At 38.7% G+C, this 204,813-nt stretch overlaps 1 protein-coding gene across 5 annotated transcripts; it reads right to left on the bottom strand.

The window, feature by feature from the left end:
* Positions 1–54,497: 54,497 nt before the first annotated feature.
* On the bottom strand, positions 54,498–201,060 carry GLIS3 (GLIS family zinc finger 3). Of its 5 annotated transcripts, XM_057406074.1 has the most exons (11): positions 200,720–201,034; positions 162,560–162,767; positions 156,812–157,002; positions 155,877–156,448; positions 92,132–92,293; positions 90,602–90,712; positions 81,791–81,932; positions 71,150–71,297; positions 63,111–63,292; positions 56,214–56,396; positions 54,498–55,014 (listed from the first exon to the last, which is right to left on the bottom strand). In XM_057406074.1, the coding sequence occupies exons 2-11, from the start codon at positions 162,688–162,690 to the stop codon at positions 54,878–54,880; spliced, it is 1,959 nt and encodes a 652-aa protein (XP_057262057.1). In that variant the 5' UTR covers positions 162,691–162,767; positions 200,720–201,034; the 3' UTR covers positions 54,498–54,877. The 5 variants fall into 5 exon arrangements, with proteins under 5 accessions (XP_057262057.1, XP_057262053.1, XP_057262052.1 ...); XM_057406070.1 differs by having other exon boundaries at positions 155,877–157,002; positions 200,928–201,060; XM_057406069.1 differs by having other exon boundaries at positions 155,877–157,002; positions 200,720–201,036.
* Between the last annotated feature and the right edge of the window lie 3,753 nt (positions 201,061–204,813).

The raw sequence follows: 204,813 nt of genomic DNA, 5'->3' as shown, positions 1-204,813 counted from the left end.
TGAGGCTCCGCGATGGCCCTGTCCGCCTGCGATATTCCGGTGAGGAGGCACAAAGCCACACTGTGGCCGAGCCAAGGCACTGGGGCGCCTGGTGGCTTGCTTGGGTCCCCTTGGCTGTGCCGTGCCAATGGGCCTCAGTCCCCTCGACCCTGTGCGGGTAGCGGGGCCGAGGTGCGGTGCTGACACGCAGCTGTGAAAAGCGGCTGCTCTCTTGTGGCATTTGATGTCTGTTCATTCTAGATGTGTTTCTGGGGGACGAGTGACGTGGCGGTGCAGGTGGCTTTCTGGATGTATGCCTGGAGCTCCAATGGCCATGACAGTGTCTCTGTAGTGCCAGTATACCCTCATCTGCAGCTCTTTACTAACCTGCGAAGTGTCTCCACAGCTCTTTACACAGCTGCTGTTGTTATAGCTAGTAATGCTTGCCTGTAATGTATGTAAACCACCTAATTTCCTCATGACTGCATCCTGTGTGCTGGTCTGTATCCTCACATGTTCTGTTACCAGCACATGGTTTAACAGTTTCAACACCTTTCGCATACCTGTAACTCTACGTACCTGACGTTAGCCTCACATACCCTACAAGCACTCTACTACACCTGTCTCTGCAGGGCCAGATTGCCTTAAATTGCTCTTACATACCACAGAAGTGTTTGCAAAACATTGGTTATAGTTCACTGTGATTTTCAGGGCTCCATATAACCATCACAGCCATAATAACCATTTACCAAAAAACCCTGGAAAATCTGTAAGTATATAAAAATAAAGCCTTAACTGATGGAGCTCTAAGTCTATGACAGAGCAATCTTGAATTAATAAAACTGCACTTCTACAGCTGAAGTCTTACTACTTCCTACTGTCAAACCTGATCTTCCTGAGAAGCTAAACTAGTAACTGCTCTACTGCAGTCTTCAACGTCAGTGATGTCTGTGTGTTGTTTTAATAGATCACACTTATTTGCAATAGTAGCCTTGTCAATCAGAAGCACTAAGATAAGGTACAACTGTAAACAATCTATTGTAATAATAATACATAGCAATGTATTTAAGCAGTCCATTTAAAGGTAAAAGGTATTTTGATACACATCTTTTATTCTGTCCAGCAAATGTGGGTAGTTACAGTTAGCTAGTAACATGTTGAAAGGTTTGAGAATTTGTATTTTCTTATAGTTTTATATTTCACATGAACGATGTAGAGGATAAGGGTGTTGGACACCAGGTAGTTTTGCCAGAAAATCATTGCCAGAGCAATGTGACTCGATTCCATGGTAAAGCTTTAGTGACATTGCTAGAGAAAGTGTTGATCTTAATTTTTTTTACTTCTTGATACTGCACTGTCTTTTCTGTAGTGTCGGTTGTCACTACCATGCTTATTTGCTTGGCAGAATGAATAGGGTAAGATACAAATGTCATAAAGTTGAAGGATAAAAACACTGGGCTGTTGGTTTGTGTTCTCATCATGGGATTTTATGTCCGTGTGGGGAAAAAAGCAAACCTAAATCAGGCCTTGGCAGAAATTTAAAATATATATGTATAAGTATCTGTATTCTTCCCTTGAGTCAGTATATTTGCAAAATGTTTTAGTCTATGCCAGCATCTCTACCTATAAATACAAGGTCATAGAATCATAGAATAGTTTGGGTTGGAAGTGACCTTTAAATGTCATCTAGTCCAACCCCCCTGCAATGAGCAGGGATATCAACAAGGTCAGGTTGCTCAGGAACCTGTCTAACCTGCCCTTGAATGTTTCCAGGGATGGGTCATCTGCCACCTCTCTGGGTAACCTGTTCCAGTGCTTTGCCACCCTCGTCGTAAAAGATTTCTTATTTATATCCAGTCTGAATCTACCCTCCTTTAGTTTAAAACCATCACCTCTTGTCCTGTTGCAACAGCACCTGCTAAGAAATCTCTTCCCATCTTTCTTATAAACTCACTTTTAAGTATTGAAAGGCTACAATAACTTCTCTCTGGAACCTTCTCCAAGCTGAACAACCCCAACTCTCAGCCTTTCTTCATAGGAGAGGTGTTCCAACCCTCATCATCTTTGTGGCCCTTCTTTGGACCCGCTTCAATAGGTCTGTGTTTTTACTGTGCTGAGGACTCCAGAGCTGGGTGTGTCACTCCAGGTGGGTTCTCACCAGAGCAGAGTAAAAAGGGAGAATCACCTCCCTCAACCTGCTGGTCACGTGTCCTTTCCATTCATTCAGTGCGAGAGTTCCTCTATAAATCTCTATAAATCTGTACCAGATAGTTGAGAAACTGAGAGTCCTTTGTTAAGCCTGACTTAGCTACCAGTGCAGTCTGCATGGTTGACCTTGGGGGTGGGAACAGATGGCCACAATGCCTTGTGCAGGAAGCTCAGTAGTGCGCCTGTCTCTTCGTTGCTTAGGCCCTCTCTTATGTGGGTAGTACTGCCATGCTGCTCTGAAAGTCCTGGGTTCTCATGAAGACAAGTTTGTAACTTTTACACATAGATATTCTTTCATCTTTTTAAATAATATTTTACCCTGTCTGGTCCTCTCACCAGAGGCTGATGGGACAATCACTGGCAAGCCATCAGTTTGGTATCCTCCTGGTACCGCAAGCTCTCTGACCACTATAAATAGTGTACTTTCCTGTATTCCCCATAGTTTCCCATGTGGCACCCTGTTGACAATTCCGAGATAAAGAAGACATGGAAAATACCACCATTTGCAGGGATGAGGAAGGAACAAGATGTCAAGAACTGACTGTAAAGGCTGACTGTAAAGAGCCACTGTGAAACAGGTGATACCTGGCCCTTTACGCGCATAAAAAGTGTGGCATAAACTGCATACTGACAGCTTTCTGCTGCTACCTTTGCGCTTGCTGTTTACTGAAGGTCTTAACGGGGTACAGCCCACTCAGTTGAGGCTCTTGCAGCCCATTAGCAGCTAAAACATATTTTGTGCACTTATGGAGTGCATCTTCCAGTTTAGTTTCATTGGAAAGGTGTCTTGAAAAGGCATACGAAGTTTGTGTGCAGTAAGATTGCACCATGAAGAGAATTAAAGCACAGTAAGTGGGTATATTTGCCTTCACAACGCACTGTTGTTAAGAACTATAATGCTCTAGTAGACATATCCATAGTTAACTTGGAAGCTGATATGTTAATTTATACTAAAAGTCTCTTATAATTTGGTTACACTTGTTTGTAATAAAGCAGTGTCGTACACGGAAATATCCATTATGGTATTTAAAATTATATTGACATATATTCCTAGCTTTACCTATATAATGAGCAAAAATCCAGTATAAAAGAAAGTCATCATTCTTCAGTATCTGATGTAATAAATGTAAAAACACTGGATAGGCATATGTTAAGCCACATTGAATCTTAAATATAGAGTTGTTTGGTTACCATACAAAATCTGAGATTATGCTAGCCACTCAGAATCGACTTTTCCTAGTCTCTATCCCTAATCCTGGAAGACGTTGCTCCGATAACTGATTTTAGGGTTTATAATTGTTTAACCAGAGTTTGGACAGACATTTAAGCAATTTCTTTAGAAACCATTTTGCTCCAACTTTCTAATGCCAGGGAATGGTGTGAGATTGATGACCTTTGTAGGTGTGGCAGTGCCATAGGTTCCTGAGTCTACGCACTGGCTTTTGTACAGACACTGAAGAAGGTGTTCAGCTGTGGGCCACACATGAGGCTTTAAAATTTTTCTCTTAATGCTCAGAGTCCATGGCAGCAGAGTCTGCGGTTGGATGGAATTATCCCCTTGTTCTGTTCTGATTACATTAATTCATTCCAGAGTAGTGACAAAGGATTAAATAATTTATTGTCACTTTCTGCACTCTGGTGTCCTGCAGAGTTAATGCAATCCCATCTTCACCGTGTTGTGGCTGGACTTTGTAACTGCTGTGAAGAGCAAGTGAGCACTGGCATTTCTAGGAAAAAATTCAGATGACTGAAGTAGTAAATGAGTGTTTTTTGAGAACTCAACACACAGTACTTTTTGTGAGAACTGTACTACCTCCTCCATGAATGGGTAGTTTTGCAGATGAATTTTAAAAATCTTATAGCTTCTCTAATACAATATCCACCCTGAAAAACATATGCCTAGTAGATCTTAATTTAAATTCAGCATAAAATTATAAACTAAATCATCCACTTGTTTACGTAGATTTGACTTCTTTGTTGAAGTTAAATGGGAATATTTCATCACTGGGCAGGGCTAGAGCAGACCAGTCTAGGATGTTTTGGCAGGCTTGACATTTATAAACAACAGCCTTTGTTTGTGATATAACATTTTGTATACCGAGTCAGACAAACATACAGTATTATAAAAAAACAAATTTGCAGTGGGAGTTGTACTATGCAATCAAGGGCATTGTGGCCTTCTTTTTGAATAAATATGTACGGGTTTGCATGACACTTTTTCACCCTGTTGCAGTAAGCCTAGAGAAAACATTTATTCAAATTTCTTGTGTGTATTTTCATTTCTTTCCTAATTTGTACAATAAAATCTGTCAAACTCAAAGCCTGTTACATGCAAAAGCTTAAAATCTGTTGCTATTTTGAGATTTACTTTTTGGTAGCATCCAAAATTACAAGCATGTAAAAAGACTTAAAAATGCATGGCGTCTTCCACACAGGCAGAGCCCCATTTACTTGACTGTGGCCCTGTGGCATTCCTTAGCGTATTTTCACTGTCTTATAATACCTCTCCTGGAGGCTGATCCTCAAGAGTTTGCCCAACTGCGTTGCGTCTAGACCACGGGTTTGTAAGCTGCCTTGCAAATACTTAACAACATTACCATGTTTTGTAACATTACAACAATGTTACAACAGCTAGCCTGACACGGGGGTGGCTTTGAGCGCATCTGTGTTTGTGGGAGCCCATGTTGCTCCTTGCTAGCTCTGAGTTGCACCCCAGCAAGCCAGGCATGGGTTTGTTTGTGGAGGTGGGGAGCATGTGAAGATGCTGGCTGTGCCCATTGCTGTGGGGTGCAGGGCTGTGAAATGAAAGCAGACCTGTCTGTCCCAGCAGAAGTGGTCAAGCAAGGTGGGCTCTGGCTGCCCAAACTGTCAGGAAGTTGACTGATGGACTTTGGCTGCTTGTTTAAAGCAGGAGGAGGCAGAAAGAACAGAAGTAATATTTACAAGTGAATGATATTCAGGGCAAGCACGGGTGCTGCCAGCAGCCTGCTCCATAACTTTGGCTCATCACCTTAGCTCATCACCCTTAGCTCATCACACCCAGCTGGACGCACAAACATGTCCAGTCATGTATTTTCAGGGATGGAGATTTACAGCTTCTCTGAACAACCTGTTCCAGTGTTCAACCATGCTCTCAGTAAAAACAGTTTCTTCTTATTTTTAAATGCAATTTCGTGTATTTTGATGTGTGCCCATTGTTGCTTCTCCTGTCTCTGGGAACCACTGAGAGAGTCTGGGTCCATCTTCTTTACTCCACCCGTCAGATACTTACATTCAATGATAAGATCTCTTTGAGCCTTCTCCAGGTTAAAATCTCCCAGCTTTCTCAGCCTTTCCTTGTATGAGAGATGCTTCAGTCTCTTAGTGATCTTTGTGGCCCACTGCTGGATTTGCTCCAGTATGTATGTCCATGTCTGTCTTGCACTGGAAAGTCCAAAGGAGTGCACACAGTACTCCAGATGTCTCTCACCAGGGCTGAGCAGAGAGGAAGGAAGACATATTCCCCCCCCCCCCCCCCCCCCCTTGCTTGCAACACTCTTCCAGTTGTGTTGATCTCTAACTTGATCACCTCCTCCACCAAAGATAACATTTTCTCTTGTCTTTCTGCCTATGTACCTGTATAAGCTTTCTTTTACTTTCCACATTCCCTCATCAGGGTCAACTTCCCTAACCCTTCATAAACACGTTTCCTGACATTAGGGCCTGCCCACTAACCCTTCCCCATCAGCTCCCAGCCACCTCATCATCAATCCCAAGGCAGAGATTGATGCATCCCCGTTGCCTTCTCACATAAAATATTATGTCCACTCCTCACCTTTACAGCCTGTCCTTCCTGCAGAGCCTGCATCTGTGCGCTGCAGTACTCCAGTTTTTGAGTTATTCCAGCATTCTTTCTCATCACTGATCCTTGTTTCAGGTCTTACATTTATTGGTACTTTTGTGCATTAAGTAACTGGCACTCTTATGATGAGTGAGGTATTTTCTTAATCTTTGTGAATCACAGAAATACTATTGCACTTAAGAACTTGGGCAATTTTTCACAAGATATTAAACACAATATGTGTGATAAGAATGCACTCTTACTTTCCACCACTGTTAAGAAAAACAAGGGTATAATTTCTGAATTTAGACATCCTTTCTACAGAATTTCATATAAAGTTTTAAAAGAACACATTTTAAAATGACCGTGATTAAGTGGATGTATCATAAATTAGAAGTTATTTCAAGTAACCGTAGCATGTTTTATCTTTATTTTTGGCAAGATGTAGGGGGAACAGTAAGATCTAGATTGTGCAAGTTGCTCAGTGCCAAATTCAGTGTCTATTCAAATAGAAAGGAAAACAAACAGTTTTTTGATGACAGGAGAATAGAAGCATGAGGAACTGTAAGGATTTTTTCCAGGACCACACACTGAGCCAACAGAAGATCAAACAAATTTGGATCCTCGTATTCTGTACCGTGGTAAGAATATTTGACTTCACTCATAACTGGATCATTTTAACACAAGTTTATATGACACTACTTAAAAGCAGAAATTTCATGGTAAAGTTTCTCTCTGAGCTTCTCAATATCAAGGATGAGGCACTGTTACTATCTCTATATACATTCAAAGGATACAACCTGCAAGCTGTGTTCAGTGACTGCAAAGAGACAAGAAGCAATTTTAGCATGCAGCCAGAAAACCTTCAGCTTTTGCAAGTGTATTCATTCATAGTCTCGCTGTGGACAGAAGGGAAGGAATTTGGCTGAAACTATGGGTAGCTCTTGTCCAGTCACTGGAAAAGGAATCGTGGTGGAAGGAAAGACATTTTCAGATCCACACAGGAAAATAAATGTTGCAAAAGCAACTATCTACCAAAAGCAGAAGCTAGGGTCCTATGCTGTTTATTGGTGGGTGTCCAGGCAGCTCACAGGAAGATATAGTAGTCACAGGAAGGACTCAGTGTCCTTCCCAAAGGCTAAAAGCCGTACAGCTCTCAGTGTATGCACAGTTCACAGTGTTGTGCACTTGAGCCTTTCATTCTGGTAAAGTGACAACATAGACAAGTAGAGCCATGAGGCACTTGACGAATCCCTTTTGCTCACTGTTAGTCACTGGATGTTTGAGAGCAAAATCTTGGGAAGGGGAGAAAAAGCAGCATGAAGATACCAGTGTTTGCAAATCAGAATGAAAAGGCCTGTAAGAGGAGGGAGAGAATATGTCCTAAAGCAAAGCCTAAAAACAGATGAGAAGAAAAAGTCTCAGCAGCAGCAGGTCTTACGCTTTTCAACAGTGAGGATCTTGGCAGTCAATTTTGTAGCAGGTGTAACTTCAAGGACAGTAAAAATTAGATATGAAAGTTTATTACACAAAACAAGTTTTTTACCTATTGTAGTTTGTTACCCTTTGCCTCTTTTGGTACGTGATGATACTTCTTTGCTGTTTATTACCCTTAGTTGCAGGATGCTGACATTGCATGTTGCAGTTGATGTGAACAGCAAAGACACTATGGTGATTATAAGTGACAGGTGTGGGGGTGACCCTCTATACCTAACCCTACTTATTGTATGTAAAGATTTTGGCTTAATAGATGAGCTTCTGAAGCAGCTGTAGGTTTAAAATTAAGGTTTGATTCTGGTACTTCTGAAATTCTGAACGTAACTGCACAAATTTAATATTCTTTCAGCCTAGGTGATAGGAATGTCAGAACAATAAGCATTAGTGATAATTCTGTATATTCATAGACAGTTAGGCTCTCTCTGCCTTTTAGAACATTCACATATGATTATAGGCACTTCCCTGTTTGCAAACTTAGATATCCAGGAGGATGCTTCCAAAAAAATTTAATTTACATGTTTGCGTACTTCCTCAGAGGGTCAGGGAAATATTTAATAACAGGATTCTAGAATTTAATAACTATAACAATACACATTAATTCTATTCTGTACTATTATATTATTCTATTATGTATTATAATGTTATATTATAAATGTAAGGTATCATGTTTTCAATACTAAAATGTGTTCTCACACAATAATGCTTTGTTTATAATTACTTTGCATGTTTTCCCATCTCTTTTTTTTTTTTTTCTTCTTCTTTTTTGAAGGGGAGTCCTTTGGAGATGTCAGGATTATTCCTCTTCAGCCAGTTTAAGTGAATTTTTTGTTTTTTCACGTTTTCTATTTTTAAATTTTAATATATGATGCAAAATCAATGTTATTCTATTGGATTCTTCCCTCAATATATATTGCATTTTCCTTGTCTAGGTTCAAATAGGTTTAATCAAAATGTAAAAAGTAATTTCTCTGGTGTTGGCCTTTTTGATTAAGTCTCTAGGCTTCATTCTTAGGAAATCTATGAAATTATTAGTTTACATAGCCCTATAGTTAATTTCAAAGTACGATTGTTTAACCGTACACCAAATAAAATACTAGCTTTTACTAATAATTAAAGTACAATGCTGCCTGAAATATGACCACATAATAAGTCACCTTTGTTATTAGACAAGGACTCTGTGTGTATATACAAGACAGATGCAGCATGAACCCTGGAGATCTCATGAGCAGTATGAGAGACAGGGGAAGAACTAAATGAGAGAGGAGGTAAAACCAGCCTTCACATGTGTATGGGAGCAGTGTAGGAATTCCCATCCTTTTACTGGGACTGTTGCTCCAAAAGAGAAACATATTAAAGGGAGAGCCTGAGGTTTTGCAGTGTTTGTTTTCATACTTCAAGAGGAAGCAAATGGCTTGGGGCCAGCTTTGGGTGCGTTTAGCCATTGCAGAAGGTAGTTTGCCAGGCAATGACTTTCTCCAGTGCTCCTTGGCTTTCTGTTCTTATTGGCATGTGTTTATGCTGCTTAGAAAATATTTTGGCAATGGCAACTAAAGTATGGGTGACTACAGTGATAGGAAGGCAGAGCCTGAGTAGCATCTAAGAGCTATCAGAATTAATTAAAAACAGAAGGGGGAAGTATCTGTGTGATACTGCAGGGCTGAGTAGCTGCATTATGGATGGTACCATGCTGCTACCATTGGAAACAGCAGTATTAGGAGGGGCACTATTCTCTTAGCCCCCTCCATTGCCCTGGTAAGTCTGCCTGACAGTGCCTGAGAATAAAAAGTTTGCACTGAAATTCTGAATGCATAATGCTGCAAGTAGCCTGAATATTCTCTTTCCATAAGGTGCGTTTGTGTGAGTAAATGTTTACAGACAGTGACTGCAATCTGGCACACAAGTCCTTTTCTAATCAGCAGTTGTTGGAACAGTAAATGGAGAACAGGGAAGCCAGCTCAGCACTTTCAGGAAGCCTCCCCAGGGGAGTCCAATATTGTCTCAAAGTCATTCTGAGATCTGAGAGTGGATTTTCAAATATGAGAAAATTGGAATTCTTAGATCAGTCCAAAGCAAACTAAGCATGAAACTGTCAAGCCTTCTGCACCAACCTTCCATAGCATGTGAAGCTTTAATAATGGAAAACTGCCCTTAAGGACATAGGTGGTTTCTGCCAGTCCTGCCTCTCTGCTGTTTCTGTAATGTTGAAAAGCCTTTTCTTTTTTTTTTTTTTCCTCCCCCCTGAAAGCTCATATTGTAACTTCTTTGTGCAGGATAAGAAGGAAATAATGCATCTAATTTGCTGTTATTTTAAAACATCTATATGTATACTTAAACTAGCATGTATCCTTAATATAAAAGCATTAAGGAAATGGCAGTATTGAACACCAGGTACTACCAAAACCAGAGGGAGCGTGAAAGGAAGTGTTTTGAGTTGTCATAGTTGCAGTTTTTCCAAGGTGTCAGTTTCATACAGAAAGCTACTGGGGAAGTATATGAGATGTAATCAACACATATTTTATGGCTGGACAAAAAAATACTGCCACAGTATCCAGCATCAGCACCATCAAAGGAGAGAGTAGGGAACAAATTAAAACAAGTAGGTTGCTAATGACTCTTTTAACCTCCAAAAATGGATGTAAAGATTCTACTGTGTCCCCTGCCGGGAAAAACTGTGGGAAACGCAATCCTGACCCTTCCCATTTGGCAAGACCAGCAGTCATGAGGCACCAGCTGCCTGGCGAGTCAGTGTTTGTACAGCCTGCCAGCCCCCTGTTTGCCCCAGATAACAGCATTTATAGGAGCTAGACTCAAAAAATTACATCAGCCTTGTGAGGTGAAAATAGCTGGTGGCAGGGTGTTCAAGAGACTTACAGCAAAACTATGTAGGAAACTAAGCTGTGGTAGTCCTTGTGTTGCTAGAACAATTTTATCTATTTTTACATTTGGAAAGCTAATGTAGGAAGAAATATTTAGCAACATGATGGTGTATCATCATGTTTTTCTTAACAGGTTAACCAGCCAGAAGGCGTCTGCTATAGGAGAACATGAATTTAGTAGTAATATTTCCACTTTCACAGGAGTAAGAGCATGTCACAAACTGCAGAAAGAAAGTGAAATGAAAGAAACAGATTATAAGAAAAACCTTTTTTTTTTTTTCCTGAGATCTCTTACATGCTGTTTGTCCCTATAATGGCATTCATGGTTGCTGATTTGAAAAAAATAATGTTGCCAGCATAGCCAAGTGAAGATAGCTAGTCAGCACCCCCAAAAAAAGACTGGGTTTGAAATCTAAGATTTTTAAAGAGGCTATACTTGTGCAGTTTCAGTTTACCTTTGCAACTACTCTTTCTGACCCTGATACTTCCTAAAATGAACTGACTTTTAAAGTACAAAATACAGCTTTAAATATGTGTGAGATACTTCCTGTTGTTGCTGAAGAGCAAGTCTTTTAATCCCCATTTTTTTCAAGACATAAGAGCTGCCTTTCCATCCTCCTAGGTAGGATTAGTCTCTTGCAACATTTTACCTGGTCTTGATTCTAATAACTTTGCAGTCTTCTTTGTGCTCCTGTATCTCATTTACTCACCTCTTTTCTCCTTAGGCTCCCAGTGTACATATTCCAGCATCTCTTTTGGTCTTCACACTTCCTATCTCTTAGCAGCATTTCACAGTGCCCTGTTCATATCCTCTGTCCTTCCCCATGCACAGAATAACAGCCAATCCTGGTAATTATGGTCTTCATCTCATTAAAAACAAAAGCCTGCAGCAAGCATCTCAAGATCAACTTAACTTCTAAGAATGCCTGTTTACTGCAGATTCAACTCTGCACTAATTTGGCACTTGTTAAGTGTCCTTACGAAAATTTTCTGGCTCAGGGCCAGCAATGCTTTGCATTTAAGCTAGCAGAGCAATATCAGGACATCAAAGCTGAAAGGCTGCTGGTGTTATGCAGCAACTGGAGTTGGAATAGTTTTCAGTTCAATTCATACATGTAACCTTCATGCTGGTTTCAGTCTGAAATTTCACCTACACCAGACTATCTTACATGACTTAATCAGAAAATGAGCACCAGTTTTAAAGAAATGTGTAGTGAAAATATCCAACCAGTTAACTTCAGCTCTGCAGAGAGTAATGGAAATGTATGGACATTTGGGGGGAAAAAAGGAAACTACTAAGCATTATCAGTTACATTCCAAAATGTACACACCAAAGTTTGCCATTAGTGTTACAGCAAATGAATGAACAAACGGAGCTAAAGAGCTGGGATGCCCTTTAGAAAGCTGGAACATGTCCAGATGCAAACCTTGTGCTGCTGCATCATCATCATCATCATCATCATCATCATCATCATCATTTTTTAAAATAAATTTAAATTCAAGTCAAGGTGGAACCGAGAAGCATTTAACCATTTCTCTTTCAAAAGGATTATGTAAATTGACTGAGGGATGAGACTAATTAGAGCATTTATGTAGGCCTGAGGACAGCACTTAAAGATAGTTCAGAACAGAAAAAAATTACGAAGCATTTCCTACATACTAAAAGACTACATCAATTTACATTGGAGGAAGTCTAGGGCTTACTAAGGTTTAAGTGGTTACCTTAGCACTTGATTTATGTCATTCGTTACCAGCTGTAACATATAAAGGGAGTAGCTCATCAGATGAGCCTGGCCTGAGACCTGACAGGCTGTTTTGGAGTTTGCTCTTCACTCCCAACTAGCTTGAGTGTCATTAGCTACTGAAAAATTAATATTTGGAGTCACTGGAACAAAATCTGCTACTATGATTATTACTGTTACTTTAGTAATGCTCAACCACAGTACTTAAACCGTAGCACTTAAAAGAGTCCCTTTGGCACAAAGATCCAAAAAAGCCAAGTCATGACCAAAAGAGGAGAGGAAAGGTAGGCAAAGCAAAATCAGGTAACAGTGTGAATACTGTCATTTTATTACCCTTCCAATACACAAATTTAATTAGATATTTATTTCTACTTAAATTAAGCATGTTTATTTTAATCATTCTCTGGCCATGGAGGAGATAGTGGTGTGAAATGACTGAAGGAGTAAAAGGTGGAGAGAGGTAGAAGAGATTTTAGTACAGCCAGCAAAATTCAGCATGTTAGAATTAAGTAAATTATGAGGTTTCTCAGAGGTCTTTCAGTTTTTTACACAAGGGACTCTGGCAGAGGCATGGGAGAACAGAGGGGAAGGAGCAGATGAAGCTAGAATTTACAGCCTTCATTTCTGTCTGTGCTGGCCCTTAATGAGCAAAAGGAGCTGAGAAGCTTCCAAGGGGTAGTGAAAACCCTTCCTGCAAGCAGCTTTTGCTGTTTCCCATGGGGACTGTTAAACAGGAGACCTCCAGCCCTGGTGCTCTTGGCTGGAGACTGAGCAGCCTGGTCTGATAATTTCCAATTACTTCTCTGTTACGGTTAATATTGAATTTATTGTGCTAGGAAACTCTTTGGCCACAGATACAAAATTACTAATGACATAATCAACAGAGACATGATATCTTTTCCTTCACAGTATTAAAATGAACATTAATTCAGTATTTAGGAGTAAAGGTTATGATTTGATATTAAAATGGAGTGGTAAACTAGTTGAATTAAGCATTAGTTGTCACCAGGGAGCCAAACCTCTGCAGTCTTATATGGAGACCTGTGAGCTAGCTGGCATCACACCTGGTGAGCTCGTGGCAGAAGAGCTTCAAGACAAAGCAGTCATTAATCCTGCAAAACCTCAGACATGCATATTTTAAAGAACAAGAATGCTAAACAACTAGTGGAATGATTGTTGTGTTTAAAGTAAAAATCAAACTAAACCTAACTAAAATAAAACTCACAGATGCAGAACTTAGCCTGCAAATCTTTTCAGTTGTATGATCCTTTTTTTTTAGTGAAAATGAGCCAAATGTTTAGATAGGACTGATCTAAAAATTGTTTGATTTTCCTTCCACTCTTAAAGGATGATAGAATAATCGACTGCTTTGGGTTGGAAGGGACCTTAAAGATCATCTAGTTTCAACCCCCTTGCCATGGGCAAGGGCATCTTCCACTAGACCAGGTTGTTCAAAGCCCCATCCAACCTGGCTTTGAACAATTCCAGAGATGGAGCATCCACAACTTCTCTGGGTAACGTGTTCCCTCAATGTAAAGAACTTCTTCATAGTATCTAATCTAAATCTACCCTTTTTCAGTTTAAAACCATTGCCCATTGTCATATCACTTCACTCCTTAACAAAGAATCCGTCCCCTTCTTTTCTATAGACGCCCTTTAGGTACTGGAAGACTGCCATAAGGTCTCCTGAGCCTTCTCTTCGCCACTCTGAGCAACGCAACTCTTTCAGACTGTCCTTCTAAGAGAGGTGCTCCAGCTCCCTGGTCATCTTTGTGGTCTCTTCTGGACCTGCTCAAGCCCTCTTGTCAGGGGCCCCAGAGCTGAACACAGGACTGCAGGTGGGGTCTCATGAGAGGAGGGGGTGGAGAATCACCTCCCTCAACCTGCTAGTCATGCTCCTTTTGCTGCAGCCCAGCATGTTGGTTCGTGGGCTGCGAGTGCACACTCTGGGGTCATGTTGAGCTTCTCATCAACCAACACTGCCAAGTCCTTCTCAGGACTGCTCTCAGTTCACTCATTGCCCAGTTTGTATCCATGTTTGGGATTGCCTTGACCCTGAGGACTTCCCTCTAGTGTGTTGGCTGCACTACACAGCTTGGTGTCATCTGCAAACTTGCTGAGGGTGCATCAATCCCAGTGTCCATGTTGCCAGCAAAGATGTTGAACAGCACTGGTCCCAGCATGAACCCCTGAGGAGCACCACTTGTCACTGTTCTCCACCGAGATATCAAGCTCTTAACCACAACTTTTTGATTGTGACTGTAGCCTGTTCCTCATCCACTGAATGCTCTGTCAAATTGATGTCTCCATTTTAGAGACAAGGATGTTGTGTGAAACAGTATCAAATGCTTTGCACAAGTCCCAGGAGGTGACGTCAGTCGCTCTTCCCTTATCCACCAATGCTATAACCCCATCACAGAAGGCTACCAGATTTGTCAGGCATGATTTGCTCTTAATGGAGCAATGTTGGCTGCCACCAATCAGCTCCTTATTTTCCATGTGTCTTAACATAGTTTCCAGGAGTATCTGCACCATGATCTTGCTGGGCACTGAGGTGAGACTGACTAGCCTGCAGTTCCGTGGGTCTTCCTTTTTTCCCTATTTATAAAGGGGGGTTATGTTTCCACTTTTCCTGTTACTGGAAACTTCACCAGTTTAGGTGAAGGAATATCTCCTTTAATCTTTACTAACCTTTTTGTTTGGCCTGGTAGCATGTTTAGCTTCTCTTAGGATTGCTGTTTTGTTTGTAACAGAGCAAGATCCATTTCTCCCATGTAAAAAGCCTAAATTAGTCTCAGTATATTAGTCTCAGTCATTAAGTATATCTAGTCTAACTCCTTTCATTGCTGGACATCTGTAATTGATTCTAGAATTATTCTCAAAGTTTTTATAGTAATCGTCAATTCTACTCTGAATGTCTAGGATCATATCAAAATTGTTCACAACACAGCACACCATTAGATCTGTTATTCCTACTTGGTGCAACCATCTACAAACAAGACTAAATATGGAGTTATCAATTACAGTAACACACACTAGATACATACATGTCTGGAAAAGATACAAAGTGCAAAAATCCTCAGCAGATACCTAGACAATTCATATTTAAAAGCCAACCAAATTCATGTGGTTTAGGTTAGCACATAAGAAGCTGTAATACTTCTGAGCTTTGTTAAAAGAGACCTAAAGGTAAAGTGATAGTCTCTTGTGCAATTAAAATACTGAGACAAGTATAATTTCTGAAGTATAGTTTATATATAGAACAAGGAATAGTTAAATCTGGCCATACTTGGAATCTGACTGTTTTCTGGCTGTTTAGACAAAATCTATTCTGTCATTTCTGTTTATCATGTTTTATTTTCACCTCTTTGAAGAGCAGTGATAAGGATATTGAGACATTTTACACTTTTCTAATGGTTAAGTTACCAAACATACTTTGCGGTAATTGGAGAAGCAGTCTTAGAGCATATTAATAGATAATAGGACTTTAAGGAATTTACTTAGCATTTTCGAGGATGTATGTGTAACAAACTATAGTGTATAAACTGTTATGCGAAATTAACTAACAAACAGCTTTGTCATTAGCGCAAATTAGCCCTTAACTGCATAAAAGGGTTAGCTGAAATATGCTTAGTTCTTCATGAAAATTACTGTATCACATATACCAACTGAAATAATTCAAAACTTTCACAGATCATGCTCACACTGAGTGGAGGAAATGCGTATTTTTATCTTTTGCATAGGATATTTAAGATTTAGAAAATGAAGGCAAAACCACACTAGAGCAATAAAAATGCTGACACAAGTTAATGATTGAATTAGGAATTAAAAAAAAAAAAAAAAAGAAAGTATGGCCAAAGTTGGACTCCATAATGCTTTCTAGGGCTTCAAGCTGAAAGATTTTTCATTAAGTGTAAACATGACTTTTGTCTCGCCATAATTATTATTATTTTTTTAATTTTATGTTATGATCTCCCAATGGATAGATTCAGAATAAAAACATACAATAAAGCTTGGAACTGTTCCCTTTACCTTAAGTAGTAGTAATAGTAGCAGTAATAGTAGTACTAGTAGTAGTGTTTTTGTTATAAAGTGGGATATAAATAAATCAGGCTTCCATATTAATGCAGTTAACCTAGCCAACTAAAATGGAAATCTCAGGGGATTATTGCCTTCTGCCCATCCTTGCTGCTCAAAAGTGTCTGATCTCAACATAAAATTTCTCCAAAGTTTTTCAGCATGAGGGTTACAGATTTTGATGTTACATTCCTATTATTCCTAAACACAGAAAAGAAAGGCAGATCAGTCATGGTATTAAGCAATATTACTCTTCATTCAGATATTTATAATCATGAAACAGAAGCATTTACGTATTTAAAATCGACTTTTGGCAAGGCAGCAGCTCTATGACGGAGACTTGGGTATTGAATAATAATGAATAAAGACCTCCACACATTCTGCCATCTGCTTTTTCAATTGTTACAATAAAAAATCTGAATGCGAATAAAAATGTTATTTTATACAGCAAGGGTCCTTGCAACATCATTTTTAAATTAAGTTAAAATTTCTCTGTCTGAAATCTTCCTCAGTGCTGATTCCATTCTGCACTTTATTCTTTTGAGATTGGTCTTGAATAATAGATGGTCTGTCTGACAGAAGCTTAACTAAGTCCTGTGCCTTTGTATTACCAGAACATAACAGGTGACTGGGATGTGTACCCCAAACACCCTGATGTCAGCTGGTGAGCTGTGATGCCAGGTCTAGTTTCTTCCTGGAAGAAGAGAGAGAGGTGCAGAAAAATACCCTCTGTGTTTTTCTCCTAAATGGCTGACAGTCTTTGGATTAATAGCTTCAAGGACATTACCATAGGATACTCAGTTCATAGAGGTACACTTAACCAATAGCCAAGCAACATCTGGAAAAGAAAAAAAGTATTGCTTACAGACTGGTCGTGTAAATTAAATAACCACCTAAACAAACTGAAGGTGGAAAGCCAGTAGCCTCAAAGAGTAGCCTTGATCAGTAACCTTGGCTTCTGGAGACTTTTCTAGTAGCTACTAGTTTGATCAAGGTTAAAGGTGAAACAGAAGTTACTTCTCAAAACTGTGCAACTCTTGGTATACACACCAAAAGGAAAAAAAAAAACAAGTTTTATCTCCTGGGCTGGAAGGAATGATCAGTTACACAACTGATCTTGATGCTTAGTGAAATTAGTGCTGGTTAGAGACCCTTCTCTGAAAGAAGCAGGTGCCCCACCTCTGAGGCATGCATAAGAAAGCCAAAGCCTGGTATGGTTAAAAGAGGCACCCAAGACAATCTAAAAGCAGTGCCCAGTAGCTGTGACAATGTACATGGAACTGTAGCTCAGGAGTGTAAATTTTCCTTTCACTGAGGCCAGCTATAGGAAAAAATAAGAAAGCTGCATGGTTTTCATTGTTGTTCCCACCTTCTCATCTTAACAAGGCCCAAGTTTGAGACTGGGGAGGTGTAGTACCTGAAGGTGTTGCAGTGATGCACTTGCATCACAGAACCTATGGGCTCATGCTGTCTGCTGTGCTTTTCAGTTTTGTCCTGCAGTGACTAGCGCAGGCATCTTTTTCCTCTTCCCTGTGGAATGCTGCATACTTTTGTTCATTCCAGTGAAACAAATGGAAGGTGACTTTCCCAAGGCCAAGCAGATGAATGGCTTAATGGCTCTCTGAGGACAGGTATACCTACCTGGCATCTCCACTACTGCACACTGCAGTGCCTTGCTGCTCAAAGCTGCTTTCAAGCACCACCTGATGTCACATGGATGTATATGCCAGGTCCTCATTAAAAGTGTCTTTCTTGATTGCTTTAGAAATGATAGAATGAGAAAGGTATCAGAAGACTTGAGCCCAAGGGAACTGCACATGTAAGCAGTCCAGTGAAGTCGAGTAGCATTCTGTGCATATTTTTGCTCGCAATAGCCACAAATTAAACACTTCTTTGTATTTTGCCCTTTCCATGGAACAGCAAAAAATCTTCAGAGATTTTGACTGGCTAAGTTTATGCAGCATATTCAGGTGGAATGCATGTGGTAATCAGCCTTTCTAAGTTTTTTAGGCATATTGGAGAAAGGATCAGAAATTGGGATACTGGAGAAGGCCATATGGAGTTATATAAAATCAGAAGATAACATATGTTCTATGTGCCTTGTAAATACTCAGAGGAACTGATTTTACTGTGATATGCATGACTCCCATGGCAGGATCAGCATTTAACTATAACCAAAATTACTAATTTTAATATTTAAGTTTTGGGGTGTGGTCTACCTTGTGAAAAATACTGAGCTGTAGTCATTCAGCCACAGTCAAGCTTAAGATGGCAGTCAGTGAAGCTTCCTTGGAATGCTTATTCAAGGCCTCAGAAATAAAGCAGACATGAAATAAAATGAAACGTCTTCATATGAAATAGACTGCTGTTCAGACATGTGCCATAAATTCTTGTCATGATTATTTTGCACTTTGTATGAGTGATTCTCAGAGTTATTCATACCTCATGTATTCTTTCCATTAATCAGCTTCATGAATCTCCCTTTTAAATAAAGACAATAAATTGATCACAGCCCTCTTATACATGATGTACAACTCCAAGTTGAGAGATGAAGTGGAAGTACTCTTTAGTAATAAATAGATGATCTGCATATTTCTTTCACCAGAACAATAATGAAAGAAAAAACTGTCAGGCTGATTGTCATCTGCAAAGATGTACTTCATGCATCTCAGCACTGAAGATGATGAAAATAGACATATTTACATTAGCACCACCTTCAGTCCAAGCATGAATAATAGGGTGCTTTACTGTTGCGTACAAGATGCTCTGTAGCTAGCATATTGCTTCAGAATGGTACTATTCCTCATGACTAAAAAAAAAAGAAAAAGAAAAAGGAATAAACAGCCTGTGATGACAAACACTGTCAGTTCCGTGTTCTGTCTTCTCTTGCCCTGTGCACTTTGGCAACATGATGTAAAAGCTGCATTCTTATGTTCATGTTTTGTTCGAGGACATCTGCCAGGGACAGGGATGAGCTAACCGAGTGCCTGAAAATGCAGCTTCCGCAGAGAAACCTCTATCAGGTGCTGGAAAGGCAGCTCCACCTACTGACATTTCTGTCAGTCTGCTCTTTAAAGGGTGGAAGAATTACTCAGAAGTGGCATCTGGTCTCATTTCCCAGTGGAAATGCTGTTCCCAGAAACTCTGAGAAGGTATTCCCAAGCTTTAATGCTACAGGTCTGCATTAGAGTGCATTTTCTGTCTTAGATGTGTCAGTCTTTCTGTAGATTCAGTTTCTTAAAACATTACTTTTTGATAATACATCTACCAAACCCAGTACCCTAGTGCGTTTAAAACAATCTATTAATTTGATTTTAACCATGCTCTGCTCTGCCCTGAAAGTAGCGTAAGTCTATCTGTTCACTTTTGATCAAGTCATGTTTTTCTGTGTTGCAAGTGCTCAAATGTTTAACTTTGTAACCTAGAGCATATTGTGTCTTTCAAAGGATTATCCCAGAAACTGCAAAAAAATGTCACGTTTGTTTCCAATGCAACATTACTATGTTTGTTCGAGGAAGGTTGTTTTGGGGTGATTTTTTTGGATTTTTTTTTTTTTTGAGGTGATATTTAATGCATGCTCAAACCTGCTGAGGCAAGTTACAGCCTGCTTGGGTGGAATCAGGATTTGGATGTGGATGACACAACTGAGCAAAAGTTGGTCCATGACCTCAAAGAATGCTTCTCTGTTGTAGTGCAAGTCAGAGGAACTGAAAGCACACCTTTTAAGTGGCCAAATGTGGAAAGGATGAGAAAATCTGTTGTGCCATGAAGATCCTAGACTGACTGCTGTAATAAGATGTTTGGGTGGAAATGAGAGTTAACTGAGCTTGATCTGAATGCTAATGTAGCTGTAAGTAGGGTTGACCTGATTTCTGCTGACTGAGTGGATACGAAATGCACTTATGCAACTTACCTGATTCTTAAAAAACGAAAGAAATTCATTTTTAAAATTCTATATGATACACTTATCATGCCCCCAGATATCACAGGATTTTGAATAGTTCGGCTTAAATCACTCACTGTGAAAAAGTTAACTTCTAAGTCAAAACTTGCCTTGTTGATTCTTGTTCCCTGTGAACTCCTTTTCATTAATTCAGTCTTTCTTTCCAGAGTCTGATTCGCACTTACAAAAGTGAAAATTAGTTTATCCAGCATTAGTGACAAAGTCTGCATTGGTCAGTTCCATGTCACGTTGAGTAGATGGCTCAATTCACCTGAAAGAGGTAATGAGTTACATGTTGATCACAACTTGCCAGGGGTAGAATATTGCTTGCTACAATGAAGAACTACAAAGGCAGAAGCAAGAGAGTACCCTAGTGCCAAACATGGTGATGTATAAGCTGGAAAAATGGTGCTTCCTGACAGGTCATTAAAAAATCTGGAGCTGTGAGTGTGTTTTCCACAAGGATAATGCCCAGTTTCATGCAGAAACAATGTTCTCAGACTGAATCTATATATAAAGATGAAAATTACAAACTGTGCTTTAGATTGAGGGCAGGTGATTGAGAGCTTCACTGGCAGCAGGAGATCTTACTACAGGAACACCTTCAGCCAATATCTGAGAAATAACAGGGCAGCCCATCTGTAACACGGAATGTCTGAAGTTTACAGTTACTGGAAATTGCAGCATTTCAAGAGGGGGACAGAAAATGGTGCTCCCACTCAGAGGTGAGGAGAGGTTGGGGAAAAAGAAGGGATAAGGAGAAATAAAACAATGGGAGGCTAGATTTAGGTAACTAATCTAGCCTTTACAGATTTAGAGCAACTATGAGTGAGTCCAGGGAAACAGATTAAAGGTAATAATTCACTAAACAGAAATAAAACTGTTTTAAGAGATCAGGTTACAGCAGACAATCCAGTTGGAATCGATGTTGATGACAAAACCACTTGAGGAAGAGGGTCCTCCATCATTTTGACTGACAAAGCTGCTGCTGACCTGAAGCAGTAAGCAGAGGGAACTCCACCTGGCAAAGCTGGCTCAAGACTGCCACCACTACCAGCACAACCGAAGTTTGTCATCCAAGGATAGCATGACAAGGCCCTGTCTGCTCTCACTGTGGGAGAGGGAGAGAGCAGGAGAAGGGCAACAGTGGAAGAGCCAGGCAGATGCTGGGTGATCAGGCAGGATGTGGGGGGCTGTTTCTGGCTGTCTAACCCTTCTGCCAACAGTTGTGGTCATATGGACCCAGGCCTGCAAGGGTAGCACTGCAGCTTTGCACATCGGTTCCATGAGTCAAGTCACTGCCACTGCCTGTTTTGGCTACATTTACTGTTTCAGTGGTAGTTGAAGAAGTACTTATTTTAACACTGAAAAGGTAAATGTGCCAGCAGTTTTACCAGAGAAGTAGCACAGCTGTTGTCGGGTTAGTATGCAAATAGTCCAAATATTCTGTCATTGAAAGCAAAGTTTGGAAGACACCTTCTGTTTCTGTGCCTCAGAGACATAGGATTCCCATTTACTAGACTGACATTTGCCGAGTAGCTTTACGTCCATTAGTTCATCATGATGCTGGAATGCAACTTGCCCAGTGCACAGTACAATGGGAATTCATTGTGGTCCAACATCAGAAGTGCTATGACACTGTAAAATTAACGCTCAGTACTTCTGTGTTGCAATTTGTTACGCAGATGTGGTTCCATCTCTTTCCTAGAACACAGATTACATATCCTATAAGTGTAAAGCTTTGGGAGATAGAGATGGCAGGTGCAAAGGCAAAACAATTTTGTCCACTTTTGTCAGGTGGTTAAACACAACCATATTGAAACTCCTCTGTATCAAAGTTGTGTCACTGTGCAATAAATGCATTCAATTGTTAACTGATGACTTAAAACTTCATTTGCAAAGGGATAAGAAAGCATTGGCTTTTTTCCATTTTTTAACAGCAATTTCACAAAATCAAGGCTTATGTTCAGAACAAATTCAGAATGGATCCAAGTCCAGAAACAAGGGAGTAAATGTGAGTGCTAGAAATGAAGAAAGAGCTTGATGATAGAAAGGCAGATTATGTAAAATGATATCAAAACATGGAGATAGATGTAAAAAAAAAAAAAAAAATTAAATTACTTTTCCACAGAGTGACTCCTCTGATATGTGAAGTCTGCTAAAGCCACTGCTAAAAAAAATAGGATTTTTACATATTTTATAAATATTTTTTACCAAGGCTTAACAAATTGTGTCACTAGGTTTTGATCAAAATAGGAAATTTTCCTTCAGATCTCTAAAAGTTTCCTATTATGTGAATAAAGGATATAAATATTAGCAAATGCTTTCTGAGGCACACTAATTTTAGAAAATTCAGTGGTAATGAATGCCTTCATCTTTCTCATTCAGTTTCTGCTTCATCTCTCTTTAATTCTTTATTCTTTTTCTCTTGTGCAGCCTTATTATTTCCATTTCTGCCATAGTAAGAGATAAGAACTTGAATTTTACTGCTGCAGTATATTCTGTTATTAGTAAGTCATAGTATGAGACAGCTGTAATTACTGTAGGTCCATTGAGCCCCAGAAGATACTGCTCCAGAAGAAAGTGTGGACCCATTGCTAGGGACGGTAATGAAAATGAGAACAGGAGTCTATGGTCCACAACAGTTTGATTTAAAATCTTCAGAAAGGCTCAGAAAAGCGCACCATTTCATCATTAGCTGTTAAACAGTTCCCAGGGTTGGTGGCAATTTGGTGCAGAGAAGAAATGAAGACTGTAACGCTAAAGTAAGTTTAACCTTCTATGGGTTATTTTTTGACATGTCAAAAAAATGAAGGCGTAAGAATTAGTTCTGGTTTGTAGAAATCTATTTTTTCTGTCTTTTCCTACTGTCACCCCTCCCAAAAAGGCATAACATTTTATGGTTTTATTTTATACTCCAATTTTTCCAAACCTCAATTTCTCGAGAATCTTTAAACTACGAACAACATGAAAATTGCTTGTTTAATCTGAAATCTTATTTGAAATGTGTGACAAAGAATCACACTCTAAAATGTGTACACACTTGTGTAAATTTTCTTTTGATTTTCTATTTTGTTTCCCTGTTTTGGGTTGTGGTTTTTTTTTCCAGTTTTGCATATGAGATTGTTGGTTGTTGCCATGGTAATTCTAATTGATTTCTTTTTGCTGTTTTGCAGCCTTTCAGAAGAGAAGCCCTTCTTTATACCCATTTTAATTATGGTAGAACAAATGCTCATACTAACTGCTATTCAGGTCTATAATGTGGCACCATCTTCAATACAGTGTTTTGTTCACATACCCAAATTTTTGTTACAACTAACTCTTGCATGTACTTCCTGAATAATATCTAAGGAAAGACCTTTCTTATGTATCCACACAGGTAAGAAATGTCTTTCAGGGCTTAGAGCCATCTTCATTTTCAACTGTGGTTATGTCAACATCTTTTCTGTCTGAGCAGAGCAAACGTTGTTTCCAATAATATCTCTTCAGTGTGCTAAAGCAAACATACTTCTACTAACTTGCAGCTGTAATCACCTAACTGTGCCTTGCCACACTCTGGAAATTTCTCTCTCTTTCACTATAAAATACTGATTTTAATTTTTATGCCTCCTGCCAGTCTTACCCCTATGTTTTCTTTCTTAACCCTCAAGAATTGAGCTCCTTCCCCAAATCTGCCCATAGGAGTAGCCTTTGTTGTCTATTATTCGTACATACAAGTAAACACTTTCATATACTTCCTTTTGCTCCAGAAGAACTTTCAGTAAACATCTAAGGCTAATGTCCATTGCAAATGTAACGATAAAACTAAGGACATCTTCAAAAACCTCTGCAGAGTTGTCCTTTGTGATTCATAGTTTTAAAAATGCAATTAAACATGAATATTGTTATTTTAGTATTATTTCAGGCATCAAATAACAGAAGGGAAACAGAAAACCTCGTGTTGTGCTGCCATCCACACTTTGCAGTATATTGTGTTTAAATGAATGTAAAGCACAAGCATTCTAGCTTTGTGTAATGTATGCACACACACATATATATATCTCCTAATGTATATAAGTATATATCTACAATAGATATATTTATTTATTTTAAGCTCTAATCTAAGTATACACTTTTTTTCTTTTTTTTTTTTTTTTTATCTAAGAGGGGAAAAATGATAGTTTTCTCACTCCTTTCTGTAAACACACAAAAAACAGAGCAGGATTCCTAAACAGAAGAGCCTAGAAGTTCTTGAGAAGAAGTGGTAATTACAGTAGTGTAATAGCACCAGAAGGTGTGCAGATGGCCTTGACAATACGTAGCATTTTTTCTTTATTCATTATCTCAGAAAAGTGAGATAAAACCAGGGAAGTCTCAAGACAGGTCTGAAGACTCAAAACCAAACCAGTACAGAAACCAGTTCTCTGTCTCTTTGCTAAGCTGCACACTTTGCTTTCCTCCAAACCTACCAACAAAGGTGTACATTTGCAGACTGGTGCAGATTCATTTCAGAGAACTGTATACCTGGCTTTCATTCTCAGCTCTTACCCTGAATTAGCATTACTGCTCTTGTGCCACAGCAGCAAAATGGTAGCTTGTGAGCAGCCTGTGAGGAGAAGTGTCATTAACTTCCTTGTGCATATTAGCTCATTGAGAAAATTCCGGACTACCTCATCACTTCTCACTCTGAGTGCGCAGAGCACAACAAATCTCTTTTTGTGGCATATTGCGGTTTTGCTGCACTACGACCCCCCTAGTCTTTTTATCTTCTTTTTGTGCTGGAGAAACACTCTGTGGCCAGTTATTGTGTGTACTGGTTTAGAATAGGGAATGATGAAGCTTTAACACCATTAGTCACATTATTGTTCAATATGTGAGGATAATACTTTTTAGATTCACAGAAGTGAAAAGGCTTTGCTAAATAGAGCTTGAATGTCTTAAAAATAAATCTGAGGTTTTAATGCTCTGTAATTATCTTGTCTATTATCTCATCTGCCACTTAATCTTTCATGCTTTCTCCTGATCTTTTAACTATATGGGGGGATATGCCATTTTGGAAAAACATGATTCTTCAAATTTGGGGCTTTTTTTCTTCTTTTTTTTTTGAAGGGTTTTGGTTTGGTTTGGTTTTTGAGGTTTTTACCTCTTTTGAAGCTGCATAAAATTCACTTGAAGGAAATTGGTTTTGAATCTTCACACCGAGAAGAATGCCAGCTATTTTAAACTTGAAAATAGTACCTAATCACGGTATTGCATAAGAGTTCTTGAATGTAAGGCAAAAATATTTTTCAACTTGCCTAAAGCATAAAATAGTAACTATTGCTTTCCTAGGTTCAGTTGTCTATGTAGTTTTTCTGCCAAGGCATACCTTAATTAAACTGACTTTGGAAGGTAGTTGTGTGAGGATTCTAGAATTGTCTGAGTAAGGACATGAACTGGTGCAAAGTCCCACACAGGATTAGACGCACTGGATCAGCAACGTTGGCTCAGAGACCTCCCTGCACCTGCTGACAGCTCTACCCCTAAGCACTTGCAGGACACTTTAGGCTTTTGGCCCCCAGGGCACACTGCTGGAGTGTGTTGCGATTTTTATGTCCTCCAGGGCCTCCAGATGGATCACTTGCAGAAGCACTGTGCAGGGGCTTGCAGGCTGCAGGGGGTCTCTGCCAGCATGGCTGGGGAAGTCCTTGTGGAATGGTGGGACAAGGAAGTGTGGGGCTACCCAAGTGTTAGGAGAGGATGTGGTTGAGCATCTTGTGGGAATGTGTAAGGCTGATGCTGGTGTGTCTGGGGAAAGGCTTAAAAGCAGGTGACTGGGATGTGTCCAGCAAGAAGTGGGGGGAAGCAGCACATTTCAGCTTATGGCACAGATGTGCTTTGCTTGAATGGCGGTCTGCTCCCGGATTGCTCCTGGAAGCCCAGCATGCTTGAGGTCTAGAGCTTTGCTGTCCTGAGAGAGACCAAGTCCAGGTGTGTAGGTTAGCGAATGAGCCTCATTCCCCTGCAGTCTTTTGTGACGCAGGCAGCCAGAAGAGAAGAGAGACCCACTTTTGCCCCCCAGCCATGGCCTCAGGCTTTGGGGCTGGGGGAGTCAGGTTGCTGTTGTAGAGAAGTGTCAGAGAAGGGCTCAGAGGGCTGTGATGGGAGGATGACAGGGGCCATTTGAGTGTGAAGTCTGCAGCAGGGAGGACCCTGTCCATGGCATGTGGCTTTGCCTCAGGACAGGCAGCCCTTCAAGTGTGGTTAACTTCCTTGCTCAAATTTCTCACTGAGAAAATTCAGGGGCTTTTCAGGCACCAGGAGTGGAACAGCAAAGAAAGCCCCAGAAGGTGGTGAGAGAGGGGAGGTAGGGCCCCCTGAAGGGTCTCCTAGCACTGGAAAGTGGCCAGCCAGCCCCATGGACAGCACAGCCTTGTGCCTGCCTGCCTCATCAACTAGGTGCAGGGTTCAGCGTTTATTCTTGGTAAACTGCGCAAGGTAGTGTTGTCCATTTCTTCAGCCATTTGATTTAAATTGCTAAAACAATTGTTTTGGAAAACTCCAGTGATGAGGGAATAGTAATAATGTCTAAAAAAAAGGTACAAGAAGTCAGGGAAATACTACCTTTTTCTTCAAAGGATACCAGAGGAAAGGTCAGCTAGAATGTAGAATTCATTTTTCATTCTTTTCTTAGTCATGTTAGAAGGGTTTGGAATTCAGCCATACTGTCTGCAGGATGGAACAAAGCAATTGTACTAGAACTTCATTGCTTTCTTTAACATTTCTCTGGACCTTAAGAGGCTTCTTCCACCTCACATTTGTCTTTCGGAAGATACACAGACATCACTAAACTAGGTACTGGACCGCTGTTTCTTAGACCTCCTTTCTTATGTTGACCTGAAACAGGAGAGCGTTGACCTAGATGGTCTTTTGTTATAGGATACCAGAAACTAACTCCGACCCTGTTTTGGAAAAAACAAGCAGGGATGTGATCAGTCAGCTGCAACACATGTGTCACACCAGCTGCTGCTCCTAAATCTAACACCTGCAGTTTGGGTGACATTTGTTTTAAACCCAGTAATAACAATCTTTTCAGTAAACAAGACCCAGTTTTGCTCTGGGTCCTGTACCTACGAGCTGTAAATCCAGACTGACAGCAGTTAATATGTCCTGCAGTGAGGATCACCCCCTCCAAGTCTGCGCTAATGCACACAGAAATGGCAGTGTGCAGGAAAGCAGTGAACAGTGAAGACAGACAGAAATATTTCAGCTTTTCAAGTACAATCTGTCACCTCTCTTAACAGTAACTATCAACTGATAAATCTTATATATAAAAAGATACAGATTACATGTGAATGATGATAGAACTCTAGGTATCTCACAGCACAACAGTAGCTTAGTGAAAGTTAGTAGTCAGGATAATTAAAAAAGAAATCATAAAATCTTTATGACAGAAACTCAGGATGAGGGAATTCTAACAAAAGTCTGGTGGGAAAAAAAAAAGAGATTTGTAAAAAGGAAGGAAGGGAAAGGAAAGAAGAGAAAGATCCTTTTGCCAGATAAATATCAATTTTTAATCAAAATCTGTAATCTGGGGTTTGGGAGAGGGTGGGTTGTTTTCTGATTTTTGTTTGTTTGTTTGTTTGTTTTCCTTAAAGCTAATGTTAGTTTTTCATTAATGAAGATTTTTGACAGGGAGCAGAATTTCCCGCTACTTCAAATAGGTTTAGCCCTATCCATCAGATGTACTTTTAGGCTTCAGATCCTCCCATTCTATTATCACAGCATGATCCTTTTACAGTCACATTTTATGCAAATTTAGTACTGCTAAATACAAGGTACCTCAGTGACAGTGGTAGATCACACCTATAGCACCTGAGTCATTCTGCAGTCTGCAGCCTGGAGTGAATTCTTGAACTGGGCTTACAATCTACCATACATTTTGAGGTTTAAAATTCATGAAAACAAACCTGAATGATAGCAATTGAGGGAAAAAGCAAACCTTTTTATCATTATACATGCTGAAAGACTTGTGCAGGCTTACGGTTGGATGCAGGTCTTTTTCTAAATAATAAACATCTATCTGGAACAGTGTTCTGCATCCTTGGGATCTTCTTGCTTCAGAAAAAAAAAAAAAAGAAAAAAGGATCCCTTCAAATTTCAAAGTTGATTTCTGACAAGTGTTTAGATAACGTAGTTCTGACTTAGAATTTGGCACGTATCACCAGAAAACACATATTTGATGACTTCTCTCTAAGAGTATATAACAACAATGTCCTAGAGGACTACATGACCGTTTATTATCTGTATTCCAACAACATCGCAAGTGAATATTAAGGTGACTTTTGCATGAGCAATGACCTCGTAGTAGGAAGCCATATTGCTTGGCACATGCAGATGTACTGATCACTTTGGAATGACTTACAGGTGACTTTTCTGTTTTTCCTTGAAGCTGCAAACAGAATGTTGCAGCTGACAATGGAATAAAAAAATTAACCTCACCTTATCACAGTATCTCAAAATTTGCTAAGTTGCACTGGTTGTCTGTCTTATCAAAAACTTCTTGTCACTTAGGCAGTATGTAAAAATGTCCAGATACATTAAGATGGATATGCAAGAGAACTAAGTTTAAAAAGAGGGGGGAAAGGGGGAAAAACCAAGAAGTATTTTTGGGTACTACAAGCAGGGGCTGAAACACATCACTAATTCTTGTAGTTTTGCAAATACTACATACTCTGTTCAAAATTCCATAAGTCAATTGGGGAAACTAAAAGCAATAATGAGGGAAGCAAGGTAATGAAAATAAAAATAAAATAAATCACGATAATGAAAAAGAGTCTTTCTTGCTGAGCTGGTTTAAAGGATATTCAATGATACTTCCAACCAAAATGCACTAAAAATTGGAATTAATTATAATTTGTATTGAAACTTTTAAAATGTTTGAAAACTAGTTTGTAACAGTAGAGGGTATTGGCAGTAAACATATTCCTTCAGGGGATTTCAGCTCAAATGCCACATTATTGTATTACCACATGTGAGACAGCATGTTAAAATGAATAAAGAGAAAAACGAGGCTGCCTAGTCTGCAAATTTAATGAAAAAGGAAAAGAAAGAGACAGCTGAAGTAGTGCAAACAAAAGGTATTTTTATTATGGAAGTTTTTACAAAGCATTTTTTAAAATACAAGTTTTAGTCTGACAGTGTCCCTTTCAGTTTGTGAGATCACATCTAAAAACATACACCTACACATCCTTGTAAGAATCAGCACAAGCTATGCTGCCCTGAAGGACAGCGCTTGGTAAGATTAAGTAGATTTCCATCTGCAAAAATAATGTTTTCAACACTTTCAATTCTCCAGAAGTTTCAGAAGGAGGAATTGTCTATTGATTGAAATACTAAATTTTACTTCTCTTCACCAAGTAGAGCACACTATACAAAAAACTTGAGAAGAGCAGTATTGTTCTCTTCATATAAAGTGGGCTATTAAGACAAAACCTAAAACTGATCTACACTGGTTATATGCAAGTAATACAAATAACTTGTATCTTAGACATGCTTAATTCAATAAACATACTGTCAGATTGCAAGAGGAAAACTCTTTCCAGCCATAAGACAGGTCTAGCATCTATTCAGGGTAAGGATGCCTTATCCAGCAGTCAGATAATAGAAATTCCTGTTGCTAGAAACATCAAATTGTTTCCCAGAGTAAGGAAAAATAGTGTTTGGTGTTTATGAATATCAAACACTATGTATAAATATCAAATTACAGTGTCTTTGGTGTGTAAAAGAAGATTTATGTCTTGACAGCTGAAGGACACACTGTGGTTAATCAAAGTTGGACAATTTAGCCTGATGGAGAAAGGTTTCTGCTATGCCTGAGAGTGGCTGCAGTGTTCATTTTTGGAGTTGTCTGAAATCACGGTTAATCTGAACCCCTTTGTGTCTAGGATAGAGAGACAAATGTTTTATAATGAAGTTTTGACAGAAATATGAGATTATTGTGTTCCTTACAGCTACTCTCCTTGAATTGGTGCTCACCTAGAAGAAAGGTATAATGCAAGCCTAGCTTCCTCAAGAGATGTGGGAAACTCACGTACTGACACTCCTTTCCACAGTTCAGCAGAGCTAGAAGGGAATATGCTTTTGTCCTGCCATTTCAGGGATATTTCCTTTCACAGCTTCACCTGCATACTTTCTCTTGGAAGGAGCTGGTGGGCAGGAGATAAGCATTTTCCATGCTTTTCACAGCATTTACTGGAACTGCAAGTGATCCTTCATCTTTCCCAGTTCTTGACTTCCTAAACAAAACGATTAATCCCATGGCTAATTCCTTTGATTTCTTTAAGATTTCTAAAACTCATGATCAGGAATAAATTCTTCTGACTTTGTTAGACTGGAGTCTAAAATGATAGAGGACAGAGAGGGGTACTTTAAAACCATGTGTAAAACTCAGAATTGTCTGCAAATTTGTTATTGACATATAAAGAAATTCTTCAGTCCTTTCACTAGTTTGAATGTTATTGATAAATTATAGAACTGTAATAGAGTTGTTATATCTAAACCTTGGTGCTTTAATGCTTCCCCTTCCATAAACTGGTGCAGAACCAGTCCTTCGCTTCAGCTTTAGGTTAATCTTGTGTCTTCTGCAGATATGCTGGATTTCATTGCTGAAAGACCATGAGTGGCTGAAAAATGTCTATCTGGTCTGTATCGCGCATCAAATACTTGAGTTTGGGAATTCTCAGAAGTGAAATATGTTGCTTACTTGTAATAAATTACTTATCTTAGATTTGAGACAGGCATAATTTTGATTTTTATGGGTAGGTCTAGGTTAAACACTTTCTGCTTTGTATGTATTTCCATGATAAAGTTACAGCTGCATACAATTAATTCTCAAATTTCAGCTTTAACAAGAAAAAAAATCAGGTTAATTTTCATTCGTACAGTTAAAAATCCCAAATGGGTATGTCTTTGTTTGCTACAGCCTGTGCAGAGTAGTTTGTCAGTCAACAACCTGCATCATGCTGCCCTTTTAAAGAGGAGTTTGTATTCTGTGTTATTTTAGTCAGGGTATATTTAAGGAAAAAGTCAGAATAAAGAATTCTGTAGCTCTACATTTCACCTAACTATTCTGCATAGCAATGCACCAGCCTTATTTACAGTGACTGAGTCTGTTTGATGAAGGACTTCCCATCACCAACACATTACTGCAGAAGGGAGAACTTAACATAGGCTAGAATGGACAGAGACAGTGGGAGCCTTCTCAGTGCCCTAAGCGTGACTGACAGTATAGGAAGGGGCTTGATTCTCAAGGGTCCATGTGATTGCTGTACCATTTAAAGCCTCCTCTTCCATCAGACATAAAACAAATGGGGTATTTGCCCAGTAAAACAGTTTTCATGTGATCATCATCAGTCAACCCATTTTTTATTTTAGTAGGGATGCATGAATGTAGTTAATTAGCTTTAGATCTACTTAAGATGGCTGGTATCTTGCACAACTCTCAGGTCTGGTGCTAGTGCAGCTGCAGAAGAGCTGTTTCTTTGGCATTCCATGAAAGAACTTTGTCTGCTTTTTATGGGAATAACTCCTCCGTGTTTTGATGATAGTGAGAGTTGATTGGGCTTTTCTTCCAAGTACATTTTATCATTTCAATGCAGTGCTTAGTTTATTCACCAGGGGTCATCAAAGGTCTGGATTTTCTTTGTCTACGGAGATTAACTGAAGGATGACATTTCGCAGCTTTCTTCATTTCTTTCATTCCTGACTTGGTATTCGGGAATGTTCATGTACACTCTTACAACCCTATTGCTCAGCCTATGATAACTGTACAATGCACTTTGAAGACTTATTTCAAGTATTGAAGACCACAGTCATCGTTTTGGCAGACAATTTAGTCTGAGAACTATTTGTGCAACTGAGAACTATCTGAGCACTATTTGTGCAACATTATTTTTATGTTAGTGAGTTTAAATGGCTTTTGTGTGATATTTAAATAAAACTATTAGCAAATGCAGGACCCATAACAGTTATTTGTTTCTTGCAGTTTCTTGTAAAAACAAATATGGGATAAAGTGGCAAAATTTGCATTGAGTAAAAATATGGTTTTTTTTTCTGAATTCTGGACTGTTTAGGCAGCAGAGAAATCAGGCTTTTTGGATCTTCCTACATTGTAGCCTAATACAAAGGTATTTTAGAAAGTAGGCATGAATTTTCCTGATGAAGCACTTCTAGTAACCTTTTTCCAGCATTGGGTAAAATGCATACTGCTGGGGGTAAAAGATGCAGTATCACATGAGTATAACTCACACTATCCACAGGTTTGGGTCATTAAAACACTATAAGAACTGCATATTGTCCTGGAAAAAAAGTTGTTGAAACTGAAATATCAGGCCAAATATGCTTGTCATCAATTTCCAAAACTTTTGGACATAAATTGAAGACAGTTTACCTTACTTTGCAGGCACTTGAGGACCTACTTCCTAACTGGAGCCATATGACAGTCAGTGAGGGGTAAGTGTTGGGTGGCAAGAGCAAAAGCAGCAGCACTGAATTTGAGGTGCTTTTCTCTCCCTGTTTCTGCCAGTGAATGATGGCAACTACCTACCCCAAGGGCCTATTGTACACAAAATTATTTCTAAAAGCCTGAGATGGTGAGGTAATGTAATTAAAGGGTGCATATTAGCATGTCAGGTGGATGAACCATGTTGAATATTCACCATAATAAAACCAAGACCATTGTTCAGAGGGTAATAAATGTCCTGGCATTGCTCTGTCATGGCTAAAAGTCTGAAGTAACCTCCCCACTGCTCTAAACTTTGTCGCTGCTTCCCATTATAAGTGTATTCATTTGGTGATCACCTCTGTCACAGAACCAATAAGCTGAAGCCAAGCAAATTTTATCATTCAAACTCAATTAAAGCTCCACCAATATCAGGTAAAGATTTTGGATGTCACATGTCACTGCACTGCTGATTCTTAGAGTTTATAGCCGATGATCTAAATTGTGCAATCACTCCCCTAATAAGGGAGGGCTGTCAAACTTGAGGAGTTTCCTTGGACAGTGTCCCAGAACAAGGGGAGAGCCCCCAGCTGCAGGCTCACTTCTCTGTGGAGGATCAACTCCAAATGGCTCTCCATCAGGGTTACCTTAATACCCTAGTCAAATCTAATCAGTGGTTAGATACGGTCATGTAGTCCCCCATTGGCTTAGCACCCCAACTTCCTTGCCTTTGTTCCTTCTGACCACCATTATGTGAGTGTGCAAGAGCTGTGCAGGAAGTTTCCCCAGACTTTTGTTTTCACAGGCATTTCTCATGTGGCAGGAGGTTGTTGCAGGCCTTTGTCAGGTCTTTGACAGGGCTTTTTCAGGGTGGTTGTGCCTGCCACACAATCTACGCTGTGACCAGGGTCATGGTTCAATTGGTTTCCTTGGAGTGGTGGTACAATCAACTTTTGCCTCCAAAATTAAAAGGGAGCACAGTCTTGGTGAGTCTTAGTACTCACATTGAATCATCATTCCTCAGTTATTTTACTGCTATCACAACAACAGGTCATACCATCAAGCGCTTAATACGACTCACCATAATGCAAACTTTGGAATGTGAATATAACAGTCATCTGTCAGCAGACTCAAAACTCCACTATACACCCTTTATTTGGTGTTGAGCCTTCCTGCCACACTTCCCACCTGCTTCATGGGGTGCAGTCCTAGTGCCTGTGGGGCACAGACTCTCCTTGAAAATGCCAACTCCACTCCGTGTCTTCACTTGTGGGGGGGGAATGTAGCATTGTGAAACTACATCTTGTGTCCCACACCAGCCTGGCATTTGACATGTCTGATGACCTGGTCCTGGTGGCTCATGCAGGCCACTGCTCCTGCTGCCAGTAGAAGCATTATGGTGATCCACATCTCCATGCACTGCTCTGTAAGGAAATAAAATCAGGCCTCCAACCTTTGTGACAGGGCTTAGAAGTCAAGGATTATTCATCGGGCACTAACACAGTTGTCTTCCTGCTCCTATCTAGGACTTCCCAGGCATATAAGCTTCTGGGATTTTTCCAGGGTCATGGGCACAATGCCACTAAAGGGCAGTTACACCACAATAGGTTGTCCCACTGTAGTTCTCAATGGAAATTGAGCCTTTCAATTGTCTGGTATGGGGGTCTCACCTGTACAGTGGCCCAGTAACACAGAACACTTGAGCCTCTGGATTCTGATCCTTTCCCCAGTAGTCACTGACAATGAAGACAGTTTGTAGCGGTTGTACATCCCAACTGTGGCTTGAAACATCAGTATGTCTTTTAATCAGGCCATTAGTTCACTCAGCTATACCGTTGGCTTGAGGATAATATGGAGTATGGAATGTCCATTTGATACCCTCTCCTTGTGCGCACTTTTGCACTACTGTGGCTTTAAAATGTAAATCATTCTTGCAAAGCTTTGACTATCTGATCTCTGATAGCAGCACTGACAGTTGCAGCCATAGACAATCCCGATACTATTTCTACTTCTATGAAGGTGTATTTTTTAGCATTGAGTGGCTTCAAGGGCTTAATGTAATCAGCATGCCAGGTGCTCCAGAAACCCTTCCCTTGTTTAACATGCTGAACTGGGGATTGATTCAGGTGGTTGGCCTTGAGCCTTATCCAACATTGTGGGCAAGCTGTGAGGATCACTTCACGGGTTTTCATAGGCTCTGTCCAGCCTTAGGATCTGTTCATAACAGAGGTCCAACTTGGTTGAATGACCTTGCTTGATATGCAACCATTCAGCTAAGTGATCCCAGTCTTCCTTTTCTCAGGTAGTTACCCTGATCTGGGTTGAGGAACCTAAAGGCAAGGAGCACATACAGATGCAACCAAGGCTGCAGAATAAGGCTTACTGAATGTACCTTAGTGTCAGTCTCCATAAAAACCAAAGTTGTATTGCATCATTTGACAGACACATCTGTCAAACTTGTGTTATGATGTCTGGCTTCTTCTGTTGGACCTAACAAAGGGGAACTCTTTCACATACATTCTTTCTTTCTGAAATTCCTCTTGGAATTCTTTCACATTGTCCTGGGTTCAGCAGTAGCAGTCATGCTACTGCTGAACCCAGGACACACATATATTGTCCCTGCCCATTGCAGTGGGGTTGGAACTAGATGATGTTTAAGGCCTTTCCAGCCCAAGCCATTCTGTGATTCTATGATATACTGTGGAAAAATAATTTCTCAGACTCAGAAATATAATGAGTTACCAAAAAACCCTCTTTGAGTCTAGCTGCACAATATTTTTGACAGCCATTTTAAATTAAATATTCCCTTTTCACCTCTCTTTATATTCAAATCCAGTGAACAATGGCAACTATCAAAATGAATTTCTTTTATGAGACAAAAACTTCATACTCTGGAACTCTCTCTGAGACAGCTAATTTGAAACACCAGTTTGATCTCCCACCTAGGAGGGACTCAAGACAACACATCTTTAACGTATGTATAGACATTTACAAAGCATTTCTGATTTACAAGCACACAAGGGGATTGGGGGGTGGTGTTTGGTTTTGGCGTTGTGGCTTTTTTGTGTGTGTGTGTGTTTGTTTCCCAGCAAGCAGGCAGTTTGTCTCTACTTGTCTTTCATTTATGAGTATATAAAAAAAAATCAAAAGTATCACACTTATTTGCCATCAGTGTTTCAGTTTACTTGCCTATTTCATTGTAAAAATGGGATATGTTGCAGATAATGTGTCCTAAGTTTTGAATTTTCCACTAAATCTGGAGTGCAGTAATACTGAAGCTGACAATTTGAAGGATGAGGGTGCTTTGGTTCGGGGCTTTACTATCCCTTGCCATCTTTGGAATGGATGTGATTCAGTATTTATTTCTTTCTTCAATTTATTTAGAAAACTGTTAGAAGAGTTGAGTATCATTTATGTCATTTCACAAATATATCTACTGGTATGGAATTTTCTGTGCGCTCGCCAGAGTAAAAAAAAATAAAAACAATTCTGTGCTGGAGCAGGAAAAAAAAAAAGGTGGAGAGAAAACTGAGTAACACGGAATAATCCTGCTAAGAAAAAATGACTCTCCCTGATTAAGCAAGTGTTTCACAATACTTGCCTTGCAGAACAGCAGTATCATAATTAAAATTGTGCTACAGAAAAAACAATGCTGAGACCAAAACTTGTTTGGATGCTTTTTTTTTTTTTTCTTTTTTTAATAAATATGTTACAGCTTTTTAGTTGAATTTTTAGTCCATTTAGAAAGCAGTTAGTATATTGATCTTAAGACTGCTGTTTACCTTATTGCCTTTAGAAAACTGCTGGCTTAAAATTATTCAACTTTACCTTTCATACACACAGTCATGCTTATTTGTTTTGATTTTTTTTAACTGGGGGAAACAATATAACCATATGTACAAGGCATCGGGCTAAAAGCAGACTCTGAAATTCAGTGCTGCTGTTCTGTGAAAAAAAAAAGCAAAGTAGAAAAAGATTTGGGGGGTTTTCTTTGGACAAGTGTGAAAGCCAGGTTAAGAGAAAGAGTAAATTTACTTTTTAGGAGTGATTAAGTCAGAAGACTATTAGCCCTGTAAATTGATGGATTATATGAGAAACAGGTAAATATACTAAAGCCAAACATTCTGAAGTTTGGAGGACAAACCTTTTGAGAAGGAGGACAAATCACCTAAAATTACTTCTCAGAAGCAAGCAATAGCACTAGCAAGCATGATAGCACAAGACAGTGAGCAGTCATAGTATCACTTTTCATTCACAATCTTTGCTGACTCTTACAGAGCTTTTTTGTTGGTTGGTTTTTGTTTTTTTTGTTTTTTTTTCCTATGTTATTTGTAGAAAAGATTATGTTTTCTGAATTATTTGTGAAATCTGTTCATTTTACGCAGTAAGAACCCATAACTTTTGTCTGAAAGTTTCTTCTGAAGTTTTTAAAAAAGAGAAAGTGTAAGAATATTTTAGTGCTGTAAATCTGGGTTCTGACATCTATCTTTTCCATGTGCTTTACTTGAAGCGCCATGTAATTCCCCTCATTAAGTGCTATACAGTACTGAAATTCCCTCAGCTGACTGCTAATACCTGGCAAACAATGGCACATTTTCACATGCATCAGATATTGTTACCTTTCTTGCCAGATATTTGAATACAAGGTGTTGTACTCCGACAAATCTTAGTTTTTTATAATGTGTTTAGAAGTAATTTTCCGAGGCATTTGCTTTCAAAAGCATTTAGGCACCTATCTGCTTCTTGAGCTGACTTCCAAGCAAAAACACATTTAGAATTGAAGATTAATAGTTAATTCATGAAGTTCTAATATAAGATAGTCAGTGCAGCTGGTACCTTTTCAACTTGTGCTGTTGTTCCCTCCCAAACGTCCTCTTTGACTGATTCTTTACTGTTAAGGTATGGCAATTATATTTATTTGCTTTTAAGTAGTGCTTCAGTTAGAATCTGCTGGAGTTTTCATTAGGTTTTTGATACTTTTTTTCACAAGCAGTTATTAGTTCTGCTGTTTGCAGCATCACAAAGTCCTTTGTTATTTGCTTACTAGCTGACAGTCATTATTCTAAAACACTGTTAAGCCAGAAACTCAAAATGTCTTTCCTAATTTTCTGTTATTATGCCAAGCGCTGTGTGTGTTAACCCTATCTAAGCAACTTTTTAATAACAGACCCAATGGCAAAGTGAAAATTAAGAGACTGGAAGTTTGATTCCAAACACCACACTGAAGCTCATTGTGTTCACTTTAAAAGTACTTGCTGTAGCTGTATGTAAAGCCTTGACATTGTTAATTGGTTTTTCTGCATGTACTATCATTTCAAGTTGTTCCAAGGATATGATGTTCAGAAATCTGATAAAGGCTCTCAGTAACTTTCTTCAAATCCAAATTCTATGGTGAGAGATTCTTGCTATTCAGTGCTCCCTGTTACTTACATTGCTATGATGAAGGTGTTCTGCATCAAAAAACTAGCCTGCTCTCCACCTCAGCTACTTCCTTTATTCTGCTCTAAAAAGTTTTCCAGGTGCTATACTTATAAGTAATGAGTGATTTCCCCCTTCTTCCTGTTGTCAAAAGCTCTGAACACTTCCCTAATCTTGATCTTGATCTTCAGCTACCCCAGATTTTAACTTTCTATTTATTTCCATTTTTACTTCCTTGTAACTTGAAACAATGCAGTGGTTTGTTCTGGATGTTTAAATTCTTTTACAGAAGGATCACAGGGTGTTAGGGTGGTTTATTTGGAGGGGTTTTTTTATTTTGCATTGGCATTTATTATCACTTGAAATATCTGTCTGTTGCTTTCTTGTTTAAGGTCTTTCCAGACTTCCTTGTTGCAGTAGAACGTGCAAGCTTTCCCATTAAAAACTTGCTAAGTAAGATTTTGCAACTTCACAGCCACAATTTTCAGTAACCTCTTCAATACCCTGGGAATGTGATTCCCTGATCTCTGATACATAAATGTGCCTCCAGGAGATTTTCTGTTCAGTAAACAGAAGAGAAAAATGAAGTTAGGAAAAAAATAAAAGAAGTTTCACCTATTGATACAATGAGGAAAAATGTGATAAAATTGAGCTTTTGGAGAATGAGATTAAAGATGAACACTTTGTAGCTGCAGTCATAGAATCATAGAATAGTTAGGGTTGGAAAGGACCTTAAAATCACCTTGTTCCAACCCCCTGCCACGGGGTGCTGGAGTCACCAGCTCACAATCAGGAGTCAAGCTTTTAAAGTTGTTCAGTGGGAAGAAGCTGTCTGCTTGCATGGAAAATGTCATCCAGTTTTATTTCATGGAGGGGAAAGAGCATCACAACACGCTGAGCTTAATTCACAAGAAACAACCAGGTTTTGGCACCTTTATCATGGTGTGCCAGCCACATTGTTTGCTTCTCCACCCAGAAGAAATTGTACCAGTGTTTTCTATCACCGCTTCCTGCTTCAAGATTAGCCAGCCAGAAAAGTCTCCACTTTGATATCTGTTTCTGATTGCACTGGATTTATCCTGCCTTCTTTTGAAAGTGGTCTGAAGTCCAGATATTTCTCAAATCCAGTAATGATTCTATTCCATATTTTACTAATACTGTATTTTTAGGATACAGAATTGTGATTAATAATTCTGAATGCTGATGCAGCTTGGATATGATCTGACTAGTGGGTCCTGACAAAATCTGTCTGCCACAAGTTGTTCATTTCAGGGACTGTCACTGTCTGCAGAAGACCTTGAGATGTATGTGCCTGCCACTGGTCACCTCATATCCTGGGGCTTACAAGTGGGCCACACACAGAGTTTCAGTGACAGCAAACTGGTCCATCCTGAACTCTCTCTGAAGGAGATTTTATAAGGCCACTCTCTGAGGTGGTGTACAATAGCTGGACGAACACATTAGCAGGAGGCAGCATGTTTGGAAGGCTATTTTGACCTATTGTAGTTATAATGATGTTAAAGCTGAGCTATACCAAGCGAGTTCATGGTTTCTTTTTAAAGAAAAAAAATGAACATTTTCCACTTCAACAAAATGATAGAAATACCTCCAGCCTACACAGCTTTAAGGAAGCTTAAATTCCTTCTGAAGCTCTTCACACACCAAACTGATCTGCACCAGTGTGTTTTAGCATCTTAACCATAGATCAAATCATAGCGCATTGACACTCTGCAAGGCATAAAATCATAGTAGAAAAACACTGAAAAAAACTATCAATAAATATGTCTCACATGAAAAATGAAGTTTATCACTTTCTTATGTTTTTCTTTGTGTAAAGTCAACTTCCAACAAACAATGCCAGTACATCAATTAGTAAATTTGCTCTTCAGTAGCCATTGATGTACTGTAATCTTCTGGCATGAGGAAGAAAAAGTACAAATCAAAGGCTGGAGAGAATTTTTATTTAACATTTGGATGTATTGCAGTACTAAATTGTTTAGGGATTTTCAATCTCAGTATTAACCATTTTTGTTTTGTTCTGTTGGTTTGTTGTTTGGAGGTTTGTTTGTTAGGGCTTTTTTCCCCTCTCCTTTGTTATGTTTCCTCAGAAGTTGTGGAGTTTGTTGCTTTTAAAATCTCTTTACTTTCTTTCCCAAGTAAAAATATCCTCTTCTCACAATGAAATTGAGCAGTCTGGTAGAATAACGACAGATCACGAAGAGCAGGTGCTAAAGCGTTTAAGAGAAGAGTGAAAGAGCAGATTATAAAAGTTTGATCCAAAGACCCTTTATTACACAAACTCTCATGATTTCAACAGTCTTGTTCCTCTGCTGGAATTTTAAATATGGGAAGGGATTAAGATTTGGGTTTTGCACCAAGAAAAATCAGTTAAGAAAAAAAGTGAACTGATGTAATTACATTCAAGTGGTTTAAATGACAAAACTTGTAAAGAATCATAAATAGTGTAGAAAAGCAATTATCATTTGGGAAAGGCCATTGCAATTAAACTAGACCAAGTTTAGGTTAGGATTTTGTCTTAGGGCTTAGTCACCAGGTAGTAGAGTACTTCAGAAGTGTCTGTGAGGCTTTTACCAGTGAAAAATACAAATTTTTCATTGCAACTCAAATGATACCCTGCATGGTTGAGAAAAATATATTGAGTGCTTGGTCAACATTTGTCAAAAATGTGTAAAAATTAATAGTTACAGCTGCTCAAAAACTACAACAGAGAAGAAATAGGGACTGCATTGTTTCAAGATAATAGGATAAAATAAAAATCCAGCATTTCTTGGAAGTTTTGGAGTTGGGTGAGAATGCATAATGAAAGAACTGTAAAATCTAGACCCCACTTTACTACAGCTGATCATGATTCAAAACAACTAGAAATTTCAGGAACAAAATAATGATTTTCCCATCATTTGTCATACTGGAGATTTTTATCTTTGCATTCTCTTTCGATTGCAGTCGTCCTACAAATATATACAGCTAGTTTGCACTGCTTTACTGTACAAAGTGTAAAAGAATATGCCTGGAATTAAATCAAAACAGCTCTTAGAAAAAATAATTGTGTTAAATGCTGTTTCAAAATGCATGACTTGACTATTCATCAGCATCTCTGGCTCTTTCTAAATCTCTCTTACACAGATTTTGGCACAACAAGAACTCATCAGATTTGACATCTGCATTTTCAAATCCTTTTAGTTTACAGTTAATCGATAGTAGGAAAAGATGAAAGATGCCCAGTGCAAATAGTTTCTTTAAGCATTTCCAAAATAATTACTTAGATGTAACATCATTATCATAAAGTGATCAAAAAAAAAAAAAAAAAAAGGATTAATGATTAACTATGAAGTATGAGTCATGAAACTTCATTCTGGTGCTTACTTCAGAGACTCCTTTCATGGAACATAGAACATACAGGAGAAAATGTAAGGCAAAGAATATATACTTAAGGATTTAATATATATATAAAAAAGGCCAGTAAGAGAGGTCTTTGTCTCCGGGAAGAAAAGGCTAGCAGTTCTGCTATATGCTCTCTTCCTCAGCTGAATTTAGGAACAGATAATCACATTAGTCCAGAATTCACTGTAGTTTCACTGTAGGAACAAATCCATTTTATCTCTACTTCACCTCACTTTGACTGCTAGGCAATAAAATCCTCACTTCATTCACTTTTAGGTCACTTTACACTGCCATGTGTTCCTGCAGCACGTTTGATTTTGGAAAATTAAGAACATGACATTGGTGACAAATTCATACGCATCTGCTTGCAGATAGTTTGAAATTCTTGTTACCCTCTCTATCTCTCATCTTGTTATCCATAATATCACAGAGCAGCTTCTCAGAGCAAACTATAACTGCTACAAGCCATCTTAAAGACCAAAGTTAATCTAAGTATTTTCACAGTAGAAAGAGTGTTACAGAGTCATGGAATAGTTAGGGCTGGAAAGCGCCTTAAGATCATCTAGTTCCAACCCCCCCTGCCATGGGCAAAGACACCTCACACCAGACCATGGCTCCCAAGACTGTTCAACCTGGCCTTGAACACTGCCAGGAATGGAGCATTTACTACTTCTTTGGGTGCTAAATCCCTAGAGTCAGTGAGGGAGTGGATCTGCAAACACTTTCCAGCACAGTTTACCTATTGAGGATGAACACCTGATTTTGACTGTGCTGATACTGATTTATGTCAGCCTAGTTCCATGGACTTCAGAGAAACTGCTGTGGGGTAATTGTCCAGCATAACATGGAAAGGAGAAAAAATCCTGTGAGTTCATTTTAAGTTGTCTCCTAAAGTTTGACAGTACTTTTCCTTGTACTGCTCCAATCTATTTTAATTTCTAGGGAAGAAGAAAACCAATCTTTCAGTCTATCAGTACATATAGATACCATAATAATTTTCCAAACCTATTTATCAGTGCAACCTTTCAAACGCCAATAAAAGCACACAGCACATTTCTAATAAACATGAGCAGTCTGAGTCTTCTCAGTGTAAGCACAGGATTACTTTCATGAAAACAGAGTGAAACCACTTAAAAATTAGGGCAACTTAAAACTGGGACCATCAAACATACAGAGAGGAAGTCAGCAAACAAAATTGGTATTTCTGAGCAGTACTCAGGACTGAGAAGGTCAGCAAATTTAGAAAGATCGCATACCAATTAGATGAGGCACATCAACAGTTTCAGGAGTGATGGTACAGTTTCTTGGATTCCTGTAACTCAGCAAGGTTATTTGGGTTAGCATAAAATTGGACTTTTTAAAGAATTTGTATTTTGTTACATGTCACGTGCAACTGCCATATGTGTTACTAGATCTGTTGCTCTGAAACAGATAGGTGCCTTGTCCCGTTTTGTTGGTGTGTGCATCTGTTCTCTTGTTTTTATGTAAAGTAATAAAATCCCTTGCATGGTAGAACAAACAAATGCAGTTGATCTGCTGCTGGAAACATGCCTGTTGCTAATTTCACTTTTTGTTTTCAGCACACTACTGAAGTAACTTAGTGGCCAATATCAGCTCAGAAGGGTCTTTTGTTCTCTTTGTAGTGAATGTTTTTTAAGTTGTTTTACAGAACAAAGAGTCCCTGGAGTTCAAAAAGGCATGAAGAGACTTTTCCTGACATTCCCAAGAATATTCTAGAAACCCATGACCACAAGAGAACAGGCAGGTATGGGCCTGAATCCCTCTAGCAAATGCAAAGCCTGGGCAGCACCTGCTGTTTCAACCTGATGCTCACCTCTTGCTGCAGCCAGATGGAGGGAATAAAGCCTCAAGGTTGTTTCACTCAACTCCTGCAGTTTAGACATCAGCTCTTGTTGTTTCAGCATGTTATTCCATAACAGAATTTATTTAACTTCACTGAAGAAAAGTTGATATACTCACCAATATTCCTCAGTTTTCCACTGCTTCTACCTTGTAGTAACGTAAGTAGCTCATAAAAGATGGTTTTGTTATTTTTAGGGTCACTTGATGGTAAAGGCCTTATATAAATACACCAAGTCCAGAAGATAATTTGGAAATGTGTCTTTCCACATCATCTTCACTTAGTAAATGCAGACTCAGATTTGCTCTGAATGGGTTCTGGAGCATGACTTGATTCTGCTTTTCAATTTTTTTTTTCAAACTATGACATAGATATACTTTCAGGGGCCATCACATTTAGCTATGCAAAGAATTCATTAAGAATGACTGCTGAGAGAAGTCTGGTCTGGTGTCTTTTCTCACCGTGTTTCTGGTGTCCTCCTTGCACCCTACTGCATTTTGTCACTGTGCAAAGATGCATGTTTGGAATTTCCAGGTGCAATCTCCAAGACTAATTACTGCAGAGTGTAAGGAGACTCAGCTAAGCAAACAGCCTCCTGATCCTTGTATGTAAAATACAACTGTGCAGCAACAGGGCTTTATACACTTGCTTATGTTAAATGACATACAAACAGGTGATACACTTCTAACACACTTATTAGCTAACATTTTTCATTAAGTGCTTCATCTAATTTGCTGAGAAATAAAAGCCTATTTCAGGAGTTCACAAAATGTTGCACAGAAAGCTTATGTTAACCTAGACGTCTGGGTGAATTATTAACATGGCATCATGTCAGGTGCTCTTTGTCCCCTTCTTCTCTAATAATTAGTTGAAACTTGGCATTCTAGAATGCTGCCTTTGTTAAATGCCTGCAGGATGAGGTAAGGATATAGGATTAGTTCCAGCATTTCATAGACCTACAAATAGTCTAGCAGGGAGGAGCCTTGAGAGGCAAAAAGTAATTACTCTCTTTTTCTCTCCTTTCCATCCAAACCCAAGTAAACAAAATTTAGATGAAACTTACTGTGGCACTTACTGGGCCTGATTTGGTATTCATGCTCATGACATGCTCTCTCTACTAGATTTTAGAAGAATCCCTCCTCATTCACTTCAGTGTCTTGTGGAATCAGGGCCTAAAAGTTAACATTTCTATGTCACTCTCTTATGCACTTTCTATTATCCTCCACTCCAGCAAAAAACCTGGAAGAGAGGACAACAGATGTTCTTCCTGATTTTGGGATGGGATTTTCCCTATTTCCTATGTACAGTGTGCCTTAACGTTGAATGTCAGTGTATAGATTAACACCAAGGAAGACCGCATAGCTGGTATCAGCTCTTTCTCAAAAAATGTTAGAAAAAGAATAGAAGAGTAAAAGAATAGGAACTAGTGAATGCAAAATTCTCCTTTGCAGTATAGTTCGTGCAGTCAGTTATGTCAGGGAAGAGTGGATGTATAACTCTGCCATGCCAAAATTATAGTACTTTGTGATCATGGCAACTTGCTATTAACAATTACATATTGTACAGTACTACTGAGACTCTGCTCAAGGGCTTATGCAGAATTGGAACAAGGCTCTCAAGTCCTGTGAGCATAAAATCAAGCTAAGACAAATGTAGAAGGCAACAAACCACCACTGGAAGGCCTTCCAGATTATAAGTAGCCTACATCTTCCAGTAAGTAGTAGTTTCTGTTTTTGACGATGTTTGCAATGGCTTGAACTTGACTGAAAGTATGCAGTTGATAGTCTTTAAAATGTTACTGGCAACTACCACTCCAAATTAAGGTTGTTTTAGGAAGGAACCTTGTGAGCTTTGAAAAGAAAAAGCATTTATAAATTCCTGCATGTCCCCCCTGTGTCTCTGCCCATATATAGTTTATAAGTGTATTATACTGTGACTGATTTATTCTTTCCTTCACCATTTTTTCCTGAAAAATTAATGCTCATGAGCCTCCTGAATCAACATTTAAAATCAGTTTCAGTTGCCCGGGATCATTTCCCTGCTATTGCTAGCTTGCTATAATGATACGTCCACCTTCATTGAAAACCAAGTTATTAGAACTATTTCATTGCAAGCTACATGTTTCTTACCATTATCAAGTGGAAACTAGGTTATATATCTATCATCTCCTTTGCCTTTAAATTCTTCAAAGACCTTTGTGTTTACAACCCATTTCATACTCATCAGAGCAATGATGCCTCCTATGTCACAGCAGGCCATACTTCACATAGAATCATAGAATCATAGAATAATTAGGGTTGGAAAGGACCTTAAGATCATCTAGTTCCAACCCCCCTGCCGTGGGCAGGGACACCTTACGCTAAATCGTATCACCCAAGGCCTTGTCCAACCTGATTTTGAACACTGCCAGGGATGGAGCATTCACAACCTCCCTGGGCAACCCATTCCAGTGCCTCACCACCCTAACAGGAAAGAATTTCCTCCCAATATCCAATCTAAACTTCCCCTGTTTAACTTTCAACCCGTTACCCCTTGTCCTATCACTACAGTCTCTAATGAAGAGTCCCTCCACAGCATCCCTATAGGCCCTCTTAAGATACTGGAAGGCTGCTATGAGGTCTCCACGCAGCCTTCTCTTCTCCAGGTTGAACAGCCCCAACTTCCTCAGCCTGTCTTCATACAGGAGGTGCTCCAGTCCCCTGATCATCCTCGTGGCCCTTCTCTGGACTTGTTCCAACAGTTCCATGTCCCTTTTATGTTGAGGACACCAGAACTGCACACAATACTCCAGGTGAGGTCTCACAAGAGCAGAGTAGAGGGGCAGGATCACCTCCTTCGACCTGCTGGTCATGCTCCTTTTGATGCAGCCCAGGATACGGTTGGCTTTCTGGGCTGCAAGCACACACTGAAGCCGGCTCATGTTCATTTTCTCATCAACCAGCACCCCCAAGTCCTTCTCCACAGGGCTGCTCTGAATCTCTGAATCTCTTCTCTGCCCATACTAAGCTATCAATGACATGTAGTTTTTCTATTCTTAGGACCACTGTTTCCAATGGATTTTGGGAAGAGCAGCATAACGCTACTCATTATGTCTGGGGTTTTCTAACAGCACTCTGAGCTTGCTTCCAGAATTAGCTTAAACTGTATAAAGTAATTAAATTGAAATTCCATGTCTGTCTTCAGGTGATTTAGCTGTGGTAAGTTTTGAGCAAATTGAGAAAAAGTGCTTGTCAGGGATTTCTTTTTGCTTTTTGGTTAAACCCAAACTTCAATTCAAATTTAGACTCGAGTATGATTCTCAAGCAGGACATACAACTTAAGGCAACATCAGTTATCTTACTTACCTTTTTCTGCAAGCAAAGAGGGGCAAATTTACTCTCATTCACATTTGTGCAGCCCCAAAATGAGTAAAATGTTTAGTGTGCTTTGTCAGGAAAATTTTCTGAACAACAAGAGAAAAGACACTATAAGAAAACTTTTTTCCTCTCCTTTTTTTTTAGTATTGACTTTAGCATAAGATAATATCCTACAGCCATTAAGCATAAGGAAACAGCAATAATAATAAAAAATTAGACCACCCAGTGGGAATTCTTCTGATGCAATCTGTTGCATTTATTGCAACAGATACTAGGCTTCTTCTTCAGTTTTTCCGTATACAGGTCATCAGAATTACATGCAGCAGCTTTGGCCTCCCTCAAGAACCATGATGATCTTCAGACCAGAGTTAAACCCAGCTGGTCAGCTACCTGAGCGTCCTTTTTGTGGTGGCAGACAGTAACCAAAGCCATCAATCTCTGCAGAGAGCACTTTTGGGAAAGGCACAGACTGCAGACAGCCCAGTTCCACACTGGTGTCCAGTTCCTTCAGAAAATCTTTTGCCACCAGAACACTCCAGTTTGTATAACTAGCAGGCCCAACACCAGCAATTCCTTGGCTCGAAGGAGCATGCAGATCACTTTTAGTCATAATTTCCCTTAAGGCCCTTGTTTGTCTGCTAACATGTGTGATGACTTGAACAATAGCCTTGCATAAGGCCATAATTCATACAGTGAAAGTAACTCCATCAGTAAACCATGAAAAACTTCTCAGAACAAGTAGTTTGGCTTCAGCTTGTTATTAAATTATTAAAGGATATTAAATGTCTCATTGGAGGTCACACAGTGATGTGAAAGTAGAATGAGGACCAGTGAAATTAGCAAGCCCAATTCTTTTTGTCCTTTGAGCCACTGAGCCTCTTTGACAGTCATGTTGGGGTTAGGGATCAAAGGAGAAAGTATAAAGTAAATGCAACAAAGCCACTATTATGTGAGTCCCTTTTAGCTATAACCAAACAACTGCTCCCACCTTTATTTGAAGTAGATTTGCTCATCAATGGATATAGCGTGTGGTTTCCATGAAGAAGGCCCATCAAGCTGAAAAGCCCAGCTGCCAGCCCAAATTCTGCACCTACCTGTCTACAGTGAAACAGGGCAATAAAGACACAGAACTGCAAGCTGTAGAAAACGCATAGCAACAAGTAAGACTATCACAGTGGATTTGAGTGCCACTCTTTTTTCTTTCCAGTTCAACCTTTAAGCAGTGTTTCCATTAGTTAGGTAATCTCACATTATTGGAAATATTGGTTCAGCTTTTGTTTGAGTAATTCTGGTAGAAATTACTTGGCATTGTGTTGACTGTATTTCAGCAGGTTCCCTAAAATTACTTTAATGATTTAAATGCAATTTCTATTCAGTATGTATCTAGATCACAAAATTGCTACTATACTTAATGCTTTTGTGGACTGCCTTAACAAAGCCACAAAAGAGAAAATTGACACTGAAGCTAGATAACATTTATCCAGCTTTCTTTGGTTTCTAAGGGATTTTTTTTTCTTTTAAGAAAAAGGTGTATGATAAAATGCAGCTTCCACAGATTTAAAATTTCAAGGTAAAAAATTTCCATATTTTAAAAATGCTTTGATTTCTCATTGGATGAGGGTCGAACTGATCATGAATAAAGGCTTAGTGCAGTAATGGTACCATTTAGCACTATTCCTACTTCCTTGATGAATAAGCTGATCCTGTATTACTGCTTTAACCTTTGCCTAGCATGTTCACTCCATTTAACTTCCATTAAAACAAAATATCCTTCCTCTTCCTCCACCTGGAGATAGATACAGCATAATTACAATTGTGTGCTATGTGAAGTGGTGGGTTAACAAGTGAAATCACAATGCTGTCAGTCTTGTTATTGTGATTGTAAATATGTCAGCCACAGTTTTAGCAGCAACTTCCGTGTTTTTTTCCAACAAAATTATGCTGGAGTTTTCAGAGAATAAGGAGGAAATGTCACCCTAGTTTTCATCAGCTTAATCAACCTTGCTGTGTCCACTTCTAGAATAGCTGAAGATAGATGATTTACACATGTAGCCAAGCCTGCAGTGTGCCCATTGGTTTGCAGGTTCAAGTAACTTTTTGGTCAAAAGGGAAAAATGCATGATATGGAGGAAATGGTTATATTTTCTTCTGTCTACCTAGATGGACTTGTAATGCTTTATCCTATGCACCTAGTTGCAACCATGCATGAAGTTTGCATTTTCTAGTTTTAACAAAGGTATGTTGAAACTTTTAACTAGCCACCTAGAAAGGTGTTCTTTGTTACAGTTCATTGAACTAGTCCATCTCATTTGTGAATCATTAATGATACTGGCTGCTTGGTAAATTTACTTTGGTTGTAAATCTATAAATGGCATGGGAAGATATGGTAGAAGGATTTTTCATGCTTAGCTTTTAAATGAGAAAATTACGGTTTCAAGGAAGATAGAAGTAAACTATAAATCAACATTTTGGAAGGCGATACAGCAACCTAAAAAAGCTAACATTTTTCATTCTGTAATCAAATTTTGCTGTTGTTTCCTGTAGCTATATATTGCAGTGAGTGGGTATACATAGTCATGCATAAGTTGTCCACTTTGATACTGTCCATTAGGGGAGAAGTTTTTTAAAACTGCTTCTTGACAAGGCTTATTTACAGTGGTTTAAAGACAGAGTTTAAAAATCAAGTACTTGAAAATGCTTTTGATGATACTATTTGGGGTAATAAAGTGATCCAAAGTAGGAAACAGCAAGTCTGAACATGAAGCAGCATTTTCCTGAGGATGACGGCCTAGGAAAATTGACAGCTGTGTTTTCATACAAACATAGTCATTCTAACTTCAAATACAAGGTATCTTGTAATGAGGTAAAGTAAATGCAAACATATTCATATTCAGAATGGAAGGACACTATTTGGTATTTTTTCCTCTTATTGAAGGAAACAGATGTATGGCAAACAGAGCCTTACTGAAGTGTTTTCTATTAGGGCAGAGTTGTTATAAGTTCAGGAATACACTGTGGCTTTGGCACAGGTGCATGCGAGAACTCCTATAACTACATACAAGCAATGAAATAATAATCCCCACCCCAAAATTTCCATCTTGTGAGAAATTATGATTTTCAAATGGGGTTTTGTTCTGAAACAGGGAAAAAGAAACCCAAATATCAACCCCTTATAGAATAAAAAGTTCAGGCAACTTTTATTCAGAAATGAAGTTCTCTGTAGGAATATAACTGTCACATAAGTTCTTTACTACACTATTTTGCTATAGAAAGATTTGCAGGAGATCATGAAAAACTGAACAAGCTCAGGCAACCAGAGAAAAGCACAGAGCTTTGAGGTATTTCAAGACATGTTACTCCCTATTGTATAGTGAACTTATGTACTTCATCAGAAAGAAAAATTGAGTTCTGAAACACTTTAATTCAGCAGCTCCCAGGTCTTCATGGTTTTCTGCAGGATTCACTAACTATATTTGCTGAAACTATAGGCAAGTTTCCTACTTTAAATTAAGACACAGTGTAAATAACAACAGACTGGGCAAAGTTCATTTTTAGTAAAAGCTCTACTAAGATCACTTGTATACCTGTCATGAATTCGGGCTTACTAGTTTTTGTTCTGCTTATGTTTGACTCAGAGCCAACCATACTAGTAATTTCATAGCAAAATAAGTTTGGACCATTATTTTCAAAAGTGTTTTTGCAAACCTATAACAGGATTTTTTTTGCACTTAATTGATTTATACTTTGTATTTTGTCCTTAGATGTCCAGTTCAATTTATGGGTGTGGTAAAAGGTTACTTCTTATTTCCTAAGCATGCCGGATTCTTAGCATGTGTTTAAATGCTCTTTTCTTTCCCTTAAATGCTCTGAAATAACTTAGTTGTTTGAGTGTGTTAGAAAAAATAACCAGACAGAAAAGCAAATCCCACTACATGTTGTATTATAGAACGACATGAAGGAGGAAACCAATAAAAATCATCACAGCGCAAAAATGTAATTACATGTTGTTATTTTATTTGTGTCTCCACTCAGGGTGTAAACACACACACTGAGGCATTAATTATCTGTACAAATCTCTAGCCTCACGACAACAATTATTAAATCTAGACTTAAAACGCTGACCCAAGTGTTTTTTTTAGAAGAAACCGCTGAGATTTTTTCTGTTTCTAATTATACTAATTCATGCAAACAGTAGTAGTTTTATGGTGAAGGACAATGGCTGGAGCAGTCTTCTTTAAAGGCATCTCACAATAAGACATTCTACCAGTCATGTCATTGAGTTACAATTATCCAGTTTTATTTTGTACCACACATATACACCTTTCAATGTTACCTTTTACATAAAAAAGAATTTTATGAAACAGGAGAAATATAATTTACTATTATATGAAAAATAACTGTACCAAATCACAAAATTACACATACTAGTAGAGAAAAAAGGTGTACCTAATCCTTTCAAAATATTTTCATGCTATGCAACAGATGTCTTTAGAGCAAGTATTAGCCAGATATACAGAATGGCAAATAGAGCTCATATGTGTATATGTTAGCATGTATAAATATGTAGAATACTCTGTAAGGTTTAGGAAAAACATACTCCCACTTCCTCTCCTCACCAAAGTGCTTTGTGTAAAAAAATATTACACAAGATGCTGCTTTCTGTGCAGAATAAAGGGATTTTTTTCTTAAATAAACCCCCACTCAGCTAATTTTAAATCGTGGTCCTTTTTTTTTTTTTTTCTTTATCTGTTCCTAGGAAGTACATATGTGTCTATAAAAAAACGCCCAACAAAGTTTCACAAAAACAACAAAAAAGTGCAGTTTAAAAAAATCTACTACGAAATTACACAGGTAAAATAGGGACTAAGTTAAAATGTAATTTTTGTACTCATTCACACCTCTTTAAAGAAAGTTGAAAACAAAATACAATGTGACAGATGGCCTTAGCACTGCAATACTTCAGCATTCGATACTAGTAAACCATAACGCCATATATGTATATGTGCATATATACATGTATATATATACATAGAAAGGGAGATCTAAATACACACATGCACTCTGATACACTCACACATGGACACATGCACTTTGAAGCTATATTTTAAACTCCAGTGTAGATCCATTTCTAATGTAGAAATAAATAGACTACAAGTTTGAAAACAAGAGAATTGTGTAGACGAATGATTGTGAAAAAATTTCATTAGAATATTGTTTCATGTCCAAAGTCTAAAATATTTTCATCTCTTAGATATGATTCCCTTTAGAAAGTTAACTACCCAGCCAGTACAATAACAACACAAAAATCACTGAGGCAAAAGTATTTGTGTATAAATCAATAACTGCCATTATGCTATGCATTTTGACAAGCACCATTTTTCACTGTAACCTGTGACAAACAAAATTCCCTATTTTAAGATCCAAAATACACAAGAAAATGTCTGTGAGAAAATTTTTTTTTTTACACAACCATCCTCAGTGATATAAACTGATGCTTCAAAGTCAGTCTAACTCAGCCTAAGAGAATAATCATGAAGAATCCCCTTTGTCTTTGATTAAGAAGTAAACAAAAGGCGTACCTTTTTACAGACTGGTAGCCCACTCTTGTACTTAATTTGACTGTAATCTAGCTCCTTTTTTTAAGATTAAGGCTCACAGAAAGCTGTAAAGCTACACACACACATATATATATAAATTAAAAAAAGCATGAATGTCTTGCAAAAATTTCTTTTTTAAAATACAGCTGATGAATCCCCCTTTTTGAATTCTCTATTCCCACTTTTGCTTTAGTCAGGATCTTTCATGATGCATAAACTCCCTCTTGACTGGAGGAAGACTGGAATGTACAAGAATGTACCAGTATGGGAATGTACTTGTTCATTCAGATACAAGTATTTCCAAAGTTTCAAAAGTCAAGGTGGTACAGATCATAAAATCATAGAATATCAGGTTGGAAGGGACCTCAAGGGTCACCTGGCCCAACCTTTCTGGGCCGAGCATGACCTAAACTAGACATCCTAGAGTGCAGTCCCTCCAAATCTTAAGTGTTCCAAGTCAGCAGCAGTATTTCAGTTCTGTGCATGGCAACTGACAAATCCTCGACAACCCTGTGGTTAAAAGAACCTTGAAGGTTTTACATATACAAAACAACAAGACACAGTGTACATATTTGAAATTGTTCAGGCTGCCTAATTACTCCTGCTGAAACAAGTTATGCATGTGCAGTGAACACAGAATGGGCTTTAACATAGTAGAAACTTAAAGCTTTGTTTAAAAGCAAAACTCTGTCAATGCAGTGGACTAGATCATACATTAATGCCGTAAGACTGTCTTTTTTTTCCTGTGTGTGTACAGATGTGTAGGGAAGCCTGATGTCATTTAACTGAATGCTAACCACAGATAGTAACAACTAGCACTACTATTGCAAGCTGAAACAAAAGGACTCATTAATGTGCAATTTGAGAAGCAGAATAGGAAGGGAAGAATTTAGTACAGAATTATTTGCATTTAAACAGTATTAATTACTGTACATCACTTATGTGCATGGTTTACCCATATATTCTTTGCTTTTATTGGATGAAAATATCTCCATTAAATATATAAGCAGATATACCTGCTTATAATATTATATTTCATGAATATAAACCTCAAAAGGTTGCCAGTGTTTATAAACATCTGGACATAAATCCATCTATGGAACATAATGGCAAATTAAATTACAAATTTGACTCAAACAGCATTCAACTCTCAACAGCTCAGGATAAAAAAAATGTTTTACAAACTTTTCTTATAATTCATCTTTCTAGATAACTAATTTCAGAAGCATTGTTATGGTCTAGCCTGTAAGAATGAACTTTGGACTTTTGTCCTTATTAAATCAAGTTATATGAATATTGCAATGAACACTACACAGTAGGAAGTCCACAAAATGGATGGACAGGAATTAACGACCTAAAACCTCAGTCTTGTAAGAGTTGCTCCCAAGGTATATAGGATCACAGTGATGACACATGTCCACTGCAAAATACTATTTTAAACTCATCCCCTTTTACTTTTCACAAAAAGCAACCTCATTAGCTTGCATTCTGGACTAAATTTAAGGACCAGAGCCTGACACTGAATAGGAAAATCAAAACCACCAGACCAGTTCATTTTTACATTTTTAAATAACCAAAAGGATCATAGCAAACTTAAAAGTAGCTCTTCTTCCTGAAAAAGTGTTATGAAAATGAAAAAAGCTAGGGCAACAAAAATTTAATTGAATCAGTACAGATTGCTTTTAAAAAAAATCTGTGGAATTTAAGGAATAATCTTTTCTACAGTCTATTTTAAGCCTTTTTATAGAATACTATAGCATATATAGCAATAAAGCTCTACAATATAATTAAAAATCAACAGAAAGTTAAAGCATACTTTTTCTTATCTAGCAGCTGTGCTAAATATGGGCAAAGTCTATGTACCTTCTCATGTAGTGCATTTAACCCTTCTTTTTCACTTCATACAGCACTGGGTCAGAAGGAATATTGGAAAAATAGCAATGGCCATATTGTATGGGTTAAAATGCAGAGGGAAGAAAAAGACACCTAAACTGAGGTCTGTAAGAAATCCAGTGCTAATGATCTTTGGCTCTAAACAGGAGCTGCACCAAAGCCTCAAAAGGTACTGCGAGGATGTATGTCTAATTTCTCTCCCTTTTTGATGCCGGTATGTTTTTAACTTTGGAAGCATCACATGCGAACAGGTTGTGCAAAAATCTGTGTGCCTTTGAAATGTTTGTAGTATGCTCTGGTTTACTTATTTTCCTCTTTAAAAAAAAAAATAAAAAAAAAGATAAACAGGAATTTGCTAAAGCTGTGCTCTTCAGAAGTCCACCCATTCATCTTGAAAGGACTACAGCCAACAAGCAGTTTTCTTATTCAGTCTGTGAATTCCCTTTGAGAAATTAAGAGATTAAAAAGAAAAAAGAACAAAAAAAGTAGAGTTGCTGTGCCACAGATGAAAAGAAACAGTTGCTAAGTTTTGGCAAAGCTTGCATTCTTCAAACATTCTCCTTCTCAGCTGACTGCTTGATTGCATGATGAATGCTTGGTGACTGGTTTTTCCTCTCCATTTTGTATGTATATCAACCCATATCCCCATACATACATGGCAGTTTCATGGAGAGAAAAATTTTGTAGAGAAATATCAGAAGAGCAAGGTGAAATGCTAACAAGTTCTTGTAACTAGATTCATATTACTTTAGCCTTCAGTGTAGACAGAAGAAAGCTGGCTAGAACAGTGATCCACTGCATTTACTTGTAGGAAACTGCTATCCTCTGGCATGCTGTGAGCTGAATCACCAAAGATACCTACTGACCCTGCTGGAAAGTCATAAACTGGAAAAAATAAAAAAATAATTAATTAACTAGGATAACTATGCAATAATGGAGAGTGTCCTAATACTTATGCAATGAACTCAAAATGGCTTTAAACCAAATAGACAAACAAAACAAACAAGCGAATACAGGTATGAATTTAATAATTATACAACTTACTACGTACCAAGGGAGGAATTTCAGTTCTGCCAGAATGAAGAATGAAGTACAGCAGATTTAATCTAACACTTGCCCATTGAGGTTCTAAACTTCAGCACCTACTGGGTGCTAAAATTGTGATAATTTTTAAAATAAACTTCATGCATGTTTATTGAATTTTATCATACCCAACATATGACAAAAGGCAATAAAATACTGTGGAACTTATTTGCTGTAAAGTAGAACTTGGCACAGAAATTACTACCTTCTACAAGCAATAGTGGCAAGCACTAGAGTAACTGCAGAAAAACCTCTCATCTTTTGGATTACTTCTTTACATACTGTGAGATGGCTCTTTGAAGTTACATGTGCATTGGCTTTTCAATGCACTAATGAAAGACCACAACATAAGAGGTGTTTCAAAGCACAATAAATTTAAGTGAAATCGTCCTGTGTGGAAAGACACTAAAGCACTTGGGCATCAATGGTACTTAGGTCCTGATTAGGCCTACTATATTGTGCTAATCCTCTATACATAGGTAACTTTCATCTTTCCAAACTACTGGCTAAACTCCTTATGTGCTTTTCAGGTAGGTGGAGATTGTGAAGTGTGCACAGAAAAGTTTTCACCCATGCAGTTCTTGCCATGGAAATGTAAATGAAATTCAAGACTGAGAAAAATCAAACATGAAAAGAATTAGAGGTTTGAATCATCTCAGGTCTCTGTTACAATACTTACAGCAATGAGGAATGGCTGCACAAATATCATACAGGGCTCAATGGGCTTTATTTCAAATACATGACCTAGTGACTGCCCCCCCTAGGTTAGAATCTGGAGAAGCCCTCAACAATATGCTGTCTGCACAGAGGTCAGATGTTACCGTGACCCACTGTGACTGGGTCCCAACACAAACCACACCACAGAGGTCTGAAAACTATCTCCTCTTTCTGAAGAGTCAAGTCTGTCATGACAGGTCCTAGCTACATATGTAGCTCAAGCAGATCTGTTGAAGCCCACAAACAGTACACAACCACCCACAAAATGCCCAGCTGTCATTTACCTGCAATACCAGAGTGTGTTGAAAAAGTCTGATGGAAAGTGTCAAGTTCTGCCTGGTCCACTGATGTGGGAACTAAGCAGTCTTCAAAAGGAGGAACTGTATTGCAAGAAACACTGTCTTGTACATTCTTCTGAGTGTCAGCATAATGTGGAGGGCAGAAAGTCTGAAGCTGCCCATATAACCCTACAACAAGGGGAAGAAAGTTGTCAATAAAAGACCTGGACAGAGACACACGGGATAGCATGTGTAACCATGGCCATAAGAATGATAAAAACCTCAATAGCAGTAGCTCCAGTACTTCAACTATTTTCCACCAAAAAAGCAGCTTTGATATGAAGCTCCTTAAGATTTTCTCCAGCTGTTACTAATTCTGAACACAATCCACTTCATGGACTCCCTGACATTCATGACTTGTGAGAAGCACTGACTGGCTAGGGGCTGAAATTTTTCAGGGAATTTCTCCCTTTACTCTGCAGTTCTACTGTCTTAACTGGTACTCTCCAGACTTCACACTGGGCTGCTGCCTGAAGTATCTAAGAGAATGCTTAATTCAGAATAAAGGAAGACAACTCAAGTAAGGCCTGCATAAAATCTGAGCATCTGTCACTAATCACTAATGCCAAGACAGATGGCCAATAGTGGGGCATGCATATGAGATCAGAAAGGCTTCCTGCTGATGATCCACGAGGCCTGTTGTTTTTCAGTACATGGTGACAGTCTAACCCACTCATCAGTAGAAATGAATCCATGTGGAAGAAAATCAAAACCATTGTGTTACATGACATGAAAGATCTCCACCCGGGTTTTTGTTCTTTGTTTTTTGCTCTTTAAGTGATTATTAGAGATGTCTAAACACTGAGTAAATTCACATTGAGGTTCATAACAAAATATTATTTACATAACCCAAACCACATTTCTTTATAAAATAGGGACATGTATGTAATCTAAGAGGCAGAGACAGATGTTCTGCAGTAGGTTGGCCTGAAGATTTTTCTCATGGAAGCAAGGTCTTTTCTCCCCTTAAAATTATGACTGGCATGACTTTTTTTTCTGTGCTGAATATATTCTCAGAATACATTATAGAAAACTGGAAAGAAAAATCCCAAACACACCACATTCTTTTACTTATAAAAGCCATTCTTCAGACTCCTGAGCAAAATGTCCAAAGCTTAGACTTTGTAGCTATTTTTTAATTTACAGAATTTACTATTGTCTTGATGTGCTAGCGTCTTGATGAGGAATATGTTGTGCAACACCCCAACTCAAACAAACCTGCCTACCTCAGATACCTTTACAGCATATGCTTATATATGTGTATACTATGCTTAGAAACATGTTAGGAACATAAGAAAAAAATTTTCTGGATTGTGGCTAGGAGTTAGGTGTGTTTCCATTAACTTTCCTATGAAAGTGTGCATATGAGACTGTTGTTTGTTGAAGATGTACTGAATGTTTATGTACAGATAATACATTTCATAGATAATAGGGATAAGGAAAGGAGAAGGATGCAGTGAAGAACAGGCTGTATCACTTTTTCATTGAAGTAGGAGGAATAATGCATGATTTAGGAGTTTTATGATCCTTTTTTCCTTTGAGACTACAAAACCACACAAATGGTGGCATGCATAAGATGTGCTTGAACTGAAACAGAAAACTCAGTATTTAAAAGCATCAGAATGTGCCAGGACTATGGACAAACATGACAGTCTGAACCTGAACCCAGGAACTCAGAAGAGACCTTATGGGAAGGCCTCTGTAACAATGGTGAGGGAAACACAATTTTTCTATTTTATTCAGTAGCATCGCAAGATGCTTGCGTGTACACAAAATGAGATAAACGCCTGAATTACACGAAGGTAAGAATTGTTTAGATGAGGAAAATAGTTACATGAAAGAACAATGAAACAATTGTCAGTGTAGTGTTGTGTCTGAAAACCTGCATGAAGAGGAAGAGTATCTTGACTTCACATAAAAGAAGGAAATAATAAAAAAAATATATAAGAAAAACAGAGAAAGAAGGAATCATAAGCAGAAGCACAGTTCCTCTTCCACAGCAGGCTAATTGTAGAATTGGTGCTCACTCTGGAAAGGCCGAACACTCATAGATTTCATTGTCTTTTGCAGAGGCTGTGGGAAATCTGCAGCGCTACCTGTAAGATAATGATTTCAATAATTTTTTTCTTTTAAAGTTTGACTGCAACAAAACTAAGTCAGTTGCAAAGCATGTTAAGAATCCACAACTGTCAATCCTTAAATGTTCAGTCCTGACATATAAGAATCAACTCCAGCAAAATAAAGCAAAATGAAAGAAAAAACAATAGCCTTTCAAAACTTGACTTAGAATCTGCATTGCTATTGACAGTTTTTGCCTCCTTTAAAAATGCTTTTAAAACTAATAGGACACACTGTGCAAGTTTACTGTTGAGTCAGACTAGTTACCAGAAACAACCATTTCAATCTATAGTGGTCTTAGCCAGCTGGCAAGACCCTTCAAGACACATGCTGAAATGTCCTTTCACATAGCTCTGTGCTCATTCTCTAGTTGTGCCTTTCTCACAGCATCCTGTTCCCAGTGCAGAACAATCTGGCAGTAACTTTGACTACCACTAGCTGAAGCCTGGCAGAAAAACTGCTTACCTTGGGGTTGAGCTATTGCAAGTCACATCCCCTGTGTTTGCTCATTCCCTACGTAAGCTAAAGAATATTGTCTAGCAAAGTCTTACAATCTTTGATCCAGTGGTACATTAACCTGTATATTGCAGGAAGAACCAGGAAAATGCACAAAGCACTTTCATTAACTGATAAACCCCCCCAATATTTTTTTAAGATGGAAGAGAGAAAGAGAAATAATTCAGCTTTTGCATTTGTTTTTTCATGATTCAGGGTCACAAATATCCATCTTATAAAATACAGAGCCATAAACAGGAAGGAGCAGAACAGCGCATATATTGTTCTCTACTCCTCAGTTATTTTGCACTTTGTCCATGTCTGCAGTGCATCAGGTCACAATGTAGAGGTCTTTGAGTGGAGCCCAAATATGATACAGCAAAATGTCCTAATTTGGTATCAGAAGCTATTCTCTTTATTCATGTGTTGCCATGCCCAAGATAATCAACACTATTGCTGACGTTAGGATGACATGAAAACATGTGTAATTCAGGCCCTATACCCAAACTGTAGTTGGCCCCTTTGTGTGTTAGAGAGCTACATGTAGCTTCAGTTTTGTGTGTTTTCATGCAGTACTGGAAAAACAAAAAAAGCAAACAGTTTGGCTAATGAAGTTCCAGCAACTGAACAGTTCTCAGGACTGCAACCTGGACTGTGTCATTTGCTCTCTTGTTCAGCTATTTAAAGCACACACATGCACAAGATTATGTCAATTGTGTTTCTTGGAGTCAGTGCACTACAGCCAAGATCCATGATGTCAAGATATAGAATAAATAGTTTAAACAGTTATTTTTCTGTCATGATAGAATTATTTCCTGAGGAAAGTGAAATATTTTTAAATATGATAAAATAGGTGTATACTGTAAGAATCTCTTCTAAAAGCAAAAAGCTCTTATTCTTTATCACTTACAAAGCTTTGTCCTGAGGGATGCTAACCATCAGAAAATCCCAGGTACATAGCCATCTCAAATTCCCAGCTGAAATTGTGGTCTACATAAGTCTGTGGTCAGGTCCTGATTCCATTGAACTGATGTGGACAAAGAATTCATTACAGATATGTAATGAATGATTGCCACAGTTATAATTTCCATAAGGTAGGAAGTTTGTGATGAACATCTATTTCCTTCCCAATCAGTTCTCTGCCTGGCACCACAAAGAAAGCATATTTTCTCATGAAAATAATTGTAAATGCTATTAAGAAACATACATCATGGGTGAGTAGTCTTTACTCCTATGGTATGTCAAATTTCCAGCTGTCTGGCTTGAACTACTTCAAAATAGTGTTCCTCTGCAGTGCATTTCTACAGTGTCCAATAGGTTAATTTCACAATCAGGTAATAATTTGGTACCATCTGAGTGTGAAGAACAGAAGAAAAAGTAAGTCATAGATATGAGTCACAAATTGTACTGCAAGACTGGTTTGCAAAGGTGAAAAACTTATAAAATTTTGTTTATTTAAATCTGGTTATTTGTAATTAAAAGATAGCTGTTACTAGTAGAGCTGCCTGTATAGATACACTAGTATAGCTAACTCATATCAGCTAACATTTTTTTTCAAACGGTAACTTTTTTCTTTTCCTGAAAATTTTACATGACGTTTTTATTTCTTCCATTACTCAGTCATCACTGGTCATCAGCTTACCACACAGAAACATACACCATGAGTTACAGGCATGATTTTAAAGGATGGTCAGACTCCTAGTGCAAAAATGTTTGTAGTATCAGAAGCATCCAAAATCAATCTAGCTGTGTCCATGTCCAAAGGAGCTTTTCCTTACTCTGTACTATAAACACAAGAAGCTTGACCACTGTGGAGGATTTTTCTATTGCTCTTCTTTTCTTTTCTACCTCACACATCTCTTCCGACTTGTCTCAAAGCAATCCCTTATTTTCACAGTTGCCTGCATGCTGCAGATGCCTCTGTCTTCAGGTACCTGTGCTGAGATCCCTGTAGTTATTCTAGGCTGAAAAGAGTGACCAGTACAATACAAGTCCTGGGCCAGTTGTTTCAGATTTCCAGGACCTGAACTGACTTCTAGTCTGTTTGTAAACACATAGTACAATGGCATATACAATAGCATCAAGCTGGGAAGTCATCACTCCAGTTTCTAGTTTCAGATTTACTGCTTATGGTAATCCAATGAAATATACTAAGTCTACTGAAAGGAAAAGAAAAGCTTTATTTCTGCAGCTCAGTGAGTTCTGAATATTCCACACAGCAAAGGAAAATGTGAATTTCACAAGAGGAAGAAAAGGGAATATTTAATCTATTACATAATATTAACCAAAGCAACAAAAAACCCTCTCTGACATTACTGTGTAGCTGATGCTGAAAGTCACTCAGAACAAATACTGAAATTTGAACTGTAGACAGTGTTCTTCCAAGAAGAAGCAGCTTCACAATGCAAGTAGCTATTAGATACAAAAGGCTTGTCAGTCTTGTATCTCCATAATTTATCTCCAAAGGATAGTGCTCTGAGATCTCCATGAGCTTTTAAGATGCTTAGGTTTTCAGGAAAGCAGTCTGTTGAGAACTTGCTGTCTTCAAATAGCTTTTGGGCAATGAAACTCTTTCTTCCTTAGTACAGCCAATTTAAATGGAGTTTACAAGCTTACATATTGAGACAAAAATGTCACCATTGTTTGGTAGCAGACTGAGCTGAAGTGGCTACAGCTACAGCATTTTAAATCTTGAAAAGGCAAGCTATGAACTGCAGGAGACAGAAACTCACAGAGCTTCCCACAGACACTCTTTATATACCAAATAGTTTAGACTGGTGAGATAAATTTATGGTGTGTTTTCTACGTTATACTGATGTGACCAAGGAAGATGTCCACCTTTGTATTGCTGGGAAAATTTGACCATGAACTCTTGAAATATTTCCTTTTGTGAGCAATAGTTTAGCTAAGCCTTTCAGGCATGCAGGACCAACAAAGCTTTCAGTGTAGCACATAGGAATGAGACAACTATGCTTAAGTTGGGAGGACTACATTCTGACAAAATACCTCTTAGAGTGACAATAGGTTACTTAATCTTTGAAAGAACATTCAATATCCAAATGTGGCTTTTGTATTGCAATGTATTATATCTTTTATAAAATAGAATCTATAGAATCATAGAATAGTTAGGGTTGGAAAGGACCTTAAGAATTCAGCCCACATTGTCTTCCTACCATTTTTAAACACAGAGATCTTTACATCTGCAACTTTCAGTTGCTAACTGTATGCATACAATTCCTGTCACCAATGTCTATTTTCAACATAGGTTTTCCTAGGAGATGGAGGCAAACACAGAGAAGCTAACAAGGGACTAAGGTATAGGTTTAAGATCCAAGCCCTTGAGGTTATCCATTTTTTTGATCCACTCAGAAGATTGTATTAAGCTCTACCTTAAATTTAGATGTGGCGTGGGGCTTCAGTCCATGTGTGACATTTGCCCGGGTCTCTGCTGGTCTTATAATGGTGTTAATGACACGTCTTTCGTCCTTTTAAATCCTGTTTGGACTGCAGGGAGGGGAGGTGGGCACACAGTAACATTGCTCTGGCTTGCTCTAATGAGATGATGCCCCAAGCAGATACGGAGCTAGATTCCCCAGCCAGTGAAAGTCCTGTGTGGAGCAGCAACTAACCTGAGGTGATCCGTGAGCTTCTGGGAAGCAGGATTCCTCGGAAACTGTTCAACTTCAGAGCAACTGGTTGTGATCCCAGTTTCTACAATGCTTTCCCCATGACCATGAAAAGAAGAAGGTGGTAAAGCCATCTATGCACTCAAAGATAACTTTTGTTCCAGGTAGAAAGACAGACCTTAATGTCTGGATGTGTTTCTGGAAGATGAGTTCTTGGCAAATATTCAGCAAAAAAAAAAGGGAATTGAGTAAAATGTATTGTACTGTGGAAGTAGGAAGGCTAACCTGATCCCTTCCTAGCCGCATATGATAGGAATTTATTGTTTCTGCTCTGGCATGTCTCCACATACGTCATATGACAACAACAACAGCTCTGAAAATATATCTGAAGAGAAACCCGTAACTCTCTATTAGATAAATGGCAATTATCTAAGCCAAGAATTTTAAGGCAGTATAAAGACAGGTTCCTGAAGGCTACTTCCTAGAGTTTTTCAAAAAGTAAGGTGCCTTAAAAATACCTTCACCATCCCTTGAAGAGGTTACTTTGAAGCTTCAAAACAGTGACAAACAACTAACATGAGTGATGAGGATTCTCCTTTCTTACCTTGGTTGTGGAGGCTATTTGGTTGAAAAGAAGGGTTTGTTGCTGACTGGTATGTCTTTAGAGACATTCCTGCAGGCTGTGGAAGGTGGGGAGGTTGTGGCGTCTGTCTCTGCATCATGTGGTGTGGAACTGAAATTCCCTGGGTGCTGATGTGGTGAGGAGAAGGAGCTGGTGCAACAAACCTAGGAGTTCAGAATCACAGAACTGTAAAATACCCAATAGGTAAGAGCTAAAGAATGTTCCTACTTTACTTACACCACTATAATGTTTAGCAGTTTGCATAGAGAGACTTCCAAAAGAACAGGGTGAAGCCCAGATACACAGAAGACACATTTTCAAATTTGACAACTGGGAAGATAAAAGGCTGAATTGCATCCTTATCATGCAAAATTTTTATCTTCTGTGGGTGGGTTTAAGATACCTCACAGGGAACCTGATTTTTGAGGCATTGCCAACTGTCTCATTGTAAGGCATTATGTCAACTGTATCTGTCAATCAATAGCTGTCCTTCCACTCTGTAAGTGAGGGGTCAGTTCTGGTAATTGGACACTAATGAGTTAGATAATAGTTTCAGGCCTAGGTTCAGGTTTCAAGTTCTATAATTTTTTGTACGCTACGGAGTGCTGTTTGAAAATAAACAATCTGAAGTCAACATAATCTAAATAAAGGCCGGTGTTAAATTCATTCCAGTGGGGAACAGTCTGACCACATCAAATGTTGATCTGACCTCAAAGTATAAGCTTACAAGCCTGGCAGAAGAGGAGAACCTTTCAGACCAAACCTGGTGGTGCAGCTGCCACAGAGGTTCATCACATCAGTGGTGTGTTTTGCACAGCTCTGTCTGTACTGGCAGTACAAGGTTACACACTACTTTGAGAATTTCACAGACTTTGTAAGTTTAAGATTTCTCTACACTTCCTTAAAATTGCATACTACAAAGCACATTACAAACAGGTGCAACAGTAATTTTTGCAGATGAGACTATAAGAGTCCTGGTCTATGCCTCAGTGACCAAACTACACACTGGACTGATGAGATCTGATCAGGGAACAAAAGCTCATCCCGGGCTCAGGAATGGCTGAAGGTCACTTTCTCATCCATAGCAGGAGATTCAGGAAGGCTGACAAAATAAAGCCAGGGTATTTCTGCAAAGACCATGAGCGAAAACTGATGTGCTATTCCTGTCACAAACCTCTTTCCCCAGTCCTGAAGGCAAGCTGGAAGCCTGTGCTGAACAAGAGTACCTACCTACCCTTCTCTGTGGTGGGTGTGCTCAGTAGCTGCTGGTAGGAGGGATCAGTGCTTACGGTTAACACTGGCAGGATGCTAAAACTGATCCCTGTTGTTCTGAGGCTGGAACCTCAATTCACTGGATTACTTTCTTTTTAACCCAGTAATAAAGAATGTTTTTCCTGCAGAACTCTAAGAAAACTAATCTTAATGCAAACACAACAGAAGGTGCAACTGTGGTAGTTGTGCTGCAGAACACCTCTGGACTGGGTCATATACATGCTGTAGCTGCACCTCAGGACACACGAGATCTTTTCTGCTGCAGCTCAGAATCAGTATCTGCCACACATGATCAGAATCACCACCCTCCACTTGCTGTGATTATCTGCGTGATTATGAATTAATTTGAAACCTATTCACTATGTTTCTGGAAGATCCATAATTTACATTTGGAGTACAGCCAAGTTTCAAAATGAACTTTGAATTGTTTACTGCCTATTCAGTTTTCTTTGAGAATTGCATTCTTAGGCATATCAGATAGGATTTGAATGGTCTTTGTGCTGTTTAATATTAACTTCATAAACACATATATTATTGAAGGAAATAAAGGTGTCACTACTGAGACACTGAGTCTTTAATATGTCAAATATGTCATTGTTCCAGATAACTGATATCGCGTAGACTTAAAGACATAGTAGGGAGGAATAGGATGAAGTATGTGTGTGTTTCATAATAATATAGAGAATATGAAAAAAATACTGCATAAATAAGTAGTTATATTGTGATAAGAATATCAGAGGTTTTTAAAGACATGCTGCAACTACCTGAGTAGGGACTGGAGTTAGTTTTTTGTACAGCATTCCTGTGGAAAGACTTACTTGCTGCCAGAGATTAAAAGCAATACACAGGTGTATTACTTAAAAAATCATAGGATATCATCCTCTGTGTTCTCAAAAGTCATTTGTGAAAATTAATTTCTGAAAAATGGTTTTAACCAGCAGCCAGTAACAGAGAAAAATCCTTTTCAAAACTCAAATAAGCAAAGTTTTACATCTCATAGAATCACAGAATGGTTTGGGTTGGAAGGGACCTTAAAAATCATCATCTTGTAAAATGTCCCTCTACAGATTTCCTGTAGGCCCCTTTAGGTAGTGGAAGGCTGCTATCAGATCTCCTGAAGCCTTCTCCAGGCTGAACAAGCCAGATTCTCTCATCCTGTTGCCATGGGAGAGGAGCCTGAGCCCTCTGATCATCTTCATGGGCTCCTCTGGACTCACTTAAGCAGGTCCACATCTTCCCTGTGTTGGAGGCCTCAGGGCTGGATGCAGCACTGCAGGTGGAGTCTCATGAGGGCAGAGTAGAAGGGCAGGATCACCTCTTGACTGCTCAGGTCATGCTTCTTTTGATGCAGCCCAGCACACGATTGGTTTTTGGGTTGCAAAATTTCACATTTGTTTTAACATCCAAAAAATCCTTCCAAAAATAATAACGCACTATTTTGTGTAGCCAGACAGGACTCTTTTATAGTAGACTTTAGTGGTCTTTGTAGTGATTTATGAATCACTCACTTCACGAATAGCTGACTTACTTGTGTGGGTGACTAAAGTAGTCTACTTTTACTTCCCTTCTGCCTACAAAAAGAGAAACTTAATCTGGTCTCAGTCAAGATTTGTCCCTGAAAAAATCGCAGTGTGTTACTGGAGGAACTGTAAATTTACTTTTTTTCCTGAAACAATTAGGACCAGTTTGTAAATGCCCAAAAGTCATGAATTCTTCCATTTTGGTAAAAATAACAAACCCTAAACTTTTTACCGACCTGTGATAAAACATGCTTCTCTCCAATGATTATTATGTTGCAAGTTTTCTTATTTTTTTTAAAAAAAAAGAAGCAAATCTTCTCCCTTAACAAAAATATTCTGGCCAGCACAAAACGAAATCTTTATTCATCATTTTGTTCAGCCACCAAATTTACGCTTGTCAAGCTCTGGCTCACACCCTGCACAGCCATGATCCCACAGCAGGTTTCTATCTCCATGGTGTCTCAGTAGAGTAGATTGCATGTGCCAGAAGACTTTAATTTTATATCCTTCTTTTCAGTCATCAATAAGCACCTAAAATCCTTTTTATGCTCAATCTTTAGGAACACAGGAACTGCTTTTTCAGATAAAACCAGTGAATCAGATAGCCCAAAGAAGGGATGGTAGGAAGAAAGAACCGCCCCTCTGACCGGCATCATGAGCTCCTTCATGAGAATAAGAAAGGAGAATTTAAGTGGAATTTAAAGTGGAATTTAAGGAAGCCAGGTGCAAGTGGCCACCTCAATATACAGATTCCCTGAAGACAGAGATACATAACTTTAAAATCTCTCTCAGCATTTTTTGTGGCTGTGTTGAATTAGAGAACTGAACTTCTTACAAATTCAAAGGAAAGGAAAAAAGTGCCTTTGGAAAAAAGTGTAGAAACAGGCTAGAGAAAAACTGGTTTTGAAAGGAAGTTGTTGTGAGGTGGGGGTTGGTCTCTTTTTCCAAGTAAACAAGAGATAAGACAAGAGGAAATGCCTTGAGTTTTGCCAGAAGAGGTTTAGATTAGATATTAGGAAAAATTCCTTCATCAAAGGATTGCCAAGCACTGGAACAGGCTGCCCAGGGAAGAGTTCACCCACCATCCCTGGAGGTATTTAAAAGATGTGTGGATGTGACACTTAGGGACGTGGTTTAGTGGTGGACTTCGCAGTGTTAGGTTTATGATTTGACTCAATGATCTTAAAAGTCTTTCCCAACTTAAATGATTATATGATTCTATGGGTTGGGTTCAGGGTTAGACATGCTGCCACTCCACTTTTAAGAGTTTGTCATTTATACGTACACCACTTTTACCCTTCAGCTGGACACTGAGCCATCGACCGCAATTCTCTGCGTGCAGCCATCCAGCCAATTCTTTATCCACCAGGTGGTCCATCCATCAAGTCTCTCCAGAGAATATAACCACATACTCAAATAAGCAAAAAGAAGCACTGTTGCAGAACTTTTAGTTCTGCAGTAATGCTCAACTGAACAGTTCAGCCCTACATCCTTCTTTCCACCTTTACACAATCTCTAGAACTTCCTGTGAAGGTGGGATGTCTCCTGCTTCAGGGACATGCTACTAGCTGTGACTCACAGGAGGGTAAAAAAACATCTGGAACACCAAGTCCAAATGAAGAATTCTTTTCTGGTCTCACACCAGTTAACAGACTACTTCTTGCACAAAAGCAAGCCTTAGAAAGCAAAATGTATATATTGGGGAATTCAATAAATAATAACAAAAATTAAAAAAGAAAAAAATTAAGCACTTGACACCACCAATTCTGGGGCACTGAGCTGTACATGTTACTTAAGCCAGATAAACACAATTTAGATTTTTTTATCTGGGTTTTGATTAAATTGTTTTTCCACCTTCCTCGAATGCCCTTTTATTACAAAAATATGTGAAAAGGAAGCCAAGTACATATTCTTTTTATATACATATACCTCTGGGTACTATTACCATTTGGTACTTTCATTTAATAGTTGTAGTGTTTCATATTAGGGGAGCACTGAAAGTTAGCATGAAAGTGTTGGAACACACAAAATGCAAATATGCATTTTTATTACATGTTGTCTCATTTGATAAATGAAGTTGCTTCTTGGATCTAAACTCTATACCCGACTTGCAGTCTGTGCACAGTGAGTTTCGTACACAGAACGAAAACAGTGTAAGATGTATCCCATGTTTGGTTCAATTTTTTCACATTAATAAGGCTTAACTAAGTCCATGCTCTCTCTTCCATCACCTAGGTGGAAAAAGATGTGAAAGAAGCTCTCTAATTGTTTGTCTACCTCACGGTACCTGGAGATGTTTATTTCCTTTGGCTCCTGTCACTCAGAAACCTGGGTCTCCTGTCCAAAATGGAAGGATTATATGACTGGCCTCCAGACACGCCAAAGCAGCCAAAAGCTTGGTTCAGCTTCAGCCCAGTAAATGCAGGCTATCACAGAGGTGAGTGACGGTCAGCCAGACCTAGCTCTGGAATTACCCTAGACACATACAGTGCATCATGAACCCCACAGCATGAGCAGAGAGGGAACAAATTCCCAGTTTGCACCCTTAAATCCTGCAGCCTTCTCAATTGAGATAAACAGGGTGATTCACACCTTTCAAAGACTTGTATTACAAAGTGTTGGCTTGTTCAGTTCGCATTTTCACACCTATCAGACCATCACGAGGTGGTGTACATGACAATGTATTCACAGGGCCTCTAGGTGACTGGACTGTATCAGACTCAAGATGCAGATTCTGCAATAGTTTATCTTTTAAACATTTCCCTTAATCTGTACTGTATGCTCTGTAATCCAGCCAAGGCTGTTGTAATACTTTTTTTCTTTTCTGAATTTAAATTACCATTTGTCACACTACCTAAATGAAGATACTGCACCTTTCTTTCCAGTCCAAAGTAGCTCCACATATGGGAATTAGCACTTAAAGCCTTTTTAGAGTGAGTGCATACTGTTAACTTACGAGAAAGGAGTGTATTACACTAGGTTTTTATTGTTCTTCTGTAGAGGGTTGTAGTATCCTGCAGTCTGTAACACACTCAAGGACTTCATGAGTTGAGTTGTACTCTAAACATGCCTATTCTGGTCCTACACCAGCCTCAAAAATGGGCTAATGAGAAGATTGCTGTCTTTCATCATGAAATTTACACCTGTAACTACTCTTGATCTGTCCCTGCCTGTGAACTCATGCTCTGGCAATTGCTGGGTATGGACATTGGACAGTTCATGCACTGCAGAGAAAACTTTATTGAGAAGTAAAGCCTCTGGGTCAGGAAAGAGGTCACGCGCAGCCCCAGAGTTTACACAGAGGGCCAGATCCCTGGAAGAGGAAAAAGTTCAGGACAGTGTGGCCAGGAGTGGAGAGGAAGGACTGAACCACTGGATGAGCTACTATGATCATGAAATGGCAAGTTTCATCTCAGACTGGTGTACAAAAAGCTCAACAACTTCCAGTGGCTCGATGACTGGCTGAATTCACATGTGCAGTCTGAAACCAATTTCACCTTTTGTCAATTCTCCGAGCCACCATGCTCTTCCATCTTCCTGATACAAGGCAGAGTGAGTGCTGCTTTTCTCCAAAGAAATTATGCTCTTTTATCAGTAATTGAAATCTAGTGAATGTTCCTTTGAGGTTTATAATTGGACACTTTGTGCTGTCCAAATTACTGGCATTTCTGTCACTCAAGGAAATTAAATACTCTGAATTACAGTAATGAAACACAGCAATTTATCCTTTAGAGCACTGAAAAATGGGGAGATTGGGAGATTATCAAAATAATGTTTAAGTATCCTTATACGTATAGTAAGAATTCAGTATTTTGTGTAATGATGTATTTTCCTGACCTATCCACTGAAAAACTATTTGCTTAGGTTTCTTCAGTTTTGCAATCTGGTAGATTTCTGGTTCAATGAACTAAGTGGAAATTTACAATACCGTGCACTATATAAATAATTTGAAAGATTGCTGAAAATAATTTAGGGAATGTCAAACATAAAAATTAAACCACTTCCAAGCAATCTGCTTTCACATCACTGAAATACCTACAATCATGGAAACATCAAGGTCAAAGGGTTGCTACGTACCCAGCATAAAATAAATCCTGACTATAAATGAAGCTCTCAAACCCAGTGAATTAAAAAAGCTTTCTTGCCTGTTGGTCTTAATAAGATGCCAAGAAAAAAGGGGCCAAGTGCCTGCAGAAATACAGAATGTCTCTCCTACTGCAAGAAAACAGAAATATGAATCTCAGGGCCTCCATTCTATAGGTATGGCTAGGCTCCTCTGGAATTTAACATCCCACCTAGTATGACTTGCCACACTAAGGCCACTGGTGGAGATCAAGAGGGGATTTGTGGAAGTCCCTGAAGAAGAGATGGATGGTGATTTGGAGAAAACTCCAGGAACAGACTCGCCAACAAAGTTTCAAGGTGACAAGCAGGTATTCTTTATTGCAGCACCGGGAGACAGGGGGGACAGCTCCTCCTAACGTGTGTCCCAGTATTGCTAAGCGGGCCATCCTTATAAGGTCACTGGGCATATTACATCATTTTCCAGCAAGTTTTTGGCATGCATACAAAAATATGATGGTGGTCTTTAAGGGTCGTTTACTTTTCCCAACAATCTTCATAACCAGCTTAATTAACGTTACAGACATAGCAATCATCCTGTCCTTCTACTTATCAGTTAGTTTAACCTCTCCCATCCTGGACATCAGCTAGTCCCAGATACTCCCCAGTACATGTTTACACCAGCTTAATGGGTTTATTAACACCACAAACATAGCAATCATCCTGTCCTTCTACTTATCAGTTAGTTTAACTGTGCCCATCCTGGACATCTGCTAGTCCCAGATACTCCCCATTTCCAGGTCCTGTCCTTCTACTCTGCTTTTCTTACACCTCTTTTACTAAGGTCCTAAGGACCTGAAACTATGTCAACTACCTTCAAGCACAGCAGTTATTTTCCATTACAAAGCCATCAAACTTAACATTACTTAGAACTGATCACATTTTGTGCTTTTGTGCCTCCTTGTCTCAATGGAAAGCTCAGGCTGGGATAATAGAATCCCTTTCATCTCTCCTGCCCGTGGTAAACCCATTACCAGAGCAATCATTACCTGGCAGATGCTACCAGTGACTTTTTTCACACCAACAATTCAGTTTCCACCTATCTTGGCAGCTCTGAAGGCAGTCCCACCCCAGACTTACCATGGGAAAAGTAGGGGCTGGTCTTACCTCTCTGAGTCCACAGCTGAGAGCAGAGGATGGACAGCAGTACCCTGTACATTATGTCCTGGGGAAAGGTGGCTGCTGGTGTGGGACAAGGACAGTGCCCCAGATGCTGGTGCACTTCCACTTGTCTGTGTGCTGGGAAACATGGCTGCTGAAAGCAAAAGGAGAGAAATAACCCTCATCAGGCAGGTGACAGCATTGATAATGGACCAAATATTAATGGGTAACACCTCCCCCTAAAGCTGTAGTGCCAATTATTAGCAGCTGTTTTTTCTCAAGTGTTGTTTTCTGTCTGAAGGAGAAAAAAAAACCCCAACCAAACAATCAACTAAACAAAAATAATCAAACGCCTCAAAAACCAAAAAACCCAAACAAGCAAAAAATCCCACAAACAAACACCACCACCACCCCCCCACCCCCCTTAAAAATAACTAAACAATCTTTGCTGCTCCCAAATGATATTTTCATAAAACCAGGCATGATATAGCTGTACTCCTTGTCTTGGGAGTTTTGTCTGAATAAGGCTTGAAATCTTCCAGAGCTGCCTGTTGTAGAAGAGGTGTGAAATACTTCCTAAGATACATATTTGCAAAGCTAGTGAGCAGAGCACACAATTTCATGAATAGCGAAATACTTCCTACATTTTCCCCTCAGCTGTAAAAATCCTACATTTCTTGAATAGGTTCACCAAAATATTGCTGTTATTGCCCCCCGTCTTCTCATTAATGCATACAAAAATTTCAAACCAGCATGAGCATGAACAGTTTTGTAATTTTCTATGAGATTCCTTCTGTATACATTACAAATAAGGAAAGGTTCTGGATGACTAAAGAAAAAGCAATACAGGATTCCCTCCAAATAGCCTAATTAGTTGACCACAAGTTCTGTAACCTCATTTTCAGAAGTTCTTTAAATAAGAGAGTCAGAAGGTAAGATACTCATTACCAAATCCCTCTGAAAATCCAGTTACTCAATTATTTTTACTGACATCTGAGTCACATAGCTTATGTTGATGGTGAATGACAGCACAGCCAAATACAAGTTCTTAAATGTTTTATGAACCCTGAGAACAAATTAGATAGGCTCTACAACATGAAAATGATCTCCCACTGTTTGTCATATCTTTCAGTCTCTTTATACAAAAAATATTAGTTACTCCTAGTTTACAGAATAGAATTGTACCTGTAAAACTTATGTTACGTTAGTGAATATGTTGGACCTAATGATTCAAATTTAGTGATAAAATCCTATTATTTAAATGAGTTCCTTAAAGGCCATTGTCACTGGTAGAATATCTTCCTAGGCTAAAATGCCTGCATGGATGCTGTAGTCCTGGCAAAACAAAGACTACTTTAGAAGTAACCCCACTACAGGTCAATTTTCAGGAAAAGGGTCATAATTTTGAATGCCTTTTTCACAGGTCACAGTTTTGAATGCTGCTACTACCTCATCTCCCAAGTCCTCAGCCTATTTCTGGAAAGCACCTGTTCATCCTCACAAGCCAGTCTACATTAGATAGTCACCAGGCTAAGACAGAGTGAAGGAAAGGCTCAGGAGTTCAGATATTTTGTAGTCTCATTTTAAAGAGCAGGCTCATTTTAATCAGTGAATCAGACCTGTCTGCCTGGACATATTTCAGCTGGTGAAGATGAAACATAGCGCAAGATGACAGATAGGAAACCACTTTGTGAATAAAAACATCTAATATAGATGCTGCAGAGATAATATCAAAGTTTAGGGAAAGCTAGCATGAGCCACGCTGGTAGGTAAAGCTGCAGGAAGAGAGGCTGCCCTACCACATGGCCAGGAGGACCAACAAAAAGCCAGCAGCTGCTCTTAGCACTAGCTTCTACTGTTTCCTAATTCTTATATGGACCAAAGCTTCCTAAGCACAACCTAATCTGTGCACAAGAAAACAGCAAGCACAACATAACAGCAGACATACGGCAGCAGAAGGCATCTCAAACCTTAAAAGAAGTACAGAGGATGCAGACCCCACAGGGAGATGAGTTATCACTTATGCCAGCAGTGCAACTTACTAAGAAAGGACTGAAGAAGAGCCCATCCTAAGACAGGGGCAGGTGGCTTTTGTTGCTTTTTCTCTTTGCTCATGCACCCCAAAAATCGCTCTCTCAACACTCATCTTTCAAAACAGCATCAAAACAAATGCAGAGGGGAAAACAAAGGAATGACCTTTTGGATTTATTACTTTATGCTTACATGCAGGGTGGAAGAGAATGCTGAAAACAACCAAATGCACATTCTGGCAGAAGAAACACAGAGAATATTTCACAGATCAGTACACTGCAGAAGAAATTCTTTATTATGTAAATAAAAAAAAAAAAGAGAGACTGTTTAAATAATTCCTTGCAAAAAATAGGTTAGCTTGCATTTTTCCATAAGAAAAATACTAATATGCGTAAGAAAATACATTAACTTAGTTTCCCAGTACTGTGATCTTCGAGTTTAAAATAAATTTCTATGAGGCTGTGGCCTTGGCAGGGGGGCTGGACTAGATCATCTCCAGAGGTCCTTTCCAACTCTAAGGATTCTGTGATCAAGAGTAAAAAGACTGGACTCTGACCAGATTTCCAACATAAAGTAACCAGAGCTATTCTTCCCTGTAATAGCTGCTGTCTGCCACAACCATGAAAAGCATTTTAGGCACATATTTTCTAAGTTGTGCTTGGGACCAGTATTATTTAATATATTCATCAATGATTTAGATGAGGGAATTGAGTGTACTATCAGCAAGTTTGCTGATGACACTAAGCTGGGAGGAGTGGCTGACACGCCAGAAGGCTGTGCTGCCATCCAGCGAGACCTGGACAGGCTGGAGAGTTGGGCAGGGAATAACTTGATGAAATATAACAAGGGGAAGTGTAGAGTCCTGCATCTGGGCAGGAACAACCCCAGGTTCCAGTATAGGTTGGGGAACGACCTGTTAGAGAGCAGTGTAGGGGAGAGGGACCTGGGGGTCCTAGTGGACGACAGGATGACCATGAGCCAACACTGTGCCCTTGTGGCCAAGAAGGCCAATGGCATCCTGGGGTGTATTAGAAGGGGGTGGTTAGTAGGTCGAGAGAGGTCCTCCTTCCCCTCTACTCTGCCCTGGTGAGACCCCGTCTGGAATATTGTGTCCAGTTCTGGGCCCCTCAGTTCAAGAAGGACAGGGAGCTGCTGGAGAGAGTCCAGCGCAGGGCAACTAAGATGATTAAGGGAGTGGAGCATTTCCCTTATGAGGAAAGACTGAGGGAGCTGGGTCTCTATAGTTTGGAGAAGAGGACACTGAGGGGTGACCTTATTAGTGTCTATAAATATATAAAGGGGGAGTGTCACGAGGATGGAGCCAAGCTCTACTCAGTGGCAAACAATGATAGGACAAGGGGTAATGGGTACAAACTGGAACACAAGAGGTTCCACTTAAACTTGAGAAGAAACTTCTTCTCAATGAGGGTGCCGGAACACTGGAGCAGGCTGCCCAGGGAGGTTGTGGAGTCTCCTTCCCTGGAGACATTCAAAACCCGCCTGGACACATTCCTGTGTAACATTATCTAGGTGTTCCTGCTCCGGCAGGGGGATTGGACTAGATGATCTTTCGAGGTCCCTTCCAATCTCTAGCATACTGTGAAACTGTGATACTGTGTGATACATGTTGCTAAGTGGTCTGTGATGCAGTGGTAGCACAGGTTCTCACATCACTGCCCAAGACCAGGTGACTCTGTCCTTAGAAAAAGTTACCTGCAGCCAGGCATAGGCAACCATCTGTCCTTTCTCTGAACTAGAGCAATCAAAAGCCCACTGCAATATTTACCACCATAGCACTACCTGCTACTGCAGTACCTTTCAGCTAGGTTTCCCAGCAATTTCTCTGTACTTTTCTTCTTTTTCTGGTAAGAAACAGCACACAGTTTAAAGTAAGAGTTAACTCTGGCAGATAGGATATTTAAGGAAGAAAAACCATACATATTAGCTGAAAAAATACATCCTTGTACACAGCATATGTTAAAATGATCACAGCATGACAAAAGAATGTACGTGGACTCCCATGGTGCCTTGTAATGAAGCCTCCAAAAGCAGCACCATGAATGATGGTGTAGGAGACAGTATAACTCCTGCAAGCAATGCAACACATCTTTTGTCAGTGCAGCTTCTTGCTGCATAGAGGTACTGGGCTGACAAAAACACCTCTGTGGGCACCCAACAAAGTGAAATCACAATACTAGCAGCTGCTTCCCAGCAGAAATGCCACTATTAAAAGCTCTAGTGTAGACACAGCATTGGTCCCAGCTACTACTTGCATCTTGCAAATATTAGTTGAAGGGAAACATTATCAGCCTTTGGAAGTCTACAAACTAATGGTAGTCAGAAATACTGTCAGTTGATAGATCATTTCCCCAGTAGAGCTAACCTTAAGAGACTGACAGAAAATTTTGGACACTATTTTAAGAAACTGCTGAAAAACTTACCACTTTTTCATGGGAGCTGTTTGTGTGGCAAGGTTTTTCAGTGGTTTAGCTGTTACATGTGAGTTGCTTGCTCAAAATGGTGGCAGGAAATATCTACACAAAGGAATGTCTTTTCAGTGCCTCATGCCATTAAACACCTAATTTGAATGGTATAAAACTGAGCAAATGTCCATGGCAACCATCAGGCTCATTGGCTCAAATATACCACCACCAGGGGGGTCCACACAGAAAGATGTAGAGTTGAGTCAAGTTTTACTTAACAGAACGGCTTTGTAAAAAAGGCTCCTCTCTCTACCAATATAAGATAAACTAATACACTCAAAGTAATTTTCAAAAGATTTGGATATTCTTTAAAAAAATCCCACAAAACAAACCAACAAGCAAAAAAAAAAAAAAAACCCACAAAATAAAACAAAGAATCATTTATGCTTTGTTCCTCTGTGTCCCTTAAAAAGCCCTAGCTATACCATGATTTGCAAGACGGCTATAACCTGTTAGGCCTGAATGTCAATCTTAGATTGAGTTACACCCACAAAATTTCATCCAGAGAGACACAGGAGCCATGCTTTCATTTCTGGAGTCTTTCCACAAATCAATTTATCAACACATAAAAATTTTCCATGAGAATATCTATGCAAAAGCTTCTCTAGGAGAAGCTAAATTTACATGCATTTTCATAATGCATAGGAACAAATTAGGTGGTTGGAAGAGAAAAAGCTTATTCTATGAATAATGTTCCTTTAAAGAAGAAGACAGAAAAGTAGCATTTTAAATGTTACAGAATCCAAAGTCTGTAAGATTTACTTTTTTTTTTAAAAGGAACTAGACCTGTAATTTCGCAGAATGTTTTTTCAAGGCAGAAGAATCACCCTCCTCTTTGCAAATTACCAACAATGGTATAATTTACTATCTTGAATTTATTCCTGTCAAATAAGCACACTGTCAACTTATTTCTGCGCCCGAAATACTTCCCCTCTTACCATTGCTAGCATGAATTTGAAGCAGGGCTGACAATTCTTTCCATTGTCATTTCCATAGAGTAAGACAGTGCGAAGGTTTAATTTTATAGCTCAGTCAGTTAAAATTACATAAATTACATTCATTTGCAAGAGTGGTGGGTTTGGGTTTGGGCTTCTTTTGGGAGGTTTTGGCTTGGTTTGGTTTGGTTTGGTTTGGTTTGATTTGATTTGGTTTGGGGGAGGGTTAATTACTATATTTCACCTTCTATTTCTATAAGAAATATTTACGCAGTCCTTGTGAACAAGTTTTACTATCACACAGAAGGAAAAAGCTGAAATGATTTTTGCTCTTGAGAGCATCACCTTCATATATTCTCCCCTCTTACCTCCCCTAGGGAGCCCACACTTCCCTACAGGACTTCGTGGTCAGGAATATGTGGGCATGTGCTGTTTCGAGCCGGAAGTGGTAAACCCAGCAAATGTAAAACATACTATCTGTGTTGCTTTGATTCTACTCAGCTTCTCTGTAAGATTCCAGTGTGCATGGAACTTAAGAAGCCATCATGCATTAAGAAGCAGAGCAGAAGTCAAATTACATTATGTATTTAATTAGCCTGTCTCCAGAGTTGTTCCTCCCATGGCATCTTTACATCACATCTCTGTCTTTCAAGACATTCTTCTCTTTCAGTGGACTGCAGTTTCTGAAGTTCTGTATCATTATGAAGAAAGGAACTAAATGGTGATGTTGCCTTGTTGCTTATGATGTTTGTACCAATTCATTAGTAAATGTTCTCTTCTTCACAATGTGAGCCTGACCATTACACCAGTATTTGGAAAACCATTAAGATGCTTCAAAATGGAAATCATATACTCAGAAATAAATCTGGTACACAAAGTCTGAAAGGAAATACACTGACCTCCTTAAAACAGGTAACATAATAATATTAACAATTTTCAGCCCCCTGTAATGTGTGTATGGTCCTACCTGGTAATGCATCATATTTAGTGTGAGTTCTGGATATGTACGTCATACTTAAATGCAGCCAAGAAGGTGACAACAGAGATCTTCTTAGTTGTTGGTTACCCTACATCACCTCCTTTTGCCTTCACTCCATATGTATCAAATGCAACTCTTTTTTACTGCAATGGCCATAAATACCTCAGTTCTTCCTCCTCATTCTTTTTTTTCTTTCAGTAACAAGTGACAACTACTTCCCAAGGCTGTCAGCTTTAACAAACAGACTGCTTTTTCCTCAGACATCTCCCACACTGCCCTTGGTGCCTAATGGTTAGGGAGCTCACCCACTAGGACAATTGCTTTAGTAAAGTTCTTTCATTTTTCCTGTATGAATCTTATATACTCTACCTGCCTGTTGTATCTACCTACTGCCCTAACATTTTCTTAGATATAAACTCCTTTGGAAATTAATTTTTTCTTACTATGTGTGTAGAGCACCTAGCTCAGTACTGTTTTATTGGAACAAAAAAAACATGCACAAGGAAAAGTGTTACTTAAGTAGAACACATCTTAAGTCATTGGCATTATGTAGTAGTTGGGCCAAAGGTCATAGTACTGGACATAAGATGTTATTTAAATAAAACTTGGAATTGCAAAACCTTCTCTAACTTCCTTGATGGAATTTTTAATTTCCAGCTTGTAAAGAAAATCATGCACTTGACAAGCCTTAGTAATATCATTTGTTTGCTCTGAAGCAGAGCAGAGTGTGATATTCAGTAACTATTTATAAATGAATGACACATTCTGGTTTGTCCTTGAATATGAAATGTTCATGTTTTAACCAAACAGCACAGTAAAAATAAATTTCTTGTATACTGCAGTATTTATGATTCTTTCACCCTTACACGTTCTATACTGTACTATACGAAGTAAGCTGATATAATTTCACAGAAGAAAAAACATCATTTATATGTTTTCATTATGAATTAATTGCTCACATTTTCATCGTATGAACTAAATAAACCCCAAAGCCCATGTGTTTTAAAAATTAAAACCTAAATGCTACCAGAAATTTTACACTTCTGTAGAAACAGACTTTGGATTTCTATTTTACAAAATATCATTATGCACAGCCTTAGAACGGTATGCATGCTTGCTAAATTTTAGACCTAAAATGTAAATGTAATTTTATGTTAGTTTTACATAAAGAATCTGTCATGTCACCTTACTGTATTAATAAGATTGTACTCAGTTCAGATTTCTTTTATAAGGTCACAAAGGCTGAAAGCTATGAAAAAAAGCTATGCACTCTTAACTTTAAGTAATAGATATGTAATCAAAAATCATTGTTGTATTCGATTTAAATATATGTGTTTGCAGATTTTGTACTTTAACAGTACAGAGAAATGCTGATCATTGCAGCCATTATAGTTCATTAAGTGGAAATGCACTAGGATCTAAATGTCTACTTTTGTCATACATTTTTCTAATAGTTTGCTTTCAAACATTTATTCTGTAAATCTCTTGGGAAAGCAGAAAACATACCTTCGCTTTAAATGCACAAATGATAAGAAAAGTAAACTTCAAGTGAGAAAAGTTTGATTAATGGCATTGGAAGAATGGAAATCTGTTCCTTTTTCTACTTGAAAAGTAACACAGACAGATTTCAGCTAATATGCTGTTTCTAACAGTTCTCAGCAAAAAACAAACAAAAAAAACCCAAACCCAAAAGCAGTCCCCAGCAAAAATTTTATTTTTCAGAGAAGTCTCAAAGTTTTTCTTTACATTTAGGAAAAATGCTGTTTTCAGAGAAGTCTGAAGGGTACCTTCTCTAAGGCAGGACACATAAGCTTTCATATATTATGCTTTTGTATTCTCTTGGGGCATGAATAACTTTCATGTTGCCATTTCAATAAAATAATTCCCTCCCTGTTGGAGTTATCTCACATATTCACATAATATATGATTATGTAGCAGCCCTGATGAGTAGTTAATGAAACAATTCATTTCAACTGTATTGGGTGGCTGTCAAAATGAAGTGACATGAATTCATCTATACCTGACATAATACCCACAGTAACTAAAGTGAACCCACACAAGTGAATAAAATTACAAGAAATTTGCCAGGTTACAGATAACTGTGAACACATGTAAGGGAAAGAAGTTTATTACTTACCAAGAAATTAATGCTGATAAAAGTATGTTGATTAATATTATAAGAATTGCTGAACTATAGGAATCAGTGGCAAGTAAGAAAAAAAAATAAGCCACTACAAATTATTGTATCAAAGAATGTCCATAGTTAGTAGTGCTTAATTGAAAGACAAAGCATGATGCTTTGATGAAAGACAAAAAATAATGCCACAGTCTCAGAAGCTGTCTGCATCATGACTGCAGACACTAGCAGCTAAGGGGTGCCTGGAGGCAAGTTTTATTTAGCCTAGGATCCTGACAGTTCATGGGGCAGCAGTTTCTTCAAGCTGTCTGGACTGGTTTGGATAGACCAAGCATCAGGAGTCTGAGACTTAATCATAGTCTGAAAACTACATGGGTAAAAGAGCTGAGTGCTCAACAGATTCCAGTGAAAATCTCTGAGAATGTCCTCAACTTCTGAAAACCTGGTCTTAGCTCATTGGACACACTGTCCTCACCTAGCTTCAATCCTGTTGGGCAGAGAAGTGATTTCAAGCAGCCCTGTGGAAAAGGACTTGGGGGTGTTGGTTTACGAGAAACTGAACATGAGCCAGCAGTGTGCACTCACAGCCCAGAAAGCCAACCGTATCCTGGGCTGCATCAAAAGGAGCGTGACCAGCAGGTCGAAGGAGGCAATCCTGCCCCTCTACTCTGCTCTTGTGAGACCCCACTTGGAGTATTGTGTGCAGTTCTGGTGTCCTCAACACAAGAAGGACCTGGAACTGCTGGAACAAGTCCAGAGAAGGGCCATGAGGATGATCGGGGAGCTGAAGAATCTCCCATGTGAAGACAGGATGAGAAAGTTGGGGCTGTTCAGCCTGAAGAGAAGACTCTGTGGAGACCTCATAGCAGCCTTCCAGTATCTGAAGGGGGCCCACAAGGATGCTGGAGAGGGACTCTTCATTAGGAACTGTAGTGGTAGTACAAGAGGTAATGGGTTTAAACTTAAACAGGGGAAGTTTAGGTTAGATATAAGGAAGAAGTTCTTTACTGTAAGGGTGGTGAGGCACTGGAATGGGTTGCACAAGGAAATTGTGAATGCTCCATACCTGACGGTGCTCAAGGCCAGGTTGGACAGAGTCTAGGGTGACATGGTTTAGTGCGAGGTTGATGATCTTAAGGTTCTTTCCAACCCTAATTATTCTATGATTCTGTGATCATCACCAACTAGTGTGTAGCTCTCAACAGCCTTGACAAAACATATCATAGGACTGATAGTTTTACAAGCCTCACAGTAAAATAAAGTCACTTATTAATGTGGGCACTTCATATAATGTCATTTTCAGCACTGCACATAACAGTCAGATAATTCTTTCACTTCCTACATCTGTTTCTCAATTGAAAGTTGAACTCCTAGATGTATTCTGCCTGAAAATTAAAAACAGATGTTTTTACAACTGCTAAAATACTGCATTAAAAAATGGCAACATCCTACCCGTCGCTGTCCTAAGTTTTGAGATACTATCACTCATAACTTACCAAATATTTCAAATTTAGCTGAAATGTAAACAATTGTACATTTAGAGAGGTATGACAGCGTTATGTATTTTAATACAAAAATCTAGATACTTAACTGAAACAAAAAAATAGGATTATCACCTTTACAGCACAAATGTGGTTCTTGGTATATTTATAGCTATAATATGAGAGCTCATAATGCAACATTTAAGTTCATTAATGTAGATCTGTTTGAAAACTGTTATGTGATACATGAATAAGGAAAAGAAAAAATACTCCTTCAATTTTTCAGTGAAGCTTAATGAATTCAAGACGCCTACAAGGAATGGTAGAAGTGAACTGCTAGCACAAGTCAAATGCCTACAGAGCAAAAATACTGCTTTTCATTCCAGTTGGTCTTTTAATGGATAAAATATGATTTCTCCTGCCTCCTTTGAAAAAAAACTGTTAAAAATCTCTTAAAAATCTATCTTTTCATATTATATTACAGATTCGATCCTTCTAATGAGATAGATATGGATTTTAGAGTGCATCCGACTCTGCAAAGCCATCCCTAATCTTCAGTGAAAAATAATATAGCAGGCTGTTTATTTGTCTCTTTCTATACCTGGGTAAATATTGTGAGCAAGCCCTGGGGAGTGTCCCAAAGTATTATCTGCAGCATCATGTGGCGATGGGGCTGGCTGGAGGGGCTGGACTGCAAGGCAGTCATTCAGGATATCCAGGCCAAGCTCTGAGCTTGATTGCAACTGAAACACAGGAGATAAAAAGGGAGAAAAGAAAAACAACAACAAAAAAAAACAAACAAGAAAATAAATCACACAAATCCTTAAGACACCAAAAAATTATAATGAAGAAATGGTGAGGGGTTAAAGAAAGAAACAGAGCACAAGCAGAATTCTTCTCTTTTAAATACTGGTTAATAACATTCTATTACGGCAGGCATTTTTTGAATCTGAAGAAGGGAACTTGTTCAGATGCTTAACAATACTATACTCAGAACAAGGGCTACTTGTACAGATAATACCTTATTCTGGTTTTATTGCTATCACTAGTAACATGGCTTTTTCATGACATTAAGTGCATGTGAAATTAAAGGCCAGATATATCCAGATTCAAATCCTTATCAGTTACATTATTAATGAGCATTATTTGACTTTAAATTTCTATGGAATCTAATATGAAAAAAATTCTGCCACCTCCCTCAGTACCCTTGGGCAGATTCCACCCAGCCCCATAGACTTGTATGTGTGTTAGTGGTGGAGGAGGTCATTGTCCGTTTTCCCTTGGATTTTGGGGCTGTGTTTTCCTCCCTGTCTTCCTGCTCAGGGGATTGGGTACCTGGAGAACAATTGGTCTTACTATTATAGACCGTGGCAAAGGCATTAAGTACCTCAGCCTTTTCTCCTCGTCCTTTGTCACCCTTTCACCCCACATCCAATAAAGGATGGAGATTCTCATTAGTCCTCCTATTGTTGGTAACATATTTATAAACATTTTTATTGTCTTTTACTGCAGTAGCCAAATTAAATTTAACTGAACTTTGGCACTTCTCATTTTCTCCCTGCCTAACCTTACAACATCCTTGTAGGCCTCTTGAGTTGGCTGCCCCTTCTTCCAAAGCAATAAATGAGTAATAAACTGTTTTTTTCCCCCTGATTTCCAGCCAAGGCTCTCTATTCAGCTGGGCTGGTATTCTTAGCCTCAAGCTCATCTTCTGGCACATGGGGATGGCCTGCTCCTGAACCTTGAAGTTTTCCTTCTTGAAGAATGTCCAGCCTTCCTGGACACCTTTGCCCTTCAGGGCTGCCTCCCAATGGACTCTGTCAATCAGGCACCTAAAGAAAGAAGAATTCCTGTTTGCTCAAGCCCACTTCCATGTATATGCTGTGGCAGAGAAGTAAAGACACACAAATGGAGAAAATTATAGTGTCTGCTACTAAAAATGAACCTGAAGAACGTAAAACACTTTGGGCACACACTTACAGCTGCTTCCAGTGTTTTGAGATGATATGGATTCTCTTCTTTTTTTATTTTTTTTTTTATTTTTTGCAATGCTTAAAGGTAACGAGGGTGACTTTTCAACACATCACACTGCCAAAGCTCATAGGAGTACAAACTCAGGGCAGAAACCAAGTGCAGGGAGGAGTCGTGATGTGAAATAGAAAACGTTAATATCAGACTGTACCAACAATCTCTTCATTATAACTGCAATAGCACCCTGAAAATCATAAGGAGGGTTTTGTTGTTTCCTCCTCTACATTCACCCCTGGCAAAGCATATCCCCGATGATGAAGTTTCCGTGTAAGAAACGCCTCATGCAGCAGCTGGATGGGGGTGGGATTCAACAACAGTCAGTCCTCCATCACTTTCAGGGTCTGTTTTCCTGTTTCTCACTGACCACACTCAAAAGAACTGGTCATTCGTAGTCTCAAAAGTTTTCCAACAAATTGTATGATTAAATTCCTTAAACACTGCTGCCATTCCTAATCCCTTTTTGCCAACATCCCTTTCAGGAAAAATTGCTGCACATCATGGTGCCTGATTTATATTTCATTTTGAAAACAGGAAGTAAAGGGATTAAAGTTGGGGATTAAAACACTTTCTCTTTACTGCATTTTTTCTGCAGAATAGTTTCTTAGTTGCCATGGGCACTGCTCACTGACCCTTAACCCCTGAATGCACTTCTTTTTGCATTAGTGACATCTCTTAAATGGAGTCCATAAAGAACAAATGATGGAAAATATCCTTATGTTCAACTGCTCACAAAGCAAGAAAATAGATTTGCTTCCCTTTCAATCTGTTCTCTCTTTTGCTATTTTAACCGTGAAATTTTAACAAAGAGTTTTAATAAGGGCAAGTGAAACCTGAAAGATGCAGAAGCAAACTGGGCTCATAATGCAGAACCTGGCAGTTTACTCCCCACGAGGCAGATGTTCATAAACAGAGCAATTTCTCCAGATTAATATAGTCACATAATGGACAATGTCACCAGTAACTGGATTAGTGCCCGAATAACCTGCTGAAATACCAATGATGTAATGCTCTAAACCTCCATGGATTCCTCTTTCCTTAGAAACTGAACATTCTGAGTTAAAAAAAATAGAAAGAAGTTAATTTATTTCCTGTGAGTAACACATCAAGCATTATGTTTCTGGATTCTCAAATACTGAGAAATGAAAGGATAAAATGGAAATAAGTGTTGTGAAATTAAATAAACCAAAGATACTAGCTAAAGAAAATCACCAGACATTGTTTACTATTCATGTTCTCCACTAAATCTAAATGGTGATGTAACACTGTGTTTATTTCAGAACCTATAAAGAAACTGGTAGCTTCATCAACTGTGCAGTAAAATCAACATGTCACAATAAAAAAGCCTGCTTCTACTGTAAAACAATGTAAATAATGAATAATCAAAAAATGAGCAGCCCTATAAGAAGCAAGAGCTCTGTATTATTTTGCTGAGGGAGTAATATATTTGCTGACATGACTCACATACAAAGGTAGACAATCTCTCAAAGCTTTACAGAAAACTTCATGTTAACCTGTAATGAAAACACTTGTATGTCTTATTTTCAGAGAAATAATGTTCGATAGAGGATATCATGTTTTTAAGCATGTTTTTTTCCCCATTTCTTTTAATGTTTTCATGGTAAGATGGACAGGTTTATATATATTATACATAACAGAGCTCTGAGACAGAAGTGGTAAACTGTTAGAAAAGGGATATAAAATGACTAGGATTCAGGACAATTCAGTTATTGAGATCTGCCTCTGAAGGTAAAGATTTTATATCCCCTTTTTGTCAATACAGGGGTTGCACAGCGACAGAAGAGCAGTATCTGCAGGATCATTTTGAGCTGTGCAAGGTGGGTTCAGTACAGCCCCTTCAGTTCAGATGGGAAATGTGATCAAGGTCAGTAGAAGCCACCACTCTGCAATGCAATTCCAGGAATTCCTTTGGCCAGACAATCCATATCCTTATTTCATTATTTCTAATCTGCTCCACACCTAGTGTGAACTGCTGTTCTCTACTAGGCTCTACTACAATCCAAAGTAGAACTGCCTGTCTTTTATTCCTCTTCAGCACACCTGAAAAGAGTCCGTCAGATATCATAGGAACAAATCCTGGAAGAGCCCATTTTCACTGGGAGAATGCTTTGACAACTCCACAGAAGCCACTGTTCAGCCGTCATCTTACAATTGATCAATCTGTGTCAAAAGCAAAATTATTAGGCAGAAATGAACCAAGCTGGAAGTCTATGCACATATCCCTTGTCTCCTGAGGTCTCACTGTGCCCTTCATTTCTTAGTGATTTAGAAGATGTGCCATATACACTACAATTCAAAAAACCTCTACCAGCTGTAGCCAGTTTTCAGAAATATCCTTTGCACTGCCTCTCCCAAAACCATGGCTCCATGCTACTTGCTTTCTGGCAGAGACAATACGAAAATTGTGTCCTGGAAGAAGACAGGAAAATAGACACAAGCACAATTGTGTTAGACTAAGACTAAGTACAAATCAAATACATAAATAAGGAGCAAAATATAATTAAGACTAAAAGCTGCATGCTTTAGTTGATCTATGCCTCTCTGTATAGTATTGAAAAATCAAGTGGAGACCTAGGAGGTGTTAAGCTATTTTGTCATCTGAATCCATGCATAGTTTCCTCCAGACCCATTTGATTCAGCTAAGATGATGTAGGTATCCAAGAGACAGACAGCTTTCAGAGGCAATTGTCAAGTAATCGTTCAATATATAAAAGCTCATCTGTATAATGTATCTGATCCATAACTAAATTACACAACAAGATCAAGACATAGTCTGGGCATTGTTAAAATTGCCAAAGAATCAAAGACTGGGCAGCTGACGGATGGTATTAGTTGGTATAAACTGTCTTTCAGTTCAAGGCCCAGACTAAGACTTTTACATTCCCTTCTAGTGTTGCTTATTTGAATTCCTGAAAAGGAATTATCTTTTCATTTTCTCCACAAAGATGGAGCTAACCAGTTGTGTCCTTATCCATTATGTTTTCCTTTAATTAAATGGAAACAATCATTTTATCCATTATATTTGAAAAATCATGGCAGTCAGGTGAAGTTCCTGACGAGTGGAAAAATGGAAATATAACCCCCATTTTCAAGAAAGGGAAAATGGATGACCCAAGGAATTACAGGCTAATCAGTCACAACTCTGTGCCTGGCAAAATCTTGGAGCAGATTCTCCTGGGATGCATGCTAAGGCACATGAGAAACAACAAGGCGCTTGCATAACTTGCAATGTAATGCTTAAATATTTTCTTTAGATTTACAAATACAGATTCCTTCAGCAAGACTCCTGTAGAAATAGCAAATGGTTTTCATGATATGTGAAAAAGGTAATGTTCTTATGCTTGTACAAGGCTGTGTGATAGCTTGCACAACAAATCAATCTTTATAAAAAGCATAATGCCAGTATTTGTCTTGTATATTGCTTTCAAATCACTGAGTATGTAGTAGTGCAAGCTCTGGATTTTATTAAAAATGCATTATATAATTATGCCTTTACTAACTTTACTAAAAATACATACAAACTAAAACTATGGATTAATATTTTCAAAACCATATCATCAATTCACAGATGAAAGAAATCTGCTGTTTACTGAAAACACAAAGTGTAAACAACTGAAAATAAGCTTATGTGTCAAATAGTGCATTTTGACTAGTCAGAGACTCTACAAGATGATTCAAGGAACAAAATTACTGAGCCCTGCTGAGGATACCAAAGCAAAGCTCTCAACTGTAGCCTTTCTTATTAAGGCTGCCTGTATGTTCCAATATAATTTCTAATGGAAAATTTAGTTGAACTCTTCACATGCAAAAAATGACAGAAAGAAACAGGGTGAAAGATGAGAGAATATAGGAGTATCTGGACTGGAAGAAAGTCCTGGGATTGGTTTTATCATAGCATATGCACGTCAACCACCTACATAAGTTCAGTTTGGGCTGCATATCCCAAAGACCCAAAGCTATGAAGGTGGAAGACAGAATAAGAAAGAAAACTGAAAGAGAAAAGGATTATAAAAGCTGAACAAGAGAAAGAAAAAAGCAGAACACATAAATTAAGGGTAGGCAGCCTGAAGGTTATTTTAAAGTAACAGTTCAGAAGCAAATGCTTATTCTAGACCAGGCCCAAGGTACACTGTGTCCATTAGCAGCTGGCATTTCAGGAAAAAGAGTGAGAAGCTGCAAATAAGCAGTACAGAATAACCACACTTTTCCATAATCTATTTAGCTTGATGCTGACTTCTATTCTGAAGCATGACCTTCAAGCAGCAAAATATTCCTTGCAAAACTCATCTTTATTTTTTAACTCTGTCCCATTACCCACAGAAATACCCGGTTCTCTTTGAATCCTGCATGGCTCTTACCTTCCATTATACATTCAGGTATTAAATACCACAAGGTAACTGTTCAACTTACAAGAAATCTTCTAAGTTTGTTGTTCTTTCAAAACTGAAAGGAGGAGATGAATAAGAAGAAGACAGATTTCAAAAGATATTGTAGCCCAGTGGCATGTTGTGCACTAGCATTCCTCTTAGCATCACTTTATGCTCTCATTTTGGGTGCAGCTTACTTTTCAATCATTGAGCTCCCTGCTTAGAAGGAGATCTACCCATATTGCTGAAGAGGTGTTGAAATCCAGGCACAGAGAGCATTTTTTACTTTTTAAAATAAAATAGGAAGTACTGCTTTTTATCACACTAAATTATCTTTAAATACATCCTGAACATTGTGATGCATAGAGATTATGCCTAAAATGTTTTGCTAGACATTTTCAGCATCTGTTCCCAGGTGTGTGGTATTTGTGTACATATTTTCCCTTATGTTTATAAAGAATTTTACAAGTGATGATTAATGCAGGCATAGCGCTCCTTACTCTGCTCCTTTCCTCTGAAATGTAAATGAAATTTTATTGTACTATCCCCTAAATTGCTTGCGTTAAATATATTTGTGCCATCATCTTCTTGGTTTATAGGATTTTCATCCCATTACCTGGAGCAATTCCCAGTTATTTGGTGGATGGCCAGAGGCTGGAGTTTGGGAGGAGAAGGGGAACACCAGCTGCCTTAGAAGATTTAGAGAAAAGGCATTTTTGCCTCACATGGTAAGCCATAAAGAATAGTTGTTTAAAATAATTCAGAGATGGAAATTTATCTATATCACATTGCATAATCTGGCCCCATCTTAGAGGGCCAAGGAAATCTTGGAAGACAGATCTAGAAAATCTGGGCTGAAGAGTCAATGTAAAGTTTAGCACAGCAAGTAGTTAATTCCACTGTTATGAATATACTTCATCCTGCTATTTTAAGTCTCTGCAACATAAAAGACTCATTTGCAGGTACAGTCTTGGAAAGCCAGCAACTTAAGACACCACAATAATGTCATTTGGTGTGTTGGGGGAGGTTAAAAGGAGGATTAAAAGCAGTCAGGCATGATATATTAAATGAATCCATGACTAACGGGGTGTGACAGCAAAGGGTTTTATTCTTTTCAACAGAATAGATCCCTAGGGCTGAAAGTATTACTCCACTGTGCCTTTATCACCTTGGAATTTTTATGGTTATTTTTGATGAATTCACATTTTTGTAAAGACTCTTTTGACATTAAGCCAATTTTCACTTTTAATTAAAACCATAAATAACTTTAATTTTGTAGTAAAAGGTTTATTGTTTCTTACTTATTATTACTACCAGGAAATATTTCAAATACCAAAGCATGATGTTAGTTAGCACTTATAAGTTCTTAAAGGTTCAGTAACTATGTTGTACCTTGTAAACATTGTTCATTGCAAACTTTATCCACACTTTAAGTATCTGGCTTGATAGAAGCCACTATTTTTCTTTTTGTGGTGGTTTGGCTTATTTCCCCTTCCATATATCAACATATCACAGGTGATCAATGCACATAAATAAATCCTTATCGAACAGGAATGAGAAATAAGCAATTTTAAGTTTAGAATGTGCCCATAGAGAGTCAAGCAAGGAGTAAAAAGAGCCAGGTCTGGCACATAAGGAATGGAAAACAAGCAAAGTGAAATAGTGAATGCAGGAAGGAAAATCCCACAAGAGTATTGCAATCTGTCATAATGATAGAAGGGAGATAACACATTATTTCACTTTCAAAGACAGTAATGTTACAGTGCAGCTGAATAGCTATATTCAGGTCCATTTATGTCAGTTTTATCTGACACATCACACACATTTTTCAGAATGCAAAGTCTTGATTGGCATTTAGTCTACACGCCTGTAAAAGACAAGTGTCTGGGTAGCTGAGTTGCCCTTCTCAGATGTGCAGGACAGAGCTCGCAGACCTCCTTTGGTAGTCCTCCTGTGAGAAGTGTGCACAGAAGCAAGGGAGCCAAAGCACTGCTTATAAGGTGAAAATTGATGCTCAGTTACCTTGTCTCTGATACAGAAGTTGGCATTCATTAGTTTAAAAGAAATTCCTCAAAATTACTACAGTGCAGTTTCTCAGAGGCTGTCATGGAATCTCTGCCGCCATGTCCTGCTTCAACAAACCACTGAATCAAAATGTACTCTTTCAATTTATATACTGCAGCCTCAAAAACTGCCACGTAGTGCTGCACAAGACAGTTTCTTGCAACTTTCTATGAACGGTTGTGCACTTAATTTTGAAACTTCTGAACTGTAACTTGTTTTACATAGGGCTCTGTTTCAAAGTTTTGTCTATCCCTAAACCAGTTCATGCGTTTCCCCTTTATCAGAACCAATTTCCTTTAAAATGAAAGCTTCCATTTTTATCCTCAATGATCTAAGGAAATATTGCCAGTGATTAATAGGAGTTGTAATGAAAAATGCTCAGGAAAAGAAATCATTCCCTTAGGTCACAACTCAGATCTTAAAAGATGTGCTTATACATAAACAGCTGCTGACTCATGGACTTGACATCCACAGAGAACCAGTGTTGTGAAATGTCTTGGTATTTGGAAGTGTCTGGAATATGTAAATATAATTTCCACCTTTATCTCAAATACAGCCCATCTTACCCTCAGAATCCATCCTTTCACCTGAGACTGGCTATGTAAACCGGATTTTGTATTACTGTGCATTTACAGATTAGCGGAACTTGAAAAACTTTAAAAAAAAAGGTTTTCAAAAAATGTCTTTTAGTCACCTCATTATGTATCTTTAGTGATTAATCACCACATCAGAAAATAAAAAGCATTAAAGCATGCAGCCTCATTAAGTCAATATCATTTATATGAAACCCATATGAAACTTCCCATTAACAGTTTTTCTAATCAACAGCCTGATGTCAGCACAGGTACTTGAAGATGCATTTTAACAGCTAATATTAGAATACTGACCTCTCCACATAAGCTTTACACCAGTCAACACAGTAAAAAATTTACCTTTTTCCTTACTTGTTGGTCTTTGGAAGAATGGGCTTTCACATGTTTTCTCAGAGAGCTTGGATCTGTGTATCGTTTTGTACATCCTGGAATCTGACATGCATAAGGTTTCTAGGTCGAAAAGAAAAAGGATAAAGCAGCTGTTATATCACAAATTATTTTAATTCCAGTAAGTCTTTATGAACCTTGGGATGCTGCAAACCACATTATTACAGAACACAAATGTTTTACATTATTATAAGCAGAATGCTCAGTAATTTATTAGAAAGGAATAGGAGGAAAGTAAGCCTTATAAGAAAGACAAAAGGAAAGCTTTCATTATGGCACCTGTTACTGTTACCTTTTTTCGGTAATCAGTACAATAAATATTGCTAGTTATACTCACAATTCTTCCACCCTCAGAGCAATCTTTGACTTAATCAGAAATTACACTCTTTAGAGAATCAGGTAAGAAAGTGCAGTAAAGGCCCAGAGAGACTGTTTAGGATTATAGAAGAATCTGCTTCAGAAGAGAAGAACAAGAAAAAGTGTTAGTTCACTACATTACAAAAAGAGCAAGCAAAAACCAAAGCAAGCACTGAAGACTGAAGTTTCAAAAATACTACATACAAAAATACAAATTTTTATGTGAAGTGCAAGACAAACTCCTTTAGCTTACATTTTCTAAAAAAAAAAAAACATTTTAGACAGATTCCAGATACCTTTATATTTTTCTTAAAACCCAACACATCTAACTCACCAAATAAATCTAAATCTTTATAAGTAACTCCTTCTGCCTGTTCTAACCCATCTGTCTTCTCTGAAGACTTGTAGGTTCACAATACAGGTGACACTTCAGGTCCAACGGTTTGCTGAAATCAGCTATTTTGCAATTTAGATGTTTATGTTTCACAAAGCATTTCCATAAACATCTGTACAAATGATTAATTTACCAGCCATACTATTGACTATTTGAAATTGATCATTTAAGTTTTGTGACTGCCATTTAATTCAAATAGCATTGTTCTCATTTTGTTTCTGGACTTCTGCCCTTTGGAAACTGTTTGTCTCTGACAAAACATCATCTTTCTTATGAAACAAAATGTTTTAAACTAATCTCAGATGGGATTCAAATTCATAAGCAACACTTTGTTGGAATGAAAATTTTGAGATTTACAAAATTATTCTTCCTCTCTTGACTTTTCTTGTACATGCCCCAGGCTCAAGTTCAACTGAGTTTTTGCCAGAGAATAGCCATTATTATCACAGACAGTTTCTGTGTCTTTTCATAACGATTTCAGGTTCCCTAAAGACCATTCAAGTGGGAGACAGTTACTGCTTTTAGCTGAGGCAAAACCTGTGGAGCTGCAGCCTTTTTATCAACTAGTTTGGCCCATCTTCATCCATGCTTCTGAAACACCTTAAACTGCCTCACCAGACACTTCTCCCTCCTATCTCTAAGGTTATGGGCTACCTACTGACACCAAGCTGGATGAAAGGAGCACATGGTCTAATGTACAGGAGACTGCAATGTGACCTCTGCTTCCTTACAGTGTCCACGTGTGTCCTCTGGTGCTTGGCACGGTCACTGGAGTTGCTGAATGCTTTCTGGCAGCCAGGGTGCTGACAAAGGTACGGCTTTTCACCCGTATGGCTCCTTAAGTGAATTTTGAGATTTTCTAGTCTGGAAAAGGCTTTCTTGCATCCCTCAAACTATAAAAAAGAAAGAAAAAACAGACTCAACAAACTGCAACATCAAGCACAAGAACAACAAGAACAACAGACTGAAAGGGCTTTCAGAAACCTCCAGCCTGCTATGGTTGGATGACCCTCCAGAGATAAGAAAACATGGCTTCTCAGTGTGGGTATTACTACAGGGTTTGAACCATTGAGACTGTAAGAATGTATTTATCCTCCCTGCACATGACTGAATGAGGAAATCACATCCCAATCCTATTTTACACATGGGACACTGAGACCCAAAGAGTCTGGTCAGCTCAGAGAGGCGCACTTCTCAGTCTATCTGGGAAACATAACCCTAGCTGATTCACCCAGTAGCAGACAGAAAGCAAAATGGTCACTGTGAGGTTCCCAAGTCCTGTGCTAGCTACCTTTATCTCAGGTCTAGGCTTGAGGATATTAGCAACTGAGCTGCATCTCTCAGGAGGCACCCCAACCTACTAAGCAACAACAAAATCATGCAGAGAAATGTCAGTCTGCTCTACCTTGCTGATGATAATTCAAAAAGTGAAATGATTTCTGAAATATTTAAATATATATATCTTGGAAATAGGAAAGAAAGAATAGAAATTCTTTTCTATTTGTCATATTTTTGCCAATGTTTATATGAGCCGAAAACCTGCTCATCTATTATGTTCCCATAGTATACTTTATCCTAAGGGAAAATAAAAACCATCAGTTCTATCTGACACCAGCATTTTTTATACATCTTTGATTTCAATTAGACTTGAATATTTATGAATATTAATTAGAAGTATAGGCTTTTTTATTTCAATCAGTCAAGATCAGTTAATCCCATTAGTTTTAGCTGCTGCGTATTCTACTGTGCAGCATCTAAAACATGCACTGTATAACATGCTAGTTTGCATGTATACTTGCATAAAATAATAGTGCATTAACAGAGATGTCAAACATTTCTAATGCTAACAAAAAAGTTTTCCACCACTTCTCTACCTATTCGTTTTACTCACTGGAAAAGAAACAGGACATTTTTCACTGATGATTGAATAATACAAATAAACTTTATTAGATATTATTCAGTGCATGTACGCTTACAAAAGCACAGACAGGAAAACACTGACAGAATTCTGATTAAAATTAGCGTGGCTTTCATGCAGAACTGCAACACACCCAAAAAAGAGGAAAAAAAGGATATAAATCTTTCATCACTTAGGTACCGTAGCTTTTTAACAAATGTACGAGAGAGTTACAGCTTTGAAGAATAAAGTGTAATACACACATACCTGTATGAATATATAAAGTAGCAACATTAAAATTAAACTTAAGAAATTAAGATTGAGAAAGGGGATGAAGCCCCCCCAACTATATCATAAGTAAGTGCAATTTCATCTTTCACATACATCAAGTTCAGAAAATTTCTCAGCCCATAAAGCATATTTATTTATATCCTATCCATTTAACCAAAGCAAAGCTAGGGTGCCTTTCAGATTAACCAGTTTCAATCACTGAATATTAATTTATGCTAGTACATAGAGTGTTGCCTTTATGAAGGTTTAGTACACAAGCAAAACATTGTTGCAAGTGTAAACATTTTTTTTACTTTTAGGAAAATATTATTGGAAAATATTCCAGGATAAATAAATAAAAATTTAGACAGTCATCTCTTACAACTGCATGGATAAAAATACCATGTTTTATTAAGAAAAAGTAAAGAGCAGAGAAAGCATAGAAACCACGAGTGCTGAAAGACTGATATAACAAATGGCCTTAGGAAAATAAAACCATTTAAGAGCAGCTATGCTAAAATAACAAAGAAACCTACTGATTAGCCCATCTTATGTGGATAAGTTATTAAATTCATAAAAGAACAACCATCCATTCTAATGACAGTAACAGGCTGTATGCAAGTATGAAATAAATTGTAGCATCTCAACTATCAAATTATGTGTTGCAGAAAAGGTCATTCTAGCAAAACACAGAAACCGCAAGCCTGTAATATTAGAAAGACCATCATAACACAACAGTTAAGGAATGTTACATTAAAAGCCAGGCTTTTTGAAGCCTTAGCAGTCTCCGATGCTTAAAACAAAATAAATGAAAAGACATTATTTCCAAAAATGCAGAACATGCATTCTTTCCTGATAACCAGATTTCAACGCAATATTCTAGAGAAGACATGATTACCTATGGGGGATAAAAGCCAGGTAGATGGTAGTTGAAATGGAATTCTTCATAGTTTTTAAGTTACTAACTGGTAAAAGAGGAGAATGCAACACCTTCATTACAAGTAGTCACTTCAGTACATGGCATGCATGGCAATCTGAAGTTTAACATTCCTAAACATACTCCCAATTACATCAGTTTTTCTGGAAGTATTATGTAGAATTAATTATATAATGTTTTCCTAAACTGCAATACAGAAATTATACTTACTAAGCTGTTATTTTTACACTGGCATAAAAACTGAAACTGCAAAGTAGGTCATAAAGAAAATTTCCTCTCTCGACTTCCTAAACTTGGGAGGATTTTTCCAAAACATATTCATTAGAGTGTCCACATCCATATTTACTTCTCCTTTTTATAAGAATAATTGTCAAAAATAAGAAAAAATGTATTTACAGTGAAAGGTTAAGCATCTCAATAAAAAGCAAAAGTAGTATTTTAAAACACTCATGTTTTCATGGGCGTGCTGTTCAGCTTTCTATAGTCAGAGACCATGTCCAGTGTACCAGGCAACAATCCTGTGAAATTACAATATAATTACATAGATTTGTATAAAATAATCTGTGCAGCATGTAGAGCCCTGTTGGATGCACCACGCACTTCTGAGCCCTGTTGGGAACTAGATGACAACCTTGATTACAAAATATATTTAGACCCTTACACTGTAAGAACAGCATGGTTCTGTGTCTATACTTCAATGTTAATAGAAGTCTTCAGTAGTCAAATGTTTAAGAAATTAGTCAACTTTCACTGTAAAAGGAACTGCTCTGAATATCTCAGTTGATCATCAGGGTAACAAAGACTGAAGTCCTTGCTTTGGCAAGTATCTGTCAGAGATCTGATCCATTCACAGGCAAGTATCTATTCTTTGTTTTTAAAGTCAATGACAAGACAGCAGAGCTTCCTCTTAATCCAACTATCCCCTAGTATTATCTGGTATTAAAAATCTTTACTTTTTCCTATCTGAATTTGTTTTGCTTCAGCATCCAAACTGTGCATTTTCTTTTGTCTTTTTCTTCTCTATTAATGTGGTAAGTAACATAAAAGATAACTTCTAGCTATTTTCGGTTATCAAATCACTTAACTAAGTCCCAAATAATTTATACATATAAAAATAATTCACTTTCTCACTATAAACACTTCTTTCTCAGATCTACTTCAAAATTTATTCTACCACCAAACCAAATAAAATTAAATACTTACAGAAATACTGATATCTTGGCAGTATTTAATATTACAGTGATGTTTAATCCAACATTATGTTACTGTTTTATTCTGATACTTTCACATTTGTGCTTTTAATATCTTTTTTTTTTTAATCAGTTATACACAGTGATTCTCAAATATTTTTCAGCATCAGTGCATTTGGGGAAGGATCATCTTTTATTTTTCAAGTGAAGGATAAGCATTTCTCTAGTCTGCTGCCATTTGTGGGGAGATAATTACAGATATTATAATGAATACATTTCATTAAATGTTGCCAGTCTGGTCTTCCTCTAAGGTTATGGGGACAGAGATGTTTCTCCTTTTTAAATCTGATATTGCTAAACATCAACTTTCCTATAACCATTAAATTGCAACATCTGGCTTTCTGTATATCGAGAGGTAGCCTGTGTCCACACAAAGTCTTAATAACAGACCTGGATACCTCAGTGACAGAACCTTCCCTCCTCAACTTGAGGCTGTTTCCTCTTGTCCCATCACTTGTTACTTGGGAGAAGAGACCAACACCCACCTCACTACATCCTCCTGTCAGATAATTGTAGATATCTCCTGCCACAGAAGGTTAAAAAGTATCGTATAGTTTAAACATGAAAAGCCTTGGAGAAACCTAATCATATTTTATACAACCAAACACAGAACAGCAGGCATTTCACCAGTGATATTTTATATTCCATACCAAACTGAACCCCATCAATACTGGGACAAAATTCAGTGAAAGACTTGCAAACAGCATTATCCACCAATGATTCCACTTTTGAACTATATTTAGGATCTATTCCTCAAAAAATAATTAATAAATAATACTGGACTATTTTTAAATATTCTGTGCTTGTCATTTACAATTTAATACTTTTTTCAGTAAAATATAAATACAGAAATATAGTAGTATTTTTCTAGTTTTTTCATCTTCCATGCCAGACTGTAGAAGTAACAGCTTGATAAAACACACTCTCTCAAAGAAGTGATATTTATGTGAGAAGAAAGTGAAGCAAGTGGGACTCTGCAAAGGCAAAGGGCTCCAAGATGTTTCCGTGTATGCTTCTATGTCTTCAGAAAGACAGTAAAATAATTTGATATACCATGTGCTGAATGATACAAACTGGTATGAGTCTGCCTGCTTGAAGACAGTATAAAAAGTTGACAGATGTACTATCCGGACATTGACCTGATCCCATTCACAACAGCCAGTTAGTACCTGAGATTCCTTTGTCAAGCTATTTGACTTGCTTATTTTAGTAAGCATAAGCTGAACATAAGCATGACAAATAAAAGTTTTAAATCCTAGACTTTGAAGAACTTATATTTTCTAGATGAAAATATAAGCCATTTCTGAATTTTAGGAAACATATACATGCAAATAGAGAAAACGGTATTCCTATAAAAAAACAAGGAAAAAATAAATCAGAGTAGCATATACGTAGGCCCCAAATAAAATTTTTGAATTGTCCAGTAGTCATGTAGCCTTTTGAAAAGGTTTACTAGCAGATAAAGGGCAAGTTAATTATGTAACAATGTTTTATGCCTTCCCGTCAGTTGAGTTTGAATGGTGTGGTATGCTGACCAGGTAGGTTCTTCTGTGTCAGTATCAAGGCAAGTGGTGTGACAAGGACAAAGTAACTTTCCCCAGCTTTACATTTATCATAAGAACAGATTTAAATGCTGTTCTTTTTGTATGGCTTTCAAAAAAGAACAATACATTGCAAACGTTAATTAATAGTCTTTTTAAAAGCTTTTCCCTTTCTCAACATCATTAGCAGGGTGCTGCTGTGTGAGAGATGTAAGGGCTTTCAAAAAATTGAGAGTAAGACCCCATATGAAAACCTTTCAAATAGCTTTTTATTCCCCCAGACTCTCCTGCCTGGCAATCTTGTGAACGACACATAATTAGTGTCAGACATCATTCAAACTGCTGACATCAGGTGCTCACCAACAAGGAGGCTGCAGGCTACAGATGAGATTTAAAAGCCCAGGTTCATTTCATGTAAAATAATCACTCTGCTTTTAACCCTTAAAGTGTTTAAATGGGGGAAAATGTAGTATTCAGAGCAGCACTTCATTATAGAGCAACGATTTCTATCTGAACAGAACACATTTTGAGACATTGTGACTAAATGCTTTGGTAGATTCATGGTGCTTATATAAGGCTGTATTTTTCTCAATGCTGTGCAAAGGCTGATTTTATAGTTAATCTTATGAAATGAAACAGTATCTCGGAATTCTTTGCTCAAGTAAATAATGATAGACCATGCTTATGTCTTCCATGTGATTATGGTAGATGCTTGTTTGCCCAACCATTCAATGAAAATTTGGTCCAAAGCATATTGAAGTCAATAAGTAATTACTCTCTTTTTATTTTCCTCTTAAAAAAGCAGGTTCCCTCCACTATACTATCCTCACTTCCAGTCTATCTGGTAGATTCCAATAAAATTTTACAATCCAGCATTGCGTAAATATAAATGCAAACCAAGGATAATTACAGACAAAGCCTAAAGTAAATTGTTAATTTATCTTCTTTGTACTTCCTACATCAAGCTAACAGGATTATTATTCTCAACAGATGAAGAGAGTTTGTATTATGATTCCAATGTAAGACTTACAGAACTAGTTGGTACTTGCGGCTATAAAGCTTTTGACTAAGGAGCACGTAATGCTTTTTTTTGTGTGTGTAACACTAGAACAAGATTAATAAACGATATCCTATTTGATTTCAGATTTCCAATACATACATCTCCTTGGGTATATTCTAATCAAGAAGAGCTAAATACTGTTGCTGTAACTAAAAAAATGCAATGAAATCAACAGAAAAAAAAATAAACTAATGCAGAGCAAAAGTCACATTGGCTAGCATAAGAGAAATTAAATTGGGCTACTTCTTCAGGCTACAAGACAGGCTAGTCTCTGTCACAGTCTTTGAGCGAACTCATTTTATCAGGAACACTGTACACAGTGATTACTTGAGTTTATCAATAAAATTTAATTTTAATCTCCTTTCCAAGGAGATCAGTATTTATAGTGAAATCTCTGGTGTTCATTCTGACAGGTGAATCAGCAACAGTGGATTAAGGATGCTATTGAATTGCAGTAAAGGTAGAAGAAGAAAACAGGTAAGGAACTGTCCCCAGCCACAATACTCTTTTATTGTGGAAACTCTCTTTACAGATGGCTATTTTAATTTATGTGTTCTTGATAAATATAGCATGCTCATTTTCCTTTTCATTTCAATACTCTGGAGATCATACTTCTTGCATTCTTGAAATCTTACCACACCGTATATTCTTACTTTCTAGGTAACAACATGCCTAAAAACACAAATAGCTCAGTGAAAATGAAACACAATACCCTGAATGTTATTTATCCCACAAAATAGTGGTGTCAAGGGATTCATTCACCATGGAAATGCCTCTTGTTTTCATTAGTTTTAGCAAGTGTGGCCATTTCAGCCTTGGAAGTTATTTCTGTTGCTGTAGAGAAGGTAAATATTATGACAAGTCCCTTCAAAAGAAACTATTACTGAACACATCGGCTGCTACTAATTAAAAAAGCATATGGTACAGAAACCATTAGAGGAAGAATGAACAATTTGGAAATTCTTTCACTGCTTCCTTTTGGAAGAGAGTGCCCTTGAATTTTTTTATTTTTTTTTTCCTTTTTTTCACCTTTCATTCTTTTCCTCCTTGGCTTTTCTCTGATCCTCATGTAACTAAGCTCACTATCTGTATTCTTGCAGCTTTCACTAGCAAGTTGACATAGTTCTAAAATTGCTCACTGATGGGAACTACAGACCAGTCAGTCTCACCTCTGTGCCTGGCAAAATCTTGGAGCAGATTCTCCTGGGAGGCATGCTAAGGCACATGAAAAACAACAAGGTGCTTGGTGACAGCCAGCATGGCTTCACTAAGGGGAAATCCTGCCTGACCAATTTGGTGGCCTTTTATGATGGGGCTACAGAACTGATGGACAGGGGTAGAGCAGTTGATGTCATCTACCTGGACTTGTGCAAAGCGTTCGACACTGTCCCACACAACATCCTTGTCTCTAAATTGGAGAGACATCAATTTGATGCATGGACCACTCGGTGGATAAAGAACTGGCTGGATGGCCACATGCAAAGAGTTGTGGTCAATGGCTCAATGTCCAGCTGAAGACCAGTAACGAGTGGTGTCCCTCAGGGATGGGTGTTGGGACCGGTCTTGTTCAAGGTCTTTGTCAGTGACAGGGACAGTGGGATTGAGTGTGCCCTCAGCAAGTTTGCCGATGACACCAAGCTGTGTGTTTCGGTTGATACACTGGAGAGAAGGAATGCCATCCAGAGGGACCTTGACACGCTTGTGAGGTGGGCTGATGCCAACCTCATGAGGTTTAACCATGACCAGTGCAAGGTCCTGCACCTGGGTCAGAGCAACCCCAGGCACAGCTACAGGTTGGGCAGAGAAGAGATTCAGAGCAGCCCTGTGGAGGACTTGGGGGTGTTGGTCAATAAGAAAATAAGCATGAGCAGGCAGTGTGGGCTCACAGCCCAGAAAGCCAACCATATCCTGGGCTGCATCAAAAGGAGCGTGACCAGCAGGTCGAAGGAAGTCATCCTGCCCCTCTACTCTGCTCTCGTGAGACCTCACCTGGAGTATTGTGTGCAGTTCTGGTGTCCTCAACATAAAAAGACATGGAACTGTTGGAACAAGTCCAGAGGAGGGCCACGAGGATGGTCAGGGGACTGGAGCAACTCCCGTATGAAGACAGGCTGAGAAAGTTGGGGCTGTTCAGCCTGGAGAAGAGAAGGCTGCGTGGAGACCTCATAGCAGCCTTCCAGTATCTGAAGGGGGCCTATATGGACTCTGGGGAGGGACTTTTCATCAGGGACTGTTGTGGTAAAACAAGGGCTAACAGGTTAAAACGTCAACTGGGGAAGTTGAGACTGGATATAAAAAGGAAGTTATTTACTGTGAGGGTGGTGAGGCACTGGAATGGGCTGTCCAAGACGTTGTGAATGCTCCATCCCTGATGGTGTTTAAGGCCACGTTGCATGGAACTTTGGGTGACTTGGTTTAGTGGAAAGTGTCCCTGCCCATGGCAGGGGGATTGGACTTGATGATCTTAAGGTCATTTCCAACCCTAAATATTCTATGATTCTATGTTAAAGCAGATATTATTAATGCTAACCCCTCAGAGAAGTCGTCTAGAATTGAATACTTCTTCCTTCTAGGACACTTGCAAGAACTAGATAAACCTTTGTCGAATAAAAAGTCCTGTTGATTACTTTTGGCATGGCTTTTTATGGACACAGAAGCATAATTTTTGATTTCAAGAACCAAAAGTTCTTTATTCTCCCTTAAGCAACAACCACCTCATCAGTGGTGAGAATTTTTCACAAATTTCTTATAACAGAATTTATTTGACATGTTTCCATCAGGGACGTAATGTTTCTTGAATGTCTCTTCTGGAATTAATGAGAAGTTCAAGCCACTCAATCCACAGTGTATTCATGGTCCGTTCAGTTCACAATGTGGAAAAGACTCTTTCTATTACACTCTGGTAGAATCAAGACATAATAAAATAAAACTAAAAAAACCTCTTGGGTAATAGTTATTTCTATTTTTTCCTGTATATTATTAACCATTTATAAAAGCACACCTGTGAACCAATTAATCTCACTTAACTGGTAAATTAAAAACAAAAAAACTGTAATCATGCCACAAGTCTATGAAAAACATAAAGCTAAAAATAGGATTTTTAAAATTTTAAATTCTGTATTTTGACAAAAATTCTTCTCTATTTAAAGGAAATATATTATCATAGCATTAAGGCCAAAGAACAGGCTTCCCGACCTTCCTCAGATAGTTTCTTCAGAAGGATGAGAGAAACTTGATAATATACATCCTTTTCACTGGATGCAAGTCCTCTGCTTTTGTTAGAGGATTTAATTCTTTTTCTTCATTGAGTAATTCAGGTGCTTCACTATAAAATAAAAAAAGGAATTTAGCTGAAATGTCAGATCCACAATTCTGTTTTAAGAAAAAGTCTATTACTATGTATTTGTAACATTTCATTTCATAGAATACAAAGCAAGCAGGCTGGGGAAAAAAAGCTTTCCTTTAAAATTATCTGTTCACACACATTTTCTTTTTGTCCCAAAAGGATTGATTACTTAATCATAAAACAGAAGAAATTACACCTATATTGTCAAAAGTAGTCTAAATTGAGCATGGTATGTTCCAGCATAGGAACTTCAGATGTCTAATTAAATTAAATGTATAGTTCTTTTTTTTTCAATGTACTTATCACTTTCCTTTTAAGTAACATTTTGAATGTTATTACATACAATAAATCCCTCCAACATCTGTGTAAGAAAAGAGGGAGAACATTACTCTTGTTCTACATAAAGGACCTGAGGCCAAATTCATAGTGGAATGGATATGGTCATACATGGAATGAATATACATAATTAAGCTGAGCAGCCTTACCTCTTTTATAATAAATGTGCAACGGTGACCAAAATATTGTAGCGGTTGTAGTCCTAAAATACATCTATTTTTAAATAAATTATTCCAAAATTTTTTCCTTGCGCTGCATTTTAGTAGATTTATTTTTTTTTAACATAATCTGTGCATCTTTGTAGCTATGGATATCCACTGTATTTGGATATTTGACTAATTACTTGGCTATCCTCTAACTGTGCTATTAACTTTGAATTTCCATCTATTTGGTGAATAGACATGACACATACTACATTTTTCCACCTTCGATTCATAATACTCTCTCTTTACCATGATAATTCCAAAGGAAATTTTAGTCCTGACAATTGTACATAAAAAGCAAACAAGGGATTTCTAACTATTTGGAGTCATATAAAGCATACAAAAGTTAGACTCATGGCTATATTCATCAGTAAACATTCATCATTTTCTAACATTTCAAGTGGTTCATTTGTGTTTACAGTTGTATCACATTCTCTTAAATGGTCAGAGGCATCCAGAATACACTGTAATATTTAAAGTCCAGCCTACATACTCCAAAACTACGCAGTTACTGACTAAAAAGAGATCATATTATAATGTTCATTTCATGAATTTCGGAACTTTTAAAAACTACTGAATTAAAATTTTATGATTTCAAATGAAACATGAGAAAATAAGCACACTTTTAAAATCTGATTAACTAACTGATGCTTTATTAAAAAGTGTTCAGATTAGTATTTGCATGGCTAGTGAAAAATATGAAACAGAAAACTCCCCAAGAGTTACTATTCAGTGAAACTGTAAGCATGTGAAAACTGAGCAAATGTGAAATCTTAATCAACCTTAACTGTATTACTGCCAGCTCTTACTATAACAGCTCTGTCATAACCAGGTCCCAATTCTGCATTCCTTGAATATGCACCACTTCCTCTGACGTCAGTGAAAAAAAAAAAAACAACAAAAACCTCCAAACCTCTAAAGGAAGGATTAAGACCCATATCTTATGGAGAAAGAACATAAATCAGAAATTCTTTTTGAATCTGGAGTATTCATCCTTTTATCTTCCACCCTGCTGGGAAGTGTAATAATATTAAAGGCAGAAAGGAGCTTTTTTGCTTCATTTGTTTTTTTCAGCTGAAAACATGCTTTTGACTATTTGCAACTAGATCTCAAAATTCGTAACAACTCAGACAATTCTCCCACATGTTATAAGACTGTGAGTTAAAAAGAGAACTGGGAAAGCTTACAGAAACCCACCTGGTGAGCAAGCTCTCCAGATTCAAAAGGGTAAGATGGAGTGGATATGAATGGATGTGAAGAAAGCAAGCTGTGACTGTCAGAAGATGGTGGTAAGAATTCAAGTGCCGGCAATACTTCAGTGCAGTGAGGCCTCAAAAGGAAAATTAGTTTTAAAATGACCAACAGAACTGACTAATGGGCATTATTTAATTAGGGATCATAAAAATGGAAGAGGCCATATGTTGGACAAGGTAAAGTCTTGGTTAATGTTTAGTATTTCTTTGCAGTAGAATTAAGGGAAATAAAATAGTTATGCCTTGACTGTAACATGAAAATTAAAAAAAATTGATGAAAAATCAAGAGGTCAAAAGAGAAAGCTCAAAGCAGAAATAGGCGCCACCTTCGCTTTAGGATAGCAAATCACCTTGTTTCTATGCACCATGTCAAATTTTGAAAGACTTTTGCTGTGATCTTATGCCAGTAGAAACAGTGAAAACAGCAACAACAGAAGACTCTAGAACTTGTTTTCCTCCTTTTGCTGCAATGTACCCAAGTGCAAAGAACCAGTATGCACAAATACACACAAAAGGAAAGAAATAGAGGCTGCTGCTCCTCTCCACCCTTCTCCTTCTTAACATCAGGAAAGGCACATGAAAGGAAGCACTGTGATATTAGTATAAGGGCTAGGGTTTACAGCTTTCTGACATCCCATTTAATAGTGCAATGTACAATCTGTGAGTAACAAGTATTAGCGCTGGACCTTGGTTTGGAAGCAGACAGTACCACGGCTAAATCAAAACGTGTCTGGGTACCAGGAAATGGACCAGAAGCTCAGAGCAAAGGCTGAACACAAAGGACACAATCTGAGGGACCAAACAACACAGGGACCCAGGCCACAGCCAGCAGAGATGCTGGCACATATTCCCTGCTTGTAAAACTATGGTTGGGGCGCAATATTTTTTTTCTAAAGAGCTCAGCAGTCACCAGCTTCTGCCTAAGGGTGATGGCCACCACTAGTCTTACCTTACTCAGTACAGGGTTGGTATTCCTCCTGCCACACAGACTGTACAGAAAGGTTGAAGTTCCCAAAACCAGAAGATCAAGGTAATCCAAAACCTATGTGGATCTCCTTGAGAAGCTGTATGCATTTAAGTCACACACACATGGCTTTTGGTCCTGTCTACCAAGACACTATCTTATGCAAACAAATCACCACAGACAAAAAATGTGTGGTGAAGGGCCCATGATGGGTTAATGCAAAAAAGTTCTCTTTGGGTAAGACAAAAATGCTGCTCGTCTCTGAAAACTTTATTACAGGAAAAATTGAGGTATATATATATATCTATTGAAGTATATATACATATGTATATATACAGGTATATATATACACAAAGATACTATGGTGTTGATTATTTTTCGTTCTCCATCTTTAGTAGAAAGTTACATAATTCATACAACATTTACATTCCACAACTAACCTTTAAAATACCAATGACATCTACATAGCTTAATAAAGTAAGCACATACTTATTTCATGTTAGGCATTGCTTAGAGATGTCCTAAGCCCTTTTCTTTCCCTGGTGCTCCTGAGAAAAGTGACATGGCAGTTATGAAGAGAGAGAACTGTTAAGTAATTTAGGAATAAAGCAGTTTCTCTTCTCTACAGCACAGATCCTCTAATGCATCTATTAATGCATTTCTTTCTCCTGAATATGTAAATAGATGAGTCCCTTAGAATCTTGCACGAGTCGTTTTCATCAGACAACTGGGGCTTAAGCTATAATAAACCTTAAGTGATCATTATCAAGCCAGGGCAAGAAAGAGAAAATAGAGTAATTCAGTAATAAATGTAAGGTTTTAATGGAATAATCACAAGCACTGATGGATCTAATTATTTTGTTCCTATTGTACAACAGATGTAATTTTCAAGAGAAGGTTTTACAGACCTTACAGAAGCAGAACACCTCAATAATAAATGCAAGGGTAGAATGAGAGAAGCCAGTCCAGATTGTGCTAGGCCAGGCAGAAAAATGAGATGCACATAATAGGAACAGGAAGAAAAAAAAAAAAAGAAGATTGGTAAGCATGGCATATTACTAAAGGTAAGTACATATGCCCATTCCTCAAGCGAAGTGTTTATTCACTTAGTGTTACAAGACCTTTGTTTATGTATGTGGTATGTCTGGCACCACAATCGGTTGGGAATACTTAAAGGATATTTTAAATTATCAGAGATTAATGACTGTACCAAATTTTTACTGCTCAAGGATACAGCCAAAAAGGACAAAATCCAAAACACCCGCGGGTTCAGAGGCACAAGTAAGGGATCAGCTGTGCAATTTTCTGAGGGCAAGGGTAAGAAACCAAATTTTACCAAAGAAAAATAAAAGGATGATTCAGTAAATAACCATTCTTAGACATACCACCAGCGTATGATGTTAAGGGTTTTTTTTTAAGGTTTTTCTTTTCCTTTCCTTCATGGACACTGCATTCTTCTTAGTACGTATTTCTGCCTGGCAACCTAACATTTACCTCTTTCACTGTGAATCATTACAGCATTCTGTAGTCCTTGACACTAATCTTTTCCCAATATGAAAGGATATCTTAAGAGAAGCTACAACAGATGTAAGAGCTATTTTTATACTGTTGGCCAAAACCATCATGCTTGGGTTTTTTAACTGACATTAAAAACTTTATTTTCTATTTTAATGGCTTGCACCCTGAAGACAAAGCCAGATATTAGACATACATATAGACAGGAGCACAACACAAAGATTAATTGAATATGAACAGCAAATGAAGCTTACAGGAGCTAATGGAAACAGAAGACTAACTCTGAACCTGGGTTTATGTCTACCTTATAAGAAGAGCAATTCTAAAAGTGTATGTTGAAAATACAGCAGAATGGTCTTCTATTACACTTTAGCTATCTGGAGTATCTCTTTGAAAATAACTTTACATTTACACTGCTGCTGGAAAGGTCAACACCTGGCTAGACAGATGTCCAAATGAGTGGTGAGCAAATCTGGGATCTGTATGACATTTTAAGGCAGACTGGTCAATCTGATAGGTGTTTGTTATTGACAGCTTTATACAGAATCCAGATTATCTTCAGATAACAACTTCTCTGTTAGAGTGTGTGGGAAGGACAGAATGATGAGTGAGGGGAAAACTTGCATGGCTTCAGAGACCTGGAAAAATCAAGGGAGTGAAATGAATAGGTAATCTCAGGATGGATCTTACTAGACAAAATAGTTACTGACTCTAGTCATACCAGCAGCACTGTGAAAAACATCTGTGACATCTATATTCCATTCTTCCCTTTGTACCTTATGTACCAATAAATCATTCAAACCAAAGTGGTTAACCTTTGAAGATCACCCAAGCTTCAGACCACAGAGGTGACTCAAGGAAGGCTCAGTGGAATTTCTGGGTGTTGCACTGGAAACTTTTATTTCCTCTAGAAAATTGACCACTCACAGAAAAAGTAAGAGTTTTGATTTTTATAACTACTCACAAGGGGAATCAGAGTGCAGCAATGAAGGATGATGGTAATGATGAAATTGCTCACAGGAAGATGGTGCTACAGTTTAATTTTTTTCCTCCATTAGTGTTTGTTAATAAGAAAGCCCACATCTAATCACCTTTGCCAGCTGTCATGGTTTAAGTGCAGTCAGTAACCTGCTCGCTCACTCCCCCCTCTCTCCCCGTGCTGTGCCCCACCTCCCCCGGAGGGACAGGGAGGAGAATCGAAAGGATGTAACTCCCATGGGTTGAGATAAGAACAGTCCAGTAACTAAGGTATAACTCAAACCACTGCTGCTGCCACCAATAATAATAATGATAAGGGAAATAACAAGGAAGGAGAATACAGCACTACTTGCCGAATCCCAGCCGGACCGAGCACTGAACTAGCCCTTACGGCTAACTCCCAGTTACATCCTGGGCATGACGTGCTATGGTATGGAATACCCCTTTGGCTAGTTTGGGTCAGGTGTCCTGTCTCTGCTTCCCCCTGGCTTCCCCTCCTCCATGGCAGAGCATGAGACTCAGAAAGTCCTTGATCAGACTAAACATTTGAGCAGTAACTAAAAACAGCAGTGTTATCAGCACTGTTCCCAGGCTGAAAGTCAAAAAAACACAGCACTGCACCAGTTACTAAGGAGAGAAAATGACTGCTACTGCTGAACCCAGGACACCAGCTCTGCTAGAAGTAACCTTTCAATGCTTATTAACAGCATAATCTGTAATTCAAACCCCAACATATTTATGGGATTTTGATGTTAAAGCTACACCCCATAGTGATTATTTTATCTTTATGAAAACTATGTAAAGATCAAACATTAAACACTTTCCAGTAAGCACATGCCAGCTGTTACTCTGTTACTTGCATTACTTTATTACTTGATTTTGTCCTACAGCCTGAAAGCCCATAGAAAAATCTGCATAAATCTTCTGCATTGAGCTAATTTAACATACATACATATATATATATGTATATATATACACTTACCTGAAACACTGCAAGCCACTATTGTCCATAAAGGTCTCAAGGGCACTTACTAAGATTTTCCTTTGATTTCTGCTTCAATTTATTGTATGAACACTGCTTCAAAGGCTCAATTGTTTCTTCAGTATCCTGATGTCCCACCAAACAAAACTGAATTGCTTGAAATACAGCCCATTGATGCTTTTTTATCACTACAGAAGCTGATGGCAACCTTCCACCTCTTTTGCTGAATGATGTAATTGGCCTGCCAGAGAGGATCTGGGATTTTAACATGTTCCTTGTTTGGCTGAGCTAACCAATTATTCTGCAGTTGCTATCAAGTCTGCGGACTTTTCTTCATTGGGGTCATTAAGCTTGTCAAAACTAATTTGTCACCACAACTGCTGACCCATATTGCCTCTGACAGCAGCACAAGTGTCAAACTAAACAGGCTTTTGAATTACAAGAAAGTAAATGACTGATCACAGTGCACCAAGCATCCTGACTGTATGCCACAGTCTGGCCTTCTGACCCCATGAAAGGTGGAAACAGTACCAGCTAAATGATATGGGGTCACCAAATGACACTACTAATCATTTTGTAGAGTAAGTGAAAAAAGCTTCAGCAGCTAAAGTGAAAGAAAACTCAAAGACAGTGTGCGAGCTGCAATGATGGTAATAAAGTTTTGGGTTGTTTTCTTTTTAATTAAAAACAGACAATGAAAGTCACTTACTCTAAAAACAGATTCTATGAATAAAGTTATCAGCTGACTCAGGCTAAGTTTTTGCAAAGCTGCTCAGACCCAGAGGCTGGCTGCGGAGCACTTTGAGTCAAATCCAGCAGATCATTACTGTGTAATCCTCTGTGTATTCTTGACCACCCAAGTGACATCTCAATCAAGCCAGTAGGAGATTCTCCATCTAATTTAATACTGGCCACAACGTGCTAAGTATCAGCCTATGCTTACTACAGTGGGGTAAAATTTGTCCCAGAAAGATCTGTATACACCTAGAATTTGTTTCACTGAAGGTACAGGGTATAAAGAACCCTGTATAAAGGTATAAAGAGTTATTCCCTTCTAATTATCTGTGCCACTGAATTAGTCTGGTGACAATTCATAACTTGATTTTATTCTTTGCATCACTATTGTAATTATATTCAGCTTAATTATTACCATGGCCTCAGTTGCTAGAGGGTGTTTGACAGGAGAATAAACTTGCAAAAATAAGGGAAAGGTTTCAGAGGACTGCCTTCTCTCAGCAGATTCCTAAACATTCAAGGAACCAATTCTAAAGGGACCCTTATCCTCAGTACTCTGAGAGGTCCTAGTTGGTTTAATTACAATGACTTGTACTGCCATAAACTCACCCCATGAATAAATCTTTGCAGTGTCAGGACCTTCACTTATATACTACCCTGAAATAAATACAAGAAAAGTTCTATAAATACTGTGAAAGCAAGAGATGATCGGTTTTCCCCACAGAAGCCTTCAAATACCATTATCTTTTCTCAGTACTTTTTGTAGAGCACTTATTTTTCTTAGCCTTTGGAAAGATGCGTCTTTAATGAAAACAGGCAGATGCAATATACCTCAGCAAACAGGATCCAGTCTTAAAAGACAATGACTGTTGTTGGCTTTTTTGTCTAGGTGAATTACACTTGTTTAAACAAGAGTGAGTGACTTATGGTTCATCAGCAATGTAATGACTTTGAACACCACTGTTCCCATTTAAGAAAGGAAAACTAAAGAAGGAAGAGGAAAAGAGACTAAGAAGAAAGAAATGGAAAGCTGCACAAGATCCCGGGATTTTTTTTTTTTTTTTGGAGTCCTAATGATGCCATTTGGTATTTAATCTCTGGTGACAAGAAGTGTTTTTTCCCTCTTTTAAACAAGAAAGCAAATTCAACATTAACAAAGCCCTGTATTCAAAGCCAAGATTGGTTGTGAATCTTAAGTTGTTCCTTGCTTTCTTTATCCCTTCCCCCTGGAAAGAGAAAGTAGCCACAACTGAAAAAAAAAATGTTTAAAAAGCAACATTATTATTTTGAGCTTGTTTTTATTTGGGGTATTTATATTTGGGATAGGGTGTTACAAAAAGGCTATTATATTCATTGGCAGAAAAATAAATAATGGCAATGGTCATTGCAGAGCGAATAATTGGGGAAATGCCAAATACTGCAACTTGCCAAGCATCACAATCAAAAGCTTTTAAAAATATGCACATTCTTTGATGAGCATTTTTTGTTCTTAAAATCAGGCATGGGTGGACCAATCACAATAGAGGTGAGGGGAAGCAGAGTAAGGAAAAAAATAGGTCTTCATATTCCGTAAGTACTAATCACTTTTAGAGGGAGCCACTCCTCATTTAAAGCAAATTGCATTATTTCTTGATACTTTTATTTCATGAAAGAATGTTGACATTAAAAGTTAGTATATGCAGACAAAGAGAAAAGTGAGGGTTTTTTCTGTTTTACTTAAAGGTTAGCATCCACAAGCAACCAGATAAACTGTTGCTTTCATGTGATATACATTAAAATTGTACAGTCAATGTGTTTGGATGGACCAGTAAATATCCAAAACCAGTATTCCTAGTTTACATCAGTGAAGCTTAATACTTATGTTTTTATGATTGCCCACTAGCAGCCTAAAGCATATGAAATTCAATGCAAAAATAATGGCTAAGACCATATGAACTGTTCCACAAAGGTTCAAAGTCAGGAAAGCCATTCCTTAAGCTGCAAAGACGTTTGTTCTTTGCGGGGTTTTTGGTTGGTTGGTTGGTTGGTTTAGGGATTTTTTAAGGATTCCAATAGAAAGAAAGAGAAAAAGTAATCAGTATAATTTTTATTCTTGGCAAAACAAAGAACTATACCCACTAAAGACAAATTCTTACTAAATATAATTTACCTTATGTCATCAATAGATGTCAGGGGCTGACAGAGAGAAAGAACAGGAAAAGATGCACCATGCAAAAGATCCACAATAAACAACTTACATGCCAGTAATCCTCTGTCATCTTCTTGTAACTTCCCTAATGCGCCTAGAACATGTAACTGCTCCAGGATCCAACAGAAGAAATCAGAATTGTTCAGAATAGTGTCACAATTTTAACCAGAAATCTGGGATCTGTGACTCCTGAAGGCACAGAAAGAGAATGATAGCAGCAATGAAAATACTTGCATCTTGTTACTGATTTTTCAGGACAGCCATTCATCCCAGAGCTAGGTTTACCAAGTCTTAAGGTCAAATCACCATTACCTAATTAACATTCTGCAATATAGAAACACTCCTGTTTTCTGTTTATATGGTAATAAAGAACATTTTTCAGTTTTAAACTTACAGATTCCTATCAATCCATCCCCTTCCTTGGCATGTGGATCTGGTTACTACAGGAAATCCACGTTTTTTAATGTCAGAATGGACAGAAGCTGTTTAAAACTTCACAGTTGTGAAAGAGAGTGCAGCAGAACTTACACATAAGGACTGGGAGTAAGGCTGTAAAGTATTATTTCTAGTTGAATTTAAATCACATCTCTATCCAGTCTGAACATTTTGCTAGTCAATATACTTTAGCACAAAGATTTATAAAAAGCTGATTTTAGTGACAGGCAAGAGTACCCAGGGAAAAAAAATTTTATCATATTCCTATATATTCATGCTGTCTGTACAAGAATATGAATAATTGCAAGTAAAGAGACACAGCTTGTATACCCAGTCGGAAACATAGAAAAAAGATTTAGAAAAAAAGGCTGAGTGAAAAGCTCAGGATCAGTATGCAGACATGAGTTAAAGTTGTGTCACTGCTGCTCTGTTCACTATTTCAGCATTTTGTATTCATTTTAATTAACTATAAATATCTACACAAGTGTAGGAACACAATAATCAAACCTAAACAAATATTAACTAATATTCCATATTACAATATGTACCTGAGAATATAATGTGCTATAGGAATATGTTGTTCTATGAATGTAAAAAAAAATAGATGCACTTACAAGCGATTCTGTACTTAGTTCTACCTACATAAGAAAAAAAACGTATCCAAATCTGCATTTTTAGAATTATCAAAGCATATAGTAATAATCCACACTAAAAACCAGTTAAATATCGTGGTGAAAAATCTGTCATAAAAGAGAGACTGTGTGATGGTTTGTGTTTGTATGTTTGAAGGTTCACAAAATAAACTTTAACTTAGTGATTTAAATATTCAAAGATTCTCACTTGATTAATATATATGGATGAATTCAGTGAGATAAGGCTGCTGATGCGTACTGGTGCCAGCTGAAGATGACTCCAACTTTAACTGCTCAGTGCTGCCTAATGGTTTGCTAATTGCTACAACACTTCTTAGGGTTGCGATGATGTTAACAGTGTTTCCTCATTCAGAAGCAAAGGTAGGCAGGTTAATTTATATCACAGAATCATAGAATCATAGAATAGTTAGGGCTGGAAAGGACCTCAAGATCTTGTAGTTCCAACCCCCCTGCTATAGGCAGGGACCCATCACACTAGACCATGTCGCCCATGGCTCCATCCAACCTGGCCTTGAACACTGCCAGGGATGGAGCGTTCACCACTTCTTTGGGCAACCAGTTCCAGTGCCCCACCACCCTTACAGTAAAGAATTTCTTCCTTATATCTAACCTGAACTTCCCCTGTTTGCGTTTGGACCCATTACCCCTTTTCTTATATTTAAGCAAGATGGCTTAATACATATGCACATGATTAGGGGAAACCTACCCTATTAGATGACTTCCAAAATCAGCAAAACTTAAGGAGAGTAAGTGCCAGTGAAACTCAACTACTGGGGAAAGCTTTGGTTTCTGCCGTTCCACTGTCTGCAAATCATACTATGCCTGACTATGTCTTATCAGCCTGGATTTTTTCTCAGTAGTATTTAACTTTTTCAACTTGTTAATACTTCCTTGTATTCCCAAGGAATACAAATTCCTTCCTTCCTATACAGGTATTTTTCCACAATTGATAAAAAAGAAAAGGAAAAAAAATCTAGAATGACAGGAGGCTCATAACATCACCATTTTCCTACCTGTTGCAGAAAAAGCCATGAGGCAGAAAACCTCCTCCCAGGCTAGACAGGATGCTTGCAGCCTCATTAGTGTATTTTAGGAATAAAAAGCTTCATAATCTGGATGCCTCATAATTTCCACATAAGTGAGTAAAAGCCTGGCGTTGTTGAAAACTTCATACATTCATGATACATCTCAAGAAGGTTTACAGCACCTGTGGAAGCTTAGCAGCCCTAGGAAATAAAAAGCCCACAGCTCCTCTAGGTTTTAAGCCTCCTTTTTTTGTGACTATGGGAATCAGGAGCTGAAACATCTCACCACCACCACTACCCCTCTGGCAAGTTAAAATGGTGCGCAAAACCAGGATGCCCTTGACTAACCTTTATGTGTTGGCTCCACATTGAGATGCTGCTGTGTAGGCAATGGCAGCAAAGGGTGCATTTATAAACAGCTCAACATTTGGAGAGTGTAACACAAACAGAATGGAGGCAATAATAGCCCTGCTCTTTGCTGTACAATGTTCAGTTATTTCTCTGTTTCACTGCATAATTTCCCTTCCTATCTCAGAAATTATGGCCTTCTTGGTTGTTTCATTCAAAGCCATTCAAACCTAAGGGCATAGAAATTTTGGAAAATTCATATGAACAGTCACTAGTTTTTAAATTACCAAAATTACTCTCATGATAAAGAAGTTGATATTTGGGAACAGTATCTCATCAACAACTACACATACTAAATCACAGAGTTGAAGATGCAAATTCCTAGGTAATTATCATCAATCAAATGTAAACAATACATCTGAATAACTGAAAGCTCAAAATGATAAACAGTGTTATTCACAAAATATTCACCAGAACCCCAGAAAATTCAGACCCAAGGTCAGAACCAGCAAAATAATATAAAAGATACAAATAAGAGCAAAATTTAGTTAACATGAGCTCACACAATTAAACATCTCAGAAATACATAAAATATACAGATGCATTAAGAGGCACACTCTCCCATTCAAATGAAAAATAAATATTTAGGAAACACGTAAGATATCACAAACTTCTCCAGGGAATAACAGTGAATGATAAAAGACCATCCCTCATTTTCTAGGATCGTATAGGAGCTTCATACATATGAATCCGCAAGATGGAGCTAAAATGAAGTCAGTCTACTCTATTCTTCAAGAACATCATTATGCAAAGTTTCATCAAGGTATCAGTTATATAAGATCTGTGCTTCCAGCACAATGTATTTTGACTTGTGGCATGTATTACATTTGTTAGCCTAAGGAAATAAATAGGAACATCTTACTGAACAGCAGTTTAACTCTCACCTCAGCCATCAGTGAAAAACAAGGGTCAATTGTTTTAACAGGATAGAATATCTGCTATTTAGACCTGTGATCGTATCATGATTTGTACTTAGTATCAGAAAATAGAAGGATTATGTAAAAGACTGTGGGGGTGCGCGTCAGCTCAAGAAAAATTATTTATTAAATCATGTTCTATAATCAAGTCTAATGAAGATGGACCCATAGAAAAAGTACTAGTGAATCTATCTTCTGTCTGAATAGGTACACACTGTCTGGCTCTGTTGTTCTCCTGTTTCTTGCTTTCCTTCTTTCAGAATTTTATTCTCACTTCCATGTATCCATCTTCCGGCAAACTAGTTAATTAAATACCACATTGGTGACAGTGAATTTCTGAGTACTATGTGATTACTCCATGGACTCTTGCCAGCTTCCTAGCTCAGCCAACAAAAAAGTTCTGTGCTGTTCAGCTGAAGCAAGTTCATCGTGTTTCTGCATATACTGCCTATTGACCCAGTAAAAGATGGATTGGCTTTATACTAAATGTTCTTGTCCCTGCAAGTACTTGCAATAAAGAAAATAAACAATAAAGGAAAGATTATAGCATATGGAATGAAAAGTACCACTGTTGCAAATATGTCAGTATCATGATTTTCATTTAATAAAAAAGCTTCAGTAAGGGTCTAAGCTAAGAAAAGTGAAAGGAGGAGGCAAAGAATGTAAAGGAATAAAAGAAGGGAAGACTGGAGGAAACTTGATTTATGCAGGGCAGAAAAAAAAACAGGGAAAATCTCTGTGAACAGATGCTCTCTTTCAGTTGTTTCAGCATATGCCTGTATCAGGTGGAGGATTTGAATGCGACTTTTTCCTGGACTAGATTTGTTTAAATTGTTTTCTAAACTGGATTTGGAGAAAAGTTGTTACTTGACTTTGTGTCCCCAAATTGGTGATATATGTCCACTGCAGGAGTTGGGTTTAGATGACAAAACTCAGGCAAAAACAACCCTGGTTGAACCCTGGTTTATTCCCAATGGTCAACACTGAGAAGACCTAGAGAAGGTTTACCTGGAGACCCTGCAGACCTCTGATATCAGATTTCCAAGTTCCAAACCCTGGGAAGTGTTCACATCCAAGGCCTTTTATTAAATATTGTCATAGATGCACCTAACCAGACATGCTGCCTACAGTTTTTAGGGGCGACTTGGTGTTCAGCAATACCATTTGAAAGTACCTCTGTAAACCTTTACAATATCAGGAAAATGGGAATTTAAGGAGCTAGGATAATCATAGAAAGAAAAACAACCCCCTCCTAATTTCTTGGTCAGATTCCTGGGCATATTTATAAAGCTCAAACAAGTAAACAAAACCTACTTCATTTAACAATACATTATCCTCAAGATTCTAATAGATTGATATATGGTCTCCCAAAGAAGCAATCCTAAAGTCCCATCTATGTTGTTATAGTACAAAAGCATAATACTCATAATACTTAGATACTACATATGCCAGGAATATGTGGTATCTATGCAGCAGGTGAATATGTATAAGCAGGGAATCATTATAACTTCAAAATTCATAAACCAAAATCCTCTCAGCCAGATGGTACACAGTGTCCTTTCCAGAGCTCCAATTTTAAAAGCTAAGACTAAGGTCTAGATACCAGCCATTTTTGGAGCTGAACAAATGAGATTTTAATCCTTAAAATTATTTCTTTCTTTGCCATACAGCTAAACAATGTCCCCCCGATTCGATCCTTGGAATGGAAATTGAACTTTGAACAGCTTCTCTAAATAAATACCTAAGGAGTTACCGGACAATTTTCTTTTTTTACATGCTCTGCTCATGACCATTTGGTTACACACATTCCACATCGCTCTTGCAATTACTGTTTAAAAGGAGCTCACATGCTCCCAAACAGACAAAATTAGTGCTCTTAACAGTATTCCTAGCATTAAACACGTTACTTATTGTGTTTCTCGTGATTTTAAAACCAACTTGCTAAGTTGCAGTTTTACTTTCTTCTAACTTCTTGCACATGAAAGCAACAGGTTTATTAACACTATGATGTCCAAAGTAAGGAACTGCTAGCACAAGCAATTTATCATGCAGACCTTATCAATTCCTAGTAATGTTTTCACTGTATATTATCCAAAATTGGGGCTTTTTAGGATATTTGGAGAACTTGATATAGAGATAAGCGTTACAGTTATATGTCCATATCATATGTCAGTACTGAGTCATTTGAAGAAAACAGTTTTGTTACTCTTTGGTCAAGATGTATAGACCCCTTGAGAGGCTAAATACATCTAGGTTCTGTAATCATGCTCAGCAAAAAAAACTTCACAGGCTTGCATTGTATTTCCTGTGTCATTAGCATGATAGGATAAGGAATCCAGACATCAAGGGTGTTTCTTCATTTTAACAGAATTCTGAGTATAACTGAGACAGAACAAGAGAAATACTGTAGTTTCATTTTTGGCATATTTATGAAACACTAGTGGAAACAGAGGGTCAATGTAAACCCAGCTTAGGGTGCAAACAGTCCACATGAATGGAACACTTTCTTCATGGATGGAAAAAGACAGTGATACAGGTCTAACTTTGGTACAAACATCCTACATTTGGACGTTGTGATTTAGCAGAATCAGCCTGGAATGATTACAAGAACAAACTCCGCATTTAGTTGTTCTCAAAATACCATGTGTGAGAACAGCTTTCCATTTGGTATCCACCAAGGACCAGCTTTAAACATTTCAGGAGTTTTGTTCCAGTACCCTGCTGTTCTAAATCAGTGATACTGGGCTCATGTAAAAGTCTGAATATTTATTTCAACTGCAATACAACTTTGCGGGGTTTTTTTAGAGTTGTTCTGAATTGCCCTCTGTGAGTTCATTACTACTTTACAGAATAGCAGACTTTAATTCCTTTGTTTTGTTGCAGAACTATTGCATTTACTTGCTAATGCAGAGGCATAAAAGAACATGACATTCCAAAATGCACTCTTTCCCATGATTTGTTCTGCTTCTAACTGCATGTGGTAAGACTACTCTGAATTTTAATATAACTGCATAAATAACAAAATAAGAATGTTTACTATAGTATTGTGATGGCTAAAAAAAAAAAAAAAAAAGGGCTGGCATATGAAATACAGCTTATTTCTAGCAGAATCTCAATTTACTCTTGCAGTGAAATGTTAAAATTTTAGCAAGCTGACCTATTCTTTAACACTAATAGGTTTATTGCAGTCTTCTTTTTCAGTGTCCATTTACAGAACAAAACCAATCTTTTCTTTTGTCTCTGTGGGCCTTTCCTTCTACTCATGGTACAAAGCTCATTCAGGGAATAATAAAAACATAAAGAATACAAAAGCTCCAAGCAGCTAAAGAATTTCTTTTATGGAGAGACTTTGTTGATGGTACATTATATGTGTAAGGCTGAAGTACTGTAGGCATCAGGTTTGGATTCACAATACCACTAGCATCCCAAGAATCTTTCCATTTGCTACACAAAGGAGAGCTAAGAATCTTTACTCCAAACACCAGTCTGCTGCAGTGCCATCAGCTGAAATGCACAGCCTTTCCTTCTAACGCCTATGCTGAGGATGCCCTTGATTCATATCTTTAATATTTTCATTTTAATTAAAAATACCAACTGCATTCTTCAGATTAATTTTGTTCATGCTACAAATACACATCTCAATATTTTATTCATCATTAAAAATAAAGAGAAAAAACTAAGTATAATATTTCTAAAATGATGTTGAGAGCTCTAGTCTCTTTGGTCAAAAAAATAAATCGGTTTGCAACTGAAAAACTTACAAATACATAACTTTCTGCTTAAAAGTAAAAAAGTATTTCATTTAGGAGCATAATGCATAATCTAAAGTGAATAATGCAACAAATTTCTACAGTTTTCTAACTACAGTGCTAAATATCCACTGTCATATCTCAGTCTAGAATTATAATTTTATACAATTTTATCATCATCCCATCTTAAATTCTGTAGCTTGTATTTAGCTTACAAATCTGAAAAAAATTGTTCCATGTGAAAAGGGAATAATTCTTCATGATATTGTAATAATTTAAGCAGGAGACACTAGAATAGCTATAGCACCTAAAACAAGTGCGCAGTTTGAGCACAGGAGTATGGGATCTGGAGTGAAGATTTATTAAAAATTTATTGTCCATACAGCAGACGAGTACTTCTGTAAATAAGTGTTCTCATCTGCCAAGATGCGCCACCCAGATTTTTTTTCTTTACCAATCTCCTCTCAGCTCTCCAGGTATTATTTCATGTGCCTGTGATCACCATGCTTTCCCCTCCTATCTACACTCTCTCACCTCTTCAGCCCTTTCTACAACTCCAGCTCCTTCCCATGACCTGCTCCTCACCAAATGGTGGGGACAAATGGCAACTTGTGGCACAGCAAGGTTGGAATAAAGTACACTGACTGCACAGGGTGTCTCCACCAGTCTGAAGAAATGCCTTATAACTTCCTTTCACTTGACAGAAGCTAGTAATTTGGGCTCCCAATGTATCCAGTCACCAATTTTTTTCACAAGCTACAGGAACTTCAGACCATGCTCTCCTGGTCCTTCTCTGGGTGATCAGAAACTGCAATAGTGAACCCTTCTTTCTATTGACGAGGAGAAAGAATGAGGATCAGAAGCTCGGATCATGAAACTTCACATTGTATATGTATCAGATCTATCCCTTTCTATATTTAGGCTTCATGCATCTAAAACAATTTTGGTTAGCTGCCATCTATATATCTTCACCCTGTTTATCAAGCCCAATTATGAACTGAAACAAGCATTTTTTTTATGGAGCTATCCAACTTGTTTTAAATCACTGTATTTCTTGGAAGCTACAATGCTCATTGGTAAAATATTTAATCACATCACTTTATCCTTACAGTCACATTGACTCATTTAATGTTGGCTTCCATAGGTTCAGCTTACCTAAATGAAATTCTTACTTTGTTAACTAAATTTTGCTTGCTGAGTAATGCCAGATATTTATTCAAATGGATAGCTGCAGGATTTGATCTTACAGTATTTAAATATTCTTTCCAGATGCATTCTTTCAGTCTCCTTTCTGTGAAAAAAAAAAACTCAAATTCTTTGCCTCATTTTCTCCACTGCAAGGTGTATTTTCAGAAACATGTATATTTCTCAAGCATTTTCTTTCATGCCATGTTCAAGGTCTGTATCATTACAAGTGACACATTAGATTTCTCCTGACAGCATTGGCCTGGAAAAGCTACTTCAAGGAGTGCACCCTTTTCAGGTGGGTGACAAAAAGGTGGCAGAAGTATGGAATGCGTCTATAGAGAGCTCATGTCCCTATCAGAGAGCATGAACTTGCAGCTTCTGCTGGAAGTATTGCTGACTGGCATTTACCTATTTTTCTCAAAAGCCTTCAGATCTACTGTTGCATAGTTTCTGCAGGCTGTCTAGTCCAGAAATCCACAGAATAACTGTTCTTACTGTTACTAGGTTTTCCTAACAATCTCCCTTCCTGAGAAGAAGTCTAGATCAATGAGGGACAGACCAAGAAAAATGGATTGATCCTTTCGAATAACATTTCATGCACTCAAAGAATTTATGCCTGCTTTCCACTCTTCTTCAGTCCTCCATTCCTAAGCTAAAGCTAACTTGCATGTAGCCCTTGCATGATGTCTACATCAAGCTTTCTAAATCTCTAATCATTCACACTGGTTTCCTGGATTTGAGGGATGACTCTTTTCAACTGGTCCATGTCTACTTGAATTGCAGTGTTAAACTGTACAAGTTATTACTGGAACAAGAATAAACTGAGATGGTATCCCACATCTTAGAAACAGTACTTCTACCTAGCAATCCCTGTCCCCTAAAAGTCTAATTTGCATCAGAACAGCATTATTTATTGATACTCATTTTGAGGGCTATTATCATATTTTCTTTTCCCCTGAAAATCTGTTACATGGCCAAATGCTACCAGGCCCTTACAATGTTCATTATTCTTGCCTAATTGCAATCCTCTATATTTATTCTTACTGAAAACCAACTGACAAAAAATAAACAAATCAAAACAAAAGCAAGATAGCTTTGTATTCTGATCCTAATCCTTCAAGATAAAGTCTTTCAGCTTTATCTGCAAACTGAATAAACACGTCAGACTACTAAGCAAACTAGTGACTAGATGGAACAGATCACTGTGAAACCCTACACAAGTTACTCCCCTCTCTGACACAATCATTGGGGTCTGCTCACAGGGTACCTCTGGCAGGATCACTCGGCCTCTTTAGCATTCACCCTTTAACAGTTCTGTGATTACACTTCTCCAATGCTTACAATATGTATCATATGCAAGCAGCAAATGCTTTCATAAAGAACAGTCACAGCATCCAAGAACTCATGAAAGTTCTCTCATAAGTGGGATTAGGAAAAAAATATCAAATCCAAGCACAACAACAAACTGCTCTTTAGCGCAATGCTGTGCTTTAAATAACAGAGCAGATATTTCAGAACAAGGATGATGTCATGGATGTGTCTTTGCTCAGTTGAGAGAATAAAAATTATTTCTTCAGTTGTCTGACTGCAGTCCTTATTTGCACACACTGACTCACCAATAAAGGAATCTGTGGAGGAAGGAATCATCTGAGTCATGCAGCCTGACTCAGCAGCATCCATAGAGCTATTCACTGCATTTTCCTGAAGTCTCAGCTCAGCTGTATTTACATGTCTGCAGTGATAACCTCTGCTGCCTCCTTGTCTGTCTAGACTCCTACCACATTATTCGTGTCATCAGGATTTTTTCCTACCTCAACATCTGATGCCTGAGTAAATAGAGACTGACCAAGTCAAGCTCTCTAAACCCATTTTCACCTGGTATCAAAGCATACCTGTCCAGTGTCAAACTACTAGCCTAATTTTGGTCTCCACGTATTTTCAGCTAATTTCTTTTTATTTTTTCAAGAAACATATATTTAAATTAAAAACTCAGATTCTTAACACCCACAAATACCAAACACTATGTACTGAGGACACAGTCACAGAAAACTTTCTGCAGACAGCAAAATGCCATTTGATTGGCCACCTAAGATTTCTATGGTAAATATGTCCATGTCTGTTGCCTCTGACAGGACCTTAAAACAGGATGTAAGACTGGAATGGATGTCCCTAGTCATGTTTTAGCACAAGTGAATGTGAGTGTGTAGTTTTAAACCTGCATTCATTTACATATAAGGCATTTTTGTTTGCTTTGCATTTGGGGCTTTTGCAGGATTTTTGGTTGGGGGTTGTTTGTTTTTTTTTTTTGTTTGGTGTCTGTTTGCTTCTTTGTTTATTTTAGATAAAGCTTCAAATGCACATGGACTGAAAGTGTAAAAAAAAAACCCTGTTTTTTTTTCTTATTTTTTGTTGCTCCCTGGTCAAACATAGGTGTCAGGAGCAAGTCTTGCCTCATATGAAGAGTGACTGCAGCTGAAGTCCAGCACGAACACCATTCAGGTTTGACTGCAAAAGGTTTAAAGCCCCATTTTGTACACTGTAGCTGTTATATGAAGTAATATCTTGTTTCTCACTACTTTACGTGGCTAAAATTGTGGTATTAGAGGCTTGATCTAGGCATTTTTCACATTACAGCTTATTGTGAATCACACCATAATTCACAATAGATACTGAACCTGCAGTGGACTACTGCTGAGCAGCACCGGTCACAACCAACACCTTACAGCTGAAATAAGTACATCATGATTCAGTGACATAAGGATCCATGGTGCCATAGCGGTTGGTACCATAGTCAGGTGTTTGGGCGTTCATAGCATGGGACTCGATTTGGGAGGCCAGGTCTACTGGAGGCTGGTGGAGCTGTATGCAGCCTTGCTGTTTTGGTAGGAGGCTTGCCAGGCTGGTCAAGAAAGCTTTAAACTTGATACGTTGGGGGAGGGGGACATCATTCCATCCCAACACTCCCAGTCAGTTGCCAGCACCTATAATAAATTCTCGGAGCAACAGAGATATTCCAGCTGCTTCAGTCAGTGAGCTGGCTTTATTTGGAGCTTGGCTCAGATGCCTCTATACAAACACTTGTAGCATGGGGAACAAACAAGAGGAATTAGAGATGTGTGCACATCTACAGGGGTATGATATAATAGGCATCACAGAAACATGGTGGGATGGCTCCTATGACTGGAGTGTTGGAATGGAAGGTTACAGGCTCTTTAGAAAAGACAGGCCTGGCAGGTGGGGAGGGGGAGTTGTCCTTTATGTTAGGGATAGGCTGGAGAATGTGGAACTCTGTCTGGGGACAGGTGAGCAGTCCCCAGAGAGTTTGTGGGTCAGGGTCGGAGGGAGAACAGAGATGGAAGACATTACTGTGGGGACCTGTTACAGACCGCCTGGTCAAGAGGACTCTGGATGAAGGACTCTATAGACAGATAGGAAAAGCCTCACACTCACAGGCCCTTGTCCTCATGGGGGACTTCAACCACCCTGATATCTGTTGGAGCAACGGTACGGCCCGGCACAAGTAATCCAGGAGGTTCCTCAATTATGTAGAAGACAACTTCCTTCTGCAAGTAGTAGAGGAGCCGACAAGGAGAAGTGCCATGCTTGACCTCGTGCTCACCAGCAGGGAAGGGCTTTTTGGAAATGTGATGGTTCAGGGCAGCCTTGAATGCAGCGATCATGAGATGCTCGAATTTGAGATCCTCAGGACAGTGAGAAGAGCGTGCAGCAAGCTCACTGCCCTGGGCTTCAAGAGAGCAGATTCTGGCCTCTTCAGGAACCTGCTAAGTAAGGTTCCATGGGATATAGCCCTAGAGGCGGGGGAGCAAAGACTGCTGGTTGATAATCAAAGATCACCTGCTACAAGCTCAGGAGTGTTGCATCCCAACCAGAAGGAAGTGCAGCAGGAGGGCCAGGAGACCTCCTTGGATGGATAAGGAGCTCCTGAGGAAAATTCAGATGAAAAAAAGAGGCTTATAAAATGTGGAAGCAAGGACAGGCAGTCTGGGAAGAATACAGGGATGTTGTCTGGGAAGCTAGGGACCAGGTTAGGAAAGCTAAGGCCCAGATAGAATTAAACTTGGCTAGGGATGTGAAAGATAACAGAAAGGGTTTCTACAGGTACATAGCAAAGAAAAGACAGACTAGGGACAATGTGGGCCCTCTCTGGAAGCTCTCAGGAGAACTGGCTACACAGGATTTGGAGAAGGCTGAGGTTCTTAATGACTTCTTTGCCTCGGTCTTCACTGGCAAAGGCTCTGGCCACACCACCCAAGTCTTGGAAGGCAGATGCAGGGACTGTGAGAATGAAGACCTTGCACCCACTGTAGGAGAGGAACTGGTTCGAGACCATCTTAAGGACCTGAACATGCACAAGTCCATGGGACCTGATGAAATACATCCGCGGGTCCTGAAGGAGCTGGCAAATGAAGTTGCTAAGCCACTGCCCATCATATCTGAAAAATCGTGGCAGTCAGGTGAAGTTCCCAATGACTGGCAAAAGGGAAATATAACCCCCATTTTCAAGAAGGGGAAAATGGATGACCCAGGGAATTACAGACCAGTCAGTCTCACCTCTGTGCCTGGCAAAATCTTGGAGCAGATTCTCCTGGAAGGCATGCTAAGGTACATGAAAAACAACAAGGTGCTTGGTGACAGCCAGCATGGCTTCACTAAGGGGAAATCCTGCCTGACCAGTTTGGTGGCCTTCTATGATGAGGCTATAAAACTGATGGACAAGGGTAGAGCAGTTGATGTCATCTATCTGGACTTAGAATCATAGAATCATGAAATAGTTAGGGTTGGAAAGGACCTTAAGATCATCTAGCTCCAACCCCCCTGCCATGGGTAGGGGCACCTCACACTAAACCATGTCACCCAAGGCTCTGTCCAGCACAGCCCTGAACACCACCAGGGGATGGAGCGTTCAAAACTTACCTGGGCAACCCGTTCAAGTGCCTCACCACCCTAACAGTAAAGACTTTCCTTCTTATATACAATCTAGACTTTCCCTATTTAAGTTTTAACCCGTTATGCCTTGTCCTATCACTACAGTGCCTAATGAAGAGTGTCGTCCCCCCCCCCAGCATCCTTAGAGGCCCCTTCAGGCACTGGAAGGCTGCTATGTGGTCTCCACGCAGCCTTCTCTTCTCCAGGCTGAACAGCCCCAACTTTCTCAGCCTGTCTTCATACAGGAGGTGCTCCAGTCCCCTGATCATCCTTGTGGCCCTTCTCTGGACTTGTTCCAACAGTTCCATGTCCTTTTTATGCTGAGGACACCAGAACTGCACACAATACTCCAGGTGAGGTCTCACGAGAGCAGAGTAGAGGGGCAGGATCACCTCCTTCGACCTGCTGGTCACACTCCTTGATGCAGCCCAAGTCAGATCTCTCTGCTCAAATCTAGTTTCCAGAAGGAATGCTCTGGAGAGGTTATCCAGCTCTGCTGTGCCCAGACTCACAGCGTTTTTCCACCTATGCTAAGGAAAAGCAAATGATCAAGTGCCAGGCTCCCCTGGCTTGGAAGCATTGCAATGACTTAATGGATTGAAAAATAGATTAAATAACAGGTGTTGTACAAATTGCAAGCAAGGACTGAAAAAGTAAACAAGCACAATGTTTGCATGATGCTGCTTCATCCTACACCACCAAAAAAGAAAGCAGCTTTTAAGAAAGTGCCATCCCAGTGAGGGAACAAATTCCACATGAAAAGGAATGCACTGCTGCACATCACTATTACACCAGAGCTCTCTTCAGCTCTGGCAAAAAAGTCTGAACCTCGAAATTTTATTAATTTGTTTACTTTGTGGGCCAGAGTTGTATTTGTGAGGCTTATGACACACACAGGTGTGTTAGGCTCCTGATAGACATAAGGAAATACTCAACCACTACAACCTACAGTTCTAACATAAATTTAAGAGTGATTTTTCATAATCCTAGACAGGATGTAAAAGATAAAATTAATGCACTATACTCAAAACTTATACATGTGCAGGATAAGCCAAATTTTGCTTTAGATTTAAATATTAACAACATTCTGTAAGTCAGACTTCTTAACCAGTCAATTTATTTTTATTTTAATGAACATCCCTTTTATTAAATATCTAATGTTCAACTCCATTAATACACGCAGTAAATTACTGATTTGTACTTGTTGCTAAGGCTTACAGTTCAACATATATAGGACATTGAATTAAGTTAAACAATACGTGTTTTTAAGGCTAACTAAAGTGTAAAACAAAATCCCACCCCATAAACAGCTGAATATAGGCTTCAGCTCAAGTCTTACTTGTTATCTAGGTCTTGCTTTCAGCCACCCCTTCCTTCCTTATGGGAAAACCTAACATGCTGATCTGAGAAATGTTCTGGGATCATCCTCAGTCCTTCACAGCGAATAAGGATAATTTCACATTTAACCTAAATGTGGCACAGGTTATGCCTGTGTGTGGCACACAGGTGTGCCACAGTAAAACTACAGAGTTTTGCTTAGCCAAAAGTGCACCAGCATGTGTGCTCGCTACAGTGTTTATACGCAGCAGCCTCACCCGGTCCTGTGACATCCCTGTACACAGCAGGAGGCTGCAGGGGCTGGTCTCTCCAGCATCTTCTTCCTTATGTCTTGATACGAAGACCTACTCTCCTTCTCTGTTGCTCCACCTGGCCCATTGTTACCAGTTGCCCCAGCTCAGCCTCTCTCCTCTCACACTGGCCTGGGTCATTAAGTCCAGAATATGACTAAGATAGAAACACAGGTCTGTGTCACTGCTTATGGGTTAAATCCTCACACAGCAAGCACTCTATTAGCAGATCTGTGGGTAACTGTCGATCCTGAGACTCAGGGAAATAATCTTCTAACTAGCTTGATATTTTACCTTTTGCTACATATCACATGAAATAAAGATCTCTTGTTACTGCCTTTTTATTTTTTTTTTTTAAATTTCCTCTTTCTTTTTTTGTGCTCAAGGGATTAAACATAGGGGAACTGGATGACCAAATTAAGCCCTCCTAGAGAATGGACAGTCCTTCCTGACAGTTATGTGGCTCTGTGCGTACTTTAAAACTCCCACACAAGGCTGTGCTAAATCCCTCTCTCCTTACTGAGTGAAACATTCAAGAATACTGCCACATACAATTTATTACCTTTCTTGAGGTTTTTGATGATTGCTGTTGTTCAAAGCCATTAAATCCCATCAGCAAATGGCAGAAGGTCACATAACACCACCACCACACAGAAACACTTAAAACACTAGAAGGATTGATTGAGGTCTCCATGGTGGACAATGTAGCTCAGAAGATCTTCTGATACAATTTTCAACAAGCAACATTTCTATTGTTGAAGAAATAGCATACACAAGCTCCTTTTATTATCGTGTGATCTGGTCTTCAGAGCTGAGAGGGATACAGACCAGAGCTTTTTCTCTCTCTTTAAGAAATGCTTTGCCATTCAAACTGCTTTTTTGAGTATTTCAAAGTCACATACTCTTTTACTAAGACTATGTGTGCCTCAGAGAAATACATGAGCCTAGGCAATAAGCAATCATGCTAATTTGGAATAATTACTATTTTTCATACATTTTATTTGCAATAATATGACCATTTGCCATAAAGACTGTAAATAAGACATGTGAGTTCATTAATTCCAATAATCACATAGCAGATATTCCATAGCACTTTTTTCCATAACAGAAATAGTTGTTAGCTGAATCCAAACAGTTATTCAGAGACAACATGATCAGATATTGAGAACACAGGCTAAGTTGGAATTTCCTCAATCCCAGCCTCACAAACAAAATATTATTGGATACTGAGCAAGTTAGTACTAAGTCCAACCAAGGATGTAAATAACCTTAATAATTTCAACATCAAGTTTTGGACTTCTGCAATGCACAGGGAAAAGAAGGAAGCCAAATTAGCAGCTACCATCAAATTTTCTGTCAGACTCTTATACAGATACAATTGGTGTTCCCTCAGAACTCAAGCTGGGTTAAGCCCTTATGGAACAGACAGAAGAATCTCTTTTCTGTACTTGACTGGGAACCAAGAATGAAAAACAGAGCTATGTCAGCTCAGCTCTGTCAACATCAAATGCCTGCACACATCCTAAACCAAAATACAAGTGCCCATGGGACTTCAAAGTCAAGAATATGTATGTCTATGGACCTGTCCAAAGCCAGGCAGTAGTTTACCAAGGGATGCCAACAGGGAGACAGGGTTTCTTCTTCTGGGTCTGGGCCACTTTTATCTCACTCTCCCTCAGTAACAGATAAAGACTTGTCCTTTAATAATGCTCTGTGCCACAGAGTAAATGCTTCATAGCTGCACTGAAGGGCAATACAGCATCTCCCACCCGTAAAGAGAAGTATCTTCCTTCCTGCCTTTTCCTCCATTCCAGTGTTTAAGTTGACATGTCAGGCTTAGGAGTTAACTCTCTAGTTACTTATCAACACAGTGACAGGAAGAATTAAAACCTAGTCCTGTGAATGTAGTATTGATTATCACTGCATTAGAATTGAAGTAATGTGTAAATAAAACCGCAAACATTTTACAGACACACACACACAAGTTTGAGAGGCATATAAACCCCACAAAACTTTCATATATTGGCTAGTTTACAAGGACAAATGATAAAAGACTAACTTGTGTTTCCACAAAGTGATATCAAGAATAGCACTGTTTCCCCACTTACAAGTAACAGAACTCTCAGCTATTTCCACCTGAAGTAAAAATGCCTACTTCTAAACTAATTCCTTTCCAGATTTGTGCTTCCATGCCAACCTGTCCTTTTACCTGAGCTATAAAAAGAAGGTGGACATCAAAAAGTACATGAATATAAGCGACTACAGAAGCTGTTGAAGGTAATAATAATCTCCCTCAACTTAGAGGGGAAGAAGCAATTGCACAAAATAGCTTACTCATAGTTTTTACCAAAGGTTTTAGTGTTTTCACATAGAGAAAACCTTTTACTTCTGAACTGAGTACAATGATTAAAAACTCTGTTACCATTAACTTATGAGAAATGCCCCCCCCCCCCCCAAATGAACTTCTGGCAACCCACAGTCCCTCCCAAAAACACACAGACAAAAAAAGACACATACATTAAAAAAGATAACACAGAAAATGGCAATTTACAAGGGAACCTATCACAGATTTTTCAAAAGATGAAAATTACTTATAAAATACTGATGAGACAATTAGAAACTATTAGAAAAAACATTTTTTTTTCCTAAATTATTCAAAGTTCTTAAAAAACTATTTGGTTTCAGCATTTATTTAATCACAAATAATCTGTCTTGGGTGTAAAAAAATTTAATTTTTTCTCAAACTTTCAACTTCATTATTGTAGGCTAATTTCTCTTTCAATTTAATATTTAATCTAATACCACTTCCTATTCCACATTTAAACTTCATGAGTATTTATAGATATATTCTAGTTTTGCACATTTCTGAGACAGAAAATACAGTTTAAATCAGAGACAGTCTTGTAAAAAAAGCCAAAATAAATGTTTTGTGACTCACTGCAAGTATTGATCCCCTTTCTGCACTAGAAAGGATACGGGACTGTCAAGCCCTTGCTTTAAGGAGCTGGATGGTTACCCAGTCCTGTAGGAGCTCATGCTTTTTAATGAGGCAAGCCCCCATTCAGCTATCACTAAGAAGCACAAAACCAACTAGTCAGTATGGGTTGCATGTTCCCTTTGTGATCCCCTCTACAAAGTGATTGGAAATTAAAGAACTGAGCTTTGTGATGAGCTGTAAAGACTGCAGTATTCCCTAGATCAACCCTTGTTACAAGTGATGGCAGCCCTCAGAAAAGCATAAACACTGGCTTGAGCCTTCCAGCACTTTAAATCTGTTTTTCTAATTAGTATGAAATGAGTTTTACAAGTTGGCAGCAGCAGCAAATTAATAATGGCTGCATCATACCAGCAGTAAATGAGGAACAAGAAAAGATGCAGAGAAAATCTGTGCCTGAGTAATCTTATCCCAGCTTGGATTGGAACTTTGTCGGAAGAAGGGTCTAGAATCAAAAAACACATGTTAAGTACTCTTTTCTCTTATTTGTTCAGTTTCTATGCTAAAACACTGAAGCATCAGCATTGAGATTAAGTAGACACTGAATAGTCATGTGGTCACTGTAGGAGCAGCATCCCATAGACAGTTATATTTGTATCGTGCTCATACAAAGCTATGGCAAAAGCTGACCTCCAAAACCTACTGGTTTATAGCCACTAGCATCTCCTCTACCCTCCTATTTGCTGGAAGAAATCAGCAGAGGCATTGCAGAAAGCTCAAGATGTCTCAACCAATGATCAGATGAATCACCCCTTCAGAAATGTCTGTGTCTGCCTGTGTGCATTCTGAACTGAATTTGGAGAGACTAGACAACTTGCTGAGGAGAGACGAATCTCATTCCTGGAGATTCACAGAAATTGTAACAGGCAAGAACAAATGCAAAGAGCTGCGTGACAGCCCACATGCTTATGGTGGCTTTCTTCACCATGTGTGCAATACAGGAACTCTGATTGCTAACAATTACAGATTTCAAGTTACAGAGGAAAATGAAAAAGATAAACAGGTTTTAAAGCGTACTGATCCACTGGGCTTGTTTCTAGGAAAGATTCATCTGCTAACAGTGATTTAAAAAATCATCCACCGGCTGTTTTACTCACTTTGGAGAAAGGCCAAAGTGCACATATTTCTGTAGCTGAGAAAGAATATCAGTATTGTTTCTATTTGCACATGATGTTGTTATTCAGAACACATTTTGAGAGGTATTATTTTAAATTTATTTGAAGTTTGCCTGATATATGGCAAATAAATTAAAATTTTAAACAGTATTTAAAACTTAAATAACAGGGAAATTTTTATATTGTGGAAGAACCTGTGTGTTAATTTCAAATAATACTGAGATAAAAATGGTACAGTCCAGTGATGTTTAGTACCTTCTGAATCCTTTCACTTTTTAAAATATAATGTAATTTTGGTAATCTAGACTTTAATGAAAATTAAAATAGGTGACCCTGTTTTCTTGATTATTCATTGCTTCAAATATACTTTAGGCAAGAACAAACTTTCTTTTCATATCAGCTGAGTGGGCCTGCTGAGAAACTGAATTTAGTGCAGATATCAGTTGCTCTTGAGAAAAAGAAAGAGAAATCAGGTTTTCAGGCTTCTACATCCCTACCCCCAAAGGCAGTTGATTTTACAAACTTTACTGTTTCAGTTACTGCTAACAGCCCAGCACATTTCTGCTTGCACTTGAGAGCAGAACAAGTTCTGATTCATTTTAAACGGAAAAATACAATGTTAATTTACCAGGAGACTAGGAAGGCACAGCACTTACTCAGATTGGCTAGCACACAATTTTGCCCAACAGCTAAGAGGTTTCCTGCTAAATCCAGTCTGCTTCCCAGTGATGCTAACCATGCTTTATGGAGCCTGGGGAAGTGGAAGCCTTTAACTGCTAGTGCTTAGATCCCTGGCTGAAAGCAAGGGCAGCTGAAAGATCACAGTAGCTATAGGACTGTGGGATTCAATAAGAGCCTTGAGAAGTACTCTAAGCTTTCCAAATCTGAAAGTGAGACTTGCTAAGTCATGTAGATAAAGGGATCTTTCATGATGTAGTTATGAGCAAGTGCTTTCTTTACAGGTGATTAACATGCAGTCATCTTCCGTTCTTGATATTCCATAAATCTTATTCCTTCAGTGACTGTTTCTCTTGCAGTTCAAAAGAGACATACACAGCTTGTTACTAAGCAATAAAGATTACTTTTATTGACAGCCACGGAAACCTTTAATTAGATGAGTCAGTGGAGATTTACAACTGAATAAGCAGCTAAGAAAACTGGAAAAAATTGTTACAGAAGAGATAACATCTGATGAAAAGTGTCATGCCCAGCCATTTATTTATGTCTTAAATGAAGCATCTATTTACAAAGGAAATAATGATGGAATGCAAAAGTTATGAGATCCTATTAGAATCAATTGTTTGAGTACACCCATCAAGGTAATAATACTGTATTGAACAGTCTTTACAAAATCCCTTAAAATTTTTACAAATGAAATGACATATTCTGATCAGAAAGTAAGCCCCCTTTTGCACACAGAAATCTGTATTTTACTACTTTGTGAGCTGTTGTTTTTACTTTTATGCTGAACCACTACCACTATTTTTTTTTATTTTCAGTCTCAGCCTTGAGGACCAGGTTTATTTTAATGGCAGAAATAATGCAATAAATATTTCCAGGCAATTATTTGGCATTATGTTGTGTTGTACTAGGATCTTTTTCCTCACTAAAGGAACAAAATAATAATTTATTTTATGCTAAAAAAAACAACCTTTACAGAAACCAGAAATCCCATTATGGAAAATCAGAAGCCAAGAGTCTGAAAGATTGTCTTTTTCACAAGATTAGGTATATTCTGATCACTGATGATATTTATCATGCTTATTTTACCGTCTCCTCGTACTTGAACTAGCTTCCTTATATTCATTTGTGTCAGCCCTGCTTGTAAAGCTGTTCCATCTGATCAGCCAAGAGACTACAGTGGTTTCCTAGAGGGCTTTATGTAAGGGAAGCTCAGCTACTTTCAGTAAACCTTGCCTTGTTATTGACTGAATCATATGCATTCCTCCTTTTCAACTCCTCCTTCTTTTATTCTCATGCAGGAAAAGGAGTAGATTTCTTCTGGATATAGTAAAGAGTTATAAAATTCTCAATTAAAAAAACATAATAAAGTACTGAATGTTTTTGGTATGTATTATGTGCAAGACAGACTAATGTGACCTGCAGCTAGGGTTGTTTTTTTTGTGCTGCTGGGGAGCAGGAGTAATGTGCTGCACAGGTCATACCTAGCCTCAGCTAGCAAAGACTAAGGTGGGAAGCTGGAAAATAGGACTAACATCACCTGAGATATGCTTCACTGTGAATGGAGGCATACAACACAGAAGTTTAGACAGGCTGCAAAACATTCTAAATGGCAATTACTTTTAGTACTGCTAGAATACAGCCATTTCTGTGCAGAAAATCATCCAGTACTGCCCAAAGTCACTGCTGATTTCCAGTAACAAGTTTGAGTAATCCCAAATTATTGCCATTTTCAGAAGGCAAGAGAACAATCCTATCAAAAAGCTTCTCAAGAGACTCTAATTAGGTACTAAAAAGTCAAGGCAGCCCAAGCCATCAGGCATTACTTGTCCTTCCTGCACTGCTAGCAAGAGTGAAACACCAGAACAGGCTGTGCCCAAGTACACACCAGCACGCTGTGGCAACCAGAAGAGAGACCCAGGTTCTTAGGTTAGGAACTAGTATATGCCCCAGATCCTTCCTAGACTCAAATCCCAGGAAATCAAAGTGCTGGAGAGTTGGGGTGGGACAGGGTGATGCAGATGGGACACTCCATCAAACTTAAACTACTGTTCCTTGGTATGAGAGTGACATTAGCTGTTGGATGGTGATTAATTTATTTGCAAAAGCTTTTCAGCCAGAAAAGTTGCTACCCAAGAATTCACTGTATTCATGTCACTGAAACAGTTATCAGAATCATTAATTTATTTTTGATGATGTTCTTTGTGAATACTTCTGAAGTTTACAATAAAATTAGGTAATCAATCTTCAAAACTTGTTGTAGTCTACTCTGGAAGCCCTGTTCTTTTGGTGGATTAATTTGTTGTACCCCATACAGCTATACAGAAGTTTGGTAAGTGTTTTTAACATATATGTTTGTCTTTAACTACATTTTGAAAGTCCTACTCTAGCTGTTAATACCTACTTAGCAAAAGAAAGCCCCACAGTCTGGGTTGATACTTTGCTCTAGTCAGAAATTTCTTTAAAAACTTGTCTCACCAAAAACATTCCTATCAATCAGTATTCGACTTCATCACCCAAACTGGTGCTGAGAAGCACACATATTATCCTTCTGGAAAACTAGGAGTACCTGCTGCCTGATCCAACCCAGCCTAACTTGTCACCATTGCCTAAGAGGTCACCACTTGAAACCTAGGTGACTTCCCTTTCTGAACTCACCATGTACATTTCCCATTTATTCAGACAAAAGGCACTCCATGATCATGACTTTTGGTAATGACAATTTCATCTAAGCTTTTGCTGAAAACTTCCATTCCTTACTGAATTATCTGTCTTTCCTTCCACTTTGGACTGGAAGCTGTAACACTACAGTATTTGACTTTGTAAGAGGGTAGCTTGGAAGCCTTTTTGATATTATAGTGGTTTTCTGCATGTTTTTCATAAAAAAAGTACAGGCCTACTCCCTTTAATGGAGAATGGGAGCCCAGGAGCAACATCCTTCCTAAAACACTTTTATGTGAGCACTAAGTAAAAACAATTTTAAACCAGCATAATAACAATGACTAGGCTGGAATTATTTTTTCTTTCCATGGCTGACAGCACAACAGGCACTGAAATGACTGAAGAAATTGGTGTAACAAAGATAGACACCACAATATGTATTTCTGCACACACATGCTTAGCTGAATATAGGGAAATGTGAGTCATCGGCTCCTGCAATATTTCCAAACCAATCCCAGTATTTATGGCCAGTACCAAGCACAAGCAGTAATACAGTACCAAACAGGTGACAGAAAGCATGGCTGAATGGCTAAATATTTATCCTGATTCAAGGCCATACTGGAAAGGGCTTTCAGAAACCTGCTCTAGTGGGAAGGCATCCGTGTTCGCAGCAAGGGAGGTTGGAACTAGATGATTGTTAAGGTTGCTTCCAACCCAAACTATTCTGTGATTCTATGATGTTTTCACCATCATCTGTTTGCAGTAAATCTATTTTTTAGAAGACAAATACAATTGTATTATGTGTTGTGGACACACATGGCTTCAAGGAGACAGCCGTACTTCTGATATTCAGCAGAATAGGGTTAATTTCATCCCACCCCAAAAGTAGAAGGGAAAACTAAACAGAGAAAACAATCACCTAAAGAGAGATAGACACTAGGCTACAATCATCCTTGAATCTGGATGATTGCAGGTGTACAGATAGCTTGAAAACAAGTACTTTCCTTCACAGGACACTGATGCCACAAACACTTAAGCATGTGCTTCACTCACATGCCACAGCATCCTTCCTTAATAGGACTGCTTCCGTGAATCTGAGCCATGAACAAATACTTAGGTATTTGCACACTAGTGAGCACATAGTTATTTTGTTTCTAGTTTTTTTAACTCGCTACAGCAGGCCTATAAATAGCCAACAGTGCCATGGAAATTCCTTCAGTCATCTACTGCCTCTTCCCATATGCAGTGCTTATACATTGTCTCCATGCTACTGATAGAAGACACCATCTAAGGTATGCAGATAAATATAATATTTGAGTAAAAGTGAATATCTATGGTGCATATATCTATTTAGTATAAGTATATATGAAGTTGAAAAGAAGTAATAAGGACACAATTCACCAGACTGATAAAAAGAATGATTAGGTCTTTTGATAAGACCTTTGCAATGCTTCAGCGAGTAAGACACATCAACTAAAATGATTTCATTTCAGTTGATCAGCCTTTCACAGAATCATAGAATGGTTTGGGTTGGAAGGGACCTTAAAGATCATATTGTTGCAACCCCCCTGCCATGGGAAGGGACACCTTCCAAAAGACCATGTTGGTCGAAGTCTCACCCAGCCTGGCCTTGAACACTGCCAGGGATGAGAAAGAAAACCTTGATCTTTCTAGGTAAAGAAGATATTCTGCGAAGTGCAATGGACCAGTGTCAGTTTTTCTTGCAAGGTCTCACTGCACTCTGTCCCCTCTCCATATTCACATTATTTTCTCCCTTTTTTAATTTTTTATTTTTTTTATTTATTTGGGGGACGGAGAGGTAGCAGGGGCAGCTGTAACCATCCAGCAAATACCTACTCTGAATGCAGTATTGAAAATTACAGAGGCTAACTACACAAGCTGCTTGCCCTTTCTTATTTTAAATTCCTGTTCTATGATTAAATATGGAATAAATTTCAATGTCTGTCTTCCCAAAGTTGTTACTGTCTCTCATATCCCTCCAACAATGAACATACTTTTATTCTACCTTCTTGAACGTGTACTAAGACTTAAGAGTTTGCAGAAAGCATTCCATTATCTTCAAAATTTGGTTTCTAACAGGCCGCACAGAAGGCTTAAATGTCAAATTATTTGCTCATAAGCAGGAGACTGGGATGCATACTTAGCAAAGAATTACCTTTCACACCATAAATAGTTGATTTAATTCCCACTTTGCAAAATGAGGAAGGTCAAGATAGAAGCTCCTATTTTTATGCAGCACAACCTTTAACAAAATAGATGTAGCAGACAAAGCCCTAGGAGAGACCTAGAGGAACTGAGTCAGGAATGGACTTGCTTGTTCTACTAACTCACATCAACAGCTGCATTTCTGTACTACCAATAGTCTGAGTGAACATATGCAAGTGTATATATTAAGAAACACCTGAAGATGAAAGTGTTCTGTGTGTTTTTTAAATGATAACATATCCTGTTGAAAATAACATTGCATGGTATAACTGAAGTCTACAGCATAAACACTATCAATGATTTATGCAACACCATCAACTTGGCCTAGAAACAAATCCCACAACAGAAGAAAAAGTATGCTTATAATTAAAGCCTAATGTGTTCTCAGGGAAGTCTGGAAATTAACCAATCTGGATATACTTTTTATCTATAATTGTGCATAGTTAAGATATGATTTGTATGGCATGTAGCAACCATTCCTATATATAATACTGGTAAACTACTCTACAATTTTTCTAAATGAAAAGTAATTTCTAAGCATGAGCCATTATTGCCCCCTTGTTCTAGCAAAGCCAGGTAGTCTGAGAGAGTAATGAATTTTCAAACATCCATATATAGTTCAGAAATGTCCAAGGAGACATATAAAGCAACAAAACTATGCAGCTACACTCTGCTTTATGGTATCAGTTGTACAGAAAGAGTTTGAAATGCATAAATACCAGTCACATTACTAAGCCAACTACATTTGTGGTGCTTATGATGCAAATATCATGGAAGCTGCAGATAAATTAGCTGCAAGTGGAATTGCAGTGGAGTAGAATACAACTAGAACACTACAACATGTTTCAGGGAAGCTGCTCAATGGATACAACATACATCCTTACAAACAGAGGACGACAGATACAGGGAACATTATCAAGAAACCATAAAGTATGGACAATTAGGGCCTGTGCTGATCCAATCACCTTACAGGCAGCCTGGCCTGGCAGGACTCTACAGAACTGAGCTAGCACCACTTACAGGATGTCACGGGAAAGCAGAATAGGACTGTCTCCTTCAGACAAATCCCATCTCCTCATGTTACAGCACCAACCTTCTACAAGAACAATGAACATCATGTTAGAGTTTTGACCGTGAAAACCAACATATTTAGCTTCCTAAGTCAGAATTTTGTAATCATTTAGTCTGAAATTAAATTAGTTACAAGTCTCACTAAGCCACATACCCCATATATATGTCTTAGGAGAAATTTTTTTCCATCAAATACAAAAACAATGCAATATTTTCCATTTACCGCCAACAAGAAGAACAAATAAGCAACACATCCTTCAGAGAATTATATTTACTCAGTATGTCTTGACTTTGCAACCACACAACCAGTTAAATTGCACAATGATTTATTATAGTTTCAGTTACAGGTATATCTAGCGATCACACCTACAAAAAAGGTCTTGATATGCAAACCTTCTGTCCAAGTTTACTGTTCCAGTAAATAAGGAAGGCCACTGTATCTATATAAAGTTTTATAAAGTGACTACAGTGTACACATCAGTTGAAGGTTTGTATGCCATTGCATTGTCATCATGCACCCTAAACAGAAACCACTGATGAAAGCACTTGAATGTAACCCATTACAAGGCAAGCAAGAAAACAATTTAAAAAACACCTGGTGCAACAGCAGGTATGTCATTTTTTTGCATGGTAAATATATGGCTAAATTCTTACCTGGCATATGCTTTTTCACAGCCATACACATCAACCGACTTACATAGCATGGTATCTTTAATGTAAATTAACCATCCAGACTAAGAATGTCACATCAGAGCCACACATCACTCAAAGCTGTATAGCCATAACAAAACACAATGGATTTATCATGAGCATTTACAGTTTGGTTCCATACTGTCAAAAAACTAAACAGTCAGCTTCTCTTAACTCCTTTGCTCTCGAGAGACCCCACCTGGAGTAATGTGTACAGTTCTGGTGTCACCAGCACAAGACCAGCATGGACCTGCTCAAGCAAGTCCAGAGGTGGGCCACAAAGATGATCAGAGGGCTGGAGCATCTCATCCAATGCAGACAAGGAGAGAGAGTCAGGCTTGTTCAGCCTGGAGAACGCTCATAACTTCTAACAGTGTTCCAGTACCTGAAGGGAGACCGCAAGAAATCTGGGGAGAGACTTTTTACAAGGGCTTGTAGTGACAGGACAAGGTAGGTGTCGTGATTTAAGCCCAGCCGGTAACTCAGAAACACACAGCCGCTCACCCACTCCCCACTTTCTTCTTCCCCCTGCTCCTGAAGGGACAGGAAGGGGAATGGAAAGAATGTAAGTCCTGCAGGTTGAGGTAAGAACAGCCCAGTAACTAAGGTACAACACAAAATCACTGCTACTAACACCAGTAACAATAGCGATAAGGGAAGTAACAAGGAAAGAGAATACAACCACTCACCACCCGTTGACCGACACCCACTGACCCAAGCAGTGATCTAGCCCTTCCGGGTAACTCACCCCCAGTTTATATACTAGGCATGACGTGCTGTGGTATGGAATACCTCTTTGGCTAGTCTGTGTCAGGTGTCCTGTCTCTGCTTCCTCCTGGTTTCCCCCCCCACCCTGGCAGAGCATGAGACTCAGTCCTTGGGCGGAGTAAACATTGCTGAGCAGCAACCAAAACCATCCGTGTTTGTTACCAGCATTGCTCCCAGGCTGAAAGTCAAAACCACAGCACTGCACCAGCTATTAATAAGGAGAAAAATGACTGCTACTGCTGAACCCAGGACAGAGGAATGGCTTTAAACTGAAAGAGGGGAGATATAGATTGGACACTAAAAGGAAATTCTTTACTATGATGGTGGCAAGACACTGGAACAGGTTGTAGAGAGAAGCTGTGGCTGCCCCATCCCTGACTGTGTTCAAGGCCAGGTTGGACGGGGCTTGGAGCAACCTGGTCTAGTGGAAGGTGTCCCTGCCCATGGCAGGGGGTTTAGAACTAGATGATCTTTAAGGTCTAAGGTCCCTTCCAATTATATAGGATCAAATGATCCTATATAACTGAAAGAAAAAAGCCCCCAATACCCCTTAATACCACAGTGTATGATGTCTTTGACATAGTTTATAAATATACCTCAGAATCATTTAGGTTTTCCTTGAAACATTTAAAATCCATTTTAAACATTGTTTCAGAGGTCAAAGCATTTTAAAATTATCAGATTGTGACTTCATTTTTTAGGCAATAATAAAACATTGTTAAACCATGCTTAAAAAGAAGTTATTTAGATGATACAATATTCAGAAGAATACTATTATAAATAAAGACAATCAGACATTAATATCTGCAGTAGCAGATTAAAGAAAACTCCCTCCTGATTTCAACTCTCCAGATTAAAACCCTTCCTGAATGACTGGAACATTCATTTTAATGACAGACTGTAGCCCAAATATTTGCTTTGATCAAAGCTTTTTAATTGCTTGAAATTTTAATTTCTTTGAAAAAAATAATTTTTTTTCCTCTATTTGAGCATGACTGAAAAATATTCTTCAGCTACATTATACAGGTCACGATTCAGTAACACAATACAATGCTTATGGTTTGGTCTTAAGTTCTTGCAAGCATTTACCTGCTATTTAAAGTACACTTTAGTTCTTAGTTTGACTGATTTAGTTGAAAAGTATTAATATAATGTCCAAAAGCTGAAAGTATTAATATACCATCCATAATTCTTAACAGTAAGTTTAATTAACCATGCAAACAAGCTACCAACCAAACTATTTCTGGTTTCTCTCTACTTCAAGGTACAATTGCAGATATTAATTTTAATGCTCCTGCCACTTTAAGTGAGATCTATAGAAGCAGGTAGATACATACACAAGTCACATTAGAAAAAATGCACTAGAAGTACTCAGGTTCCCAGTTTATGTGTTTCTGATTTGATTTTGCAGCTTCATTTGCATTGCAAATTTTCCAGTGCTGTCTTCTTGGGACCATGTGATTATATATGCATCTCTACTGATGTATCAGTTAGAGTAAATTGTACCTTGTCTTACTCCTCACATTAATGATACAGCACTTAACCCTGTATCAGTAGAAGTAAAGAATACTATAGCAGACAGTTACAAGAAACTGGTTTTTTTTTTCAACAGCTCTCAATTTCATACTGTCGAAGATCTCTCCTACAGTAGGGAAATCCCAAGCAAGGCAACATTGCAGAACCTTTCATCTTGTCACCATATCTAAAGAACTGCCTTCAAGTTGAGAAAACAGACAAAAAAGCACTTTGTGAGAGAAAAGAGCAAAAGATGCTTGAGGATCTAGCTCATTAGCTATTCTCTTAACATGGCAGAAAACGCTCTCAATATACACAGGTAAAAAAGTCATGTTAAATTATAGCATTGCTTCAGAAATAGCACAGGGTTACATGAAATGTCACCAGGTGGCACTATTAACATAGTCTTCAAGTTCTTTCAAGCATGTGAGCAAATTTTTAGCCTTAGAAAAAGCTGTTGTTGATGTTGTTTTGGTTGCCTCGACAGCAGACTTGTTACAGGCTGGGGGACAAAGCCCCTCTAAGAGAATTAAGCGTTAGTGAAGAGACAGACTATGACTCCTGGGTGCAAATCCCACGCTGTTTACAGCAAATTCAAGGGAGTTGCATTTGCTAGACTTCCCTGAGCTTACTGAGAACCACAGACCTCTTTTCTGAGTCTTTCCACGGGAAAGATTGCTGCCTTCAGAGGCATGGCCAGTTGCAAGGAGCAGCTGTGACAGCTGGGTTAAACTACCCTTTATGTCAGTGCAGCTGTAATGACAACACTTTTGCCCATATTAATAAAACCTCAAATCAAGTAGAAAGAGATTTTCATTCCCCCTGTGTCCTAGGAGATAATCGTGTTCTTTGCACTCGGAATATAAAATTCAAATACTGACAGAGAAGAAGGTACATGGTAGAAATCTAATTTTACCCAACTTTTGCAGTGATGTGAACTGTCCAGCAAACCTTCCCTTAAAGTGATATAACCTGGGGCTGCCCTTCAGCGTTCAATTCATGTAATTTAAAAATTTGGAAGAGATTCTGAATATTATATCTCCTGTTCTTTGCACCACTTGCATAATGAGACTTCAATTATTCTGCTTATGCTGATGGAAAATTATAGAGCTAAACATGTTCAACTGGAGGGCGTAATGACAGTATTTTAGAGAATTCATTTTTTTATCTTAAGCAATGTTCATTCCTGTTTTAATATTTCATAACCCTGAGTCAGAAAAAACTGAAGAGGAAAACGTCAATGACTATCCTGCTAGAACAGTCAGTTACTTCTTCTTGCCCTTTAAACACTGTTGCATAGTGGACTATTCAGAAAGGTACTCCTGAGATACTGAGTTTTGGAGATAATTTTTTAAAATCCAGCCTGCTATATACACTAATGAAGATGTTACATATCTCTGTGGAATACTAGCCACTAGTGTCCTGAAATCCATCATGCAGAAATATCAGGTTGCCACCTCTGACTGGGGGTTATGCTGTGTGCTTTGGATTTATTACAGAAATCACAAATCTTCTGACAATCCTCTCAAAGAATGTGCTGAGGGGTATAATGAATAACTCTTTGCATTAGAAAGATTAGTAGGACTTTGATCAGTGTCCCAGGAAGCATCAGGTCACAGTGAACTGTACAAACTGATTAGGGTCGACCATCATCAGTCTACATGTAAGCATGCCTGTTACTGATTGCCAAATCAACCACAGCAAAATATATTCATTAATAACCATTCATATCTGAACAAACTAGGAATTCAGCTACTTAATTTGTGTTGAAGTAGTTGCGAGAGTTTTCACTATCAATCTCGTCCCACAGAAAATGAAATCAAGCATAGGATCATGATGAAAGAGACTGTATGTTAGTGGTTCATTTTGAAACTGAAATTGAAAGAGACTTGCATGTTGGTGGTTCATTTTGTTGCTGGTTTCATAGAAGAAGCTCAGAATTCATAGGTGAAAGTGTCTGGAAAAATCTGAGCCAACAGCCATGTGCATTTTAAAGTAAAAGACACAATACTTCTATTTTGTGATATTTCTTTTCCATTCCATTATCAGCCTATGAGTTTAACTACTGATAATGAATTAAACAGATGAAGCATTAAAAAAACCCTGAACCTACCCATCTTCTCCTTCTTCCTCCGTTAAAATGCTCTTGTGCCTACAGCACACTACTGTATAGATCACACTGAGAATATATAACCTGTGCAAACAGTCCTGAGAAATGCAGGAGGCACATGTCCTGGAAAATTTCTTCTCTCTCCCTGGGTGAGGCATTTAAGAGATCACAACCCACTGCAGCAAAACACAATTCTCAGACATCCTGAGAAACTGAGGCCAAGGTGAAAGCTACACTTTGTCAGAAAACTTAAAAGCCTCTCAAGAAGTTCTTTTCTATGTCAGCGCTTTATCTCTCCCAGCCAGGCAATCAATTACACAATGCTACTTGGCAATGTCTCTTTTTAAATTAGAAACAGTCCAGCCTAAATAAAATAATAAAGATATAGTTGACCACAGCTACAGCTGTGCTTATATAAATCAATACTCCAGGAGATGAAGAACAAGCCTGTGAAGCTGTCAGAGTAGCATGAAATAACCAGGACACTGCTCATAGGATACAGCCACTACAATACAGAGGAGATCCTCATTCACTGCTTAGTCCTAGTCTCTGTTTGCCCTGCACCAATATTCATCCTATACTGGATAGAGATCACTGGTCCTTACTGCTCCATTCTAGTTATTGCTTTTTAAGCATTTGCCCATGGTCTGCTTAGGCTTCAGTTCTAGCCCAAATCCAAATTTGTAGCACAGGTCCTTCAGATTGCTGGTTTCAGCCATCAGATGACAGATGCTCTTGACAAGGTTTTTGAAGCAGTGCATTTCTTGGCTTCCTTCATTAGGACTATAATGTGATCATGATACACAACTCTACCCTTTATCGTTGCCTAAATGTAACTGCTAGAACTGACAATGTCTATTGCCAACAGAGATTTACACTTACTTCAGTTACTTGAACTTTAGGGACAATATAAAAGGTACACATTTTATTTATATTTTTTTTTAATGAACTTTCCTCTTGTCTCTCTTTTACTCAAAATCACCTGAGTTAATTCTGTTCAAAGCTGAATAAACACTAAGACTGTGAATGTAACGGAAGATAAATGACAGATGTTGTTGATGCATCTACTCTGGAATACACAAAAAAAAAAGATTCTGTTTCTTGCTATATTCTGCTTTCCTCTGTATTCTGACATTTTTTATTAGGTCCACCTGATGTTTGTGCAGATAAGCACCACTGCAAAAGACCTTTGAAGTGCAAAATAAAGCCAGTTATATTATAGAAGCACATAGCAGTCTGATCTATAAGATATGTGGATGTCAGTTTGGTAAAACACAGAGTTTAAAAAGGAACAGAGATGACTGAAAATGGAAGCTGCCTGTCACTGCAAACAGAATTCTTATGTTGGTCACATCATCCAGCTGCAGAAAGATCTAAGACTCTGAAGTAACAACACATGCAATGACACATGTCCTGACATAATTATAATAAAGTTGTTTTCATAACATCGAGACTTCTGGGTCAAAAAAGTCCTTTTCTGAAGAGCTGTAATTTTTACTTGATGGTGGGACGTTTTCTTTTTTTTTTTTTTTCCTGTGCAGGGCTTAGAACTATTCAATACTTCACTGTTTGCAATGAAAAAGTCACACTGCTTTCCTTTAGGGTACTAGACATCTCACACTCCCCACCACCATTATACAGCTTTTTAACTGGGATAAGAGAGGCCTGTTCATGCCTAAGTTGCTTAAAATTACACAGCTAAAAACTGCAGCTTACGGTCAACCCTTAAGGTGGTTCAGTCCTATTCCAAGTCAAGGGCTTTTGAACTCCAGCTGCCATTTACTGGAGCCTAGGAACACTGTCTTCACTCAGCATCTTGGTGCACAGAGCTAAGCATTGCATGGTATGCAGCTCAGAGACTCAGATTGTTCATTTACCTAACTGTGAATTCCTACTTGTGAGTCAGAACTGTTCAGCTTGAAAGCCACTGTAATTAAGCTGACATGCCATTCAGTGACCTTGGCATAATCCTAATGAGATCTAAGTCAAAGACAACAATTACTGGAAAAATAGAGGTATGGTTCAAACAAAGAAGAAAGTACTAACATTTTCTGAGAGCAAGACCAATGTACTTTACAGCAGAGAAACATAATAAACTCCTTTATCAGCTAAGTCTCTTTATCCACCACAAAAAAGTGGCTTGTACCTGGGTAGTACATCTAGCAATAGAATCAGGTAAACAAATTACTCTAAGAGATAAAGTGACTGCAAACTAAGGCCTTTACACCATTTCTTTCAACAGACAAAACACAATGCAGTCATGCCTTTTAAAAAGTCAGCAATCAACACTACTTCAGAGTTAGCTGAGTTTTCTAGTTACTATTGTACACTGGAGGGTGAGAAAAAGTGACTTATCAAAGCCACTGTCCTTCTCATCAATGGTCTCCTGCCCAAAAGGAGAAGTCAGTTTTGTTCTCTATTGGAATGTTTATTAGCCTTTGAAAAACAGAGGTATTTCCTCCTACTTAGAAGTAACAGAAAAAAGCAAGTTAATGGTTAGTGTTTGATGGGTTTGTACAGCAACGCTGAAAAAGCTTGGAGGCAGCTGAAAAAATGGAGGCAGCTTGTTTTACAGAAGACATTTCTATTTGTATTTTATTTCTAACAAATAAAACAGAGCTTTCTGAAGTTGCAGTTCTCAAAAATCAAAATGTCTGTTTACATACACCTGACAAAGAAAAGCTAATCAAAGCAAGTTTTCAATAGCATCATTACTAAGAATATTATTCATAACTAGCTCCAGATTCTAACACATCCACACATGTATGGAAAGCCAGTGAGGCCAAATGTCACATTTTCTGAGATGGATCCCCTGTGAGATAGGCATATGGACCATGTACTATGTACTTGCATGCTTACAGGATGCATCTCATTAACTCTTCTTCAATAATGAAACAATGGCACCATAAAATCCACCTGACCTGAATACCACCAGTAAGTTATTCTAAGTGTTAATGACATTTCCCCAGGAAGCCATGTTCAAGGACAGTCAGGTATTCACTGTGAGGTGCCCAACACGCTATGGAAAATACAGCGAAAAGCCCCTGTGTATCTCTGTTGGAAGGACAGTGACCAAGATCTTTGCTGCTTCCCTACTCCTTCATTACATTTCTCACTTCAGACGAAAAGCTCTTACCCATGATAACAGTTGATTTACAGCAAGTTTCAGGTCTTACACCATGAGAACCAATGTAGAAATTTAAACAATTGAACTGCATTTTACAAGGTCATGATTAACTACCAAAAAATAATACCAATTTTTAACAGCTGGGTTTTGTGTGTGTCTTGGTGTTTGTATTATTTGTTTGTTTTTTCTTTCTAGCAGTTACGATATGCTCCAGAATTTTCCTGACAAAAAAAAAAAATGGCACTAATCTCAAAATTTGTCAAACATTTTCAAAATCAGGCTTATTGAAAACTGGCAAGGATGTTTTACGATTCTGACAGTTCTCTCTCATAAGCAGTCAACAGGTACACGTGCAAACTATCAAGATACTAACACTTCACAAGTTACTACCTATTAGTTGTGTTGTAGTATACCACAAGTATATAACCAGTCTCTTCCAAATGCAAATTAAAATGCGTGTCTGACCTCAGGAATTGTAGTGGACTAAGTGTTCAGAAATTACGATTTATCATGGTTGTGCAGGTGGCCAGTAACATGTAAAGCTCTGGTAATATAATCATTTGAAATTGAATGCCCATATCCATAAATCAGCTCATCTTCTGACCCTACAAAATCTCATACATAATTATATCAGCAAATAAAGGAAACTAGAGCATTTTTCCGTAAGTTAAGAAATTCCATCAGCTCTTCATATCAACAACTCAAAGAAGCTTAGATGACCAAACACTGCCAGCAACTCTGGTATAACTAGACTGAGAAGACAGAACCTCAGAAAAAAACATTTCATCTTATCCCACAGGCTAATACAGATGAAAATACTCAAAGAAAATGAATAAATCAAGCAATCAAATAAATAAACAAATACAACACAATATGCCTGCTTCTTACCAGGGATAGCTGGGTTTCTTTTACACTTTTAGCTTTTTAAAAACATATGTGCCTTACACAGGTCAAATACTTCACAACTTCCTGGGCAACTTTAAATAACACATTTCAATTACTTTATACATCTTCATTTGTTTTAGGAGTAGTGACTGTTTGTGGAGGAGGTTTTTTTTACAGAATGGACAATTATTTTTCTGGGACTCAAATGAAACATTTTTCTTTGTAAAGTTTTTAATTAACTTACAAAGAAAAGCCTATCTGTTATTAAATTTGATGCACAGGTCATTAAGATAAATAGCATTTTTTCTCAGCTTTCAACTTCAGAAGGAAAAACATGCAGTTTCTGGAAACTTTAATGATCAAGCAAGCTGAAACACTGAATGAGTTAATGCAAAGAATGCCAAGTACCATTCAAAAATTGGAAGAGTTCAAGCTATTTAATTCAGCTTACTCTTACCATACAAAGGAATCTTAAAAAGTAGTTGTTTGGTTTGTTGTTTTTTTTTTAACAAATACATTTTGATAAAAATGAAAATTCATGGAATACATAATACCACAGGGTATACACACCTAATCCACAGTAATGGGTCAGATTCTAAAACATTGACAGAACATTTATTCTGTCTTCCTCAGTGTCACTCTAAAGATAAAACAGAATAACTGAGTTTGTGATTTTTTGGCAAAAAAAATACAAAAAACCTTGTTGTTTTTATGGCTTATGTCACTAGTCCACTCAGGGAGGCTCTAAGGATCACAAAGACTGCACCTACACGGTCTTACAATGACAGAGATGAGCTAGCAGCCTAAACTCTGAGCTTGCTGGGTACATGCTAGAAGAGATCCAAATACCACATACCCATGATTAGTGTTGTGGACTGCTCCCTCTGCACAGAATTTTGTAAGGACTGTGAAAAGAAATCTTCACAACCAATACAAAATTGATTTAATCCTGTCTATAAATGTTGAAAATTGGGGGAAAAAATGTAAATATGCACAAAAAAAAAAAAAAAAAGAGTAGTCAAAACTGGCATATTGTCCTCACATACAATGTAAAGCCTGCTAGTCTAATTTTCTTCTTTTCCTTTTGAAAGCATGTCAAAGTTATACTACACACCCATGTCCTTCCTCCCCAGAGTCCAGAGAAACAAGCAGTGGGTTGTTTATGAAAACACATCTGTTTCCAGTTTCTGCAACAAGCACAGACTGTGACAGAAATGTTCTACGTCCACATACTGCCAGACATGTTCTCTGCATTCACACCTGAGACATGATTCCCCCAGTACATCTAAAAGAAAACTTGCAGCTGCCTCTTACTGAACATTGCTGTAACCTTCACTTGTGAACTGTAAGTCATTAAAGACCTCATGCTTCTCAGTTATATTACATACTATTGAAGAAAAAACCCAGTATCTCAAGATAATGCTGAGAGACAGATGATAACCAACTAGCTTTTACTATTTTCTGGAAGTACAAATCAGTTTGTACTAACATATTTGAGCTAAAACTGTATCAGAATTTCATGGTCATGGAAATACCCAGGTTCTGGACGAACACAGTCCTCCTTCCTATAAGCAATCAAGAATTGTCCTTATTCAGATCACTTCGGTCTTCTCTGTGTCCCTCAGGTTCAGAGAGTGGCAGGATATACCATTTCTTTTCTGACCAGATACCATTTTTGCTTGATGGTAACAGAGGGTCTGTCACACCAGCACAGACCAGAAGGATACTAGTACTAGAGGGATTCTAATAGTTCAGCCTATGGTGATGGATTCAGTGACCCATCTCATCTTATGTAATGGAAAAAAATAAAGCACCCAGATGCTAATATGGTGAAAGAAGTATAAGAACTAAAGTTAGTAAACAGAACCTGCTATGATAACTTCATTTTTGCTGTCTTCTAAGCCTTGCAAAGAATATCTGCAACATATTATCACTGCGTTTCTTGCACTGAAAACCATAAATGAAATTAAGACATTAACCCCAAAGCTTTTCATTGCGGGTGGCTGAAGGATGAGGGGAGAAAATAAGTTTCCAAAGAAGGCATCACCATTTTTTCAAGATGTGTGATGATTCAAAAGCACTATTACAGGTTAGTGTTGCGTTCAGTGGCTTTTCAACAGCTCCTGCCAACCAGAAGCAGAAAACCTCTGCCTTCAGAGGAAATGTCAACTCTCACAAAACCATGACAAACTTTTGAGGACCTTATCACCCTTAAAGCTGTTCAACAACCTTGCAGATTGCTTGCTTTTAATTTGGAGCCAAACTCTCCACTGGTTCACTGAAACGCCATGTTCACAACCCAGGCTTCACAGACACTAATTTAGCTGAGTTTAACTTGTGACATGTTGTATATTTTCAGTCACTCTGCATGCAGAGCTATCCATTATAATGATTTCTACAGTATTTGCTCAATCTGTATGTCTCTTTTCTTGACAAGTTATAGGATAATGGACCTACTTCACTGATGTAGACATAAAATTAGTGTCACAACCTAGTAGCTCACATTGTTAATTTACACAATGAATTCAGGCCACATTTGTCCAGGGATTCAAAAGCCAAGAGTCCTTGTGAGTCAGTCAGAGCTGGGCAGCCTTGTTTCTCAACAGTGGCTCATTTCTAAAAAAAAAAAGGACTCTTGATAATCTTAGAAGTCTCAACATAAATATTCCTTAATTCAGTTTATGTATAGCCCACTCTTTAGACAAAGCAAGCCCCATGTTCATGCAGTCTACCAGCTTCTGTAAAAGATTAACATCAAATACCTTAAACAAGGTTTGACAAGTGTGTCTGAATCACTTGGAAACTCTAAGATCACAGGACTGAAACTTTGTCATACCAATTATGTAAAGCCACTGGAAAGAAATCCATGCATTTTTGTAAGCAGGCAAAGCAGGCTTTTCATGGAACAAAAGAAGCCTTGTCTTTTCTATTATGTGACAACTCCTAATTAGAAGCAACGATTTTTTTATTGTTGGCCCAGATAAGCTTGTTTGCATAGCTGTAATTTCTTAAAACAGAAATCTGAATGTTACTAGGAAAATACATCCATGGGCATCCATTCTAGACCTTGAAGAACAGTGGTACTGCTTGGTGTTTACATCTGATTAACCATGGAGGCAATTCTGCTGAAGTTAAACAGTAAAAAATAAAGAGACAAAGCAATTTAATTTTGTTTGAAAGTATTTATAGAAATGAACCAAGAGTACCCATAAAGGCACGTTGTCATCTTTTCCTTGAGCTTGTGCCGGTTGATGACCAATAGAATGCATTCAAAGAGGGAGAAAAGAGAGGGACGGAAATTATTTATAACAACTCTTTGTAATGAGCAAACTGCCTCATGGACAGATGAGGAACACTACATCTCAACATTTTATGCAGAAACTGCTCTTAAAAAAGAATTTCTTACCACAGTGACATCTCTCTAAAATGATTCACTTGTGATCTTGAACTTTGTAATGATGTGTATTAATTCTCAAGAGCTGAATACTCACAGAATAAAGTTTCTATATACCCTTTAAAATGATGGTAAGAAAGTATCAAACTTAAATTAAAACAGCCTTTAACAGACAGGAAAATCAAGCACTCCTAGTGGATAGCAGTGATACCAGAAAACAATCACCATATGACTATACCAAGGTTTAGCAAACCAAGATACACTGAACAGATCTAACTGGGTTCCACAGCAGTTACAGACAAAACTGTCACAGCATTCTCCCTAGCGCCTCTTCTTGAATTTCCTTCTCTCAGTTAATTCATCTCTCCACACAGACAAACTGCACCTCTCTGTTTCCATGCAGCCTTGTTTGTCCAGCAGTTTTTCAAACCCTGTTAACACAAGATCAACAGCAATTGTATTTCTATAACAGAAGACTCCACTGCACTGGCTCTATTGGTAATATCCTTGTCCAAAAAGCCAATTTCAACCATTTATAGGAAGTCATGTTCTAAACAGTGCCTAATCCTACTGTCCAGGTCCTTTGGAAACCTACTCTGCAAGCATCTCTCCGTAAAAGTACACAAGCTTTTACCACATGCTAAATGCCACCTCTGCTAATTGGGACTACAGTGGCAGTAGAACAGAATTTCTTCAGGGATCAGAGTGAATCAAGCTGATTCTTGTCTTCCTCAGGCAAATTTTTAAGAGTGATTCTTTTTCTTTTTTTTTAGTTTACCATTTATTTATAGTTTGGTACAGCAACAAAAAAAAAAAAAACAAACTTAAAAATGTTCAATCAAAATCTTGCCCCAGGGAAATGAACATAAAAAATATAATCTTATAAATAAAATATAATATTTGTGCCTATCCACAAACACAGATAATAAATTAGAAACCATTCCACACAAATATAAGTGTTTGTATAATTAGGAATGGTCTTTGTTATTTTTGGATACTTCACAACCATGTTCTGGATTACAGTGAAACTGAAAAGATGACTGTTTGAAAAAGTTAACTAAAAATCTGTCTTAAATTTTCCAAATATCTAAGTCAAAAGCAAGAAAAGCTGGTTCAAATACTTAACAGAACAATCAAATTATTCATTAGAAGAACAAGAGTAAGGTTTCATAAATTTTATGCTGTAACACAAAATATGGGTTTCTGGCTACTGGCTTTCACCTTCATCAGTTCTACATCTGCATGTAGAAAGGAGTTTGCTTTGCATTTTTGAATGTATGCGATGCGATGATACTAAGGGTCAGTACTTTGGATACCAAATGGTTACTTCAGGTGCTCAACTGGAAGTTGTGCATCTTGAGCAGCCACAGGAAAAGCGTATATCATTACATTCTGAATTACGGATGCATTAGGTATTTCATACTGAAAGAATAGTATTAAAAGAGCATTAGTACCATTAGTTAGAGATAAGATTTATTTGCTTGGGCTAGGTGCCATCTGATGTGATCACATGAGTTTGAGCTGTTAGTGGAGGCACACCCACAATTCATAATTTGTTTTTCCTTTAAACAGCTAAAACATCCTAACCAAAGCCAGCAGGTTAATAAAACTGCACAAGTTAGGAAGTCTTAGCTTTATGGTTGCAAATTAAAACACCATTATACCGTCAAATTACTCATTCATCCCTTCCTTTTCTATGGTATTTCTGTTTAAGTTAGTTTAGTGAATTAATATATATATATATATTCTACTTTTTCACAACTCCAATGCAATATAGGATTTGATATGTCCTTATCACCAAAAAACAGAGGCATTTACTGTATGTAAAATATATAATACATACTACATATAACACACCATATGAAAGCACACTGCTAAAGCCTTTAGATGAAAAAAAAAAAAAAATCCCAATAATTTTTACAGGATGGATTTAACGGTTTTAATCAAAATTTCACCTTGAACACCATCTTCCAAGCACATGTTCTTCAAGTAGCATACATAGCTTCTATCTAAATATGCTTGCTCACCCTAAGATGTTTACTTGTGTCTCAAAAAAAGCATTATACAACTGTGTTAAGTTTCATGGGGTTTTATTTTAACCGTATCTTCTAGTTTACATGCTTAGTAGGCTGTGTGTGGCAGGATAATTTTTAATATTTAGCAGATGTTACATGGATATTACTTCAAATCTGAGAGGGATACTAGCAATGTTATTGGTTTATATCACATCTAGCAGCTGTGATAAAAAGTGCAGTGTGAGTACTACTATTCCATACTACGAAATATTAATGTCATTGTGCTGAAGCATAGCTCAAATCTCACAGAAAGCAGAAAGATTTAACTCAGTGTCAAAAGGGGAAGCATTCCCAGTGTATCTGAATGAAACTGCAAGGAGAGAGCCTGAAATTTAACAATATGCTGCTGCTATTTACAGCAGAATAAACATATTAAGCTCAGTGATTGCACATCATGACAAGAAGACTAATCAAGTACCACTTATTGTAGCTGAACTTGAAAACTAGAGAAATACTCACTATAAAAGAAAGAAGATTGAGTAGAAAATAACCTCACAGGTTGAGCCAAAAAGGGCAAAAGTTCAGCATTTTCCAATTCCTGCTGTGGAGTTTCCACAGCTGCTGAAAATTCTCTTTTTTCTAATCCAGAGGAAATCTGAGGGAACCTCAGATACCACTGGGTGGTAGCTGCTGGCAAATGTTACAGATTTTATCTCAAACACCAGCATATTAACTGCTTGCATTTCAACATCCATTTTTTATTCAACTTTTTCTTCTTTAACTTATTCCTACAAAGTACAAGCTAATGCATAGATTAATATATAAATACAAACCATTTGACATGCTATACCTACTTCATATAAAGAATCATAGGATCATAGAATTGTTTGGGTTGGAATGGACCTTCAAAGATCAACTAGTCTAACTCCCCAACATCTTTCAATAGGAATAGACTCTATATATATTTTACCATGTCATTAATATTGGGGTTTTTTTCAGTCTTTGAACCAGGTCACTGAAAAGAAGAATGCATTCCAGATGGAGTCAAGTTAGAACAGAACCTGAAACATGTTTCAATGAAAAGTGAGGGAGACCAATACTTTGTAGCAGCTATTTAATGAATTCGTATTCCAAACAAGTCAAATTCAAGTGAGGACTTTTGCATGCAGGTACTCTTCAATTTCACAAATTTCCATGTAATAAAGCAAAGCCACGTATATTCACCTACTTTGGCTTCCATTAAAATAATGCTTTTTAAAATTTAAATACCTTCAAAAAATGGGCAGGAATGAAAAATACACCACGACTCTTCAGTACACAGAGAAAGTATACTGGATCAAATTGCCAAAACCTAATCTGAGCAAGCACCTTCATCAGAGAATTCAGTTAAAGCTGGAAAAAAAGATCCTGATTCAGAGAAGACCAACAACATTAAACAAATCTATCAGAATCAGTATGCAATTATTTTCCACTCCACCCTCGTTTGTTTCATGCAGAGGGACAAGTATATGCTGAGATTTTGACCTTAAGAATGCTTGACTATATGTTTGGATCTGATTATCATAACCATCACAAGTTTTTATGTGCTGCTATCTGATTAATACTCACCCTACAACACTTTCATATTCTAGAACTGAAGAAGACTGATCGTCCAGAATAAGAAGGAACTAATGAACAAAGTATCATTTGTAGCTATATCATTTCAAATTTTTGTTACATAGATAAATAGGAACTATTTCAGATGTGGCAAAACTACTGGTGAAGTCAAAGGAATAGTCTACTTGACTCTGATTTTAACTGCAGTCCTAGATGTTCTTCAAGTCTCTTCTCAAATACATGATTTCATCATCACAGAGTGGTAACAGAGAAGAATAAAATGATTTTATGAAGTTTAGCTTGTAATTAGTTGTGCATCTGATTCTGTGTCACAGTAACACAACTTGGAAGTAACCCTCACCTTGTAATACCAAAACCTTGCAAAGCTTACTAATCTATCACAGCAAACCACTGGGATACAGAAAACAGTGTAAGATGATACACTTTCTGCACTCATCTGCACAGAAACAAGTACTGCATGATGATTATACTGACTAGGACACACTGTAATATATGCTTAATGAGAAGATTGTCTCTTGCAAAATGTTAAGAACTATCAACACATACAGTGACTACCATGTGATGTCACTAAGGTAACTAGTGTAACTGGCTTCCTTTGATTACAGGACGTCTTGATAAGTTCCTTCCAAAGACCTATTGCTTCTGATACATATTCTCTGTAGTAAAGCTGGTTGGCTCACATAACAGACATGACATCTTTCCTTCCCTGCTTTGTCTACTAGACTGCCTTTTATTAGTCTGTAAACTGCAGTGGACGTAAACTTTTACTTTATAATGTTCTTAGTGAAAGAGGCATAAATATAGAAAGACTGTAGGCGGACAAATAAAGATTATGAATCATTGTTTTCTCTTAAATGCATACATTCATACAGGTTTTGTGAAAAGCTTGAGATTTCGTTTGCATATTTTTTGTTAATTACAGAAATCATACTTCGTGATCACCTTGCCCAAAGTGTTCTCTTTAGTACCTCACTTTAAATCTCAGTTTAAAACAAACTGAATTGATATGAATGTAAATTTCACTGCTTGGTGAAACCGGTATGAAGTCTGGCTGAAGAGCAGTTTCCTAAATCTATTGAGGTACTTCCAGACCATGGCTCCTGGGCATTAGAAAGTCAAATATTCTTTTCCAAATTCATACCACTTGTGAAATGATGAAGGGAGAAGATAGCATGCTGTTCCTCTCAAACCCTGCTAAAGAATGCTATTTCTGCATTCTGTCCCAAGAAAGGAGGTCTATGTTCCAGGTTTCTACCCACGCTATGAGGGTTATCATGTTACCCTATTTCTACATTTCATTACATTTATAACATTAAAGCAAGCATGTGGCTGCTGGTTCTGATATGCAGACTTCTTGGCACTATCTAGCAATGATTCAGCAATACTTGATGAAGTTCAGTGAAATTAATCACCCTTTTTAATGTTTATGAAAGCAATCCTCTCTGAGAAGCTAATACAGACACCTCTTACATTTTTTTGACACAGCATGACATGGCACACGCTTTAGTTTAGATTTAGTTATCTTAAAAATGTTACCATATGAAGTATTCTATCCTCTTAAACATTAACATATTTATCACCAGTGAATGACAATTTCTTCAAAGCTAAGAACTCCTGGAGGAGGCCACATAACAAGGTCACTTCCCACTTTCTTGAGAAGGTCACTAAGCATCCTTTCTGAATAGGCAGGGCAGAGTATAGAGTGATACCAACACACTGTTTCCCCTGGTCTACTGGATCCCTCACCATAATTCTCCTACTAGAAGATGCTGGGTACCTCCATTACTCTTTCTACAGTGCTCTTTTACCATTCCAGCTCTTTCTTCATACTGTTTTCTGCCCTCACTCACCTGTCTCTGTCCCTTTTCTCCAGGTGCTATTCTGTTAAAATATTACTTTCTTTACTCCTAATAATTCGTTTTTCTCCTTTTCTCTCTCACCACAACGCTGACAAGAACTCTGATACAATATATCTGGAGAGCAGAAAAGACTGTATCATGGAATTTTTTAAAGAGTGTCCAGAAAGGCCCAGTTCAGAGTATGGTGTGACTAAAGCGAAAGAAAAGAGTCTCCCAAGTGTTGTGGCCTAATCTCTACCAAATCCTTTAAATTTAAGAGAGAAATCTAGGAAGATACCTGCTCTCCCTCAAGGAGATTGGCCCTTTGCTGTAACAAAAGTGAAATAAAAAAGTTTTCTCTATCTACTGCACAAGCAAACATCTACATCATGGTAAGAAATTTACTTAACTAGGCACACAAATAGAAATAGACTCCTGGACCAATTTAAATTTCATAACATATAAATAAGTATGTTATTTTCAAGTGAATAATATTCAGCAGTTATTCCTAGAAATTATATACTCATTATTTTACTAGATTATGCTGAGGACTGGAAACAGCACTGGTGAGATTACTTTCTGCTGGCACTAAGTAAGCACACAGCAAAAGTAAGATACTCATCATCCAAGTCAAGAATCTGAAGTACAGAAATTACAGGTTGTTCACTGGAATTTAAACATAAAGTGATTCTATGCTTTACTGGCTGCATTGTTATCCCATGTGATTACATATGTGTGAGACTGACTTGCAATGACCCTAAGAAAACCAGTAAGAAAAACTCTGTGGGTTGACTGCTCATTGCTAGAATCTGCAAACAGAGAAATCATGTGCAAAATTCCTAATGTATTCATGAAAACAGGGCTGTGCGTCTATTTTTGTTAGTAATGAAACAAACAACTGCCTTAAGAAATACCCAGCTCTTCTCAGTTTTTCATGGTAACATTATGCAAGATCCTGAAAATTCCTCAAGTCTAAAAGGAGTAACATAAGGCAAGAGTAAAATTGTGCCATTTATTCTAGAGTACTCTTCCTACATTTCCTTCATACAGGTACTTAAGTACAGAGGGTGCTTTAAACTGTACTTTATCATGGTCTACTAAGTCAATTTTGCAGTCTACAGTAAAAGACTACAAAATTCGAAAATAACATTTTGTCCACCCCTGTCTCTCGCTGCATATCAAATTAAAGACTACCTTTCCTTTCAGTCTAGGGTCAAAGATGGAGCAGTCATTCATTCACACAGGCTAGTTAAAAAGGCACACAATTAAACTGGAAAAAGAAAGGTAGAATTACAAATTCTTTGTTATTTTCGTGAGCAATATAAGACCTATTACTGGTAAGAGAGACACAATTCAGACTTACTGTGCATTTGTTTGGCTTCTCTCCTGAGTGGACTCTCATGTGAATCAGCAGTTTATAACGGGCATTAAATGGCTTGTACCTTCGTGGACACCCTGCCCAGAAGCAAGTAAAGTCCTCTCCTTTCCTCTGGTCTATATGAATCTTCTCTATGTGCCACACAAGTTCCTCTTGCTGGTTGTACAGTGCACCACAGTCTAACCAACAACAGCCATACTTGCCATTGAAATCGCCTGACTCACTGTCTTCATCAAGCAGGGAGCCCGGGGCAGAAACAGCCATAGCCAATGGGTGAACGCAACTGGGGAGGTTGTGTGGATGCCGGTGCTGGTGAGCATGGTATGGTGGTGGGGGCCCTTGAGAAGGAGGTGGTGGTAGCATGGGTGGAAGAGGCATGTCAACCATATGGCTCGAATAGCTGTCCAGCTGTCCATCTTTCAGGATGTCCACCACCTGGTTGTCTGCAGGCAGCATGCCCACCTGGATCACCATGTTACTTGCAGCGCCCATCTCCAAGCTGGCTTGCTTCAGCTGCTGCATCCGCTGGTACTCGCCAGCCCCATTATCAGTGTACCCTGAGAAGGTGACATTGCCATTAGACATGAGGAGGACTTTCTGGGCAGATGGAATAGAGCAATTTTGGGGCATACAGCTTCCTCTCACTCTCAAAAAATGTCCATAGACCTCAGGCTGTGGGGAGACATTTGCTGGTGATGTCCTGGAACTGTTGATATAGGACACCAAAGAGGTTGGGGATGTATGGATGATTGTATTGAAGTCAATCCCAATGCCATCAGACAGAGGAGACAGAGAGAGTGATCTTTTTTTAGAGCACGCTAATTGAGACCAGGCTGAGGAATGGTGAGGACTAGTGTAAGAGGAATGCTTATTTTCTGTGCCATGTAAGTAGGATAGTAATGAGTTAGATATGCAGTTACCTGACACGGATGTTCCAGGTGAAAAATTTAGTAAGTCCCCAGGCTCACTGCTGCTTTGAAAACCTTGGTCAGGAGCAACAGAAGGAAGTGTCTTGTACCCATGCGCCCACTCTTGCTTAACACTCGAAGTGGACTGACTTTCTGACAAGCTTAATGTCATAGAGGCCAGAGATTCATGTGACAAGAGCAACCTAGAATAAAGGCACAATAAACTAAGTAAGCAGTTAGACAATTCAACAGAAGTCTTTCTATTTTCACACACACATAAAAGTAAAGAAAGGCTACATGTGAAAAAAGTTCTCTGGAATTTTAAGTACTCAAATTCAGCACTCTCCGTTAATCTATCAGCAGGCATACATGGGCAATACATATGTAACAAGGTCACTTAGAAAACAAACTTCAAAACTTCCAGATTTTAAAGAAAAGTTGCTGTAAATGTTCTTGATATATCACTGAAGAAATCAATGCAAATCTGTTTATCAGCTGTAGTATAAATAGGTTTGGGCTTCTGAAGCCAAAGCATTATGCTCCTGCCTTGTACAAAACTCGTATTGATTTGAGTTTACTATTATTTTGCTTCAAAGAACAGGAAAAAAACTTATTAATAAAGAATAAATATTTAACCTGAACATAATTGTAAGGCATACCAATAGTAGTCTTTACAGAAATAACAAAAGTTTATAAATACAAATATCTAACTTTACAAAAACAAAATTAATAATGTAGAAGAGCTGCTTGAAGTGGTTTATTTAGTTGTGATCTGACGATGCATCTGCCACCAAGTCAGAAATCTAAATTTTCATGAAAGTGTAATCCTGCTATTATCATTGTTTTTCACAGAAATAATGTGAAATTTACTTATACTGCAAATATTCTACTGGTAGCTTAAAAAAAAGAGCTCATAAGCTCTTAACAGTACTATTTTATACTGAACGGTATAAAACAAATATAAGAACATCAAGATCCCTTGTTCATGGCTGCAAATGCTGGGTAAAGACCAAGTGGATTTACGTCTTTATGTTTTCAGTTCACACGCCAGACTTGGATCTCCTGTCAGCCAGTGGAGCTATCAGTGTATTAATTTCAATTTTAAGGAGCTCTAGCAGTAGAAAGAACCAGGTATGCAGCTAGATAAACCTGGAGATCTCATAGACACAGAAGCCTCTGCACCATTTGGGGATTAATTTCTGGATTGATTATTTTTACAATGAACTTTTTAAAAAGCATAGAATTTTAATGATGGATACAGTAAATGGGAAATTTGGTTTCTCTTTCACACCTAAATTGCATTTTTTAAGGTAGATAAGTCAATCACTGCTTCTTACTGTCTCACATAAAACCCAAGATCCACAATACTTCCCCCTATCGTACAAAGACTTCAGGAGGTCAAATTAACTTTAAAAAGACAGCTAATATGTTCTAATAGGTACCTTGAATACTGATAGGTACTTTAAATACCAGGTGCTGAAATATATTTTCTAAAAGCTCTAAATAAACAGTATATGAAATATTTGCATGCAATATTCCACAGGCACTGTCATGCAGGTAGGGAATAATGTATTTACAAAGGTATTCCTGTAGTTGTTTATAATTATTTTACTGCATGTTTTTATATTGCTACAAATATCCATTTTTGAAAAGAGAAAAGTATATACCATAAAGAAAATTAATTAAATAAAATCTCATCTGTTCCTTGATACATACATGGTTACAGCAAGCTTCTGAGGAGGCACTTCTACCTATTTGACTTGCTTCTTTTTTTAAGAGGGAAGCAAGTTCTCATATCCACTCAGGGTAAGCAATATTGCAGTTGCTTCTGAGTTTCTGCAAGGTACTGCTTCAGGAACACAGAACCATGGGATAGATCTGTTTAGGCTCATACTTGCATCGTTTGTCTGCACTACAGCCCCACTGCAGCAACCACGGCTTCGTTTGAGATAGATGAAACTTCTCAAGTGGTGGTTGGTGGTAGGCTGAAACTGGGAATCCTATTTAAAACAATATCAATCAACCCAAGAGAGCTAGAACAGATCCTAACAACTGCTCTGGAGATATTCCCAATGAATTTACCACATTTCCATGATTTTGCTTTTTGTGAATTGACTTTTCGCCTCTGAGATCTGTGGATTATCTTTCAATTAGATCAGCAAGGTTGAAAGAATGTATGAAAACACTATGTAAGGTCATTCAGGTGAGAGAAATGTATATAATTTTCCATGCTCAGATCCAGCCTTAGAAGTTAAAAATGAAAAATCACAGTGTCTTTGTTATCTTATTCTGCCCATCACATGAGAACACCCTCAATGATGGGATTTTTTTCCTACTAGTTATTGCAGCATTTTCAAACAATTGCGAGTCAAACAACATGAAGAAAGAAAAGCCATTTTGCAGTGACTTTTATTTAAGGGCTGGATCGTGCTACAAGAACACAGCTCAGTCATTGTTGAAGAGCTGGAGGAGGGGAAATGATTGTCAGGGCACTCTAGCTGCCCCCTCAGCTCTCTTTTGTCTAGAGGGGAACGTTGGCACAGGCTGAGGGAGAGACAAAGCAATTTGCAGGTGCTGCATCTGTGCACTGAGATAACTCATGAACAGTGAAAATGTAGCTCTAAATAATTACCCAGCCTTGCTGTGGTGACCTACAGGATCGATGGAAAATGCTCCTTTGCTCAAGATACTTGCTTTGTAATGGATTGTTGATTTGCTGAACATTGTTTTGTTTGTTCATAGGCTACTGTTACAAAGGTTATGTTACTCCATCAGGGTTTAAATGGCACTTTCAAAACACACCATTGAAGAAAAGCACAATTAACATGTTGACTACAGTTTGCATTGAGAGAAATGAGAAAAATGGGATTGCTATACCAGGTCAATGTGGAGCAAGATTCAGATCTAAAGGGATAATTATTTGTTAGAAAAAAAGAATATTCATGCTGTTGGGTCTGTTATCAATGGATTTGCTAAAGTTCAGTTCATTATAGAGCAGTTAAATCATGTTAGTATGCTGTGACCCCTAAACAGCTCCAAAGTCTGCAACAGAGCAAGAGGAGTAAGTAAGGTTTGATTTTTCCATACTAGTACAGATATATATATATATATATTTATTTCTGGAAAATACAAATAGTTTTGGTTTGGGCTTTTTTGCTGGTTTGATTATTTATTTTCTTTTATAAGTAGGAAAAAAATAAATCATCATTGTAACAAATCTGGTTTTGTAATGTCAAGAATTTTAATCAGATGCCTCACAGAACCAGTCTCATTCAAAAAATTTCTAATGCATAACACAAAGGCACATACCCACCAGTGAAGCCAAAGAAAAACTGCATTTCAAAAGTCTCAGAAGAAAACGAGCAAACAAACACTTTGGCCCAGAATTTCAAGTACACAGTAAGAGCCAGATAATCTGAAGAAGCCCCAGATTAAGCCTCTAAACTCAAAAGCAGTGAACATTCCAACTCCCAAAACAAAGAAAATTCCTTTAAAACCCAGCCTATACTGTGACTAAGTAGTTTTCTGGGGGGAAATAAATATAGCTAATAGGAAAATGAAGGGTCAGCTATACCATTGTTCCAGATTCTCAGATGGTATTAATTGGCACGTCTACTTATTGTAATCTAAACCAGTTTGAGATCTTTCATGAATGTTTACAAGGGATTACTTGTAATTACTTTCTCTTCTTCCTATGTGTACAGAGGCCATAATGTCAAAGTGTAACCTTATACATAAACTCCTACATACACAAGACTCCTACCCACAAACATGGAAGAGTGAAAACTATGTTTTCTTATCTTTTTGTTTTGTCTTCAGTTTTACTAGCCAAAATCCTTTTTCTCTTTCCTAGGATGCTTTCTGACTTACATCAAAGTCAATCACAATATTCCATCTGGTTTCAAGCAGAATAACTGAATACTCTGAAAAAGTTTTTGGGAAACTCAGAAAAGATGGGGAAGGTTTTACCCATCATGGAATATATATCTGGAAAATGCCAAGTTTTTTCTTTCTTCTATCAACAAAAATCAAAACAAGTCATTTTGGTTTGATTCAGTTCAGCAAGTAATTTGGTTTGGATTGAGCTGCCATTGCACAGTTCATGATGCCTGAGAGATACAATCCAGGGAAGGCACTCAGCCCATGAAGGATTGTGGAGTCACTCTAGGCAACTGGTTTAGGCCGATGCAGTATATTGCTGAAGCAACTTTAAAAAAAAAAGGAAAAAAAAAAGTGTCTCAACAATCTGTCAATTAAAACCTAATTTTAAACTTGTTTTGCCCTATTAGATTGTCAACTTGAGGGCAAATTGCTGAAACGGACATTCTTCGTGTGGCAAACTGATTTTATAACATCTTCATTGATACATCCTTAAAAGAGACTCTAGGGACACTAGAGACTCTATTCTGCCAGAGTTTCAACTTCAGTTCACCCTTAGTAAAAGTTTCTTTAAAATAAAAACAAAAATGTATAACTCGGTGCTGACATAGTACACCCAACCACACATTCAGATTAAAACAACAGTGTTTGGAACCATGCAGGCACACCTACAACTTACTAAGTAAGTAATAATTACTTAATGATATTTTTATATCATCAGCTCTATCTCAAAGGCATAGCTCTGGATTTGTCATTTATCATCACCTTAGCACTGAACGGTTTTTGCTGAAACATGTATACATAATTAATCTTGTAAATTGTCCTGGGGAACTCAGCTTTTACAACTGAAGCAACAAGAAATGTCACAAACTATCTTAAAGTAGAGCAAAGCAAAATTTTCTTCCAGTTACATAACACCAATTTTAATTATTTCAACAATACTCCTTGCCTTGTAATAAAGTGATGTAGCAAAAGGGAAACTGTCTTGAGAGTGAAGACCTTTGTGGTCTTTTGTAAATAAGAACAGTTACATTTCAACTCAGTAAGCAACTGTTCCAATGAGTCACATCTATTAAAAGTGGGAATTTAGCTTCTGAAATAATATGCCACAATGTTTTAGCACTGTATATTTAAGTAATAGGCTAGGATGTGCTTAATATATTTGTATGGATAAATATTTTCCCTTCTTTTTTGCTGACACTATTCAAAGCCAAACCCTCAGAAGTTTAATTAAAGAATTAATATTTATCTGTGATTTAGTGATATAAAAAGGCAACGTTTACAGGGAGAAGCCATAGTTTTCATTAAACTACCCATGAGAGCTAGGAAAATGGACAAGGTTTTAGGGACATAAGTATAACAGATAAAATTAACTGTTGGCTCAGTACAGATTAGGAACAACAGATTTGATTTATTTACTCATGTAAACAATTGAACAATTTGAAAGCAAAAGTTTTTGATGAGGAGGAGAGAAGGCATCTTGGTTTTTTTTTTCTTGACATTACTGTTACTTGACAGGCACCAACATAGCACTTCTAGTACTATGTAAGTTTAAAACAGGTCACTGCTCCTGAAGAGGCAACATGTGGACTATGTCTGCTTTCATCCTCCATAACACTTCCTGTCCTTAGTACAAAGATATAGTTAAGTGACTATAAAAAAGACCTACGAAACGTAGAAAATGTGTGGACAAATTTCACCCATGGTTTCAATGACCCAAACAGGATGATTATAGCTGGTGTCAACTAAATTGCAGTGAATAAATGGCATAACAGGGCATCATTCAGGCCATTTTATTCATCATAAAGTTTGCATTTATATTACAAGAGTATTAAAATACCCTCTTTTTAAAGTGCAAAATATAAAAAAGCAACTCAGGACCTTGTATCTGATGGAGAAGGACTCAGGCTGGAAACATCCATAGACCTCTGTAAGCTAGGGTTGATGCTGTTGCATGCTGTTGAAACCTGATTAGCAGGAAGTGAAACGGGTCCCAGCTCTTGAACTGTCATGGGACTGCTGGTGACTATTACATTGTTGTAGCTGCCTTTTCCAATGGACTTGCACTGGGGTCCATAACCAAGACCTCCTAAAAGTAAACAAGGCAGGTTAGTATTCATCTTCCACAAACTCATGATGAGGCCACAGAACTCACTTTGCAAAGTAGGAAAAGTGACTGGAACCAAGTATCTCCAGGTAAGGACGCAACAGTAAACAACTACAAGGATTCTGCAAGCCTCTCCCAGCACAAAAAGTAGTATTTTAAAGGGGAATTAACAAATTCTTCATGTTTAAAACGTGTGCTGAAGTACACAAACTAAAGACCAGGCATCATGGATAAACATCTTAAAAAAGACCACTTTTTTAAAAAGAAGCGTCCAGGTAAAAGAGAAGCCCTTGGCTGAGGGACAGCCAAGCTCTAAGTGCACCATTATCTGAAGGCGGGAAGAGAGAATCCTACTGCCTTGAATCCTACCAAACACCACAGCTCCAAGCCACTGCAAACCCTTCCATCATTCCTACCACTAGCCATCCAAAAAGCAAGGGACTACAGGCATGCATGCAAGTGCAACCCATGTAACAAGGCTGGTGTGGGGAAGCACATAGGCTGCGCAGTTTCCCTCGCAGCAGAGAGTTACAGCAGTAGCCCAGCATCCCCCAGAGGTCTGGGAAGAGGAGTTTGAGCTGAATCAACCAGAGAAGCATTCTGGACTTTCTTTAAAAGGCCACAATCTGCTCTTAATCGCTGCTGCCATGACTCAAACTGATGGTTATTACACAGTAGCCTGAGAAGATTATAAAGGTAGCCGGCAAGCGGGACATATCTGCAAAATGCTCTGTGTATGTCATGCTCTGATTTATGTTACAGATGGTGGTTTGCAAGATCCTCTGCATCAAAACAAGATGAAAAATGTAAGTTGTAATATGGAAGTTACTGGATATAGCAAAGGCTTATCACAGATGGAAATTAATATTGAGATAATTCACATTTCTAGCTGCTCCCCCATGTTCAGAACACTCCCCGAAGCAGGATAGCAGCATCATGGGAAATAGTGAAAAATGCTTTCAATTTAAACCATTTTCTAAATTGAATCTGCTTTTGACTTGGTTGTAAAACTCACATAGTATTTTTTTCCAAGATATTCAAATGGGCTGTGAAATCCACAAAGTACCTTAAGGCATTTATGGTCCTCACAGTCATAGGAAGAAAATCCAGATCAAAAAGGATTATCTTAAAATTTTGCAATTCACCCTAGAAATGTTAAATTGTAGCTTTCCTTAAAGAAAAAAAAAAAAAAGAAAGAAAAAAAAGGGGGAATGTATAACTGTTTATTCCTGTTTCTGAGGCTGCTTCTGAGGTCTATGACTTCTTTTCTAATTATTTTTTTTTTTTACTAATTATCTACATATATGTGAGGAGGACATATGTGGTTCTCCATCCACTATGATCCTAAGCACTTTGTAAAGTCATATACAAATATTACAAGTTGATTGCATGACTCACCACCAAAATGTACTCCTTGGGATGAAATACGGCAACCCTGTAGGAAAAACAACTTACTCATTGCTACAACTTCAAAACATTAATGAAGAATATAGCATCTGGCTGAAAACTCAAGGGTAAGGAAAGAAAAAATATTTAATAACCTAAAATACTGAAATTTAACCAGAAGGACTGGAAATTTATGAGGAAAAACATGTAAGCAGAGCTCCTTTTACTGCAGTCAACTCCATTGTGGGTACCAGAAAAAAGCCCTTCAGGATTGTAGGACTACTGTCTGCTGTCACTGAAGATGTTCAGTTAAATCAAAGGAATAGGAGAAGGTATTTTATTTTCTTTCCTGTAAAGAAGTTTATATTTTGAACTCACTAAAGCTGAATCACTGTGCTACTCAGCAGTTGTTTTTATAATGTTACAGAGTGTTAAAATGAAACCAGACAGCAAAAATGAGGCAAAAATCCTAAATTGCCCCCCCCCCCCGGGAATAAAATGAACGCCATTCCTCTTAGCAAAAAGCTGAGTTGGGTGAAGTTAAAAATTTACATAACATTCATATCATATGAAATACATACCACTACATAATATCTTTATGTGAATATATCTGTGTGAATATTACATACATTTATCCAGCAACTTTTTTAGAAAAGTGCTCTTGTAAGATTTTTATTTAGGGACAGACCATATATCGGTTCAAACAACAATCTGCAACTGATATAGTGAAATTGCTATTTACACGTGATTAACCTGATCTGCTTGAAACTTACAAGTCAGGGGAAAAAAAAAAATCCCAAAAGTAAAACCAGAAAAAGGAGTACTGTCAAACCAGTTCTGTTAAATACAGAAGTGTCATCTGCATTATATCCTGCTTTCCCTTTCAGTTATAGGGTCTGCTTTTATTAACCTGTGCATAAACAGCACCTGAGTGAATTTGAGAACAGCTAAGAGAACTTGTTGTGTAAGGGTAAGGATGACAGCCAAAGATAATGAGTCACTTATCACCAAAAGGAAAAAATGAGAATATGAGAGATTGTATTATTGGGATAACAGACAAACATAATGCAAGACTCTGGTCCTGATAAACATTTGCCTGTCCATTTCTCTGATGCAGAAGATAAAAAGTGTTCTTTTTATCATTGACAAACACTTGCTATTAAGGAGAAAAACTGCAATTAATCCACTTAAAAGGCAAGGGGGGTGTGAGGGTGTGGGGAAGAGAAATTATCCAGAAAGAAACTATCACCATTAATGGTTAGACTTGATGATCTCAAAGGCCTTTTCCAACCTAGTTGATTCTGCAATGCTATGATCATCTCCCACCACTGAAAAAGACTGCAAAGTAAAAGACTACTGCTATGAAAAGCAAAGTCATAACATCTTATCCATTGTTTCATACTGGTGTAAATGTGCCAAACCCCCATCATTAATACCTCATCTGTACCCTGCAGGCTACTGGCTGCTACTAGTTTGATCTGAATCAGGCATGAGCATATTGAGATATCAGAGATGTCAGAGCTCAAGATAGGAAGCTTACACTGACTTGGAGCCAGCTGCAGTAGTGCAGAACACATCTGATCTAGCACAAAGTTAAATGGGTGCAAGATGGACATCTAACCTGGCATGAGCCTGCTGCTGTCAGAAAGCTGTCAGAAAGTGTGTTCAGAACCACTGAACAAATGTGAACTGGCAGAATGACTATGTCCCACATCAGCATCTGACATCATATAGCCACAGTGCAACAGGAGCCCTCAGTACAGGTCTGCTGTATCATTGACCCAAAGCCTGCAAATTTCAGGACAATGAAAGGACAACCAGGAGTTCCTTAATGTCTTAAATTCCCATCAGCTGAGATAAATGGGAACCTCTTTGAAGGACATCAGTGGAGTTTGAATGAGGCTGTAGAGTCTAAGAAAAATACATGGAGTTAGTATTTTAAACGAGCAAGAGAAGCAATTGACCCTGGAAACCACAGGCCTGTCAGCCTGACCTCAGCACCAGGGAAGATCACCCTGAGTGCAATTGCGCAGCATGTGGGAAAACTGGGGGATCAGACCCAGTCAGCATGGGTTCACAAAGGGCAGGTCCTGCTTAAACAACCTGATATTCTATTACAAGGTGGCCCACCTGGTTGATGAGGGGAAGGCTGTGAACATTGTCTATTTGGACTTAAGTAAGTTCAAATAACACTGTCTCCCACAGCACCTCCCTGGAGAAACTGGCTGCTCATGGCCAGGACAGGTGTATTCTTTGTGCTCTGCCATCCAGCCACTTTCCAACCCAGCAAAGAGTGGTGGTAAATGGTATCACATCTAGCTGGTGACCAACCAGTAGTGGTGGCCCTCAGGGCCCAGTGTTAGAGCCAGTGTTGTTTAGTATCTTCACTGATGATCTGGATGAGGGAATTGAGTGAGCCCTCAGTAAATTTGCAGACATCACCAACCTGGACAGGAGCGTTGATCTGCTGGAAAATAGGAATTCTCTGCAGAGGGATCCGAACAGGCTGGATTGATGGGCTGTGGCCAATGGTATGAGGTTCAACAAGGCAAAGTGCCAGGTCCCGCACTTGGGTCACAACAACCCCATGCAATGCTCCAGGCTTGGAGAAGAGTGGCTGGAAAGCTTCTCTGAGGAAAAGGACCTGGGGGTGATGATTGATTGAGCTGAACATGAACAGCTTATGCCCAGGCAGCCAAGAAGGCAAATGGCATCCTGGCCTGTATGAGCAATAGTGTGGCCAGCAGGGCCAGGGCAGTGATCATCCCCCTGTACTCAGCACTGGTGAGGCTGCACCTCAAATCCTGTGTTCAGTTCTGGGCCTCTCATTGCAAGAGAGACATTGAGGTGCTGGAGCAGGTCCAGAGAAGGACAATGAAGCTGGTGACGGGTCTGGAGCACAAGTCTGATGAGGAGCAGCTGAGGGAACTGGGGTTGTTTAGTCTGGAGAAAAGGAGGCTCAGGGGCACCTTATCACTCTCTACAACTGCCTGAAAGGAGGTTCTATCAAGGTGGGGGTTGGTCTCTTCTCCCAAATAATAAGTGATAGGACAAGAGGTAATGGCCTCAAGCTGCACCAGGGAAGGTTTAGATTGGATATCAGGAAAAAATTCTTCACTGAAAGCATTATAAGGGATTGGAACAGGCTGCCCAGGGAAGGAGTGGAATAACCATCCCTGGAAGTGTTCACAATCCATGTAGATGAGGCCCTCAGTGACATGGTTTAGTGGTGGACTTGGCAGTCCTGGGATAATGGTTGACTTGATGATCTTAAAGGTCTTTTCCAACCTACTTGATTCTATGATTCTATATATCATGAGATAGTCCAATAAATTGTGAAGGTGGAATTAGTCCTGAGTTGGCTCACAGGAAGATCTACAATTGATTAGCATGTCATTTATTCCAAATAAACATATTACACAGAAATCAAAACTGCTCTTTCATCAGTAACTAACAGTAACAATTAACAAATATAAATAGTAAAAACATTTTATAGAAATACTTTAACCCATTCACTTTCTCATTTGTTAGCTTGTCTATTTTCCCTATTTATTGTCTACAGCTGGTTAATAGCTACGTTTCACTCACATTTGACATGCAAAAGTATTTCACTGCAATCTTTTGAAGAACATTCAAAGAATACAGAAAAATACAATGAATTTAATTTAGGTACACTGAATTTCAGATCAGGTTCTCTTAATTTATATCACAATCATAATTTTTGGAGGCATAATCTGATATTAAATTATTTACATTTAAATACAGGTTCTTTTATCAGATATTGATTGAAAACCAACTGATTTCTTTGTCTGCTTCTCCAAGTCAAGAGTAGTAACTTGCTAATCCTGCCAAGTAAGTCAGGTTATAAAGTAAAACTGCTTCACAAAACCTTTGAAACTGTAAACTATGGTTCCCATGTATAAATGATTAAAAAAAAAAACATGTAACACCAAAACAGTTTTAATTTTTTGGTGTTCTGAAACATGTCGTGGTTTAAACCCAGTCAGGCAATTCGTTCGCTCACTTCCCCCCCCTTTCTTGCCCTCCCCCTGCTCTCGGAGGGACGGAGAGGAGAATCAAAAGAATGCAACTCCCATGGGTTGAGATAAGAACAGTTTAGTAACTAAGGTATAACACAAATCACTACTGCTACCACCAATGATAATAATGATAAAGGAAATAACAAGGGAAGAGAATACAACACCTCAGCACCAGCTGACCGATAACTCGCCCCCCAAGCCCGACCAAGCTCCGACCGATACCTCCTCCAACCCTGCAGTCTCCCAGCCCTTCCGGCTAACTCCCAGTTACATCCTGGGCATGACGTGCTGTGGTATGGAATACCTCTTTGGTCAGTTTGGGTCAGGTGTCCTGTCTCTGCTTCCTCCCAGCTTCCCCTCCTCCCTGGCAGAGCATGAGGCTCACAAAGTCCTTGGCCAAACCAAAACATCGCTATCAGCTCTGTTCCCGAGCCGAAAGTCAAAACACTGCACTGCACCAGCTACCAAGGAGGAGAAACATGACTGCTACTGCTGAACCCAGGACACAAATGCATACATACAAACCAGACTAAATTCAATCATCTCTTAGATCAATAGTATGAAAGAAAGCTATTAAAACTATCAGAAAAAAAAAGCTATTAGAAGAAATAAAAGACTTGCAATAAAGGAACAATAGGTAATTTCCATGGGGGATTTTCTGTCTGTTGAAGTATAATAATTAAGGGCTTTGGAAACAGTTGGTTTCCCTTGTAAAAAAAAAAAGGCTGCCAGTCTTGTTTGTATGGATTCGGTATCAATCAAAATGGGGAGAAAGAAGCTTATTGTAAGACAATAAAAACTGAGAGGACAGAGACCAGTTCAGTAGATAAGACTCCATCAATGTATTTTTCATGTAGATTACATATGAGTCACCAAGGCCTTTTCAAACCAAATTTGTTCTTTCTCTACAATATGGTGAATCTTCCGGAGGTTGCAGGCCTCAGCTGCCACGTACATCTTTGCTCTGTGTCACTGTATCTGCAGGGGTTTTGGCACCCTAGTTGAAGGGGCTTCTCAGTAGCTGCTAACTGAAAACACTCAAAGGTTTGCTTGGAAGACTTGTTTCCAGATGGGAAATATCCCAACTCCTCTTGCCCTGGGACTGCCAAACCTTTCAGGCTTCCCCTCCTCCAATTTTAATCATATTATTAATGACTACTAGAGAGCCAGCATTGTCTACTTGTCCTTAAACATAATGGGCACTATTCTATTGTTTCTACAACAACTTAAGAGGAACTATTTCATGCCAACTACGTAAATAGAGACATCAGCTACAGGGCAGTGGATATCAGACCCTTTGAAACCCTCTTTTAAGTGTGTTAAACTGTGGCTTCAAACAAGGCAGAGGGAAAAGGGAGAATTGAGAGTGAAGAAATTAGACCCACTGTAGGAGAGGATCAGGTTCGAGATCATCTTAGGAACCTGAATGTGCACAAGCCTATGGGATCTGATGAAATTCCACAGGCCCTGAAGGAGCTGGCAAATGAAGTTGCTAAGCCATCATATTTGAAAAGTCAGGCGGCATTCCTGACAACTGGAAAAAGGAAAATATAAGCCCCATTTTCAATTTCAAATTCAAATCCCCATTTACTGTTGCAGCAAGTCCAGAGGAGGGCCACGAGGATGATCAGGGGACTGGAGCACCTCCCGTATGAAGACAGGCTGAGAAAATTGGGGCTGTTCAGCCTGGAGAAGAGAAGGCTGCATGGAGACCTCATAGCAGCCTTCCTGTATCTGAAGGGGGCCTACAAGCATGCCAGGGAGGGACTCTTCACCAGAGACAGCAGTGACAGGACAAGAGGTAACGGGTTAAAACTTAAAACAGGGGAAGTTCAGTTTAGATATAAGGAGGAAGTTCTTTACTGTGCGGGTGGTGAGGCACTGGAACAGGTTGCCCAAAGAAGCAGTAAGTGCTCCATCCTTGCCAGTGTTCAAGGCCAGCCTGGACAGAGCCTTGGCCAACATGGCCTAAGGTGAGGCGTCCCGGCCTACAGCAGGGGATTGTAATTTGATGATCTTTAGGTCCTTTCCAACCCTAACCACTCTATGATTCTATGAACTGGAGGAAGACTAGCACCTGCCTCTATTACAGGAACAGCCAAAGTCTTTGCCTATTTGGGAATCTGGAATTCTTCACATTGGTAACATCCCCTGAGCCCAAGTCTTTGATGTAAGACCTTGAGGCTTGTAGGTGGATTACACAAAAAAAAATTTAAAAAATCAGTCAAAACTACATTAGTTATGAGCAATTTTTGGACAGCATGCAATCTGGAATTTTTCAGGGTACAAGTAAATTACTAAACTATGGCTCAATAAAGTTGCCAGATTATCATTTTTATCAAATATGATAGTTTCTCAACTAACTACACCACATAATAGACTACACTTTGCCTTTATTTCCTTAGAAAATACAATTTTAAAAAATAAAGGTTTTCTAGTTCTAAAATTGAGATCCTAAAACCTCACTGGTTTTAACTATATGGTTACCATCTCATGATTTTCTTAACACTTAAAATTAACAATTCCTTGTTAGTAAGCAATTTCCTCCAAAGCCTCTGGAAGTGTCTACTCTGAACAGTGAGTTAGACCATTAATCTACTAGTATCGGCAATTCCCATATCCTTAACTGTTCACAGAGACTTAATCTTTATAATCAAGAAAAATAATCTGGAGGAAATACACTAAACAGGATTATATGGCCACATTGTATTATGAGAAAATACTATGTATGCACTTTAAAATCTCTCCATGCTTTGAATCTCGGAAAGGCAGTTTCTTCACTATCAGAGTGCACTTGGTAAATTAGCTAGCACTAATTTCCAGTCTTATTTGCTATTTATTCATTGTATGAAGTAATCAAGCATGTACTTTCAGTTAGTCTATTGTGAGACAAAAGAGACTGACAAAGCACAATGAAAAACAATGTCTCCCTTCAAGTGGAACCAAGGTAAAAAATTATCCAGAACTGACTGGTGAAAACAATACCTCACAGGTGATTAACTTAGCTGGTTTAAAGCAGACAGCAATGAGATCACTGACTTCTATGGAACACTTTAACCACTAAATGTAAACAAATGAAATCAGTGGTCTAGTAATGACTAAACTAAGAATATATTATGAAATATGCAGGTTCAAGAAACTTCCAGGAGAAAACACACTGTAAAACAAAGATTTTCAATTAGATCTGTAGACATTTACAATCTCATGTTAATTTTGAATCAGTTTTATTCATATTAGGAATGCCTTCCACTTACTAAAAAGCTACTTTGAAAGCTACTTCATTTTCTTATTTTGCTTAAAAAGAAGTTATCAGTTAACTACTGCACAGACCAGTAAATATTTAACTGAACTAAAATATAAATGTTTTAGCTGCAATGGGTAACTCCTTATTTGTTATCAGTGACATCAGATGACTTTGTTTTTGTCCTTGTTAGGATAATACACAGCATATGCTCTTCTAGTGTAGAAAACATACAGCTCTTCATCTACGGTTTATGCCACCACTACTCCAGTCTTAGTTACTCAAACCAGCTTCTGGTGAGTTTCTAAATACAAAACTTAACCTTACAATTTAGTTTGTATTTCTGAAAATAAATACAATGAGCAGGCTCCATATTCTTCTCAAATAAACGGTACGAAACAAGAGAAACGCCACCAGTAATGTAATATATTACTGCTATATTAATCCAATGCCAAATAATACATGAGGCAGACGAAGAAACGTACAAATACAGGCTAAGAAAGTTGGGGCTGTTCATCCTGGAGAAGAGAAGGTGTATGGAGACCTCATAGCGGCCTTCCAGTATCTAAAGAGGGACTCTTTGTCAGGGACTGTAGTGATAGGACAAGGGGCAATGGGTTCAAACTTAAACGGGAAGTGTATATATAACAAAGAAGTTCTTCACTGTGAGGGTGGTGAGGCACTGGAACAGGTTGCCCAAAGAAGTGGTAAATGTTCCATCCCTGGCAGTGTTCAAGGCCAGGCTGGACAGTGCCTTGGGCGACACGGTCTAATCTGAGGTGTCCCTGCTCATGGCAGGGCGTTGGAACTTAAGGTCCTTTCCAACCCTAACTATTCTATGATTCTATAATTCCATAATATCAGGTGAAAAAAAAAAAAAAGTTTCATGTTTTAAATTTCAGTATTGGCCAGCGCCTCAAAATACCATTACAATACTGACAGAGAAAAAATTATTACAATCAAAATGGAAAAATACAGATATTTGAAAGAACAGAAAAGAATTGTATTGGAATTAGAGATAATACCTTTCAGTTCCAGTGACACTGGGAAAATACTGTTTGAATCTGACCAAAATTAACAAAGAGCGTACATCTGCATATGCGTGAGAGCACAGACTGTTATTTCAACTGAACTGCAAGTGGCATTACTTGAGGGGCAAAACAAAAAATAATATTGTTAAAACTTCCTCATACATTATGAATGGTGGGACTCAAATGAAATGTACAGGGAAACATGTTGCCCATTAAATGGTGTTGCATTCAAACTGCAAAACAAGTGTACCAATTCTGGTAGTGTTGATGGAATACTTCTTTGCTGATACCACCTGACTGCAATGCAAAACAGCATAGCAAAGGAAACACTTTAGAATAATAATTCTGTGTACTTCATAAGACTTTATCTCCCACAGCTTCTAGCACTGCTCAATCTGCACTGCACATCTGTGCTTTTCTTCAATTAGAAATACATACATGACATTTTTTCCAGTAAGGCCTACGTTTTTTTTCCTCAATTGTAATTAAAAAATGCTCAGATCTGATAATTTCTGTTATTTCAACATCTTTAATGTTTTAGAAAATGCCACACAGAAGCTTTGCTATCTGTAACCATAGGCACATACAGATCCATTACTGAAAAGACTTCATGGTTCCATGTACCAAAGCAAGGCAGCACAGCAATGTACTCCCTGTTCAGAGAGTAATTTGTGATTTCTTGCTGTTCATTGGACTGCTATCTAACACAGAGACAGCCTTCCTTGGTCACATCTTTTACTTGCTTCTCCTGTCAGCCTGGTTGTATGGGCAGTAAGTAACCTTGGGAATAAAGACATGGACCCTTTCCTTTATCCAGACCTAGACACAGGGATGCTAGCTCCATCCAACAGAGAACCAGGAGTAAGGGGACAGATTCTCATCAGGGTTAGGCTGCCATAACTCCAACAATCTGTGACAACTTCCCTCTAGTAAAACCTGCCACCAGCTGTGCAGGAGTCCTGAGCAGAGGATAGAAGAGCAAGGAGGTTGCCTTCTACCCCCAGCATGAGCCAGGTCTCAGCCTTTGCACCATAACGCATAGGTGCCAGACTGCATTGTATGTCATGATCCAGCAGGAGACATCTGTTCATCAAAAAAACATGCAATAATGCTTTGTTCAGTGTTAAACTGTAATCTCATATGAGGGTCTCTTTCTAAGTCTTTACAGATAAGCCAAGGTATTTGACACTGCTTTTCAGAAAAGGATCTTTCCTCCCTGAAGAAAGTCAAATGCTCAAGCATTCAGAGCTTGTGCAAGCAGGAAAAAAGATTAAATGCCTACCTGTTGAGTAGTGCTACTAAATAAGAACAGGTGGCAAATGTTAACATGGGAAGAACTACAGAAACTGGCTCTTGAAGTATGCAAGCAGGAATGTGAGTAACTTACAATCACATTCAGTATATTTTTGTTTCCCAGATTAAAGTCCGCTGCTCAAGGATACTAAAGGGTAATTTTTACACCTGCTTTGCTCCTGAGATTCTGAGCAGTACAAACAAACAATTTTTTCTTTTTCCTTGCACTAAAAACAAAATACTGATAATGCTTTTTCTGCTGAAAGATAATATGAGTATGTTATCCTAGTTGTCAGTTTAACCAGGCAGAAATAACAAAATAAAGCCCACATAACCTATGTATTCTAAGAGGATTTATGCTCAGTTAATTACTTTAACTATTGCTTTCATGGTTCATTTAAAAGTTTCATGCTTCATTAAATACCAGTATGTTTTATCACCTCAAAAAAACTTTTCAGTAAAAAAACAAATGTCTTTTCAAGTTACAATCTTGTTAACTGATATATACATTTCAAGCATGTCTATCAAACACTATCAACAAATGAATTCGATACAGCAGCAGTATCTCAAAGCATTATGCAAATCTTATTCCAGACACAATGGAAAGGTTGTTGGGTTTTTGTTGGTTTGGTTTGGTTTGGGTTTGGGTTTGGGTTTGGGTTTTTTGCCTGAAACAAAAGTCCTTTTCAAGAAAAAGAACTTGGTTTTGACACATGCTATTTTCATCATTTAAAATGTTCCCACTCTGATCTCTGGTTGTTCCACCTTTACAACAATCAACTCAAACATACCTTTGATTCAGTAGCTGTGTCTGTTTTGTGAAAAGTCCTTAGGATGAGAAAGTCAGAAAGTCACATTCTTACGGAAGCATAAAGATCAATTAAACTAATAGCTGCAAAGATACAGAGGCCAAAAGCCAAGTGCAACTCATAAAACTAAACTTCTGTAGTTCAGAGAACTTTTTTTCTACTATAAACATTTACTTACTTATGCAGAGCATGCATTTTCTCAATTCAGGATACAAGATTACCTGAGAGCACTTTAGAACACTTTATAGATGTAGAAATTACTCCTTAAAAGTCCACCTGCATGATTACCACAACTTCTCTGGTAAGTTTTACCAGTATCTTCATATGCAATCTTGTTGTATGAAACTTATATAGTCAGCAAGGTGCATTGCACTAATAAAATGACAGTAGTTCTTGTTATTTAAGCTGACTTCTAGACTAGGCTACTATCAACGTTCTTCACATTATAATCTATTCAGACTTCTTAAAAGCCGAAATGTTATTACATCATGGTCCTTCCACCTTATCTCTTCAGGTCAATGACAGGCAAACCCTGGGAAAATGATAGAAACAACCAGAAGTACTTAAAATCTGTATTGTCACTAGATGCTCCCATTCCTCTCAAGGCTTTAGATATTTCCCTTTCAACTTTTTTCTTTCATTACCCCAAGGCATGCTAATTAATTGGAATTTCCCAGGTCTTTTGTTGTTGTGACCAGAAAGAAAAGACAGAAAAAAAAAAAAAAAGCTCCTTCCTTCTTGGTGGAGTCCATCTACCTTCCACAAAGACAGGGTAATAAGAGGGAGGATTAAGGCCACTTGAATAGTTTAGGCCGAGTAAAGACAACTCCAGCTCCTGCCCTTAGCCGTCATCCTTGCCAAAATTGGTTTATGGAGAATGACATCTTAACCACAGCTATTACTCTGTGAAGAAGAGGCTGCTGTGCTGGCAGGGTTTGGCATCCAAAGTTGGCTACTGAGTAAGGTCTGATGCAGAGACACAGGAAACCACACTGGCATACCAAAGCAATGGTGTGTGTACGTGTCTGCAAGGGCTGTCTGAAGGGCGGAAAGAAGAGCTCATGGACAAAGGTGTAAAAAGGGAAAATGTGTGTGTGCTCTGCTGAGCTGAAATACCTTTGTTAAAGGGTGAAAACCTACACAAATGTCCTGAAGGATGCTGAAATCTTTTTAAGAAGCTGGTTATCCTGTGTATCTCTCCTTTATACCCCTAAAAAAAAAAAAAAATCAAGTGATATCTATCTTTACATCAGTTTGACAGAGAATGTGATATACAGGTAAAAGTAAAATGTTCAAAACTGATTATAGGATTTTTGAAGACTTCACACTATTGACTTTAAGTGAAGTTAAATTCCCAAGCACATAAGTAATTTTTATGAAAAAAACTGGTCTTCTGATCTGCTTATGGAATTGTTCAAACTTCTATTATACACAGGTGTTCATGTATTCTTCTTCACACCATTTATGTGTGTTTCTTTCATATTCTGGTATGATTTTCATTAAATTGCAGGGATTCAATTCTCTGCAACTCAGGGATTGCAATTCCCTGAAGTTAATGTGAATTGGATATAAATCAGCATCTCTTACAGTCAGCTGTAGCTGTATTTCACTATTACTGAAACCCACACTCTATTTTACAGTTTGTAAAATTTTACATTCAAAAAAAAAGTTTGCTTTTGAAGTACTTCTGATATGCACTGCATGCTAGAGATACAAAAGAAGGCACATTCCACTTCCAAAAGATCCCAGAAGATTAAAATAGGCCAACACAGAAGTTGACGTGCTCGCAATTGAAGAAAAGACAACAACCAGAATAATGATTATAGTATTTTTCCTCTTTATGTGACCACCTCCTCTTCCTCATGCAATATTCAAGAATCAAGTCTGAACCTCCTTCTCCCCCACTGCTGTCAACAGGGGGAAGAAATAAGATGGAAAAGCTCCTCAGTCAAGATAAGGACAGTTTAATAAGGAAAGGAAAAGCTGCACACAGAGGCAATACAAAATAAAGAACGTACTCACTACTTCCCATCAGGAGACAGGTATCCAGCCACTTCCTGGACAGCAGGGCCTCAGTGTATTTAGTAGTTGCTCAGAAAGACAAATGCCAACACCACAAATGTCCCTCCATCCTCCTCTGTTCCCTCAACATGACATCAAACAGCATGGAATAGCCCTTTGGGAAGTTTGTGTCTTCTGCCAGACTCTTGCTCATCCCAACCTACTAGCTTTTTTCTTTGTGTGATGGTGAGGTCGTGGAAAGCCTTGACACTGTGCAAGCAGTGCTCACCAAGAGCCAAAACACTGGTGTGTTGTCATTTTTGTGTTATCAACACTTTCTAGTGAAAAATGCAAAGCACGGGACTACATGGGCTGCTATGAAGAAAGATAGCTCCGGCCAGCTGGACCAGAACTCGATATGGAGGAAACACAAAGAAAAGTCCAGAGACTTCTCTGGGAGAGGCAAATGTGCGGGGAACCAGTTCACTGGTAGGGAGGGTAAGAGAGGAGAAGCCCTTCCCAGTGATGTCTGGACTTAGGCATCACTCCAGACTTTGAACTTACTTCTAAAAGCATCATCAGAGTCTATTTTGAAAAGAGGAATGCGTCACCATTGTTTTAAAATCTTACTTTAAAATATATGAGAAAAAGGAAAAATAAACATTGGATAGGTATTAAACATTCAGTTTCCTGTCCAAATAATGTAGTTGTAGGATTTAACAAGGCTTGCATTTTCAGGAAAGTCACAAGTTTTGTAACCTGGTATGTCTGGTTTTCAGACAACAGCAAGAACTTTGAATATGAGTACTTTTAACTCTGAATAATTCTCTGAAGGTCAAATTCTGTTTTATCACACAACAGCTACTGCTTTTTAAATCAGAAGGTGTTTTTTCAAAAAGGTATTTCTGCCAGAGAAATCCAACCAAAGAGGAATCCCAAAAGCTCAGCCAAAATTGCAAACTGAGCTAAGTGTTGCAGGCACCATAGAGGTGATGCCATTTCCTCATGCACACCCTTTCCAGAAATTATATTGGCTAAAGCACCACAATTCCTTCCCCTGCTCTTCCCAGGCCAATATGACTTGGTTGTACAGGAGGATTTACCTACCCAAGATGCCCTGAAAGAGACAGGCAGAGGGACAATAGCTCCTCTCTGTAGAATCTGGGCAGTGGGACAAATGCAGTGGTGGCATGAAAAGCTGTGACGTAAATTGCTCTTCCCCCCATGACTGAGAGGAGGACCCCAGCCACAGCCTGCCCTCTCGGTTGCTCCAAGAGGACATCAGCTATGCACCAGGCTGTGACAACCTATCTCATACAAGACAGGTAAAACATAGGACGTGAAGCCCAGAATAATAACTATCTCATAAGAATACGGATGGTCACAGGAAAATGTAAACCAGCAAGTGAATTTTATATAAAACTTCCAACAATTGCTCAAAGATCCTCTCCTTAGGTCTGGCTTTACTTCCATATAAATGTATGAAAGTACTTGTTACATACATCAAGTAGGTATCCTTCCTTTTGTTAGCTCTTCCTGACTGGCCTCAGGATCAGAAAACAAACTTAACAACCGAGACTGCCCTGTTCCTTCTGCTTAACATGCAAGACAACTCCTACCTAGTTTTCTAGGTGAAAAGTCCAAAAGCATATATCCTGAGAGAGTTTCAACAGGCCTAACTGTTGGAAACACTAAAAATTTGTCAGCTAAGATGAAGCTGTAGGCTTTTTTACAATTCCATGTTAAAAGTCAGCTGCTGAAATTTGAAAATCAACAGCATTTTCTGCAATACTAAATAAAAATATTTTAAATCCTACCCACATACTTTACATGAAGCAAAGTTTTGCTTCACTGAGTTACCTACTCAATAGACCTTTTAATTTCTGGTCCAAAATAGGTACTAGTCAGTTTCAGGTCTAATCTTTGCCTCATGTTAATAAGAGTAAAGTTTTCATAAAACTTACTTTGAAAACAAGTTACTGGGTTGTTGTTTTAATCTCATTCCACAAGAACTGCAACACAATTATAGCCTCACATAACAAAATATCTGCTATATTAAAATATATGTTTCTCTTTTGGTACTCTACTTGGGTACTACCAAGAATACATGTGAATCTAAACCATCACAGATAAGCATGTTTCACCACCTAGTGTATACCTACATGGACAAAAGTACAGCTATCCATGTGCATTTAACTTTGCAAATTCCTAAATTAACAATTCATAAGAAGGCACCTATAAAGTCTGAAGTCTTATTTACTACATTTTGATCTTTTTTTCTACCCTTCTAATCCTGTAATGTTCTAAGTAGAGTGACACAATGTCTTTTCAAAAGGCTGCAGCTGAAGGGCAGGAAAAAACCAAATATTTCTAGAGTTATCAAGAGGCTAAAGTATGGTGTTTCATCGAACCTACTATGCAATCTTTGTGATAGTTTGAAAGGGTACAATGTGATCAGCCAAATGGATGAACGCCCATCAGCTTGACCATGTGCAGTGAAGTAAATCTTCTGGAACAGGTTATCTCGTATCAGTAAAGGTGTGTAAATTCTTAAGTAGTTATGGGACTGGACCATAGCTGTGATCAGAGAAAACCTATACAGTTTATTAACCTAAATAGCTAAATGACATAAATCTCAATAGCTACAACCAAGCTTTCTACGTTAAAGAAACACAGACAGACATGCTTTGTTAGGATTGTAACTTAGTCCCTGGTTTCTTGTTTGCAACCCTTACAAAATCATCTCTTTTTCCATGATTTTTCTAGAAGAAAAAAATCTTAGTCTAGCTATATCATACTAGGTAGTCACAAATGAAAAAAAAAGGATTACTATCATTATGTTCGAGTCTGGTTTAAAAAAGCCCTTGCAAAATTGAAAAGCATCTAATTTGAAAGACTCATTTCAGTGATCTGTGGGTAAAGAACTATTTAAACAATTCAGTTTGACTATTAATGAACTTACAGGTTAGTATATGATGAAGGAATTCATGACAAGAGCAATCATGGAATCTGCTCATGAATATTTGTTCTTGTTTTGCAGAATTTTTAATTTTTTTTTAATCTAATCAATGTGGATTTGTTCTTTCATAACATAATATTGTCTAGACTGAGAAAGCATATATGTTAAACCATCTGCAGGCACTGGATAAATCTGAAACCTGCTTAAAAATGTGCTTCAGCTGCAAACCTTGTTTTGATGAGTTTATTCCTAATTTCTTTACCTAAAAACTCAAAAGCTGGTATTCACAAAATCTTCTTTTCATGATAGCTAACAATGAACTGATCATTACATGTTTAAGAACTGAAAAAGCTGCGCAGTACCTTTATACAGTTTTGCATGGTGCCAGCAATAGCAAAACAGATCATTTTGTTTCTATTTACAATTATACAAACTAATTATATGACTAAACGTTTGCACAGTGCTTTAATGTTTTGGGGGCTTTTTTTCCCCAAGAATTGCTCATGTTTATCAGCTGTCATTGTAAGGAAACTAAGATCAGGGTGTCTCAGCTGCACTCTGCAGTGCGAGAACCCAACTGAATGGGAGCACTGGAGATACACGTTTCTCACAACAGCAGGGCATTTGTTCAGTCCAGTTCCCTACCTATAGCTGCTCTCAGTGGCACTTGAGTATGAACTTGTCTCACACCTGCACTGCACTCAGTCCCTACCTCTACTTCTGTAAATGAAAAACGAGATTTTCAAAAACTGACAGTAAGCTTTTTACTTTACTTCCACTACACTCAGACCCCAGGGTCAGTCAAAGTGAGACCACCACTCAGGACAGTAAAAAAGCTAATCAGTGAAATGTGCAAGAGACTATTGCAAATTCAAGCTCATCATAATGTAGTCGGTGTTTTAAGACTTCATTATCCTGACAGGCTTTTGTGAAAATATAAGAAATTTAAGAAGAATTAGAATACTTTGTAGGTACTTCTACATCCCGTACACTGCAATAGTAAGAATTGCACTGTGTGTGATAAAACTGATTTATTTTTTTTTTTCTGCAGGGTATATTGTACTTTATGCTGTTTAAAAGGAATAAACCAAGAGCTTCTTTTCTCTTGCAATGTTTCATTTTCTTGCCTGTTTCACTGCCTTTCCTTTATTTTCAGCTTCCACATGGGAACTGTCATCCCTTATCTCGGAAGGCCACAGAGGATCTGAGTGCAGTAACTTAGGGTTAGAAATTTTGTTTTCAGCAGCCTGTCTTCCCCTTTCAAATATGAGGCCATAAGACAATTATAATTTGTATTACAGAGAAGCAAACATAAGACACAACCGGTACCCGACTATCTCAGGTTATGCTCTTCTCAGTGTTCCAACCACAGGACGACAAACAGTCCAACAAGACTGATGCCAGTGTTTGGTATAGACAAAGGCAGACATTAGTGAAGTAAAAATAAAGAAAATGAAGTACAAAAAAGAAAGCAAAGCAACACTGCATCTTCCTGGAGAAACCTGTGAATCTTGAGGCACAATGCTTTCTAGGTATCTCCTTCACGAAGTACAGCTTTGCAAACCTTCTCAAATAACCTGAATGTCATTCATACAGACTTGGTCCTTGATGTTCCTTTCGGCATGTAGCAGGGCAATTAGCAGAATTATATTGTGGTTTAAGTAAACATGGGTACGAATGCTTTGTTCTTCCTCCCACAGGTATCCCTTCACATACTATCAGCTCTGACACCCAAATGAATTTCTATAAGCATTGGTCTTACCAGAATTAAAAAGCAAAGTAATAAAGGAAATCTTCATAAAAAAAACCCACCACATATTACCTTGTTGTGTTCTTGTGCAAGGACACTTGGATTATTCACAGCAGATGTTTCACACTGCAGCTCTACCTGCTCTCTATGTCTTTCTGTAGCTGCATGTAAAGTGTGTATTTTTAACACTAGAATCTCGTTGTGAGTGCTGTCACAGTCACTGTTCATCACTTTACAAAGACACTGGAGACTGAGCGGGGATTTGAACAGTGCTTTGAAAAATCTAAAAATAAAAGGCAGTAATGGTAGGGAAATAACCAGACCACAATGAGGACAGGAGAATATAGACTGGAAGCAAAACCGCAATCATCAAGAGATGGAAAGCAAGAGTTACACACATCACTGCCCTCTACCATTTCATGGTACCTGTTACAGGACTACTTTCCCAAAGGAGCTTCTGACATGTGCTACCAGTTTGGAGAAATAACAAGTACTAACCTGTATCTTTACTGAGTTATTAGGCCTGCCACAGGCACTAATTTAGAATGTGCTACTACTCATCATTGCCAGGAATTCACCCTCTACATACAACTACAGGACTAATGCAAAGAATCATGTTGTGAAATTTTGAAGAGGGAAGAGGCTCAGCAGCATCCAGGAAATGTTTATTAATATTTATAGACAGGGTACATTTCAGACAAAAAGATACATACTGAAGGCGCATGACAGGTAATTGAGAGGTATGGTCACAGACACTGTGCAGATATTAAGACACCTCTGTAATTTCAGCTGTAAATTTTCTGTACAGTAATAGCAGCAGATTTTGGTAGTAACTCAAATTAGCAGTGACTCAGAGGAATTGCTAGTGAGAAAGCAGCAAAACTGGAGATCAGGGAAAGAAATGGTAGCTTTCCACAAAAGCTAACAGACATGAACACAATACAGATATGTCTTTAACAAAAAAAAAAAAAAAGAAAAGAAACTCTGGCATAATGTCCTACTGCAATACAAAAAACAGTTTAGTGTTTCTTTGCTTTGGTGATGAGAGTATTACCAGAAACAAACAGCAGAAATCAGTGGCCAGTATTTTTCTGGTCACAAGTTAGACAGCTACACTATTTGATTCACTTGTACATAAGGATAAAGTAAGTTTGCATCTCGTATTTTGAATCTGTGTTGCACTAGTCATGAGCCTATAAATTTAGGATGTGTACATATCTATGTAAACAGAAATACTGTAAAGAATTAGAATACTGACCAGAAAAATTGTTGAGGATCACACCCTAAATTTTATCATACTGCATTAGGAGCAGCAATTCACTTATTTTAATGAAGTCATCTGAACTTCACATTGCAACCTTTGCAACCAAGTATTAGGTATAAATGACTGAAAATACTGATACTCATTTTTTTCTTACACATATATAAAACAGTATTTGAAAAATGTTTGCAGTTGGAAAAATCAGGCGCTTTGCCAGTCTTCTACATCTTTTTATTTAACAGCTTGTTTTTGCTGTTCTGAAATAATGCAGGGTTTTAGAGAAAAGACACTCCTCAGTCCACTTTCCTACTGTCATAGCGACTGTGAATGTCTTCTACAGGATGCACACAAAGGAGTGTCCTAAGGAGTGTCCTTTCCATCTCCTAGGAGGAAGATTTGTGTATTTTGTTTTAGGTTTGAAGAGAATACTTCAGCCAATTGCCCTTAAAAAAAGAAATTAAAAAAAAACAAACAAAACAAACAAACAAAAAAAACTAAAACAAAAGGAAAAAAAAACACCAGAAAAACACACTGTTATTTTTTCCAATTTAAATGCCAGGGCACAATGATAAGAAAATCCATAATTCTAAATAGGTCCTTCAAACTACATAATATTCAGACCCAAACTATGAAAATGGATTTACAAACCCACACAAGAACTGAGCCCAATATGAATCATAGAATCATAGAATGTTTAGGGTTGGAAAGGACCTTAAGATCATCAAGTTCCAACCCCCCTGCCACGAGCAGGGACACCTCACACTAGACCATGTCACTCAAGGCTCTGTCCAGCCTGGCCTTGAGCACCGCCAGGGATGGAGCATTCACAACTTCCTTGGGCAATCCATTCCAGTGCCTCACCACCCTAACAGGAAAGAATTTCTTCCTCATATCCAATCTAAACTTCCCCTGTATAAGTTTCAACCCATTACTCCTTGTCCTACCACTACAGTCCCTAATGAAGAGTCCCTCCCCAGCATCCCTATAGCCCCCCCTTCAGATACTGGAAGGCTGCTATGAGGTCTCCATGCAGCCTTCTCCTCTCCAGGCTGAACAGCCCCAACTTTCTCAGCCTGTCTTAGTATGGGAGGTGCTCCAGCCCCAGATCATCCTTGCGGCCCTGCTCTGCACTGGCTCCAACAGCTCCTTGCCCTTTTTATGCTGAGGACACCAGAACAGCATGATGTACTTATAATGAACAAAAGTGCATAAGCACTTGCTAAACTTGAACAAAGAGCAGTATCAATAACAGAATTATACCTGTACTTGAATTAAGATTCAAACTCCAAAAACAGATTACGAGATCAAAATTCCAAAAGCCACCACAACTGAAGATATTTCTGCTGAAACTGACGTAATACCGCTTTACTATCAAACAAAATTCACTGGTAAAGTTACAGCAGTCAGTAATGAGTATTTTGCCGTAATTGTATTTACACAACAAGCTTATCATGAAGGATAAAAAATAAAAAACACTCTTGGCTCTTACAGCTCATATTAAGACAGTTTAAAAGACTACATTAAACATTTCATAGCAGTATATTTGTTGTGGCACCTTACAGCTAGTATCCTATTTAAAATTTTTGGTTTGTTCAAGAGAGAATAACGTCTGTATTTACTTAGTCACTATAGGCACTTACATCACACCTGTCACTATGTATTATATTTTTATCATTGCCATTATGACTTGAATTACAATAATGCTCAGAAGCTGCAGTAGGCTGTAGATTCTGCCTGTCACTGGGCAAATATAAAATAAATAAACTTTTCACCATGAACCCAAACAGAGAAGAGAGACAAATGGGGAGAGTGAGAACAGGCAGATACAGAGCTAAAATAGGACACAACAATGCAACAAGACAGTCTTCAGGTAAAGGCAACAAACTCGTGGGATTGCTTTTGCTCAGGAACCCGGATATACTTGGTGGGTAACGCGGGAAGATGGGGAAGTCTGATGTGTACCTCAAGGTGATTTGATTTTAGGAGAAAACAGCCAATGAACTCAATTATATTCTATTGCCTGCTATGTAGCACTCTTATAGCCCACCAACTAGATGCCTTAAGGTCACCAGTGGCTGGCCCTGACTTCCCTCTGACCATCATCCCAGTAAAGAATGACGAAACCAGATGAGCTCAGCAATGACCACACGAATTCCGTGGTGTCATCAGCAGGCAACAGTCCAACACTCTGTCTCTCAGCACACCGTCTCTCCTGCTCTGAAAGACTGTTAAAAGAGATGGAGAACGACATCACGCACCAGATGAACTCAGCAGCTTTATAGGGACTGGTCCATGCGCTAAGGAATGGTATCTCTCTCTTTGTGTGTGTGTGGATGTATATATATATGTACACACGAGACAAGAGTGATGGCATATTGAAAAATGTGGGATCTGAGCATGACATGAATGGTATGGAATAATGGGTAGATACTGTCCTGGGTTCAGCAGTAGCAGTCATTTTTCTCCTTATTAGCTGGTGTAGTGCTGTGGTTTTGACTTTCAGCCTGGGAACAGCGCCGATAACACCGATGTTTGTAGTTGCTGCTCAGTAATGTTTACTCCGATCAAGGACTTTCTGAATCTCATGCTCTGCCAGGGAGGAGGAGAAGCTGGGAGGAAGCAGAGACAGGACACCTGACCCAAACTAGCCAAAGAGGTATTCCATACCACAGCATGTCATGCCCACTATATAAACTGGGGGCAGTTACCCGGAAGGGCTAGATTGCTGCTCAAGTCGGGCTGGGTATCGGTTGGCGGGTGGTGAGTGGTTGCATTCTCTTCCGTTGTTATTTCCCTTCTCATTATTATTATTGATGGCAGCAGCAGTGATTTGTGTTATACCTTAGTTACTGGACTGTTCTTATCTCAACCCGTGGGAGTTACATTCTTTCAATTCTCCTCCCCATTCCTCTGGGAACAGGGGGAAGAAGAAAGGGGGAAGTGAGCAAGTGCCTGCATGGTTCTGAGTTACCAGCTCGGCTTAAACCATGACAGTTCTTTCAATAAGCTCCAGCAGCAAGTACCACAGCAAAGACCAGAACAACATTCTGCCATGCCTACATGAATACCAAATTTTGACAGTAAAATCAATTGAGCCATGTTTTCACATCTGCATCTCCACATTCCTTACCCAGTGCCCCTTATGCTGTACCCAATATACACTGAGCTGGTATCTCAAGTCTGCTGAAAAGATGGTATGCACTTTTACAACTAGCCATGAAGGACATGCTCCACTAATTCTAGTATAAAGTGTGATACTTGCAAACCCTTCACTCATCTAAGACAAAATTTACCCTGGGAGAGATAAATGGTACAGAAACAGAGACAAAAAAACATGCGCAGGCTATTTATAATCCAGTTAGAAACAGGTCAAATAGATATATTTTAAAACAGTTTTTTTGTCCAGCTGCCTTGGTTTAAGCCCAGTAGCTGAACCCAAGACACCAACTTAAGCCAAAATTCAAACATGTAAGCATGGTCTTTTAAAAAATTTATATGAATTTCCCTAGCTTCTTTGAAGTCAGAGAAAACTAATTATCAAATTCAGCTTCAGAAAGACCAGTCATAAGTAGAACAGAAAAGAAAAAAATATAATTGGTGCAGAAAATTCCCATTTTTGTTTACAGAGGAATTACTGAATCATAGAATCACAGCATATCTGAAGTTTGGAAGGGGCCAATAAAGATCATTGAGTCCAACTCCCTGCTCCTCACAGGGAGCATGTATTTATAACTGTGTGAGACGCTGAAAGTAAATGAAGACCATTTTTGCACTTTATGTATAGAGTAGATACCAGAAAAGAAGCTTTACTTCTTGCTGTCTTCTGTCTGTGAGGGGTAAGAGAGCACCTAAAACAAAGCAAGGAGTTGGTATATTTCCTGTTCACCATCCTCAAACATGTCTGCAGCAGTGGGGACCAAATAAACGAATGCATCACCATGGTGAAGATCATGTTATAGCACTGCTAGGAAAGGCAATATAGTTTAAGAAGAGCACAGGAGTAATATGCAAAAAGCCAAACTCATCTGCTGTTCAGTATTTGCACACATCTACACTCAACTGTACTCTTTGGCCCCCTGTTACTTTGTGTAAAGGCACAATCAACCTATTCTCTCTAGGTACACATGTAGAAATTAATTTTGTGTTTGGTGTCAATAAATTGCACTTCAGGTGGAGATCTCAAAGCACGGTATAAACCTAAAAATAACTTATCCAAAATTTGCAAATGAAGAGAATAGAGGCAAAGCAAATTCACAATAAAATACTCAAATCTTATTTCACTCAGAGGGAGAGGTGGCCTCAATGAAGTTTTTAAGAATTTTCAGGTACAAAACTTCCAGAAATTTCATATTTCAACTGGATTCTTATCCCAAATACCCTCTATAAAAAGGCGGGCGAAACATGCATCCCTGTATGAAAACAGATTTTGTTACTGCCACCTCCTGGTGAGGTAATAAAATTAAAAAAAAAAACATGCACTCTTAACAAAATAAAATGAAAATACAGTATTTTGGTCTGTTCTGGTTTGCTTGTTTATGATGTTTTGACCCAGGACATCAGATTTTCCTCTCTGCAAGCCTGAAGGAGGATACAAAATTCATTAGCCATTTTTAGGGTGACTTTTAGGATGCATAAGCATCCTTTAATCTTTAATCCACCTGCCTTGATTTTATCCTTTGGGAATTTTGCTGGGGAAGACATTCAAAGGCATACTGAGATCTTCACCAGAGGTTGTCCATGAGGTCATGAGCTTGGTATAGCCTCCATCACCCAGCTTGTCCACAGTTTCTTTGCACCCTTCCAGCTGGAGATACTCTTTGGATGCTATCGACAACAACAAGCTGTCATCATGGTGAAAACAGGCATCATAAAGCTATTGATAAATATACCCCATCACCTTCAACTGATTTGCCTCAGTCTGAAAAAATAACATTTGGTCTAAGAGAATTGTAAAATATGAGCTTTACTTAAAACTGCTCCTTTGCTATACTGTCCTTATATGTCCTTAGCAATCCTTTCAATAGCTGCAGTTCATTTTAAAGCTCACTGTCCACACCCACAAATTAGAGGATAAAGGTATGAGTCCTGGTACGAGAGAAGTTAAATTACACTCTTAGCACAGAATGCTAAGTGATGGCAAAATGGCTAATACTCTTGAGGGATTTTACAGTTCCTGTGTAAAGTAAATCCTTTTTGGCATTAAGCCTAACACTATTCAGGGAATTTTTGTAAGTCGCCTGGGGCCTTTATAGTACATATATATTTTTACATGTATTTTTGTATCACCAGCTATTTTTATTCTTTTAAACATTTTGTTCTTAAACAAAATTCTGAATGCTTAAGATAAAGACTCTAAAACTACAGAGTCAAAGTCAATGTAAATCACTGCCTTCCATCACTTTTGTTCAACAGTTGGACATTTATGATAGGGAAAAAAACAAAATGTTCAGACAGATGGGGGGAGGAAAAAAAAAAACAAAGAAAAAAAAAAAACAAAAAACCAAGCCACCAAGCCACTAAACCTGAAATAAGCATTCCAAAGGAATATCTTGCAACAAGAATATATGCACCATATTTTACATAAAATGAAGTAAACTTCTTGTACATTCTATGAGAGGCGTAGCAAGAACCACATTGAACCTTCTCAAACCTGACCAGGATTGCTGGTCATTCAGCCCCTAAAATTAATTGCAGAATTAAACGTGGGGAGTCTCATGTTCTCAGCTGTGCCCTTTTAGAAAGTCCTAGACCAGTCAGAAGGATCCACCAAGACCCATACCTACTGTCTTCAAAATGGATTTCCCCAACAAGTGCCAGAGCTGCAATGATTTCCTTGCCTTGACAGATCCTGTGCTGTTTTTCAAGAATACCAAGGCCACTGAAGCATATGCAAAGCTGGATAAAACTAAGATCATTGTCACTTAATCACTTGGCTGTACCTAAACATCGTCAATAACCAGGCTTTAAGACTGCTGACAACTGATTATAGAAAACAACTGCAAATGAGTCTTGAGTTAAACTTTCTGTGAAGTGCATGGAATACTGATGAACATCTTTTTTCAGACTGTGCCAACTGACACATAAACCCAACAGCACTAGAGAGCAAAGTAAGTATATTAAAGAGATTTCAAGTGTGGCTCAAGTTGCTTACTGATTAACACTTCTGCATATAACACCCCTCACAGACCTGTGCAGTTATTGTTCAAAAGTGAAACACGGCTCTTTTGGCAACAAGAAACAAATGATTCTCCCTGACCAAGTTCACAGTTCTCACACAGCTTAGCAGCACTGGAACTGCTGCTCCTTCTAGAGCCTCTGTGGAAAAAAAACAAAACACAACAACAACAACAACAACAACAACAAAAAAAAAAAAGTCTAATAAACCCCAATCCCAAGACTTAATGCCTGTCAACTGTTTCCAGGATAAGGAAGAGCCTTAATGGTCTCCAACAGGAAATATGCCCATCTTACACATGAGCATTAAGTAACTGATTCATTTTATGAGAAAAAATTTACAGTCACATTTGCAAGAAAATACGAAATAAAATGTGCAATGACTCTTCATTGTACAAGGAACAAGTTTAACACTGCAGGAAGCACAGAAATGGACGATGACTGCTTTCTTTTCAATAACCCTGGAAAGGAGAACAAAAGGCGTCCATGTCTACCTGCACAAGTTTCTGCATTTCTTACTAACTAATGCCAAGATTTGCACCCAGATATTCATTAGTAGGAGCCCCAATCCAAGTATTTTCATGTCAACTCTTCACAACTGTATCATTGTCTTAGTCATGGACCCACGTGTTGACTACACTGGTTTTAGTAGAGCAGTCAGGGTGGAAAAAAAGGCCAGACTGGTATCTCAGGATTGAACTCCCTGCGTATGCTGTCTCACCAGCTGGGAAGGAGAATGGGGGATGCAAGGAGATGGCTACAGCTCTCATGACTGAGAGCTGCTCACAATTTCTAGAAAGTCTTGGCAGACATACCAGCTGAAAGCACAGTCACAATAAGGAAGACCAAAAGCCAGGCTGACAGGCTGCCTCTCTCCTCCCCATGTCCCTTTTGGACCTCTCCACCAGGTAATGAGCACAGCAGCTGGAGGTGCAACAGCTACACCACCTCCACCATCAGCGCCTCAGCATGGAATTTCAGTCACAGTGGAAATTCTTCATCCATCAAATCCGAACTGCTTTAAGTCTATAACACATTGTCTTACAGGACAGGTAACGCCCCCCCCCCCCCCCAACTTTGAATGAACTGCCATAAGCATCTTAAGATGATCAAAGAGATTCAGACCAAAGATCCAACTCCACCAGCAGTACCTACTCCCACAGCCATCTTCCACAACTACCTACACTAGGAGGTAGTTATTTATTTGGTAGATAATTATTTATCTTTAATTCCTTTTGATGGACTTCAAAAAAATGTTTTCATTCACTGAGTAAAAGAAACTAGAACAGGTGTTAAACACATTAGTCCTTTCAGAAAATTTGTGTAGTTTTCAGAAAGATTTAGGACTTTTATCACTACATGAGACATAAGAACACTCAGGATATGCCTGAACATAGTCCAGCTCACATTCACAAGTCCACTATCTGCATAGAGGAATAAGTAAGACAAGTGATGAGAACAGCTACTAGTTTTTCTAGAAAACAAAATACTATTCAGATGTGTATAAAGTGCAGATATACTGGTAATAAATCCTTGAACACGTAACTTTTGGACATCACTATACTTAGATCACAGCTCTAATTTGAACTTACATTTAAACATTTCTTTTTTTTTTTTAAATAGCTTCCCAATAGAATACTCAGTGGAAAGCTGGATTTTTAAAATTGTATTACTTTTTCATTACAAGACTCCTGACAAAAAGTCTGCATTGAAGAGAGAAGTTGAAGATCAGCGCTGTCCAGGTTATGGTCTTGTGTCTTCCTTTACTATTCTCACCCTCTTCCCCTTTCTGCTCATTCCTGCCCGACGTCTCTAGATCACTTTCACCTCAGCAGATACTGTCAGTAAAACGGCAAAATGTGCTTCAGGTTTTCATCATGCACACAAGCGTTTCTCTTAATGTGACTTGGGTGGTATCCTTTCCAAAAATCATCTCCTTTCAAACTTTGTAACTTCTATTGTGTATCTTGCTACTTTTACTATCCAATGTCTTAAAAGTGTGGGGGGGGAAAGACAAAATCAACTCTGGATAATGCAAACATCTGTAACTGATACTGAGACAAAAGGAAAACTATTGCTTTCTAGAGATGAAGGTTTAACTAAATTAAGTACCTATCAAAAGACATTTACCCCTAGGTACCCACCAGTAGGAAAGGACAAAATATGAAATCTGCACAAGCATAAACTACATGAATAGTATTCATAGAATCATAGAATAGTTTGGGTTGGAAAGGACCTTAAGATCACCTAGTTCCAACCACCCTGCCGTGGGCAGGGACACCTCACATTAAACCATATCACCCAAGGCCTCGTCGAATCTGGTCTTGAACACTGCCAGGGATGGAGCATTCACAACCTCCCTGGGCAACCCATTCCAGTGCCTCACCACCCTAACAGGAAAGAATTTCCTCCTTATATCCAATCCAAACTTCCCCTGTTTAAGTTTTAACCCGTTACCCCTTGTCCTATCACTACAGTCCCTAATGAAGAGTCCCTCCCCAGCATCCCTATAGGCCCCCTTCAGATACAGGAAGGCTGCTATGAGGTCTCCACGCAGCCTTCTCTTCTCCAGGCTGAACAGCCCCAACTTTCTCAGCCTGTCTTCATACGGGAAGTGCTCCAGTCCCCTGATCATCCTCGTGGCCCTTCTCTGGACTTGCTCCAACAGTGCCATGTCCTGCTTACGTTGAGGACACCAGAACTGCACACAATACTCCAAGTGAGGTCTCACAAGAGCAGAGTAGAGGGGCAGGATCACCTCCTCCAACCTGCTGGTCACGCTCCTTTTGATGCAGCCCAGGATACGGTTGGCTTTCTGGGCTGCAAGCGCACACTGAGGCTGGCTGTCCTGGGTTCAGCAGTAGCAGTCATGTTTTTTCCTTTGTGTTAACTGGTGCAGTGCTGTGTTTTGAATTCTAGTTTGAGAACAGTGTTGGTGAAGCCGATGTTTTCGGTTGTTGCTAAGTGATGTTTACCCTGACCAAGGACTCTGTGAGGCTCATGCTCTGCCAGGGAGGAGGGGAAGCTGTGAGGAAGCAGAGACGGGGCGCCTGACCCGGGCTAGCCGGGGAGGTATTCCATACCACAGCACGTCATGCCCGGGGTGGGGGGTAACTGGGAGTTACCCGGAAGGACAGGGGCTTCCGGGTGGAACTCGTTTTCTTGGCCGGTGGTATCGTATTCTCTTCCCTTGTTATTTTCCCTTATCATTGTTTTAGCTGATAGTAGCAGTGGTGATTTGTTGCTGGACTGTTCTTGTCTCAACCCGTAGGAGTTGCACTCTCTCTCGATCCTCCTCCCCGTTCCTCCGGGAGCGGGGAAGGGGAGAGCCCCAGTGCGGGGCGGGGGGGAGACGGACACGGACCTCAATTGTTGTCAGCTCGGCACCACTCACTGGGAGTGAGTGAACAAGTTACCTGACTGGGTTTAAACCACGACACTGGCTCATGTTCATTTTCTCATCAACCAACACCCCCAAGTCCTTTTCCACAGGGCTGCTCTGAATCTCTTCTCTGCCCAACCTGTAGCTGTGCCTGGGATTGCTCCGACCCAGGTGTAGGACCTTGCACTTGGCATGGTTAAACTTCATGAGGTTGGCATGAGCCCACCTCACAAGCGTGTCAAGGTCCCTCTGGATGGCATTCCTTCCCTCCAGCGTATCAACCAAACCACACAGCTTGGTGTCATTGGCAAACTTGCTGAGGGCGCACTCAATCCCACTGTCCATGTCACTGACAAAGATGTTGAACAAGACCGGTCCCAACACCGATCCCTGAGGGACTCCACTCGTTACTGGTTGGCAGCTGGACATTGAGCCACTGACCACAACTCTTTGCGTGCTGCCATCCAGCCAGTTCTTTATAGTTTAAAGTCTTATTTGTGTACATGCATGCTTTACGCAGCACAGCAAGTTAAAAATTTATCTGGATATGAACAAGTGAATGAGAGAATTAGCTGTTCCATAGTAGGTATGTTCCCACATGCATAATCTTCAACTTTGTAAGTGGTCCTGCTAATAAAAACAACTTTAAAACATGATGAATTACTAATCTAAATCCATAGAAACACAGAATCTCAAGTCCTGAAGTCTACAGTATCTTGCCTAACATGAACTTCCCTAATGTCAGCCCTTCAGCTGAATTCTCTACCGCTATCCAAAAAAATACCAGACTATATGTGAAAGCTAATCAGGCCAAGAAGGAAAGATAGAAATGACAGCAGCTAGGAACAGAACGGCCAGGCACAGAAGATCAAAATCCCCAGATCAAGGACATTAAACTTGGTGATGTTCTGTTCACCCTGTGGTAATGCTCTGCAACACATACTGCAGGTGGATTAGCTGTTATGTAGAGCAATTTCATATAACTCAGCATGGATTCCCTGTTTTTAGGCATGTAATTTTGAAGACAGCAGGAATCAGGCTCTCTCTGCAGTGAGAGATAGAAAGCCCTCATATGCTGTGAATTACACCCACAACTACGACAGAAACAGTCACCAGATGGTGATCTCAGAGGTCACTCAATTAATATGTATATGTATTACCACTGGTCTGACTCAGCAGAGCACTCAAGCATGCAGTTAACTTTCAACTTGTTCTAAATGATGCTGGTTTCAAGCCTGCAAGCGTTGCTGAAGAGGGAGGGACTTTGTAACAGTTTTCAAAAGTAAGTAGTGAAGATAAACAGAAAACTGAGAGAAGCAACAGACTTGTAATAAAATGGAAAATGTCTCCCTTCCTGCACTTTCACCAAATTATCAATCCAAGCTTTTCTTGGTTTTGTAAAATTATTTAATTCTTTTCTATAAATTAAATTCTCATGTGCATTCAATTTCAAAAGTGTGATACCGAAACTCCTCCAGAAAAGTATCCCTATCTCCAGCATGATCAGAGTCAAGAAGTGCTAAAAACTTAAAAGTTCTGTATTGACTTCAAAAACCCAAAAGCACACAGTCAAGTATTTTTTCATTTGATGCGTAAGCACTTACCCACAGAGGACAAATCTCCAAATTTAGTGAGGGTTATGCATTATTATTTTCTACAGCATGAACAGTGGTTCCTAAACCTGGATTGCAAGTCTATGATCAAGACATGCTCCAAAGTGCTTTACAGCTTGTCCAGCCTAAGCACACTAAAAAAGCATGACTACATTGCTGCTTTCATCAGTAAGCAACTCTTAGTCATGAGTGGAAAGCTGTGTTCATGAATGCAAGAAGGAGGATTTCTGACAGCACTCACAAAATTCTGATGCCACAGAACATAAAATGACTACATGGTTTTGCTGAGTCAAGAGGTTAGGTTAGCAAAGCAAATACACTGTTCATAAAGAATCTTAGGACAGCTCAGGGATTCTGAGCAACTGCTGTTTAATATAAAGCCCCTGCAAATAACTGACCTACGAATTACTTTTATGGAAAATAGCGAAGCATTTTGTTTCAGTATCTCTTCCTTTATAGTAAAAGAGTGGTAAAGAAGAGACTGGATTCCATCTCCTAAAACCGTACATCTGGGTATGTGAGAGCGGAGAAAAAATGCTATTCCTAGTAGCAACAGGAGTCCTGCCTTCACCTGTGCATGGGGAGAAAGCATTTCCAAATTCTTGCTGTTCTGGCTTTAAAGACTGTGGGGCTGGCAGTCCTGCGGGCTGCGGGACTTGTAATACAGGCTTCCCATCAGTAACCACTTGTTTCCTAGGACCTAGAGCAGGGAGGTGAATAGTACTGTCAATGATGTTGCTCTGAGGAGCTACCCCTCCTCCAAGGGGCATCTTTAAGTGAAGGCTGGCAGACAAGTTTCCAATAGCAGGGACTGGGGCGCTGCTGTTTGAAAATGGGCAGGGAGTCCCTGCATGAACTCTGATAGGGTGGAATCTGCTGTCCACTGATCATTCTAGGCCAATGAGGAATACCTGTTGTCTGATGACTCATACTGCATGACCTCCCATTCATTTTTAAGAAGTTAATGTAACCAAAGTGGTTTTTACAAATCCACAGCTCTGACTGATATCAATCCAAAGTCAGCAAGTAATCCACTGTATTATGCCTGTTTAAAAAAAAGTACATAAATAAAAAGAATGGATATTGTAGTAAATAATAAATAAAAGAGGACTGCATATGACTCTTAGCTTTGTGAAATTATTGGTTACAAGAAAAAAAAATTACAAGCACTATATGGTCTGTCAGGGAGAAAGAACAAAGCCAAGCAATGACTTAGAGCTTTATCATGGAGAAAACCTGCCTTTTCAAAAACTAAAGTTTGCAATAGGGTCAGCTGCCTTCGCATTAGCTAAATCAGCCATGAAATTAAGTGAATGCTGACCAAGTGAAGAAGGCAGCCAGGAGTGGAAAGACTGATAGGATGTTGCCATTAGGATGAACACAACTATTGCCATCTCTTCGGTCTATTAATAAAATGGTCCCAAAAAGCACAAACAGTATGCCAGCACTATGCAGAAACAGACAAAACAGGGAAGAGATATCAGTTCACATTCTAAAGAATGTGCATACAGCAAAATCAAGAGAAAGTCACAAAACCACAGAAATGCCTCTATGGACCTTCATACTCTGTGGCACTTAACAATAGAAAAATATTGCAAAAAACACAGCAGAGTAGTAGCTACAAACACTAATTCAAAAGTAGATACTTATTGTAAGCATATAGATATGCCATAATTTAAATGTAATTATAGAATAGCAAATTCTGAAGGACATCTTTCAAATCGTCCTAATTTTTTTGAACCTTGACTTTTCATCATTTACATTTTCCTGTTATTTAACTCTTAGAACACACGACTGGTAAGGGATTTGAGAGGTCATCTCAGCCACAGCCTACACCAAGGCAGAAGCAACTAGATCTATATATTTGCTAACATAAAAAAGATTTGTAGGGAAAAGCTGCACTTGCCAGTGGAAATCACTGGATTAAGATATGGCACAGATGGAGTAATTTCAGCCCTAACTCAGCTGAACAGCACATGCCCAGCTTTCATCACTAGGCACATATGTTTAATGTTATGCACACATTTAAGTAGTTTGTTCAATCATAGACCCAGTGACTAATTAACTTGTTCAGCAAACAAATTAAGCTGACAGAAATAAAACTGAAGTATGGCTTCAATTATGGTTTTCACTCAGTATTATGATCTTGCTGCATCAAAACACTGAACCGCAACTTTTACCATTAGCATGCGAGATTTTCAACACTGAAGCCAGTAAGATTATATATAACCACTGTATTCATGATTGAATTACATGTAAACCCTTCATATTTGACCCTTCACTTACTATGATTCTGCAGTGTCTCAATTTTCTCCATCCTGTGAACTATGAAAAAAAAACAAACCAACCAAAACACCCCTATTTTGCAGAACTGCATTCATAGCACACTTCCAGATAAGAGCAAAAGCCACCTAAATGTCTCTATAGACATCTGTGCATAGATATTCTCACACATTCTGCAGTTAAAACTCAATAATAATGAAAGGCCTAAGCGTATTGTCTTCAAAGTTAAGAGCAAAATCCCTACTGACAGTAATAAGATACATGCCCTAACCACATTTAAATGGTCATAGAAGATTTATTTTGCATACTATTTTTCATGGTTATATTTATACATTATGGAAATAAAAATTGTAAAGTACATCAGTTAAAAGCAGCATTATTTATTTCCATGCCTGCCTGAAGCATTTAGGAAGATTAACACTGAAGCACAAATTACTCTCTGTAATTCAGTGATGGACAGAGGGAACCGAATGTTCTTAAACTGTGTTTGTTACAAATACAGGATATACCTTACCCTAACACAGGCAACTAGATCCTTAGAAAAGGACATACAATAAGAAAGCAGGTTTTCTGTTGGCAAGGCCATATACCATGTTGCTGTAAATCGGCTACAAATAAAAATCATTCTTGCTGTAATTCTTGTCTGCAATTTTGACTACATTAGAAAGGTTCTAATATAAACAAGAAAAGATTGTGTATGACAAATGCATTGGCTTTACTCAACAACAGCATCTTTAATTTATGATCAACAGAACAATATTTCTACATAGTTTACACAGACCTACTAGCCTTATAAAATCCAGGTCAATACACAACCTGTGTTGTTCATAGTTTGGCCTTCTTTGCTATTCTTCTTCAGTAACATTGTATCATAATGAGTGGCAGTGTTTTATGCCATCATTATCTCAATTTTATAATTAGCTACTCCTGGGGGTTTTATATTTGAAGAAAGGTCTCTTAGCCCGCAATTAATTTCCTCTTGCAAGTAAGCTGTATTTTGAATCGAAAAACCTGAAAATACAAACAAAACAACCTTTTTTATGAAAGCAGAAGCAAGTTAAGTAATTTCTCTGTTTTCTTCCTCTAGTGTCCTTCCTGATTTTATTGTGAAAATACGTAACATCACATTAACATGCAGATCAGCTCGCTCTTTCTTTAAAATACTAAAGCACCTTGGAGCGTGTAACTTTTCCCATTTAAAAAAATTACTATTTGGTGGTATTTTCAATATTATTTACATGTTTGCAAGTATTTTTTCATTAATCAGAACTCTTTAGCATCAACTTCCATCATGATGTCAGGACTCTCTCATATCAAAGTCAGAGCGGCCAAACTGATTCAAAACAAAACAACAGATTACCTAGAAGTGCATTAAAGTGTATGTAATGTCAATTGGACAGGAAATGTATTCTAAAAGTCTGATTTCTGTATCAGGTCCCAGCTACCTGTGATAGTAAGAAGATGTGATAAATTTCTAACCAAATTTATCCTGGAAATTGTAGGAATACAGCACCAAAGACAACATCTTATTCAGAAATATGTTTAGAGCTTCTGAATAAGGTCAAAACATAATGTGCTAAGTTAAAACACACACACACAAACACCACACAGAAAAGAAAACTATCCTGAGCACCTGAATAATTGTGCTGACAAATTACTTTGTTCTACCAAAGGAACACAAGCACTTGCCACCTTTTAATGAAATATTTCTGTCCATCAGTGAGTTACTGTAGTGACCTTTTCATGCTCCCACAGATAGGGGACATACAATTATGTCCACTGCTTCTTGAGACTTTTTTTTTAAGCTGACGTTACTCAAAGCTCTGACTCTGCATCTATCAATAACAACATGACAACATAATTACTCAAAATCCATAACAATGATTCATAAATTCACTTTCAGAAAGCCATATAGTAAAATTTAAATTTAAGCTGAAGCCCTGGAAAACTGAAACACTAATCCTTCAGAAAGCAAAACAAAAGAAGAATTCACAATTCTGTGCCTGCAGCACAATATGCCATATAGCCTGCTTTCACAGTGCACTTTTGAAAAGTAACCAGACTTGGCTTACTGCTTCACCCACTGAAGATACATTTCAACTTCAATAAAAGATGAATTACTCCACCACAGAGATCAGTTTAAGGAACTGTAATAAAAGCAGCCTAGCGACACTTTCACAGAAGTAGTTACCAGACACTGGCACACTGCACACAGGGTAGCAAGGACTAGCTCAAACCAAACAAGACTGAAAGACAATGCACCAAACAGTCCCTCGTTTCTATTCTTTACTGGAGACACCTCCACCTCACCTCTTCAACAGCTACCATAAGCCACAGAAGCAAGCAAGAACTGAAAATCCCTCCCTTAGGACTGTGCAATCCAAGACTATGACTGCCTTCCCTCATTCCCACCACAACCACAAACAACCAAGCCTTTCTCCATGTTCCCTCTGCAACTCAGTCCACCGAAAGGGACTACCTCCCCTTTAAGCTCTGCTCTCCCTTGCCAGCCCTTACCTCCTTGCCATCGCCATTGTATTTGGAGCATCACCTGTCAGTGGCACCACACTGCAATACTCAGAAGTCACTCTGTCCCTTGACACAAAGTCCTGATGAGTCAGTCTGGGTGGACTCAAGGACTGGGATGGAAAGGGGAAAAGGACAGCCACCAAAAGCTATAGAGATGCCTCATCTCAACCTCACTGACCACTCACTGTCCATAGAAGTGGGGTGTTGGAGGCTCCTGAGGTTTTTTGTGTCTCACAACTGCTTGTGACAAGGACACACCTAACACAGGTGTAAAACACCAACTTAAGAATTAATTTTCTAAAAAGCTCACACACATATAGGAAGTGCTGGTATTACAGATTTCATACAGTTATCTGTCTATAGCTCACAGACTAAAGCATGACAATAAATTCTCTTGGAAAGGAAAACCACAGAGGTTTAACTAGGGGAAAAAAAACAACCAATAGTTGAGAGCTTGAGATTAGGCTTGGAAGAATAAGTACATTAAGAATCACAGCTGCAATAAATGAAGACAATGCAGCTTCAAAACTGAAACTACAAAATAAGCTTTCCACTCAATTTATAGAGAATCTTTTCCCACCCTCCATGCCAGACAGCATCTCAGCAGTCATGCACCACTGAGAATAATAAATACCTCTCATTAGCATCCACTGGTTTGGTCATTTGTATCCATTTCTTGACAATTGTATTCTTGGACTACCATGGGGGACTTCATACCAAACTATAGTACTCTGATAATACCATATTTTTCTTAGGCCCAGGTGGTCAGACGAGGGACACACAATCTGAAAGTTTCTAGCTCTCAAACATCAGAAGAATACATCCTTGATGCAATATTAACGAGCAAGACAAATAAAGCTAATGGAGGACGTCTATAGCACTGCGAGACAACCAACCCCCAAATATAACTTTCTCAGAGCTAGTGCAATGAAATAAACTAATTACTTATTACTTGCATCACTATAATACCTAGGAAGATTAGTCAGAGAAAGGAATGCATTTGTGCAAGGGACTGTACAAACACAGAGTAGAGCACAATCACCAGTACTGCTGCAACTGCCACCAAAAGGGCAGCTGTTACCAGTGGGCAGGATGATACAGTTTGGACCAACCATTTTTACCATTCTGCCAGAAAAGTCTTTGCAGGTTTTTATTATGGTAATTAGGATCTCCTAAGCTTTTTTTCTGGTAGTGCTCTTAAGTGTCAGAGCTGTGCTACTGCAAGTGGTTTCTGTAACAGAACAGCATGAGCTTTTCAGAAGCAACATTAATGTCATTAGAGCTAGCGCCAAACTTCAGAGCAGCTGCTTGAAAAAAACAATACAAATCTAGCAGCACTGAGTGCCAGAGTCAGAGGCATGCTTTCTAACATGCTGTGCTCTCAAGAGCCACGGCAATGTTACCTAGTAATCAAAGGCTTCTGCAAATCCAGAGTCGTGCACCTTTTTACTCACACTGGCTCCCTGCTAGCTTTGCCTGTAATGACTTTGGACTTTCCAGGAGTGTAACCACAATTGCTAACGTTGCAGCGTCAGCAACAGTGAAAGCTTCAGTGCAAATAGGACACGGGAAACCACCAACAGTGTCCCCGTGCGAGCTGGTGACAACGCAGTGACAGAGGCACAGGGCCACCGGCACCATGCGCTGGTGCCTTCACTGTAACTATCACTAGTGGAGCAGCGAGAGTTAACCGCCAGCTGCTGCCCGGTGGATGGCCTGGGAGATACCCACCGTCACGCTTACTACACATACGGCTCATCCCATAGACCTTGCAGCTAAAGCATTAGCATCTTCAACCAGGGCCAAAAGCTAATTAAAGTCTTGGGAGAGAAGGACACAGCTGAAAGTCATGAGTTTCAAGACTATTAAGAAGCCGAAGTTAACTGGCAGCACAGAGGCTCACAAATGAGGCAGAGCTGTCATTTTACTCGGCACGACATGTCTGTTTTTTCGCCTGCGGGGACACTGCCTGGATGACCACAAGCCACAGGCAAGATACTGCTCGGCGCCGGGGCCATGAGGCTCAGCGGGGCAGACCCGCGGGCCGCGCATCAATCCGGCCGGCGCCCCCGGCCGACCTCGGGCTCCCCCCGCGCTGCCCGCCCTGCTCACGCTGCCCGCCGAGCCCTCCGCGCTGCTCCGCTCTGCTCCGCTCAGCTCCGCAGCCTCCTCTCGCCACTACCTATCTCCGCTTATTCACGGCGGGATGACAAATCTCCCGGGCGGGTGTCTGTCCCGTCCTCCCAGACAGCACTGCGTCCTCATCTCCGCTGCTGGCTTGTCAGCCAGATGAGTAACTGCCAAGTAACTTCACCACAAGAGGGTTTGTTTTGCTTTTTCTCCTCCCCCTCTCCCCGGTCTGACACAGAGGCCGGGAACCGCCGACTCACCCTCTCCCCGCCCGGGCTGGCGGCGGGGGGCACGGGGCAGCTGACAGGAGCAAAGGGGCCGATCCGTCCCCTGCCCCAGGGGCAGCCTCAACGGGGCGGGGAGCCGCCGCTCACGCCCCGCGGCGCCCGCGTCCGTCGCCGGCAGCAGCGTGCGGCTCCTCGCCGGGCCGACCCGTGTCCCGCGGCTGTCATGTGCCCGCGGGCCCCGCTGTTAACCCTTGCTGCGGCAGAAGGGGTCGGCGAGCCGGGGTCCCCGCCGAGCCGCGCTTACCTCGCCACATGAGAGCAGGCAGGTGCTGCCGCCGGCGTGCCCCGTCGGGTTGCCTTGCTGCGCGGGACTGGGGGTGGCTCTATACAGGCTACGGAGTGTGAAGGCTGTGGAGGGGCACTGGATGGGGTGGCTCTCTAGGGGATGGAAGGTGCGTGGGGGGGATGGCTGCGTAGGGTATGGAGGGTGTGGGGCTGAATCACAGAATCAAGTAGGTTGGAAAAGACCTTTAAGATCATCGAGTCCAACCTTCATCCCAGGACTGCCAAGTGTACCACTAAACCATGTCACTGAGGGCATCTACATGATTTTCTGAGTATTTCCAGGGATGGTGATTCCACCACTTCCCTGGGCAGCCTGTTCCAATGCCTGATTAACCTGTGAAGTAATTTTTCCTAATATCCACTCTAAACCTCCCCTGGTGCAGCTTGAGGCTGTTACCTCTTGTCCTATTACTTGCTTCTTGGGAGACCAACCCTCACCTCACTGCAACCTCCTTTCAGGTAATTGTAGAGAACGATAAGGTTCCCACTGAGCCTTCTTTTCTCCAGACTAAACAACCCCAGTTCCCTCAGCTGTTCCATGTAAGACTTATTCTCCAGACCCTTCACCAGCTTTGTTGCCCTTCTCTGGACTTGCTCCAGCACCTCAATGGGGACACTGGGTTGCCCGAGGTGGCTGCATGTGGCACCCTGTAGGGGAGGCAGGAGAGCTGTGGGGGTGAAGTGGCCATGTTCAGGAGCTCTCTAGAGGCTGCATGCTAGCTGGAGGGGAGCCTGGGCAGCTGCTATGCAGGCTTTACAGGGACTGGATGGTTGACTAAACAGAGGCTGTAGGGGGCTGTAAGGGGGTCTGCATGGTACCTGTCCATGCAGTGGTGTACAGGAAACTTGTAGGGCAGAGGAGCAGGTAAACAAGGGGGACAGTACCTTAAGGGTGGAAAAAAGGATGAGGGGCTTGATGCCTGGTGGCATTTTACTTAGAAATGTGGTGTGAAAGCAAACGCTCTTCTCTATTATAAGGTAGAGATCCTGCTTGTACACATCTGTGGACCAAAAATGAATTTCAAAGAAACTGGAAGGAAAATAGATGGGCAGATCTGCTGCCTCCATCCCATCACCCAGAAAGTTCCAGGGATGTTTAGCCCCCAGGCTTATGATTAGCCTCATGCAGAAACAGTTTCAGCCCAGAGGTATCTGCCACAAAAAGTACTCATTGCACAGGGGAAGTCTCCTACGCATGGCACGCATGGCCCTCTCAATTCAACATGTAATTGAAACATGTTGGTTGTTTCAGTTTGGGTCAGTTTTATTCCCCTCTGCTGTAACTGGGGAATTGACAGTTTAAATGAAGGGAAGATAAGCAGCTGAAACACTAGGCTTGCAGGGCAGCAAATTGCCCTATTAGTCTAACGGGCATTAATATGCAGATCTCATGGCAGGACACCCTGTCAGCTGAGAAGTCTCTGAGCAGGGGAGCACACCTGCATGCATGGGCACTGGAAGAGTGCAGTAGGCTTAGGCCTTGGATGCAAAGCAAGATCAGCCCAGCACTTAGAAAAGATGTTAAGAGAAGTTGAGAAGTATCTTGAGCAGGGATCAAAGAGAACAGTCATGATCTCATATTACCAAAGTTAGCATTAGGCACTGCAACTTGCATCTAAAGATCCTCCTTGGGTTTTGGTACACTGAAGAAGTAAGTGAAGTTTATGCAAAATAAACCAGAGAAGTCTTATCTGGTTTTCTTAGTGGGCAACACAATTGCATGTTCATACATGTCATACACAACTGCATATTCAGACCCACCAGTATGAGCTCATACTCATTCCACACATAAAGCATCCATCTTGATGAAAAGGCTATGACTTAGTTCTTGAGAAAACTACTACCCTTTATTACATTAAACTTGTTTTTCTCTAGTGCAGATTTTCTCCCCTCTATCTAAAAGCATGTGTCTAATAGAGGTAGTAGATTCAGAAAAGGATATATTAAAGTTCACCATGTCAGAATCCACAGCAACATCTGTGAATTTATTCTGTCACCCAGCCAGCACCTGAGAGTAAAAATTTGGGGTTTTGTCACTTCAGTCCCAGTTAAATTTGCTTAGTTCAGTAAAATATTTAAGTTACCTCTCAAGAAAATGCATAGTTACATGCTATGTGAGGGTACAGTGAGCTTTTGATTTAAGCCTGGAGTTTACAAACTGTCAAACACACAAGAACTTTTCCAGATTTTTTTTTTTTTTTAAAGTACTTTCTTTCTTGTTTTTCTCTGTCCCTCCACCCTTCATAGGCTGTTGGAATAATACACTCTCCAACAGTTCCACTCCAGTCTCTTTCTAGACTGATTCTGGTTGCACTGTGCTATTGCGTATGTTGTCCAAAAGAGTGCTACTATCACGAATGCTGCAAGAGACACCTGCTCATATAAATCCTTGTCTCCTTTGTCCTCGAGAAAGACAATCCTTCTAGGTGAGCCCTAAAAGGAGATAGTAAGTGGCTAAAGATGCCTGAAAAGAGCTTGTTCAATGCAGAAAGGGAAACTATATGAAGAGGCACTCATTTATTTTGGTTAGTGGTATTTTTGGAAGGCTTTTTGAGTAAGAGAATGAGCCTCTGGGCAGTGAAGCATAATTTATGGTAAGTCAAATTATTTCCTTCAGGTGCCAGAGAAAAGCTGTTGTAATAGAGGGAATAGGAAACAAGAAATGTGACAAGCTGAAGATATAGCTGATTTTAGTTTTCCTCATCTCTCTTTTCTGTATGCCAGCAGCAGTACTGTGTGCAAAGGAGAAAAAACTAGGTAGAAAGTTTCTAAGGCAAATTAATTCTGTTGCATTTCAGGACTGAAAAAAGTGGCTTGGACCCAGTACCCTGGAAACAGTGGCAGTCAGTTTAACTGGAGGACAATATCACCTCTGAAAATAAAGAGAATCCAAGAGAGTGGCTAGTATACAATGGTGTTTAGTTAGAGAAAACGAGCAGAGCTCCAAGTGTTTGCCTTTTATTACTCAGACATACTAGAATGAACCTAAGTTTGAACATTCACTTCTCAGATGCAAACAGATATGCAGGAGCTTTTTCAATATGTTTTTGTGGTGATTGATAAAAAATGTTGTTAACTAATCATTTTGGTCTAATCATTTAAGTGTTTCTTTCTCAGATCTGCCGTATCTGATTTCATATACAATTTATTTTCACAGTTACTGTGTAACTGAGAGCACTGTTTTCAGTTATTACGGTGACATGACAAAAAAAAAATCAATCGCTGAATTGCTTCTTAAATACTATAATGTATAACAGGCATCCTGTACTGGCACTAATACATCTGAATATCATAGATTCGAGTTTTCCTGGTTTTAACTGCAGAAGGAGTTTGGGGGAGTTTGGTTAGTTGTGTCTTGGAAGATCTCAAACTGTGCAGTTTCTGCTCTTAACAGGAAAATTAAAGAACAAGTGATCTGCACATGTTGTGACTCTTTTTATTCAGTTTTGTCCTTTTTTCAGCTGGAACAGAGTTCATTTTCTTCCTAGTATCTGGTGCAGTGCTGTGTTTTGGCTTTAGTCTGAGAACATGCTGGTAACACACTGATGTTTTAGTTGTTGCTTACCCTGACCAA

Source organism: Pezoporus wallicus, unplaced genomic scaffold, assembly GCF_028554395.1.
Source record: "Pezoporus wallicus isolate ANWC-B61680 ecotype Strahan unplaced genomic scaffold, APGP_CSIRO_Pwel_v1 contig_7506, whole genome shotgun sequence".
NCBI lineage: Eukaryota > Metazoa > Chordata > Aves > Psittaciformes > Psittacidae > Pezoporus > Pezoporus wallicus.
The sequence above is the reverse complement of the archived record's forward strand: the minus strand, read 5'-3'. Positions and strand labels throughout refer to the sequence as shown.

Bases quoted from the DNA above. Each gene is read 5' to 3' on its own strand.
- GLIS3 (XM_057406073.1), bottom strand. From the start codon at position 194,495: ATGCCCCTTGGAGGAGGGGTAGCTCCTCAGAGCAACATCATTGACAGT. The intron at 71,298-81,790 runs GTATAGAAAGAG...TTTTGCTTTCAG, and splicing joins TGCTCACAATATTTACCCAG to CAGCCATGTTTCCCAGCACA. The intron at 56,397-63,110 runs GTAAGAAAGGAG...CCCTTGTTGTAG, and splicing joins AAATAGCCTCCACAACCAAG to GGTTATATGGGCAGCTTCAG.